This window comes from Scyliorhinus canicula, chromosome 15 (assembly GCF_902713615.1).
Source record: "Scyliorhinus canicula chromosome 15, sScyCan1.1, whole genome shotgun sequence".
Taxonomy (NCBI): domain Eukaryota; kingdom Metazoa; phylum Chordata; class Chondrichthyes; order Carcharhiniformes; family Scyliorhinidae; genus Scyliorhinus; species Scyliorhinus canicula.
Genome location: NC_052160.1, coordinates 45867718 through 46142603, shown reverse-complemented (window position 1 = coordinate 46142603; position 274886 = coordinate 45867718). Strand labels below are relative to the sequence as shown.

Genomic DNA, 274886 nt, shown 5'->3' with positions numbered 1-274886 from the left:
CGCTCCAGAGTCCCCACCCTATCTCAATCCCCAGGTCCTCTTCCCATTTCTTTCTTGTTGCGTCCAGTACGGTGTCGGCCCTTTCTACCAGTCGGTCATGCATGTCGCTACAGTTCCCTTTATCTAGGATACTTGCATCCAGTAGGTCTTCCAGTAGTGTCTGTCGTGGCGGTTGTGGGTACGTCCTTGTCTCCTTTCGTAAGAAGTTGAGCTGCAGATACCTTAGCCCGTTCCCCCTGGCTAACCAAAATTTCTCTGTCAGTTCGTCCAGTGTTGCGATCCTGCCATCCGTGTATAGGTCCCTGACTGTCAGTGTCCCTCCGTCCTGCCTCCACCTTTTGAAGGTGGCGTCAGTCAGTGCTGGTGTGAACCTATGGTTGTTGCAGATGGGAGCTTTGTCCGACATTTTGGTCAGGCCAAATTGCTGCCGCAGTTGGTTCCAGGATTGGAGGGTGGCTGTCACCACCAGGCTGCTGGAGTGTTTTTTGGGTGGGGATGGGAGTGCTGCCGTGGCGAGGGCAAGTTGATGAGTTACAAAGTGTCGCGACGACACAGAAGTAAGTCATTCAACCCAACTGTTCTGTACCTATGTTTATGCTCCACACCAACCTCCTTCATCATCGCATCATATTGGCATACGCTTATGAAACTGTGCAGGATATTATTACAATGTTTTTAAATGTTGTTGTACTTCAGAAGGGGCCCAGATAGAGAATAAAAGCAAATTACTGCGGGTGCTGGAATCTGAAACCAAAGAGAAAATGCTGGAAAATCTCAGCAGGTCTGGCAGCATCTGTGGGGAGAGAAAGGAGCTAACGTTTCACGTCCAGGTGACCCTTTGTCAAAGCTTGGATAGATAATTTTGTTTTGCCATTGGCAGAAGGGTTGAGATCCAGAGGACACTGTCGTAAGTTGAGTGGCACAATAACATGAAGTAAACAATTTTTACACAGTGAGTGTTAAAGTCGGAAATACACTGCCTGAGAGTGAGTGGAGGCCAACTTGATCATGGCTTTCAGATAGGAAATAGATAATAATAATTATTATTGTCACAAGTAGACTTGTATTAACACTGCAATGAAGTTACCGTGAAAATCCCCGAGTCGCCATATTCTGGCACCTGTTCGGGTACACAGGAGTATTCAGAATTTCCAAGTTACCTAACATCATGTCTTTCAGGACTTGTGAGGGGAAACTGGAGCACCCAGAGGAAACCCATGCAGACACGGGGAGAGTGTGCAAATTCCGCACAGACAGTGATCCAAGCCGGGAATTGAACATGGGACCCTGGCGCTGTGAAGCAACATGCTAATCAATGTGCTAAGTACCTGAAGTGGAAACATTGCAGGGTTGAACAGTCTCCTTTTGTGCTGTAACTATGCTATATGATTCTATATCCTTCTATTCCTTTCTCCCACATGTTAATCTCGCCTCCATTCAACTAATCCAATGCATAGCAAGTTCCACGTTTTCACTATGCTCTAGGAGATGAAGTGGAGTGTTGTTGAGATCCCTGTAGAAACCGATAACTTTTTAAAAGATATTTGAATTCCCAAATGACCTGCACCGTAAAGGAATCTCACACAAAGATATAAAGTTTTAAGACTTTTACTGTAACAAACTAAAATCATCATCAACTAAACATTACTTTGTAGGCAACTAATACTTTAAATTGCAGAAAATACATCCCTTATCACAACTGATAGCCCCATTCCACATTTAGTTTGCAGCATGCTCTTCACAGAATTAGTCTTTTCAGGAAACAGTCTTAAGACATTCCCAGCTTCGAGCAGGTTCACTTCTCCCCATTTTGCCAAGCTGCAAAGATCAGCGTTCATTGAGAACCCTTTCCCGCAGTACCACTTCTCTCAGTCTTCGAAGAAATCCTGTACCAACCAATAGCAGCATGACTCACTCCAGTGATTCCTTCTCCAGGCTGCACTAGGATGAATCTTTCAAAGTTCCTAAATTCCTGCTGGCTCCCCCCCTTGTTTTGAGGACCAGCTGCCATCAGCATTCTATCTGGGAGCTAACACAAAACAGCCTTTTCCTTGCTGCTAGCAACCACCATGGGGGCTGGTTTAGCTCAGTGGGCTAGATAGCTGGTTTGTGATGCAGAACAAGGCCAGCAGCGCGGGTTCAATTCTCCCTCTGTGTACCCAACCAGCCGTCAGACTGTGGCGACGAGGCGCTTTACAGTAACTTCATTGCAGTGTTAATGTAATGTAATTACAATAAAGATTATTTATTATTTATTATCGTCTCTCTCTCTATCCCAGACCTTGCCCCCCCACCTTAAAATCAACAAGACAGAAAGTCGGCAATATTAAGAACATCTGTTTCTGTCTTTGTTTTCAGGTGTTATACCTGGCACGTCCATTTCAACGGCACTCACCCTGCGTCCCACAATCTCCATGGTAACCAAGCCACACAGGCTTGTTATCCGGCAGAACGGGCAGCAGATCACATGACTTTCTTCATTACTCCATTTTACTTTAAATTAAAGAGTGGTAAACACAGCCATCTTATAAAACCTCACATCTGTTGCATCATAAACACTGGGTCTGGTGATAAGCCACCAAGCTTATGATAAGACATTAGACTGTCATCGATCATTGCAAAAAATGATTCATTAATGCTTTTCAAGGAAGGAAATCTGCTGTCCTTACTCAGTTACCCAGTCTGGTCTACATGTGACGCCATCTCCGCAGCAATGTGGTTGACTCTTAACTGCCCCTCTGAAAGGCGGCACATTGGTGCAGTGGTTAGCACAGCTGCCTCACAGCGCCAAGGATCCGAGTTCGATCCCGGACCCAGGTCACTTTCGTGGGGAGTTTGTACATTCTCCCCGTGTTGCCTGGGTCTCACCCCCTGCCTGGCAGGTGAATTGGTCGTGCTAAATTGCCCCTCAATTGGAAAATAAATTGGGTTCTTTAAATTTTTTTAAAAACTGCCTCTCAGTTCAAGGAGAAATTAGGGATGGGCAACAAATACTGCCATTGCCAGCAACACCCACGGCTCTGAAAGAATAAAAGAAAGAATCTCAGTCTGTGCCAACTGTGATGAAATGTATTCCTGGAGGTTTCATCACACAACTATGGTAAAGGGAATTGTTCAAAGCAAATGATAAAAAACACAATAGTTTTTAATGTCCCGATTATTTTTCTTCATGATTGCACGCTGTAGTGTCCTGGAGATTGCTCTTCACTTCTGGAGACTCCAGGCCAATCCTGGAGGGTTGGCAACCCTATCTGTTCAATCTATGCTGACATTTGGTTCATCAAGTCTGCACATGTGTCTCTTTGACACATTAGCCACCCAGTAGTTCTCATGTCTTTTAGATTACTTTTGTTTTCAACAACTATTTAATTCTGATTTGGAAGAATTTATGGAATTTACCTCAACGACATTGTGGCTGAGAATTTCACAGTCTAACCACACTTTGTGGAAAAATGCATTTTCTACACCCCAATCCTTTCATTATTTTCTGTTTTGTGCCTTCTTATTACTGTCTTACAGACAAGAGGAAATAATCTTTCACTGCAGTATTTGTTTCTTCAAAACCCTTGAACACACCTATGGGTCACTGTTATAGCGTGCCTGCTTATCACTGGCTGGGGACTAATGGCAATCCCACAATCCTTTGGGAGTATGAGCTTCCCCAATGAGGGGGGGCGGAGAAATCATTAGCAGATTCCCTGCATAAATAAAGCTGGCTAGTTTGGAACCAGCTAGAGAGGATTATTGTTTTTCTATTACACCGTGCCTCTGTATGGACGTTTGGATGTTTTTGATACTGCGCTGGAAAATTGAAACCAGTACGCACAATGGATGCATTACTATTTCCGGGCAAACAACATCACCAAAATCGAGCGCCAGGTGTTCATTTTGCTCACCCCATGCAGCCTGCATATGTTTGGGGTGATTAGGAGCCTTACGTACCCAGCTGTGCCGGACACCAAGGCGTTTGATGAACTTGTGAACTTAGTGGGGCAACATTTTAACCCAACCCCGTCCACGATAGTCCAGCGTTACCAATTTAATACCACTGAGAGGACCCCAGGAGAATCCCTTGCAGAGTTTCTATCCAGGCTGCGCAGGATTGCAGAGTACTGTGACTAAGGTGAGACCTTGTCAGAAATGTTACACGACCGTTTGGTTTGCGGTATTAACAATGCGGCAACCCAGAGAAAGTTGTTACCTGAGCCAACATTGACTTTTCAACAGGCCATTCAAATAGTATTGTCCCTTGAGAGCCCAGAACGGGGAGTGCAGGAGCTACAGGGAATGGAGGTGCACGCCTTGGGGCACAACCCCTTCTGTCCAAAAGCGTCTCCCCACACTCCTGCTGTACCTTGGGCGAGGCAATGTCCGGATCGACGCTAGTGGCCGTCGGACGTACCTCCTCAAAGGGAGCCTTCTCCAGGAGCCTTCTACAGAACAAATCGATGAGGAGCCATGTCCATTTCTGACTTGTGGGCGCCAACCCCGTCGCGGATGCCGGTCCTGGGGATGCCAGAGGTGCCGTTGTTCCGACAGAAACTGGGGCCAGCCCAAGGGCCGAAACTTCCATTTGGATGAACCTACAGCAACTACTCCTGAGGACGTGGAGATGGAGGACGACTGCCTGCAGCTTCATTGTGTGGCAGCTCCCCGTGTGGCCCCCATTAAGGTGACAGTACAGGTCAATTGTCGCCTGCTTGAGATGGAGTTAGACACTGGCGCAGCGGTCTCCGTAATCGCCCAGAGGATATTCGACTGCACCAAGCAGGGTATACAGACCCTTGCATTAACCGACACACAGGCCAGGTTGGCCAAATGCACAGGGGAACCATTGGACATTGTAGGACCTACGATGACCCCTGTTGTTTCTGGACGCCAGGAGGGGTGTTTCCGACTTATCGTGGTGCCATGGGCCCAGCTTGTTGGGTCGGGACTGGTTGCGCTATTTGCGGCTGCAGTGGCAGCACATCCTCCAAACAGGTTCTGGAGGATTGACGGAGGTACTAGGACGGTACCCAAATGTATTCCAGCCCGGTTTGGGGGAAATAAAAGGGGTCGTAACCTGTATCCAAGTCGAACCAGGAGACACGCTGCGCTATTTCCGGGCGTGCCCGGTGCCTTACATCTTGCTCGAGAAGGTAGAAGGGGAGCTCACTCGTTTGGAGACTTTGGGTATTATCAGGCCTGTCCGTTTCGCTGACTGGGCAGCACCAATTGTACCTGTAATGAAGCCAGATGCCACAGTTCGCTTGTGCAGCGATTATAAACTTAGTGAATATGGCTTCCCGGCTTGACCAATATCCAATGCCTCGCATATAGAATCTCTACGCGAAGCTTGCAGACGGACTCTCGTTGACAAAATTAGATAGGCTACAGTTGGAGCTGGACCCTGCCTCCCGGCCATATGCAACGATTAATACACACTGGAGCCTGTATGAATATACACAGTTGCCTTTAGGGGTATCCTCTGCCTGCACTATTTTTCAACACGTCATGGAGGGCATTTTGGAAGGTTTACCGCGTGTCGCTGTCTACTTGGACAACGTTTTGATTACAGGGACTTCGCAGCAGGAACATGTGTCCTTAGAAATTTTCGGAGGCTGGAGTCCTTTTACGTCGCACAAAGTGTGTATTTCAGGCAAAGGAAGTAGTCTACCTGGGTTATCTGGTGGACCGTGAAGGTCTGCACTCCGTCGCAGAAAAGATGCGCGCAATTCAACAGGCCCCCGCCCCGACTGACACTTGGCATTTCGTTCTTTTCTCGGCCTCGTAAACTATTATGGGAAGTTCCTCCCCAATCTGGCAACTATACTGCCCTGTTACACCTTCTCCTAAAGAAAAATGACACCTGGGTTTGGGGTCAGCCGCAAGAAACCACTTTCCGGCGGGTAAAACAACAGTTGTCATCGTCTGGGTTACTAACCTACTATGATCCTGGAAAGCCTTTGCTCATCACGTGTGATGCATCACTGTATGGAATTGTGGCCGTCCTGTCCCACAAGATGGAGAATGGAGCCAAGCAGCCGATAGCTTTCGCCTCCCACACATTAACTGCAGCGGAAAAGAAGTACGCACCGATCGAGAAGGAGGGCCTGGCAGTGGTCTTTGCGGTAAAACGCTTCAACCAGTATGTGTATGACCGCCACTTCACTATCGTGGCTGATCATAAGCCTCTGCTGGGACTTTTCCGAGAGGATAAGACAATACCAGCCATTGCTTCCGCACGGATCCCGCGCTGGGCTTTGATGCTCGCTGCCTAAGAGTATTCTCTGGAGCATAAACCAGGAACCCAGATAGCGAATGCCGACGCACTGAGCCGATTGCCTTTATCGATCGGCCCCATGTTGACCCCCACGACCGGTGAGGTGGTTGCAACCCTAAATTTTATGGACTCCTTGCCTGTCATGGCATTACAGATCCGAGTGGACCCAGACAGAGCCAGTCCTGTCAAAGGTTCGGCACATAGTCCTGTATGGTGGGCAGCATAGAAAGCTCCCAGGCGAGTTGCGGGCATTTTCCTCCAAGCTGTCAGAATTTAGTGTGGAAGACGATATCCTCTTGTGGGGGATGTATGTGATTGTCTGGAAAAAGGACAGGAGCTAATACTAAGGGACTTGCACAATGGGCATCCGGGTGTGACCAATATGAAAATGTTGGCCCGGAGTTGTGTCTGGTGGCCAGGCTTGACACCGACATTGAGAAGGTGGCCCAAAAGTACTCCATTTGCCAGGAGCATCAGAAGCTTCCGCCGGCCGCGCCCCTACATCACTGGGAATGGCCAGGACGGCCTTGGGCTCGCTTGTATTCAGATTTCGCCGGCCCTTTTTCAAAGATCCATGTCCCTTCTACTCATCGATGCCCAGTCTAAATGGTTAGAGGTGCATAAGATGGTAGGCACAAGGTCCTGTGCAACAATTGAAGATGCGTTTGTCTTTCAGTACGCATGGCCACCCCGAGGTGCTGGTCATGGACAAGGGCACTCCGTTCACAAGTGAGGAGTTTGCGAGGTTCATGAAGATGAACGGCATACGCCATATAGAACATAGAACAGTACAGCACAGAACAGGCCCTTCGGCCCTCAATGTTGTGCCGAGCAATGATCACCCCACTCAAACCCACGTATCCACCCTATACCCGTAACCCAACAACCCCCCCCCTTAACCTTACTTTTGTTTTAGGACACTACGGGCAATTTAGCATGGCCAATCCACCTAACCCGCACATCTTTGGACTGTGGGAGGAAACCGGAGCACCCGGAGGAAACCCACGCACACACGGGGAGGGCGTGCAGACAGTGACCCAGCCGGGAATCGAACTTGGGACCCTGGAGCTGTGAAGCATTTATGCTAACCACCATGCTAATGTGCTGCCCGTAATCATATCATACCATATCAGCATCGCTCCATACCACCCGGCTTCCAATGGGTTGGCGGAGTGCGCACTGCAGACATTCAAACAAGGGCTAAAGAAGCAGTCTTCCAAGTCTATGGACACGAGACTGGCTCGTTTTTTGTTTCATATAGGACAACTCCACATGCGGTGACTGGGGTTGCTTCCGTGGAACTCCTAATGGGCCAGAGACTTCGCACCCGCCTTAGCATGGTTTTCCCGGACATTGGCGCAAAAGTACATCGCACTCCAGAACTGCAGGGACATGGTTTGTCTCAGCATCGGCCAATTCGGCAGTTTGCGCTGAGTGACCCAGTGTTCGATCGAAAGTTTGCTGGTGGTGCCCAGTGGGTCCCTGGCGTTATTTTTCACCAAACGGGCCCTATCTCTTACCAGGTGCAAGCCCAAGGTCGTCTCCAGCGCAAGGATGTAGACCACATTCGGTCCAGAAGACCATCTCTTCCAAAGATTGAGACTGTGCGCCCACCACCCCCTCCCACAAATTTTAAACTCCCTGACCAATGGAAACAATCCCTCAGCGTCTACCCTGTCAAGCCTCTTCAGAATTTCATAGGATTCAATGAATCACCTTTCATTCTTCTGAACTCCACATCCAATTTACTCGGCCTCTTTTCATAGGACAACCCCCTCATCCAAATTTAGTGAACCTTCACTGTACTGTCTCTAATGAAAGTTTATAATTTCTTAAATATAGAGACTAAAACTGCACAATTTCAGCAACACTTATTTACTTTTATAAGCCGATCCCTTTGCCATAAAGGCCAAAATGCCATCTGCCTTAATAATTGATTGCAGCATTTGCATTGCTCCTTGTACAAGCACACACAAGTCTCTTTGGATATCAATGCTTACAAATTTTGCATATTTTAAAAAAATATTCTGCTTTTCTATTCGTACAACCAAAGTGAATAAATTCACACTTCCCTACATTATACTTCATCTACCAAGTTCTTTCCCATTCACTTAACCTGTCTTTATCTGTTTGCAGCCTCTCGGTGTCCTCCCCACAGCTTAACGCCGTCCCACCTAGCTTGCTATCAACAGAAAACTTTGATATATCGCTCTCTGCTCTTCATCTAAATAATTAATATAGATTGTAAATAGCTGAAGGCCCAGGACTGAGCCTTGTGGCACTTCACTATTCACTGCCTGTCAACTTGAAAAGCCCTCATTTATACTCACTTTCTGATTTTATCCATTAATCAATTCTTTATCAATGCTAAAATATTACCCCAATTCCATGAGCCCTTGCGTATTATCCTTTTGTGTGTTATGTTAGTGAATGCCTTTTGGAAATCCAGGTATCCTACATTTACTGGTCCCCCTTTATCCACATTAATGGTTACATCTTCACTCCCCACTGGTTGGAATCATACATAGTACAAAGGAAGATGGTTGTGTTTATTGGAGGTCAATGATCTTTGTCCCGGGACATCACTGCAAGAGTTCCTCATTAGGCCCAACCATCTCCAACTTTTCATCAATGACCTTTCTTTTATCGTAGGGTCAGAAGTGGGGCTGTTCACTAATAATTGTACATTGTTCAGTGCCATTTGTTACTCCAAGATATTGAAGCAGTTTAATATGGAGGATAAGGTTAAATCCATTTGGGTGGAAATCAGGAATAGTAAGGCAAAAACGTCACTGATAGGAGTAGTCTATAGGCCACCAAATAGTAACATTATGGTGGGGAAGGCAATAAACAAAGAAATAACTGATGCATGTAGAAATGGTACAGCAGTTATCATGGGGGATTTTAATCTACATGTCGATTGGTTTAACCAGGTCAGTCAAGGTAGCCTTGAGGAGGAGTTTATAGAATGTATCCACAATAGATTCCTAGAACAGTATGTAATGGAACCTACGAGGGAACAAGTGGTCCTAGATCTGGTCCTGTGTAATGAGACAGGATTGATTAATGATCTCATAGTTAGGGATCCTCTCGGAAGGAGCAATCACAATATGGTGGAATTTAAAATACAGATGGAGGGTGAGAAGGTAAAATCAAACACCAGTGTTTTGTGCTTAAACAAAGGAGATTACAATGGGATGAGAGAAGAGCTAACTAATGTGGACTGGGAGCAAAGACTTTATGGTGAAACAGTTGAGGAACAGTGGAGAACCTTCAGAGTGATTTTTCACAGTCCTCAGCAAAGGTTTATACCAACAAAAAGGAAGGACGGTAGAAAGAGGGAAAATCGACCATGGATATCTAAGGAAATAACGGAGAGTATCAAATTGAAGGAAAAAGCATACAAAGTGGCAAACATTAGTGGGAGACTAGAGGACTGGGAAATCTTTAGGGGGCAACAGAAAGTTACTAAAAAAGTTATAAATAATAGCAAGATAGATTATGAGAGTAAACTTGCTCAGAATATAAAAGCAAATAGTAAAAGTTTCTACAAAGATATAAAACAAAAAAGAGTGGCTAAGGTAAATATTGGTCCTTTAGAGGATGAGAAGGGAGATTTAATAATGGGAGATGAGGAAATAGCTGAGGAACTGAACAGGTTTCTTGGGTTGGTCTTCACAGTGGAAGACACAAATAACATGCCAGCGACTGTAGGAAATGAGGCTATGACAGGTGAGGACCTTGAGATGATTGTTATCACTAAGGAGGTAGTGATGGGCAAGCTAATGGGGTTAAAGGTAGACAAGTCTCCTGGCCCTGATGGAATGCATCCCAGAGTGATAAAAGAGATGGCTAGGGAAATTGTAAATGCACTAGTGATAATTTACCAAACTTCACTGGACACTGGGGTGGTCCCGGCGGATTGGAAATTAGCAAACGTGATACTACTTTAAAAAAAAAAAGAGGTATGCAGAAAACGGGTAATTATAGGCCAGTTAGCTTAACTTCGGTAGTAGGGAAGACGCTGGAATCTATCATCAAGGAAGAAATAGCGAGGCATTTGGATGGAAATTTTCCCATTGGGCAGACGCAGCATGGGTTCATAAAGGGCAGGTCATGCCCAACTAATTTAGTGGAATTTTGTGAGGACATTACCAGTGAGGTAGATAACGGGGAGCCAATGGATGTGGTATATCTGGATTTTCAGAAAGCTTTTGACAAGGTGCCACACAAAAGGTTGCTGCATAAGATAAAGATGCATGGCATTAAGGGTAAAGTTGTAGCATGGAAAGCAATTAATAGAAAGCAAAGAGTGGGGTTTAATGGGTGTTTCTCCGGTTGGCAATCAGTAGATAGTGGTGTCCCTCAGGGATCAGTGTTGAACCCACAATTGTTCACAATTTACATAGATGATTTGGAGTTGGGGATCAAGTGCAATGTGTCCAAGTTTGCAGACGACACTAAGATGAGTGGTAAAGCAAAAAGTGCAGAGGATACTGGAAGTCTGCAGAGGGATTTGGATAGGTTAAGTGAATAGGCTAGGGTCTGGCAGATGGAATAAAATGTTGACAAATGTGAGGTTATCCATTTTTGTAGGAATAACAGCAAAAGTGATTATTATTTAAATGATAAAATATTAAAACATGCTGCTGTGCTGAGAGACCTGGGTGTGCTAGTGCATGAATCGCAAAAAGTTGGTTTACAGGTGCAACAGGTGATTAAGAAGGCAAATGGAGTTTTGTCCTTCATTGCCAGAGGGATGGAGTTTAAGACTAGGGAGGTTATGCTGCAACTGTAGAAGGTGTTAGTGCGGCCACACCTGGAGTATTGTGTTCAGTTTTGGTCTTCTTATCTGAGAATGGACGTACTGGCGCTGGAGGGTGTGCAGAGGAGATTCATGAGGTTAAACCCAGAGCTGAAGGTGTTGGATTACAAGGAGAGGTTGAGTAGACTGGGACTGTACTCGTTGGAATTTAGAAGGATGCGGGGGATCTTATAGAAACATATAAAATTATGAGGGGAATAGATAGGATAGATGTGGGCAGGTTGTTTCCACGGGCGGATGAAAGCAGAACTAGGGGGCACAGCCTCAAAATAAGGGAAAGTAGATTTAGGACTGAGCTTAGGAGAAACCTCTTCACCCAAAGGGTTGTGAATCTATGGAATTCCTTGCCCAGTGAAGCAGTTGAGGCTCCTTCATTAAATGTTTTTAAGATAAAGATAGATAGTTTTTTGACGAATAAAGGGATTAAGGGTTATGGTGTTTGGGCCGGAAAGTGGAGCTGAGTCCACAAAAGATCAGCCATGATCTTATTGAATAGCGGAGCAGGCTCGAGGGGCCAGATGGCCTATTCCTGCTCCTAGTTCTTATGTTCTAATATGTAGCAAGACCTGCACAATGTCCAGGCTTGGGCTGATAAGTGGCAGGTAACATTTGCACCAGAAGTGCCGTGCAACAACCATCTCCAACAAAAGCCATGTCCCCTTGACATTCAATGGCATTATTATCGCTTAATCTCCCCCTGTCAACATCCTGGGGGGTTACCACTGACGAGAAACGGATCTGCATCAGCCATACAAATACTGTGGCTACAAGAGAACTTCAAAAGCTGGGAATTCTGTAGCAAGTAAATCATCTGCTGACTCCAAAGCCTGTCCACCTTGTTATGGGCCAGGGTTTAGAGAACCCCAAAGTGTATCATGGAGTTCACCTGACCCACAACTTTTAATAGCTTGTGACTTCCGGTGGCGACGATGACGTAGGAAGCCGCACATTTGGGAGCTCCCGTTTCAAACGGACTTTTCGGCTCTTTTTAGAGCCCAAAACAGAAATTTTTCGACGTCTCCCGGTGGGAGAAGGTGTGCTGATCGACTTTCCCCGCAGTTCATGACTCGAACTCGGAGTGGAAAGGGGGAAAAAAACGGCAGCAACTCCCGAGAAAAAACGGGGGAAGGAATCCAAGATGGCGGCCGGCAGAGCTCCAGAGGAGTGGAAGCAGTGGGCCCTGGAGCAACAAGCTGCTCTCCTGCGCTGTTTTGCAGATTTCAAGGCTGAGGTACTGAGCTCTCTGCAGGAAATGAACAAAAGGCTCTCGGAGATTCAGACGACCCAGGGTGCTGCCATCAAGGAGTTGCAGACGCAGGCCACTGAACGAGAGGAGGAGGCCGGGATCCTCGTGAGTAAGGTGGAGGGACACGAGGCACTCCACAAGAAGTGGCAGGAACGCTTCGAGGAGCTTGATCACCGCATGAGGCGGAAAAATCTGCGGATCTTGGGCCTTGCGGAGGGGCTGGAGGGGTCAGACATGACAACCTACGTGGTTACAATGCTGAACTCGCTAGTGGGGGCCGGGTCTTTCCATCTGCCCTTGGAGCTGGAGGGAGCCCACAGGGTACTGGCCAGGAGGCCTAAGGAGAATGAACCCCCGCATGCGGTGCTGGTGAGGTTCCACCGGTTCAGTGATCGGGGGTGTGTGCTGCGCTGGGCCAAGAAGGTGAAGAACAGCAATTGGGAGAATGGGGTAGTACGGATCTACCAGGATTGGAGTGCGGAGGTGGCTAAGCGGCGGTCCGGGTTTAATCGGACGAAAGAGGTGCTTTACAAGAAAAAGATAAAGTTCGGAATGTTGCAGCCTGCGCGCCTGTGGGTAACTTATTCGGACCGGCATTATTATTTCGATTCCCCGGAGGAGGCGTGGGCCTTCGTGTGGACGGAGAAACTGGACTTGAACTAGGGGTTGGGGATTGCGGAGTCGGTTATAATACTTTATTGCTGGTTTCTGCTGTTGCTGTGTTCTCTTTTTCTGTACTTTTGCAATTTTGATATGGTTATTTATGGGGGTGTTGTTCTGTTGTTTTTTTGCTGTGGGGCATTGTTTGAGTTTTGTATCTTGCGGGGAGGGTTGGGGGGGTTTGTTGTATTCTATGTCGGGTTGGGGGTATGGAGTGGGGCTGGTATTTGGGAGCTGCGTCAGAAGGGTGTGGTGGGGCAGTGCGAAAGCGCGGGCTTTCCTCTGGGGGGGGAGACGATGACGGGGGGGAGGCGGGGCCTTAACTGGTTCTTCCCCACGCTGGAGCGGTGCCTGGAGGAGGGATAGGATGTGGGGATGATCCCACTTTGGGAGGGGTCGGGTTACTGGCGGGAGTTTCCGGGGTCAGCAGAAGTTAGCTGACCCACGGAAGTACAATGGAGGACGGTTCGCGGCTAGGAGGGTTCCTAGCCTGGGGCGGGAGGGAGGGGGGGGAAAGGGGAATACCGGGTTGCTGCTGGCAGGGTCAGGAAGGAGCTGGTGGGGGCCGGGGGGACAGAGGTGAGGTGTTGTCGCTGTGGGGACTGGGTCGGGCAGGGGGTGCTGGCCTGGGGCGGGCAGTCGACGGGCTATGGCTCGTCGACAGGGGAGGGGGGCAGGACGCCCTCTGATCCGGTTGATCACCTGGAATGCGAGAGGATTGAATGGGCCGGTGAAGCGGTCGAAGGTACTTGCTCATCTGAGGGGGCTAAAGGCAGATGTGGCAATGCTTCAGAAGACCCACCTGAAGGTGGTGGACCAGGTCCGTCTGAGGAAGGGATGGGTGGGGCAGGTTTTCCACTCTGGGTTGGATGTGAAGAATCGGGGAGTGGTGATTCTGGTGGGGAAAAACGTGTCGTTTGAGGCATCGGAGGTGGTGGCGGATAAGGGGGGTAGGTATGTCATGGTTAGGGGCAGGCTACAAGGAGAGAAGGTGGTACTTGCTAGTGTGTATGCCCCAAATTGGGACGATGCGGGCTTTGAGGCATATGTTAGGACAGGTCCCGGATCTGGAGGCGGGAGGAATTGGTAGGCTCCTGCTTAGGCGGGCAGGGGAGAGTTTTAGGTACCTGGGGGTGCAGGTGGCCAGGGACTGGGGGACTCTTCACAAACAGAATTTCACCAGACTTGTAGATCAGATGGAGGAGGAGTTCAAGAGGTGGGACATGCTGCCATTGTCGTTGGCGGGGAGGGTGCAGTCCGTCAAAATGACAGTGCTTCCGAGGTTCTTGTTCCTCTTTCAGTGCCTGCCCATCTTTATCCCCAGGGCCTTCTTTAGGAGAGTGACTAGCAGTATCTTGAGCTTTGTGTGGGCACATGGGACTCTGAGAGTGAAGAGGGTTTTCCTGGAGCGAGGGAGGGATAGAGGCGGGCTGGCGCTGCCCAACCTTTTGGGGTACAATGGCGGCCAATGTGTCAATGGTGCGTAAATGGGTGATGGAGGGGGGAGGGGTGGCGTGGAAAAGAATAGAGATGGCGTCATGTAGAGGTACGAGTCTGGGTGCCATGGTAACGGCGTCGCTGCCGCTCTCCCCTAAGAGGTTTACCACGAGCCCGGTGGTGGCGGCGACCCTAAGAATCTGGTGACAGTGGAGATGGCATAGGGGGGAAACAGGGGGCTCGATGGAGGCTCCATTGGGTGGCAATCATCGGTTCATCCCGGGGAACAAGGATGGGGGATTTAGGGGGTGGCAAAGGGTGGGCATCAGTAAATTGAGGGACCTGTTTATTGGCGGGAGGTTTGTGGGCCTGGGGGAACTGGAAAATAAATTTGGACTTCCCCAAGGGAACATGTTCAGATACTTGCAGGTAAAGGCGTTTACTAGGCGACAGGTAGAGGGATTCCCTTTGCTGTCCTCGCGGGGTCGATGGACAGAGTGCTTTCGGGGGTGTGGGTCGGAGAGGGGAAGGTGTCTGACATCTATAAGGTAATGCAGGAGGTGGAGGAGTCGTCAGTGGAGGAGCTGAAGGCTAAATGGGAGGGGGAACTTGGGGAGCAGATAGAGGACGGGACTTGGGCGGATGTCTTGGAGAGAGAGTCAACTCTTCCTCTTCATGTGCGAGGCTTAGTCTCATCCAATTTAAGGTGCTGTACCGGGCCCACATGTCCGGGACTAAAATGAGTAGGTTTTTTGGGGGTGAGGACAGGTGCACCAGGTGTTCAGGGAGTCCAGCGAATCATGCCCATATGTTCTGGGCATGCCCGGCACTGGAAGAATTCTGGAAGGGGGTCGCGGGGACGGTGTCGAAGGTGGTTGAATCCAGGGTCAAACCAGGGTGGGGACTCGCGATTTTCGGAGTTGCGGTGGAGCCGGGAGTGCAGGAGGCGAAAGAGGCCGGTGTCCTGGCCTTTGCGTCCCTAGTAGCCCGGCGGAGGATCTTGCTGCAGTAGAAAAATGCGAGGCCCCCAAGTGTGGAGACCTGGGCCAATGACATGGCGGGATTTATAAAGTTGGAAAGGGTCAAATTTGCCCTGAGAGGATCAGTACAAGGGTTTTATAAACGGTGCCAGCCTTTTCTGGACTTCCTGGCTCAAAGATAGGTATCTTGGTCAATGGCAGCAGCAACCCGGGGGGGGGGGGGTTCCTTATTATAGTTTCTATATTTTTTTGCTACGGTTATGTAACTTAACATGGTGTTAACTTAAGTTGTTGTTAACATGTTGGGTTGTTCATTGAGGAGGGGCAAAGGTTCATGATTGTTGTCATTACTATTATCGTTGGTATTTTAGTATGGTTTGATGTATAAATTCAAAATTTTTCAATAAAAATTATTTTTAAAAAAACGGTATGGGGAGCACATGGCCCACTCTACAGGTGTGGTACAGCAGAAATCTAAAAGTATTCCTTTAAGCAAAACAATGTTTCTTCTCTGAACTCTAGTTAACCTTTTTAATACATACAGTGAACATCTTAGCAACCATCAATTCAAATACAGCCCCCAAAGAATACAACACTAAGTAATCCTTAATAAATTCCCAAACAACATCCAAAAGACCCTTTTAAACACAGAGATCAGGTTTAAATTCTCTAATGAGAGCAGTTATCCCTTTGAAATCACCCAAATGAACACGCTTCAGCTTGTAGAGAGATCCATGCACATCTGCTGGCTTCACTGCAGCTCTTCTCTCTGAAAACGAAACTAAAACCTCACTCTATAGCAGCATGCTCAAAAACAAAAGTAAAGCAGTCAGACAACCCAGCTCCACCCACTTTCTGACATCACTGCAGTAATAAACACCCATTTCTTAAAGGTATACCCACTACAGTTATTCTATAAAAAAAACACAAATTTCTTAAAGATACTCTCGCATGACACCTCCCCCCCCCCCCCAAGAAAAAATAAATAAACCATCATCTTCAAGATGGTTTCATTTTTCACCTTTTCACTATCCTTTAAGAAATGCACACAGCAAATATACCTTTCGTTTCAAAAAGCAACACACGCAAACAGGTATAATAATATAGTCCAGCAGGGTAGCATGGTGGTTAGCATAAATGCTTCACAGCTCCAGGGTCCCAGGTTCGATTCCCGGCTGGGTCACTGTCTGTGTGGAGTCTGCACGTCCTCCCCCTGTGTGCATGGGTTTCCTCCGGGTGCTCCGGTTTCCTCCCACAGTCCAAAGATGTGCGGGTTAGGTGGATTGGCCATGCTAAATTGCCCGTAGTGTCCAAATAAAAGTAAGGTTAAGGGGGGGTTGTTGGGTTACGGGTATGGGGTGGATATGTGGGTTTGAGTAGGGTGATCATGGCTCGGCACAACATTGAGGGCCGAAGGGCCTGTTCTGTGCTGTACTGTTCTATGTTCTATGTTCTATTAATAACTGGAATCCCTCTTGATTGACAGTCTCTTTGAACAAGAAGGTCTCTGCACGATCAGTCCATTTCTCTACGCCTCGGCATTTCTCTTTGAAGTCAGATACTTTAGTTCAATCTGATCACAGAGTCCTTTGTAATTCTCCAACACAGAAGCATCGGTTATCACAGCTTTCAGGCAGTCAAATGCCTGTTGAAACTCCGCTATCCACTGAAATTTTCAACAAGTCCATCAGTGGAGCAACCACGCTACAAACATTTTGCACAAATGTTCGATCAAATCCACTCATGCCAAGAAATCGCATTATTTCCCTTTGTGTCGAGGGTATTGGAAACTCCTCAATAACTGTTGTCTTCACATGCCATGTGATCATTCGACCCTGTCCTATTGTATGGCCAAGGAAAGTGACTTGGGCTTTTCCAAATTCACTTTTGGATAGCTTTACCACCAAACCTGCCTCCTGAAGTTGATCGAATAATTCCATCAGATGTTTTAAATGTTCTTTCCATGTCTGGCTGAAAATGACCAGATCGCCGATGTATACTGCACAATTGGGTGCTCCTGAAATGACTTTGTTAGTTAACCGTTGAAATGTGGCTGGGGCGATTTTCATGCCAAATGGCATAACTTTGAATTGGTATATACCATCTGGAGTCACAAAAGCTGAAATCTCCTTCGCCCTTTCGAATAAAGGTACCTGCCAGTAACCTTTAAGTAAATCCAGTTTGGAAATAAAAGCTGATTGTACCACTATCTCAATGCAATCCTCCAAATGTGGGCTAGGATAAGAGTCCGTTCTTGTAACTGCATTAACCTTTCTATAGTCCACACACAACTGTTGGGTACCATCTGGTTTAGGTACCAGCACTATGGGTGAGCTTCATTGGCAGCAACCCCTTTTTATTTATGCCATTTTTAAGCATACTCTCAATCTCTTTGTTAACCTGTGCCAATTTTAAAGGGTTAAATCTATGTGGATGTTATTTGATTGGAACAGCATTTTCCACATCTTCATGTATAGCCATTTTATTACTTCCCAATTTATCTCTACAAACTTGCCCACGTGATATCAATAACTTTTTCAGGTCAGCTTGTTTTTCCTCTGGAAGGTAACTCAACAATTTATCCCAATTTTTAAGAACATCCTCATTTTCCAATTTAATTTGAGGTATGTCAAATTCACAGTCATCTGGATTTGGTTCGTCACTTTAGACTCATTAAAACCTCCTTTTTCTCTCCTTCCCTTTCTAAGTACCTTTTATGCATATTCACATGGCACACTCGGTGAGTCTTCCTTCTATCCGGAGTTTTTAACCACATAATTCACCTCACTTAATTTTCTTTCAATCTGATAAGGTTCACAAAACCTTGATTTTAAAGGTTCACCTGCCATTGGTAACAATACTAAAACTATGAACTTTGGATTTCTTGTCCGCTACCCGTTTCATCACATTTTGTGCAACTTTTAAATGTTGTCTAGCCAATTCACCTGCTCTATTTAATCGTTCCCTAAAATTTGACACGTAATCCAATAATGTAAGTTCTGATTTCTCACTCACCAATTTTTCCTTCATCAATTTAAGTGGTCCTCTTACCTCATGACCAAAAATTAGTTCAAAGGGACTGAATTTGGTTGACTCATAATCCCTAATTGCTAACAGTACGATGGAATTCCTTTCTCTCAATCCTCTGGATAATCATGTCACTAAGCCCTCAACATTGTTTTTAATGTCTGATGCCACCTTTCTAACGCTCCCTGCGATTCTGGATGGTATGCAGTTGATTTAAATTGTTTTATTCTGAAGCTATCCATAGCTTTGTTGAATAACCTTGAAGTAAAATTTGATCCTTGATCTGATTGTATTTCTGTGGGTAGTCCATATCTAGTAAAGAATTTAACTAACTCCTCCACAATCTTTTTAGCTGTAATATTATGTACTGGAAAGGCCTGTGGAAACCTACTAGACACATCTATTATAGTCAAAGGATATTGATTCCCACTTTTTGTTTTGGGCAGCAGTCCTACGCAATCAATTAGGACCCTTGTAAAAGGTTCCTCAAATGCTGGAATGGGTATTAAGGTCGCTGGTTTTATCACTGCTTGAGGTTTCCCTATCACTTGACATGTGTGACACGATTGACAAAATGTAACTACATTTTTATGTAGACCAGGCCAATAAAAATGTTTCTGGATTTTAGCTTGAGTTTTCCTTATTCCCAAATGACCTCCCACTGGTACCTCATGTGTAACTCGCAACACCTCCCTTCTATACCCTACCGGCAATACTACTTGATGAACCTCTGCCCGCTTTTCATCCACCTGCATACGTAAAGGTCTCCATTTTCTCATCAAGACATCACTTTTATGGCAATAACACTCTGGTATACAGTCAGATTCCTCTTCCGTATATGCTTTCTGATACATCCATTTTATTTCTATATCTTTCTGTTGTAACTCTGCCAATTTTCCTGAACTAAAAATATCTGCCTCATCCTCCCCCTGTTCTTGATCTTTTTCAACCACCTGAGCAAAAATAGTTTCTGATAATTGCACTTCAACTTCATCTTCACTCTTTGATTTCTTCTCTTGTCTTAACCTGTGACTTTGCGACCTTGTTACTACACAATCCGGAAAAATCCCAGGATACTCATCCTTCAACCCTTCAGTTGTCTGATTTTCCACTGGCTTATCAACTCCCACCTGCGATCCAGCTCTCTCATCACCCAAGATAAACTGTATTCCTGGACAAGATAGTTTCTCTATTACTCCTTCTACAACTTTACCACTCTTCACTGGATTTTCCAATCTTACCTTATATAATGGAACACTACTCCTCTCACCCTGAATTCCACATAGAATTATAGAATTTACAGTGCAGAAGGAGGCCATTTGGCCCATCGAGTCTGCACCGGCTCCTGAAAAGAGCACCCTACCCAAGGTTAACACCACCACCCTATCCCCATAACCCAATAACCCCACCCAACACTAGGGGCAATTTTGGACACTAAGGGCAATTGATCATGTCCAATCCACCTAACTTGCACATCTTTGGACTGTGGGAGGAAACCGGAGCACCCGGAGGAAACCCACGCACACATGGGGAGGATGTGCAGACTCCGCACAGACAGTGACCCAAGCTGGAATCGAACTTGGGACCCTGGAACTGTGAAGCGATTGTGCTATCCATAATGCTATCGTGCTGCCCACCACATATTACGATCTTTTCTGGCAATATTCTTCCCAAACTATATAACCCCTCATCTCTTACCATTAAAGATTGACTAGCTCCCATATATCTTAAAATTGTGACTTCTTCACCTGCTCCTCCTGATACACATGAGTAAACTTTACCCACACAAGCAAATTCTTTAAAGAGATCTAGCACCTTATCAATCACCTCTTTGATCAGGCTGTACAATCTTTTGCACCTCCTTCGCTTCACTTGGGCTTTCCTTTACCACTTTAACAAACCCCACTGTCTTATCCTGTTTTACCACATCAGCCTTCCCACTGCTTTTCTTCAACCACCAACACTGTGACTTTACATGGCCTAGTTTATTACAGTGAAAATATTTTAAACTTTTCATGTCTCTTCCACCCTCCTGGATTTCTTTTTTAGTCTGAGGTACACTCTCATTATTGCCCATCAGATCTCCTTTACCTCTACCACTTGAGTATTTCTCATTTCCCCAGTTTCAATCCCTCACAGGCTGAAACTGATGTCGGAAACCAAGCTTTGATTTATGAACTAATTCATAATCATCTGTCATTTCTGCTGCTAACCTCGCAGTTTTAACCCTCTACTCTTCCACATGAGTTCTCACTACATCAGGAATTGAATTTTTAAACTCTTCCAAAAGTATAGTTTCTGAGAGCTTCATACGTTTGGTCTATTTCCAAAGCCCTTATCCACCTATCAAAACTACTGTTTGATCCTTTCAAACTCCATGTATGTGTGACCAAATTCTTTCCTTAAATTTCTGAACCTTTGTCTGTCGGCGTCAGGCACTAGTTCATGTGCATCTCAGATGGATTTCTTCACCTCCTCATACATTCCAGATACCTCTTCCGATAGTGATGCAAACACCTCACTAGCCCTACATACCAGCTTTGTTTGAATCAGTAATACCCACATGTCTTGTGGCCATATCATTTGCTTAGCTACCTTCTCAAATGAAATAAAAAAGGCTTCTATGTCCTTCTCATCAAACCTTGGCAAGCTTGGACACATTTAAATAGGTCCCCACCAAGCCTTCGACTTTGACGCTCTTTCTCCCTATCCTCATCACTATCATCCAACTGTACGTTTCCTTTTACGCCCGACAATTTTAACTGACTGTCATGTTTCATGGCCATTTTCTGAAGTTTAAATTCTCTTTATCTTTTTCCCTGATCTGTATCTCCCTTTCTCTTTCTTTTTGTTCTGATAGGGCTATTCTTTCTTTTCTCCTTTCTTCTCTCTTCTTTTCTTTGTCCTCTCTATCTCTCTCTCTTTCTTTTTCCTCTCTTGCTCTTTCTTTTTCCTCTCTCTCTCTTTCATATTCAAGCTGCTTTAATTCTTTCTCATGTTCCATTTGTTTAGGTTGTAACTGCATTTTTGCCATTTCCAATGAGTCAGACTGTATCTCAGGCAACTTGAAATGCTTAGCCACCACCATAATTACCTCATCATTTTGCATTTCGTCAGGTAATGTTAACTGCAATGTTTTTGCCAAATGTAACCGTCTGCTTTTAGTATCTGTCTGTAAGGTACTGCGTGTGACCGCCTCCACCTCCAAAAACATCAGAGCCTCTGAAAGAGCCATTGTCCACAACACACTCCCCACTTAAACTAGAATACCACACCTGACAAGCAACCACAATATGCTCACCCCTCACTGTCTTTAGGTTCATTAAGCCAATCCATTAGGTAGATTTTTATCCTCCTCGAGCCCCTAATTTGTTACGGGCCAGGGTTTAGAGAACACCAAAGTGTATCATGGAGTTCACCTGACCCACAACTTTTAATAGATTGTGGTATGGGGAGTACACAGCCCACTCTCCAGCAGAAATTGAAAAGTATTTTTTCAGTAAAACAATGTTTATTCTATGAACTCAAGTTTACCTTTTTTAAAAATACAGTGAACATCTTAGCAACCATCAATTCAAATACAACTCCCAAAGAATACACTACATAATCCTTCATAAATTCCCAAACAACCTCCAGAAGACAAACGACAATTTTAACACAGAGATCAGGTTTAAATTTTCTAATGAGAACAGTTATCCCTTTGAAATCACCCAAATGAACACTCATTAGCTTGTAGAGAGATCCATGCACATCTGCTGGCTTTCACTGCAGCTCTTCTCTCTGAAAACTAAACTAAAACCTCACTCTGTAGCAGCCTGCTAAAAACGAAAGTAAAGCAGACAGACAGCCCAGCTCCACCCACTTTCTGACATCACTGCAGTAATAAACACCCATTTCTTAAAGGTACACCCACTACAGTTATTCTATAAAATACACCCATTTCTTAAAGGAACTCTCACATGACAACCTTCTACAAGGCACAAGTCAGGAGTGTGGTGGAATACTCCCAATTTGCCTGGATGAGTGCAATACCAACAACAATCAAAAATCTCAGCACCATCCAGGACAAAGTAGCCTGCTTGATTGGCACCCTATTGTTAAATATTCTCACCGTAAACATTCCCTCCCTCTACCACCATCACACAGTGGCAGCAATTTGTATCATCTACAACTGCAGCAAAGCACCAAAACTCCTTCCACAGCACCCTCCAAGCCCAGGACTTATGCCACCTCGAAAAAGAATGGCAGCAGATGCATGGGAACACCACCATGTGCCAGGTTGCCCTCCAAGCTCCACACCATCCTGACCTGGAACTATATTACCATTGCTTCGGTGTTGCTGGGTCAAAAGCCCAGACTTCCCTTCCTTTAAAATTTTTTTTACAGTGCCCAATTAATTTTTTTCCAATTAAGGGACAATTTGGCATGGCCAATCCAGCTACCCTGCACATCTTTGGGTTGTGGGGGTGAAACCCACGCAGACACGGGGAGAATGTGCAAACTCCACACGGACAGTGACCCAGTGCCGGGATCAAACCTGGGACCTCGGAGCGATGAGGTAGCAGTGCTATCTACTGTGCCACCGTGCTGCCCCCCCAGACCTCCCTTCCTAACAGCACTGCAGGCGTATCTACACCACGTGGTTTGCAGCGGCTCAAGAAGGTGGCTCACCACCACTTTCTCAAGGGCCATTAGGGATGGGTAACAAATGCTGGCCACATTGCATGAAAGAATAAATTAAAAACAAAATAACCCATGCCGGGTATGGGCATAATTCTTTCCCCCCAAAATATACTTGATTCATAAAATTTCAAAAGTACATTATATGATGAACATTGACATTAATGAAGTGGAAAACAACTCGGTCTCTTCCAATATTGTAAATTACTTAGTACATTGAACATTGGAAACATTAATTGCAATTTTAAATGTACAGTCCAAGGGTTCAAGTCAGGAAGCATTTCTCCACTCAAAGGGAGGTGGCAATCTGGAGCGGTCTGCCCTAAAAACCTGTTGAACTTTCGGGTCAATTGACAATTTCAAAATGTGTGTTCGGTAAGTTTGGTTGAGTTGGGATATAGTTCAGCTGTGTCCTCACTGAATTGCAGAATGGGCTCAAGGTGCTAGAATGACCGGCTGAATAGTCCTATGTTCAGAATGTATTGTGATGTTTTGTTAGCTTCGTTGGAGACCCACTGGTTCCATTGTTATTATTAATTGCCAAAACTGCTGAATATTTCCAGTATTTTCTATTTTTATTTCAGATTTCTAGCAGCTACAGTATTTTGCATCTGCATCACTAAAACCAGATTATCTTGGCACTCATGGAGGACCTTGCTGTGTGCAATTTGGTTTCTGTGTTTCTCTATTTAACAACAGGTGTCTTCACTTGAAAAGTAATCCATTCATTTTGAAGTGCTACTGGATATTCTTAGGAGGTGCTATTAATATTAAGATTTGCCGGCTATGAATCTGTGATTTTATGTTGCAATTACTGGACTTCTCTGACCAGTATTAATCTCAGAGCGCCAATGGACTGACCATTAAGTGCTGTATCATTCAATCATGTATATGATGGTAAGACTTACTGCAATGTATACAGATTAAACAATTTTACTTTACAATGGCAATAGCTTATATTTATATGTACCTTTAACACAATAACATGTCCCAAGAAGCTTCATCCCAAGGAGCTTCACAGGAGTGTTTTAAAGCAATGTTTAACACAGAGCCACATGAGGAGACATTCAGGCAGATAACTGAACAGTTGGCCAGAGGTGGGTTTTAAGGAGTGTTTTAAAGGAAGGTAAGAGTCAGAGATTTGGGAAGAGAATTTCAGAGCTGAGGGGCTTAGGGACTATAACTGAAGTTATGGTCACCAGTGGCGCAGCAATTAAAATTCTGAGTGCGAAAGATGCCAGAATTAGTGGATCACACCCAACCACTATCTAAGCTATAATTGGGCATCATGGTAGGACAATGGGTAGCATTGTTGCTTCACAGCCCCAGGGTCCCAGGTTTGATTCCTGACTTGGGTCACTGTGTGGAGTTTGCACTGTCTTCCCGTATCTGCGGGGGTTTCCTCCGGGTGCTCAGGTTTCCTCCACAAGTCCCGAAAGATGTGCTGTTAGGTGAATTGGGTATTCTGAATTCGCCCACTGTGTATCCAAACAGGCGCTGGAATGTGGTGACGAGGAGCTTTTCACAGTAACTTCATTGTAGTGTTAATGTAAGCCTACTTGTGACAATAAAGATCATTATTATTGCACTGTTGTAATACTCTGGAGTATCCTTAACACATTTAGTTTAGTTTTATTTATGCTCCTTTTTATACCTCTCCATAAAGATTCTGTTTAGTTGTAACTATCTCAATAATTAAAACTTAATTTGCTGTCCAGTTAAATCAATAAAATACTCTTGAGACAACATAGAAGAACCAATCTCTGTTCCTTATGGGATCTAACGATGATGATGAACTCAAAGCATACTGAACAAGTCCGACACACAAATTGATGAACTGTGACTTTATTCATTTCGTCGCCCCCATCTGGCATTTCAAAAGAAAACATTTTGTATTAAATTAGATGTGAGAGACTTATTTTATGAATACTCTGGAAAAACCCCGTGGTCTAATAATTGTGTAGTGAGATATATACTCCATATAATATTTTACATGTTCCTGTATGGTTTTGCTCGGTCAGATTATTTGCAACAAGGGTCTGTTATTATGGTGTCAATGTGCAGCACTTGGTTGTGGCACCCAATTTATGAATACCAGTAGTCCAATTAATAAATTGTTGGACATTAAAAAATTATTCCAATTTCTTCAAACAATCGGCACATGACCGCTGTGTATCCAGATTCTCCTGACCGGAGGCCGCTAAGCATTTCTTCCGTGATTTTCTAATCTGGGCTGTCAACGAAATGCTCAACAGGGGTCCTCCCTCAGAGTGGAATAGATTTGGGAGAAGACAGTAAACGCCCCTTTTACGGCACTAGCTGCCGCATTCCATCTAGTAAGTTTAAAGATCCAGTCCTTTAATGAATGGGTGAGGTGGATAGCATGGTATGGGGTGGGCGAGTGGATGGCTTTGTATGTGGGTATCTGGCTGAATGGGTGAAATGGGGAGAGTTAGTAGCTGGGTGAGCTGGATAGATGAGGTGAATAGGTCGGGAGGTTGGTGGGTGGGTAGGTAGATAGGTCAGGAGGTTGGTGAGTGGGTAGGTAGGTGGGTCAGGAGGTTGGTGAGTGTGTAGGTAGATAGATCGTGAGGTTGGTGAGTGGTAGGTCAAGAGGCGGACTTATACTTTTGGGGGCCTGCGCTCTCCCTTTCATGGGGCCCCCCGATACCATGGCAGTCCACCCCAATGACATGGAGTCCCATTCCCACCAGCCACTACTCCCCAATACCCTGAAACACACGCTGGCGCTTGTCTGGTCTTCCTCACACCTCCCAACTGCTGCTCTGCTGACGCTGGATGGCTGGACCTTGAGCCTTGATGACTGTGTGTGCTCCTGGCTGGCCGCTGGCTATCTGGTCTGGCCTCTGCTCTCTCTCGACCTCACTGCCCATTCTGGTTGCCACCCAGCCCAGCTCTTTCACTGTCTGCTCTCCATGTCTGGCTTCTGGCTCTGATTGAGTTGCCCACTCACGCTGGCTGCCGCTTCCCGATTCCCCGAGACACGACGCCGGCACTTGCTGGACCTAATTCGTACCTCCTGACTGCTGCTTTACGCAAATTAGATATAGCTCTTGGGGCTAAAGGGATCAAGGGATTGTGGTGAATGTATTATGCCAATATTCCACCATTGCATTTGTATTTGTGCTGTTGCCCTTGTATTTGTATCTGTGCTATGCTGTTGCCCTTGTGGGCTTCTCCTATGGGCCATTGTATCGCATTATCCATAGGGAAACATGTTGGGGCATGTATGGGCTCTGCCCATGTCTCCTCCCCTTGAAGGGAGGTATAAAGAGCAGTCAACCAGTAGGCGGTTCTCAGTATTGGATCAGTCGCAGGCAGGCACTGATCTAAGTTGATTACAGCCAGTTTACTTCTACTCCCGTCACAAGTGAATTGGTGGTTGCATCAGGGATATGGGGAGAAGGCAGGATCAAGGCATTGAACAAAGAACAATACAACACAGGACTTGATGATCAGCCATAATCATAACGAATGGCAAAGCAGGCTCAAAGGGCCGAATGGCCTCCTCCTGCTTCTATTTCCTATGTTTTTATGTTACTCACCTCTCGGCTCTCGCTTGGGTGGCCGGGCCTAGATCCTCAACAACCTATCTGCTCCTGGCTACCGGGTCCGGTAATTTTTGTTTTTCATTGGTTCCTGTCCTCCCTCCTCAGGCCTGGTCTGGTCTGGCAGTCAAGAGGTGCCCCGCTGGTTCCATTGATTGCCATTAGCCAGTATCTCCTCCTCACCTCACTGAAGGCTTTGCGGGCTCCAACCTCAATGTTAGGTTGATGACCTTACTTTTAGCTCAGGCTGCCTGCCAGATTTAATGCCAGAAACCTGGCTGCTGCTTTGCACCTTTACTCAATGAAAATTCAGATACTTCACACTAATTCAGGAGATCCGTGTCTGAACTGCTCTAAGTCTCCACCACCTCCCAACTTCTGGCAGACTGTTTTCCTGCTCTAAAAGGGCTGTTCTGTATTTCCTGTTGATCATACCTGCAAATTTATAGCTACCAAGGGTCTGATTAGTCTTGCCACCACAACAGTTACCTCTTCGTATTGGGCCTATCCATTGGCTGGGGCCCCGTGCAGCAGCATTGTGAGTTTCATTTAAAGTCTTCTTTGTAGGGAGGTTAGTGATTGGGTAGGTGTATAGATAGAAAGGTTAGTGAGTGGGTAGATTTATATGTAGGGAGGTTGGTGAGTGGGTAGGCAGATAGGTATGTGAGTGGATGAGATGGATGAATGGATTGTTGCGAGGTGTAAGAGGGTAGTGGTCAGGTTGGGAGGTAATCAGGTGCCTTGGAGGGTAGTCAGTATTCTGTTTCTATTCAAGTAATCATCTAAAATGCCTTGATTCAACCTGCCTCCACCACACCTTCAGGCAGTGGTTTCTAGACCCGAAGCATTTGATGTGTGAAAATGTTTTTTCTCACATCACACTTGATCTTTTGCAAACCATTTAAACCTATTCTCTCTCATTTGCAATCCTTTTATGAGCAGGTACAGTTTCTCCCTATCTACTCTGTCCAGGCCCCTCATAATTTTGAATGTCTCTACCAAATCTCCTCTTAGCCTTCTTCTTTCCAAGGAGAATAGTCCCAACCTTGCCAATCTATCTTCATAACTAGTTTCTCATCCCTGGAACCATTCTTGTAAACCTATTCTGTATTCTCTCCAATACGTTCACATCCTTCCGATAATGTGGCACCCAGAATAGTCCAGATGAGGTTGAACTAGTGTCTTGTATAAGTTCAACATGACCTTCTTGCTCTTGTATTCTGTGCCCCTAATAATAAAGCCCAGAATACTATATTACTTTATTAACTGCTCTTTCCATTTTCAATTATCTGCGCGTATACAACCAGGTTCCTCATCTTCGGTCACTTTGTGTAGAGGGTGAGAAGAGGGCGGAGGACCTCCTCGTAAGCCTACTCCTGGGCCTGGCCAAGTTGGACATTAACAGGTCCAGGCAGTGGGCGGTCAACTGAGTTATTTCACCCTACTATCTGCCCCTCTACCGCAGCCAAGTTTGTAGTTGGGTGGCCTTGGGACAAGGAGCACGCAGTGTCCAAAAGCATGCTTCAGGCCTTCCAGGACTGTGGGCGCCATGGGGGTTTGGAGTGCACCATCACCCCAAGCATGACATTTTACTTTAATTAATCGTTTCCTTTTGATGTTCTGTTTTAGTTACAGTGTCTCGCCAGGGGTTGTCACCCATGTCATTTGTGCTTAATTTATCGATGTGTTTAAGTGGCAGGAAGACTTGGGGAAGGTGGTGTAGGCTGGGGTGTGGGAGGAGGGTTTTGTCATAATATACATCTATGTATATAATGGAGTGCAGACAGACAGTGATTGACACACAGGATGACCAGTAAGCACACAGAACAGAGCAGCCAATCACCAGACAGGATACTACCACTATAAAGCCAGAGGGCACCAGTTTTCCCGCTCTCTCTGGACCCAGCCACTGAGACAGTCAGAGTTTGTGAGCTAGCCAGTGCAAACACCATGCGGTAGCTAGTAAGTCTGGTCAGGCTAGTACTAGGTCTCCAGTCAAGTCAACCCACAGTTGAACATGTATAGTAGTTAAGATGTTAAATAAAATCGTGTTGCATCTTATCAAGTGTTGGAGGTCTGTCTCTCGCTACACTGCATCAAGTGCAGTCCACATCGACCCAGCCTGCCCAACACATCAGGTTTGAAGAGGGTGAATGTATCCCTCTCATTAGCTAGGCTTAGCCTTATTCAGTTTAAGGTGGCCAGGATGATCAAGTTTTTTGATGGGGTGGAAGATAGGTGTGGGCGGGCCCACGAATCACATGCATTTGTTTTGGTCTTGTCCGAAGCTTGGGGGGGGGGATCTGGCTGGGGTTTGCCGACGTTATGTCAGAGGTTTTGAAGGTGAAGGTGGTCCCGCGTAGCCCGGAGTCGGATATTATTAGAATGGAGGGACTCAGGGCCACTGACACCAAGGGTATGGTGGGTGACCGGGCAGAGTATCTGAGGCTGGAGCCTCAAACTCTGCCCGGTGACTCCCCACACCCCAGAGAGGGGGCAGAATGTGTTAGGATGGAGGAAGAATTCTGTAGGAGGTCCAGCTTGAGGGCTATTGTGACAGCAACATTACCAATGGCGCCAAGGAAATACATAGAGAGCCCCGTGGTGCAGTCCACAGTAAAGGTCCGGAACCAACTGAAGAGGCATTTTAGGATAAAAAGGATGTTGCTGCTGGCACCGCTGTGCGAAAACCACGGTTTTGAGCTGGGGCTTATAGATCGTACGTATAGGAAGTGGAGAGAAATGGAGCTGGATAAGTGCGGGATCTGTACCTGGAAGAGGGTTTGTCAGTATAGAAGAACTGAAGGAGAGGGTAGAGCTCCTGGGAGGAAGTGAGTTTAGGTACCTGCAGGTAAGGGACTTCACGCGGAAGGTTTGTAAAGAATTCCCCAGGTTGTCGTAGTACACCCTGTTGGAGTGCCTGTTGCTTCTGGATGGGGAAGGGAAGGGTAAGATCAGAGACATATATGGATGGGTGGGAGATCTGGGGGTGAAGATTGAGAAGGGGGAGCTGGGAGGAGATAAACTGGGGAGTATGGAGTGAGGCACTATGAAGGGTAAATGCGACCTCTATGTGAAAGGATGAGCCTGATACAGTTCAAGGTCGTACACAGGGTACATATGACTCGGGTAAGAATGACTGGGTTTTCCGGGAAGTGGCAGACAAGTGTGAGAAGTGTGGGCGGGGACCTGTGAATCAGGCACACGTTCTGGGACTGTGAAAAGTTGGAGAGATTCTGGGCGGGAATGTTCACGGTGCTAACAAGTATAGTGGGGGAGGAGGTTGGGCTGCACCTTTTGGTGGCAATATTCAGGATATCGAAGAAGCAGGAGCTGATGGAGTGGAGGAAGGCCGATGTTGTAGCCTTCGCCTTTCTGATTGCCCAGCGAAGAATTCTGTTGGAGTGGCAGTCAGCAACACCGCAGGGGGGTGGCAGTCAGCAACGCCACGGGGGGGGGGGGGGGGGGGGGGGGGGGTGGCGGCCTGGCTGGGGGACTTATGACTTTCTTTGCCTACAAAAGGGCAAGTACGAATGAAGGGGGTCAGCGGAGGGCTTCGAGGCAAGGTGGGGCATGTTTGTTGCTGTGTTTGAGGAGCTGTTTGTTGCGGGTGGGTGGGGGAGGAGGGGGTGATACTGTAAAAGGGAAAAATTTGTACAAACTGTATAGTTGTATGTTGGGGAGTTTGCTCTCCAAACGCAAATTAACACAATATTAAATTACATAATAGAAACTACAATAAGGAACACCCCCCCCCCCCACCCCCCTCGGGTTGCTGCTGCTATTGACCAAGATACCTATCTTTGAGCCAGGAAGTCCAGAAAAGGCTGCCATCGTTTATAGAACCCTTGTATTGATCCTCTCAGGGCAAATTTGACCCTTTCCAATTTTATAAATCCCGCCATGTCACTGATCCAGGTCTCCACACTTGGGGGCCTCGCATCCTTCCACTGCAGCAAGATCCTTCGTCGGGCTACTAGGGACGCAAAGGCCAGGACACCGGCCTCTTTCGCCTCCTGCACTCCCGGCTCTACCGCAACTCCAAAAATCGCGAGTCCCCACCCTCGTTTGACCCTGGATCCAACCACCCTCGACACCGTCCACCCCTTCCAGAATTCTCCCAGTGCTGGGCATGCCCAGAACATATGGGCGTGGTTTGCTGGACTCTCCGAACATCTGGTGCACCTGTCCTCACCCCCAAAGAACCTACTCATCCTAGTCCCGGACATGTGGGCCCGGTGCAGCACCTTAAATTGGATGAGACTAAGCCTTGCACATGAGGAGGAAGAGTTGACTCTCTCCAAGGCATCCGCCCAAGTCCCGTCCTCTATCTGCTCCCCGAGTTCCTCCTCCCATTTAGCCTTCAGCTCCTCCACCGACGGCTCCTCCACCTCCTGCATTACTTTATAGATGTCAGACACCTTCCCCTCTCCGACCCACACCCCGAAAGCACTCTGTCCATCGTCCCCCGCGAGGGCAGCAAAGGGAATCCCTCTACCTGTCGCCTAGCAAACGCCTTTACCTGCAAGTATCTGAACACGTTCCCTTGGGGAAGCCCAAATTTATCTCCCAGTTCCCCCAGGCCCGCAAACCTCCTGCCAATAAACAGGTCCCTCAATTTACTGATGCCCACCCTTTGCCACCCCATAAATCCCCCATCCCTGTTCCCTGGGATGAACCGATGATTGCCACCCAATGGAGCCTCCATCGAGCCCCCTGTTTCCCCCCGATGCCGTCTCCACTGTCTCCAGATTCTTAGGGTCGCCGCCACCACCGGGCTCGTGGTAAACCTCTTCGGGGAGAGCGGCAACGACGCCGTTACCATGGCACCCAGGCTCGTACCTCTACATGACGCCATCTCCATTCTTTTCCACGCCACCCCTCCCCCCTCCATCACCCATTTATGCACCATTGACACATTGGCCGCCCAATAGTACCCCAAAAGGTTGGGCAGCGCCAGCCCGCCTCCACTCCTCCCTCGCTCCAGGAACACCCTCTTCACTCTCGGAGTCCCATGTGCCCACACAAAGCTCAAAATACTGCTAGTCACTCTCCTAAAGAAGGCCCTGGGGATAAAGATGGGCAGGCACTGAAAGAGGAACAAGAACCTCGGAAGCACCGTCATTTTGACGGACTGCACCCTCCCCGCCAACGACAATGGCAGCATGTCCCACCTCTTGAACTCCTCCTCCATCTGATCTACAAGTCTGGTGAAATTATGTTTGTAAAGAGTCCCCCAGTCCCTGGCCACCTGCACCCCCAGGTACCTAAAGCTCTCCCCTGCCCGCCTAAGCGGGAGCCTACCAATTCCTTCCTCCTGGTCTCCAGGGTGCACCACAAACACCTCACTCTTGCCTAAATTTAGTTTATAACCTGAAAAGGTCCCAAACTCAGCTAGCAGCTCCATCACCCCCGGCATCCCTCCCACCGGGTCCGCCACATACAGTAACAGGTCATCGGCATACAACACCCTATGTTCCTCCCCACCTCGCACCAAACCTCTCAACCTCTCTGAATCCCTCAACGCCAGCGGCTCGATTGCCAGTGCAAACAAGGGGGACAGGGGGCAACTCTGCCTGGTCCCTCGGTAAAGCCGGAAGTACTCCGACCTCCTCCAATTTGTGGCCACGCACGCCATTGGGGCCTCATATAGCAGCCTCACCCATCTAATAAACCCTTCACCAAATCCAAACCTCCCCAACACCACCCATAAGTACCCCCACTCCACTCTATCGAAGGCCTTCTCCGCATCCAGCGCCACCACTATCTCTGCCTCCCCCTCAATCGCCAGCATCATGATAACATTCAACAATCTCCGCACATTCGTGTTCAGCTGCCTTCCCTTCACAAAACCTGTCTGGTCCTCGTGTACCACCCCTGGCACACAGTCCTCTATCCTGGTGGCCAGGATTTTTGCCAGCACCTTGGCATCTACGTTGAGGAGAGATATGGGCCTGCATGAACCACATTGCTGGGGGTCCTTGTCCCTCTTTAAAATTAACGAGATCAGCGCCCGCGACATCGTCAGGGGCAAAGTCCCCCTTTCCCACGCTTCATTAAGTGTCCGCACCAGCAAGGGGCCCACTAGGTCCACAAACTTTTTATAAAATTCCACCGGGAACCCATCCGGCCCCAGTGCCTTCCCTGACTGCATCTGCCCGATCCCCTTAACTAGCTCCTCCAGCTCAATCGCCGCACCCAACCCCTCCACCTGCTCCTCCTGCACCTTCGGGAAAGAAAGCCCGTCAAGGAACCTCTCCATTCCCCTCCTCTCCCCCGTTGGCTCCAACCGGTACAGTTCCCCGTAAAAGTCCTTGAAGACCTCATTCACCTCTACCCCCTTCCGCACCACATTCCCACTCTTGTCTCTCACTCCAGCAATTTCCTTAGCCGCATCCCGCTTGCGGAGCTGATGAGCCAGCATCCTACTCACCTTTTCACCATGTTCGTACACTGCCCCTTGTGCCTTCCTCCACTGTGCCTCCGCCTTTCTAGTGGTCAGCAAATCAAATTTAGCCTGCAGGCTGCGCCTCTCCCCAACAGTCCCTCCTCTGGTGCCTCTGCGTACCTCCTGTCTACCTCCAATGTTTTGTAACCTTTTATACAAGTTTGTAATAAAATACATTTAAAAAAAAAGGACAGGATGCAGCTCTGATGTGACATGATCTGATTACATTGAGGTTTCGCTGGTTTAGGGTTGGTTTAGCTCAGTGGGCTTGACAGCTGGTTTGTGATGCAGATCAAGGCCAGCAGCGCGGGTTCAATTCCCGTACCAGTTTACCCGAATAGGCACTGGAATTTGGCGACTAGGGGCTTTTCACAGTAACTTCATACTTGCAACAATAAAAAAAAGATAAGGCTATTAGGTTCTCAAAATATTCTGGCTCATGCAGAAGGAAATGTATCTGGGCAAGGTAATTGAGGGTTGGTGGTCGCCTTTGGAACTGTATCCCAGGATAAGTCATTGCCTTCCACAGGAAGGTAAAGGGAGAATGGCCAGGGATAGGAGAGAATGCTATTACTTAACAGAATCTTACTCCAAAACTATCATCTTGTTGGCACCCTTATGTTATTTTCCATAGAAAACTTTGCAGCAGAGACGACCATTTAGCCAACAGTACCCCTTTGCAACAAATTAAACAATGCAGTCAAAAGGCGCCTGCAATATATACATTAGATGCTTTCTTCCTCTCATGTCCTTAGTCAAAGGTACTGGGGTAAGTACTGCTGAAACTTCCTGAAATAGAAAATTTTGAATATATGTTAACTCACAGATTAAAACTTCACCCACCTAATTCAGAATACATGCACCAGCTCTATTCACAAGTATTTACAATTATGCAATGAACAGAAAACCAAGGCAAAAAGAGCAGGTGCACACACTAGTGTTTATTTGTAACATTACATGCAAGAATCAAGCACTACAGAATTTAAATAGTAGTAACAGTTCAGTACAAACCACACATTCATACAGTTTTTACACAATGTGACATAATTCACAAGTCTGTGCAGAAATACACATTTGTGAAATACCAGGTTATAGACAAGTATACATGAAGTGTATTCTCATTAGATGGAAACAAAACCCAGAAAAGCCAAAATTTCATAAGTACATTAAACTACATTCCTGTGCTGATTGACTAACATACAAGGATTTAGCTCTTACAGCCTACCAGGTTATGTGTGGTGTTATATGAATGTAATTAAAAAGGTCACACTGTTAAGCTCCATAATTTTGAGTTGGTTATAGTTTAACAAGCCTTTACAAAGTAATCACTTCTCTGCAGTCCCAACCCACCACTGAATTGCAATGACAATCATGAATGTTACTTGTAAACAAACTAGATCCTGGAACTAAAAATTGGGTTCATTCTTTAATTCATCTCCTTCCCATCTACTAAAAGTAGAAACTCAAGAACTAGATTATAATTTTCTTGAATTTTTTTTGAAGTTGACAGCTCACCACTCCTTGCACAGGTCAACCACCACCAAGGGCCAGACCTATCCAGTTGTACGCCCAGAACTAGAACAGGTTTTATTTCTCAATTTGAATGGTTAAGTCAGGATTAAAAGATAATCCTCTTAGAATGGGAAAAATTCAGACAAAATTCATGTATAATTTTGAGCTTAATCATAAAAATCAGGATTACACATTTGGAGGCAGTTAGTGTGCACTCAGTGCCCAGGGGGACGTTAAGAACACAAGACCAAGTAATAAGAGCAGAAGTAGACCATTTGGCTCCCCATTCCAGTAGCCAGAATACATTTTATAAATCATGGTGGGGAGTGGGAAAGGTATGTCAGCTTTTTAGGAGAGGTGGGATTGGGGAGATTATTATATGCTGTTGTGTATGGCTCCTTCTCATCCTCTTCTGAATTTCTCCAAACAAATGGAATAACATGTCAGAATATTAGCTTTAGGTACTGTGCCTTTATACATTTTTATTCAGTAAATGTTACAGCGTTTTATTTACATAACCCGATAAAGAACAGTTTGCAGTTGGATAACACTATGCTCAATTAAAAGTATGATCAGATGTAATGTCCAAAGCAACAGTTCATCTGGTGGCAGAAGGGCAAGTGTTTTTATCATCTCAGAATCCCATTCTTTCTCGGAATTCTGTACTATCAAGTCCTCTTCAGTGGATCCAATCAAATTTAGAACTTCCTTAACATAGCCCTGCCCAACTAACCACAAATTTAGAAGAAGGTTAACAATGTAATGAATGATTGTGTTATGGCCTTGTGATTATTTTGAAAAGGTATCCACATTAATTTTGCTTATTACTTGTAACAGTCATTTCCAATTCACCCACCTCCTGCCCCCAATAGGTCCAGAAGAGAAAGGGAAGTATGCTGCCCAGTACCCAACACAAAACAAAACTTTTTCATTCCCAGCTCATTCACAGGACAACGTCCTCTGTTGGGCAACATTTCCAAGTAAGGTTATAAAAGAACAGTGAAACTATTTTTTCAATACTGGTGTATGTTTGTATGTAAGGAAGTCACGAGACAAGTGATCAAATTAGTCGCATATTTATAATGTTTATCTGTTAATTTATTTTTATACCACTGTTTAGTAACAGAGATCCAATAGTTATTTGCAGCATCCATAATCCTTGTATTTTAAACAGTACCTGCAAATTTACAATAGCTTTAATAATGGATAACGGGTACCAACTCAAAATATGTGTCCCAACAGATCAAAATTAAAGAAAACTCCAAAACATCTAACCATTTTCCAAGCTGAAAAACTGGTAATGAAAACTCACCACTGCATAATCACAAGGATCTGTGAAAGTACAAGTTAACTGTTACAAAATGCTCACACTTTCAACCCATTCCTTTAACAAGCATGCGGGTGAAGGGATTTGCAAATCAGAAGGACTTTACTACTACTATGCAAGTGGCAATACCCAGGGGGCCTACAGTCCAGGAAGGAGACAATGTTAATTGCATTTGCTTGGGGTCATTAATAATTACTACACTATTTGAGATGATCAGATTGGTGTTAACAAACACCATTGATATTAAGGAGTTTAATGCTAATGTCATTGTTACACACCGTGCTACCCAACAATGAGAAATATTACATTTCAATTCCATTGCTAATAGTTGCATGTACATATCACTTTTATTTTGTTACATTAACATGTTTGGCAGGTTTATCAAATTATACATACCTCATACTATCAACATATTGTCTACTTAATAAAGTATCAGAATTTCTGTTACCGAAAGTATCTTTTTACAATAGATCCATTAAACTGTACATTAATATTCATATTAACAATTGCTAACCCTTTAATACCTTTGAAAAATGTTCCTCCAGGATGGTACAATACTCTTATCTGTATCTGCAGGGCTGTTTTTCCAGTTTTTGTTTGCTACAATAATTACCTCACAATGATGTAATGTCATAGAAAGGAACTAGATTTATGTTTAAGCTCCTGGGCAGCTTCAATTGATTCAGCACTTAATTCACAAACCAAGAGAGTGGATTTTGCATCCCAAGCCAGTATAATCTATCCCACTCACCTGGAAAGGGGAAAGAAACAAAGTTTCTAAATTATCCATCAGCAAATCTGAGAGATGGAGCAAACTTGTAGATGGAAGATAAGAAACTGCATTAATCAAAACATCTCCAAAGCCTCAATTTAACAGAACTGGATATTCACACATCATGGTGGGGATTCCTTCTCTTGTTTTATTAACTTTGACCCCAACTGAGAAGTTATATCAGCAGCCATGAATGGGAATATACAAACGCTAAGCAAAATACTTCTATTGGGCTGCAAAGCAACAAACAGAGCTTCTGCCAGCAAATCTGTTGTTACTTTGGCAGTTTAATTGGGAACAGCTCTGCAAAGAAACCTTAGGTGCTTAATATAAGTAACCACATATTCCACCTTAGAGTTCGTACTTCTATGGTAAAATAGATCCGAAACCTCAACACAACGCTAATTTAACAGCCATAGTGTCTAACAACAGACCAGTACCCGAAAAACTGGTATCTCATATATGGAAAACTAAATGACCAGCGAGTTAGACACAACATTTTGTCAATCTTACACCAGTTCTTTATGGGTCAGAGCACTGATCAAGAGAAGAAAAGTATTTATTTTTATTACTAAACTTGGCAATTGTGTTGTGAAAAATAAGATTCAGGAATTTATGTTTCATTATAAAAGGAGAACACTAACTACCCAACCATGTATAACATGCAGATGCTAACCCCAACCATACATAGATACATTTACTTGAATTGTACCGCAAACTGGACAATTCATCACACAACTGCACAAATGTGTGCATCCCTGAATTAGGGTACAAACTCAATAGGCGAGACTCTAAATTACTTTTGTTTTACTTTGTATCGTTTGGTGTTTGAAATACTTTTGCAGTGTAGAATATTTAGGGTTTGAGAATGCGTAAAACAATAAATGAAACATTTGAAATACTTAAAATAAAAACAGAAATGCTGGAAAGCTTCAGCAGGGCAGATTACATCTGTAGAGAGGTAATGTTTCAATGGCTTTTCATCAGAAATGCTCTTGGTGAATGTTGCCTGACCTGATGTGTGCTTTTACTTTGGATATCACCTGCCGATTATCATTTTGGATTTAAAATTGTTGAGAGTTTTGTGGAGAAGACAACTTTTCAAAATTATAACACCGATGAGTACCCAATTATTTTTTCCCAATTAAGGAGCAATTTAGCGTGGCCAATTCATCCATCGTGCACCTCTTTGGGTTGAGGGGGTAAAACCCACGCAGACACTGGGAGAATGTGCAAACTCCACATGGACAGAGACCTGGGGCCAGGATCAAACCTGGGTCCTCAGTGTCATAGGCAGCAGTGCTAACCACTGTGCCCTCATACCGCCAAAGTTGGGCTTTTAATGTTTCCACAGCCCATCATCTTGATGAATAATTTAGCCAGCCTGATTATAGATAAAAATTGGTTAAATAATAATAATCGCTTATTGTCACAAGTAGGCTTCAATGAAGTTACTGTGATAAGCCATCACATTAAATGTGGTACTATGTCATTTGAGAAAAGAATCATGGTCTGCTCTTTACCCACATGCCAGGACAAAGAGCATGACAGTGGGGTGGGTCAGGTCATTATCTTACTGTGAACAAACAGGTGAATGCAATGCAGATGGCATGAATTATTACGTATAAAGTTGCACCGGTGAATTATTGATCACATGGACACATCATTCTCCCACAACCTGAACTACAAAACACCAAACGTAAAAGCACCAATGGATGTCAAGTGATTTTCTAGACTTAAAACATAAGACAGGGAGTGTGAGTGGGGAGAAGGGCAAAGGGGTTAAGGCCTCAAATTGAAAAGGTTCATAATGCTTTAGATAAAGCGTGTAGAATAAAAATTCTGTGGATTTTTCAGAAAATACATACATTAATTAAAAAAAAACAACAGTAACGTGGATTTTCATAGCTCGTTCAATGTAGGAAAAGTTAGGAGTGTAATGAGACAAAAAATAGACAATAAACCAAAGGATGACATATCAAGTCAGGTGACTTAATAGTTTGAGAAGTTTCAAGGGGGCTCTTCTAAGAGTTTAGAGAAGCAAACAGTCTCAGGAAGAGAATTCCAGAGCTTAGAGCCTTGATGTTTGTAGGTCTCAACCACAAATGGGAGCATCCAGTATTATCAATTGACTTGTTTAAGACAATGTTACCAATAAACAATAGGGGGTGAAAATCAGCCAATGCACTTGTAAAACTCTTACTTCATCACATTATTAATGAAAGCAATTTCACCCTTTTGCTTTACAGCTCAAAAAAAAAAAATCAGTAAAAGCAACCCAAGTTTGGGAAGGATAAAATTTCTAATTGCACTGCTGGTATTTTTCCCACAGGAACTGTCACTGCGATACAAACTGAAAAGAATCAATAGCAGTGTGACGTAATGATTGCTCCAATCTTCCATCTCCAGCACCTGCAGTTCTTACTACCATGCCAGTCACCTCATGTTCAGCTGGATAAATGTACAGCTGGAACAACCAAGTACCCGAACTTCACCTGAGGAAGGAGCAGTGCTCCGAAAGCTAGTGTTTGAAACAAACATGTTGGACTTTAACCTGGTGTTGTAAGACTTCTTACTGTTCAAAAAAAAATACACAAAGGTCTGATTTAAGTACCAAAGAACCCCAAAAAAATTCCAGACTCTCCAGCTTTGCAAAAAGATGAGTAAGAAGGGAGCTTACAGAAACCAGAGAAGGCAAATCTGGAGCACAAATTTAGGACAAAGAGATATGGAAACAAAATTGTAATGGTAAAGGCAGGCGAGGGATTAATATTTGAAATAGTCTTCCAGATAGGGAAATGGAGCATGAAACTTTGGAATCATAATTTTGTTTTATTCGTTCATGGGATGTGGGTGTCTTTGGCTAGACCAGCATTTATTGCCCATCCCGGAGGGCATTTAAGAGTCAACCACATTGCTGTGGATCTGTGTCACGTGTAGTCCAGACCAGTAAGGAAGACAGATCATCGTCATCTTTAAACTTTTAATTCCAGATTTTCAAAAAAAAATGTAATTGAAATTTCATCATCTGATGTGGTGGGATTTAAACCTGAGTCCCCAGAATCTGGATGTTTGGATTACTAGTCCAGCCACAATATCAGCATGTCAACTGCCTCCCCACAAAGAGATGGTTTGTACTGCAGCAGTAGGGTCAAGGTTTCTATGGAAGAATTAGTTGGATCGAACAAATGATTTTGCTTACTTGTATACAACCCAACTTGCAGGTGAAAGTGGTACAGGACCTACAACTTTTCTTCTCCCCTACCAACAAACCCAAAAGTAAATATCAAGATTTACACGTAACTGACTTCAGGAAGCAGGATTATATCTCCATAAAGCCTCCTATATAAATGCTCATCTTGTCTCATAGACGATAGATGTGTCCCCCAGCGGTTGATGAGTTGTTTCAACAATGGTTACAGGAAAAACACTGCTCCTAGGTGGGGCAAAACATCCCACACCGAGCTAGCAGAACTTGACTAAAATAAAACAAGACAACACACCCACTTCAGAAATGTCATTTTAACCACTTTGCTTCATATAAGCATGCACAAGCAGATCCTTGTGCAGCAATCATCATCATCTTTTGGCTACACCAGGGTACATCCTGCATTTAGTGCACATTCCCATTGCAGTTCGAGCTCAAACACATTGCATTTTAGTGTTACACATTTAATATAATTAGTATATTTTAGCACTAAAATATAGTTTACAATACACTTGCGAATTTCTCTAATGTGCCTTATCATACAGAAAACTCTACGATGCTTATTGCATTGTACAAGGTTCTATGTCCCAACAGAACAGGCCAGAAAAACTAGTTTAAAAAAAAAAGCACACTCGCTGAAATTTTATTTTAAGAATTTGTAATAATGCCAAAACAGCCAGTTGGTTCAATTCTCTTTGGCAAGTCCAATTATACAATAATCTTTATTAGTGTCACAAGTAGGCTTACATTAACACTGCAATTAAGTTACTGTGAAAATCCCCTAATCGCCACACACCGGCTCCTGTTCGGGTACATGGAGGGAGAATTCAGAATGTCCAATTCACCCACCAATAATATATGTGCACAATACATTATGTGGAGAACATTAAAAGCAAATGGTTTAAAAAAGTGTCAGTTTTAAACTGAAGAGTGCACACCAGTTGATGAATTATTTGGTGGGGTGGGAATAAAAGGAAATGCTGAGGGGTGGGGTGGGAATAAAAGGAAATGCACAAAACCGCATCACCAGCCATGTATTGAGAAGCCATAGCAAACTGTACAGCAGCACCTGCCAATAACAGATGAAATGTATACACATACATACAGCCAGAAATACACACGTCAGTTATAAAGCAAATAGAGTATCCTTGGAACGATCCGGTTTCTTTATGCTTTCAGCAGGCACTGCCAGAGAAGTGGAGTTACTGCAGGGAGGGGAAGGCAGGTTTGGGACTCTCTCTGCTGCTTTTGCTCTTTCTTCCAAAAATTTATCAAATTCTGAAAAAAAAGTACATATTTGAATTAAATGTAAGATTTGATGTGTTCTTAAAATGTTTTTTTTTGTTCATCCTACAGTCATGCATCAACCCTTTGTGGGAACATGGGCAACTGACCTGCTCCTACACCACTGCCCCTCGAAGCAGCTGCAAGTGAGCATGGGAGAGTCACCCAGCGAGACTCACCTGTCAGTTTTCCTTCCCTTTGGGAATGTGTTGACTGTTTAGCCTCTTTGCCAATGGCACAACCAAGCCTGTGAACTCACCTCTGTGGAGAATCACCAGAACAGCATGTTGGTGCTCCAATCTCTCTGCCCTCACTGATTATTTCTAGGGTTTATGAACAGACAATATGATAAGAAATCCTGAACGTACACACTAACACTATGAGGTTAGTATATTAAAATCTTAACTAAAACAGACTGCAAACTACAGCTTATGAAGATACCAGATAAGCAATTTACCTTCACTTGTTACTCCTTCTTCTGCATCATCTCCTCTCTGAAATTAAAAAAAAGTATTTGTAACATCAGCAGCTGGCATTTCCACAGCTAAAGGATGTCTCATGGATAATAAAATTAGATATATCTAGAACATTTCAGTTTAACTTCTACTCATCTTCCTTCAAAAAGCTGAAACAGAACAATTACACTTTTAGAAAAAAATCCATAGCAATTTGAATTTTCTTTTTAACATTTCAAAAGATTTCCTATTACTCTCACCCTCCCTGATTTAAAAAAAAAATAAGTATTTTTCAACAAATTTTCAACATTTTCATAATACAAAACAGCCCCAAGCAACCCCAAACATACAATCAAACAAACGAGACGTTACACCCCCCCCCCCCCCACAACAATCAACGGTAACCAATTCCCGAAAATGCATAATAAACAAACCCTTCTTCATCCCCCTCGGTTTGAACTTTACTAGGGTCAAAAACTCCTGTAAATCGCCTAGTCATGCCTAGGCGCAGGGTAAAGAGGCTGACCTCCACAACAAAACCTGCATTCGAGCGATCAATGAGGCAAAGGTTAAGACATCCGCCCCGTGCCCGCCTGCAGCTTGAGCTGGTCCAAAACCCTGAGAATGGCGTATCGGAGGCGGGTTTCACATCCACATGCAGGACCCCTGAAACTATCCTGAATACCGACCTCCAAAAATGAGTTTTGGGCTCCTCCCACATCGCTCATAGGCATCCTCTACCCCCACAACAGCCGGCTCACTCTTGATTTAGTGAGGTGAGCCCTACACACCACCATCAGTTGCATCAGCCCTTTCTCTGTCAATCCATATTTCTCTCGCAATTATTCTAGACTCGCAAATCGTCCCCCAAGAAACAAATCCTTCATTACGCTGATACCCGTCTCTTGCAACCTCACATCCATCCTTCCTGGCCCAAACATGCGATTCCCCCGAATTGGCACCCCCCCTGACCCAGCCCTCAACCCCCCAATTGGCATACCCCCTGACCCAGCCCTCAACCCCCCAATTGGCACCCCCCCTGACACAGCCCTCAACCCCCCAATTGGCATACCCCCTGACCCAGCCCTCAATTGTCTCCTAAACAACTGTAGCCTAAACTGTCTCCAAATCCTCAATGTGGCCACCACCACCCAACTCTCCGAATACTTTCCTGGGGCCATCGGGCCTACAAGAGGCCGCCTCCATCCTTACCTGCATTGCCTTTCCCTCTTTACACCATCCTCTCACCTTCTCAGCATTTAGTTTGGGAAGCCTAGTTCCCCGCTTTCGCCTTCTCCTCTGTAATATCATCTCTCTAATCCTGGGGGCCTTCCCCCACCTCAAATGAATGAGATCAACTTATCCACCCCTGTGAAGAATGATTTAGGAAGACCAGCAAACACTGGAACAGAAACAGGAACGGCGGCAACACATTCATTTTGACAGCCCGTACCCGGCCTGCCAATGACAAAGAGATTATCCCACTGTGCCAAATCAGCCTTTAACCCCCCACTAAACTGGTAAAGTTAAATTTCCTGAGCCCTGCCAAGTCCCGAGCCATCTGCACCCCAGATGTCGCCAAGGGGAATGGCAACTATCCCACCCCCATATAGGTCTCCAAAGAAGTCTACAAAAACTTCATTAATTTGCTCCAGTGCCACTACCAACTTCCCCACTTTATTCCATATCCGAACTATCTCCTTCTCCGTTGCCTCCCTTCGGAGTTGGCCCGCCATCATGCGCCCTGCCTTCTCCCCATACTCATACCGGTCCTTTCAGCTTTCTTAGCTGATGATCCGCTTTCCTCGTGGACAGCTGATCAACCTCGCTTGTAGCTGCTTCCTCTTAACCAGGAGACCTGGGTCCACACCCTCAGTGAGCTTCCCATCTGTTTCCAAAATCTCCTCATCAGTTTATGACGTTCTTCCCTCTCCGCTCTATCTTCCATGGTCTTGAACGAGATCATTTCGCGCCTTACTATCACCTTCAACGTCTCCCAGACCACCGATTGAGAGACATGCCCCGTACAATTAAACATCACATACTCCTTGATCACCTTTCCAATCTTCCAACAGAAGCTCCGGTCTGCCAGTAACCCCACATCTATTCTCCACCACGGCCTCTCAGCTACCCCCTTTTCCAGGACCACAGTAATCCAGTGTGGGGCATGATCCAAAACCACCATTGCAGAGTAATCAGGGCCGAGATTCTCCCCTACCCGGCGGGGCGGGGGGTCCCGGCCTGTCCACGAGGAAAGCGGATCATCAGATAAGAAAGGTGAAAGGTGAACCACTCCGGTGTCGGGCCGCCCCAAAAGGTGCGGAGAATTCCGCACCTTTAGGGGCCAAACCCTCACATTGAGGGGCTAGGCCCGCGCCAGAGTGGTTTCCACTCCGCTGGCTGGCGTGAACGGCCTTTAGCGCCACGCCAGCCGGGGCCGAAAGGACTTCGCCGGCTGGCATAAATCCGCGCATGCGCCGGAGTGTCAGCGGCTGCTGACGTCATACCGGCGCATGCGCAGGGGAGGGGGGTCTCTTCCGCCCCCGCCATGGTGAAAGCCATGGCGGGGGCAGAAGAAAAAGAGTGCCCCCATGGCACAGGCCGATTGGTGGGCCCCGGTCGCGGGCCAGGCCACCATGGGGGCATCCCCCGGGGTCAGATCACCCCCCCCACCCAGGACCCTGGAGCCCGCCCGTGCCACCAATCCCACCGGTACCAGAGGTGGTTTAAACCTCACCGGTGGGAAAGGCCCGTCAGCGACGGGACTTCAGCCCATCATGGGCCAGAGAATCTCGCGGGGGCCCGCCGACCGGTGCGGGGGTGTGGTAGTAGATATCATATTACCGGAGAACCAAGCTGCCATTGGTACAGCAGCCTCGCTGCCCATTGGCCCAGGCAAGTCATGTGCCTCTCTGCCAATTGGTTGTGGCTGGTCATGTGACTCCCCGCCGATTTGCTGAGAGGTTGGTAGCTCCGCCTACAAGGCGGGGTATAAGAGCTCGTACTGGCTGGCTGGCAGTCGGCCTTTCTCTGTATGACCACTGCCGGGCTCACATCTACCTTATTAAAGCCTGTTGTTTAGAACTTCACTACAACTCGAGTCCAATTGATGGTGCATCAATTTAATACGCTAGACTTTGAAAATGGAACTACGGATTAAGCCAGAATGCCTCCGGATCAGCCCGCATGCTGCAAACGTGTCAGCAACTTTTAAACTTTGGCTGGCATGCTTCAACAGCTACCTCACTACTACAGACAATCAACCAACAAAGGAGCAGAAACTCCACATCCTCCACTTGTGCGTGGGCACCGCCGTTTACTCGATGATAGAGGACAAACTGGACTATGATGTCGCCATGGATCTACTAAAAGGACGGTGTTGAAGATACTTGGGGAGTTTGGGGACTTCTTGGGCTACAAGCTCAATGTGGGGAAAAGTGAGCTGTTTGTGTTGCACCTGGGGGACCAGGAGAGGGAGATAGGGGAGCTCCCGTTGAAAAGGGCGGAGCTTTAGATATCTTGGGGTCCAGATAGCTAGGAACTGGCTTAACTTTTCGAGGCTGGTGGAACAGATGGAGGAAGAGTTCAGGAGGTGGGACGCGCTGCCGCTTTCGCTAGCGGGCAGGGTCCAGTCGGTTAAAATGACGGTGCTCCCGAGGTTTTTGTTTCTTTTCCAGTGCCTCCCCATATGGATTCCGAAGGCTTTTTTCAAAAGGGTGAATAAGAATATTCTGGGGTTTGTGTGGGCGCGGAAGGCCCCGAGATAAGGAGAGTATTCCTGGAGCGAAAAAGGGAGGCAGGCGGTTTGGCGCTGCCCAACCTGTGTGGGTATTACTGGGCTGCGAATGTGGCAATGATTCGCAGGTGGGTGATGGAGGGGGAGGGTGCCGCATGGAAGAGGCTGGAGGTGGCGTCCTGTGTGGGTACGAGTTTGGGGGCATTGGTGACGGCCCCGCTTCCGCTCCCCCGGCAAGATATTCCACGAGTCCGGTGGTGGTGGCGTCCCTCAAAATTTGGGGGCAGTGGAGGCGGCACAGGGGGGAAGTGAAGGCCTCAGTGTGGGCCCCGATACAGGGCAACCACCGGTTTGCACCAGGGAGAATGGATGGTGGGTTTTTGAGTTGGCATAGGGCAGGCATCAGGCGGATGGGGGGCCTTTTCCTCGATGGGAAGTTTGCGACTTTAGAGGAGTTGGAGGGGAAGTGGGGCCTCCCCCCTGGGAATGCTTTCAGGTATATGCAGATTAGGGCGTTTGTTAAGCGGCAGGTGGCGGAGTTCCTGCTGCTGCCGCCTAGGAGGGTGCAGGATAGGGTGCTCTCGGGGACGTGGGTTGGTGAGGGGAGGATCTCGGCGATTTATCAGATGATGCAGGAAGAGGAGGAGGCTTCGGTGGAGGAGCTGAAAGCGAAGTGGGAGGAGGAGCTAGGGGAAGAGATTGACGATGGGACGTGGGCGGATGCCCTGGGGAGGGTGAACTCGTCCTCTTCTTGCGCACGGGATGGGTTAAGGGGGTTTGATTTTGCGACGGTGTGTTTGCTATTTTTCTCTTGTATTGTTATTAGTTATTAATTTATTACTTTGTATTGGGGGGATTTCTGTTTCCGTTTAGTTTTACACCTTATTTACTTTAACTGTTGGGAGAAAATTTGTCGTTGAAAAATTTGAATAAAAATTAAAAAAAAAATAAAAGGACACTTCATCAGGCCAGTAAACCAGGTCTACGCGCGGCAACAAGGCAACAATTCCCCGGTGAGTCTCTCGACGAATTCTATCGGGCCCTCATTGTCCTGGGGAGAAATTGCGCCTGCCCGCAGGTCACTGCTGCGGAGCACACCAAACTCTTGATCAGGGACGCCTTCGTGGCAGGCATGCAGTCACCCCAAATACGACTTTTAGCGACACTGAGGCATGGACCCTTGCATCCTCCATGGAGGTCGCTGACCGCAATGCGCGCGCATATGCCTCCGGCCGCCCCGTGGGCAGCGTGGCACACCCCACTCGCCCCTACCGACTCAGACCCCCAGACCTGCGCTGCAGGACGTCCAGGCAAGCCCCCGCTGCTATTTCTGCGGGCAGGCCAAGCACCCCCGCCCGCGCTGCCCGGCCCGCACCGCAGTCTGCAAGAGCTGCGGCAAAAAGGGCCATTTCGCGGCCATCTGCTTCTCCAAGTCGGTCGCTGCTCCCCCCCCCCTGCACTCCTCTAGGGCCCCGTGCGGCCCGCAGACCTCGCTGCCTCCACCCCCCACCGCTACGAGTGATCCCTGGACGCCGCCATCTTGGGCCCCCGATGCCACGTGCGGCCCACGGGCGCCGCCATTTTGGGCCTCCGACTCCACGTGTGACCCCAGGGCGCCGCCATTTTGTTCATTCCCCACCACGTGCGGCCCTCGGGTGCCGCCATTTTGGATCGGCACGGAGGACCCCGCAAGCGATTACTCCGTATTGGATGACGACTCCGTGTTCCTGCCACGACTCGCCTCGGTGACACTGGATCAGTCACGGCCCCGCACGCTTTCCACGGCGACCACACAGATCCACCTCAACGGTCGCGAGACGAGTTGCCAACTGGACTCCGGGAGCACAGAGAGCTTCATCCACCCCGACACGGTAAGACGCTGCGTGCTCCCCGTTCACCCAGTAAAGCACAAAATCGCTCTGGCATCTGGTTCGCACTCAGTCCAAATCACCGGGTGCTACGTGGCGGACCTCACGGTCCAGGGGAGGGTTTTAAAAAACTATAAATTCCTCATCCTTCCCCGCCTCTGCGCACCGGCACTTCTTGGGATGGATTTCCAGTGCAACCTGCAGAGCGTAACTTATAAATTCGGCGACCCTATTCCCCCCCTTACTGTCTGCAGCCTCTCGTCCCTCAAGGTCGACCCCCCTTCCTTGTTTGCAAACCTCACCCCAGATTGCAAACCCGTCGCCACCAGGAGCAGACGGTACAGTGCCCAGGACCGGACCTTCATCAGGTCCGAGGCCCAAAGGCTTCTGAAGGAGGGGGTAATAGAGGCTAGCAACAGTCCCTGGTGAGCACAAGTGCTGGTGGTTAAGACTGGGGAGAAAAACCATATGGTCATCGATTACAGTCAGACCATCAACAGGTTTACGCAACTGGACGCGTATCCTCTCCCCCGTATCTCCGACCTGGTTAACAGGATCGCGCAGTACAAAGTCTTTTCCACGGTGGACCTCAAGTCCGCCTACCACCAGCTCCCCATCCGCACGAGTGACCGAAAGTACACTGCGTTCAAAGCGGATGGGCGACTCTACCACTTTTTAAGGGTTCCTTTTGGTGTCGCGAATGGGGTTTCGGTCTTCCAAAGGGAGATGAACCGAATGGTTGACCAACATGATTTACGAGCCACCTTCCCGTATCTTGACAATGTCACCATCTGCGGCCATGACCAGCAGAACCACGACACCAACCTCCGCAAATTCCTCCGAACCGCAAAACTCCTTAACCTCACGTATAATAAGGATAAGTGCGTGTTTAGCACCGACTGTCTAGCCATCCTCGGCTATGTAGTGCGTAACGGAGTGATAGGCCCCGATCCCGAACGCATGTGCCCCCTAATTGAATTCCCCCTTCCCAACTCCCTCAAAGCCCTCAAACGCTGTCTGGGTTTCTTTTCTTATTATGCCCAGTGGGTCCCTAACTAAACCGACCTAGCCCGCCTCCTCATCCAATCCAACACGTTCCCCCTGTCGATGGAGGCCCGCCAGGCCTTTAGCCGCATCAAAACTGACATTGCGAAGGCCACAATGCGCGCTGTCGACGAGTCCCTCCCATTCCAGGTCGAGAGCGACGTGTCTGATGTAGCTCTGGCGGCCACCCTCAACCAAGCGGGCAGACCCGTGGCCTTTTTCTCCCGGACCCTCCACGCACAGGCCATTGTCGAAGCTGTGCGACATTGGAGGCACTATCTGACCAGCAGGAGGTTTACCCTCGTCACAGACTAACGGTCAGTAGCCTTCATGTTCGATAATGCATAGAGGGGCAAGATCAAGAACGACAAGATCTTGTGGTGGCGGATCGAGTTGTCCACGTACAACTACGATATCTTGTATCGTCCTGGGAAGCTCAACGAGCCTCCTGATGCCCTGTCCCGCAGTACCTGCGCCAACGCACAGGTGGACCGCCTCCGCTCCCTCCACGCGGACCTCTGCCATCCAGGGGTCACCCGTTTTTTTCATTTTATCAAGACCCGCAACCTGCCCTACTCCATCGAGGAGGTCAGAACTGTAACCAGGGAATGTCACATTTGCGCGGAGTGCAAGCCGCACTTCTACCGCCCCGAGCAGGCGCATCTGATAAAGGCTTCTTGCCCTTTCAAACGACTTAGCATGGACTTCAAGGGTCCCCTCCCCTCCCCTCCAAAAACTGCAACACATATTTCTTGAATGTGATTGACGAGTACTTCCGCTTCCCGTTCGCCATCCCCTGCCCCGACATGACCACTTCAACTATCATCAAAGCCCTGCACTCCATTTTCTCCCTGTTCGGTTACCCCGCGTACATTCACAGCGACCGGGGGTCCTCCTTTATGAGTGACGAACTGCGTCAATTCCTGCTCAGCAGGGGCATCGCCTCTAGCAGGACGACCAGTTATAACCCCCAGGGTAACGGTCAGGTCGAGAGGGGGAAATGGTACGGTCTGGAAGACCGTCCTACTGGCCCTGCGGTCCAGGTGTCTCCCAGTCTCCCACTGGCAAGAGGTTCTCCCAGACGCCCTCCACTCTATTCGGTCTCTCCTTTGTACTGCCACGAATCAAACACCTCATGAACGTCTTCTTGTTTTCCCCAGGAAGTCTTCCTCTGGGACCCCGCTCCCGACCTGGCTGACCACCCCCGGGCCCATCCTGCTCCGGAAGCATGTGCGGGTGCACAGGTCCGACCCGTTGGTTGAAAGAGTCCAGTTACTCCACGCAAACCCGCAGTACGCGTACGTGGAGTATCCCGACGGACGACAGGACACGGTCTTCCTTCGGGACCTGGCACCTGCCAGAGTGCGGCCACAGCCCCCAACTCCGACCGCCCCCAGCGCCCCCGCAACCCAGCGCATAGGAACCCCTTCCCCCGGCCCGGCTACCACCAACTGCGACCAGGGGTACGGACACAGGACCGCAGCTCCCGGAGTCACAGACGACCACCGCTCCAACGTCACCGGCGTCACTGCGCAGGTCCGGCAGGACACCGAAGGCACCCATCCGGCTTATCGAGTCAATTTGATGGACCTTATGGACTTTCATGTTCTGCACATGTTCCTTGCCTGTGTTTTTTATTATTATTCCTAATATGGTTATTGTTGTTTTTTTTCTCTTGTACACTGTATAGCTTGGTTTTCTTACACGTTCGTCGCGGGCCAGTGGGCAGCCATAGTTACCTACCCGAGAAGGTCTCTAGTCATACTACCGGTTTTATGGGCCACACCCCCCCCCCACACCACTCCTCCCCGCTTCTTTCTCAAAAAGGGGTGAATGTGGTAGTATGGCTAGAGATATATTACCGGAGAACAAAGCTGCCATTGGTACAGCAGCCTCGTTGCTCTTTGGCCCAGGCAAGTCATGAGCCTCTCTGCCAATTGGTTGTGGCTGGTCATGTGACTCCCCGCCGATTGGCTGAGGTTGGTAGCTCCGCCTACAAGACGGGGTATAAGAGCTCATACTGGCTGGCAGTCGGCCTTTCTCTGTATGACCACTGCCGGGCTCACATCTAGCGTATTAAAGCCTGTTGTTTGGAACTTCACTACGACTCGAGTCCAATTGATGGTGCATCAGGGGGCCCGCCAACCAATGCGCCGACCGGCGTGGCGTGATTCACGCCCCGCCGAATCTCGGGGGGTGGAGAATTCGGGACATGGCCGAGGCGGGATTGACGCCGGCCCCGGGAGATTCTCCGACCCCCCGGGAATTCAGAGAATTCCGCCCCAGATCTCTGAATCTCAGCCAATTGGATCTTTCCCACTATGAAGAAGTCAATTCTTGAGTACATCTTGTGCACCGGGAAGAAAAAAAGAATACTCCCGCACCTCTGGATGTAGGAACCTCCGTGGATCTACCGCTCCTAGCTCCCCGCTAAGCCCAGCCAATGATTCACAACTGCAGATGTGTCTCTTGCAGTATCACTACATCAGCCTCTAAGCCCTTCAAATGTGATCTTTCCACCGGTCCCCCTAACCCACTCACGTTACTATTCTGACTTGAAGGAGGGGGGAGGGGGTGGGGAAACTCTAATCCCCACCACCCTTCTTATCCACCACCATCATATCTCCGGGTCCTGCCTCTCAGGCCTAACCCGCCCCATCTTTTTTTAACCATAGAACCCCCCCCCAAAAAACCCCATCTACCCCCCAATACCCCTCCCTTTCACGCCCCCAAGCCCATCAAAACCTGCTCAACCACCCCCATTACTTTGCTCCTTCTCCCTTTCACGCCCCCCCAAGCCCATCAAAACTTGCTCAACGACCCCCCCAAACTTAGTGCACATATCCCCCCCCAATCCAAAATAATTATAACAAACTCTCAACACAACCAGACTACCCTCACACATTCAACCAATCCCAAGACCCCGACTTCCCCACTACCCAGTACAGAAATGTAAAACCCTATAAAAATCTAAGATTAAGCCCAGACTCTTTCCCCTAAATCCAGATCACATTTCCCCATTAACTCCACCAATATTCTTGCAAAGTATTCAGTCGGCCTCGAGCGGACCCATGATTCAAAGGTTTTACCTCCTTGATCTGTTCTCCAGGTCCTCCACCTTAGCTTTGAGTCCTTTATTCACGTCTGCCATACTCCACAACTCCCTGCCCATCGAAATAATCTGGTCACTGTGCTGCGATGTAGCCTCCTCCATCTCTTTCAACATATCTCAATGTTCACTTATTTCAGCCGCATTTTCTGACACAGCTGGCTTTACCGGAGCCATTGCCTCCTCCATATTCTCATCACAGCCATCATTTCTCCTCACGTAATCTCCATATGTCTGGTGTACAGCCTTTCAAATTCACCAGACATCACTTCAATCAAAGAATCCACCCCGAGATGAGCAGAGTCATGTTGTGCTCCTTCCCCCGCCATCTTTTTTTCAGCCCCCCGCCATCTTTTTTCAGCCTAACACGTCCACTCACCCGGCAACAAATTATCGGTCGCCCCCTTCTTACCACCGTTCTTCTTCTGGGATTTGGACATCGCATACCGAAGTACAGTCTTCCGAAACCGATTAATACAAAAAATGCCCCTGGGAACGGGCTATAAATATTGAAAAACCTTTGGGTAGGAGCTTCCCCACACGCAACCTCCGCTCACACAAAGTCACTGGAAATCCACCCAACCTGATTATTTTGAGAATATGTAACAAAACAATTTAATACCATGAGATTTAAAACAACTCACCCTGCACGTCAATGCAAGCAGATTTGAGAGATTAGATAAGACATAAATTTGTTGCCACTTTAAAAAAAGTGTTGAAAAGTTGAAAGCTTCTGCCTTTCAAAACCAGAGGGTAAATCTGAATGTAATCTGTTATTTTCTCCCGACCACAAGGAAAAGGCAACATTGCTGGAAGACAGTCCATGGGTGTGATAGAACAAATGGGAACTATCCCATAGTGAGCACGTTTAGCTGCGTGTTTTCCAGCATTTGCAGTGCCGAGAAACATAACTCTATCTAACGCGACTCCGGTTAGGTATGGGGCCTCAGCGGGCTGAGGCCGCACTTAGTCCCATTCTCTGCACCGAGGAGCCCTGCTCACCTAAATCCTCAGTGCAGGGAGAGATCGGGACGTTGTTTTTAAATGACTCCGATATCAGGAGCCCCCCCACTCGACCCCCGAACCCCCACCAACCCCCCCCCCCCCCCTTCCCGTGCAGGGCAACACCGTGGTCCACTCCCGCTGCACAGAAAAGCCTGTTTGGTGCTGCCAGCTGGCACTGCCACCTGGGCACCATGGCAATGCCAAGCTGGCACCAGCAGTGCCAGGGTGCCACCCTGCCAGAGGGCAAGCACCGGGGGATCTCCTAGGAGACTCCCACGAGTATTGTTCAGTCTGGTTCCTGTTTGTGGAGACTACTGAGCGGGGCTCGCCTGATGCCTCCAAGGCAAAGGGCATAGATCTCAACGCCTGGGTTACCTCAGGGAACTGCATATTAGAGCGAGACAAATATGCAGATTTGACAAAAAGTGATCCTGCCCACAATGGACAGGCTTCACATCTCAATGTCTCGCGAGATTGTGTTAGATCTCATAAGGCGTGGCGAGCCAAGTAGATCCCGGGAGTGGGGTCTCCCAGCGTTTAGAACATAGAACATACAGTATAGAAGGAGGCCATTCGGCCCATCGAGTCTGCACCGACCTACTTAAGCCCTCACTTCCACCCTATCCATGTAACCCACTAACCCATCCTAACCTTTTTGGTCATTAAGGGCAAATTATCATGGCCAATCCACCGAACCTGCACGTCTTTGGACTGTGGGAGGAAACCGGAGCACCCGGAAGAAACCCACACAGATACGGGGAGAATGTGCAGACTCCGCACAGACAGTGACCCAGCGGGGAATCGAACCTGGGACCCTGGCGCTGTGAAGCCACAGTGCTATCCACTTGTGCAACCGTGCTACCCATTTACCGGCCATGTTGCACTGCGGCGTGCTGCTTTTCGGGCGCAGCATGGCCGGTAGACCACATCCTATATTACAGTCCTGCACAATCCCCCATTGAATAAGAGCATGAAGCCAAACCTGTGAAGATTAGAGAAATCTCATTCCTGATATTTCCATGAGTGAGGCAAGATCAGAAATTCAGTTAAATGTGGTATTTTGTTCAGATTTATATTGAGAACTCAGTTTTAAACCAAACTGCACATATATCATTCTAAATAACTTCTTCCACTCTACTATTTGTGCTCTGTGACAGTGGGGTACCAAGCAGCAACGTAGGCTGTTTCTGGGCCTCACACATTGTGTCTCTCAGGAATCTTTCTTTTCCACCAGCCCTCACTGAAAAGAAAATCAATACATCCCTTTGATATTCAAAACTTTCAACAAAATTGAATACCTTGGCAATAGTTTTAGGACATCAGTCTAATTATGTCAATGTTTAATCACCATCAGCTGCGAACAACTGATATACCAAGGAAAAAGAGATTTACACTTGGATATCAGTTTGAGGTGCTCCTAATATTTTCCTCACACACAGAAAATGATGTCAAATACAATTCATATCACCGTCATTATTGAAATCTAGGGGGTACACAGCAATACTCATTGATGTTTTTTGAATCATACCATATGGGAGTGATAAGACTGGAATGATTTATTGAAAAAACAAAATAGTAGCCATAAAGTGGAGAGTGTGAATTAAATGAAAAAGGAAATCGGGATGCAAATAAATCTTGGGCACCAATGGGAACTAGCAAACCACATTGAGGTACATAAAGCGCTGCATTTAGTGGAGAAATACAAGAATGAGCAAGATATTCCAGAAACAAAACTGATTCAACACTAATAGTGTTTTATCAACTTAAATTTCAATTTCAATGTTTAGTTCAGTCCTTAATTATTTCCCACAGGTCTAAAATTGGTGGGCATATTGCCTTTCTTTGTTCCCTTAAAAAAAGTTTCCTCCCAAGCCAAATAGTTCCTGTTGGCAAGAAAGCAGACAGGAAGCCCATTCCCAGGTCAGTTTTAAGTCTTCAGCATAATCACAGCTATAATCCATCATCAGCCGAAGAGAGTCGAATCATTTGGCCCGTTGATTCTATGCCAATGCTTTCATAAAGCAATTCAGTTATTCCCACTGTGCTGCTCTTTCTCCATACCTTTGCAATTTGTTCTCCTTCAAGTATCTATCCAAATACCTTTTTAAGGCTGCTACTGAATCTGTACCAACCACCCACATCAAGCAATGCACTCCAAATCCTAACCACTGTGTAAAAATGTTTCTTTCCTCACATTGCCACTGGTTCTTTTGCTGATCAGTCATTGACCCTTCAAACATTGGAAAGTTTTTCCTTATTTCCTTTATCTAAACACTTTACGATTTTCAGCAGCTCCATGAAGTCTCCCTTTAGACTTCTCTGCTTGGAGAACCATGCCAGCTCTTCAGACCATCCGCATAAACGTAATCCCTCATCACTGGATAATTCCAATGGGGTGAAATATTTGGGGGATGCCGCTAGAGACAAATGCAAGAGCCGTCTCATCAGGAAACTGTCCCAAAATTTTCCCTTCTCTCTCCCAACATGCCAACCCCCAATAGTGGTGTGCCCAATCCCCATGAAAGATTCCGCAACAAAAGCTCGTCTGGACTCTGGATCTCAGTGGAGGATGGTGTTAGTCCAGAATGAATGATAGAAAAAAAAAGAGAAGAATCTACAACTCACCATCTTAATGGCCTCACGATCAGGGACGTAATCTCTAATTATTATGATCAACGTTCCATCTCAGCAACCTGAAAGTTCCCACACAATTCAACTCCATTAAGTTAGCATACACGCATGGCAGTGCAAAAAAAGAAAGATGCAAGAGAAGCCAGCCATTTGGTCCATCGAGTCTGCTCCGCCATTCAACTTGTACTCAGAAAAGGAGGCAAAACGACCAAACAACTTCATCATCTCATCCATAGTGCTTGCTGGGTCCATATTGTAAAAAAGCAGGTAATCTGCATACAGGGACACCCTACGCTCCACTCTTTCACGATTTATCCCCCTCCATTGAACAGAAGATCTCAGTGCTATGGCAAATGGTTCGAGAGCCAAAGCAAACAGGAGCAGAGGCAATGCGCATGCCTGCCTTGTACCCCTATTCAGCAGGATGTAAACAGAATTCAAAGCATTCGTGTGAACATTAGTAGACCGGAGCCTATACAGTAAATTAATCTAGGATATAAACTTTTGTCTAAATCCAAACCTCACAGGAATCTCAAAGAGATATTCCCACTCCACTCTGTCAAATGCTTTTCGGCATCTAGGGAAACAATCACCTCTGGTTCGGGCACCGAAGAGGGGGAAAGGACAACATTTAGAAGACGATGAATACTGGCCGACAATTGCCAACCCTTAACAAAACTTGTCTGGTCTTCAGAGATCACCTCTGGAGGGCAGGGCTCCAGCCGCAGTGCCAGTACTTTCGCAAGGAGCTTAACATCTCCATTTAAAAGTGAAATAGGTCGAAACAACCTACACTCAGTTGGGTCTTTGTCTTTCTTTAGGATCAAGGAGATAGAAGTCTGTGCAAGGGTAGAGGGCAACGAACACCAGGATAATGAATCATTAAACATGCCTAGAGTAACCTGATGTATTACTATTGGGCGGCAAATATGGAGAAGGTGCGGAGCTGGGTAAGAGGGGTTGATTCCCAGTGGGTCAGAATGAAGGAGAATTTGTGCAGGGGGTCGGGATTGAAAGTAGTAGCAACAGCGCCGCTTCCGATAGCCCCGGGGAAGTACTCAGGGAGTCCGGTAATAATAGCTTCATTGAGAATTTGGAGGCAGTTTCGCCAGCACTTCGGGATGGGGACAGGGTCAAGGGAAATGCTGATTCGGGGGAACCACAGACATGAGCCAGGGAGATGGGATGGAAATTTTCGGAAATGGGAGGAGAAGGGGATTAAGACACTATTTGTTTCTTCGGGGTGGGTTTGCAGGATTGAAGGAGCTGTAAGCGAAGTATGGGCTGGAACAGGGGGAAATGTTTAGATACATGCAGGTTCGAGATTTTTCCAAAAAGGAGATACAGAGCTTCCCGGAGGAATCAGCCTCCACATTGCTGGAGGAGGAGCTGATGACAGGGGGACTGGAGAAGGGGGTAGTAATGGCGGTTTACGAGTCTATTTTGGAGGAGGAGAAGGCGCCGCTAGAAGGGATCAAGGCAAAGTGAGAGGAAGAGTTGGGAGAGGACATGGAGGATGGGTTCTGGTGTGAGGTGCTCCGGAGAGTGAATGCCTCCACCTTGTGCGCAGGATTGGGGCTGATACAGCTGAAGGTGGTATACAGAGCACATCTCACGAGGGTGAGGATGAGCCGATTCTTTGAAGGAGTAGGAGATGTGTGTGAATGTTGTGGGTGGGGGAGGGGCCCTCTAATAACATTCATATGTTTTGGTCCTGTCCAAAGCTGGAGGATTACTGGAAGGAGGTTTTTAGGGTAATTTCTAAAGTGGTGCATGTGAAACTGGACCCGGGCCCCTGGGAGGCCATATTCGGGGTGTCGGACTAGCCAGGGTTGGACACGGGTGCGGAGGGCGATGTTGTAACCTTCGCCTCGTTGATCGCCCAAAGGCAGGTCGTCGTGGTCGGCGGCGGGAGAGAACCAGGCTGCCACTTGTCATGTACCTGTACGATCTCCCGGAAGCCTTCTGTTGCCTCAGCTAATGAGTAACAAGGCGACTGGTCTTCTCCCCATAGTCATAAAACGTACCCTCGAGCATCGCAACTGGCCCACTGTCCCATCCATTGACAATCGTTCAAATTGTGTCTGCAGCTTTTTCAAACTTGCAACAACTCCGGTGTTGGGCTAAGCGAGTACTGGTGGTTCACCGCAAGAATGGATTTCACCAGCCTCCGCTGCTCCGCCCTTGCTGTCTTTACCATGTGCACGTTGTAGGAAATTATCTCCCCCCACCGGATAACCACCTTCAAGACTTTCTATACGTAGGAAGACTCACATTCCCCAATAGTGAGGGACAAGCTTCACAAAATCTCTTGACCACTAATGATGTCATATCCAACCTCCATGGCGGTCGCTGGGAGGGACTGCTTTCTAGTACCAAATCAACAAAGTATGGGACATGCTCCGAAATCATAAATCACTGAGTAACCCAGCGCCGCAACCAAAGGGAGGAGAGACTTATTCACCACAAAAAAAGTCGATATGCGAGTATACCTGCTGCACTTGGGAGAAGACTCGGAAATTCTTTATCAACTGGGTGCAAAAAGCACCAGGATCTGCCCCCCATCTGTTCCATGAAAAGCAACAACGCTCTGGCCATCCCTGATGGAGTCAGGGATTTGGGTTTAGACTAATCCAGACTGGGATCAAAAACACAATTTAACAATTTAAGTCACCACCCAAAACAAGCGGATGTGAATCCAAATTGGGGAATGAGGGAGGTTAGAAGCATATTAATAAAATCCGGATCATCCCAATTTGGAGCATAGATATTAACTAGAACCACCAAGGTTCCTGCCAAAGAGCCACAGACAATAACTTGCCTACCATTGGGGTCAGCCAAGATCTTAGCCACAGAAAATTTAACCCTTTTATTGATTAATATTGCTACACCCAGAGCCCTGAGAGAATGAAAGCGAAAATGAAAAATGTGTCCCACCCAGTTCTTCCGCAACCTTGTCTGGTCTCTGACCAGCAAGTGAGCCTTTGCAGAAATACCAAGTCGGAGTTTAAATTTTAAGGTGAGCAAATGCCCTCTACCTTTCCACTGGGCCATCCAACCCCCTGACATCCTTCACCCCGCCAAATCCAGAATCAGCCATTTCCACAAAGAGGGATTATCCAGCAGATACATAGAAGGTACAGCAACTAGGTCCATCCAAGATGGGCACCAAACCCACTCACAAGACTAAACAAAGAAAAACCTGCAGTCACCATCAGCAAACTACCCCCACTCCCACCCCCCTCTTCCTCCTACACTGCTACATCCATCTTCTAATAAACCTAAACCAAACAAGAACACTAAGCTTATTATCCCAAACAGAACTACTATAATGCGCTGCAGTCAACCATTAGCAAGCTCTTCGGTTAGCAGAGTGGCTACTTCTAAGAGTGAATAAAAGTGAAGGGTGCGATCTACTGGCTGCGTTACGCCCGAAAGGCAGCTTGGCGCAACACGGGCAGTAGATGCCAAGAGGTCCTTCTTCCGGAATCTATCTGGCTCAACATGCCTCGCAAGATCTGACGTGATTTCGCGAGATGAATCTGCCCATTGTGGGCAGACACGCTTTGGCAAATCTGCATATTAGAGTGAGACCACTAAGCTTACTCTATTATGCACTTCCACAATCTACCCAAGGCGATAGGATGATGATTTTGCCTTGGTGATCTTGGGCAAGTGCCATTCAGTGCTGGTTTCCACAAATGGGAGCAAGAAGGAACGGCACTGGATGGTCTCCCAGGGGATTGGAGGCCCCCAGGTGCTTGGCACTGCCAGCTGGCAGGGCACTGCCAAGGTGCCATGCTGGCATTTTCCTCTCACTGTGGATCAGGCCTGGAGAGTAATAACAATCTTTATTTGTGTCACAAGTAGGCTTACGTTAACACTGCAATGAAGTTACTGTGAAAAGCCGGCATGGGTGAGGTGGGGACCCAAGGACCCCCTTTTTGAGAGTTTGGGGGTCACTCTGCAGGGTCAAGAGGAGCTCCTCAGTGCAGAGAACAGGACTAAGTGTGGCCTCGTCTGGGCATTCCCCACGGAGGCCCCGTATCTACCCGAATAACATGGTGTGTCTCAGTGCTCAATCATACCGTGCCTAACCTGTTTCTTTACAAAGGAGTCCACATCTTTTGCCGCAACAAAATGATAATCCTTTCCCTGAAAAGTCACTCTTAGCTGCACCCAGCACACCATCCCACATGGGCTCCACTTTTGCACAGGGCAGCCTTGGCTTGTTAGACAAAGCCCTTTACGTCACCAGCTCTGCTATCACGTCCTGGTAGAACCCGATGGTGTGGCTTTCCCATTTTTAGCCTTGATGCTCCCTCACCCATCTCAGGATCTGCTCCTTTTCTTTGAAGCCATGAAACTTCACAATTACCACACATGGTGGTTCCTCAGGGCGAGGCTTCTGCCGTAGTGTACGGTGGGCTTGATCCAACCCAGAAGCGTACGTGGATCCACTCTCCCTCACCATCTTCCCGAACATCTCCGCAAAATACTCCGTCGGAGTCGAGCCTTCCATTCCCTCCAGCTACCCCACAATTTATTTTATTTTTAAATTGTTCATGGGACATGGGCATCGCTGGCTGAGCCAGCATTTATTATCCATCCCCAATTTATCTTGAGGGGGCAGTTAAGAGGCAACCACATTGCTGTGGATCTGGAGTCATGTGTAGGCCAGACCAGGTAAGGACGGCAGATTTCCTTCCCTAAAGGACATTAGTGAACCAGATGAGTTTTTCCTGACAATTGACATTTTTAATTCCAAATCTTTATGGAATTAAAATTTCACCATCTGCAGTGGCAGGATTTGAACCTGGGTCCCCAGATCATTACTCTGGGTCTCTGCTTTATTAGTCCAGTGACAATGCCACTGCGCCCCCACCTCCCTGGAACAATTCTCCAAATCATTCACCAGGGCCTTCAGAAATGTATTTGTTTTGGTCCCCTGAGATATCCCTCGCTTCCAGTGAGGCATTCTGGTCTCTAAGCTTCGGAGGGGCCACCTCCAGGCCATGGGTCTTCACCTTTTTATTGATCCTCTCCAAAGCCATTCGGATGGGAGCCAAGGTCTCTTCCATCGATTTGCAAAGGAAGGTCCCCAGACACAACCGGCAGTGTTTGTCAAATTCTGTGGCAATCGTAAGCATCTCTGCCATTTGTGGAGTGGCCGGTGCCCTAGAGGCTGCCTCCACCATCTTTTCCGCTAACGAGCCCAGAGAGGCCAATTCTGCCTTTTTCCTCCAACCTTTCTGGGCATTTCACTTATATACGATCCTTATCCTATTAAATATGTGGGTTTTCAAAAGAAAATACCGACTGGAGCTAAAAAGGAAAGGGCTAAAAGTGTAGCATTCTAGTGGGAGCCACCTTGTCCCCTACCAGAAATTTGCTTCCATTCAAAGACATGACTGATCTAAAATGATAATCATAGAATCTCTACGGTGCAGAAGGAGGCCATTCAGCCATTACATCTGTACAGACTCTCCAAAATAGTGCCCTACCGTGGCCTAATCTGCAACTCCACATAGCTATTGAACACTAAGGGGCAATTTAGCATAGCCAATCCACCTCACCTGCACATCTTTGGACTGTGGCAGGAACCCAATCACTCGGAGGAAACCCACACAGGCATGGGGAGAACTTGTTACCACCAGACAGTCGCCCAGGGGCGGAATCAAACCCGGGTCCCTGTAAGGCAGCAGTGCTAACTATTTGGTTCAACTCCGCTTTCCTGCCTTATCTCAATAACCCTAGATTCCCATACTGATTAGAAATCTGTATCTCACCCTTGGACATACTCAATGACCCAGCCTCTACAGCTCTCTGCAGTTAAGACTTCCACAAATTCGCAACCCTCAGAAGAAGTTACTCTTCATCTCGGTCTTAAATGGGTGACCCCTTACTTGGAGGTTATGACTTGTCCTGGACTCTCCTAAGGGGGGGAAAAACAACTCCTCAGGATCTACCTGGTCAAGCCCCCGAGAATTCTGTATGTCGCAATAAGGTTGCCTCTCATTTAAAAAATAAATAAATTTAGAATATACAATTAATTTTTTTCCCAAATTAAGGGGCAATTTAGTATAGCCACTCCACCTAGCCTGCACATCTTTTGGGTTGTGGGAGTGAAAGCCATGTAAACACGGGAGAATGTATAAACTCCACACGGACAGTGGCCCGGGCCCGGGATCGAACCCGGGTCCTCAGCGCCATGAGGCAGCAGTGCGAACCGCTTTGCCGCCCACTTCTCATTTTTCTAATCTCCAGTGAAATGAAAATCGCTTATTGTCACGAGTAGGCTTTAATTAAGTTACTGTGAAAAGCCCCTAGTCGCCACATTCCGGCACCTGTCCGGGGAGGCTGGTACGGGATTCGAACCGTGCTGTTGGCCTGCTTGGTCTGCTTTAAAAGCCAGCGATTTAGCTCAGTGAGCTAAACCAGAGTACAGGCCCCATCTATTTTAGATCCAGGATCAACCCAGTGAATCTTCTTGGACCGTCTCCAATGCCAATTTATCTTTCCTTAGATAATGGGCTGTGGACTTAAACAAAATACATGTGTACTTCAAAAGTAATTAGAGGATACTTTCTTTCTGACATATCACGTGAGAGCCATCTATGAATCATTACTCCCTTGGATAAGGTTGCAAAAAGGCTCTTGCACTTCAACTTTCTCTCCTGCCCGTAAGTGTGTAACCAATTTAAACAGAGATATAATTTTTTGATTAGAATTAATATTTAATAAAAATCTGATGAGAATTAATATTTCAGTATGCATTGCCTTGGACAAAAAACAAAGTGTAGTATGAACTATACTGATGATTTTAGCTTATCTATCCATGAATCATGCAGCAACTGAAGATATAACATAAAAATGAAGTAGTTGGGTTTATTCTAGAAGCAATGGCTTACTGCCTCGCTCTAATGTGCAGATTTGCTAAAAGGTGATCCCGCCCAATATGTGCGGGATTCCACTTGCAACGTCTCACAGATTGTGTTGAATCTCGCAAGATGTTGCGAACAGGGTAGATCCCGGGTGCAGGGTCTCCCGGCTTTCACCTGCCATGCTGCGCCACGGCAAGCTGCTTCTCCAGCATAACGTGGCCGGAGGATTGCACCCTGCAGATTTTTGAAGTGTCAGAGCCTTCCTAGAAAGCCTTTAACACTTGAAAAGGCTGGAGGTCCCGTGCGATTCTTTGGAATGCTAAGTATCCATTCGATTTCATAGAGCAGTACCTTTTACTAGCCTGAGATTGACAACTTATCAGATACAGCCGCTGGGAGGTTGTTTATTTATCTTTCCTTTCACGCTTGAATGCATGTCAAGTACCCTCCATTGATCCTAACCACACTGTTTATAAATACCCATGATTAACAGCTCCTGACCACATCATTTCCTAATTTGTAACCACAGCACTTAGTTTGACCCTCCCCCTCGAGTCCATCATGCTTGGCTAGGGTGTCACTGCCAGAGTGTCAGTACCATGTGTCAGTGCATTGGTGGCAATGCCGGGGGCAGGGACTGAAGGGTGGTTGAAGGGCAGGGGTACTGGCGAGTGTGGTCACTCTTACGTAGTGAGGTGTGGGGGTGGTTTACCCATTATTTCTGTGGTGGTTGACACTTCTGCTGTGCGGGAGGTGGGGCCTGTCACAGGATTTGTATCTGGACGACTTTTCCGAACGGCGGCCTGAGTCAGAAAGTGATGGGAATCCAATGCACTTGCCGCCCTGCACATATTTGCATGCCAAAGGACTGTGATTCGCACTTGGGCGCTGCTCCCAATGCCAGTGAGGACCAGTCCCAAATTTCCACTTAAACTCTGCAACGGAAAATGCTGCCAATGTGTTATAAACACTCTGCCAGTAGTTTTAGAACATTGGCCTAATTTATCTAGTCTTAGTCAATGTCAGTCTGTGAATAGTTGATGCAATGAGAAGAAAAAGATTTTTACCTGGATCTCAGTTTGGAGTGAGTATGTTGTAATCTCTTCCGGTCTCTCACAGTGACAGCATTTTCAATTTATGTCAGAGTCAGTATTAAGGTCTATGAGCTATACAGCAAGACTCATGAATGGTTTTGGAATGTAGAATTCTATCAAAGCAGCTTGTGCACGTGTAAGAATATACACACGCAAACAGGCAGAATCCCCTCCCCCTATTGATAACAAGTGGCTGGATATTCCTTTGCAAGCCAATACTTAAAGAACAGAATGTAATTCAAACCACAAGTCTGTGTATTTCACATTCTGGTGTGTTTTAGATTTTATTTAGTTAGGTAGGAGCACCATGTAATCATTCCTGAGGCAATCATTTGGTGGGTGCGGGAGATGGGAGTGAAAAAAAAGAGAAAAAAGTGGTACTGAGAGAACTTCTATTCAAAGCAAAAAAAAAAAAAGCAAAAGCCCCATACCACATCAGTGCTGAGCCATTCTTCAACATCGTCCATGATAGACTTTGCGACAGGAATCTACACAGCAATGGGAAAACCAAACCAAAGTAAACATAACATTAAAAGAAAAAAAGAAAAAACAAAACTTAGAATGGGAATGAAGATCCATAAAAAAGACAATTCACCAAAATATAAAAACACAATAAAAGAATTCATAATAAAAACACACCAAGTTTCAACAATGATTCAAAAATTAAAATGAGTACATGAACCAGCTGAGGGCATCTTTTGGAAACAAAGATGACCCTCAATGAGGCATACACTGGAGAAAACATTTTACATTGTCACTTTAAAAATTCTTCAAAACAAAAGAGAATGGTACGTTTATTTTGAAAAACTACTCAGTATTTATATGTTCACCATCATATTGGAAGCAGTGCATCGAATTGGGGGGGGGGAATAGTTTTTTTTAGTCCATGGGGTTTAGCTATGTTGGGGATGTTGAGTCTCCTGCCTTCTTCGTGATGATGGGCTTTGTAGAGTTGTATCATTGTTTTGTGTTAGCTTGTATCTTTATTCCAGGGCATAGCTTTGGTATGCGTTTGTGGCTATCTGATACTCTACAGATAGAGTCTGTGTTATAAGGTTACTTAGAGATGCTTTTCTAAATAAATTGTGATTGATGCAGCATTTTAGGGCTCAAACATCATGCCAGAGATTATATAGCATGCACTCTCAGATCCCCATACACTGAGTTTCCAATGTGAGCCATGATGTTAGGCAAGGCATGATGGAGCAGTAAGGCACTTCCTCACAGAAATAGTGCACTTCTGTTTTATAAAAGTGAGCAAAGTATGAATTCTCTCATGTGAGGTGGGTTATACAGAGGTTTTTTGCAAATATTAAGCCATAAAAAATTATGGAATTGTTGAACATTACTGTAGCTTCAGGTAGCCACGGTCAATGTATAGAAAATTATATAGATTTTGTTCCAAAGATTTTTGTAATCTGCTTCTTAGAGATAAGCATCAATTCAAGAAACAGACTTTTGTGTTGAACTACAATGAATATGCCCAGATCAAATTCCAGAACTTTACTCGCATCATCTTAAAAACAGCTTAATAAAGCGGTGCAAAAAGTTGCCTTTTCCACCATTTCATTTGTTTTCCTGTATTATTGAAAAATTCCAATAAAAGGTAATTTTGTCCTATTTCCTGGATAACTGTACACTGAAGTGTGCGTAGTTTCAAGATTTTTATTAAAATGGGCGGCCAATTCAATTTGGGCAGGCCAATTTCACCCCCATTGAGTGAATTTGTAAACACTGAAAAATCAACCTGTAAAAAAAAGGGATACTTTAGTTTCCATTCAATTGGTGGCTTCAGCCAGAGGGAGAAAAAACCCCATAATTAACTATGAGCAGCAACACGTTCAAACTGGGCAAACAGTAATATGTTATTGCATGTGTGGCATTCACCTAGCGTATATAAAATCAAAAGACAGCACCAGATAAAAGATTCAAAAGATCCAAGAAAGGTCTTCACAACCCATATTCCCGCCAAGTTTTGTGTCATCAACAAACTTGAAATGATTAAATTTGGTCCCCATAACCAAATCATTGGTATAGATTGTGAATGGCTGGAGCCGAAGCACTAATCCTTGCAGCACCCCACCAATCACAGCCTGCCAACCTGAAAATTACCAATTTATTCCTACTCTCGTTTTTTGTCCATTATCCAATCCTCAATCCCTGCCAGTATACTACCTCTATTCCCATGTACTCTAATTTTGCCTACAAATCATTTATGTGGGACCTTATTCAAAGCTTCCTGAAAATCCAAACACACCATATCCACTGGTTCTCCCTTATCTATCCTGCTCGTAACATCTTTCAAAACTCCCAACATGTTTGTGAATCAGAATTTCCCTTTCATAAATCCATGCCGACTCTGCCCAATCACACCATTATTTTCAGAGTGCCCGTTATCACATCCTTTATAACAGATTCTAGCATATTCCCGACTACTGATGTCAGACTAACAAATCTGCAGTTCTCCTCCTTCCTTTCTTAAATAGAAGGTATTTGCTACCTTCTAATCAGTGGACACTGTTCCAGAATCTATAGAATTTTGAAAGATGATCAATGCATCCACTATCTATATTGCCACCTCAGTCAACACTGGGATGTAGGTAAAGAATACTGAATACTCGGCAATCACTATCTCGGACCATGCCCCGCATTGGGTGGACCTGCAGGTCGGGGGGGGGGGGGGGGGGGGGGGGGGGGGGGGGGATTACCAACGCCCGCAATGGAGGTTAGACATAGGATTGTTGTCGGAGGAGGGGATTTGTGAGAGACTGCGGAAGTGTATGCAAATTTACATGCAGGTGAATGATACGGGGGAGGTTTCATCAGCGACCCTGTGGGAGACGCTGAAGGCAGTAGCGAGGGGGGAGCTGATCTCAATTCGGGCTCACAGGGTCAGGGCGGATAGAGCAGAAATGGACAGATTGGTTAGGGAGATTTACCGGATAGAGGAGCATGTGGGGTCCCCAGGGGAGGACCTACTCAGGGAGAGACGGAGAGTGCAGGCGGAACTGGGGGTGCTATCCACGAGTAGGGCCGTGGAACAATTTAGGAAGGCAAGGGGAGTGGTGTATGAGCATGGGGAGAAGGCCAGCAGATTGCTGGCGCAGCAACTCAGGAAGAGGGAGGCGGCCAGGGAAATAAGTAGAGTGGTTGATGGGGAGGGGAGCAGAGTGGAGGACCCGGCAGGACTGAATAAGGTATTTCAGGACTTCTATAGTAAGCTGTACCCTTAAGAACCCCCGGAAGAGCCGGAGGAGATGAAAAGGTTCCTGGACGGACTAACTTTCCCAAAAGTAGGCGGGGGACTAGCGGACGGGCTGGGGGCCCCCGATTAGAGCGGAGGAGGTATTGGGGGGCCTAAAGGCCATGCAGTCAGGGAAAGCCCCGGGGCCAGATGGATACCCAGTAGAGTTTTACAAGAAGTTCTCGGAGATAGTGGGACTGGTCCTGACTAGGGTTTTTAAATGAGGCAAGGGACAGAGGGACCCTGCCGCCGCCGATGTCGCAAGCCACCATCTCGCTGATATTGAAGCGGGACAAGGACCCGGAATCCTGCGGGTCATATAGGCCAATCTCCCTGATCAATGTGGATGCCACGCTCCTGGCGATTAGAATCGAGGACTGCATACCGGAGGTGATTGGGGTCGATCAGGCAGGGTTTGTGAAAGGCAGGCAGCTGACAGCTAACTTGAGAAGATTGCTTAATGTGATCATGATGCCCCCGACGGGCAAGGAGGTGGAGGTAGTGGTGGCAATGGACGCTGAGAAGGCCTTCGACCGGGTGGAGTGGGGCTATTTGTGGGAGGTGCTTGGACAGTTTGGGTTCAGGAAGGACTGGTTAATAGGGTCAGACCAGGCCCCAAAAGCTAGCGTTAGGACGAACAAGATAATGTCAGATTATTTCAGACTACATTGCAGGACCAGACAGGGATGCCCACTCTCCTCGTTGCTGTTCGCGCTGGCCATAGAGCCGTTGGCGATTGCATTGAGAGCTGCAAAGGGGTGGAATGAAATGACAAGGGGAGGGGTGGAATGAAATGACAAGGGGGGGGTGGAACACAGGGTCTCTCTCTAGGTGGACGACCTGCTCCAGTCCGTATCGGACCCACTGGCCGGGATGGAAAATATACTGGAAACATTAAGGAAGTTCAGCCGGTTCTCAGGGTACAAATTAAATATGGCCAAGAGTGGGATGTTTGTGGTGCAGGCAAGGGGCCAGGAGAATAGACTGAAGGAGCTGCAATTAGGCTGGTTGGGGAAAGTTTCCGGTACTTGGGGATACAGGTGGCACGAGACTGGGGCAGGTTGCATAAGCTAAATTTGACTAGAGTGGTGGAACAAATGCAGAGGGAGTTTCGGAGATGGGATGCACTCCCGCTGTCACTGGCGGGGAGGGTGCAGACTGTAAAGATGACGATCCTCCCTAGATTCCGGTTCATCTTCCAGTGCCTCCCGATCATTATCCCACGGTCCTTCTTGAAAAGGACTGGCAAAATCATCATGAGCTTTGTCTGGGCGGGAAAATCCCCGCGGGTGAAGAAGGCAATGCTTGAAAGGAGCCGCAGCGAGGGAGGACTGGCATTGCTGAGTCTGATCAACTACAACTGAGCGGCTAACATAGCCATGATAAGGAAGTGGAAGGTGGTACGGGGTCTATCTGGGAGCGAGTGGAGGCGACTTCGTGCAGGGGCACCAGTTTGGCAGCCCTGGCCACGGCTCCCCTACCGCTTTCGGCGGCCAGGTACTCCACCAGCCCGGTAGTGGGGGCGGCCCTGCGGATATGGGGCCAGTAGAGGAGGCATGTAGGGGAGATGGGTGCGTCTGTCTGGGCTGCAATGTGATAACCATCGATTCACCCCCGGGAACATGGATGGAGGGTTTCGAACATGGCGGCGGGCAGGGGTGAGCGATATGTTCCTGGAGGGGAGCTTTGCGGGTCTGAGGAGTTTGGAGGAGAAATTTGGGCTGGTAAGGGGAAATGACTTTAGGGACTTACAGATGTGGGACTTTGTACACAGACAGGTCCCATCCTTCCCACGCCTCCCGCCAATAGGGATCCAGGACAGAATAGTCTATAGAGGAGAAGGAGGAGAGGGTAGAGTCTCGGATATTTACAAGGTGCTCATAGAACATAGAACATTACAGCGCAGTATGGGCCCTTCGGCCCTCGATGTTGCGCCGACCTGTGAAACCATCTGAAGCCTATCTGACCTACACTATTCCATTTTCATCCATATGTCTATCCAGTGACCACTTAAATGCCCTTAAAGTTGGCGAGTCTACTACTGTTGCAGGCAGGGCGTTCCACACCCCTACTACTCTCTGAGTAAAGAAACTGCCTCTGATATCTGTCCTATATCTACCACCCCTCAATTTAAAGCTATGTCCCCTCGTGTTGGTCATCACCATCCGAGGAAAAAGACTTTCACTGTCCACCCTATCTAACCCTCTGACTATCTTATATGTCTCTATTAAGTCACCTCTCAGCCTTCTCCTCTCTAACGAAAACAACTTCAAGTCCCTGAGCCTTTCCTCGTAGGACCGTCCCTCCATACCAGGCAACATCCTAGTAAATCTCCTCTGAACCTTTTCCAAAGCTTCCACATCCTTCCTATAATGTGGTGACCAGAACTGCACGCAGTACTCCAGGTGCGGCCGCACCAGAGTTATATACAGCTGCAGCATGACCTTGTGGCTCCAAAACTCAATCCCCCTGCTGATAAAGGCTAGCACACCATATGCCTTAACAGCCCTATTAACCTGGGTGGCAACTTTCAGGGATTTATGTACCTGGATGCCGAGATCTCTCTGTTCATCTACACTACCAAGAATCTTGCCATTAGCCCAGTACTCTGCATTCCTGTTACTCCTTCCAAAGTGAACCACCTCACACTTTTCCGCATTAAACTCCATCTGCCACCTCTCAGCCCAGCTCTGCAGCTTATCTATGACCCTCTGTATCCTATAACATCCTTCAGCACTATCCACAACTCCACCGACCTTCGTGTCATCTGCAAATTTACTAATCCATCCTTCTACACCCTCTTCCAGGTTATTTATAAAAATGACAAACAGCAGTGGCCCCAAAACAGATCCTTGCGGTACACCACTAGTAACTGAACTCCAGGATGAACATTTGCCATCAACCACCACCCTCTGTCTTCTTTCAGCTAGCCAATTACTGATCCAAACCGCTAAATCACCTTCAAGCCCATACATCCTTATTTTCTGCAATAGCCTACCGTGGGGAACCTTATCAAACGCCTTACTGAAATCCATATACACCACATCAACCGCTTTACCCTCATCCACCTGTTTGGTCACCTTCTCAAAAAACTCAATAAGGTTTGTGAGGCATGACCTACCCTTCACAAAACCGTGTTGCCTATCGCTAATCAACTTGTTCTTTTCTAGATGATTATAAACCCTATCTCTTATAACCTTTTCCAACATTTTACCCACAACCGAAGTAAGGCTCACAGGTCTATAATTACCAGGGTTGTCTCTATTCCCCTTCTTGAACAAGGGGACAACATTTGCTACCCTCCAGTCTTCTGGCACTATTCCTGTCGACAAAGACGACATAAAGATCAAGGACAAAGGCTCTGCAATCTCCTCCCTGGCTTCCCAGAGAATCCTAGGATAAATCCCATCTGGCCCAGGGGACTTATCTATTTTGACATTTTCCAAAATTGCTAACACCTCCTCCTTTTGAACCCCAATTCCATCTAGCCTGGTCGACTGAACCAGAGTATTCTCCTCGACAACATTGTCTTTCTCCAGTGTAAACACTGACAAAAAATATCCATTTAACGCTTCCCCTATCTCCTCTGATTCCACACACAACTTTCCACTACTATCCTTGATTGGCCCTAATCTTACTCTAGTCATTCTTTTGTTCTTGATATACCTATAGAAAGCCTTAGGGTTTTCCTTGATCCTACCCGCCAACGACTTTTCGTGTCCTCTCCTCGCTCTTCTTAACTCTCCCTTTAGGTCCTTCCTGGCTAACTTGTAACTCTCAAGTGCCCTAACTGAGCCTTCATGTCTCATCCTAACATAAGCCTTCTTCTTCCTCTTGACAAGTGCTTCAACTTCCTTAGTAAACCACGGTTCCTTTGCTCGACAACTTCCTCCCTGCTTGACAGGTACATACTTATCAAGGACATGCACTAGCTGTTCCTTGAAAAAGCTCCACATTTCGATTGTACCCATCCCCTGCAGTTTCCTTCCCCATCCTCTACATCCTAAATCTTGCCGAATAGCATCATAATTGCCTTTCCCCCAGCTATAATTCTTGCCTTGCGGTATATACCTATCCCTGCCCATTGCTAAAGTAAACATAACCGAGTTGTGATCACTATCACCAAAGTGCTCACCTACATGTAAATCTAACAATTGGCCGGGTTCATTACCCAGTACCAAATCCAATGTGGCCTCGCCCCTTGTTGGCCTGTCTACATACGGTGTCAGAAAACCCTCCTGCACACACTGTACAAAAACTGACCCATCTATAGTACTCAAACTATAGTATTTCCAGTCAATATTTGGAAAGTTAAAGTCCCCCATAACAACTACCCTGTTACTCTCGCTCCTGTCGAGAATCATCTTTGCAATCTTTTCCTCTACATCTCTGGAACTATTCGGAGGTCTATAGACAACTCCCAACAGGGTGACCTCTCCTCTCCTGTTCCTAACCTCGGCCCATACTACCTCAGTAGACGAATCCTCAAACGTCCTTTCTACCGCCGTAATACTTTCCTTGATTAACAATGCCACACTCCCCCCTCTTTTACCATCTTCTGAAGGGGGAAGAGTCCCAGACAGAGGAACTGAAACTCAAATGGGAGGAGGAGCTTGGCGGGGAGATGGAGGACGGGCTGTGGGCGGAAGCCCCGAGTAGGGTAAACCCAACTGCAACACGTGCCAGGCTCGGCCTGATTCAATTTAAGGTCGTTCACCGGGCCCACATGACGGTAGCTCGGATGAGCAAATTCTTTGGGGTAAAGGACAAGTGCGCTAGATGCGCGGGAGGACCAGCGAACCACGTTCACATGTTTTGGACATGCCCTAAGCTTAGGGGGTACTGGGAGGGATTTGCGGGAGTCATGCCCAAGGTGCTGAAAACAAAGGTGGTGATGAGTCCAGGGGTGGCAATTTTCGGGGTTTCGGAACACCCGGGAGTCCAGGGGGAGAAAGAGGCCGATGTTCTGGCCTTTGCTTCCCTGATAGCCCGGTGACGAATACTGCTGGCATGGAGGGACTCAAAACCCCCTAAGACCGAACTTTGGCTTTCGGACATGTCAAGTTTATAAATAGGCGGGTGGTGTTTACAGGAGAGGAGCAAGTATGTGCATTATGGTTTGATTGAAGTATTGGTTTTACGTTGATGTTTGCATATTTCTGTTATCTGTAACTGTTTTCAATGCCAAAAAATACCTCAACAAAATTGTTTGTTAAACAAAAACACTGCGATGTAAATACTCAGGTCCAGGAGATTCATCAACTTTCAGTCCCATTAATTTATCCAGCATTATTTCTTTTACTAATACTAATTTTTCAGGTCCTCAGTTTCACTAGTCCTTTGGTTCTCCAATATTTCAGGGCAGTTTCTTGTATCTTCTTCTGTGAAGACAGACACAAAAAGTATGTGTTCGTTCTCTGCCATTTTCTTATAAATTCTCCATTCTCTGACTGTAGTAGGTTCATAGCTTTCTTCACTAACCTTTCCCTTTTACATTCTTGTGATTTTACAGTCCATTTTTACGTTCCTCACAAGTTTACTCTCATATTCCATTTTCTATTTTTAAATCAATTTCTTGGTTCTCCTTTGCTGAATGATGCCATGCAAACTATGGCATCATCAACTACCATCTCAGCTGAGACCAGCCAAGACATAAACCAGAAATCAAACTTGGGACCACCTGGTCCATATAGTATAGGGTACAGAGTACTGTGTTTACCTACTACCACAACACTAAGCCTGCTACTGCCTTAAGAGGCTCATTAAATTAACTCAAAATTGTGGACTTGAATGGGCCTGACCCACTTATGCTGTCCCAGAACCTCCAGTGATTTTCTATATGCTTCTATGCAACACAAGGCTCTGTCCATACCAACAAATATACTTTATCCATGCCATTATTCCAATTTTATGAAGCGGATTCATCAGCATTTCAGCTAATATTCACATTGCTTTGCCTCTAAATTTTTCCCAGCATAAAACCAACACTAAATGCACACAGTTACTCTAATTGGACAACTTTGGAAAACAGAAGCAGTTGCATTTACACTAACAAAATTGAGAATAAGATTAGAGTACACCTCAGGTTCATTGCAATCTCTCCTGTACAAGGTCTTTGTTTGCATGTGAGAATTGGCCCAGTGTCAATCTACAGATGATTATGAAAATTGATCATTCGGCAAGGAAACAAAACAAAGTCCAATTTAAATTATACTGTTGAATTGTGAAGAACTCAGAATTCAGCGTCATTGAATAAGGAGCAGGGAAGAGCTGAGAACTAGAGAAGTTGAGGGTTATTTAACGATGAGTGTAGAGTAGGTAAAAAACTCGGTCATAATCATAGGGTGTAGAATTTAATACAGGGCAAGTAAGAAACCTCAAACAGGTTGCAATCAAATACAATAAGAAATAACATCTTTCTTCAAAAATGAAAAATGTCTTAATTATTATTTTAACAACGTAAATTATTAGTTGTTTATTTGCTTCTAGGACCTAGACAATCAGTAGGTGCAACACAGTTAATGAATACTAAGTTAAAAGGAATCTTGTTAAAATACATTCCAAACTGTATAGTAAAAGACCAATTTATTTGTTGCTTAAATCAGAAGAGGACGACTACGATTGCTACACAAAAAGAATATGGAGACACCCAGGTGCCCAACACAAAGTCTGACAAAATACATGTTTTTCTCCCCACTGCCCTGCCACCCCACCAGAAAAATGAACCACTTTTCTGCATTTTCTGTTGGTTCAGTGCACTGAATGGTTGATTTTAATTTGGTTATCCAAATATCTAAACAGTCAGATAGGAGCCTTTGTTTGTCAGTTTCTATGGTTTTACATGAAAGGAGTTTGGGTAGTTCAACCTAGTGCTTAGTGCACATGAGTGAATATCACACTGCTTTGTTTCAGGCACTACTATTGTCCCGAGACCACAAGGATTGCAAGGTTGGGGAGTGGAAAGATTTAACCAGGTGGTGCTAAGACACATTGTTGGAGTAAGGTAAAGGAAAAGTGACTTGGTAGTTGGCTGCACTACCTTTAACCTTGAAATGCTCAATGTTGACACTGGGTGACAAACTGTAAGAAGTCGAGGGCACTGAGTGTTTTCCAAGACCAGGACAAGCTGTATTTTCCACTGGAAGAATCAGTATTTGTTCGTGTAAGTATAGAAGACATACAATCATATACATACTTCTCCAATACAGTGCAAATTTCAACATAAAATAGGCTTAGAATAATGTATGCTGTACTGTATAGATACACTCATCTGTCTGGTCTTTTACTGTGCAGTGTTGAATCAGTAAGGGTGTTGTTACGGGGGTACTGCAGGTTGTTTAGCAGGGTACAGTAGATCAAAGTGGTGAAAGCTCACCATTCCTTGTGTCATGAGCCACTTGTCTATAGGCTCGATGTCTGGATTGTCAGTTCTAATGTTCAGCTGCATCTGTTACAGAACATTCCCACAGGCCCCGCAGTTTAAAATAAAAGGACAAAGCCAAGAAGGAAGAGAGAAATCCACATCAGATTACTGTAGAATATCTTCACCACACTGGTAAAATTTTTACCAAAAAAAACACAAATATTTGCACAGAAGTAATAATTTTTACTTTGAAGATAATAAAAATAATGGATGGTCATGAATGGATTGAGAAAGGTTATTCTCTACTTTGAAGTTGATACGAGGCCAAAAATAAAGGACTTATTTGTTTAGTAATATTCCTCCACCATCATTTATATAACATACCCTGGCAAAATGATCCGTTTGGCAAGATTCAGAGTATAAACTGATTAGAATAATAAACAGGTTACATGGTCAAACTATAACAAATTCAGACACAAAATGTACACACGTAAGCACCAGAAACAATTCAAATTTGTGCACTTGAACGGGAAGTCCTTTCAATCAAAGTGTATTTAGCCAAGAAGCACATTACCAAATCATGCTTGCACACTTCAGCAAAGCAGCTGTTTTGTTTATCTCAGGCCGAGGATATTAAAAGTCATACTTGAACACAGTCCTATGCTCCCATTAATCCGTGATGGTTACAGCGGCAGCATTTCTGCACCAAGTGTTCATGTTGCCACTTTACTCAGACAATTGTGACCTGAATAAGGTTAATTTGTTCAGGGAGGAGGGGTGGGCCTTTGTGCTTGGACCTTGGGAGGGATTGTTTGTTTTTTTCGTGCTTTTTGCCATTCCACTTCTCGGTGCATACATACTCAATGTTGCTATGATCCACATCCCCCAAAATTCAGTAGTCAAGTGCATCATGTAATCTACCTAGACCAGGGTCACAGACTTGGAGTGAACTTGCTCAGGGCGAAGTGCTGCAAACACTGAGCCCAAGTACTCAGAATTCTTGGGTTTGGGAGAAGTAAGCCACATTTCCCCAGTCTTATCACTATCTAGGTGACCTTTATTGGAAGGACAGCGTTGGACTTGGCTGCATTTCCCCTCTCCTCCACAAATCAAGTAATCTGCAAGGACACACTTCTCACATGTAGAGAATTGTCACTGAGAGGCAACAAAGCTGCCACGATCCCAGCTCTGATTGAAGAGGTGGGACGACTTCCGGTGGCGGCCATGGAGTGAAAGGTCACACATTTGGCAGCTCCCGCTCTAGGTGGTCTTTTTGTGGATTTTAAGCTGGATTTCCACAGGAATTTTTCCAAAAAAAGGTGCAAAAGCAAGATGAGAAGGAGGTGACCCCTAGTTTATGGAGCTGAGCCCAAGGAAAAAAAATCGAAAAAGGGAGGAATCAGAAGTGGGTTGGAAGTGAGGACCAGAGTTTGAAGGAGGAAATGGCAGGGACACAGGGTCTGACCTCACCAGCTCAATAGTCGATGGACCAGTTGGTGAACTTCTTTACTGAGAAGTTCACTCAACATCGCAAGGAGTGTGCGGAGGACCTGGCCCGGGCGGTGGACTCGATTAGGACAGTGGTCGATTGTGTGGAGGAGAGATTGACGACCCAGGGGCATGCGATCCAGAGGCTGGAGGAGCTGGCGGCGGAACGAGAGGTTAGTCCACCACACTGGCAGCAGAGATCGCTATGCTACAGGACCAACAGAAACGAATGCTGGAGAAAGTGGAGGACCTGGAGAATCATTCTCAGAGACAGACTATCTGGATTGTTGGTCTGCCTGAGGGGAAGGAAGGATTGGATGCCGGTGTGTATGTGGGGAAGATGCTGGAGAAGCCGATAGGGGAGGGTGCGTTCCCCAAGCCTTTGGGAGGTGGACCGGGCCCACAGAGCGCTTATGCATAAGCCCCAGGGGTGTGAGCCCCCGAGGGCGATGCTGGTACGACTGCATCGGTTCCGAGATAAGGAACGTATCAGGAATTGGGCCAGGCAGACGAAACAGTGCATGTGGGAAGATGCTGAGATCCGGGTATACCAGGGCTTGAGAGCAGAACTCGCAAAGAGGAGGGAGATCTTTAATAAAGTCAAGACATCCCTGTATGAGAAGCAAATAAAGTTTGGACTGCTTTACCAGGTCCGCCTATGGGTGACCTAGGAGGGTCGGAAGCTGTATTTTGGCTCGCCGGAGGACATGGCGGACTTTATGAAGGGCAATAACCCGATGGGAAAAACAAGGACCTTGACTGTGGAGAACTGAGTTAGAAGTGATGTTTTGCCTTGTAAAAACTTTTAACTTTGTAATTTAGTTTGCGATGTTCAAAAAGTTGTTTGAGTTTCTGCATGTATAGCTCCTTTTTCGTTTTTTCCCTTGGTCTGTTCCATCTGGTTCTGTTTGAAGATGTTTGACTAGATGAGATTTTGTTCAGGGAGGAGGGGTGGGCCTTTGTCCTTGGACCTTGGGAGGGACTGTTTGTTTGTTTTTTTTGTGCTTTTTGCCATTGTTTTGGAAACGTGTACTAAGAGTGAGGGGGGGGGGAGGGACCAGCAGGTGGTAGGATGCTAGGCGCCAGGGGGCGGGAGCTGCCAGGCTAGCTGGGAGGACTAGTTCATGGAAGCAAAGTGGGGGGTGAGCTGAAGATTAATGTGGGGGGGAGGAAAAAGAGAAAGAGGTAAACTACTGATGAGGAGGGGACTTTTAAGGTGCTGGAGGAAGAGAGTGGATGATTGTAGCTGCCCGGGGGTGGGCCAGGTGAGGTGTGGGGCACGGGCGCCCCCCGACCAGGCTGGTCACGTGGAATGTTCGTGGACTGAATGGGCCAGTCAAAAGAGCCCATGTGTTCGCGCACTTGAGGCAACAGGTGTTTCATTCGGGATTGCACTTTAAAACAAGGGGGGGGGAATTCTGGTTAATAAAAAGGTGGCATTCGAGATGGGAAGGATAGAGGTAGATTATGATCAGTGGGATGCTGGAGGGAATGGCTGTGGTATTGGTAAATATATACGTCCCAAACTGGGATGATGTCTCGTTTGTCAGTAGGATGATGGGGAAGATTCCAGACCTCGGCTCGCACAATGGCAAATGAGCTGCGGGGGTTCATGGAGAGCATGAAAGTGGGGGGGGGGGGGGGGGGGGGGGATCTGTGGAGATTCGGGAGGCCAAGGAGCAAGGAGTATTCATTTTACTCCCATGTGCACAAGGTGTATTCCAAGATAGACTTTTTCGTACTTGACAAAACACTGCTCGCAGAGGTGGAGGGCTCAGAATACTCAGCAATCGTGGTATCAGATCACGCCCCACACTGGATAGACCTATGGGTGTGCACAGGAAAGACCCAGCATCAGCAGTGGATGTTAGATGTAGGGCTGCTAGCAGAGGATGAGGTCTGTGAGCAGGTGAAGGAGGCCATTCGAGGCCATACATAAAGAGCAACAACACGGGTGAGACCATGACAGGGGTGGTTTGGAAAGCATTGAAGGCAGTTATCAGAAAGGAATTTATTTTGATTCGGGCCCAGAGGGAGAAGACTGAACGGGCGGAGTTGAACAGGCTGGTACGTGAAATCTTACAGGTGGACAGGAGATATGCGGAGTCTCCGGATGAGGAGCTCCTGAAGGGGCGTCAGAGACGTCAAATGGAATTTGGGCTCCTGTCCACAGGTAAGGCAAAGGGGCAGCTGAGGAGGGTAAAAGGGGCGATATCACACCTGTTCAGTATCACATTGTTCACACCTGCCGCATCCCCTACCAAGTTACCGCCTCCATCCACCACTTTACCTATTGCCCCAGCCGCCTCCCTCTTTGAGCTGCTGAGCCAGCATCCTGCTGGCTTCCTCTCCATATTCATATACCGCACCCCTCGCCTTTCTGAGCTGCTCCACTGCCTTACCCGTAGACACCACCTGCAGCCTCCTCCGTGCCCAATCCTTTCAGACAGATTTGGAAACAGCCTTTAAAGTCCAGATGACAGTAATAAACTGATATTTGCTGGTTTAGGAAGACTGTGGCAATTTCATCAAATGTGCACACATACAAAAAGTGATTTCCGCTTGTGTCTGAACATTCCACTTAACCCATTTGGTAAAATAACCCTTTTCAGCAATTTGAATATAAAATGAAAGGAATGAAGCCCAGAAGGAAAAGCCTCTACAAAAGACAAATCACAACAACTACCGACAGATAACTACAGTTGGCCCTACGACAAATAATACGGGTTGAAGTTAAGCTCAACTGAACAGCAACCTAGACAATTACTAAATTGTTGAAATTTAGTAAAACACAGACAAAATGTTGGGAGGAGCAATTAGTAACACAAAGGACCATAGAAAAGCAAATTGTATATAATCCTCATGGACATAAGTAATTATCCAGAAACAAAGTTCGAGAAGTTGTAGTTTCTTTTGTAATTTCATACAATTACTTTGGGATTCCAAACACATTTCAAGAAAATAAAGATTCCATAAAATGGAGAGACTATCACGGATGTTCGCTTGTGATGTCACAGGGCTGGTGCCCGTAGGATTTTAAATTGAAAACTGCAATGTGGACTGAATACTGTACAAGAGTCAATAGCAGCCCCCCCCTCCCAAGAGTAAATGTTTGGTACAAGTGATGACAAAAACAAAGTTTGAATTTGCAGTAATCATTCCATTTTATTATTCAAATCTAAATCTGCTCATTCAGGATAACTGAAGTTTCACACTTTACTTAGTTCGACTAAGTAAATCATGGCAAATTGCACAATTCTTATTTTCACCTACAGTGCAAGTCTATTATAGCTTTTAAACTTTTTTGGAGTACTTAATTATATTTTCCCAATTAAGGGGCAATTTAGTGTGGCCAATTCACCTACCCTAAACATCTTTGGGTAGTGGGGGGGTGAGACCCACGCAAACACAGGGAGAATGTGCAGACTCCACACAGTGACCCGGGACCTCAGTGACATGAAGCAGCAGTGCTAACCACTGTGCCACCCCTCTTACAGCTAATACAATTCAGAATAAAAGTTAGAGAAAACTAAATTTGGAGTGAAAGTTCACTTTTGTACCCGACTGTAATTTTAAACCCAGAACCCTTTATTGACTTAAGTACGCCACCCCTACTTATATATATTACAAGCTAAACTTGATAATGACTGTGGAAAGTGGGGGGAGAAGCTCTATTACACAACCTCTTCATTTACTCAAATGGCAGAGCATTGCTGCATGTCCCTGTGATCTTCTGAAGTCTCTTCATCTTCTCACAATACATTCAAAAGCCACCTCAAAGTTTATACAATGACTGCGATTCTCCGAGGCCGATGGGCCGAGCCTTCACGCCCGTTTCAACACGGCAGCAATCACACCTGGTCGCTGCCGTCGTGAAACGGGCGCCTGATGTCCGTTTGGGGCATCTAGGGGCCCAATTGGCACGGCAGTACCACGGCCGTGCCAAGGGGGGCACAGGCCCGTGATTAGTGCCCACCGATCGCAGGCCTTGCGTCCGTAACGGACGCACTCTTTTCCCTCCGCCACCCGGCAAGATCAAGCCGCCACGTCTTGCGGGGCGGCTGAGGGAAAAGACGGCAACTGCGCATGCGCGGCTGACGTCACAAGGGGGGGGGGGGGGGGGAAATCGGGTCCCGGAAGTGGGCGCGGAGGCTGCCGTGGGTGATGGCCTGCCCCACGGCAGCCTTTACGATTCTCCGCATTTGCGAAGAATCTCACCCTGTGCATTTAGTAACCTCCCCTCTCCTACTTTCTGCTTAGTGTGCAATATTGACACGTAAAGTGCCTTGGGATGCTCAATTCAGTGGAAGATATGTTGCTGCTGTCATTTTTAACTGGGAGGTGTGGATAAACTGAGGACAGAACATTTTATTCTCCCTTGCTGTATGGCCTGTATTCTGAACTTCTCTGTAGTAAGAGAGTTATAAAATCAGGGAATCACCAACTCAAATCTGCAGTATTGTAATCTACAATCATAATACATATTTCTGCAGCTGTATGTGCTTTAGCAGCAGTATGTGATCAAGCCATTGGATACACTTTGATTTTGTAGGTGTTAACATTACAGAAATTGCTTGTGTTTTAGAAATGGCGAATCATCTAGTGGTTGATATTTTGGTGACGTATTTGCCATGTCACTGAATGCTAAGCTTACAGGTCATTTTCCAAACCATGCATGAATCTCAACCATTACATTGGGTAAATGTCAAGCAAAAGCATCAGTCCAAAAGTACAATAAAGGGACATTTAACCTGTGCTGATTCATTCTAGATACTAGCAACCAATTTCAGGAGGGAATGAGAATTGTCTTAAAGCAGGTCACTAGCCTCGTAGTATCTGGTCAAGTGCAATACAAGGGGGAAGGTATTTTAAAGTGCAATGGCTATTTAACACTCAAAATATTTTAAACGCAAGCCTTATAATTGAGCAGATGAATATGACATCATCTAGTGGCACCTTTGGGGCTGTTGTTTAAAATGAAAGCAAACCACGCAGCCATCTGTGGTGTTAACACAACATGCAAAAGAGTGGGCGCGATTCTCCCAAAAAATAACAAAGTTAATTTGTGGCGGGTTCTTCAGGGAGTTTCCTTCCGGCTCTGCCGACGAGTTCCCTACTGCTATTCAAAGACACTTAGTCACTTCTTTGGGTCCTGGGGAGTTTCTCATTGGTTTAGCCCACACTTACAAGTTTTTTTTTGCACTGGTACCCCAATCTCTAAGCAAGCTTGTGGGTTCCACAACCATGGTCCCCCACACGCACCAATCCGCCCCTCCCCCCAAGTGAGGATACCACACTAAGTGATACCCCCTCTTCAGGCACACCCCCTCACCCACCCAACCTCCCAGAGGCCCCTACTTAGCTGCCCTGCACTACCCCACACTTCAAACCGCCCCCTCCACACTCATTTCATGGGCATTCTACCTCTCGCCTCCTGATCCTTGGCACTGCCACCCTGGCAGTGCTCCTGTTGGCTTGACAGTGCCATCCAGGCACATTGACAGTGCCAGGTTGGCAGTGCCAAGGTGTCATGGTGCCTGCATTCCAGGGGAGAGCCAGGGAGCCACCTTGTACTTATCTTGACCACCCAGGGGTCTCCGATGGCCCAGGAGACCCCCTCGGGTGCCGTCACCTGTTCCACGTTTTGTGGACCAGCATTGATTGGCCTGGGAGGCTGGAGAATCAAAGGAGGCCGGTGGATCCCGCGCAGGTAGGTAGGTTTACACACTACTTGTGCGAGCGTCATTGGGTCCTCCTATTTGGAGTGGGGTTCGAATCTGACATCTCACAGGATTTCAGAGAATCCCAGGAGGCGCAGAGTCTGTTAAGAGGCTTGCTGCAAACCTCTCCCGGCATTCTCCGACCGGTGTTGCACTGAAGAAGCGAGAGCACAACGCGGCAGGAGAATCGTGCACAATAAACAGTAGAACCAAAATATAACAAATCTAGTATAAAAGATAGAGGGTGTTCTTGAAAATTAAATTCCTCAGTTATATTGTTCATTATAATTTGGTGTAACAAGCAAATTTTGCATGACTGGTTTAATCACCCATCTTTCAATTGAAATACTAATATTGTGAAAGAACTTAAAACATTTACATGGAAATAATGTTTTCATTCAATAAAAAAAAAAGAGTTGGCGCTCTTACCACTGCTGCATTATTTTGTCGAACATCAATGGCAGTTGCCAATCCTCCAACTGACTGCAAGTCCTCATATGTTACACTACAAGGAAAAAATATACATTTCAAATATTTGCTGTAGCTAGATGTGCAACGGGAAGTTAACTCTTCACATGTTAGTATCATACACATTTCTATTCAGACTTGGGAACACTTACTTTTTGCGCTGATCAGCCAGAGAATTACTTCTGGTCTGTGCAAACATATCAAAGTTAGCTGAATCTCGAGCATCTGGATTGCAGTTGGTCAATGAGCTGAGGGTACCACTGACATTATCTGCGCCCAGGTCTGAAAACAATAAATACTTCAGTAATAGTTTGACCAATATTAAAGGAGTAGCTAATAAAACAAACAATTCCATACATAAGCATAAAATACTAGTTGGTGCTGGAAATCTGCAATAAAAATTGAAAATGCAGGATATCTGGCAGGATCTATGGAGAGAGAAACAGAGAGAGAATCATTTCAGGTCAATGACCTTTCAGTATGACAGGAAAACATTAGCAATGTGACAGGTTTAAAGCAAACATTGTGGCAGGGAAAGTGGGAGATGATGGTAGCACAAAAGGGATCATTGCCAAGTAGATGAAGTATAGATCTCCGGCTGTGCCAGCATTTATTACCCATCCCCAATTGCACCTTCAGGGGACAGTTAAAAGTCAACCACGTTGCTGTGGGTCTGGAGTCACATGTAGGCCAGACCAGGTAAGGATGCAGACTTCGTTCCCTAAAGGACATTAGTGAACCAGATGGGTTTTTACAACAATCAATATGGTTTCATGGTTATCATTAGACTTTTAATTCCAGGTTTTTTTTTATTGAATTCAAATTTCACCATCTGCAGTGGCTGGATCTGAACCTGGGTCCCCAATGCATTACTTTGGGTATCTGGTTTGCTAGTCAAGTGATAATACCACCACGCCACTGCATTCCCTTCTGTGAAAAACCTCACGTGGTCAACAGGGAATGACTGATTTATCTCGCCAAGGGCTTAGTAAAATACAAGTTCCCGTAGTGAATGGAGAGAAGCCCACTGAGCTGGGGCTCATTAGCGGGACATTTGAAATAGCTTACAGACCCGGACTGGCAGTTCCCAATCGTCCTGGGCAGGGACGTTTGTTTTGTGTCTGCAGTAGGGGCTTTATTTTCAGTTTAAAATAAACCAGTTTAGGGTGGCACAGTGGTTAGCACTGCTGCCTCATGGCACCGAGGACCCGGGTTCGATCCCGGCTCCGGGTCAGTGACAGTGTGGAGTTTGCACATTGTCCTCGTGACTGCATGGGTCTCATTCCCATAACCCAAAGGTGTGCAGGATAGGTAGATTGGCCACACTAAATTGCCCCTTAATTGGAAAAAGAAAATTGGGTACTCTAAATTTATTTTATAAACAATATAAAATAAACCAGTTTGGTCTTTCACTCCGCACCTCCTGGAATTATTACATTGGCGATGAGGATCAGGCGAATATCAAGCATGGAATTCTGAACAGCCTTTTTGAAACTCCCCAATGCCTTTTTGAAATGCCCTGGTTTGGGAAGCTCGAGCCTTATGATGAGAACATGCAGGACTGGCCCCAGTATGCCAAACACATGAGCTAGTTCTTCTACTCCAATGGTATAGAAGGGGGATGACAGACATGAAGTAATCCTTTTGGCAGCATGCAGGGTCCCAACGTTCAGCGTTTTTAAGAGTTTAACTAATCCTGCAGCACTAACACCACAATGTTCAATGAGCTTGTGGGTTTAGTAAAGAACCATTATGATCCAAAGCAATCTGTAATCCTCCACCGTTACTGATTTAACACAGCTGGGAGGACCCCTGGGGAACCAGTGACAGAATTCCTGACATGGGGTGCGGCACAGTGGTTAGCACTGCTGCCTCTCAATGCCAGGGACCCAGGTTTAACTCCAGCCTTGGGTCACTGTTTGTGTGGAGTTTGCATGTTCTCCCCATGTCTGCGTGGGTTTCCTTTGGGTGCTCTGGTTTCCTCCCACAGTCCAAAGATGTGCAGGTCAGGAGGATTGGCCATGCCAAATTGCCCCAGTGTCCAAAAAGAGGTGGGGTTACTGGGATAGGATGCTGTCTCAGAGGGCCGGTGAAGATTTGATGGGCCGAATGGCCTGTTGTACTTTTGGTAATCTATTCTATTAATGAAGCTGGCTGAATACTGCGAGTATTCGGGGGGAGGGGGAAAGAGAGAGAGAGAGAGAGAGAGAGAGAGAGAGAGAGAGAGAGAGAGAGAGAGAGAGAGAGAGAGAGAGAAGGACCCAGCATTCCCAATGAAGACTCCCATGTGGCTCACCCACTACCAATTTTACATTGTCAGGATATTCTGATATATCAAAGCATGGCCGGCTAACCCTGAAAGTATGGTTTAATACGACCAGTGCAGTTCGCAGAGTGGGATGTACCAGTAGTCCCTGTCCTCAAGTCCTATACGTCAGTCCGTCTTTATTGGAACTGTAAACTAACGATCATAAAGCTTCATACTTAGATCAGTAACCGATCTTCTAAACATAGAAGATTTATATCAAAAGACCCTAGAAGATCAGGGAAGCATCCCCAGAGATTTACATTAGCCACAAGGCTGCTGAGAGAGCATGACCCAGGCAAGTTTGCCAGAAATCAGCAGTATGTGTGCCGTCCAGGCTGGAAGCCAAAGCCACCTCAGGCCTGAGCCTTGCAAGTCTATCAGCCTTTAAGGGCAGCACGGCGGTGCAGTGGTGGCAGTTTATTTAAAGGACGTACTAAATCACAGGTGCTGCAGAAAAAGAGAACCTGGCAAACCTGAAGGAGGTTTGAGATGATTTTCTGACGCCAGTGCCCATCTCAAATGAGAAAAATGTGTTCCAGGCAGACAAAGTGATCGACCTGGGTTACAGAGTCGATAGAATAAGGCTTACACCCAGTGGAGGATAAAGTGGAGGTCAAAGAGGCACCAACTTCGAATTACAAAATCTTTCCTTGGCCTCGGAAACTACCTGGGACATTTACACCAAACATGGTCATTTTGATGTTACTCCTGCACACACTCTGTTAAAAATATATACCAGATGTCACCCCTGCCCTCAGTTACAAATACACCAGAGTGGTCATGGCAGGCGCTGCTGGATGAAGCCTTTGCGGAGGTGAAGCAGCAGTTACTATCATCAAACATCCTGTCTCATTATGACCTCAAGAGAGAACCGATATTAACAGGTATTGCCTCTCCATATGGAGTAGGGGCAATCCTTTCCCATCGATAGGATGATGACACAGAGAGACCAATAGCATATGCAGACAGAACCTTGGCGGATGCGAAAAGACGCTATTCGCAGATTGAAAAGTAAGGATTGGCTGTTATTTTGAGGGCAAAGAAATTCCACCTTTACGTCTACAGCCGATATTTCACAAATGTAACAGACCATAAACCCCTGCTGGGCCTTTTCAAAATGGACAGATCTTTTTCACCCATAGCCTTGGCTTGGATCCAACATTGGGCATTATTGTTAGCAGCCTAAAAAGCTCTCTTGAGCACTGCCCAGGAACGCCTTGGGGGACGCATGGTAGCAGAGTGGTTAGCACTGCTACCTCATTGTGCATGGGTTTGATTCCGACCTTGGGTGACTGTGTGGAGTTTGCACGGTCTCTCAGTGTTTGTGTGGGTTTCCTCCAGGTGCTCCTGTTTCCTCCTATAGTCCAAAGATGTGCAGGTTAGGTGGACTGGCCATGCTAAATTGTCCTTGGTGACCCGAGATGTGTAGGTTAGGTGGGATTATAGGTATTGGACCTGGGTGCTCTTTTCAAGATGTGTAGGTTAGGTGGGGTTACAGGGACTGGGCTCTCTTTCAGAGGGTTGATGCAGACTTGATGGGCCAAATGGCTTCCTTATGCACTGTAGGGATTCTATTCTATGGATTCACATATTGCCAACGTGGATGCCCTGAGTCGCCTCCCGCTGCCCATAAGCTTGGCTCCTGGCACTGGAAGAAATAATCATGACCATGAACTTCCTGCACACTTTGCCAGTGTCTGCGAAGCAGATTCAAGCGTTGACAAGAGCCCCACACTGGTAAAACTGTGTCGTATGATCTTCAGTCACGGAATCGGAGGACACCTCACAGATGACATGAAACCCTTCCTCACTAAACGACAAGAGCAGAGTGTAGAAGATGGCATTATCCTATGGGAAGCCTGAGTAGTCAGCCCCAGCCAGGTTGGCGCCAAATCCTGATAGAATTATACAATGGACACCCTGGATATCCAAGATGAAAATGCTTGCAAGGATCTACATCTCGTGACCTGGGCTCGATATAGGCATCGAGAATCTGGTGAACCAGGAGCACCCACTTTCAGATGAGGTGCTGTGGTATTCTGGCACCTCACCTGTGGAAGTCACCGACATGGGCCCCATCACCTCCTCCTGCCTCGGGGTGCCCGATGTCTCCTGGGCTACTCCATGGGGGTGCGAGGAGAGCCATGCCCTGAGACGCCCCCGTCACCTGGAGACCTGCTCTGATCTCGACCAGGGTCCGCACGCTCATGGCCATGGAGCAGAGTGTGGACCTTCGCCATCTGGGACAGCACCACATTATCCATTGACTATGTCACCACCTTCTGGGTCTGTGTCACATCAGCCAGTGACTGCACTATCTCTCTCTGGGACTGCGCTACCTCCCGCTGTGACTGCGCCTCAATTGGCCAGCACCTGGGAAATGCCGCCATGTTCCCAGCCACGGCCTGCTGTGACTGTGCCATGCTCAGAGGCGCTGCTGCAATTTCCAGGTGGCTCTGGGACATGGCCGCCTGTGAGGCAGCAAACCTGTCCTGGGCCTCAGACAGCGCCTGCACATAATGCCCTAGGCCTTGGATATGCTGATCCATAGCCAAAACTGTCGCCCCCCCAATGCCTTCACCGCAGATGTCACTAGGTGTTGGCCTGGGAGGCATACATAATCAGCACCACCTCCTGCTACTGTACTCGGTTGGACTCCTCCAACTGCACCTGCTAGATCAGAATTGGGCAAACTATGGCCCGCGGGCCGCCAAAGGTCTTTATGCGGCCCACCAAGGTCAAGTCATTAATTTTTTTATAAAAGGTTAATGGGGGGGGGCTGTTGGGTTACTTACTGGTATAGGGTGGATACGTTGACTTGAGTAGGGTGATCATTGCTCAGTACAACATCGAGGGCCGAAGGGCCTGTTCTGTGCTGTACTGTTCTATGTTCTATATGAGGCGCCCAGAATCATAACCGGGTGAAGTAATTATTTTACTTAATATACTATGCGGCCCTTTAAAATTGTGAATTTCTGAATGTGGCCCTTGCACGGAAAAGTTTGCCCACCCCTATGCTAGATGCTCGCCGAGAACCCCTCGTAGTCCCTGGCTCTGCGACTGCATCACCACTATGAATGGGACTGTCTATTCCAGAAGCTAGAGACCCACCTGGAAGGCAGCCAGTTCCTCGGGTCAGCCTGCCCTCCGACCGTCCGCCCCCTCGGGTGTTCCTACCTCTACCTGTTGTACCGGGTCAATTGCGTGGTGAGCACCAGAGTGTGTCCCAAGAGCCTCTTCACTGATATGCCCAACCGAGGTGAAACAGGCATATCAGTGAAGAGGCTCTTGGGACACTCTCTGGTGCTCACCACGCAATTGATTCAAAGATTCAAAGATGTGCAAGGTAGGTGGATTGGTCATGCTAAATTGCCCCTTAATTGGAAAAATTGAATTGGGTACACTAAATTTATTTAAAAAACAGAAATCAGATCCAACATGTCAACCACCCACCACCGTGCATCAAAAAGGTCATGCAGTCAGATTATGATAAACTCATAGTAGGTTTATTTGTTAATCCAAATAAGGAGTCACCAATCCTGACACTATCAGATATCAAATATTAATTCACAGTAATTCTTTATCTTTGGCAATTGTGATCACACTTTAATGACTTATTTACTTGGTTTCCAAGCATGAATCAGAACATTCTGGTTAATCTTGTTGAGGTTAGATAATCTGGAAAGATAATGAAATAGCTTCTTTACCTAGCCCAGCGAGCTGTGAGGACAGAGAAGGAGCAGTCATGTTTCCAACCATTGGGCTCACAACTGCAGGGGAACCTGGGCCCAAGTCTATCAGATTATCCGTGTCTGTAACTTCATTCAATACCTAAAGAAATAAGACAGAAGTGAACAAAATGTGATGTTTTAAAAACTTCCAGTCGCCAAAAACTGCCGTAGATTTTTCAGATTGAATTGAAGACATCCAAGAAAAGAATGTTTTCAAATTAATTCCCTGTGGTTGCTGAAACACAAACAGACTAAGAAGAAATTATATGATGTTTACACAACAACCATGATTCAGTAGATAACTATATAAGCGTTTAAAAAATGCATAGTCAATACTTACTCCATCTTCTGCATCCTGATTTCCACGTCCTGATCTACATCGTTCAAATCTGCCCAGGAGAGATGAGAAATCAGAAAAAGCTATATGGCTACATATTAGTTGTTAGCTTTAAAGGCTCCAACATGCCCCATGGAAATGCGACCAAATTAAAAAATCCAAATTCTTCTGCTTGTTTAGTTACTGTGGAGCTTTCAGTGTGCAGTGATATTCCTCACATTTCAGCCTTACAAAACTAGGTACAGAAACTGAACTACAATATCAATGTCACATTTTGCCCACAACATCTTCCTTTAGCTCTGCTCCCCTCACATCTCCCTTTAGCTCTGCTCCCCTCACATCTCCCTTTAGCTCTGCTCCCCTCAATTAGGTTATGTTACCAAGTTCCCCACAATGTTCCAAAAAAAGAACCTCAAAGTCTATTGCTGTCTTTGCCCGATTTGAATTATTTATAATGTGTACATGTATGGTGTTTTTTGAAGAGGTATCTGCCCGGCAATGTGGAAAATTGCCCAGGTGTGTCCTGTACACAAGAAACAGGACAAATCAAACCCAGCCAATTACTGCTCTACCAGCAAAGTGATACAAGGAGTCATCAACGGTGCTACCAAGCAGCACTTACTCAGCAATAGCCTGCTCACGGATGCTCAGTTTGGGTTTCGCCAGTGTTACTCACCTTCTGACCTCATTACAGCCTTGGTTCAAACATTGACAAAAGAGCCGAATGCCAGAGAGTGATTGACTCTGACTCTGTGCTTCCGTAGGTACAGTGTGAAGAAGGTCCTGTCCTGGGCCAAGCAGAAGCGGGTGGTGCAGAGGCTGGAGCTGGTTTACGTGTATACCAGGACTTTACGGTGGAGCTGGCGAGGAGACGGACTGCTTTCAACCGGGTGAAGAGGGCACTGAACATTAGCAAGGTGCAGTGCAACATTGTATATCCAGCGAAGCTGAGGTGACCTACAAGCTCAAAGACTTTTATTTTGGAACAGCGGAAGCAGTGAGGAGTTTACGAAGGCAGAAGGACTGTGGCAGAACTGAGAAATTGAGAAATGGCCATGTGCCGATGTAACCTCAGGACTGTATTTTCTTCTTTTTTGTTTCACTGCGTGCGGGTGTGTGGGCTAAAGGAGCCAATGTTGTATATATTTGGGCAAGGGAAGTGGGGGGACTTGCACTCGAAGGGAGGGCTCTTTGGGGTGTAGGTGGATATGCGGGGTGTGTGCGCGCTAAAAGGGGATTTCTGGGCTTTCCTGGGGCCGGGCAAGGGGAAAGGAACCCGGGCGGGTCCTCCGTACTGGCCGGTTTAAACTGATGGGGTGGGGGGAGGGGCTATGGCTATCGGAGCCTGGCAGAACAGGGTCCGAGTGGTCTAGCTAGGGTGGAAAGTTGGGGGGAAGGAACCAAGGAGTTTTACATGAGGCAGTGGATGGGAGGAGTTGGGGGGGGGGGGGGGGGGGCGGTTTTACAACACTTGGGCATCACGTACGGCACTCTTTCAGAGGTTGGACGCCGTTGAACGTGTGTGTGGCGGGGGGGGGGGGGGGGGGGGGGGTCCGGACTCCTTTTTTCCCTTTGTTTTTTGTTTCCACCGTGGGAGGGTTTGTTTTATTGGATGCATATTTTCACAGGTAGGCCGTTGTTTCGGGTGATGGAAGGATGGGATCGTTGTTATTGTTAAGGAGATTGATTTTGTATTTGTTACCGTTTACTGTTTGTGGGTGGGGTGTAAATTTGGGAGGAAAATGTGAAAATGGAGAATAAAAACATTTTTATATAAAAAAGGATAATCCAGAGGACTACAGGCCAGTGAGCCTTGCGTCAGTGGTAGAGAAATTACTGGAGAGAATTCTTCGAGTCAGGATCTACTCCCATTTGGAAGCAAATGGGCATATTAACGAGAGGAAGCACGGTGTTGTGAAGGGGAGGTCATGTCTCACTAACTTGATAGAGTTTTTTGAAGAGGTCACAAAGATGATTGATGCAGGTAGGGCAGTGGATGTTGTCTATATGGACTTCAGTAAGGCCTTTGACAAGGTCCCTCATGGTAGACTGGTACAAAAGGTGAAGTCACACAGGATCAGAGGTGAGCTGGCAAGATGGATACAGAACTGGCTAGGTCATAGAAGGTAGAGAGTAGCAATGGAAGGGTGCTTTTCTGATTGGAGGGCTGTGATTAGTGGTGTTCCGCAGGGATCAGTGCTGGGACCGTTGCTGTTCGTAGTATATATAAATGATTTGGAGGAAAATGTAACTGGTCTGATTAGTAAGTTTGCAGACAACATAAAGGTTGGTGGATTTGCGGATAGCGATGAGGACTGTCAGAGGATACAGCAGGATTTAGATTGTCTGGAGACTTGGGCGGAGAGGTGGCAGATGGAGTTTAATCCGGACAAATGTGAGGTAATGCATTTTGGAAGGTCTAATACAGGTAGGGAATATACAGTGAATGGTAGAACCCTCAAGAGTATTGAAAGTCAGAGAGATCTAGGTGTACAGGTCCATGGGTCACTGAAAGGAGCAACACATGTGGAGAAGGTAGTCAAGAAGACATACGGCATGCTTGCCTTCATTGGCTAGGGCATCGAGTATAAGAATTGGCAAGTCATGTTGCAGCTGTATAGAGCCTTAGTTAGGCTACACTTATTTATAACGTTAAATTCTGGCCGCCTACTACCAGAAGGACGTGGATCCAGAAGAGGCACTGTGGTAACCTGTCAGGGCCTTGTTTTGAGCCCGATTAAATTGGATAGTTTAAATTAAAGAATTGCAAACTTTAAATCAAACTGCAGTCAAACCTCAGGCAGGCTGTGGGGAATTCAGACTTGACTAAAGTCAAATACACAACACGCAGACCAATTGCCAGAAACATGTCTGGAACACACCCTACAATCACCCATCACGAGATCATTGTACCCTATTTTTAAAAAAATAAATTTATTTTATTTTATTTTTGAATAAAGTATATTTACCATTATGTACACAAAATACAATAGTTTATATACATAGAAGAGAAGGAAACACGCACAAAAAACAAAACACAAAAACAACAAAAAAGTTAGAATAAAATAAATGGTAGGGTATTATGTGCTCACTCAACAACAGCGGCTCTGTACAACTGGCAGTATTGTTTTTGGCACATAAGTAGGCATCTGTGTGTGTGTGTGTGTGTGGGGGGGGGGGGGGGGGGGGGGGGGGAGAGGAGGAACTGGGGAGCTACATATACATTTGGGCACCAGGGAAACAAATACAGAACAATTACAGAGGGAAATACGCAAATGGATCTGGTGTTGGTGTTGTAGCTTGCTGCTCCTAGACGGTATTCGCTGCCGTTGTCGTCTCGCAATCACCTCCGCTTCAGCCATTAATCCTGTCTTTCGCCCGGATTTTCCTTGTTCTCTGCTCCTGTAGATGCCATGTTTGTTACTGTTTCCCGTGCCCTCCTTCCGGCTGTCATTCCCTTGCCTCCCCCCCCCCCCCCCCCCCCCATCTCCCCCACCTCACTGGTTCCCCTCTACTGTTCCCTGTCACCTCCCTCTTCCACCCCCTCCCCAGCCCCCCTTCTCTTGTGGTTTGCCTTTCTTTTCTCTTAGATTTAGCTGCTATCATTTCTCTCTTCTCTCCCCCCCCCCCCCTACCCCCACCTCCGGTCTACCCCTCCCTCCCCCGCCTCAGCTACTTCCCCCTCATTCTTTGCTACCTGGCTATTCTTCTGCTTGTTTGTTGGCCACAAACAGGTCCTGGAACAATTGAGTGAATGGCTCCCACGTTCTGTGGAAGCCCTGGTCTGACCCTCGGATAGCGAATTTGATTTTCTCCATTTGGAGAGATTCTGAGAGGTCGGACAGCCAGTTGGGTGGTGCTGCTGACCCCCAGCCGAACAGGATTCTACGACGGGCAATCAGGGAGGCAAAGGCAAGGGCATCCGTCCTGCTCCCCAGGAATAGATCTGGCTGGTCTGATACCCCGAAGACCGCCACTTTCGGGCATGGCTCCACCCTCATCCCCACAACTTTGGACATTGCCTCGAAGAAGGCTGTCCAGTACCCCACAAGTCTGGGGCAAGACCAGAATATGTGGGCGTAGTTGGCTAGGCCTTCTTGGCACCCTTCACTCACATCTATCCCCCACCTCTGGGAAGAACCTACTCATACAAGTTCTTGTTAAGTGGGCTCCATGTCATTGAACCCTATTAATATGCACCGGTCTATTGTCAGTAGCCCAGATCGAGAGAGACTCTCGGTCACCCAGGGTTTCTGCTGTTAGGAGCATGCTATGTGCAGGCCACAGCACCAGAGATAGGACACCTTGGGGTGTCCTGTCAAACGGCCATCAACCGGGCCATTGGGTGCAGAGTCCCACTCCCGAGGCATCATTGGCAGAAAGCCAGATGAAGTGGCAAAAGGGCACGAAGGAAGGGAGAGGGGGGGGGGGGGGGGGAATGAAAACAGGCACCCGAGGCACATCAGCAGCGAAGACTCCAGGCAGAGGCTCACCTTTGTGAGGACGTACCAGAGGGACTCAAGAATTGGATCTACAGTTCAATCAAGCCACCTTTGCGGGTAGTATAACCGAATCTTAGGTATTTCTCCGTATTATATATTATGGATTAATTGAGTGTGTGTTTACTAAAGATTGTTGAATTTATACTTGTGTTTGTCCTTTGTTCTCGCTATTAAAAGACACCCAAGTAAAACTTTAAGTGAACTGGTCGAAAGTATCTGAATTGGATAGATACAGTACAAGGTTTTATTAATAGGAGCGTGGAATACAAGAGCAAGGAGGATATGCTGAACTTGTATCAGATACCAGTTAGATTGGAGTGTTCTGTACAGTTCTAGGTGTCACACTATAGGAAGGATGCAAATGCATTGGAGAGAGCCCAAAAGGAGATTTACAAAATTGGTTCCAGGGATGAGCAACTTCAGTTACAAGGATAGATTGGAGAGGTTGGGACTGTTCTTCTTGGAGAAGGCATAGAGGAGATTTTATATAGAGATGTTCAAAATCATGAGGGGTCTGGACAGAGCAGATAGAGAGAAATTGTCCCATTCTTAAAGAATGCAAGAATGAAAGTGATTTACAAAAGAAGCAAATGTGATGGTTCAGGTCTGGAATGGACTTCCTGGAAGTGTGGTGGAGGCAGGTTCAATCGGGGCATTCAAGATGGCATTAGATAATTATTTGAATAGAAACAATGTGTAAGCTTACAGAGTAAAAGTAAGAGAATGGCACAAAAGCTTATTTCGGAGAGACTGCTGCAGACATGAGGGGCCAAATGGTCTCCTTCCACACTGTAACGATTCTGTGATTCTATATCATGCAGAGAAACATAGGGTGCGATTTAACCAACGTCTTGCACCTGGCGTGAATCTGGGGCGCGCCGGTTAAAATAGTGGGAACAGTCAAAATCAAGATTCATGCCAGGCACGAATCAGTTTGCTCTCTAACCTGCTCCTAATGGCGGGTTCTGGATCACACCCAAATATGCAAATGAGGGTTAATGCTGTGCTTGTTATAAGTGTCCGGGGGGGCCCATATGTCCGGGACTAGGATGAGTAGGTTCTTCGGGGGTGAGGACAGGTGCACCAGATGTTCGGGGAGTCCTGCGAACCACGCCCATATGTTCTGGGCATGCCCAGCACTGGAAGAATTCTGGAAGGGGGTGGCAGGGATGGTGTCGAGGGTGGTTGGATCCAGGGTCAAACCAGGGTGGGGACTCGCGATTTTTGGGGTTGGGGTGGAGCCGGGAGTGCAGGAGGCGAAAGAGGCCGGTGTCCTGGCCTTTGCGTCCCTAGTAGCCCGTCGAAGGATTCTGTTACAATGGAAGGATGCAAGGCCCCCAAGCGTGGAGACCTGGATCAGTGACATGGCGGGATTTATAAAATTGGAAAAGGTCAAATTTGCCCTGAGAGGATCAATACAAGGGTTCTATAAACGATGGCAGCCTTTTCTGGACTTCCTGGCTCAGAGATAGGTAACTGGGTCAGTAGCAGCAGCAACCCGGGGGGGGGGGGGGGGGGGGTGCATTATTGTAGTATTTATTCTGTAACTTTATAGTGTGTTAATTTGCGTTGTGGTTAAAATGCTGGGTTGTTCATGGGGATGGGGCGAATGTATATGATTGTTAATATTATTGTTATTTTCGGTATTTTACTAAGGTGCGTTATTGTTGTATAAAATCAAAATTTCTCAATAAAAATTATTTAAAAAAAAAAAATAAGTGTCCGGGGGGCTTTTCGTTCATGAGGCTTTCAAGCCATCTTTTAATATTGTGTGTACCCAAAACAGAGCAACTTCAGTTGCTGCCTGTCTGACCTACCAAAAAATTCCAGGACAGAGACCTGCTCTGGAGTAATAAGGGGATCAGGGGTTATGGGGAGAAGACTGGAGAATGGGGATGCAAAAATATCAGCCATGATTGAATGGCAGAGCAGACTCGATGGGCTGAGTGGCCTAATTCTGCTTTCATGTCTCATGGTTCTATGCTGAAGGCCACTTCAACTCCCTTTGACTGTTAGCAGCCACTAGCTTCACAGCTGAAGGCTATTGCTGATGAGGAATTGGCCTCATTAGTTGTGAGAGCACTTCACAGTTGCAGGTTATGTTTGCTGCTTGCTCCTGCTGGTGGCTGCAGATTGCTGATGTTTTTGTTTCTGGTGTGGCGAGTGCGGCATGTAACTCGCATGTCACCGCAGGTTAAACACCCTGGAAATCAATAATGTTTAATGCACCTAGAGCACGAGTGGAATATGTGGATGCCTGGATTTGGTTCTGATGGGAGTGGGCTATGTGGGAGGGCCTGCACAGCTGTGGCTCCTGGATGGAGAATGGCACTGACATGTGGAACAAGTAACACATTGATAGACAGATCATTTCTACAACAAAGTTCTGGGCATGATCGTACTTTCTCAGACTTATCCTCTGTTTCTGTTGAGGAATCTGCAAGGGGTGATATCATGTATTTGTTTTTTGTGAAAATGAGCGGATATAGAATCACAGAATCCCTACAGTGCAGAAGGTGGCCACTCGGCCCATCGAGCCTGCACTGGCCCTTGGAAAGAGCACCCGACTTAAGCCCAGGCCTCCACCCTATCCCCATAGCCCCACCTAACCTTTTGGATACCAAGGAGTAATTTAGCGTGGCTAATCCACCCAACCTACACATGTTTGGATATAGCTTTGTATTGGTATCAATATGGAACAGTGACATGTCCTTGGTGATTAATGGTTAGTGTGAAATGTGAAAGATTTTCAAATCTTTGTTATGTTGACCATTTTTGTCAATAAAATATTACTCATGTGGCTTCTCGTATGTCTCAGATAGTGATTATTGCATTGCAATGCACTCTAATCAAACTTTGAAGCCTGAACTCTAGAAGCGTCAGCACCATAGAGGCAGCAGCCAACAATCAACCACTGAAGAGCTGGGCTTCAGCACTGGGAAGATCCTTGCGACTATAGGGTTAGTGTGTAGATCAGGGAAGGGCGCCTAAGCACAATCTCCCTAATGTTCCTGGCAGGGGTCTGGGGTCGAGGGGCTCCTGTTGTAGCCGGGGGTGTAGAGCAAGGTGTTGTAGCACAACTGGCTCGGTGGATGGCACTCTGACAGAAGGCGGGACATGCAAGGGTGGGGGAGACTTGAGGGATTTGTGGGTCCCGGGGTGGAAACCCTAATGATCATCAGTCACTCTCCTCCAATTCTTACAGATATAACAATATAACTTTCGGTCCCGCAGAGGCTGTCTCTCACGGTCCTGGTGGCAGCCCAGGCAGCCAGACGCTGCAGAAGGCGGCAGCAGCGATGTGCAGGCTGGAGGTGGCACCCGATATTCAGGTGACCACTGCAAACCCTGAAGACCCGACCAAGGAGGAACCCAGAGGGGGAAGTCAGCGACAGCCCAGGGTGTACAGACATCATCGGTCTTTCAAGGAGATGACAGACAGCATGTGCCGCAGGAGACTCCATCTCACAAAATAGACAGTGTGGCACCGTGGAGGAGGAGGACACCTGCTCCCAGTGGCCATGAAGGTCACCGTAGCCCTGAACTTCTATGCAACCGGTTCATTCCAGGGCTTGAGTGAGGAGTTCTGTGGCGTTACCCAAGCTACAGCCCACAAGTGCATCCATGAGGTCAAGGGTGCCCTGTATGCCGGGGCATCAGACCAAATCAACTTTGAGATGGTCCAGGCCCACCAAGATACCCGGGCTGCAGGACTCTCTGTCATCACCAGGATATGCCAGGTCCAAGGGGGAATTGATGGCACACATGTCACCTTGCGCACACCAGGGAGTGCCCTTCAGTAACAGGAAGGGGTTCCACTCCCTGAATGTTCAACTCGTGTGTGACCACTGCCTCTGGATTATGCACGTGTGCACATTTCCTTGTTGCCACCTGCGCTGTCATTGAGCAGCGCATTGGACTGCTCAAAATGTAGTTCTGATGCCTGGAACGCTGTGGTGGTGCACTGCAATACACCCCGCAGAGGGACTTCCGCTTTGTGGTGGTCTGCTGGACCCTCCACACCCTGGCAAAGCAGCAGGGCGACATGCTGGAAGAGGGGGGATAGGCAGTGCTTGGAGGACCAGTGAGGCCATGATCATCCTCGCCCGATTCTCGTAGGATGAGACTTTGTCCATATTCTTCTCCCAATCCCTCCTTCCCACCATTCCCTTCCTTCCTCCCCACCAGACCCCACCCATCCCTGACCACTACCCTTTTCCACTTTCAAAGCGTCTGTGTAAAATCACCCTGACTCTGTTGGCAGGTCAATATACAAGGCAGGAGTGTGATGATCACTCACTGTGTGAGGTTAGCTCTGGTGCTCCTCAGTTTGTGCCAAAGTCTGACTCCTGTCTTTCTGCTGACAGTGCACTCACACCCATCCTCTGAACAGGGTCTGCATTGGGCGGCGTTTGATCTAGGACCACCATGCCCAGGGGGTGCAGGCAGGCCCACTGTGAAGATTAACATGACAGAGGCTTCATATGTTATCAGGTAACCGGTTTTAAATGTGAACATTTAACATTTCCATTCCCCCTCTCTACATAGATAGTGCCCCCATCCCACACCCTATGATCTACTGTATGCCGCATGAATTGTTGCCCAACTAACATCTGTTGCATGAAAAATATGAAGCCAGTGAAAATACAGATTTCCCAAAAGTTTGAAGCAACAAACCACTTGCCCTGCTGATAACTAATGTTGCATTTGAAGTTCTGATGAAAAGTCACTGAAATGTTAACTATTTCTCTCTTCAATAATGCTGTCAGACCTGCTGAATATTTCCAGCATTTTTCATTTTTATTTCTGCGTTTGAACTTTTTCACACAAGAGTTCCAAATATTAATATAAATGGAGATTGATTTGAAACGACAATTCTAACGCAGCAAAAGGGTACCTAGCTTCATGCTTTGTGCACGCTCTTTGCTGGAGATTTTTAATCAAAATGTAATCCTACTGCCCTGGTGTTCCCCCATAGCCTTGCATTTACCCATTTGCAAATATTTATCCACCATCTATTAAAGGATGCAAACGCCTCTGCCTCAACAACATCCTGTGACACTGTTTCAAGCTCAATTTCTATTAAACTCTCGGTGAATATTTTACATTGAGAACCCCTCATCAGCAACTCCCCAACCAGAAGAAATAGTATTTTCTTATTCACTATACAGAAATCCTTCAATAATTTAAGAACCCCTCAAATTATCTTTTGTTCTTCTCTACCCATTGGATAAGAAAAACTGTAACTATCTTAAAACAGTACAATTTGACAGTTCTAGGCTACAAACCATCATCCAGTTTGCATGGCAGAACTAGCCAGAGACATTTAGAAACTACGAGCGTCAAATGCAACATACATTTTAGCAGCACGGTAGCACAGTGGATAGCATTGTGACTTCACAGCGCCAGGGTCCCAGGTTCGATTCCCCGCTGGGTCACTGTCTGTGCGGAGTTTGCACGTTCTCCCCGTGTTTACGTGGGTTTCCTCCGGGTGCTCCGGTTTCCTCCCACAGTCCAAAGACGTGCAGGTTAGGTGGTTTGGCCATGCTAAATTGCCCTTAGTCTCCAAAACGTTTAGGAGGGGTTATTGGGATAGGGTGGAAGTGAGGGCTTAAGTGGGTTGGTGCAGACTTGATGGGCCAAAGGGCCTCCTTCTGCACTGTATGTTCTATGTTCTATGCTAAACCTGTCGCAGATGAGGAAAATAATTAGCAGAAATCAGCGCAGCAAGGTAATCACTCACCTCTCATACCGAAGAAAGACATTATTAAGATCATCATTTACATGTAGAAGTTCCTCTGTGATCTCTTCGTTGGTTACATTGGAGAGAAGTTCAACAACTCGTTGCTGCATTGCTCGACATGTACGGTTTAGTTCCTTATTTTAAAAATACAGGACATGTTAATCAGTTCTATGTCACCAAAAGCACAATCAAACAGAATTCTTGTTTGAAGAATTTTGAAGAATGAAGATCAACAGAGAATTGAAAATAGTTGGCGAGATCTTGAAAAGATCCCACCGATGGCGCACCCCCGCCATGGGTTTCCCGGTGGCATGGGATGGATTCAATGGGAAATTTCCTTGACAGTGGCAGGAAATTCCAGTGACAGAAGATCCTGCCACCGGTTAATGGCAGGCTGGATAACAACAGGCTGCCTCCCACTGCCGAGAAACACACTACAGAGAGGCCACGGAATCTCGCCCAATGTTTCTTTTTTGTTTTTGTTCTCTTAGTATATCTAGCTCTTCCAGGTTGGGTAATGCACAGATCAAACACAGTAGAAATTTCACTAAAATGCTCAACTCCAGCCAATTGTGTGAATGTTGTTTTCATTTTTCACATTAGTCACACATGGTTTCCAAAATTAATGGCAATCAGTACTGAATTATGAGACACTATGCTCAGAGGTTAAACTAACTCAGACTCAATTTTTGTGGGATCCTAACATTCAACAGTACAAACAACATTTATCCTAATTGAATAAGCATTTGTAAAGGATGAATGTAAATAGTACTGGCAAAAGGTTAGGCAATGGAATGAGAATAGATAGTTCTGGTTTACACATGTGTATCAGGACAAGTGATAGACCTAATAGTTTCCGTCCGCATTTTATTTTCTATGACTTTCAGTGGGAGCTTGCTTGAGTTTCCCAATGCATTCGAAATAGCCGCCCTTCAATGAAACAATAACTTCAGCCACTTATTCCAATAGTATGTTTCAAAATATGAAAAGGTGGCTGAAACGCCTGAATAAGTCACAAGGCTGCCTACATGTACAACGGATAAAACAAAGTTATCTTGCTCTAGAACCTGTAGATACTGCTCCTAAACTTGTTAAAATTTTGCAATTTAAATTCAGCAATTTTACTCTCCAGATTAACTCTTTGTGGGACCCTGTTTTACCGAGGTTTGCTACCACATAGTAATTCATAGAGGTTAAAATGCAATGTAAACAGCTTCAATATTCTTACCTGTAACAGCTCAAAGTCAGATTGATTTTCCTGCCCAGGGACTGTTTCGGTTAACATCTCTGACATCACTTTTGCATTTCCACGGACAACATCCAGCTCGCTGCGCAACCTGGCAAGCTGCCATACAAAAGGCTCAACTTAAAACAAAGGGTAAACCCTTAGATTAGCCAACACAGAATATTGCAAGCACAGAAACAGACCCACTCACATTTTGAAAAACCACAGCTGAGGACCCGGGTTTGATGCCGGCCCCGGGTCATTGTGTGTGGAGTTTGCACATTCTCCCAATGTCTGTGTGGGTTTCACCCACACTACCCAAAGATGTACAGGTTAGGTGGATTGGCCACACTAAATTTTGCCTCAAATTGGAAAAGAATAATTGGGTACGCGATATAAAAAAAACATTTTGAAAAACCAGGAGGTGGTTGTCTAATCTACTGCACCATCTCAGTGTTAATCCATTTATCTAATACTGCGTTGTAACAAACATAATTGGTCCAGCATCATATCTATGTCTGCTGCAAATGCTAGCAGGAAAAAATGATTTGTAGTGTCCGACTGAAACACGAGGGCCGAAGGGCCCGTACTGCGCTGTAGTGTTCTATGTTCTAAATCCCTGCAGTGCCTACCCTCGAGGGCTTGAAACAATTAGAAGTATGTATAATCTACTGGTGCTCAAGGCAGGGTGTACAATACATTATCTGACAAAACAGTATCTTATTATTTGCACTGAATTTGAAATAGTTAATACTCTGCCATTCTTATTTTCTATGTGGTTGGGGAGCTTGCAGTCGTACAAACATTTGGAAATGGCTTGAATTTACAATTCTCATCCTTGTTTGCAAATCCTTACATTACTTTGTATCTTCACTATGTAATCTCCTCCAGCCCCTCAAACGTTTTGAAATTTGGGCACTCCCAAATCTGACCTCTTGAACACCCCATATTCAACTGCTCCACCACAGTGCCTTCTGCTACTTAGGAGTCAAGTTTGGAGCTCCCGCTGTAATTTGTCTGCCCCTTTTTCCTTCATTAAAGCACACTAAAAAAAGCTATTTTCTTGACAAAGCTTTCAGCTATCCTCCCCGACATTTTATAATGTTATATTAGCATTCATGGTGAATTGGTTAATGGACAGAAGCAGAGGGAGTTGATTGCTGGGAAGTATGTTTCCCGGGGTGTTTATTTGCTGTAACCTGTTTTGATACAGGTTTGTAATAAAATACATTAAAAAAAAGCTTTCCCATTTGCCCACAAAAAAAAAGCAGGGGGGGGGATGGGGGTGACAGGACATTTGCAATTTGGCAGGCTTTGATTAGCAGAGCTCCACAAGGATAAGTGTTGGGGGCTCAGCTATTTACAATTCTTTCTGAAGAAATCAAGAGTAATGTATCTACGTTTATTGACAATACAAAGCAAGGTGAGAATGTAAGCTGCAAGAAGGATTCAAAGGGATGTAAATAAGTTAAGTGAGTGGGCAACGAGATAGCAGATAGCTAAGCAAATTTAAAAAAAAGACAAGAAACACATAACTGTTTATTATCAAAGGTACACACACAAGGATCACAAAAAGTTAACATGAAGGTACAGCAACCCTTTATGTTGACATTTTATTGCAAGGGAACTAATGCACATCAACAAGAAAGTTACTTTATATTGTGTAGGGTTTTGGTGAAACCACAACTGGATCAGGTTTTGTCTCCATATCGAAAGGAAGGGTATATTTGGAGGTTCTGGAGGTTCACTAGTTTCATTTCTGGGAGGGTTGTCTAATGATGAGAGGTTGAGTAAATTAGATACATAGGAACATCACCAGCTAGGGTGGCAGGGTGCCTAGAGGTTAGCAGTGCTCCCTCACAGCGCCGAGGACCAGAGTTTGATCCCGGCCACTGCCTGTGTGGAGTTTGCACATTCTCCCAGTGTTTGTGCAGGCTAGGTGGATTAGCCGCGCCAAATTGCCCCTTAATGGAAAAAAATAATCAATACTCTAAATTTATAAAACAAAAGCAACACCACCAGCTGGAAGTTCCCCTTCAAGTCACTCGCCATCCTGACTTGGAACTATATTGCCATTCCTTCACTGTTGCCTGGGACTCCCTCCTTAACAGCACTGTAGGTGTACTTACACCATATGGACTGCAGCAGTTCAAGCAGGCAGCTGACCACCACATTCTCAAGGGCAATTTTGGCTGGGCTAAGCCCACATCACTTGAATGAATAAAAAAAAAATACTCTCTGGAGTTTACAAAGTTGACAGTTGGTCTCATGGAAACATAAACAATTCTGAGAGGGTTTGACATGGTGGTTTCCCCTGGCATGGGAATCTAGAATATGGGGTCAATCATTTAGGATAGAGGTGGAGATAATTTTTTTCACTCAGAGTTGTGAAGCTTTGGAATTCTCAACCCCCAGAGAGTTGAGGATGCTACATCATTTTTAAAAAATTGTTTAAAGTTTTTTTTTCCCAATTAAAGGGACAATTTAGCGTAACCAATCCACCTATCCTGCACATCTTTGGATTGTGGGGGTTAGGTCCACGTAGACACGGGGAGAAGGATGCTCCATCATTAATTATAGTCAAGGCTGAGACAGATTTTTGGTCTTGCAGGGGATCAAGGGATATGGGGAGCAGGTGGGAAAGTGGAGTTGCACAGATCAGCCATAATTATAATGAATGGCAGAGTAGGCTCAAGGAACTGTTTGTTCTACCCTGGAACCTATTTCATATGTTCTTAAAATGGGCTATATAAATGCAAGTTGCTTTTTCACCTGTTCAACATTTGCAGTGATTGGTCCAGTTGGGAGGCCTTGAGGGACTGAATAAGCAGTTAGTGCAGATGGTGCAGATGGTAAGCTGTTTGTGTTTTTCTGTAGGGACGGAGGCATTGGTTTGTTCATTGCAGGATCCACCTCAGGAATACACTGCAATTGAAAAAAATATGCATGACCTCATATATTCAGTGCATGGAAACAATGCTTGGAAATTCAATAGCTTTTATTTTCAGTGGAGTTCAGAATGAGTGCTAATAATCATTTACCAACCTCTGACAAAGCAAATGAAATTACCTTACCCCAGCAAGAAAATAAAGATTTGCTCGCTCATCCAGCTTAATCACAGTACATTTTCAAAATGACTTTTAAAAAATGGTTTCAATAACAAACTTTTAAACATTAGAGTTAAACAAGCACAGAATAGATCAGTTATAATGATGTCCACATAAATTGAAACGGGAGGAGTCCCTGGGCAAACGTGGAGGTGCACAGGAACTCCATGAAGCAGAGATAACAATGGGGCTCTACAGCGAAACAATGCACAGAAATAACATCAGTTATCATATTTCAGAAATGTTAAAGATCCAAGGCTTCTCCCCACTTGAAGATAAGAGCAACAATTGTACTGCAACAGTATTTATTGTTTGTATTTTTTTTTAAAAAGCACAACTTAAAAATTTAGTAACCAATCTGGAAGCAGATTCTCTTCACTTCAAAAAGTAATCATTGACTCGAGCTTTTCACACAAACAAACCAAAATTATCATTTGCAGTTCCAGGGAGGAATTCTGCATGCAGATAGAACAATAATATAGAATAACGTTATTTATCATTATTTTGAATGCATCAGTGTGGAGGTAAATGGGGAACAGTTACCTCCATAAAGTAAAACAGATTGAATTTTCTGAAATAAATGCAATATTTATTCAACACGCCACAAGGCATTTATTACCATACTAACATGCATATAGGCTGCAATGGAGTTAAATTTCTATCCCATGAAAAAAAAAGGCAGCTTGTGCAATTTTAATGGACCAACATTCTCATTAAAAGTGTGTAAATGGCAGCATTGTGGTGCAGTGGTTAGCACTGCTGCCTCACGCGCTGAGGCTCCAGGTTTGATCCCGGCTCTGGGTCACTGTCAGTGTAGAGTTTGCAGTTTGCGTGGGTTTTGCCCCCACAACCCAAAGATGTGCAGGGTAGGTGGAATGGTCACGCTAAATTGCCCCTTAATTGGAAAAAATTAATTGGGCACTCGAAAAAAATTTTTAAAGTGCAAAATGAGTTGATACAATATACACTAATCATTTATATCAATCTTCTCATAATTTGAAGGCTGCATGTTCAACTTTACCAACTGATTTTATGTGTGTTTATCAAAATGTGGTCTTTGTGCAAGTTAATACTGCATTTGCACTTGGGCCTATGTCAACGCTTACTCTCCCTGGTGTGTGTATCGGAGACAGTGCATCCAGATCAGCCATTGGGAACTCCATTCCTTTTCTCTTCAACTCTTCATAAATATGAACTACTCCAGTCAGATCTGGACTACTCCTGAAAGCATCAGCCCAAGCCTAGGAGTGAAAACACCAATGTATCAGAATCTTTCCAACATACAGAAAGAGGAATAATAATTGTCATGGCACATTTCCCCATTATGACCCATGTTAAATTTCTGCTCGTTCAAACAGCCCAGCATAAAGTCTAGGCCCTGTGTTCCACAGTTAATGAGCCAGAGGCGATGTATCCAGTCTTGCATCTCAATTTTCTGCGGCTGCAACCTCAAGGCACAAAAATGCATGCCTGTTGCAAAATAGTTGATGGTGCGCCTTGCAATGGGGCCAGCACTAGCTTGGGTACAGCCCAGCTTAGACAGCATAGTACTGCACACTTGGGGCATACCTTGCCTGTTCGGCAACTGGCAAATATGGGAATGATAGAGTTGTCAGAATGGGAAAAACGCGAGGCAGAAATAAAGAGAGAGAGAAATAAAGAGAGAGGGAGAGAGAGAGAAATAAAGAGAGAGAGAGAGAGAAATAAAGAGAGAGAGAGAGAAATAAAGAGAGAGAGAGAAGAGAAATAAATAGAGAGAGAGAGAGAGAGAGAGAAATAAAGAGAGAGAGAGAGAGAGAAATAAAGAGAGAGAGAGAAATAAATAAAGAGAGAGAGAAATAAAGAGAGAAATAAAGAGAGAGAGAGAGAAATAGAGAGAGAGAGAGAGAAATAAAGAGAGAGAGAGAGAGAGGAAATAGAGAGAGAGAGAGAAATAGAGAGAGAGAGAGAAAAATAGAGAGAGAGAAATATAAAGAGAATGAGAGAGATAAAGAGAGAGAGAGAGAGAGAGAGAAATAGAGAGAGAGATAAAGAGAGAGAGAGAGAGAGAGAGGAAATAGAGAGAGAGAAATAGAGAGAGAAATAAAGAGAAAGAGAGGGAGAAATAAAGAGAAAGAGAGAGAGTAATATAAAGAGAAAGAGAGAGAGTAATATAAAGAGAAAGAGAGAGAGAAATAAAGAGAAAGAGAGAGAGAAATAAAGAGAAAGAGAGAGAGAGAAATAAAGAGAAAGAGAGAGAGAAATAAAGAGAAAGAGAGGGAGAAATAAAGAGAAAGAGAGAGAGAAACAAAGAGAAAGAGAGAGAAAAATAAAGAGAAAGAGAGAGAGAAATAAAGAGAAAGAGAGAGAGAAATAAAGAGAAAGAGAGAGAGAGAAATAAAGAGAAAGAGAGAGAGAAATGAAGAGAAAGAGAGAGAGAAATAAAGAGAAAGAGAGAGAAATAAAGAGAAAGAGAGAGAAATAAGAGAAAGAGAGAGAGAAATAAAGAGAAAGAGAGAGAGAAATAAAGAGAAAGAGAGAGAAATAAAGAGAGAGCGCGAGAAATAAAGGGAGAGCGCGAGAAATAAAGGGAGAGCGCGAGAAATAAAGGGAGAGCGCGAGAAATAAAGGGAGAGCGCGAGAAATAAAGGGAGAGCGCGAGAAATAAAGGGAGAGCGCGAGAAATAAAGGGAGAGCGCGAGAAATAAAGGGAGAGCGCGAGAAATAAAGGGAGAGCGCGAGAAATAAAGGGAGAGCGCGAGAAATAAAGGGAGAGCGCGAGAAATAAAGGGAGAGCGCGAGAAATAAAGGGAGAGCGCGAGAAATAAAGAGAGCGCGAGAAATAAAGAGAGCGCGAGAAATAAAGAGTGCGCGAGAAATAAAGAGAGCGCGAGAAATAAAGAGAGCGCGAGAAATAAAGAGAGCGCGAGAAATAAAGAGAGCGCGAGAAATAAAGAGAGCGCGAGAAATAAAGAGAGCGCGAGAAATAAAGAGAGCGCGAGAAATAAAGAGAGCGCGAGAAATAAAGAGCGCGCGAGAAATAAAGAGAGCGCGAGAAATAAAGAGAGCGCGAGAAATAAAGAGAGCGCGAGAAATAAAGAGAACACGAGAAATAAAGAGAGCGCGAGAAATAAAGAGAGCGCGAGAAATAAAGAGAGCGCGAGAAATAAAGAGAGCGCGAGAAATAAAGAGAGCGCGAGAAATAAAGAGAGCGCGAGAAATAAAGAAAGCGCGAGATATAAAGAAAGCGCGAGTAATAAAGAAAGCGCGAGAAATAAAGAGAGCGCGAGAAATAAAGAGAGCGCGAGAAATAAAGAGAGCGCGAGAAATAAAGAGAGCGCGAGAAATAAAGAGAGCGCGAGAAATAAAGAGAGCGCGAGAAAAGAGAGCGCGAGAGAGAGAAATAAAGAGAGAGAGCGAGAGAAATAGAGTAAGAAATAAAGAGAGCGAGAGAAAGAGCGAGAGCGAGAGAAATAGAGAGAGCGAGAGAAATAGAGAGTGAGCGAGAGAAATAGAGAGAGAGCGAGAGAGAAATAAAGAGAGAGAAAAATAAAAAGAGTGAGAGAAATAGAGAGAGAGAAATAAAGGGAGAGCGAGAAATAAGAGAGAGCGAGTAATAAAGAGAGAGCGAGAGAAACAAAGAGAGAGCGAGAGAAACAAAGAGAGAGCGAGAGAAACAAAGAGAGCGCGAGAAACAAAGAGAGCGCGAGAAATAAAGAGAGCGCGAGAAATAAAGAGAGCGCGAGAAATAAAGAGAGCGCGAGAAATAAAGAGAGCGCGAGAAATAAAGAGCGCGAGAAATAAAGAGAGCGCGAGAAATAAAGAGAGCGCGAGAAATAAAGAGAGCGCGAGAAATAAAGAGAGCGCGAGAAATAAAGAGAGCGCGAGAAATAAAGAGAGCGCGAGAAATAGAGAGCGCGAGAAATAAAGAGAGCGCGAGAAATAGAGAGCGCGAGAAATAAAGAGAGCGCGAGATATAAAGAAAGCGCGAGAAATAAAGAGAGCGCGAGAAATAAAGAGAGCGCGAGAAAATAAAGAGAGCGCGAGAAATAAAGAGAGCGCGAGAGAGAGAGAAATAAAGAGAGCGAGAGAAATAGAGCAAGAAATAAAGAGAGCGAGAGAAATAGAGCGAGAGCGAGAGAAATAGAGAGAGCGAGAGAAATAGAGAGTGAGCGAGAGAAATAGAGAGAGAGCGAGAGAGAAATAAAGAGAGAGAAAAATAAAAAGAGTGAGAGAAATAGAGAGAGAGAAATAAAGGGAGAGCGAGAGAAATAAAGAGAGAGCGAGAAATAAAGAGAGAGAGAGAAATAAAGAGAGAGAGCGAGAGAAATAGAGCGAGAAATAAAGAGAGAGCGAGAGAAACAAAGAGAGAGTGAGAGAAATAAAGAGAGCGAGAGAAATAAAGAGAGCGAGAGAAATAGAGAGAGAGAGAGAGAGAGAAATAAATTGAGTGATAAATAAAGAGCGAGAAATAAAGGAGAGCGAGCGAGAAATAAAGAAGAGCGAGAAATAGAGAGGCAGAGCGAGAGAAATAAAGAGAGAGGGCGAGAGAAATAAAGAGAGAGGGCGAGAGAAATAAAGAGAGAGGGCGAGAGAAATAAAGAGAGAGGGCGAGAGAAATGAAGAGAGAGCGAGAGAAATGAAGAGAGAGCGAGAGAAATGAAGAGAGAGCGAGAGAAATGAAGAGAGAGCGAGAGAAATGAAGAGAGAGCGAGAGAAATGAAGAGAGAGCGAGAAATAAAGAGAGAGCGAGAGCAACAGAGAGAGCGAGAGCAACAGAGAGAGCGAGAGCAACAGAGAGAGCGAGAGCAACAGAGAGAGCGAGAGCAACAGAGAGAGCGAGAGCAACAGAGAGAGCGAGAGCAACAGAGAGAGCGAGAGCAACAGAGAGAGCGAGAGCAACAGGGAGAGCGAGAGCAACAGGGAGAGCGAGAGCAACAGGGAGAGCGAGAGCAACAGAGAGAGCGAGAAACAGAGAGAGCGAGAAACAGAGAGAGCGAGAAACAGAGAGAGCGAGAAACAGAGAGAGCGAGAAACAGAGAGAGCGAGAAACAGAGAGAGCGAGAAACAGAGAGAGCGAGAAACAGAGAGAGCGAGAAACAGAGAGAGCGAGAAACAGAGAGAGCGAGATAAATAAAGAGAGCGAGAAACAGAGAGAGCGAGAAACAGAGAGAGCGAGAAACAGAGAGAGCGAGAAACAGAGAGAGCGAGAAACAGAGAGAGCGAGAGCGAGAATAGAGAGAGAGAGAGAGAGAGAAATAGAGAGAGAGAGCGAGAAATAGAGAGAGCGAGAAATAGAGAGAGAGAGCGAGAAATAGAGAGAGAGAGCGAGAAATAGAGAGAGAGAGCGAGAAATAGAGAGAGAGAGCGAGAAATAGAGAGAGAGAGCGAGAAATAGAGAGAGAGAGCGAGAAATAGAGAGAGAGAGCGAGAAATAGAGAGAGAGCGAGAAATAGAGAGAGAGCGAGAAATAGAGAGAGAGAGAGCGAGAAATAGAGAGAGAGAGCGAGAAATAGAGAGAGAGAGCGAGAAATAGAGAGAGAGAGCGAGAAATAGAGAGAGAGCGAGAAATAGAGAGAGCGAGAAATAGAGAGAGCGAGAAATAGAGAGAGAGCGAGAAATAGAGAGAGAGCGAGAAATAGAGAGAGCGAGAAATAGAGAGCGAGAAATAGAGAGCGAGAAATAGAGAGCGAGCGCAAGAGAAATAAAGAGAGTGAGAGAAATAGAGAGAGAAATAAAGAGAAATAAAGAGAGAGAGAGAGCAATAAAGAGAGAGAGAGCAATAAAGAGAGAGCAATAAAGAGAAAGAGAAATAAAGAGGGAGAGAGAAATAAAAGAGAGAAATAGAGAGAGAGAGAAATAAAAGAAAGAGAGAGAAATAAAGAGAGAGAGAAATAAAGTGAGTGAGCGAGAAATAAAGAGAGCGAGAAATAAAGAGAGAGCAAGCGAGAAATAGAGAGAGAGAGCGAGAAATAGAGAGCGAGCGAATAATAGAGAGAGAGAAATAAAGAGAGAGAGAGAGAAATAAAGAGAGAGGGGAGAGAGAAATAAAGTGAGAGAGAGAGAAATAAAGTGAGAGAAATAAAGTGAGAGAAATAAAGTGAGAGAAATAAAGTGAGAGAAATAAAGTGAGAGAAATAAAGTGAGAGCGAGAAATAAAGAGAGAGAAATAAAGAGAGAGAGAAATAAAGAGAGTGCGAGAAATAGAGAGAGTGCGAGAAATAGAGAGAGAGCGAGAAATAAAGAGAGAGAGAGAAATAAAGAGAGAGAGCGAGAAATAAAGAGAGAGAAATAGAGAGAGAGAAAAATAAAGAAAAATAGAGAGAGAGAAATAAAGAGAAAGAGTGACAGAGAGAGAGAGCGAGCAAGAGAGCGAGAGAAAGAGAAAGAGGGAGGTATGGAGAAACTGGGGTATCTTAGTTCATGAATCACAGTTGATATGCCAGTGGAGCAAGAGATTGAGACGACAAATGGAATTATAGAATCTCTTCAGTGCCGAAGGAGGTCATTCGGCTTGCACCAACCTTCCACCTGCCTCAACCCGAGCACCCTACTTAGGCCCAATCCCCTCCCTGTCCCCTCCCCATTAGCCTGTCACCCTATCTAACCATTGGACACAAAGGGACAATTTAGCATGGTCAATCCATCTAACTTGTACATCTTTGGACTGTGGAATGGAATATAAAAATAGGCAAGTTATACTGCAGTTGTAACGGGCATTGGTGAGGCCACACCTGGAGTTCTGTGTACAGTGTTGGTCTTCTTACTTAAGAAAGGGTATAATTCCATTTGAATGAGATCAGAGAAAGTTCAAATTACTGATTCCGAAGGTGAAGAGAGTCCAGAAGAATGAGAGGTGGTCTTACTGAAACACGTAAAAAAAGTCTGAGGAGGCTTGACAGGGTGGATCCTGGTGGCAAGGTTATGGGCTGCAGACAGGGAAGTGGAGTTCAGATCAACCATGATTTTATCGAAAGTCAGACCATACGCGAGGGGCCGAATGGTCTGCTCTTGCTCCTAATGCTGGTGTTCAGGTGTTTAATTAGTGACTTCCGGTGGTGGCGACGACTTAGGAAGCCGCACATTTGGGAGCTCCCGTTTCAAACGGACTTTTCGGCTCTTTTTAGAGCCCAAAACGGAATTTTTTCGACATCTCCCGGTGGGAGAAGGTGTGCTGATCGACTTTCTCTGCATTTCATGATTCGAACTTGTGGAAAGGGTGAAAAAAACGGCAGCAGCTCCCCAGAAAAAACGGGGGAAGGAATCCAAGATGGCGGCCGGCGGAGCACCAGAGGAGTGGAAGCAGTGGGCCCAGGAGCAGCAAGCAGCTCCTGCGCTGTTTTGCAGATTTCAAGGCTGAGGTACTGAGCTCTCTGCAGGAAACGAACAAAAGGCTCTTGGAGATTCAGACGACCCAGGGTGCTGCCATCAAGGCGTTGCAGACGCAGGCCACTGAACGAGAGGAGGCGGCCGTGGTCCACGTGGGTAAGGTGGAGGGGCACGAGGCACTACACAAGAAGTGGCAGGACCGCTGCGAGGAGCTTGATCACTGCATGAGGCGGAAAAATCTGAGGATCTTGGGCCTTGCGGAGGTGCTGGAGGGGTCGTATCTGACAACCTACGTGGCTACGATGCTGAACTCGCTAGTGGAGGCCGGATCTTTCCATCTGCCCCTGGAGCTGGAGGGAGCCCACGGGGTACTGGCCGGGAGACCTGGGGAGAATGAACCCCCGCGTGCGGTGCTGGTGGGGTTCCACCGGTTCAGTGATCGGGAGTGTGTGCTGCGCTGGGGCAAGAAGGTGAAGAGCAGCAACTGGTAGAGTGGGGTGGTGCGGATCTGCCGGGATTGGAGTGCGGAGGTGGCTAAGCGGCGGTCCGGGTATGATCGGGCGGGGGAGGTGCTCTACAAGAAGAAGATAATGTTCGGAATGTTGCAGCCTGCGCACCTGTGGGTAACTTATTTCGACCGGCATTATTATTCTGATTCCCCGGAGGAGGCGTGGGCCTTCGTGCAGACGGAGAAACTGGACTCGAACTAGGGGTTGGGGGTTGCAGGGTCGGTTGTAATACTTTATTGCTTGTTTCTGCTGCGGCAGGTTTTCCACTCTGGGTTGGATGTGAAGAACCGGGGAGTGGCGATTCTGGTGGGGAATAATGTGTCGTTTGAGGCATCTGAGGTGGTGGCGGATAAGGGGGGTAGGTATGTTATGGTTAGGGGCAGGCTACAAGGAGAGAAGGTGGTACTTGCTAGTGTGTATGCCCCAAATTGGGACGATGCGGGCTTTATGAGGCGTATGCTGGGATGGGTCCCGGATCTAGAGGCTGGAGGTCTGATTATGGGGGGGGGGGGGGGGGGGGGGGACTGCAATACGGTGTTGGATCCTTCACTGGATCGGTCCAGCTCTAGGACGGGTAGGAGGCCGGAGGCGGCCAAGGTACTGAGAGGGTTTATGGACCAGATGGGAGGGGTGGATCCATGGAGGTTTGTGAGGCCGAGGGCACGGGAGAACTCTTTCTTCTCCCACGTACATAGGGTCTACTCTCAGATAGACTTCTTCGTGGTGAGTAGGGGACTGATTCCGAGAGTGGAGGAGGCCGAATATTCGGCCATTGCAATCTCCGACCACGCTCCGCATTGGATAGAGTTGGAGATGGGGGAGGTGCGGGACCAGCGCCCGTTGTGGCGGTTGGATGTGGGGTTGTTGGCGGAGGAGGAGGTGTGTAGGAGGGTCCGGGCAAGTATTGAGGGGTATCTCGAGGTGAATGATACGGGAGAGCTTCAGGTGGGGATGGTCTGGGAAGCCCTGAAGGCAGTGATTCTTGGGGAGCTGACATCCATTCGGGCACACAGGGAGAGGAGCGAGAGGAGTGAGAGGGATAGACTGGTGGGAAAGATGCTGGAGGGAGACAGGAGGTACGCAGAGGCACCAGAGGAGGGACTGTTGGGGGAGAGGCGCAGCCTACAGGCTAAATTTGACTTGCTGACTACTAGAAAGGCGGAGGCACAGTGGAGGAAGGCACAAGGGGCAGTGTACGAACATGGTGAAAAGGCGAGTAGGATGCTGGCTCATCAGCTCTGCAAGCGGGATGCGGCTAAGGAAATTGCTGGAGTGAGAGACAAGAGTGGGAATGTGGTGCGGAAGTGGGTAGAGGTGAATGAGGTCTTCAAGGACTTTTACGGGGAACTGTACCGGTCGGAGCCAACGGTGGAGAGGAGGGGAATGGAGAGGTTCCTCGACGGGCTTTCTTTCCCGAAGGTGCAGGAGGAGCAGGTGGAGAGGTTGGGGGCGCCGATTGAGCTGGAGGAGCTAGTTAAGGGGATCGGGCAGATGCAGTCAGGGAAGGCACCGGGGCCGGATGGGTTCCTGGTGGAATTTTATAAAAAGTTTGTGGACCTAGTGGGCCCTTTGCTGGTGCGGACACTTAATGGAGCGTGGGAAGGGGGGACTTTGCCCCCGACGATGTCGCGGGTGCTGGTTTTGTTAATCTTAAAGAGGGACAAGGACCCCCAGCAGTGTGGTTCATACAGGCCCATATCTCGCCTCAATGTGGACGCCAAGGTGCTGGCAAAAATCCTGGCCACCAGGATAGAGGACTGTGTGCCAGGGGTTGTACAAGAGGACCAGACAGGGTTTGTGAAGGGAAGGCAGCTGAACACAAATGTGCGGAGGTTGTTGAATGTCATCATGATGCCGGCGATTGAGGCGGAGGCTGAGATAGTGGTGGCGTGGATGCAGAGAAGGCCTTCGATAGAGTGGAGTGGGGGTACTTATGGGAGGTGTTGGGAAGGTTTAGATTTGGTGAAGGGTTTATTAGATGGGTGAGGCTGCTATATGAGGCCCTGATGGCGTGTGTGGCACGAATGGCAGGAGGTCGGAGTACTTCCGGCTTCACCGAGGGAGCAGGCAGGGTTGCCCCCTGTCCCCCTTGTTGTTTGCATTGGCAATCGAGCCGTTGGCGATGGCGTTGAGGGATTCAGGGAGGTGGAAGGTTTGGTGCGAGGTGGGGAGGAACATAGGGTGTCGTTGTATGCCGATGACCTGTTACTGTATGTGGCGGACCCGGTGGGAGGGATGCCGGGGGTGATGGAGCTGCTAGCTGAGTTTGGGACCTTTTCAGGCTATAAACTAAATTTAGGCAAGAGTGAGGTGTTTGTGGTGCACCCTGGAGACCAGGAGGAAGGAATTGGTAGGCTCCCGCTTAGTTTTAGGTACCTGGGGGTGCAGGTGGCCGGGGGCTGGGGGATTCTTCACAAGCATAATTTCACCAGGCTTGTGGATCAGATGGAGGAGGAGTTAAAGAGGTGGGACATGCTGCCATTGTCGTTGGCGGGGAGGGTGCAGTCCGTCAAAATGACGGTGCTTCCGAGGTTCTTGTTCCTCTTTCAGTGCCTGCCCATCTTCATCCCCAGGGCCTCCTTTAGGAGGGTGACTAGCAGTATTTTGAGTTTGTGTGGGACTCCGAGAGTGAAGAGGGTTTTCCTGGAGCGAGGGAGGGATAGCTTTTGTGGTACTATTGGGCAGCCAATGTGTCAATGGTGCGTAAATGGGTGATGGGGGGCGTGGAAAAGAATGGAGATGGCGTCATGTAGAGGTACGGGCCTGGGTACCTTGGCAAAGGCGCCGTTGCCGCTCTCTCCCAAGAGGTATACCACGAGCCCGGTGGTGGCGGCGACCCTAAGAATCTGGGGACAGTGGAGACGGCATAGGGGGGGAAACAGGGGGCTCGATGGAGGCTCCATTGGGTGGAAATCATCGGTTTGTCCCGGGGAACAATGATGGGGGATTTATGGGGTGGCAAAGGGTGGGCATGAGTAAATTGAGGGACCTGTTTATTGGTGGGAGGTTTGCAGGCCTGGGGATAAATTTGGGCTTCCCACAAGGGAACATGTTCAGATACTTGCAGGTAAAGGTGTTTGCTAGGCGACAGGTAGAGGAGTTCCCTTTGCTGCCCTAGCGGGGGGCGATGGACAGAGTGCTTTCGGGGGTGTGGGTCGGAGAGGGGAAGGTGTCTGACATTTATAAGGTAATGCAGGAGGTGGAGGAGTCGTCAGTGGAGGAGCTGAAGGCTAAATGGGAGTGGGAACTTGGGGAGCAGATAGAGGACGGGACTTGGGCGGATGCCTTGGAGAGAGTCAACTCTTCCTCTTCATGTGCGAGGCTTAGTCTCATCCAATTCAAGGTGCTGCACCGGGCCCACATGTCCGGGACTAGGATGAGTAGGTTCTTTGGGGGTGAGGACAGGTGCACCAGGTGTTCGGGGAGTCCAGCGAATCATGACCATATGTTCTGGGCATGCCCGGCACTGGAAATATTCTGGAAGGGGGTGGCGGGGACGGTGTTGAGGGTGGTTGGATCCAGGGTCAAACCAGGGTGGGGACTCGCGATTTTTGGAGTTGCGGTGGAGCCGGGAGTGCTGGAGGCGAAAGAGGCCGGTGTCCTGGCCTTTGTGTCCCTAGTAGCCCGGCGGAGGATCTTGATGCAGTGGAAAGATGCGAGGCCCCCAAGTGTGGAGACCTGGATCAGTGACATGGCGGGATTTATAAAATTGGAGAGGGTCAAATTTGCCCTGAGAGGATCAATACAAGGGTTCTACAAACGGTGGCAGCCTTTTCTGGACTTCCTGGCTCAAAGATAGGTATCTTGGTCAATAGTAGCAACTCATGGTGGTGGTGGGTGGGTGGGTGGGGTGGGGGTGTTCCTTATTATGGTTTCTAATTTTTTTTCTTTTCTCTAAGGTTATGTAACTTAACATTGTGTTAATTTAAGTTGTTGTTAATATGTTGTGTTGTTCATTGAGGAGGGGCGAATGTTTATGATTGCTATCATTATTGTTATTGTTGGTATTTTATTATGGTTCGATGTTGTTGTATAAATTCAAAATTTTTCAATAAAAATTATTTTAAAAAAAAATTAATTAGTGACTTACATTGAACAAATGAGCCATTGTTATAACAAACCAGCTGATACTTCATGGCATGACTCGTGAATAATATGGAGTCTGAAGTGCAATTGTAGTATATACCTTCTAACCTGGTCTAAGCTATTGGCCTGGTCTTTATAAGAGGATGGTCTAAATTGAGCCTGAACCCATTAAAAGGGCAACTGTCTATAATGGTGGCCGTTGATCCCTTTACTTGTTATCTTCATGGAATAATTTCCCAGATATGCTAGGAAACCAAGGGTCTAGTGAGAAGGAGGAATTGAAGAAATTAATGCGCGAGAAAATAATGGGAATGAAAGTTGATAAATCCCCAGGGCCTGATATCTACATCCCAGGGAACTAAAGGAGGTAGCCACGGAAATAGCAGATGCGTCGGTTGTCATCTTTTAAAATTTTGTATATTCAGGAACAGTCCCAGCAGATTAGAGGTTAGCAAATGTAACCCCACTATTTAAAATAGGAGGGAGGGAGAAAACAGGGAATTACAGGCCAGTTAGCCCAACATCAGTAGTAGGGAAAATACTAGAGTCTATTGTATAGGATGTGATAACACGGCACTTCAGAAAATATCAATGGGATTAGAGAGGTCAACATAAATTTATGAATGAAAAATAATCTTTGACAAACCTAGAGTTTTTTTGAGGACGTAACTAATAGAATAGAGAAACCAGAACCAGTAGATGGATGTGGATTTTCAGAAAGCTTAAAATTCCACAAAAGAGGTTAGTGTGAAAAATTAAAGCACATGGAAAACTGCAGGTAATATATTGGCATGGATTAAGAATCGGTTAGCAGTCACGGAGGGGAGTGTTGGAATAAATAGGTCTTTTTCAAAATAGCTTGCAGTGACTAGTGGGGTACTGCAGGGATCAGTGCTTGGGCCACAGCTGGGGTAAAGGAACCAAATGTAATGGGTGGGATTCTATGATCCCGCGGCAGAGCGTCCACGCAGTCGTAAACGGCGTCGCGTTTTACAACAGCGTGAACAGGCCGCTGCCAGGTGTAATTCTGGCCCCTACAAGGGGCCAGAATGGCACTGGAGCGATTCACGCCGCTCCAGTTGCCGATCCCGGCATGAACCGTGCGCCGTGGGATCCGCGCATGCGCAGTGGCGCTGGCGCCAATGTGCACACGCGCAGTGGCGCAAATGCGTGGCCTCCTTCAATGCGCCGGCTCCGACGCAACATGGCGCAGGAGTACAGGGGCCGCCATGTAGGAAAAGAGGCTGGGGGACGGAGACCGACCCGCCGATTGGTGGGTCCTGATTGCAGGCCAGGCCACGTCGGAGACCCCCCCCCCCCCCGCACAGGCCACCACCCGACCCTTGCATGCAGAGTTCCTGCTGGCTGAGAGCAGGTATGGACGGCTCCGGCGGGACTCAGCGTTTTAACTGCGGCTGCTCGGCCCAGCCCAGGCTGAGAACCGGCGGACTGGCCGTGTAGAGCGGCCCGCGACCGACGCCGTGCCAATTCTCCCCTCTGCGGAGAATCACGTGCCGGCGTTGCGGTGGCGTGGCCCGGTCACAGGGATTCTCCGGCCCGGCCCTGGGCTGAGAGAATCCTGACCAATATTTCTAAGTTTGCTGATGACACAAAACTAAGTAGAAATGTGAATGGTGAGGAGAATGTAAAAAGTAAAGTTATGATCTACTGAACCACGGTTCCATTTGGGGATCTGACTGCCCAGTCGTAACATCAGCTGGGATTGTAACAGCAGGGATAACGTTCCCCCTGAATGGGGGCTCTAGAACAAGGGGTCAAAGTCTCGGGATACTAGGGTAGGCCATTTCAGAATGAGATGAGAAGGAATTTCTTCCTTTAGCGGGCAGTGAAGTTGTGGAAGTCTCTACCAAAGAAGGTCATGGAGGCCAAGTCACAATATATTTAAGGAGGAAATATATAGATTTCTAGACACCAACGGTGTCAAGGGATATGGGGAAAGAGCAGGAGTATGGCATTGAAAGAGAGGATCAACCTTGATCATATTGAATGGCAGTGAAGGCACAAGAGGCCATATGGACTCCTCCTGTTCCTATTTTCTATGGTTTTTAATCTCAAGTTCATAATAACAGCAGCAAAAATCTAGATTTATTTCCATAGATTTTTAAGCGATTTATTTTAAACCAAATATAATATCTTAAATCTGAAAGTTGTTTTCAAAACTTTTATATAAATTGGTATTTACAAAATGGGAGAAATAAATGTTTCTTTAAAATGTAAAAACACTTACCTGTATCAATCCAAGGACTTTATCCTGCACAATAGCAGGTGGATTATTCTTGGGCAAGACAATTTTTACCAATACACCATCAACAAAGTCACGGTTGGCCACGAGGACATGGAAACGATGACCGCAGTTCTTAACACATGTCTCCAAAATCTAATTATGAAAGTGAAATAAACAATTTGTTGAACTTGCAACAGGTTAATCTGAGACAGCAAACATGTGATGGAACATTTTTTTTGTACTTTCCCCTATAAAAGTAATGGAGTAGAACATTTTCTTTTAATGCTCCAAGCTCATCTTAAAGATCACTGGTGGTAGAATTAGCTATTAATTTTGATGGCTGCCAGTTGCAACACCACTCTTCAGCAAAATGTCAAAAACTCTGAGAAATTGATTACATGATCAACTTCTTATTCAGTGGATTTGAGGACATTTCTATGAAGGCTGTTCAGGAGAAATGGTGGTACACTGCTAACATCAGTGGACTAGTAATCCAGAGGTCCAGGCTAATGCTCTGTAAACATGGGTTCAAATCCAATCATGGCAGCTTTCAATTTAACTAACAAATCAGGGACTTTTTTTGCAAAAACCCCATCAGATCCTTTCGGACATGCTTACTGGTTTGGCTTACTTGTGCCTCCAGGCCCACAAATGGCCGACCAAGCCACTTTAAATAGTTCAAGGTTAGATGAAAAATAAAACAGCCCTTTTTTTTCCACTCACCGTTAAAGCAAGCATCACTTCCCGATAGTTTTTGTTTCCACTCAGCCTTTTTTTGAGAGCCCTTATTGCATCCTTTGGCCTACAAAAGGGATGATTTTTATCTTTTAAGAAAATAAGATCAGTTCTTTGATGCAAGGTACAGAACAGCAATAATGGAAGCAATTGATAAAAACAAAAATTGTGGCCATCACTTCAACTCATCCTATCCTTGAAACCAAGAAATTTTATGTGCATGTGCAGCAATGACCACTTGTGGCAGATAACCAATACTACAGGAGTGAGTGACTAAGGTGATAGCAGAATCCATATCCTTTGTTAATTGAAACAAACTTTGCACATTGTGATCTTGCATCATTAAACCAATTTAACTGTACAAAGTTTGTGTCAGTTTTAATATCCTGGACATGTTTAGAATGAATGTGATGTAAAGTGGAAAACTTTGGATTCTGATAGTCACCCAGTTTTTGTTCTGAAATATCAGGGACAGATCGTTAGGAAAGAATGATAAAATGAAAAGCACGAAGTCCAGTAATTGGGAATGTGTTCTGGTGGTTGCATGTTATTTAAAAATTAGAAATTGAAACGGTAGCAGAGGCAGATAGATTGACTGGGTTGGTGGAACAAGTGTTTCATCTGTTTACAAGTCTCGCCACACTGTAAATAGATGTTTACCCAAGGCAAGTTGGTAACAATAGAGGATAGAATGTCAAAGGTGTAAGTAAAGATGTTAGAACTTCAAAGGAATTGATGTATGAATTTCACAATTATATTCTAAAAGGTGAACTCACAAAATAAAGATTAGTTCAGATAAGGAAAGGTCAAAAGGGGCAGCACGGTAGCATTGTGGATAGCACAATCGCTTCACAGCTCCAGGGTCCCAGGTTCGATTCCAGCTTGGGTCACTGTCTATGCGGAGTCTGCACATCCTCCCCGTGTGTGCGTGGGTTTCCTCCGGGTGCTCCGGTTTCCTCCCACAGTCCAAAGATGTGCAGGTTAGGGGATTGGCCATGATAAATTGCCCTTAGTGTCCAAAATTGCCCTTTGTGTTGGGTGGGGTTACTGGGTTATGGGGTTAGGGTGGAGGTGTTAACCTTGGGTAGGGTGCTCTTTCCAGGAGCCGGTGCAGACTCGATGGGCCGTATGGCCTTCTTCTGCGCTGTAAATTCTATGTAAAAAGGGAAACCAGTATAGCAGGAGCAAGTTCACCCTATGCAAGCTAGCAGTTTTGAGAACTCAGCCCACATCAGGAATCTGTGTCATCTCGCAACAAGCTGTGCTTGGAAAAAAGCCTGTCTGAGAAACCATTTGCTCTATCCTAAGTCGGAAGCAACCCCGATAGATAAAAGTGTCTGGTATGGTAACTATTGCTCGATTTTGCCTATAGTTTTAAAACCTATGGGATGTTGTTTAGAGAAGTTTATCTCTGAAGTTAGGAAAAGAGAGATTTGGAACAGGGTAATTTTAAAGATACTATGTTAGCCATTACAGCAGTCAAGTGCATTTCTAATTGTTTAATAAATATTTAGTTTAAAATCGTCACACAAACGACTAGGACATCCTTCACGAGTCTTCACATCTTTTTTCACATTATCCCAAATTGTAAAATACAGTTGAGAGCTAGCATTTCAATCTTCCCTTCTGGGATTTGCAAAAACCCAAGCACTTAACATCAGCTGTGCTCTTAACAACAGGAAGTACATTTTAGAAAAAGCTTTTAAAAATTTTTATGATACGTGCACAAGCATAGTGCTGTAGTACCTTACCCAGTTGCAATTTCTATCAGTGAGCCCGAATGGGATGGTTCTAAAAATGAGGAAATTGTAATTCTAAAGATGTGCTCAATTCAAGAAATTGAGAAGCAATCTGGGTCTCTGTTGCTGTTGGTACCTATCCCATCAACATGCAATGAAATGAAAGACAGAACGACAAACGGAGTTGCTCTATTATTGTTTGTAATTTTCGTTTTCCTGTATGCAAACAATGTAACAGTAATTCAGGGCAATTCGAAATAATCTTGAGGAGGGTGGCACGTTGGCCCAGTGGTTAGCACTGCTGCCTCACAGCACCGAGCAACTGGGTTTGATACCAGCCCCGGGTCACTGACCACATGGAGTTTGTACATTCTCCTGTGTCTGTGTCTCACCCCCACAACCCAAAGATGTGTAGGGTAGGTGGATTGGCACCTTAATTGGAAAAATTCAAGAAAGAAAAATAGTTTTGAGGGATTATACCAGTGAGAAGCATTATTTCACCTTGTTACCAGAGCCTTTCCCTTCTCCATGATTCTCCCCTCCTCCTTGACCCTTTGGCCTGCAGTCTCTCCTGTTAAACGAACGAGGAGCCGGAGAAAGTAGCTGATCTTATAATAACCACCCCCTTGCTCAACAAGAATCGATCCTCCTCTGCCTTAAAAATATCAAAGACTGCTTCCACCACCTTTCCAGCAAAAAATGCTCCATAGAGTCACGGTACTCTGAGAAAAATAATTTTCCCTCAGCTCTGTTTTAAAATGGGCTGTTTTATTTTCAGATTTTCCCACAAGTAACATCCTCTCCACAGCCACCCTGTAATCCCCTACTCTTCTAAACTCCAGTGGATTAAACAACCTAGCTATTCCAACCTTAGAAAACAACCTATCCATTCCCGGTATTAGTCTGTCAAACCTTCTCTGAACTGCTTCCAATGCATTTTCATCCTTACTTAAATAAACGGTGACCAATACTGCACAAGGTACTCCAAATCTAGTGTTCCTGACTTTCCCTCCCTCTCCGACCAGTGGCCTCTACCCCCACCTCCCTGGCCCAACGGTATGAAGTATTTGAGCTGCTGGTCTCAACAAAGAGCATGAAGACAGTAAGAAATAATGGACACGAGTGGGAGCACCTTCAACTTTCATCAGGTATTTGAAGAAATGAGAAAGATCAGGCCAGTTAATAAATAATCTTACTTGGGTAATGTATTGTACATTTCTTCTACTAAATAGTTACTCATAGCCAAGAATTTTCTTTCCTGTTCTATACACAAAAGGATCATAAAGTTTTATACCCATTTAATTCTTACCCTTCTTCAGTCTCATTAATAATATCACAGATTTCCATATTCAGAGTCCAGTCTTCAGTCTGTAGGGATCCATCTGTGGCTCGTTCTGTTAATAAAGGATAACAAAACGTAGGGCGTGTGTGTAACACATTAGTTTTTTTAAAAAAAAGTGTCAATAGAATAGGCCTGTAAATAAAACGGTGTTTGTCTTAAGGTTGTCTATGCTCAAAAGGTCAATCCGCCAGCCTGATAAGGGAAGGGAGAAGATTTTGATTTGAAAGGACAGTTTGGGTGTAATACACTTGTCACTTCAAATTAAGATACAGATGACATTGTTTGTTGTTGGAGAAATGACTACTGAATACAATAAACTTGGGAAATGAAGAAGTCAAGACTTGGTTCCTAGTTCTTATTATAGATACTATCAAAGCTCAAAAATAGTAGCAGAGGATGGTCACTGCCTGTAAGGTATAAGATTGCAAACTGATATTTTTTTCAGATTAAAGACTATATTCTGAATTCTAAACTGAAGAATAATTTGGAGTAACTTGGAAAATAAATGGCTGAATCAGCAGGCAGAGTGTTGGGGTATGATTACCAACCATTCTTTTCCGAGCAATGGAAGAACAAGGTTACCAATGTGGATATGAGTTACGTCCTTGGTCAAGAAAGAACAAGAAGTGGCCGTGGCACTTTCACTACTGTATGAAAGCAAAATACGATAAACGTTTTTGTTTAGAATTTAAGCTGCAGGATTTAAACTCAGATGAAGGTTTGGATACATTATTAACTTTCATGGATAAGATTTACAAAAGGGATGACTTATTAACTGCTTATGAAGCTTGGTCAGATTTTGACAAATTTAGAAAGTCGGAGGATACCTCGAAAGCAGAGTACATAAAAGGAACTTATCAGACTATATACATGGCTGCAAGAATTCAGTCAAGGAATACCACAATCTGTGCTGGTGTTCAAGTTATTGGACTGTGCTAAAGTTACAAATCTGGATAGGCTTCTGGTTTTGACTCAGTTAAATTCGCAGAAAGACACACCCCGCTAGAAATGATGTCAGATGCTCTTAAAAAAAAAGGTTCTTGGGCAAGTATTCCTTCCCGGTAGCCTTCATGACACAAATGAGCTGATCGGCAATCAAAGCATGGAAGACATAATGTTAACAGGATGGTCTAGAAACAGGCTGAAAGCGTCAATGTGAAAAAATATTTATAAACAAGAGCACAATCATTTTTAACAATAATGGCAGGAGGAATTAATTAGAAAATTTCAAACAAAAAATGAACCCCAGAAATGCCCATGGAGTGGTCAATTTTAGGTGCGATTCAAAATTCCATTATGCAGTACACTGCTTTTTACAAATAAACTTAAAGTACCCAATTCATTATTTCAAATTAAGGGCAATTTAGCATGGCCAATCCACCTACCTTGCACATCTTTGGGCTGTGCGGGTGAGGCACACGCAGATACAGGGAAAACGTGCATCTGTGATCGAAAATTTTAACGAGAACTTTCAATCCGGTGATGAAATTGCTGGTCGCAGAGTCCTTTAATTGTGCTGTATTAGACTGCGGATGTACATCTACAGTATGTAGGATGGACTGGTTGAAATGTTACCTGGCATCTTTCGTGACAAAGATCAGAACAAGGTTGGAAGTTTCAGGAGTTTCAGATTTGGGGATGATAATACCCTTTAATTGCAGCAAAGAGTAGTGATTCTTGTAAAATTGCCGGACGGAATCATTTTATTCGCACAGATGTCATATCCAGTCAAATACATTTATTAATGAGCTGACCATCGATTAAGAAAGTACATCTGAAACTTGACATGGAAAACAACAAGGTCATCCTATGTGAAAAAACTGTGGACTTACAATTTACAGTCTGGACACTATTGTATCCCATTAACAAATCTTGTAAAGAACATAAGGAAACACTATTAGCATCAGAGAAAATAGATTTTACAATTTACAGTGCAGAAGAAGGCCATTCGGCCCATCAACTCTGCACCAGCCCTTGAATAGAGCACCCTACTAAAGCCCACACCTCCACCCTATCCCTGCAACCCAATAACCTCACCCAACATTTTTGGACTGTGGGAGGAAACCGGAGGACCCGGAGGAAACCCATGCAGGCAATGAGAACTCCGCAGACAATGCCCCAGCCAGCAATCGAACCTGGAACTGTGAAGCAACAGTGCTAACCACTGTGCTACCATGCAGTCCAGGAGTATAGAAAACAAAAAGTTGATTGTGTTGAAGTTGCATCAACAATTTATCCATCTGTCTACCCAAAGATAAAAGATTTTGTTCTGAGTCACGAGTATAACTCAGGACCCGGGTTCGATCCCGCCCTCAGGTCACGGTCCGTGTGGACTTTGAACATTCTCCCAGTGTCTGCATGGGTCTCACCCCCAGAAGCCAAAAATGTAGGTAGATTGCCCCTTAATTGGAAAAGAATTGGGCACTTAAAAGGGTTGCGAGTATAAGAGATGAAGAATATACCAAACTTTTAGAACAGATAAGTGAAAGATGTGATACATGAAAACATTATACAAGATCACCTTCGTGACCGGAGTATACCCTTAGTGAAAAAATACACAAGATCACCATCGCGAACGGAGTATACCCTTCGTGACAGATTTTAATTAAGTTCTGGCTATGGATCTTAAGGTGTGGGATAAAGAAAGTAAGACTTTCATTTTACACACTTTGTAGACTTGGCAAGTAGGTTTAGTCAGTTGGAGCAGGTAATGGGCGGAGGAGGACAGAAAGTCCATTAGTAACAGGGGTAAAACAACTTTGCAGCATGGAAACCAGACTGTTTAGGTACACTCGCCAAGATTAGTGGGCACAAGATTTGATTTTGATTCAAAACGGGTTATTGAACATGCTGAGGGACCAGGTTCTTCTCATTCACATATGCTACAGAATTATGCCCACCAGATCACCGAATTTGACAGGATATCTGAAGCGTAATTCTGAGGAACCGGATGAGGCTATTTGTCCCAAAGAGCAACTGCTAAATATTGGTACTAAAGTGACATACTTGCCAGAAGGGAAAGTCAGTGAAAAGACACAACTATCATTGGTAGAGCAGGTATGACCACCGAAAAATAGGAAAACTGGGTGAACGTACAAGATAAAGGGGAGGATAGGCTCATGGATTGGGAATATGAAGTACAAAAACGGAGAGCACAGAAAAGGTGTCAGTTTGGGCAGTAGGTCTGGCAGCGAACATGTCCATTGAAAAAGATCCAGAACACATGTGCCAGGCTCAGCCTGATTCAGTTTAAGGTCGTTCACCGGGCCCACATGGCGGTGGCTGGGATGAGCAAATTCTTTGAGGTAGAGGACAAGTGCGCTAGATGCGCGGGAGGACCAGCGATCCACGTACACATGTTTTGGACATGCCCTAAGCTTAGGGGTATTGGGAGGGATTTACGGGGGTCATGTCCCGGGTGCTGAAAACAAGGGTGGTGATGAGTCCAGGGGTGGCAATTTTCAGGGTTTTGGAAGACTCGGGAGTCCAGGGGGAGAAAGAGGCCAATGTTCTGGCCTTTGCTTCCTTAATAGCCCGGTGACGAATACTGCTGGCATGGAGGGACTCAAAACCCCCGAAGACCGAACTATGGCTTTCGGACGTGTTGAGTTTTCTAGGTATGGAAAAAAATCAAGCTCGCCGTGAGAGGATCTGTACTGGGGTTCGCCCGAAGGATGCAACCATTCATCGACTTCTTCGTGGGAGATTGAATGTCAGCAGGGGGGTGCTGGGGACGTTAGAGTAGAGTAGGAGGGACAAATAGGCAGGCAGTGTTTATGGGAGAGGAGCGGTTGTGTGCACGATGGTTTGGTTGAAGTGTTCGTTTTCTGTTGTTGTTTGCATATTTCTGTAATCTGTAATGCCAAAAAAAACCTCAATAAAATTGTTTGTTGAAAGAACATCTCATCATTGGAAGGGGAGAATGCAGTAGCAGTCCGGAACAAGATACAAGGCAGGATAGAGGGCACAGCTTAACAAAGTCAAGAAATATGGTACAGACTAAGAATGCCACAATATGATAGAGATGTCTGAGTGGCTTCCAACAAATTAGATAGTAAATTAATAATATGTTGCAAAACAGCAAATATTGCAAAGTTAAGAATTTGGAGTGTACATGGAGGCCCAGATCGGGGACAATTAGTTCTATCTCAGATGGATATGCACAGAAAAGGTGTTCCCTGATGGAACGTACAAGGCCGATGCCAGGCTGATGGCATAAGGTTTTGAATAAAACTTGGGTGACCAAGATGTAAGGGTAGATTCACAGACGACAGGAAAGGTTATTTTGAAGAGCTTCTTGGCTCCGTTAGCCACAAATGCAAGTCGATAGATATTGAAGCTGCTCCTATAGGGACATCAGCTTGAAAGATAATTTTTTCTTTGTCCTCAAGGTGGTGCGAAACGCAAATGGTACTCTAGAATTTAAAATTTAAGTAACTTAATATGGTTTAATATGGTTGAATGATGCCTTCAGAGTTCGGTATTTCTCAATGAGGTTTGTTTTATTACATTTGGGCTGTCTTCAGATGAATGCGGACTCTGCAATGTTTTATTGGCACTATGGATGGAAACTTTCAGGCATCTTCAGGATGCATGTAGGTGATTTTTTTTTGTAGGATGGTAGTAGCGAATTTGAAAATACTGTTATTAATGGGTTGAAAACAGAGTTGAAGACTGGAAATCAGGCCACTGGAGCATACATTGGGTGAAAAATAGGGCAGAGCGGTTTGCGTGTCATTCTACATCAGCAGTTTTACTTGGAGAATTTTAATCTCATCGCAATTACCCATGGTAGGGCCTCACAAAAAGATACAGCAGCTTCTAAAATGGAAAAAGAGGAACTCCAAAGTTTAATTGGGCAGCTGAATTGGTTAGCCAGACAAGCAAGACTGGATGCCAGTTGAGGTTTTAGAACCAAGCACCAAAATGAACAGCCACAAAGTTGATTGTGATCAACAATCAAAAACATTAGCAATATTAAAGTTTTGAAATTCCTATCCTTACATGGTATTAGACAACTGAAACTGATTGTTTGTAGTCACGCATCTTATGCTAATCTCTGATGACTTTGCGTGCAGGAGGATTTATAATTTTTCTTCTGGGGAGAAAGGTAAATGTTGCCCTTTGACATGGGAAACTAAAGGGATAAAAAGAGGGTAAAAAGTACATTGCCCTAGTGGAGGCAGATATGTCAATGAAAGAGAGACTACCGATTGACATAACGAGCCTAAAACAGATGCTAGAGCACAGGGAAGTTCACAAGATCAAGTGGGTTGATAACAGTTACAATTTTCTGACTGATGAAAAGAAGGGCTAGCTCAAAAGAGATTATTAGAAAATATTATAGAGGAGCATTTTTTCCAATAAAGGAAAAGATATGTGAATGAGAAAAGGGGGAATAGGTTGCATTTCCTGAAGAAAAAAATAAAAACATCTATTTGTTATATTGTAATTTGTCAACATTTTAAAAATATATATTTTAAGAGGAGGAATCTGTTATGGAAGAGTTAATGTTCCCCCGTACTCAAGTTGGAACTGGAGTTAGAACATAGAACATAGAACGATACAGCGCAGTACAGGCCCTTCGGCCCTCGATGTTGCACCGACATGGAAAAAAAAAAACTAAAGGCCATCTAACCTACACTATGCCCTTATCATCCATATGCTTGTCCAATAAATTTTTAAATGCCCTCAATGTTGGCGAGTTCACTACTGTTGCAAAATTTTTAATTGTTTTACAGACTGCACTGATATATAAACGGGATACGGGTAGCACTGTTTTTGTTGAAGTAAGCTTGGAGATGAAGTCAAGATTTGCTCCTAGTTCTAATTATAGGAACTTAAAAAAAATAATAATTTAGAGTACCCAATTATTTTTTTCCAATTAAGGGGCAATTTAGCGTGGCCAATCTACCTACCCTGCACATCTTTTTGGGTTGTGGGGGGTGAGGCCCACACAGACACGGGGAGAATGTGCAAGCTCGTGTGGAGCTTGGACAGGTGAACAGGGGTTAGAATCAAAACCGGGTCCTCAGTGCAGTGAGGCAGCAGTGCTAACCACTGCACCACTGTGCCGGCCCCTTTACTGTTGGAACTTAAAATTCATGACAGAATAGGTCTGTTGATAAAAGGTGAAATTATGTTCCCTTACTCATCTCCCATTTTTCACTCATTTTCTAATCTTCTTACCTCTGGTGTTCTTGAACAGGGGCTTCCAATTTCTGGTAAATATATACCCAACATTTCTGTAGTCTCTCTTTCATTGACGCATTTTGTAGCATGAACATTCTTCCAAAGGATGTGGAACTCTATAGGTACTGTTCCCAAATACCTTGCTCCATTTAAAATTTCAGTGGATATAAAAATGCCATATCTACTGCCTCCACTAGGGCACTGTACTTTTTACCCTCTTCGTATACTTTTAGTTTCCCATGTCAACATTTCCCATGTCCCAACATTTCTTGAGGGGGTAAGCAGAAGGAACCGTCTTAAGGTGGATTTAAAGTCTAACCATCACCTGAACTTACTGGGTCGTTGCCAGGCTAAGTGCAATAAGCTGCCAACTGCTGGCCAACCCCAGCTGGAAATGGGTTTGTGGGGTCTGGCAAAGGAAGGGAATGTCAACTGCTCCAAGCTGCAGATAGTAACCAGTAAATAGTGACTCTGGGAGACCATTGTGCCAATTGACAGGCTCTGTTAGCCCCCTGCATCCGATTCTGTGGTGAGTCTCTACAACCTAAAAATTCTTCCACGGTCCCTGATTGGTACAAGGAGCCAGCAAGGCATGATATTTTCCAGTGCCACAATGCAGGCCGGGAGACTTCAGCAATTTAGTAAGAAATTCCGAGCTTTCATACTTTTAAAGAAAAAAAATCTACACCAGAATGAGAAAATCTACACATCATTTAACATTCCCAAAATATACCCTTTACATCTTATATAAATGTGTGCATGATGGTATCAACATTTGAAAAGGCAATTAGTGAATATTAGTGACCTGATAAATGAAATTCAAATAAAAGCTTGCATTCATGTGGCAAATTCCTCCTTAAGCCATTGTCTAAGTTGTATATGTCGTAAGAACCCTTCCTATTGATTTCCTTATTTCCCCATTTATTTCATTTTGTCGTTATCATTTCTTGATCCATGGATATTTAATGGACATAGAGCAGAGCAGAGGAAGTGAAGAACTCAAAGGTTGCAAGATAATACACTGTTGTGCTATCAAGATTTAGATTTTTAAAACAAGACCTCAGACTTTCTGGCACCCGAGAGAGAGAGAGAGAGAGAGAGAGAGAGAGAAAAAGAGAGATCGGAGGAATTTGCAACCTTGAATAAAGTGAAAGGTCCAAATGGATTTTCTTACTTAAAACTGGCAATGAAAGCATACAAATTGTGTTGGGAGTGATTAGCCCAGGATTACCTGAAATATGGCAGCGAGTAGTAAACAAAACATGTATTACTTTTCTTTCCAGCCCTCTTTGCCCTCGGTGTTTGTCTGTCATAGAACATAGAACAGTACAGCACAGAACAGGCCCTTCGGCCCTCGATGTTGTGCCGAGCAATGATCACCCTACTCAAACCCATGTATCCACCCTATACCCGTAACCCAACAACCCCCCACACCCTTAACCTTACTTTTAAGGACACTACGGGCAATTTAGCATGGCCAATCCACCTAACCCGCACATCTTTGGACTGTGGGAGGAAACCGGAGCACCCGGAGGAAACCCACGCACACACGGGGAGGACGTGCAGACTCCACACAGACAGTGACCCAGCCGGGAACCGAACCTGGGACCCTGGAGCTGTGAAGCATTTATGCTAACCACCATGCTACCGTGCTGCCCTAAATCATGTGTGCATGTATGATGAAATATATATCAGTGAAGAAGGGATTAGGAATTAAATAATAGTTAAACAGTTGTATTTGTTGCCTAATTATAGTTGTTATTAATAAAATTGTGTTAAATGTACAAACCTGGTGACTGTAATTGTTGGGCAGGCAGTTCATTTCAATTGTGTTTCAACTCCGGGTCAAGTGGGGCTGGAATTGACTGCACACTAGCCAAATGAAAGTTTGTATATTTTGGGCATTAAAATATTAAACAATTATGCTGGTAGGGGTATATGGGAGGCTTGCAGATCTGGAAGAGGGTACACAATATGTAAAGTTTGGGAATGTTGGAGGTAGAGTCACTGTTCAGAGTATTGGGAGTGAGTTGAAAAAAAGTCAGATTTTCATTATTGCAGAAATCATTTTCATATACCACTACTCTATTAAAATAAGTACCAACAGTTCCAATTATATTACATATGTATATTAGATTTATGGATTAGAACAAAGAGAACAAAGAACAAAGAAAAGTACAGCACAGGAACAGGCCCTTTGGCCCTCCAAGCCTGTGCCGACCATGCTGCCCATCTAAACCAAAATCTTCTGCACTTCCTGGGTCCGTATCTCTAAGGATTTCTGGATTTTTACTCTGCTTTCTGGATATTCATTCTAACATTGAACATGTTATTAATGTAAAAGTGGAAATAAAATACAAATAATGGATATAAAGCTAAATATCAAACATTTACACACTTGCCTTCTATCTAATTCATAATCCATTCAGACAAGACAATTCAGTTGCTCATGAATCATTGCGTTGAGAATTTGTTTTAATGCAGTCTTTGCAGTCCTACTACTGCTTTACTCAATTATACCCTCCACCTTTGATGCCATAGTCTCCGACGAAACTATTCCACTCTTTCACTCTGGTTGCTCTCCCTGGTATAGGTCCATTCCCTTAAGGCCAAGGGAACCAGTCTTGAAAGGATATGACTTGCAACTGATTTAGCCATCCACTGCCAGAATTAACCATTTAAAATCCCCTGCTCGTATGCCAAAACTGTTCACTGTTCCAAAATCATCCTAGAATGCAATGATAACCCCAATTTCTTTTTTCTACCACAAACCTTAAATCCCTCTCTCCCATTCCCCTCCAATAACAATACATGACTGGGGCTTGTTTAACACAGTGGGCTAAACAGCTGGCTTGTAATGCAGAACAAGGCCAGCAGCGCGGGTTCAATTCCTGTACCGGCCTCCCCGAACAGGCGCCGGAATGTGGCGACTAGGAGCTTTTCACAGTAACTTCATTGAAGCCTACTTGTGATAATTAGCGATTATTATTATTATGCCACTTTTCTGACAATCTGATCAGCTGTCCTTTCCCACCCTTTCACCAGTCCATCTGGCCAAACTTCCATTAACTGCTCACCTCTAACTTACGTTAAATGCTCCTCTTTCTTATCTTTCTCCAGTTTATCTCCCCTCATCTTCAAGAGATCCACCTCCTGTTCTTTCAATCCTATTCCTGCTAAATGGCTAATCACTCAATTTCCATTCCTGAATCCCAAATCAGCCAATTTTCATAAGATCATGAGAAACTGAAAAGTAGGCCATTTGACCCATTGAGTCTGCTCCAACATTCAATAGATCATGGTTGATCCAATTGTGGCCTTAACTCCCATTTCCTACCTGTATCCCCCCCTCTCACAATCTTGATACACTTATAGATCAAAAATATGTCTAACAAGACCTTGCATACATTCAATGATTCACCTCCACTGCTTAGAGTACCCAAAGACTCACACCCCTCAGAAGAAATTTCCCATCCCCATCTCAAATGGAAGATGCCTTATTTTGAAACTGCGCCCCCGGGTTCTAGATTCCTCTAGAACGAGAAAACATCCACTCAACAGTTATCCTGTCAAACCACCTCAGAATCTTATGTTTCAATAAGATCACCTCTTATACTTCTAAAATCAAATGCGTATAGGTCCAACCTGCTCAACCTTTCCTCAAGACAGCCCCTTCATTCCAGGTATTAGTCTCGAGAACCTCCTCTGACCTGCTGCCAATAGTAATGAAACCAAAACTGCACAAAGTACTCTGGTGAGCCCTGTACTGTTGTAGCAAGACTTACACAAGGGGCAGCCTGGTAGCACAGGGGCAGCACAAGTGGATAGCACTGTGGCTTCACAGCGCCAGGGTCCCAGGTTCGATTCCCCGTTGGGTCACTGTCTGTGCGGAGTCTGCATGTTCTCCCTGTGTCTGCGTGGGTTTCCTCCTGGTGCTCCAGTTTCCTCCCACAATCCAAAGACGGCAGGTTAGGTGGATTGGCCATGATAAATTGCCCTTAGTGACCAAAAAGGTTAGATGGGGTTAGTGGGTTATGGGGATAGGGTGGAAGTGAGGGCGTAAGTGGGACAGTGCAGACTCGATGGGCCGAATGGCCTCTTTATGCACTGTATGTTCTATACAGGAGATAAGCAAGGTCAGATGAGCCTATACTGTTGTAGCAGGACTTATACAAGACTCTACAGGAGATATTAGATCAGAAGATGTAGATTTGAAGTACTGTGTCTCAAAAAGGAAAGCAGGATAGAGAGGCAGAGAAGTGTAGGGAAGGCATTCAAAAGCTTGGAGCCTATGCAACTGATACAGCAGCACTTAATATTGCATATACAAGGGGTGGCATAGTGGATAGCACTGCTGCATCACGGCTCCAAGGACCAGAGTTCAATCACGGCCCCGGGTCACTGTCCGTGTGGAGTTTGCACATTCTCCCAGTGCCTGCGTGAGTCTCACCCCCACAACCCAAAGATTGGCCATACTAGATTGCCCTTTATTTCAGGGAAAGAAAAACTGGGTATTTTAAACTGCATATACACAAGAAGCGGGGATTAGAGTAGAGATATCCAAGGGTTGTGGGGCTGGAGGTGCAGATGAGAGAGATTAGGAGGTGATGTCATAGAGGGATCGGAAAATAAGTCTAAAGGTTGTAAAAAAATTAAGACATTGCTTGATTGGGAGTCAATATAGATCAGTGATTGCAGATGATGGGCCGCCAAGGGGAAAAAAAAATCAGGAGTAGCTGCGAGGAAGACTTGGGCAGCAGAGTTTTGGATGTCCTCATGCTTAGAGGGTAGAATGTGGGAGACCAGCCTGAATGTGTTGAAAAAAATCAAGTCTATAGACAACAAAGACATAGAACATAGAATATAGAACAGTACAGCACAGAACAGGCCCTTCGGCCCTCGATGTTGTGCCGAGCAATGATCACCCTACGTATCAAACCCACGTATCCACCCTATACCCGTGACCCAACAACTCACCCCCTTAACCTTACTATTAGGACACTAAGGGCAATTTAGCATGGCCAATCCACCTAACCCGCACATCTTTGGACTGTGGGAGGAAACCGGAGCACCCAGAGGAAACCCACGCACACACGGGGAGGATGTGCAGACTCCACACAGACAGTGACCCAGCCGGGAATCGAACCTGGGACCCTGGAGCTGTGAAGCATTGATGCTAACCACCATGCTACCGTGCTGCCCAAAATGGGCATGTATGGGATTTGCAGCAGCAAATGATCGAAGACAGGCATGAAGTTGGGTGATGTTATGGAGATGGAAATAGACGGTGTAAGATGGCATGAATGAAGTAAAACGCAAGGTTGAGAACAGACTGGCTTAATTTCAAACTGTTTTCTGGGAGTGGGAGCAAGGGAATGGAGTTGAACCAGAATCCAAAGTGTGACAGACTTGCTGTGGACCGGACCGTTAATGTTTAAAGAGAAATTCGAACAGTGATAAACTGAAAGAAATTAAGCCACATGATTTCATGGTTTAAAACACAAGTGAATTTTTCAATGCAAGAAATAAGTAAAGCAAACACTACTAAACATCGTTTTAGGTGCATACTTATATTGAAAAGAATAAAACACCATCATATGTACTTTGGACTAAAATTTACAAATTAACTTCCCATTTTTCCTCATGACTTTCTGAGAAAGGCTACTCATCAGGCTCCTGCACTTCAGCTGAAATGTGGGCCTTACTGCACTTTCACTTAGTGCCTCCACCTCATAAGTACCCTTGATTTTGGATGCCCATTTTGTTTCAGGTCTACAGCTGTGATACAGCTCTTAGAAAAAACTTAGAACTCTGGGCTTACACCCACCAGATGTGTATATACACACGTTAAGCGGGTAGGATTTTGATATGGTTGGGGAAGGCAGGTGGGTCTGTACAGTAGGTGTGCAGAGGTTAGAAGTGGTTTTAAGACTTCCGGTAGTGGCAATGAACAGCTGAGGCGCACGTTCGGAGGCTCCCGGAAAAAACGGACTTTGGGGCTTTTTTAAAGGCCCCCAACGGAGCTTGTGAGGTGAATCCCGACGTGGGAAGAGGCCAGGAGTCGCCCTAGAGGTCCCATGGTGGAGACCAGGAGCGGGGCAGGGAGAGAATCGAAGGAGAAAACACCCGGGAAAAATCGGGACCCGAAGGACAAAATGGCGGCCGGCGAAAGTTTTGAAGAGTTGAAGAAGTGGGTCGAGATGACTCTGCTGCGCTGCTTCCAGGAGATGAAAGTGGAGCTGCTGGAGTCCATCAAGGTAACCAACAGGGAACTGATGGAGACCCAGACAGCCCAGGGGGCTGCGATCCGGGAGCTGCAGCAGCAAGCCGCCGAGAGGGAGGACGAGGTCACGGCCGTGGTGGGGAAGGTGGAGGTGCACGAGGCGCTCCATAAAAAATGGCAGGAGCGGTTCGAGGAGCTGGACAACCGATCGAGGAGGAAGAATTTACGGATCCTGGGCCTCACGGAGGGGCTGGAGGGGTCGGACCTAGCGGCCTATGTGGTGATGATGCTGAACACGTTGATGGGGGCTGGGGCCTTCCAGGGGCCCCTGGAGTTGGAGGAAGCCCACAGAATTCTGGCTAGGAGGCCCAAGCCGAACGAGCCGCCGCGGGCGGTGATGGTGAGGTTCCACCGGTTCGTGGATCGTGAGTGTGTGCTCCGGTGGGCCAAGAGGGAGCGGAGCAGCAAATGGGAGAACACGGAGGTGCGGATCTTCCAGGACTGGAGTGCGGAGGTGGTGAGGCGGAGAGCCGGGTTTAACCGGACGAAGGCGGTGCTCCACAGTCGGAAGGTGAAATTTGGAATGGCGCGTCTGTGGGTCACCTACAAGGATCGGCACCACTATTTTGAGTCCCCGGAGGAGGCGTGAGCCTTCGTGCAGGCCGAGAAACTGGACACAAACTGAGGGTCCCCCGGAGGGGGGGATGCTGTAGAATACTGTATTTATTTATACTGTATGTGTATTTGCGGGGTTTAGGGTATGAGATGGGGTGACCGTAGGGTGGGTGGGGTGAGGCCGTATGGGTGTTTTCTTTAAGGGTTTTCTAGCAGGAGTTGGGTGGACGGGTCTGGACTGAGGGGTAAACGGGGTGTTTGGGGAGCTGGTGGGGGGGACTGACAATGGGAGTGGCCCTGGAGGAGGTGGGGCCCGGCAGGGCGAAAGCGCGGGCTATCTGCGGGGTCCCGTGCTGGGAGAGGGAGGGGGCGGGGTCTTCTTCTCCCACGCAGGAGCGGGGGAGGGTGGACTGGTTGATGGGCACTTTGGAGGAGCTAGGTGGGGTCCTAGCCTGGGGGGGGGGGGTTTACCGGGTTGCTGCTGAAACGGTCAGGAAGGAGCTGGAGGACGCAGGGGGTGCTGGAAGGGGGGGGGGGAGGTGCCGCCGTGGAAAACTGGCAGAGCGTGGGACGCTGGCCGGGGGTGGGCAAGGGAGGGGGTATGGCTAACCGGCAGGGGAAGGGGGCAGGGAGCCCTCGGATCCGGCTGATAACCTGGAATGTGAGGGGGCTGAATGGGCCGGTCAAGAGGGCCCGAGTAGTTGCGCACCTGAAGGGGCTGAAGGCGGATGTGGCCATGCTCCAGGAGACACACCTGAGAGTGGTGGACCAGGTCAGGCTGAGAAAGGGGTGGGTGGGCCAGGTATTCCACTCAGGGCTGAACGAGAAGAGGAAGGGGGGTGGCGATCCTGGTGGGGAAGAAGGTGTCGTTTGAGGCGTTGAAGGTGGTGGCTGACAGTGGCGGGAGGTACGTGATGGTGAGTGGCAAGCTGCAGGGGGAGCGGGTAGTGTTGGTGAATGTTTATGCCCCAAATTGGGACGACGCGGGGTTCATGCGGCGTATGCTGGGCCACATTCCGGACCTGGAGGTGGGGGGCCTGATCATGGGGGGAGACTTTAACACTGTGCTGGATCCCCCACTGGATCGATCCAAGTCCCGGACGGGTAGGAGGTCGGCGGCGGCTATGGGGATTCATGGACCAGATGGGGGGGGGGGGTGTATTGAGAGATACCTCGAGGCCAATGATAACGGGGAGGTTCGGGTGGGGACGGTCTGTGAGGCATTGAAGGCGGTGATGAGGGGGGAATTGATCTCCATCTGAACCCATAGGGAGAGGGGGGAGCAGAGGGAAAGGGAAAGACTGATAGGGGAGATGGTGCAGGTGGATAGGAGGTATGCGGAGGCCCCAGAGGAGGAATTGCTGGGGGAGAGGCGTAGCCTTCAGGCCAGATTTGACCTACTGACGACTAGAAAGGCAGAAGCCCAGTGGAGGAAAGCACAGGGGGCGGTGTATGAACACGGGGAGAAGGCGAGCAGGATGTTGGCGCACCAGCTCCGGAAGCGAGACGCAGCCAGGGAGATTGGGGGAGTGAGGAATAGTGCTGGGAAGGTGGTGCGGAGGGGGGTAGAGGTCAATGGGGTCTTCAGGGACTTTTATGGGGAACTGTACCGGTCGGAGCCCCCGGTGGAGGAGGGTGGAATGGGGCGCTTCCTGGACAGGTTGCGTTTCCCGAGGGTGGAAGAGGAGCGGGTGGAGGGACTAGGGGCGCCGATCGAGTTGGAGGAGGTTGTCAAAGGGATAGGGAGCATGCAGTCGGGGAAGGCACCGGGTCCGGACGGGTTTCCGGCGGAATTCTATAAAAAGTATTTGGACCTGTTGGGCCCCCTGTTGGTCCGGACCTTTAACGAGGCATGGGGGGGGGGGGGGGGGGGGGGGCTTTGCCACCAACTATGTCGCGGGCGCTGATTTCCTTGATCCTGAAGCGGGACAAGGACCCTCTGCAGTGTGGATCATATAGGCCGATTTCGCTGCTGAACGCCGATGCTAAGCTGCTGGCAAAGATCCTGGCCACTAGAATAGAGGATTGTGTGCCGGGCCCCCGGTGGAGGAGGGTGGAATGGGGCGCTTCCTGGACAGGTTGCGTTTCCCGAGGGTGGAAGAGGAGCGGGTGGAGGGACTAGGGGCGCCGATCGAGTTGGAGGAGGTTGTCAAAGGGATAGGGAGCATGCAGTCGGGGAAGGCACCGGGTCCGGACGGGTTTCCGGCGGAATTCTATAAAAAGTATTTGGACCTGTTGGGCCCCCTGTTGGTCCGGACCTTTAACGAGGCATGGGAGGGAGGGGAGGGGGGGGGGCTTTGCCACCAACTATGTCGCGGGCGCTGATTTCCTTGATCCTGAAGCGGGACAAGGACCCTCTGCAGTGTGGATCATATAGGCCGATTTCGCTGCTGAACGCCGATGCTAAGCTGCTGGCAAAGATCCTGGCCACTAGAATAGAGGATTGTGTGCCGGGGGTCATACATGAGGACCAGATGGGGTTTGTGAAGGGAAGGCAGCTGAACACAAATGTGCAAAGACTCCTCAATGTCATTATGATGCCGGCGGTGGAAGGGGAGGCGGAGATAGTGGTGGCGTTGGACGCGGAGAAGGCCTTCGATAGGGTGGAGTGGGAGTACATGTGGGAGGTGCTGGAGAGGTTCGGGTTTGGGGTGGGGTTTATTCGGTGGGTGAAGCTGCTCTACGAGGCCCCGATGGCAAGTGTAGCCACGAATAGGAGGTGGTGCGGGGGGGGGGGGGGGGGACGGGGGGGGGGGGGGGGGGCGGACGACCTGCTGCTATATGTGGCGGACCCGGTGGGGGGGGATGCTGGAGGTGATGAGGACCCTTGGGAAATTCGGGGGTTTCTCGGGGTATAAGTTGAACCTGGGCAAGAGCGAGGCGTTTGTGGTGCACCCGGGGGATCAAGAGGAGGGGATTGGTAGGCTCCCACTGAAGCAGGCAGGGAAGAGCTTCAGGTACCTAGGGGTCCAGGTGGCTGGGAGTTGGGGGGCCCTGCACAAGCTCAACCTCACAAGGTTGGTGGAGCAGGAGTTTAAGAGGTGGGATATGTTACCGCTGTCACTGGCGGGGAGGGTGCAGTCCGTCAAGATGACGGTGCTCCCGAGGTTCTTGTTCTTGTTCCAGTGCCTCCCCATCTTTATCCCAAAGGCCTTTTTCAGGAGGGTCAACAGCAGTATTACGGGATTTGTGTGGGTGCATGGGACTCCAAGGGTTCGAAGAGTGTTCCTGGAATGAGGCAGGGATGGGGGGGGGGGCTGGCGTTGCCCAACCTCTGTGGGTACTACTGGGCAGCCAACGCAGCGATGGTGCGTAAGTGGGTAATGGACGAGGAAGGGGCAGCATGGAAGAGGATAGAGGCGGCGTCATGTGTGGGCACGAGCCTGGAGGCGCTGGTAACGGCGCCGTTGCCGCTCCCTCCAACGAGGTATACCACGAGCCCGGTGGTGGCGGCTACCCTCAAAATTTGGGGGCAATTGAGACGGCACAGAGGAGAAATGGGGGGCTCGATGGAGGCCCCGATACGGGGGAACCATCGGTTCGTCCCAGGGAGCATTGATGGCGGATTCCGGGGCTGGCACAGGGCAGGGGTTAGGAGGTTGAGGGACCTGTTTGTGGAGGGGAGGTTCGCGAGCTTGGGGGAGTTAGAGGGGAAGTTTGGGCTCCCCCCGGGGAGCATGTTTAGGTACATCCAGGTGAGGGCATTTGCCAGGCAGCAGGTGGAGGGGTTCCCCTTGCTGCCCCCACGGGGGTGTGTGGGATAGGGTGCTCTTGGGGGTGTGGGTTGGAGGAGGGAGGATTTCGGACATATACCAGGTAATGCAGGAGGTAGACGAGGCCTCGGTGGAGGAACTGAAGGGTAAATGGGAAGAGGAGCTGGGTGAGGAGATTGAGGAGGGGACATAGACGGATGCCCTGGAGAGAGTGAATTCCTCCTCTTCCTGTGCGAGGCTTAGCCTCATACAGTTCAAGGTGCTGCATAGGGCCCACATGACGGGGACAAGGATGAGTAGGTTCTTCGGGGCCAAGGACAGGTGTGCTAGGTGCTCGGGGAGCCCAGCGAACCACGCCCATATGTTTTGGGCGTGCCCAGCGTTGGGGAAGTTTTTGAAGGGGGTAGCAAAGACGGTGTCGAGGGTGGTGGGGTCCAGGGTCGAGCCAGGCTGGGGACTCACAATTTTTGGGGTGGCAGTGGAGCCGGGAGTGCAGGAGGCGAGAGAGGCCGGGGTCCTGGCCTTTGTGTCCCTAGTAGCCGGGCGGAGGATCTTGCTCCAATGGAAGGATGCGAGGCCCCCAAGCCTGGATCTCGGATATGGCGGGGTTCATTAAATTGGAGAGGGTGAAATTTGCCCTGAAGGGATCAGTACAAGGGTTTTTCAGGCGGTGGCAGCTGTTTCTGGACTTCCTGGCAGAACGGTAGGGAAATAGGCCGACAGCAGCAGCAGCCGGGGGGGGGGGGGGGGGGGGGGGGGGATCACAATTTTCAGATGATTCCCAGTGCAGTCAGTTTGCATTTCCCAGCCAAGTGTTGTGCCAAGCTTACCTGGGGCGGGAGATCCCCCATCTCCACCCCATTGTCTGCCGTTTCCCAGCTAAATGAAGGCCACCTGCTGTTTTTGTTCACCCTCCTACCTCATTATTAAACACTCTGAACTGGAATTACCCCATATTTTGCATTTATCTTACATTGAATGCTTTAACCACCAATCGAAAAGTGATACCTCCAAAACACATGGACTAGATGATTGACAGAAATGGTTCAGTCTTCTCAAATAACTGGAGGAAATTTTTGCTCATCCAGCACTGGGTGCCAGATATTTGGTAATGCAGGGTGCTGTCAGCACTCATGAAAACTAATATTCTTTGAGAGACATCTTGTCGATGGGAAATAGGCGATGGTCAAAAATGGATCCTTCAGAAACACCAGGGGCGGGATTCTGTTGGCTGATGCCGAAAATCGGGAAAGCCGATTGGGCGGAGAATAGGTTCTGATGCCGAAATTTCAGCAGGTGCTGATTTGACGCCAAATCACAATTCTCCATCACCTCGACAGTGGCGTCAATGCGTTCCACAAGGCACGTACAGGAAACACCTTTTGCATGTTGTTAGTGGGCCCGACCCAGTACTCTCCGGGACCAGTACAGATGGGCCGAGTTCCCTATGGCCCGGTTCACTTGTGCTTTTACAAATTGTGAAACCAACGTCATGGCTGCTGCGGGGGGGAGGGGGGGGGGGGGGATCTTCTGCCAGGGCCGGGGACAGTGGTTGGCCAGGAGGTGGGCTGTGGGGTCAGGGTGGATGGGCATGGAACACCATTGCCGCAGCCGGCAAGGCAGCCATGCAGCTGTGCACACCGCTAACAGCCCACTTTGAAGTTAGTGCCACGGGGCAGCCCTTCTAGGTGCCCTCTGGCCGCAGCCAATCCATCAGTTGTATGGGCGCACTCCAGCACAGACAATGCCATCTTGTTGGCTGGGATAAGTGTGTGTATGTGTGGGTGGGAGTGTAATGTCAGCCTCCCAAGTGTCAATCACGGAACTGGTGAATCCTGTACCGTTTTTCATTGGAATCGATGGTGTTCCACTCGGCACTGGTGCTAGCCTCTTAATAGTAGCGGAATCGGTCCAGAGATGGTGCTTGTTTTTCTGTCATGAAAGTCCACGAATTCTGATTTAGCAGCAATACTTAGCAGGAATAGAGCCAGATGAGAAGGCGAGAACAATCTCACACAGTTGAGCGACATTGGAGATTTGTTATATATGAACTAAGACTTAGAGTAGGCTTTTCAGCCCCTCAAGTCTGCTCTGTCAGTCAATAACATGGCTGATCAATTGTGGTTAAATTCCGCCAACCTTTGTTTATGTTGTTGTTATGAGGTTGTTAATGGAACACTATTGCCGCAGCCGCCAAGGCAGCCATGCAGCTGCGCACACCACTAACAGCCCACTTTGAAGTTAGTGCCACGGGGCACCCCTGGCCAACCTTGATTAGCCAAAATCTCCCCTTATTCTCCAAGAAAGATCCAAAGACCCACAACCCTCCGGTAAGTTCTCATACCAGTCTTAAAATGTTGGAGGGGGATATTGAGGTCAACTGTGTGTAAAATACTGCTGACAGGTCAAGAAGACAAGGAAAGGTTTATCTTCATCACAGTCACATAGGACTCCATTGACACTTTGGCAAGTACTGCTCAGGTATATTTTCTTTAGTTTATGGAGCTAAATTCAGAGAGATTTTAGCATCAACATGTAATCAGTGCAGAGGCTCGATGAACTGTATCAAGGTCACTAAGGGATTAACCAAGCCACAGAATTTTCTGCCGAATGAATATCGATAATTTATTTTGCATACTTCCTTTCCCTCTCCTCGTCTGGAGGCACAGTCTCTAGTACGGTCTGGGTACGGTCACCTTTTGTATGTTTATATTGTTGCAAAAATATACTTCAGAAAATACCCGAGCAAACATTACAAACATTTCAAAATGGTCATCACACAAAGTGCGATAATAATAAAGTTTTTTTTAAAATATAAATTTAGAGTGCCCAATTCATTTTTTCCAATTAAGGGATAATTTAGCGCAGCCAATCCACCTCCTCTGCACATCTTTTGGGTTGTGAGGGTGAAACCCACACAAACAGAATGTGCAAACTCCACATGGACAGTAACCCAGAGCCGGGGTCGAACCTGGGACCTTGGCACCGCACCATGCTGCCCTATTCAAGTTTTCTACATGCATCAAAAGGTCATTACAAATGGTGCAATGGTATTTAAATTGTCTACCAAGATCAAGTTGCACTCTTGGGTGCTTCAATCAAATTGTCATACATGTAATATTCACTGTATATGTTCAATACAAGTCATACAACCCAAGGGGGTTCTATACAATTCCCAGCCTCAGTTCACTATAACTGAAAGGTTGTATACAGCCTCAGCGACCTTCCCTATTGAGTCTCCGCGGCGACTGTCCCAATATTTAGTACCTCCCTCAGCACTTCATCCCTGGCTTTGGAATGTACCAATCAGCTACACTCAGTTGGGATAACGGTTTGCACTGGAAGACCCACAGATTTCAGGCAAATCAAAGAGTGTCTTTCACAGAGTTAATGATCCTCCAGAAAACGCTGTATGTGTCCTTGGGAACGGCCTGTCGAACACAGGGTTCAGTATTATGTAGCTGCTAAGGATGAACCTCGACATAAACAACCTCATCTCTCTTGCAATGGTACATTCCGCAAGGAGGTGGACCATGGTACCTTCCCCACTGGTCACCTTGAGAGCAGTGTGCAGATGGGTGAGAACCTCTCTCTCCATCAACCAAGCTAGGCCTTGGTGCTTATTTGAAAGTTATGGTGATGAGGCATTCTGCCAAATGACTTTTACAGTCTTCTCAAGGAGTTATCTGACAGGGTCTGCCATCGCCTTTTTCCATAGGGCTTCTAGGATGTTACGTGCAAACTGCTGCCTGATGGACTTGTGATCAAAGGTGTTTATCGGCATAAACTTTTCCATGAGGGACAGGTGTTGCGGCACAGTTCAACTACTTGGAGCGTTCAGCAGCAGTGTTGCCAGACCCATCCTTCGCAACACATGACAGGTTGAACTTCAGCACAGTGACACTTGGTGTTTGTGTACAGAGAATCTATGTGCAGCTTGATGCAGCCACACACAAGATGACCATCAGGGTTAATACGATGTTGGACATGTTTTTCCCCCGTTATCTGGAGGTTTGCACATTGATGCAGTCCATTTTTCACCCCCAGCTGAAGTGGAAACAGCTTGGGTGATTGCCATTGTGCAGGAGTGAGGAATGAGCAAGGCCTGCGCCATTACAGCAACACAGAGTAACATGCAGTTGATGACCAGGTTGTTACCGGCAATGGAGAGGAAGCGATGCTCCCACATACCTAGTTTTTAGTTCTACCTATTCACTCCTTCTAGTGTCTAACACAGGGGTGAGCAAACTACGGCCCGCGGGCCGCATGCGGCCCGCCAAAGGTATTTCTGCGGCCCACCAAGTCATTAAAAAAAAAATTTTTTTTTTTAAATTTTTTTTTTAAGGTTAATGGTGGGGGGGGGGGGGGGGGTGCTGTTGGGTTACTTACTGGTATAGGGTGGATACGTTGACTTGAGTAGGGTGATCATTGCTCGGCACAACGTCGAGGGCCGAAAGGCCTGTTCTGTGCTGTACTGTTCTATGTTCTATATGAGGCGCCCAGAATCATAACCGGGTGAAGTAATTATTTTACTTAATATACTATGCGGCCCTTTGTGAATTGTGAATTTCTGAATGTGGCCCTTGCACGGAAAAGTTTGCCCACCCCTGGTCTAACACATGCCCTGGTCCCTTCAAACCAGACACCGAGCACCTTCAGGCCATCTAGCCGGATGGTGAAGGGGACAAGGTATTGTATTTGAGAAACAGTATTTTATGCCTGACCTAACAGTAGGTTACAGCAGGGCACTTGAAACTTAGTTCTAGTCAAAGAACAAAGAAAAGTACAGCACAGGAACAGGCCCTTCGGCCCTACAAACCTGCGCCGACCATGCTGCCCGTCTAAACTAAAATCTTCTGCACTTCCAGGGTCTGTATCCCTCTATTCCCATCCTATTCATGTATTTGTCAAGATGCCCCTTAAATGTCACTATCGTCCCTGCTTCCACCACCTCCTCTGGCAGCCAGTTCCAGGCACCCACTACCCTCTGTGTAAAAAAACTTTGCTCGTACATCTCCTCTAAACCTTGTCCCTCGCACCTTAAACCTATGCCCCCTAGTAATTGACCCGTCTATCCTGGGAAAATGTCTCTGACTATCCACCCTGTCTATGCCCCTCATAATTTTGTAGACCAACATCCTGGTAACTCTCTTCTGCACGGTAGCACAAGTGGCTAGCACTGTGGCTTCACAGCGCCAGGGTCCCAGGTTCGATTCCCCGCTGGGTTACTCTCTGTGCGAAGTCTGCACGTTCTCCCAGTGTCTGCGTGGGTTTCCTCCGGGTGCTCCGGTTTCCTCCCACAGTCCAAAACCGTGCAGGTTAGGTGGATTGGCCATGATAAATGCCCTTAGTGGCCAAAAAAGGTTAGGAGGGGTTATTGGGTTACTGGGATAGGGTGGAAGTGAGGGCTTAAGTGGGTCGGTGCAGACTCGATGGGCTGAATGGCCTCCTTCTGCACTGTATATTCTATGTTCTATGTTCTTGCACCCTCTCAAAAGCCTCCACATCTTCTGGTAGTGTGGCGACCAGAATTGAACACCATACACCCAAGTGTGGCCTAACTAAGGTTCTATACAGCTGCAACATGACTGCCAATTTTTAGACTCAATGCCCTGGCAAATGAAGGCAAGCATGCTGTATGCCTTCTTGACTACCTTCTCCACCGGTGTTGCCCCTTTCAGTGACCTGTGGACCTGTACACCTGGATCTCCCTGACCGTCAATACTCTTGAGGGTTCTACCATTCACTGCATATTCCCCACCTGTATGAGACCTTCCAAAATGCATTACCTCACATTTGTCCGGATTAAACTCCATCAGCCATCTCTCCGTCCAAGTCTCCAAACGATCTAAATCCTGCTGTATCCTCTGGCAGTTCTCATCGCTATCCGCAATTCCACCAACCTTTATGTCATCCACCAACTTACTAATCAGACCAGTTACATTTTCCTCCAAATCATTTATACATACACTACGAACAGCAAAGGTCCCAGCACTGATCCCTGCGGAACACCACTATTCACAGCCCTCCAATCAGAAAAGCACCCTTCCATTGCTACTCTCTACCTTCTATGACCTAGCCAGTTCTGTATCCATCTTGCCAGCTCACCTCTGATCCCGTGTGACTTCACCTTTTGTACCAGTCTACCTTGTCAAAGGCCTTACTGAAGTCCATATAGACAACATCCACTGCCCTACCTGCATCAATCATCTTTGTGACCTCCTCAAAAAACTCTATCAAGTTAGTGAGACAAGATCTCCCCTTCATGCATGTGCACCTTTCCAATCAGTCATTTGGCCATGATCAGCTATGACTAATTTTTCCTCTCCCTACCCAAAGTTGCTGATATCAGTTAACCCAAAGGACAAAGTAACTTGCACTTTATAAAACTCTCTCATCAGCACTTGACAGTTTATTAATTACTTTTGAAGGAAGTGTAGCCAGTTCTGCAGATAATTTGCAAACTGCTAGGTCCTGCACAGATATAATTAGATATATGACCAGTTACACTGTTTTGGTGTTGGTTGTCCGTTAAATATTGGCCAGCACATCCTGTTCTTCTGTCATGGGACATTTTGTGGTATGGGCAGATGGAATTTAAGCTTAATGTTCCATCCAAAGATGGCACCTCTGACAATAGTAAATTCCTTCCTTACTCCAATGAAGTGTTACGCTAAATGTGTTCATGTCCTAGTATGGAGTTTGAACCCACAATTTTATGACTGAATGACTCATGACATAGGCTGAAGTGGATCAAATCTAGAGTGCTCTATTCTGCACTATCGAAAGCTTCAGTTATGGAATTAAATATATGGAATAGCTTTGATACAGGTTTAGCTGCCATTTAGCACCTTCTCATATTGGTATAACTAGAAATATTGCACTGCTTGGCACAATAAATTGTGACTAATTATACACAGATTGCATGCCTTTAGTAATGCAACACTTGCACTCTGAATATCAAGTCTACGCCCTCAAGTGTTTGAATGTTTAGAAACGCATGGCTGCAAATAGATGGGACGAATTTCTTATAGCAGGTAGAAGTCAGAAACCTCTTACACAAATAAAAAGCATCTTAAACTGTGTGGAAGGTGTAGCTATCTGGGATGGCCACTTCCAGAATACAAAATGGATGTTTGCAAAGACTATAGGGAACTATGGATAATGCTAAGAAAGCAGGCAGGCACAAAGCCTATATGCATATTGGAACTGCAACTCCCAGACGAGACTGAAACCGTAAGGCAATTAGCATATTGATGGCCCATCTCCGGGAACAAAGGAAAGACATTCAAGTAACCGATACTATTGCAGACATCCCGGCGCCAGAAAGACACAAACAAAGCAAGGCCAATGGCCACCAAAGACACGCCCAGCCATCAGGGCACCCACCCCTTTGTTGGTCAAGATCAATACGAGTGATCCAGATACGGCCCAATTAATCAGGGCCAAGTTCAAGGCCCGCCCAAAAGCACGCGAAGCCCCTTTGGGGATATGAAGAAGCCCCCCCGAGAGAGAATCGCTCTTTTGGACTCGGCTCTCGATGCGGATTGACCCGTCCACCAGAAGCAAGTAAGTCCAAGGTCAACGCTCGCCATCAGACGGACGACCTTAGCTGTTCTCCTGTTACCTCTTCCAACCCAACAGCCTCAGATCCGAACAACGGCCATTGTTCCTCTGACTAAGTGGGCACCCGAAGTTAAGTATAGGCTTTAGCATTAGAGATAGTTTAGTTTGTGGTATTTTGTGCATGAGTAGATATTACTGTGCGTGTAAATAAATAGTATTGACTTTGAACTAACTAACTGGTGCATTGGTTCTTTGATCAGTATTCGGGTTTGAACCTTGTGGCCTTATCGAAAGATACCTGGCGACTGTAGAGCAAACGTAATTAGGATTAAGGAAGGCGACTATATTGACCGCTGTATTTAGAACCAGATAAACAGAGCAACAAAGGATAACGTCTGTGTACACAAGTAGAAGAATAAGTCACGATCAAAGAAACTGATAAAGTTCTCCTTCACTGACATAACAGAGATCAAGGAAAAGCATTGTTCTGCAGTTTGTTAATTTACAATAAGAACACTGCATACCTGCACTCAAATTAAAATTGATTTCAATGTTTCCAAGTGTTCTGCAGCAATATTTGAATGGAGTTAGTATTGAATGTGCCATCAAATACACCAGCTTCTCCCCTCATCTCTCACATAAAAGCTTTTAGACCATTACATTGAAAATTAATTCAATAATCATTGTTGAAATAGCCTTGTTCTAAAAGTTATTTTCTGTTGTCTTGTCATTTCATGCACAATCCCTCGATAAAAAGGTAGGCTAGCAATCTGCTTCCTCGTGTTTAGCAATTGCACTCACAAAGAGACCACTTTGGTAGGTTCTCCTGAGCCCTCTAGCAAAACAGGACAAGGGAGTAAATGAACACAATGATGGTACAGAAAATATAATTTTTCCCAATACCACTATGGGATACTGTGAAGCAGACTTGTGGAGGCTGGGTGTGTGTGACTAATTTAATTGAAGAAAGTCGGACTGCAAGGGTTAGGTGTTTAAATAGGCATTTGAAGAGGAGATGAGCAAAGCGAAGTTGGGATACAAGTAAACAATCTGGGTGGAATTTGCACAAGGAGATAAAGAAAGTTTGGTTGTGTTCACGCGATGAATTTCAAAGAGAAATAAAAGGAAGGTTTTCAACTGGCAAAGAGCATGAATGAATAAAGCAAAGTTATTAAGTTTAGCTTACTGGAAAGTAGCAGCCATAAAGGCAACATTAAAGATTTTCGTATTTTGGGAAAGGTAACTTACAAAAAATGTTAAGAAAAATGGGTTTAAAGATGAAAGAGAAAAACATATTTCAGGAAAGACTGAAAGCGATGAGAGGGGTGACCATGTGATATTTTGAAGAGTGTGCTGTTACAGACCTGTGAAATAAGCAATCTCTAGCCCCTTGTGAGGTGTCTGTTTGCACTAAAAAGCCCGGATTTCCATTGGAGTGAGAGGGAGAGAGAAACCCTGTGAAATACTTCCCCTGAACTTGCATGCAAGATTTTTGTGATTTATGCATGAAGACCTCAAATCACTCTGTGCTGCAGCGGTCTCCATTTAAATAATATTCAGCTCCTTTATTCTTCCTGCCAAAGTGCATAACTTCACATTTTTCTACATTATATTCCATCTGCAAAGTTTTGGCCAACTCACCTAACCTGTCTATATCCTTCTGTAGATTTTGTGTCATCCTCTCTAGAAAGTATCCAGGTCCGGGAAGGAGACCCTACAGGGAGTGGTAGTATTTGATTGTGAACTAGTAATAAACCTCTTTGTGCTGTAAACTACTGCTTATGCGTAGCTGCTTTAGCTTGCTTCCTGGGCTAAAGAGTATTTGGCGGTGGTCATCTCCAACCATGCACCACATATGGTGGACCTGAAGTTGGAGGCGGGATGGGCACAGTGTACAGGTTGGAGGCTGGATGTGAATCGGATCTTGAGTTTTGCACCAAGTTTTCCAGGCCATAAAAGGACTATATGGTGGATTGTGGGCAGGTTTCGGGAAGGTCGCAACACTCGATCGTGACGTTTCCGATTGCGGGAGTGATGGACGATTGCCGCAACTGGCCTTTAAAATTGCTGGCATTGACAGACTTTTGAAATTGTCGACCATCCCGCGCATATGTGCCGGATCAAACAGTGTGCAGGCCTGGAGCCCAGTGGGATGGACAGCCTCCTCCTGACATCAGCGCACTTTCCAGGCCAGCTTTTTTCAGAAAATGACAGAGTCCTCCCACCGAGAGCAGCAGCAGAGAGGTCATGTGCCCAGTGCCCTGACATCATGTGTACTGGGCGCAAGAGAGATTCCTCCACTTTTGCCAGCAGTGCTGGTGAGAACTCATGGGCCTCTGGTGAACAACCCATAAAGAAGCAGCTGAAAACAGGAACAAAGCAGCATAAAGAGGTATGGGTTATTAACTGTTCCACTGCAAATCAGGATTCAAAGTTGATAGGTGTGTTATATGCAGGGAAGCACTGGCAAATGAACATTTAAAACCCTCAAAACTTCAAAAGGTATTTATGATGAAGGAAGTGGAGGAGGCCGTGTCACGACACAGCGACTAGGTCACCTCGATGGGGGACGAGCTGCGGAGGGTGGTGGAGGTCAACAGAGAACTCCGAGCAAAGCTCGAAGACTTGGAGAACCGCTCAAGGCAGCACAATTTGAGAATTGTGGGTTTGCCTGAAGGGACAGAGGGCCCAGGACCAACACAATACTTCGCTAAAAAGTTGGTGGAGCTGATGGGAGAGGGTGAGAACCCCTCCCGGTATGAACTAGACCGAGCTCATCAGTCATTAAGGCCAAAGCCCAAAGTGAACGAGCCGCCAAGAGCAGTAATTATCTGCTTCCATAAGTTCTGCATGAAGGAGAAGGTATTAGGCTGGGCGAAGCAGAAGCGTGAGGTGCTGTGGGATGGTACTGCGGGATGGTACTGCGGTTTGGATCTACCAGGACTTGACGGTGGAATTGGCAAAAAAGACGAGCGGCTTTTGGGCGGGTGAAGGCAGCATTGTACAAGGGGGTGCGATTTGGTATGGTGTACCGGCGAAGTTGAGGGTGACGTATAACGCCAAAGACTTTTATTTTGAGACAGTGGAGGCAGCTGAGGTGTTTGTGAGAGCAGAAGGCTTGGGACAGACGTGAGGAGCGTAACTGGAAGAGAGACTGTGGGTTGTGTTCGAGCATCTGAAAAATGTATAAATGCTACAACTTTCTTTTTACTGATGTATATTGTAATTTACTTCTCTTTGCATTGTTACAGCGTTCAAGTTAATGGTGGGGTGATTGGCGTTCTGTGTTGCGACGGTTAAATGTTATGTTAGTGAATTGTATGGGTTGGATTGTTGGTTTTGTGTTTCTTTTTCGTAGCCGTCGCCTCATTGATCGCCCGAAGGTGGATCCTGCTGGGATGGAGAGCAGCCTCACCACCCTGTGCCCTGGCGTGGCAGGGGGGACCTGTTGGAATGCTTGACCATTGAGACGGTTAAGTTTGAACTGAGGGGAAGGACGAAGGGGTTCTACAAGTCATGGGCATTATTCATTATGCACTTTCAAGAACTTGATAACATCGAACATTAGTTGGGGGGGGGATTGGGTGGGAGGAGGGGGGCTGTGTATATTAAGGATGTCTATGGGTAATCCCCGATTCCTTTTTGTCATTTGTTTATGTAAACATGCGGGCTGATGTTTGGGGGTTGGTGGAAGGATGGGATTGTTGTTATTGTTATGGGGATTGACAGATCTGTTGCCGATTATTGTTTATTGTTAAAAAAACTTCAAAAAGGTATTTGAAGACCAAACATGGCAAGTTTGAGGACAAACTTTTTTTTCAATGAATGCAGTGAGGTCTTCAATCATCAGCAGAAGTCATTATCATAAATGTAGCATTGAATAACAAAGCGAGTGACATCATGAGTAACAAGCAGGCTCATTGGTCACATTAAAGAGGGAAAATGGTGGGTGGAAAAGGTTGGCCAGCATGGGTCGCAAAGGTCGGCCACTTGGCAAAAATGGGTCCCGGGCAAAAATGAAAAACTCCGATCTAGAAAGACAAGAGCAGCAGATATGGGAACACCATACCACCTGGAGGTTCCCCTCCAAATCACTCACCATCCTGACTTGGAAATATATGGTTCCTTCATTGTCCCTGGGGCAAAATCCTGGAACTCCTCCCTTTCAGCACTGTGGGTTTACCTACACCTTAGGGATTGCAATGGATTAAAGAGGTAGCTTACTATCTTCTGAAGGGCAACTAGGAATGGGAAATAAATGCTGGCCTAACCATCGATGCCCACATCCCATAAATGAATTTTTAAAAATTAATTTCAAGGCAGCGTGGTGGCACAGTGGTTAGCATTGCTGCCTATGGCGCTGAGGAACCGGGTTCGAACCCCGGCCCAGGGTCACTGTCCATATGGAGTTTGCACGTTCTCCCCATGTTTGTGTGGGTTTCACCCCCACAACCCAAAGATATGCAAGGTAGGTGGGATGGCAATGCTAAATTGCCCCTTAATTCGAAAAAATAATTGGGTACTCTAAATTTATTTTTAAAAATTAATTTCAAAAAATTTTAAGGATCTGGTCACCGTTAACTGTTATAGAATGATATCCGTGGCTTTGTAAGGAAGTTAAAGGATTGCATTAGTTTTAAAAAAGGGGTTCACAAGGTTGCAAAGAATAATAGTAAGCCCTGCGGATTGGGAGTGTTGTATTTGTCTTCACATTAGAAGAAACAAAGATGGTAACCAAGGTGCTAAAATGAGTCAGGAACTTAAGGTAATTAATCAGCAGACAAAAAAGTATTGGTGACACTCAAGGGACTAAAAGCTGACAAATCCCAAAGTCTTGATGGCCTACATCCTAAGAAAAAGAGGTCGCTGCAGAAATAGTGGATACCCTGGTTATGATCTTCCAAAATTTTTTAGATTCTAGAATGGTCCGAGAGCAGGGTTTCCCAAACATTTCCAGCCACAGAACCCCTTTGACCTTCAAAGAGTATTGACATAACCCCAGAGAAACATTCTAATTACGTTGGAGTTAAACCACAAAAAATTGTTATGCAACAGATCAAGCACATTTCTTATATAAACACTTTTATTAAAATATAAAAGTTCTGTCAGTTTTGATGGGAGAAGTGATGCTGATCTTTTGCTCACAAATTTGTTTAACATTTGGCGTTACTGGAGAGCTTAATTCTCATATCCGACGCCCACACACACACTCCCCCTCTCTCATTCTCAGTCACACATACATCCTCCTAACTCTCTGACAGTCATTCACACACTGAAGCCCCTCCAACCCCAGCCTTTCCTTCTCCAGCCCCAGCCACTCTACCCTCTCCTCTCTTTCTTCTCCCCCCCGGTCCTGTGGCTGCAACCAACCTCACTTTGCTGCTCGCTCCCCTTCGCTCTCGGCCTTGAAAAAGAGTTAAATTCTAACTTTGCCAGTATTTACAGTTTGTCCAATCAGAGGCCAACTTCTCATTGCTTTGGCTGCTGATAAGCGCACCAGGCAGCCTAACAGTAGTCAATGCAGTGTGAAAACTGCCTTCAACTGGACAAGCAGAAAGGACAGCTTTTGCAAATTTGAAATGGCCGGACCTACCGTGGAATTCCTGGATGAGTCCCACAGAACTCCGGTTTGGGAAATGCTGTCCTAGAGGATTGGAAGTAAGCAAAAGTAACTTCACTATTAAAGAAATAACAGAAGAGAGAAACAATGAGCTACAGGCCAGTTCGCCTGACATTAAGATCATTGCATTTTCCAGACGACGATAATTGAGGAAGTCTTAACAATGAACTTCGACAGGCGGCACAATGATTAGTACTGTTGCCTCATGGCGCCAAGGACACAAATTTGATCCCGGCCCCGGGCCACCATGTGGAATTTGTACATTCTCCCTGTGTCTGCATGGATCTCACCCACACAACCCAAAGTGTGCAATGTGGGTGGATTGGTCATGCTAAATTACTCCTCAATTGTGTCATGAGAAAGTCACTTTAAGAAATGCCTGTCTGCTCATGTTACTGCAGTGATGTCAGAGTGTAGGGAGAGCTGAGCTCTGGCTCTGCTTTTTATTTTCACTTTGAGAAAAGCTTGGGTGTGTCTGCGTTTTTTTGGTTTCATTTTTTTTTTCCAGTGTTGGAGCTGAAGCCAGACAAAGCAGGTGTACTGTTGATCTCTGCCATGAAAAGACTATCTCTTGATCATTTGGTGAATTCGGAATTCTAAATGTTTTCAGTTGTGAATGTAAACCTGATGTGCTTCTGTTCAAAGGTGTTTCTCTTGTCTCCTGGATGTTGTTTGGGAAGTTGTTAAGGATTACTTAGTGTTGTATTCTTAGGGGGTTGTATTTGAATTGATGGTTGCTCAGATGTTCACTGTTTTCAAAAGGTTAATTTGAGTTCATAGAAGAAACATTGTGTTGCTTTAAAAAACACTTTTCCATTTCTGCTGTACCACACCTGTAGAGTGGCCGTGTGCTCTCCATACCACAATCTATTAAAAGTTGTGGGTCAGGTAAACTCCATGATACACTTTGGGGTTCTCTAAACCCTGGCCCATAACAATTGGAAAAATAAAAAGAACCAATGCACTTCATGCAAAGTCAACTTGGTTTGCAAAAGTGAAATTATGTTTGTAAATTATTACAATTTTCTTAGGGATGCAACTACTTTGGTAGATAACCTAAAGATGTAATATACTTGGATTTACAAACAGCATTTGATAAGGTGCCACACAAGATTAAGACAAGGGATCATGGTGTTTGGGATAATATATTCGCATGGGTAGACAAGACACCGATTTATAAACAGGGCATTTTCAAGTTAGCTAACTGGAGGAATGCTGGAGCCTCAACTATTTGCAATCTGTATTAATGAGACAAAGCTACCAAAAGCAACATATCTCAGTTTGCTAATGATATGTAATCATTACAGAATCATTACAAAAGGGAATGTAAGTTGTGGAGAGGACAAAACAGAGTCTGCAGAGATACAGACAGCTTAAGTTAGTGGGCAAAGGAATATTATGTGAGGTTATTCACTTTGGTTGCAAGAATAAAACGATTTATGATGTGGAAAATGTAAATGGTGTTCAGAGGGACTTGAATGTACAGATACAAAGAATAAAAGTTTGCATGCATGTACAGCAAGCAATTAGGAACACAAATAGCATAGTGGCCTTTATTGCATGGAGAGTGTAAGAATAAGGAAGTCTTCCTGCAATTGAATGGGACTTTGGTGAGAACACACCTGAAGTACCACGGACAGTTTTAGTCTCCATAATCGAAGAAAGGATATACTTGCAGGAGACATTAAAGGGGTGGGTTTAGCACACTGGGCTAAATAGCTAGCTTTTAAAGCAGACCCAGGCAGGCCAGCAGTACGGTTCAATTCCCGTACCAGCCTCCCCGAACAGGTGCCGGAATGTGGCGACTAGGGGCTTTTCACAGTAACTTCATTGAAGTCTACTTGTGACAATAAACGATTTTCTTCATTTCATTAAAGCAAAAGTTTACTTGGGGTGAGAGGCTTGTTCTATGATGCGAGACTGAGTAAATGGGGCCTATAAAATCTGGAGTTTAGAAGAATGAGAGCTGATCACATTGAAATGACCAAGCCTCTGAAGGGGTTTGGCTCGGTAGACACAGAAAAATCAGTTCCGCTGGCTCAGGAATCTAGAACACGGGGGCGCAGCCTCAGGATAAGGGGTTCATCATTTACGACTGAGGAGAAATTTCTTCACTCAGAGGATTGTGGATCTTTGAAATTCCCGACCCAAGAGGCTTGGGGATGCTCCAACATTGAATACATTGAAGGCTTGTATAGACAGATCTTTGGTCTTAGGGAAGCATGTGATAACGGAATGGGTCGTATTATTTTGCACCTTATTTAAATCCATTGCTGATGTCATCAGTAACAGCAATGACATAATTAGTTATTATTACCTGTATATGTTCATGACGGCCATTAATTCTAATTCTATTATTTCAATGTTTAACTAGCTGCTTCCATTGGAGTCCATACTGTGCTTTCAACGTTATTTTTATACAATATGTTTTGTCTACCTTTATGTGGTCAATTTAACACAATATTGAATGGCAGTCACAATATTGAAAGGCAGTGCAGGTTCAAGGAGCCAAATGGTTTAGTCCTGCTCTTATTTCTTATATTTTTATGTCAGTGGTCAATTTACCAGTAAACATCACAACCAAACACACATTTTGCCCTCGCCTGAAATTTATAAATCTAATTTGAGTGATTGGATACCAAACGAGAGTGAAGAAATGTTTCTTACCCTTCTCTCAATCCCAGGAGGTGAATGCAATCTCCAGCAATCAAATGTATTGATCAACTAATTCAACGTAGACTTTCTGGTCTGTACAGCTTAGTATCAAAGGATATGGGGGGCAGGAACAGGCTATTGAGTTAGATAATCAGCCATGAGGGACTTCCGGTGGCGGCAATGAGTGAGTGAGCCGCACATTCGGGGGCTCTCACTCCGGCGGGATTTGAGGACCTGGTTCCCCGGTTTTGCGGGACTGTGGAGCGCTGAAAGGACGGCCACGGAGGTGCTGAGGAGCGAGCAGAGCTGTATGGAACCGCGGGAGAGCAGAAAGCAGCGAAAACGGGAGAGGAAGGGACAAAGGCAAGGTGCAGGGGAAGCCGACCCGGGAGCAAAGATGGAGGACCTATGGACCTCAGACCGGGGATCCAGCAAGCACTAGAAAACATGCTGCAGGTGATTAAAAGCAGTTTTGAGTCGTTGAAGAAGGATAACTTGGACCCACTTCAGAAGGCAGTGGATCAGTTGAACCAGAGACTGGATGCCGAGGATGAAAAAGTTAAGGAGCTGGGAGAGGCGGTGGAGGAGCAGGCGGACGCGTAGACGATTGCTGCGCTAGAAGTCGATGGGTTGAAGGAGAGACAGAGAAGACTGCTGGACAGAGTAGAGGAGCTGGAAAATAGAGCCCGTAGACAAAATCTGAGGATCATCGGCCTCCCGGAGGGAGCTGATGTCACAGTGTTTGTGGCGGACCAGTTGATGCAGCTGATGGGGGCTGAAGCCTTTCCGCGACCGCCGGAGCTGGAGGGGGCACACAGAGTACAGGCAAGACAGATGCATCCGGGGCGCTCCCCCCCCCGGTCCGATGGTGATTAGGTTCCACAGGTTTGTGGAGAAGGAGTGGGTGCTGCAGTGGCCAAAGAGCACTAAGAGCAGCACGTGGAATAACAGTGTTCTGCGCATTTACCAGGACCTAAGTCAGGAGGTGGCCAGGCGGCGAGCAACCTTTAAACAAGTTGAGGAGGTGTTATTCAAAAAGCAAGTGAAGTTTGGTCTGCTCTTCCCGACCCAGTCTTTGGGTTACGCATCAGGGCCAACACCACTACTTCTCCGAGCCCGAAGAAGTGATGGGCTTCGCAAGGGATCAGGGGCTGGTTTTGAAAAAAGGACCCACGGACGCAAGCTAGGGTCCGAGAATTACCGTTTGAGGGGATGCCTACTATGCCTGGACTGCTGGTCGACTGTTTACTGCTTTAAAAGGTGCCCTGTGGTGTATTTTTTGTGGGCAGCTTTTGCCTGTGGGGGGTGTGGGGAGGGGATCTCCTCTCCCCCCCCCCCTCCCTCCCTTCCTTTTTTGTTGCTTTTTTCCCCTGCTGTGGTGGGTACCTTTTGTTGGGCTCTCTGGGTGCGCTGGAGCATGTATTGTAACATGGTTTTTATATTTGTTTCGGATGGGTGATATACGGGTACCGAGTTATTGCAGTGTTATTTTATTAATGCTCAGAAAGGGACGTGTGTTAACACTTTTCTGTGTACACAGCTGGAACTGTACTGTACCTGGAGCAGCCTTGCGGTGCGGTTTGATGTTTACATCTTGTTTGATCTTTCCCATTTTAGTGAGACTGCTCCAGTGGGTTGGAGTGGGGGACGGTGTGCTGAGGAGTGGGGGGGGATGAGGTCGGGGAAACAATGGGAGTAAGACAAGTGGGCGTCGGAGCGATGAGTCACCGGGCTAGCAGATTGGCTAGTCAAGGGAGTCAGGTGGAGGGGGGGCAGAATACAGCCAGTAGATGGCAAGGGTGGGGTTATCGGGGGATGTTGCTGGGGGGCGGGGGGAGGAGTTATTCTGCTGACGTGGGGGGGCGGGATCTGGAGTAGGTAATGGAAGGGAGGTCGGGGTTGGAGGCGGCCAAGAGGCGAGCCAACAATGGGGGGGGGGGGAGGAGAGAGAGAGACGACGGGACATTGTGTCCCCCCAACCAGGCTGATCACTTGGAATGTCAGGGGACTAAATGGGCCAGTTAAAAGGGCACGTGTGTTCGCGCAGTTGCAGGCTCCAAAGGCAGATGTGATTATGTTGCAGGAGACACATCTCAGAGGAACAAAAGGACTAACACTCAGGTAGCTGATACTGTCGCAGACATCCCGGCGCCAGTACCCCAACCGAAAGACACTTTCGGTTTAGGTGGCCGTAAGACACGCCCAGCCATTAGGGCACCCACCCCTTTATTGGTTTAGATCGATGACAATGATCGAGAAGCTGCCCAATTAATTGGGGCCAAGTTTAAGGCCCGCCTAAAAGTGCGCAAAGCCCCTCCAAGTATTAGAAGGAACCCCCCACGAGAGATTTGCTCTCTTGGATTTGGCTCTCAAACGGAGAGAACCATCCACCAGCATCACCAGAAGAAAGTAAATTCAAGGTCAACGCTCGCTACCAGACGGACGACCTTAGCTGTTCTCCTGTATCTCTTCGAACCCAACAGCCTCAGATCCGAACAACGGCCATTGTTCCTCTGACTAAGTGGGCACCCGAAGTTAAGTATAGGGGTTAGCGTTCGAGATAGTTTAGTTTGTGGTATTTTGTGCATGAGTAGATCTTACTGTGTGTGTAAATAAATAGTATTGACTTTGAACTAACTGGTGTATTGGCTCTTTGATCGGTATTCAGTTTGAACCTTGTGGCCGTATCAAGAGATACCTGGCGACTCTGAAAGTAAACATAATTAGGATTAAGGAAGGCGACCATATTGACTGCCATATTTATAGCAAATAAACAGAGCAACACTCCACCTCCACAAACATTCAAACCTTCCACCGACCAGTGGCAGCTATGTGTACCATCTACAAGATGCACTGCAGTAACTCACCAAGGTTCCTTAGACAACACCTTCCCAACCCACGACCACTACCATCTAGATGGACAAGCGTAGCAGATACCTGGGAACCCCACCACCTGGAGGTTCCCCTCGAAGTCACTCACCACCCCAACTTGGAAATATATCACCACTCCTTCACTACCGGTGGGGCAACATCCTGGAACTCCCTCCCTAAAAAGCACAGTGGGCGTTCCTATACCTCAAGGACTGCAACAGTTCAAGAAGGCAACTCACCAACCACCTTCCGAAGGGCAACTATGGATGGGCAATAAATGCTGGCCTAACCAGCAATGCCCAAATCCCATAAATGAATAAAAAAAAATCTTAGTTACCATTAGTCATGTTTTGCAAGTTTTGTTCAGCTCTTCAAATCAAACTACTGTATGTCAAAAATTAGTTCAACAGGAAGTAAGGATGCACATGATTGACAGCTGTACAAGTGGTAACATTATATGTTTTCAAGGCAGAGTTAGGTATAGCTCTTGGGGCAAAAGGAATCAAACGATATGGGGCGCAGGAACAGACTATTAAGTTGAATAATCAGTCATGATCATAATGAATGGCAGAGCAGGCTGGAAGGGCCGAATAGCCTTCTCCTCCTCCTTTTTCTATGTATACTGTAGTACCATGAGGCAGGGTGAATAAAAATTACATTAAAAGGATGTTGGAATACTTTGGTAGCCATTTTTTGTGCCGGTGTAAATCGTGCTTTGTAGCATCAGTGGAATTTCTGATTTTAATCAAATGAAACCCAGCAAAACAACAATTTTTACTCTAGCTCAAGAGACTAACCTCTACCTCAGCTCCAATTTTAACCTATAAAATTGCAAGGGTAGCATGCATTCATCAGAACAAGCCTATAGTCTGGATCTATGTTGTCATAAAGCATTTTCCTTTATGATTTTTAGGCATGAAATGACTCAGAACAAACTACTTAACAGTGCAAGGCCACCTTCCAAAGTGAAAATGGAAAGCAAACAAATCACCCTCAGGGACTGTGAAGAGAGACATTTCTTCATAAACCAAATCAAAATTGGCCATTAAGGAACAGACATTAAAATGCAAAGAGTGGATATTGAAATAATGACTGCCACAGAGAGGCTTACTCAAAACCCAATGAAATACATAATTGATGAAGTATTTCAGGGCAGGACCATCAACCACTGCAAAGCTATTGCAAGAACTTTTTCAGCAGAGAAAACAAAGTGAAAAGCTGCTGCCCTCTACCTCTCTTGGTAGCCAACTTTATTAGAAATCTACCATAGAACCCATCCACGCCACCAGTTAATCTAAATCAACCGCAGCATTTAAAGTCTATGCATCAAGCACAGAGGACACTTTAAAAAAAATTTGAAATAACTTTCCTCTTTTTTAAAAAATGTAAAGTGCCAAATTCCCTTCCCCCCCCCCCCCCCCAATTAAGGGTCAATTTGTGAGACCCATGCAGACACAGCGAGAATGTGCAAACTCCACATGGACAGTGACCCAGGGCTGGTATCAAACCTGGGTCCTCGGCGCAGTGAAAGTTCCCTTATTTCTGATATCGGTATGTGTGTGCGATGTCACATTTTTATTATTTCTTCCCCTCGGGTTTGGCAGTTAATAAATTTGCTCTTTGACTCAATTGGGGGAGGGGGGCATGGTAGCACAGCATTGCTGCTTCACAATGCCAGGGACCTGGGTTCAATTCCCGGCTAGGCTCTCTGTCTGTGTGGAGTCTGCACGCTCTCCCAGTGTCTGTGTGGGTTTCCTCTGGGTACTCCGGTTTCCGCCCACAAGTCCCGAAAGGTGTGCTTGTTAGGCAAATTGGACATTCTGAATTCTTTCTCAGTGTTCCCGAACAGGCTCCATAGTGTGGCAACTCGGGGATTTTCACAATAACTTTATTGCAGTGTTAATGTAAGCCTACGTGTGACACTAATAAAAAAGGTTATTATTATTAAATCTTGTCCATTGTGAACAATAAAGAGCCAGCTCAAATAGTTAAATATGTTTGAAAAAGGAACTTAAACCTGTGTTGTGACCAACCACGGGGATTGAAAAGAGGGAAGCCAGCTCATCCTTTTCCCGCCTGGTCATAACATATACGAGGCATTAACAAATTCACTGTACGCTAGTGTAATTTTAGATTTTACCTTAGCAGGATTTAGTGTGCTTGCTTAACCTGACCATTTTATCTAAAAGGCCACATTTTATTAGCATATGGGCTATGAAGAAGCCATGTTGATGTTGCTAACCTTTTACTACAAGCTAACTAATGTAGTACTGTGAATAAATCACTGGTAACAGATAATTGTATTACAAGTATGTTAATTACACTAATTGAAGGTTATATAATTAATCAAATAAATAAGATTCAGATTATATTTCCGTATTTTCTACTAATATTCCTACGTTAAGATTCAAAGTTTGAAACCTAAAGTTCTGTAACAGAAACTGTGAGAAAGAAATCTACAGTCTTGGCCTATTGATAGATTATTGATTTATTCATGGTGTTAGGTGCTAATTGAATTCATAGCTAAAGAGTGAAATTATTAAACATAGCTTTACTGAAAATACAGTCATTGTTTTAGACAATGAATCAACTATTGAATTCTAGTGTCTTGTCTGTGGAAATGTATACATTGTTTCAGTGAATGTTTCAGATAATGAATAGACTATAACATTTCAGTGCATTTAGCAATAAGAATGTATCAACTAATTAGTTACAGCAAGGTCTACGGCTAGCGGTTGCATCAGAAACCTATTTTCATGAGGCTGTGCAAGTAGACACTGAACTAACTTTGATGGACACCAGTCAATCTTAAGTAATGGACAATGTTTGATGAATAAATCATCCTCCACGTAATAGACATCCATTTGAACAAAGTCAGGAGATCTCAGCTAAGAATTAAAAACCAATGAGAGTAAATTAAGGATTGGACCATCAACAAGGATCTCTGAAAGCAAGACCTCATGGCCAAGGTCTTTATTCCTGCCGTCCTGAATCATCTATCCGTTTGATTTTTTAATGCTTTTTTGTTTAATGATTTTCTTTGTCATGTATTGTTTGATATTTTGTTTCTAAATTTTGATTCAGTTCTTTTGCATGTGTATTAAAGCAAATAATTACCAATAAAGTTGTATTTTCAACACCTCTAATCAACCGGACACTCGAGTCTTATTAGAAGAAGGTAAACAAGAGTCCTGAAACCTGTTAAGAACACAGTGATCCAGTTCTGGTCTGATTAGTGGCATGTTTGTGGAGTAGATCCTGAAACAACCAATTGGTAGGGCAATGTGTGCAGTTAGCCAGAACCAATTCAATTAACCCATGCAACACTTGACCAATTTGCCATTTCTAACAACATGGACCAAGGGCAACAGATCTTGTTAGGTATAAAATGGGAACCATCTTTTGTACACATGTGAAGAAAGGGGAGAAAGGAGAGAGAAGGAGAGAAGGAGAGAAGGAGAGAAGGAGAGAAGGAGAGAAGGAGAGAAGGAGAGAAGGAGAGAAGGAGAGAAGGAGAGAAGGAGAGAAGGAGAGAAGGAGAGAAGATTCATTGCAGAGATTGTGGTAGTATTACTGGAACAACAGCAAATTCCTATCATCTTGGATCCTAGTGCAACACGGTAGCACAGTGGTTAGCACTGCGGCTTCACAGCACCAGGGTCCCAGGTTCGATTCCTGGCTGGGTCACTGTCTATGTGGAGTCTGCAGATTCTCCCCGTGTCAGCGTGGGTTTCCTCCGGATGCTCCGGTTTTCTCCCACTAGTCTCAAAAGATGTGCTGTCAGGTAATTTGGACATTCTGAATTCTCATTCTGTGTACTCAAACAGGTGCCGGAATGAAAACGAAATGAAGCGAAAATCGCTTATTGTCACGAGTAGGCTTCAATGAAGTTACTGTGAAAAGTCCCTAGTCGCCACATTCCGGCGGCTGTCCGGGGAGGCTGGTACGGGAATCGAACCGTGCTGCTGGCCTGCTTGAAATGCCAGAGATTTAGCCCAGTGAGCTAAACCAGCCCCTTGTGGTGACTAGGGGCTTTTCACAGTAACTTCATTGCAGTTTTAATGTAAGCCTACTTTTGAAAGTGCAGTGTTCTTTGAAGGCAGATGTGAACACTTGTTGGTGTGAAGGGTTGAGGTTGATTTTAATTTCTTCTGAATTGATGATTAATAATAATCTTTATTGTCACAATTAGGTTTACATTAACACTGCAAAGGTTTCTGTGAAAAGCCCCTAGTCGCCATATTCTGGTGGCTGTTCGGGTACGCAGAGCGAGAATCCAGAATGTCCAATTCACCTAACAAGCATGTCTTTCGGGACTTGTGGGAGGAAAATGGAGCACCCGGAAGAAACCACGCAGACACAGGGAGAACGTGCAGACTCCACACAGACGGGAACCCAAGCTGTGAATAGAGCCTGGGACCCTGGAAAAGTGAAGCAACAGTGCTAACCGCTATTCTACCATGCCCCCATATGAAGGTGTGAAATCTGTGGGGTTTTGTTGATAACTATACTTTAACTTTGTTTTCTCTTACTTGTTAGTTGCTAAGTATTAGTTCATTGAATAAGATTGATTAGTCTTTGGTCGTTTCATTTTGCTTGTGTTGAATAAACTTTAGTATTATTTGCTAATTCAATGTCTTTGCCTGATGTTTATATCTCTGTCAAACTAAATCAGTTTAAAAGAGGTCGTTTGGGATCCAGTAATTAGGCTGCATGCAGTTAAATTAAAGCCAGTCTAAATTTCTAAAAATTTAGACTGGGGGCTGATGGGACCAGCCAAGGTTGTTGCCATGGAGTCGGAGGAGTCCGGCGAAACTGGAAAATATCCAACAAGTAGCTGAGGCTCTCCTCTGCTTCCTGGGAGTCTTGTTATTTTTATTCCTGGATTTGACAAGAGACAATGTAAGCACACGGCGCCCAAGACAGATAGCACCCAATGAAAATAGGTCATTCATTGAACGTATACATAATGTCCTCCCCACAAGGATTTATTATTCATATAAAAATTCCAGTATCTCTCATGTGTAACCCCTGGACAGTGAATTTTCATAGGTAGGAGGTCATCACAGCTGTGCATGTCTGATCCTGTCCTCACTCTATGCTGACATAAATTCAATGCACCAGGAGCTACTGCATAGTGATTATGAACAGGAAAACTAGATATTTTTTTCTTCCCTCCCTTACCTAGGGCAAGAAAACTTTAGTGTCCTAAATATTGCCTTGACTCAGGATAGACTGGGAAAGCAAACATGGTATGGATCATGAAGGTCAGCCTGTTGGCAAATGTTGGTGCTGGAAAAAAAAAGTTTGAAAATCATTGCTCTAATCTGGCAACAACTCCCCAGTCTCCTCAACAAGGTTGTTCAGTTTAAAAAGTGTATGATAATTATGATGCTGTTACTGCAAGTTAAAACATGTTAACTACAAAATCAACAGTTAAACAAGCAGCAAATCACTGCACCAGAAGTCATCTTCCAAAAAAATGTAAAAGCATTTGATTTAAATTCTTTCACTTATGAAATCCAAGTGTCTCTAACTACAAACTGACTGGATAAAATGTGTTACATAATACTATGGCAGCAGTCATAACTTGACTTTTTAAAATACAGTCACCCTTGGAAATAACAATCATACTATCCTGGGAAACTATATGCAGTCACCGTGGTTACCATACGTCACAGGACCAAAGGAGTTTTAAAAAAAAACAGCAATTTTTTTGTGAAAATCTGACTATCAACAGATTTAATTCAGCTTGCCCATATACAATTGGTGGTGTGTACAATTGACACTAGGGTGGTGCCACCATAAAGAAGCCAGAAAACCCCACCTCTTGTGTTCTGTCCAGGCACAGCAGCTTCACATTGTTTAGTTTAAAGTACTAATAAAGTTAAACTTGTGATCATTTGCAGGCAACTATACTTCATTAAGAAATGAATTGAAGCCCTTGGATGCAGCACAAAACTAGCTTTTACTTCTGAGCCGGAAGGTCATGGATTCAAGTCCCACTTGAACACAAAATCCAAGTTATTCACATGTATAAACTTCAGACCTGAGGAAGTACCAGTTTCTGGATGAAACCGTAATCAGATACCCTGTCCGTCCTTTCAAGTGGGCTTGAAAGAGCCCAAGGTACTCGTTTGAAGCAAAGCAGTCACACACTTCACATTATCCCATTCAACATTTATACCACAACCAGGGCAACTAAAACATTATCATCTGGTAATTATCTCAATTGCTGTTTTGTGTGACCTTGCTGTGTGTGGATGGATTTCTGAATTTCTTCCATTGCAATGGGAGTTTATTTACCAAGATCGCAAGAGGAACTATGTAAATGAAAGTTAATTCATTTGTGGTGTAGAAACAGATGATCAAATACATAACGTTCCTATTGGAAGTGATATAAAATATTAAAAGTATAACTGTTCACTTGCAGGTAAAGGCGTTTGCTAGGCGACAGGTAGAGGGATTCCCTCTGCTGCCCTTGCGGGGGACGATAGACAGAGTGCTTTCGGGGGTGTGGGTCGGAGAGGGGAAGGTGTCTGACATCTATAAGGTAATGCAGGAGGTGGAGGAGTCGTCAGTGGAAGAGCTGAAGGCTAAATGGGAGGAGGAACTCGGGGAGCAGATAGAGGACGGGACTTGGGCGGATGCCTTGGAGAGAGTCAACTCTTCCTCCTCATGTGCGAGGCTTAGTCTCCTCCAATTTAAGGTGCTGCACCGGGCCCACATGTCCGGGACTAGGATGAGTAGATTCTTTGGGGGTGAGGACAGGTGCACCAGATGTTCGGGGAGTCCAGCGAACCACGACCATATGTTCTGGGCATGCCCAGCACTGGAAGAATTCTGGAAGGGGGTGGCGGGGACGGTGTCGAGGGTGGTTGGATCCAGGGTCAAACCAGGGTGGGGACTCGCGATTTTTGGAGTTGCGGTAGAGCCGGGAGTGCAGGAGGCGAAAGAGGCCGGTGTCCTGGCCTTTGCGTCCCTAGTAGCCCGACGAAGGATTCTGCTACAGTGGAAGGATGCGAGGCCCCCAAGTGTGGAAACCTGGATCAGTGACATGGCGGGATTTATAAAATTGGAAAGGGTCAAATTTGCCCCGAGAGGATCAATACAAAGGTTCTATAAACGATGGCAGCCTTTTCTGGACTTCCTGGCTCAAAGATAGGTATCTTGGGCAATAGCAGCAGCAACCCGGGGAAATTATTTTAAAAAAAAAGTATAACTGTTCAACGTGGAAAAGCAGACACTGGAAGCTGAATCGCTTCCATGAGCTATTTTGGGTCTTTTTCAGTACACTTTTGTACTCCGGTAAACATCAAATAAAAATGTCACTTCTAGGTCCTTTTTGGTATCTGGTGCTAATATCAAGTTTAGATAAGTTAACTGCACAACCTCAAGGGAATCAAGAATACGTACAGGACTCTATTAAGCACAGCCATGAGAAAAACAACTTTGACAAACAACTTTTCCACAAGCTCCACCAATGGGAATCTCCCATTTCTCAAATCAGCAATTTTGCTGTCTTTGAAGATGATTGCCAGCTCAATGATAATTCATGCTTAATATCGAGTAATGTTGGGCAGCACAGCAGCACAGTGGTTATCACTGCTGCCTCAAAGCACTGAGGACCTGGGTTTGATCCCAGCCTACTGTCTGTTTCGAGTTTGCACATTCTCTCAGTGTTTGTTTGGGTCTCACACCCACAACCCAAAGATACACAGGGTAGGTGAATGGGCCATGCTAAATTGCAAAAAAAAATTGAGTACTTTAAAAAATTTTGAGTGATGTTATGCTTTTGAGCAGAAAATATTCCTTTTCATTTTGAGCAATAATTTATTAGCAAGTTTTGTACATTAAGAATAAATTGTTTGCTTTACACTTACATAGCTATATATTTAATTAGGGCAGAAACAATAAATGACTGGTTGAAATTGTAGCCTTTTAAATTGTTTTTTTGTTGGATCTCTGCTAAGCAATGTTTCAGTAAATTAGCATGCTTAAAATTTCAATTAGGTATTGTGCACAACAGAGGAAGACTAACAAGAAAAAAGATGATCTGTTTAAAGATAAAGATTATTTTTAAAAGTCTTACTCGGTGTAAAATAACAGCTGCATTAAGGTCCACAAATCCTTAATTTAGACACATTAAAAAAAACAAGATCTACAATAATCATACCCTTTAAACTACATTAAGATCCATTATCTACTGATCATAAAAAAGCAGCAAATCATCATTTTGTATTATTTAAAGATTTTAATGTTTCACTTTGGGGGAAGAAAAAATAATTATACTTAGTCTGTAGTCTGACTTGCGGTACTCATCAAAATTCACTTGGCAAGTTGGTGGTACTCTTGAGCAACCAGCCAAAACAGGTCACCGTGATAGGTACAGTCATCTTTGCTTCAGGTTCTTTGGATCTGCTCTTTAGTTTATATCCAGTCAAATCATGCAAACGCGTGTCATCCAAAACATTTTGCATCAGGATTGGGAGCGAACGAATCACAAATTGCGATTCAAACCTCAGATAAGCGTTTAAGTTGTTTCTAAAGTGACACATTCTCTCTTTGTTTTCGTTTGCCATAAAGCTGACATTACTGGAAGGATAAAATCAAAACAACGAAATGAATGCATTGACACAGACGGTTCAAGCTGGTGTCAGGGACAAGCAGGACCAAGGCGATTGGGGCAATCTGATTGCGCCTAAATTCCAAGGCGTGTGTAGGTGAATACATACATTTGTAAAAAAAAAAATTTTAAACACCTTGGCCGCACAACTTTCCAATGACAATGCAGTAATATAAACAATCATATTTTGGGGCGGAACCTTCACCCTACACCATGCGTCACCTGAAAAAAATATTTCACACAAATCACTCTTCTAATAACTTAAATGATTGCTTTCCTCGTTATTTAAAAAATAAAAAAAAACTAAATCAAGAAACACCCTGAAGCAAATTAAATGCCGGGACATTGGCATAGCTCTCTAATGAGAACGTTTTGTAAACAACAAAAATGCTGAATGGACTTCAGGAATAAAGTGAACGGTCACAAAGGGCCCTAGACTATATATGTTGAGGTGGACTATGAGGTGTAACACACTCACCTACACATTGCCCTACAGGAGTACTGTACGGATTCCCAATGAAGAACTCCATCTTGACGCTTCCTCCTCAAATATCCAATGGATGCGGGTGACGTCGACTGCGCCTCAGCCGAGCTTGATAGCCTGAGCGTGTGCCCGCCCCTCCTTCACCCTGATTGGTCCGGATCTCTGTTATGCCTAATTCCATGTAGTGATTGGTCAACCGATATGTCAATCAAACCTTGAATCAAGTTTGTTCTTTGAGACCGTTGTGTAATTATTTGTCCGCCACCTCATCATCGGGACGATCTTTTAAGACGCGTGTTTAAAAAAAAAACAAAATTCCTGTAACACATGATACTAAGAGGAGTTATTAATTAAACCGGTGCGAAATCCATCCGATGATAGTGCTGTTCGTGGGAAGGGAAAGAGAGCAGGCCACAGGCACGTGATGTTTATCCTAGCAACCGAATGAAGCTGGGCCAAGCCAAGTTCGCTTCGGAATACACTGGTTAATTCCGAACAGATAAAAACTACCACAACTGCGAAGGTAAGTCGATTCTGCCCACTATAGATTTGAAATCTCAGTTATTTCTCCATTGATTAAGTTTTCAACTTACAGGTCCTGTGGTAGATGTTAATTATAGGAACATAGGTGTGGAGTAATATATGTTACTCATTTGATTATGCCGAGATGGACTTAACTTTGGTGATGATGAATACGCAAAGTCGTCCAGTGATAACAAATAATTTATTGAGTAACTAATCAATTAACTGGTGAGTTTGATTTTTCAATACTTTTACTAGTAGTTAAATTAAACAAGATAGAATTAGGTTAACTATGAATATAATACTTTGCACTCTGATCTAACTATACACTTCTATTCTCTTGCCACAACACATCCGAAGAGAGCGGGAAAACAGATTGAGCTTTTGTTTATACTCCCTGTTTGTGTTACCCTCTAGTGATCTTCTGACTGTACTGACTATACATTAACCCTTCATATGTGTATATGTATATATATATAGATCACTACATCCCCCTTTTTTGTGTCACATGTTTTCTATATGGTGTAAAGAAAATTGTACATACAGAAACGATGTAGTTTGTAATGCATTTTGCAGAGCCAATGAATCAATCAGTTCAAAGTTCACAAATTTAAACAATTGGGTTTCCGTCTTCTTCTGCTTGATCTTCTCGGTTGACTTGGAGTAGTTGAGGTTTTAATGTCCTGATCAATGTCAGCAGGTTTTTTGATATTCAAGTCCTGCTGGGTAAGTGAGTCATGCAAATTCAACGTAGGAAATACAGTTTGAGGAATTTGTATTTTTAATAGGTCTCGTCAATTCCGTCGAAACAGTACATCCTCTGCAGAATTAAAAATATATGAACGTGGCGCTGTTTGTCTGATTACTGTGGCAGTCTTAAACCATCCTCCTTCTGGATGTCAAAGAATATCATCTTTTGTGAGTGGTTTCAATGGAATCACATTTAGATAATAATACTGTTGTTGTTTGTTGCGTTGTTGTTTGATCTTACTCCATCCACAGGATTGATCTGGATTGCTGATTTGTAACGTGGGTAACATTGTTTTCATATCACGATTGAAAAGCATTTGAGCTGGAGACAGCCCTGAGCTTAATGGTGAGGCTCTATAGGAAAGCAAAGCCAAGTAAAGTCGGATTGCGAATCATTCGTCTTGCTTATCAGTTGCTTTATAATGTGCACACCCTTCTCAACTTTGCCATTTGACTGAGGAAAGTGTGGACTCGAGGCGATATGGTTAAAATTGTATTGTTTGGCGAACTCTGTCCACTCCCAGCTCACAAAGCAAGGACCATTACCAAACATAACCGTTTGTGGAATCCCATGTCTCGAAAATGCCTAAATTACTGATGAGGAAGTGAGATCTGGAAGTTTCATCACTTCAGGAAAATTGGAGTAGTAGTCTATGATGAGAACATAGTCTCTACCTACAGCATGGAACAAATGGATTCCTACTTTTTTCTACGGTAACGCAGTTATCTCATGCTACTGGAGTGTCTCCTTACATTGTGCCGGTTGATGTTTTTGACACGTGGCACACATCATTACCATATCGGTTAACTCTTTATTTATCCCAGGCCAATATACAGCCTGCCGTGCTCTTCTCTTGCATTTCTTGATCCCAAGATGACCCTCGTGAATCTTGCTGAGCATCTCTGACCTGAGAGTTCGCGGAATGACGATCTGGTCATTTCTGAGTAACAGTCCATCCACTACAGTCAGTTCTGTCTGTATGTTTTGGAACGGTTGACAGTGTCCCTTTGGTCAACCATGCTGGAGATGATGTATTACTCGGAGCAAGGTTGCATCTTTTTGTGTCTCTAGACAAATTTGCTGCAACTTTGCGTCAGATGCCGGAAGAGTTTCCTTGTTGAGCTTCAGTATCGTCAGTGGCTTCAGGAGGTGAGCTTTCAGTATTGATAGATCTAGGCAGTGTGTCAGCTATGATGAGGTCCTTTCCTGGAGTGTATACTATGTGAAGTCATACCTCCTCAACTTCATCATCATTCGTAGCAGGCGAGGAGTTATATCATTGAGGTTTTTTTCAATTATATTTACTCGTGGTCTGTGATCCATTTCTACAATGAACGTAGGAAGCCCGTACACATAGTCGTGAAATTTTGTGATGCCTGTGATCAGCCCAAGACACTCTTTTTCAATTTGTGCATACCTGCACTCTGTGGCGGTCATCGCTCTGGACGCTTAAGCTACTGGAACCCAGTCTGCTTGGTTGTCTTGTTGAAGAAGCACTGCACCGATTCCATCAGTGTTCGGGTACGCAGAGGGGAATTCAGATTGTCCAATTCCATCCCTAAACCCACCTCCTTTAAGAAACTCATCTCTTTGACCAAGAATTTTGTTATCCTTTTGAATAACTCCTTTGAATTTGGCATCCTTTTTTGTCTGCATCTCCCGCTCCGAAGTGCCTAGGTTTTTTTTTAAAAGGTGCTACCTTGTAGTCTTGTGCTGTGTATCCAGTGCCATTAGAAACATTGCTTGTTAAACAAAAAGTTTTCAAAGGTGAAGGATTAATTTCCAGTTGACTGTATCCTGTGATTTGTGTTAATTACTCCAATCAGTTTGGCTGAGAAATAAATTTATGGACACGGTATACAATATAATAAAATTTATGATGTAATCTTAACTCTTCAATGTATTATTACAGTCTTATATTCTGATTTTCATTTGATATTAGTCATACTGTCAATAATCCTGTTTCAAAAGTTGACATTCCACTGTTTGTTGGTTTTAATTCTTCAATTCTCCCTGGTTTGTACAGATCAGTACTATGTTTAAAAAAGAAAGGAAATGTTGGAAATACTCAGCAGGCCAAGCAGAGTTTGTAGCGACAAAAAAACCCAGATTAGTTGTTATCTGACTTACCAGATTTTCATTTCCAGAATTTCTGTTTTTATTTCAGATAGCCAGCAACTGAAATATTTTGCATTTGTTTCAGTGCTACGGTACATGGTGCAGTTATCATCCAAACCAGTGAATACTTGGATCTGGGTTGATCCCAGCCCCAGGTCAGTGTCTGTATGGAGTTTGCACATTCTCCCTGTGTCTGCGTAGGTCTCACCCCCACAACCCAAAGGTGTGCAGGATGGGGTGGATTGGCCATGCGTAATTAACATAAGAACATAAGAACTAGGAGCAGGAGTAGGCCATCTGGCCCCTCGAGCCTGCTCCGCCATTCAATTAGATCATGGCTGATCTTTTGTGGACTCAGCTCCACTTTCCGGCCCGAACACCATAACCCTTAATCCCTTTATTCTTCAAAAAACTATCTATCTTTACCTTAAAAACATGTAATGAAGGAGCCTCAACTGCTTCACTGGGCAAGGAATTCCATAGATTCACAACCCTTTGGGTGAAGAAGTTCCTCCTAAACTCAGTTCTAAATCTACTTCCCCTTATTTTGAGGCTATGCCCCCTAGTTCTGCTGTCACCCGCCAGTGGAAACAACCTGCCCGCATCTATCCTATCTATTCCCTTCATAATTTTAAATGTTTCTATAAGATCCCCCCTCATCCTTCTAAATTCCAACGAGTACAGTCCCAGTCTACTCAACCTCTCCTCATAATCCAACCCCTTCAGCTCTGGGATTAACCTAGTGAATCTCCTCTGCACACCCTCCAGCGCCAGTACGTCCTTTCTCAAGTAAGGAGACCAAAACTGAACACAATACTCCAGGTGTGGCCGCACTAACACCTTATACAATTGCAACATAACCTCCCTAGTCTTAAACTCCATCCCTCTAGCAATGAAGGACAAAATTCCATTTGCCTTCTTAATCACCTGTTGCACTTGTAAACCAACCTTCTGTGACTCATGCACTAGCACACCCAAGTCTCTCTGAACAGCGGCATGCTTTAATATTTTATCGTTTAAATAATAATCCCGTTTGCTGTTATTCCTACCAAAATGGATAACCTCACATTTGTCAACATTGTATTCCATCTGCCAGACCCGAGCCCATTCACTTAACCTATCCAAATCCCTCTGCAGACTTCCAGTATCCTCTGCACTTTTCGCTTTACCACTCATCTTAGTGTCATCTGCAAACTTGGACACATTGCCCTTGGTCCCCAACTCCAAATCATCAATGTAAATTGTGAACAATTGTGGGCCCAACACGGATCCCTGAGGGACACCACTAGCTACTGATTGCCAACCAGAGAAACACCCATTTATCCCAACTCTTTGCTTTCTATTAATTAACCAATCCTCTATCCATGCTACTACTTTACCCTTAATGCCATGCATCTTTATCTTATGCAGCAACCTTTTGTGTGGCACCTTGTCAAAGGCTTTCTGGAAATCCAGATATACCACATCCATCGGCTCCCTGTTATCTACTGCACTGGTAATGTCCTCAAAAAATTCCACTAAATTAGTTAGGCATGACCTGCCTTTTACGAACCCATGCTGCGTCTGCCCAATGGGACAATTTCTATCCAGATGCCTCGCAATTTCTTCCTTGATGATAGATTCCAGCATCTTCCCTATTACCGAAGTTAAACTCACTGGCCTATAATTTCCTGCTTTCTGCGTACCTCCTTTTTTAAACAGGTACTGTTTACCTGTTTGCCCCTTAATTGGAAAGAAAAGAATTGGGCACTCTAAATTTAAAAAAAACAGTGATTGCTTGTAAGTATTCAACAGAAAGGCAGTCACAAAAAACGTATCTTTCGACCCTCTAACCAAGATAACTCAGGGAATTAAAAGCTGACAAATTTAATTGATGTTTTTAGTGAAAACTTAAAGCAGCTTTTAAACTCCTTGTAATTTTCGTCTGTTTCTTGCCTCATTTTCAAAAAAATCACGAATCACAATTCAATCCACAAGCAAATGGAGAAACACGTCTGCAAAGGGGACTGTGCAATTATCCACTGATGGGTGTATGAGAGTAGCCGAGGACAAGTCACCTTTTCCTTTTGTTTCTTTACAGAGAAAGATGAGTCTGTTCTGTGCAACAACTGCTGATGGTTGCAGCAGCACCAGGCATTTGCAGTCTGTTCATTACTATGTGAAACTAAAATTGAATGTTTCTTCTGCCAATATTTTTAAAAATATTTTCTTCTTTTTAAGTGAATACAACCATTCAAAATGAACCGACTGTATAAAACAATTGCGCCCAGTGTCATTGATGATGAAATGCTTGAAGAGGCAGTAAAGAAACAGGGGCCATCAGGGAGGGCTGGACAGATAGCCCAGTTGGAGGGAATTGATTTCAAAGATGTACATAATCTTCAGCTTGACTACCGAAGTATGTTTTGGATCTGCACCAGTGATCTTGATAAACACAATATTGATTATTTGTGGTATAATTACTGAAGGTGCATTGATAAACAATTTGCAGTTGATTGCCGGAGAATGCACCCTCGCATATATAATGGTTGCGATCTAATAGCCATCCTGCACCGGAAAAGCAGCATGCGCATCCTCAAACATTTCCACCAACAGCAGCGCCAGCCTGTCCAAAATCTTCTTATTAAATTTCACTGGGAATCCATATGGCCCTGAAGCTTTACCCATTTGCATTTGCCCTACCGCCATCTGAACCTCCACAATCCCCACTGGCTCCTCCAACCCTGCCCTATCCTCCTCTTCTACTGTGGGACACTCAAGCCCCTCCAAAAGCATTTCTTATCTGATCCTTCCCCCGCATGGCTCCGACCTATACAACTTCTTATAAAACTCCTCAAATGCCCTTTTTACCTTCTCCGGCACAGACATCAGTTCTCTCATCCCATCCCGAAGCTGCATAATCTCCCAGGAGACTGCCTGCAGGAAGAGCTGTCCCGCCAGCAAGCAACTGGCCTTCTCCTCGCACTTGTACACCACACCCTTTGCCTGCCTCAACTGGCTTACCGCTTTCCTTGTGGACAAAATGGCAAACTGCGACTGCAGTTCCTTTCTACTGGCCAAATGTTCGGAGTGGGATCTTCCGCATGCTTCCCATCAACTTCCAAAATTTTGTCCACCCGCCACTGCCACTCTTCTCTTGCCTCCCTATCCACCTGCATCTTATATGAGAAGATCTTGCCCCTTTGCACTGCCTTCAGCGCCTCCCATATCACCAACGGTGAGTCCTCCCCATTTTTATTGAACCCCACATAATCATCAATCATCTTTGCTATGCTCCCACCAAAACCCTGACCTGCAAGCAGCCCACAACCATCCTCCATGCTGGTCTCTGAGCAGGCCCTTTTTCCAAGACCACATACACCAAGTGAGGAGCATGATCTGAAATAACGATCACCGAGTATTCCGCTTTCCTCATCCCTGACAACAACAACCTCCCCATAACCAAGAAATCAATCCTTAGATGTACATTATGCAGTGGCGAAAAAAAAGAATACTCTCCACCCCTGGGTGTTAGAACTGCCACGGTTCCGCTTCCCCCATCTCCTTTGTGAATGCTGCCAAAATCTACCCCCTGATGGGGCCAACGAGCACGGCTTAGATCATTCCATCTTCGGATGCAATACTGTTAAATCTCCACTTAAAATTTACTGATGTGTATCCAGGCTCGGGATGGCCGCCAATATCTTCTTCCTAAACCCTACATCATCCCAATCTGGGAAATATACTCTAACCAACACCACAAACCTCTCTTCCAAAGTGCCCATTGTTATAACGAATCTGCCCCCTGATCTGCCACCACCTTCTCCATCCAAAACCTACCTCTCTTACCCACCAGTACCGCTACCCAGCAGCCCTGCTAACATAGCTCTGAGTGCAACACATAGCTCACCCAGCCCTTCCAAAGCCTAACCTGGTCCTTCACTCTCAGGTAGGTCTCCTGCAGCAGCAGCACATCGACTCGCAAGCTCTTTAAATACAAAAAGAATCTTGTCCGCTTCATTCGTACACCCGATGCCCGCACGTTCCACGTTACCATTCAGACTGAGGGTCTCTCACCCCCCCCCCCCCCGCACCCCCTTCCCAACAGCCAAGACCACCCCTCGGGGCATACCTAAACCCCCCCCCCCCCCCCCCACGCCCCCGCCAGCTTCTTAGGCCCCTTCCTACCCAAAATGGCCCCCGGCCCCACCCCACAAATGGGACCAAGCCCTGCCCTTATTCATCGTCAAACAACTACCCTTCCCCCAACACCACCGGAATCCCCCCAACCACTTCCTTTCGAAACCGAAAACGCTCCTCTCTCTGCATGCTCCACATCCCCCCACTGTTCACACCTCCTAGGCCAGGAGAAACCTATCCATACAGGCTCAGCATATCGCAGCCCTGCCTCACCTCGCTCCCCTTCACCATTCAACTTAAGTTTGCTAGCGAGGTGGCCCCCGCCAGAGCTTCTACCAACACATACCTAACACAAAAGCCAACATAGAAACACCCCCACACCCAACCCTTCTAAACAACCAAACATGTTAAACGCCAAACCACTGTCCCCAAACCATCTCCTCTGAACCACAACGTAAGAAGTCAAAGTCCAAACCCCCATCAGTCCCAGTCCTTCAGCCCTCACGAATGGCTCCACTTCCTCCGCCATCTCATAGAAATGGTCCTTGGAGTATAAGCAACTGTCAGCTTCGCCATGTAGATCACCCGAACTGTACGTCACCCTTGTAAAGTGCTGCCTTCATCCTGTTAAAAGCCGCCTGCCTTCTTCTCAGCTCTACCATGACATCCTGGTATTTATGAATACCAGAGCCTAGCCACCTCACTTCCTGATTCTGTTTGGCCATCTCAAGACCTTCTCCTTCATCTGATAGCAGTGAAAACAGACTATCACAGGTCTTGGTGGATCATTCGCCTTTGGCTTTGGCCAAAGTGACCCATGAGCTTTATCCAACTCAAAGAGGGAGGTGTTCTCCTCCTCCCCTGACAATTTAGCAAACATCCCCGAAAAGTAATCCGTCGGCCTCGTGCCCTTCAGCCCCGAAGCCAGCCCCATAATCTGAAGATTCTGCCGCCGTGACATGTTCTCCAGGTCCTCCACTTTGGCTCTCAGCCCTTTATCCCCCCCCCCCCCCGATCACTGGTGTTCTCTCCCCAGATGGGGCTATTATCACGTTCAGCAGGCCCCTGATGTTCGCTGTTCGTCGCCTGTCCTTGACAAAGCCTGTCTTATCCTCCGGCACTACCTCTGAAACGCAGCTCTCCAGCCATCTCGCCAGGACCTTCACCAGGATCTTTGCATCAGTGTTTATGAGTGAGATGAGTCTGTAGCACCCGCATTCCGTCGGGTCTTTGTCTTTTTTGGGTATCAGCGATATTGAGGCTTGGGCTAGCGTGGGTGGCACAGTACTCCTTACTAGCAAATCTGCAAGCATCTCCTGCAGGTGCGGGGCCAGTGATGGCGCAAATGTTTTGTACAAGTTCGCTGGGAATCCATCTGGTCCCACCACCTTCTCTGCCTGTATGGAGTTAATACTCTCCATGACTTCCCTCCGTTTTAATGGTGCTTCATTTCCAATGGTGCTTCCTGGACTTGTCTTCCATCTTCCCCCACCACTGGCATGTCCAGTCTGTCAATGATCTCCCTGCTCTTCTCCAACTTCACATCCACGGAGTGTGAAGGATTGTCGGAGATTACGATTGCGGAGTGTTGTGCTCCTACTAGCCCTGGAAGCACCGGGGGGGTGTGTTCACCTATACGACCCGGGGAACCAGGTTTAAAACAGGCTGTCAGTGGCATGCGCAGCTGCATGGCTGCCTTGCAGGCTGTGGTAATGGTGTTCCATACCTGTCCACCCCGACCCCACAGTCCACCTCCTGGCCACCCCCTACTACTCTCCCCAGCCCTGGCAGAAGCCCCCTGGCCAATGGAACGACTGTCAGTGAAGTATGGTGGTGTTGGACACTGTCCGTATGCCCTCCCTCTCTCAGCAGCCACCATGCCAGGTTCACAATTTCTGAGAACACAGGTGGACCGCGCAGTCGGGAACTCGCCCATTGGTGGTGGTGAATCAAGGGTGGGCCCACTAATGATATGCAAACGGTGTTTAACATACGCACGATGTGCATCGTATTGACGCTGTTTTCGAGGTGATGGAGCATCACGATTTGGCGTCAAACTGGCGCCTGCCGTATTTTGCTATCGGAAGCTATTCTCCGCCCAATTGCATGCCCCGATTTCGGCATTGGCTGACGGAGAATCCCGCCCATAGGTTTTTTCAGGAATTCCACGTCATCCAAGTTGGGAGTGTACACGTTTACAAGGACACCATTATCCATGACGTACTGTTCCGATGGCTTCGTAACCGTCTTTGTCGCTGTGAAGGTTGTCCTTTTGTTTAGCAGTATGACTGACCCATTTGCCCTTGTCCTGTCACACGATTGTGTTACGGGAGAGCTGTTTTCAGAACCCCAAAATGTGTCATGGAGTTCAACCAACCCCCACCTTTAATGGATTGTTGCTTTTGAAGCACACGGCTTGTTCCCCAGGTATAATATTACAATTATGGAAATGTGGTTTTTAAAACAGAACAATGTTTATTCCATGAATTCAAATTAACCTTTTAAATAAACATTGGATCTCTTAACACCCCTTACTTCAAAGATAACCCCAAAAATAATACAACACTACCTAATCCTGTAAACTGTTCCTTTACACATCCAAAGACTTAACAAATCCTTCAAACAGAAGCACATTAGATTTATATTCAATACTGAGACCTTTTTACAATTCCGATTTCACCAAAGCATTAAGAGATAGTCCTTCATGGCAGAGATCACCAACAATGCAGCTCACAGCCACACCCAAACTTTCTTCAAACTGAAACTAAGACTCCCAAAAAGCGGAAGTGAGCTCAGCTCCCCCCGTGACATCACTTCAGTAATATGATCAGCCTCATTTCTTAAAGGTACATTTCTGAAACATCCAATTCTTAAAGGCACTCTCACATGACAATTGGTACATCTGACCCAACCAGGTTTTTCTTACCTGTAGTCGGTCCTTTTCCCCGGGTTTGTCTCTCAGAGGAAGATAACATCAGCCCTCATACTTTTCAGATGGGCAAAGACTCTGGATATTTTCACTGCCGTTAAGTTCGCTGATGTTCCAGGTGACTATCCTGATGGGGGGGGGGGGGGGGGCTCTGTTAACCCCCCGCTCCTGCTGGGTCAACCATACTTACATGTTAATGTGCCCCAGCACTCCAGGGTTTCCCTTTTTCCAGGTAGCATCCAAGATGGCCTACATTGCCATTTACTCCATGTGGATATGCCCTTGCACTCTGAGGTTTCACTTTGTTTGGTGATCCGCCAAAATGGTCATTCCTGGCATAGTTGTTTGTGCTGTTGCCATGTGCGAGCTATCATAGCCAGTATTCTATACCTCCACCCCCGATTCCCTCTCTTAGGTCTGTCCACCTCTTCTGAACCCCCCCTCCATGCCCCTATGGGCCTCCCTTCCCCACTCCTGACCTCCCCCACCCCCCCCCATTGTCTAGCTTACCCCCTCCCTTCTGCCAGGTATTCCCTCCTTGCTCCCTGTTGGCAGCTGTGCCGTGCCCCCCCCCCCCTTTCCCCACCGCCCGTACTTCCAAGGCTGGCTTGCTTGCTAGTGCGGTGGCACTCCCTCCCCTGGGCGTAATCCCTATTCTCACCCTTGCCTTTTTTCCCTCACCTGTCGCTGCACCTTATTGTTCTCACCCCTTCCTTCCTGGGACTCGAAGTTAGGTTGAAAGCGAGGCATTTGCTCGTCTCACGCATTTGTCGTTTTCTCTCCTTTGCACGGAGTTTGTTTCTACTGTTGCCACTGCCTTCCCAGCCCGGGTCTGTGCATGAACCCGTCTGCCTCGGCCGCTGCAGCGAAGTCGTACTTCTCCCCATGGAAGATTACCCACAGTTTGGCTGGGTACAGCATTCCAAACGGCACCCCATTCTTGTGAAGGGCCGCCTTGGCTGCGCTAAGTTCAGCGTGGTGCTTGGCCAGGTCTGCCCCAATGCCCTGGTACTCTTGGATCAACTGGCCTTCTCATTGGCAGGACTCTGTGCGCCTTGCCCAGTTTAGAAGCTTCTCCCGATCCTGATACCAGCGAAGTTACACTATGATGGCCTTTGGTTGTTCTGCTTTAGGCTTTGCCCTGAGTGATCTGTGGGTTCTGTCTTTTTCCAGTGGTTTTGGAAAGCTCTCCCACCCAACCAGCTTACCCAGCATCCAGATATGCCGTGGGGTTCCTATCTCCGGTTACCCTCCACCCCCAGTAGACCTTCGATGCGGAGGTTTTAGCAGCGTGACTGGTTTTCCTGGTCCTCAATATTCCCCTCAGTTTCCCTTGTATCGCTACCAACCTTGTCATTTCTGTCTCCAAGGTGGCGATTTGGTCATTCGGGTCGATTGCTGCTTTCCCCTTGTCTCTGATTGTCGCCTCTTGTGCCTTCAATCATTGCTCTGTCATTTCTAGTACCACCTTGAAGGGGGCTGGGTGTCGGCAACCGCTACCACACTGTTGCCATCATTTCGAGCTTGATGACGTCTCTGTGTTTTAATAGCTCCAGAGTCAGGAGGTCCATCCACTGGCTTATTAGTGGGTAGTGTGAGCCGCAGTGACCCAGCCTGCTCTGGTATGGCTGGGGTGGCTCCCAACGTTGGGAGAGTAAGAAGTTACAATATTTCTGCCTTAACGCAAATAACTAACTAAACCCAATAGGCAATATAAACAAAGTCAAACATAATAACCCGGCATGAGCGTAAACAGCTCCCCTACTTCCCTAATTACAGCACCTCTAGTCTGTTCCACAGGTGAATCCACTTATTCTCCTTTGTTCTCAGAGGTCCCCCAGTCCATGGTCTCTTAGGAACTTACAGCCTGCTCTGGCGTATCAAAATAGTGTTCCTGTCCTTCATATGTGACCCACAAAGGAGCAGGGCACAGCACCCAAAACCTCACTTTATTCCTGATATGGCCCCCTTGACCCTATTGAACCTGGCCCCGCTGCTTGACCAGCTCTGCTCCCAGGTCCTAATAGATGCAAACCACATGCCCTTCACAGGTGCACTCTCTCATCTCCTTTCCCCAACATAGGATCTACTCCTTATCCAGGTATCAATGTAGACACACAATGATCGTCCTCAGCAGCTCTCCCGCTTTCGGTTTTCTCCTCAGCGATCTGTGTGCCTGACCCACTTCAGGAGGTTGGTGAAAGACTCTCTCCCCAGCAGTTTCTAAAACATCCTAGCCACATACTTTGGGGCTTCCCTCAATCCCTTCAAGCAGCCCATGATCCTGGGATTTTGCCTCCTTGAGCGATTTTCCAGGTCGTCCACTTTCTCCCTCAACTTCTTCTGGCACTCTGCCCATCAACAAAATTTCTGCCTCCAACCAGGCCAAACTACCTTTGTGATCAGCAATCGATTCCTCCACCTTCTGGAGTGATGCATTATGTGCCTCCAGCCTCTGCTCCACTCGATTTAGGGCAGCCCGGATCGGTTCTGCCACCTTAGCCAAGTCTTCTGAGGCTATCATCCTCTTGTGGGAATTCAGCCATCAAAAACTCCACTAGTTGCTCCGTTGACCGTTGTGTGGGCAATGACACCACAGAGCTCTGCGCCATCTTTTCCCCTGTCGCACCTCGAGAGTCCTCCTGGTCAGACTGTTAGCCTTTGTTTGTTGCACTCCCCGTTTGATAGGCCTTAGATAATCACTAGTTTTCAATGTTCCTACGTTTTTCACCTGCATAACACCCTGCAAATCAGGCGAAAAGGACCAAAGAATCCAACCTTTGTCAGGAGCAACTAATGTGCAACCACTCACTCCATGGCCACCGGAAGTCTCAACTCAGTAACATGTTCCCACTTTGCCCCTAAGAGCTATACCTTACTCCTTCTTGAAAACATACAATGTTTTGGCTTCAACTGCTTTCTGTGGTAGTAAATTCCACAGGCTCACCAATATTTAGGTGAAGATATTTCTCCTTGTCTCAGTCCTAAATGGTTTATCCCATATCCTTACACTGTGACCCCTGGTTCTGGACACCCCCGCCATCTGGAACATCCTTCCTGCATCTACCCTGTCTAGTTCTGTTGGAATTTTCTGTGTTTCAATGAGATTTCCTTCACTCCCAGTCCTGCCCAGGTGTGACCCATCCAGTTTGCACTCATTCTACCTTCCTCAGAACCGGTCTCAAAATCCCAGGAATCTGAAACTCTTCCCCTCGCACCATCTCTTCAGCCACATATTCATGTGACATATCCTGCTAATTCTACTCTGACCAACAGTGGTAGTAATCCTGAGATCACTACCTTTGAGATCTTCGTTTTCAACTTACTTCGTAACTCCATATATTTGTTTTCAGGACCTCACCTTTTTTTTAACCTATGTCATTTGTCTCAATGTGTACCACAACCACTGGCCGTTCACCTTCCCCCTTCTGAGACACCCTTAACCCAAGCACTAGGGAGGCAACATAGCAACCTGGAGTCTCAGAAACACCTATCTCATTTACAATTGGATCCCCTATGACTACTGCATTCCCACACTTTTCACTTCTCCCCTATGCAACAGAGCCAACCATGATGCAACAAATTTGGCTGTTGCTGCTTTACCTGAGAGACCATTACCCCATCAGGATCTAAAGTGGTATATTTTTGTTTTCTAGGGGAATGACCACAGGAGATTCCTGCACTGCCTGGTGGCGACCCATTCCCTTCCTGCCTGTGTAGTCTTAGTTTGGGATATGACCACCTCTCTATACGTGACGTGCTATCCACGATACTCTCCACCATGCGGATGTCCCTAGCCACCACTCCAGTTCTGAAACCTGGGCTTCACTTAGACACTTCCTGAATGTTTGCTGGTCCCAGGCACTGTAAATGTTTGCGGCTTCACACGTAGAACAGGAGGAGCACACCATGGCTTTGAGCTCTCCAGCCATGAGAGCTGGATTATCCCTTTTAAATTAAATCTTTTGGAAGATACTTAAAATCAGATGATATCAATTACTCTCAGGCCCTTTTCCCAGGTCCTCGTTACTACAGAATATAGCCCTTACAAACTAGAGACCACAAATTATAGACCTGACACACTATAAGCGATAAAAATAGTAAAAACGTCGCTGACAAGTTCCACTTGCTCCCCGGTACTTTTGAATCCTGATGTCACATTACGAGCTCCAAACTAGCATTCTGCTCTCAGTCTTGCTCTTTCTCAAATTCTTTTATCCTTCTGCTCTGCTCTCCGTCTTGCTCTTTCTCACGCTCCTTTATCCTCCTGGCTCCACCCACCATCTCACTCTTTCTCACGCTCGTTTATCCACCGGTTCCACTCGTTTCCTTGTTATTCAAGCTAGTTAGTGCTCCTGTGACTCTGTTCCTCCATGTTTTACAAGAAAAACTTCAAAGTTGCAATCTTTTGAGCCAGGGTTCCATTCTGGGATTTTCTCGTCCAGTTATAACATCAAATGGGATTGTGACACTCAAAGAAAATATTTGTGGAGAAATTCATTTTGTCATTGTGACTTTTATTGTTCAAAAATCTCTGATCTCTCTGGTTTAGATATACTGAAGATTGACAATCTGTGGAGGTTCAAATCACTGACCAAACTCCAATTAGACAATAACGTAATTGAAAAAATTGAGGGACTGAAAACGTTGATCAACCTGGTGTGGCTGGGTAAGTGCTGAAGAAATAATCTTAGCTTTTACTTTAGCTATGTTTTAGCTTTAAAAGAAATAATATTCAGCCAGGGACATGACAGATCAGTTGTGATCTAATTTGTTTTTCAGAAAATATTTTATTGAGGCATTTAGAATTTCAATAATTTTATATGTCAGGTTTCAACAAGAACAAAACAATATAAGCCCCCCCCCCAAAGCCCAGTAACAAACCCCAGCCAACATGGCTATCACAAACAGTATCACCTTCCCCAGTCCCCCTTCCACTGGTCCTCCTGCCCTTCCCATACCTCCTTGCTGACAGCCTAATGTGATCTAATTACAGGGCAAAACAGACTTGTGTCAAGGAATAGAATCATAGAATTTACAATGCAGAAAGAGGCTATTCGGCCCATTGAGTCTGCACCAACCCTTGGAAAGAGCGCCACACTTAAGCCCACACCTCCATCCTATCACCATTACCTCATCTAAACCTTTTGGATACTAAGGGCAATTTATCATGGCCAATCCACCTAACTTGTACATCTTTGATCTGTGGGAGGAAACAGGAGGAAACCCACACAGACACGGGAATGTGCAGACTCTGCACAGACAGTGACCCAAGCCAGGAATCGAACCTGGGACCCTGGAGTTGTGAAGCAACTGTGCTAACCACTGTGCTTTCTACCTGTTTCAATGAATCAAGACAACGGCTCCACTTCCTGCTAGAAAGTGTCCTCCAAAGTGAGAAGCCCAAACAATGCTCAGGTTCATGCAAAAAGATCACTTGGGTAAGAAGGGCATCCTTTAAAGCAAACCACAGAATTATGCTTTCTGAGAGGAAAAGGAAAATTTAGAAGAGAAATGCAATTTTAAATTTATTTTTACTTTGATTATTGGCGCTTTTTGCTTTCTCAATGGTTTAGGTGCAAGCAGGTTGCAAAATCAAATGTGAAAAGCAATCCTGCTGGTTAACAATGTGCGGATCTGTAACTATCTAAATTCACACACAATAAATAGCTGGACAAAGTACTAGAAAGCTGACACTGTACACAAAGGAGAGAAAAAAGCATAATTGGAAAATATCAAATGCCAGTTTTTTTTTGTTCTTTTAGATTTGTCCTTTAATAACATTGAGATGATTGAAGGCATGGATGAACTGGTTAAGCTGGAAGATCTCAGTCTGTACAGTAACAGAATTACCAATCTTGAAAATATGAATTCATTAGTAAACCTGCAAATCTTCTCTATTGGAAAAAATCACATCAGTAAGCTGGAAACTGTAAGCAATTTGAATTAAGCAGAGATCATCATTTCCTTCCACCACTTGCAGAGTTCTTTATTATCAATGTTTTCTGTGCAGTTAGCTATATTACGATAACTTGTTTTTAAAAAAAATATTTTTATTCAAGTTTTTAACATTTTAACATTTGAAACACACAACATTACAAAGCAAAACCTGCACAACCCCCCCCCCCCCACCGATACCCTCAACCAAACACTCCAATATGCCCACTTCCTCCCCCTTAGCAGTTAACCAGCTCCTTGAAATGTATTACAAACAAACCCCTCTTGCGAAACCCCTCACTCACCCCCTCACTCACCCCCTCAAAGCAAATTTCACCATTTCCAAATCGAAAAACTCCATTAGATCCCCCAGTCACACCAAGGCACATGTTGGAGAAACTGACCCCCACCAAAACAGAACCCATTGTGAGCAAGCAACAGGGCGAAGGCTAAAACATCTGCCCCCGCTCCCATTGACAACCCGAAAAGTCAGACTCCGCTCTAAATCCACATGCAAGACGGCTGCTGAGGATCGACATCAAAAATTTCTCCAACAAGAGGCAGGACCAGAACATATGTACGTAATTGGCTCGGGCCCCTCCCACACGGTTCACAAGTATCCTCCACTCCCACAAACAATTGCTCATCCTCAAATTCGTCCGGTGTGCTCTATGTGCCACCTTTAGTTGTATTAGCCCCAGCCTCGTGCATGAGGTTGAGGCATTCACCCTCCGCGCACCTCACACCACAGCCCCTCCTCCATTGTGAACCCCGGCTCCTCCTCCCATTTGGCCTTATCCCCCCCCCCCCGAAACGCCATATCCCTATCCAAAATCCTCCCATAGATCACCAAGGTGACCCCCTCCTCCACTTCATTACCGACAGCACATCCTCCAGCAACAAATAGGGCGGTGCCACGGGAAAAGTCGGGGGAACATTTTTCATGAAATCCTGTACCTGCATATTCCTAAAAAATCCCCCCCCTTGGCACGCAAACTTCTCCCCAAACTCCTCCAAACTCGCAAACCACCTTTCTAAAATTATGTAATTTCCATCACCCGTCGCTCCTCCCAACCCCAAAACCTAGCATCCATCCTCCCTGGCTCAAATCCATGGTTCCCTCAGATCGGCATCAACTTCGACCTTGTCCTAACCTAAAGTGCTGTCAAAATTGCCTCCATATTTTCAGCGTGGCCACCATCACCGGACTCCCCGAATACTTCCCTGGGACAAATGGGAGTGGCGCCATTGCCAGCGCACAACCCTGACCCCTTACAAGAGCCTACCTCATTGTCATCCACAAAGCCTCCGACTCCCTCCTCCAGCCCCGCACCTTCTCAGTGTTCGCCACCCAATAATATTACAACCGGTTTGGAAGGGCCAGGCCCCTGACTGTAATAATTTTGTTCGTACAGATTATCTACCTAAGAAGATTTAAGAGGTTGCGCACAGTGAACCTGGCTGGCAATCCTATCTGTGAAGATGAGCGTTATAGCATGTACATTCCTGCCTTCCTGCCTAACCTGATGTACTTGGATTTCAGATTGATAGATAAGACAACAGTAAGTGTTTAATAGCAGTGGATCAGGGGTTGGAATTGATGTAATAATATGCTTCTTGACTACAGTTAAGGACATAATGCATATTTTGCACCCAACTTTGTAGGATCAGAGAATTATTAAAACAAAATTAACTGTAACTAAATATCCCGAATGGGGCAGCACGGTGCGGTGGCATAGTGGTTAGCACTTCTCCCACACAGCACCAGGGACCGAGGTTCAACTCTGGCCTTGGGTGACTGTTTGTGTGGAGTTTGTACATTCTGCCCATGTCTACATGGATTTCCTCCGGGTGCTCCAGTTTCCTCCCACAGTCCAAAGATGTGCGGGTTAAGTGTATTGTCCTTTAGTGTCCAGGAATAAATAGATTAGGTGGGGTTACGGGAATAGGGTTGGCGCAGACTCGATGGGCCAAATGGCCTCTTTCTGCACTGTAGATATTTTATGTTTTATTTAATGTACTGTATGGAAAGTTTCAGGTATATACATCCATCCATGAATCCAAATCTTTTTTTCTCACGTAAAGAAAATAAACATTTTGACCCCCTCTGGTTTTGAAAATTTCCATTGCTAACCATTTAATGAATATTTAAAAAAATAAAATAGTCTCACTTCACAAGTATTACTAATTTTCATTATTCAGGTTTCTTTGTGTTGTGAGCATGTTGTAAATTGTCATAGGGTGTTGGCTACAGTTTGGTAGGCTTGAAGAAGTCTCGGGCGGCACAATGGCGCAGTGATTAGCACTGCTGCCTCACGGCACTGAGGACTCAGGTTCAATCCCGGCCCCGGGTCACTGTCAATGTAGAGTTTGCACATTCTCTCTGTGTCTGCATGGGTCTCACCCCCACAACCCACAGATGTGCAGGGTAGGTGGATTGGCCACGCTAAATTGCCCCTTAATCGGAAAAAAAAGAATTGGGTATTCTAAATTTATTATTAAAAAAGATTTGAAGAAGTTTTAGTGGTCATACGTGGGTTAACCATCTCTTAGAATTATATACACATATACAGTAAAGGGTACAAGCTAGGAGCTGTCTCCATGCTGTTGGTACACACAGTTCTGTGCAACGCCACACTGACCCCTAGGTGTGAGTCATGTGTTCTCTTACATCACTGTGTGGGTGGTACGACGTCCCCCCTTCAAGCCCTTGCATTCAAAGGTTCAGGTGGCCTGATGGTTTCATAACCCTTCCAACATAGAACATAGAACAGTACAGCACAGAACAGGCCCTCAATTTTGTGCCGAGCCATGATCACCCTACTCAAACCCACGTATCCACCCTATACCCGTAACCCAACAACCCCCCCCCTTAACCTTACTTTTATTAGGACACTACGGGCAATTTAGCATGGCCAATCCACCTAACCCGCACATCTTTGGACTGTGGGAGGAAACCGGAGCACCCGGAGGAAACCCACGCACACAGGGGGAGGACGTGCAGACTCCACACAGACAGTGACCCAGCCGGGAATCGAACCTGGGACCCTGGAGCTGTGAAGCATTTATGCTAACCACCATGCTACCCTGCTGCCCCAGGCATTTGTACACTTGTCGGAGGGACTGTTCTGTAACTGTTGATTTTTTTCTGTCGGCTTAGAGGCTGTTCTCAATTTGGTGTCTTTTCATTGTTTTCTTGCATTCTTTTGTATTGAACCATACTTGGTCAGTTCAGGTATTGAGCTGGTCATTTCTTGCAGGGTGGGTGAAAGTTAAATTCGTCTCTTTGTCATTTTGTTTGCTTCTTCTGTTTGGTGGATTGTGGCGATGTCCTCTGTGGCAGAGGATAAGCATTCCTCTGTCTATAACGAGGTTTAGTGTTACGCTCACTTCTGCATTTTGCTACAAGGTTCCAGTTTTGGCATGCTGGCATGCAGCATATGTTCGGTGTTTGTAGTGTTGACCTGTTGTACCCTCTTCGGGGCAGGGAGTTGATGGTCATCAGGTTGCTGATCGCTCTCTTTTCCATCCTCCGCTGGAAGAATGGTGGTTATCTACTGAGTGGCTGGCTGGTCTGACCATTGAAGGTTTTCCAGCACCTTTAACGAGAATGGACAACCCTGCTCCATAAGGAGAGACCATTCTGTCTGGACACATTTTTGCTTGAATAGTCAGAAACTTACAATTTTGCTTAGTTAACGACAGTGGTTGTCTTGACATCACAACTGTTATAGGAAATCTGAGGCTATGCACCGCGGGGAGAGAGCCTAGTTATAGATGATCTACATCAGCTGGAAGATCTGTTTTGCACCAGATCTTAGTGGTTCCAGGATCATCCCAACAGTAAAGGGTACAAGCTAGGAGCTGTCTCCATGCTGCTGGTACACAAAGTTCTATCCAACACCACACTGACCCCTAGGTGCAAGTCATGTGTTCTCTTACATCACTGTGTGGGTGGTACTATATTCAATCGCACATTATCCCAAATATACTCGACCCTTAGCTTACAAGAAATATTTAAAGCTCTGAGTTTTTGCCATTTTTTCCCCCTGACCACCTCTTCTCCTAAGACCCCAAAGAGATGCTAGTTGAGTGAATTTGACATTCTGAATTCTCCCTCAGTGTACCCGAACAGGCGCCGTTGTGCAGCTACTAGGAGATTTTCATAGTAACTTCATTGCAGTGTTAATATGAGCCTACTTGTGACACTAATAAAGATTATTATTAATTGCATTGAATCCTTGCTGAGATGTGATTTTAACAATGGCAGCCATTCTCCAGTATCTTAAACTAATGGCTATTTTACATATTGTCACAATCACTGTAGAGACTGAAAACTTGTAAAAAGTCAAATGAATTTCCTAGTGACCTCCAAAGAGGGTTGAATTCTCCTGCCTCACCTGCCACTAGATCGTCACGGGCGAGCCGCGTACAATGGAGAACTCCATTGACCTTGGACGGAATTCACGGACAGACGTGGCCGGAGAATCCCACCCAAAGTGCCATAGAATTTACAGTGCAGAAGGAGGCCATTCAGCCCATCCAGTCTGCACCGGCTCTTGGAAAGAGCACCCTACCCAAGCCCACAACTCTACCCCAGCCCCATAACCCAGTAACCCCACCCAACACTAAGGGCAATTTTGGACACTAAGGGTAATTTAGTATGGCCAATCCACCTAACCTGCACATCTTTGGACTGTGGGAGGAAACTGGAGCACCCGGAGGAAATCCATGCACACAGAACGTGCAGACTCTGCACAGACAGTGACCCAAGCCGGGAATCGAACCTGGGACTCTGGAGCTGTGAAGCAATTGTGCTAACCACTATGCTACCGTGCTGCCCTAACGTACAAGAGTTCACATTTTTTTAAACTTTTACTGGAACAAGCAAACAAAAATCAACATTGACTAACATCAATTAGTTGGCAATCAATACATTAAACTCCAGAAAAACCTGCTCCACGATTTCTTCATTATCTAATTCCTCGAATAGGGACTCTATCCTCACTAGCACTCCAATTGGTGATTAACCACAAAACCAGTCCTTTTTTTTCTGGCTGGCATAGCAGCATCTGCTTTCAGTCTTTCTCCAAATCTGACTGCCGCTGAGAGTCTCTGAGCCTGGACGCAGCAAGGCCAGCTGCTTCCTTCTTTGTGTCCCAGTGTTGAAGCTTGCATCATACTTTGAATATGTGTCAATTTGAGTTTCTGGCTTCATGATGAGCAGGTCCCATGGGTTTGCCTCCTGACAAATTCAGTATGAGGTTTCGTGGGCATTTCACCAAACGATTTTATTTTATCTTGAATTAAAGGAGACAGTTTAAAACATAATCTAATGGGCAGTATTCATAACTATATGTGAGCTTAAACAGTAAATGTTTACAGCCCATTCAGTTGGAGGAGCTACCTCAGACAAGCCCAACCTACAGGCTACGTGTAATAAATACAAACACTTGCTTCATCCAATTGGAAAGAATCAAATTCGCCCTGAGAGGGTCGGTGCAGGGGTTTTTCAGGCGATGGCAACCCTTTCTGGACCTCTTAGATCAGAGATAGAAACTGAGGTTGTGACAGCAGCAACCCGGGAGGGGAGGGGAGGGCGGGAGGGAGGGGGGGGGGGGGGGGAGGGTGGGGGGGAGGGGAGGGGGGGGGAGGGGGGATAACAACGAAGGAAACACGGTATCGGTGGTGTCACGGGCAAGGCCTGCCCGAGGACACTGCCAGAAACGACAAGATGGTCTGGCGGCCGGTTCGTCGGCGGGGGGGGAGGGGGGGGGGGGGGAGGCGGGGGGGGGGGGGGGGGGGGGGGGCGCGCGGGTAGGGGGGGGGGGGGATTCTTGTTAAGTAGGGGGGTTTGACTTTGTTTTGATATAATTCAAATGTAGGGGGGGTTAAAATGTTTGTACTCTGAAAAATTTCTTCAATAAAAAGTATTTAAAAAAAAAAAATAAATAAATACAAACACTTTCTTTACATTCAAATGCTTTGTCAACACTCAGATTTCAGGGCCGCCAAGCACAATTTGATCCAGGTCCAGTTGATAAGTTGATGTGGAGATGCCGGCGCAGGACTGGGGTGGGCACTGTAAAGTCTCACAGCACCAGGTTAAAGTCCAACAGGTTTATTTGAAATCACAAGCTTTCGGAATGTTGCTCCTTCACCTGATGAAAGCTTGTGATTTCAAATAAACCCGTTGGACTTTAATCTGGTGTTGTGAGACTTCTTACAATTGATTATAATAATAATAAATAATAATAGTTATTTTTAAGAAGAGAAAAAGTCTCCCCAATGTCCTAGTTGGTCAACCCTCTGAATAAATTAACCACCTAGAAACAAATGGCTCCCTCAGGTTCCATCTTTGGACTGCACAGTATTAGGTGATCTCAGCAATAGCATTGGTAGAACACTGCAGTTGGCCTCAATGCCTTTGATTAAGAATGATGTGGAGATGCCGGCGTTGGACTGGGGTGAGCACAGTAAGAAGTCTTACAACACCAAGTTAAAGTCCAACAGATTCACCTGAGGAAGGAGCAGTGCTCCGAAAGCTCATGTTTGAAAGAAACCTGTTGGACTTTAACCTGGTGTTGTAAGACTTTTTACTTTGATTAAGAAGGAATGAAATATCCCAGAGTACCAGCTGCTGATTGCACTCCAACAATCTCATGAATGAAGATGGTCAAGAAAATACAAAAATGGGCTAAGTGGTGAGGCCTCATGTGACCAAATATCCCATTGATATTCAATCTCTAGGCTCAAGTTGATGGCCACCATACACCCATAACCCCACAAGGAGCCCACTTCTAACAGCAATGAAAAGGAGAGGAGAAATTAACAGGAATAGGAATACTGCTGCTGTAAAAAAGCCATACTGTACTCTCGACTCTAAATCACAGAATACTACAGTATACTCGGCCCACTGAGTCTGCACTGACGCATGAAAGGCCCTGCCCTGCCCACCTACTCCCACTTGCCAGGACTTAGCCCATGGTCTTGAATGTTATAGCATGCCAAGTATTCATCCAGGTACTTTTTAAAGGACGTGAGGCATCTACCATAATAAATAAGTAAATTATGTTTTCAATACACCATCACTATTACAGCAAGACATAGAAAGAATGTAAAACATTAAAGATATGGCATACTGTGCTCGTGGATCGTGCAATGTGGATAAACCGATTAAAATCTGTCATCCAGAATTGCAGACCTCAGCCATGTCTCTGTGGAGCGGTGCCACTCACAAGGGAGCAGAGAATGTCATCCTGTACATTCTAGGTGTCAGCTATTGCACAGTTGGTCGCTTTATTGCCCCTGGGTCAGAAGGTTGTGAGTTCAAGCTCCACTTCAGAGACTTGGGCACAAAGTCTCGGCTGACACTCCAATGAAGTGCTGAAGAAGTGTTGAACTCTCAGAGGTGTTATCTTTTGAATATGCTCACTTAGGTCCCTATTTGCTTTCTCAGAGGGATATAAAAGACTCAAATCATTATTTCAAAGAAGAGCGGAAGAGTTCTCCCCAGTGTCTTGGCAAATATTTATCCCTTAACCAACATCACAAAAACAAATTACCTGGTAATTATCATATTGTTGTTTTGAGGACCTTGCTGTGCACAAATTAGCTTCCACATTTCTAGCAGTACAACAGTAATTTTTGTCTATGAAGCGTTTTAAGACATCCTGAGATGGTAAAAAGTTCGACTTAAATGCAGATTTTAAATTTTGAGACATCTAGTTTCACAATGCATTGGCAGAGAACTGGAAGCAATTACCTAGCACATATGCTGGACATTAATGGTAATGACTCAAAGAGGACAAAGAAATTGGAAGGTTTGCAAAAATCATGAATTGAGAAATTTCTATTTGTTAAAGAAAGAAATGGCTTTAGAAATGCATCGTAGTGCTGTTGCGAATTTGGTGTACCAAGAAGATGTGACATTTAAGAAGCATGAGAGAATTAGGTTGCAAGAAGAGGAACTGGCTTTACATAAGGTAAGCAAACCTCATGTATTATAAATTAAGCAGTGCAATCAGCAAATGATTCTTCACACAAATATTTTTTTGAGCACAGGTTCAGTTATTTGTAATGGTTATTTTAGATAAATTTTTGGATCAACTCATATTGTTCAAGAAGGCATTATAATTAGCCTCAAAGGCCAGAGGTCGGGGAGGGTGTCGGCAGTGAAGGGATTCATGGAGCGCATGGGGGGGGTGGACCCGTGGAGGTTTGGGAGGCCGAGGGCCAAGGCGTTTTCGTACTTCTCACATGTGCACAGGGTGTACTCTCGGATTGATTTTTTTGTGGTAGGTAAGACATTAGAGGCGGGGTGGTGGGCTCGGGCTACTCGCCATTCGTGGTGTCAGACCACGCGTCACATTGGGTGGACGTGCAAGTGGACTGTGGGGCGTGCCCAGCACCCACAGTGGACGTAGGGTTGCTGGCAGATGAGGAGGTATGTGAGCGGGTGTGAGCTGCCATTCGGGGGTATGTGGAATTCAATGATACACGGAAGGTCTTGGCCATCACGCTGTGGGAGGTACTCAAAGTAGTGATTGGGGGGAGTTCATATCTATCTGGGCGCATAAGGAAAAGGAGGAGCGAGCAGAAATGGCAAGACCATGAGATTTTCAGATGGACAGGAGGTATTCGGTGCCTCCAGCGGCAGGATTATTGAAGCAGAGACAGAAGCTCCAGATGGAATTTGGGCTGGTGTCCACGGGGACAGTTGTGGAGGGCCAGAGAGGCGATGTACGAGCATGGGGAGAAGACTAGTAGGATGCTGGCCTTCCAACTCAGGAAGCAGGAGGCGGTGAGGGAGATTGGAAAGATGAAAGACGATAGGGGAGAAGTGACACTTGACCCAGTGGGGGTAAATAGGGTATTTGAGGAGTTTTATAGGAGGCTTTATATATTGGAGCCCCCGACCAGGGGGGAGGGGAATGCAGTGATTCCTGAATGTGTTGGAGTTCCCCAAGGTGGAGGAGGACTTGGTAGAAGGGTTGGAAGCACCCATTAGACTGGTGGAGATGATGTAGGGCATGGGGGCAATGCAGGCGGGAAGGCCCCGGGCCCCGACGGTTTTCCGGTGGAATTTTATAAAAAATATTTGGGTGACCTGGGGACCCTGCTGTTAAGGGCATCCAATGAGGCGAGGGAGAAGGGGCAGCTCCCCGCCACGTTATCGCAGGCCTCAATATCTTTAATTTTGAAGAGGGATAAGGATCCGGAGCAGCGTGGGTCCTATCGCCTGATATCATAGATATCATAGAATTTACAGTGCAGAAGGAGGCCATTCGGCCCATCGAGTCTGCACCGGCTCTTGGAAAGAGCACCCTACCCAAGGTCAACACCTCCACCTTATCCACTTAACCCAGTAACCCCACCCAACACTAAGGGCAATTTTGAACACTAAGGGCAATTTATCACGGCTAATCCACCTAACCTGCACATCTTTGGACTGTGGGAGGAAGCCGGAGCACCCGGAGGAAACCCACGCACACACGGGGAGGATGTGCAGACTCCGCACAGACAGTGACCCAAGCCGGAATCGAACCTGGGACCCTGGAGCTTGAAGCAATTGTGCTATCCACAAGGCTACCGTGCTGCCAAATGTGGATATCACTGCTGAATGTGGTTGCCAAGTTGTTGGCTAAGATCTTGGTCTCATGGATTGAGGACTGTGTTCCGGGTGATAGGGGAAGACCAGGCGGGGTTTATTAAGAGGAAGCATCTGTCATCTAACATTAGGCGTCTGTTGAATGTTATAATGTTGCCGTTGGAGGGACGGAATGTGGAGGTGGTGGTCGCTATGGATGCGGAGAAGGCCTTTGATCAAGTAGAATGGGAATATTTGTGGGAGGTACTGGGGCATTTTGGGTTCGGGCAGGGGTTTGTGGACTGGGCCCAGCTGTTGTATCAGGTGCCGACGGGTGTATAAGGACGAATCGGGTGAGCTTGTGGTAATTTATGCTGTATCGTGGGACGAGGCAGGATGCCCACTCTCCCCATTGCTCTTTTCCTTGACAATAGAGCCACTGGCAATGGTGCTTAGAGCATCAAGGGGTTGGCAGGGGATAGTGCGGGGGGTGGGTGGAGTACAGAGATCTCTATATACAGACGATCTGTTGCTCTACATATCGAACCCATTGGAAAGAATTGGAAGTATCATGGACAATTTGGTGGATTTGGGGTATAAATCCCAAATATTTGGGGGCACTGTTGACGGCACCTCTGACGTTCATGCTGGTCAGGTACTCCAGAAGCCCGGTAGTGATGGCATCCCTGAGCGTGTGGGGACAGTGGCGGCATCACCTGAGGCTGAAGGGGACCTTGGTTTAGGCTCCGATTTGTGGGAACCACAGGTTTGTACCGGAAGGGCTGGGAGCGGGGTTCCAGGGGTTGCGGAAGGTGGGGATAGAGTGGTTTGGGGACCGGGACAATGCTCGGCACAACATCGAGGGCTGAAGGGCCTGTTCTGTGCTGTACTGTTCTATGTTCTATATTTGTGGGGGGCTTTTCGAGCTTGCAGGGATTGGTTGAGGAATATGAGATGCCGAGTCGGAATGGGTTCTAGGACTTAGAGGTTCGGGACTACGTGAGGAAGCAGGTGCCGTCCTTTCCTGACCTGCTGCTCCCGGGGTTGCAGGTTAAAGTGTGTCGAAAGCAGGGGTTTGGGAGATTTATAAAGAGTTAATGGACTGGGAGGGCGCCCTGATAGGAGAAGTTAAGCGGAAGTGGAGCGGAAGTGGGAGGAAGAGCTGGGGAGGGTGAGGAATGTCATAAGAGGATCGTTTGAGGACTCTGGGTCTGTACTCATTGGAGTTTAGAAGGATGAGAGGGGATCTTATTGAAATGTACAAGATACTGCGAGGCCTGGATAGAGTGGACATGGAGAGGATGTTTCCACTTGTAGGTAAAACTAGAACCAGAGGACACCATCTCAGATTAAAGGGACAATCCTTTAAAACAGAGATGAGGAGGAATTTCTTCAGCCAGAGGGTGGTGAATCTGTGGAACTCTTTGCAGCAGAAGGTGTGAAGGCCAATTCACTGAGTGTCTTTAAGACAGAGATAGATAGGTTCTAGATTAATAAGGGGATCAGGGTTTATGGAGAGAAGGCAGGAGAATGGGGATGAGAAAATATCAGCCATGATTGAATGGCGGAGCAGACTCGATGGGCCAAGTGGCCTCATTCTGCTCCTGTGTCTTATGGTCTTATGGGTGCTGGAGGCTGGACTATAGGAGGAGGCTCTGAGAAGGGTGAATGCATCTTCTTTGTGCTCTAGGCTTAGCCTCACCCAATTGAAAGTAGTTCACAGGGGATTTTGATTACTTATTTGTGATAAGATTTCCTGTTTGTTCTCTTTTCGGTTTTGTTCTGTTTGATGTATAAATGTATATAAATGCTTTAATAAAAATATTTTTAAAATAATAATAATTGGCTTCAAAGGGAAAAATCAAATCACATGCATATTTCACGCCTAAGCCCTGTCCAGTTTCATCTGCTAGAAAGTACATATATATGCAAAGATGTCTGGCACCATTGTGATGCCTCTCCACAGTTGAATAGCAAAGTTTTGCTAGATGTAATCGACAGTGATGTCGAGAGGCACTTATACTCCACATTGGTGAAGGGTTATTAAGTTCCACCAGGACTACTTGGTTTCAGATCTTAAATATGGACAAAAAGCGTGAACATGGACAAAAGAGCTGAATTCCAGAGGTGAGGTCAGAATGACTGCCCTTGACAACAAGGCATAATTTGACTGCGTCTGACATTAATGAGCCCGAGCACAATTTAAGTAACTGGAAATTGGGGGTAAAACTCTTTGCTGGTAGCAGTCATGCCAGCACAAAGAAAAATGGCTGTGGTTGTTGGAGGTGAATAACCCTAACCCTCATGATGAGAACATCAATTCACGCGACACGTGGTTAGAAGTGAACAGTGAGGGCAGCATGGTAGCACAGTGGTTACGGCGCTGAGAACCCAGGTTCGAATCCCGGCCCTGGGTCACTGTCCGTGAGGAGTTTACACATTCTCCCCGTGTCTGCGTGGGTTTCACCCCCACAACCCAAAAAGATGTGCAGGATAGGTGGATTAGACATGCTAAATTGCCCCGGAATTGGAAAAAATAATTGGATACTCTAAATTTATTTTTAAAAAGGGAACAGTGGTTTTAATCGTCTTACAACGGAGCCTGCCTGTGACGAGATGAACTCCAGATGAACTTGCAGGCAGGCTCTCAGCATCAACCTTTATACATCCGGTTAAGTGGAGGAGCCATGGGTGGAGCCATGGGCGGAGCCAAGGGTGGAGCCCAGTACAAGCTCCTCATCACCCCCTATGGGTAGAGCCGCGCAACTACACGTGATCCAATACAATATACAGGCTCAACACATGTTGTACAATACAGTGTGGATTATTAGTATTTATAATTCACCACACCTCAGAAGTGGTCTGCTGATGGTTGCACATTGTGAAGTACCTTTCACACCTCCTCAGTTATGGAAGTAGTCGGGACTTCCGGTTGCAGTGATGCGGAGCTAAGCCGCACGTTTGGTAGCTCCCGCTATTTTCGGTCTTTTGGGCTCTTTTAAGGGGCCGAAGCGGTACTGGTTGGACTTTTCCCCGTGTTGGAACACTTCCTCTAAGATCCTGGCCTGGACCAGGAGCGGAGTGGTCAAAAAATCGGCTTTGGAGCAGAGAAAGGTGCGAGGCAGGAAAGGCAAGATGGCGGCAGGCGGAGAATCAGCAGCGTGGCAGCAGTGGGCGTGGGAGCGGCAGGAGCTGCTTCAGCGCTCCTTCAGGGAGCTGAAGGCAGAGATCCTGGAACCGCTTAAGGCCTCCCTGGACAAGCTCATGGCGACCCAGATGGCTCAGGGTGCGGAGATCCGAGAGCTTCGGCAAAAGGCCTCGGAGAGCGAGGACGAACTCCTGGGCCTGGCAGTGAAGGTGGAGTCGCACGAGGCGCTCCAGAAGAAGTGGTCAGCGAGGATGGAGGAGATGGAGAACCATGCCCGTCGGAAGAACCTGCGGAGTCTAGACCTCTCAGAGGGGCTGGAAGGTTCAGATTTCGGGGCCTATGTGACTATGATGCTGAACTTGCTAATGGGCGCGGGGTCGTTCCAGGGACCCTTGGAGCTGGAGGGTGCCCATCGGGTGCTGCTGAGGAAACCCAAGCCAAACGAGCCGCCTCGGGCGGTGCTGGTCCGTTTTCACCGCTTTGTCGACGGTGAGTGTGGGCTGAGATGGGCGAAGAAGGAGAGGAGTAGTAAGTGGGAGAATGCGGAGGTCAGGATCTACCAGGACTGGAGTGCGCAGGTGGCAAAGAGAAGGGCTGGTTTTAATCGGACGAAGGCAGTGCTCCACAAGAAGGGTGTCAAGTTTGGCCTGTTACAGCCGGCACGCCTCTGGGTCACTTATAAAGACCGCCAGTTCTACTTTGACCCTCCGGAGGAGGCCTGGGCTTTCGTCCAGGCAGAGAAGCTGGACTTGAACTGAGGGCTGGGGAACGGTGTACACAGCCCGGAGGCTTTGTCCTCCTTGGTATCCTTTCGCTTTTATCGGTTCTATTTGATGATGTCTTTTTGCTGTTCTGCTTTTTTGGGGACTGTTATCTGTTTACTTGGGCGTTTTGTCACGTCTGTTTTTTTTTCACTGGGAGTGGTGGTTCGCGGTCCTGTTGGGTCATGTGCCCGTCTTTTCCCGCGTGTTGGGTAGGGGGCGGGGCTTGGGATGAAAGCGCGGGCTTCTCTCCCGCGCTGGAGGAGCAGTGGGCGGGGCCGGCACCGGAGGGGGGGGGGGTGCGCGCGGTGATTGTGTTACACTGGGGAGGGTCATTGGGGTGGCTGGAGCGGCCGGCGTCAGCAGGAGTCGGCTGACTTACGGAAGTACAATGGAAGGGTTACACAGCTGGGGGGGGGGGGCCTTAGCTTGGGGGGGGGGGGAGGCTTGTGGAGGGGGGGTACCGGGTTGCTGCTGGGATGGCCGGGAAAGAGCTGGAGCATGTAGAGGGGGTCGGGATGTGTGTCTGTCGCCGTGGGGAACGGGCTGAGCGGGGGGCGCGGGCACGTGGCGGACTGAGGAAGGGTAATGGCTAGTTGACGGGGGAGGGGGGCAGGTAGCCCCCTGATCCGGCTGATAACCTGGAATGTGAGGGGACTGAATGGGCCGATCAAATGGGCCCGCGTGTTTGTGCACCTGAAGGGGCTGAAGGCGGATGTGGCCATGCTTCAGGAGACGCACCTGAAGGTGGTGGATCAGGTTCGATTGAGGAAGGGATGGGTAGGCCAAGTGTTTCATTCGGGGCTGAATGCAAAAAATCGGGGGGTGGCGATCCTGGTGGGGAGGAGGGTGTCGTTTGAGGCGTTGAACGTGGTGGCAGACAGCAGCGGGAGGTATGTGATGATAAGCGGCAGGCTGCAGGGGGAGCGGGTGGTGCTGGTCAATGTATACGCCCCGAATTGGGACGATGCGGGTTTCATGCGCCGCATGTTGGGCCGGATTCCAGATTTGGAAGGGGGGGGGATTTCAACCCAGTGCTGGATCCGCCACTGGATCAATCCAGATCTACAACGGGTAGGAGGCCAGCGGCGGCTAAGGTGTTGAGGGGGTTTATGGACCAGATGGGAGGGGTGGATCCATGGAGGTTTGCGAGGCCGAGGGCCAGGGAATTTTCATACTTCTCCCATGTGCATAAGGCCTATTCCTGGATTGATTTTTTCATTATGAGTAGGGCGCTGATTGCAAGGGTAGAAGATGCTGAGTATTGGGCGATAGCCATTTCTGACCATGACCCGCACTGGGTGGACCTCGAGCTGGGGGACGAGAGAGACCAGCGCCCGCTTTGGCACTTGGAGGTGGGGCTGCTGGCGGACGAGGAGGTGGGCGGGCGGTTTCGAGGATGTATCGAGAGATACCTGGAGGTCAATGACAATGGCGAGGTCCGAGTGGGGATGGTCTGGGAGGCACTGAAGGCAGTGGTTATGGGGGAGTTGATCTCCATTCGTGCCCACAGGGAGAGGAGAGAGCAGAGAGAGAGGGAGAGACTGGTGGGGGAGATGGTGAGGGTGGACAGGAGATACACGGAGGCCCCAGAGGAGGGATTGCTGAGAGAGCGTCGTAGTCTCCAGGCTGAGTTCGACTTGTTGACCACCAGAAAGGCTGAAGCTCAGTGGAGGAAGGCACAGGGAGCGGTGTGTGAATATGGGGAGAAGGCGAGCAGGATGCTGGCGCACCAGCTCCGCAAGCGGGATGCAGCCAGGGAGATTGGTGGAGTTAAGGATAGGGGAGGAAATGTGGTGCGAAGGGGTTTAGACAGGGACTTTTATGAGGAACTGTATCGGTCCGACCCCCAGCGGAGGAGGGGGGGATGGGGCGCTTTTTGGACCGGCTGAGATTCCCGAGGGTTTAGGAGGGACAGGCGGAGGGACTGGGGGCGCCGGTTGAGCTGGAGGAGCTGGTCAAAGGGATAGAGAGCATGCAGTCGGGGAAGGCGCCGGGGCCGGATGGGTTCCCGGTCGAATTTTATAAGATGTATGCAGACCTGTTGGGCCCCCTGTTGGTTAGGACCTTCAACGAGGCAAGGGAAGGGGAGGCTCTGCATCTGACGATGTCTCGGCCGCTGATTTCCTTGATCCTTAAGCGGGACAAGGATCCCCTGCAGTGTGAGTCATACAGGCTGACCTCATTCCTAAATGTAGACGCCAAGCTGTTGGCGAAGATTTTAGCCACGAGGATAGAGGACTGTGTGCCACAGGTTATCCACCAGGATCAAACGGGGTTCGTGAAGGGAGGCAGCTGAACACTAACATACGGAGGCTCTTGAATGTTATAATGATGCCGGCGGTAGAAGGCCGGCAGTTGAACGCAGAGAAGGCCTTCGATAGGGTTGAGTGGGGGTACTTGTGGGAGGTGCTGGAAAGGTTCAGGTTTGGGGAGGGGCTTGTCAGGTGGGTGAGGCTGTTATATGAGGCCCAATGGCGAGCGTGGCCACGAATAGGAGGAGGTCGGAGTATTTTTGGTTATACCAAGGGACGAGGCAGGGGTGTCCCTTGTCCCCCCTGCTTTTTGCGCTGGCAATTGAACCCCTGGCCCTGGCGCTGAGGGAGTCGAGGAACTGGAGGGGGCTGGTGCGGGGTGGGTAGGAACACCGAGTGTCGCTCTATGTGGATGTGGATTATTGTTATACATGGCGGACCCGGTGGGGGGAATGCCGAAGGTGATGAGGATTCTCGGGGAATTTGGGGATTTCTCGGGGTACAAGCTCAACTTGGGGAAGAGCGAGCTGTTCGTTGTACACCCGGGGCACCAGGAGGGGGAGATTGGTAGGCTCCCACTAAAAAGGGCGGAGAGGAGCTTCAGGTACTTGGGGGTCCAGGTGGCCAGGAGCTGGGGGGCCTTGCATAAGCTTAACCTCACAAGGCTGGTGGAGCAAATGGAGGAGGAGTTCAAGAGATGGGACATGTTGCCGCTGTCTCTGGCGGGTAGGGTGCAATCAGTCAAGGTGACTATGCTCCCGAGATTTCTGTTCCTGTTCTAGTGCCTCCCCATCCTTATCCCCAAGGCGTTTTTCAGGCGGGTTAACAGGAGCTTTACGGGATTTGTGTGGGCGCACGGGACCACGAGGGTGAGAAGGGTGCTCTTGGAGCAGGGCAGGGATGGGGGGGGGGGGGGGGGGGGGGGGTGGCGGGCGCTGTGGGTATTATTGGGCTGCCAACGCAGCGATGGTGCGTAAGTGGGTAATGGACGGGGAAGGGGCAGCATGGAAGAGGATGGAGATGGCGTCCTGTGTAGGCACGAGCCTGGAGGCGCTGGTAACAGCGCAGCTGGCGCTCCCTCCAACGAGGTATACCACGAGCCCGGTGGTGGCGGCTACCCTCAAAATTTGGGGGCAATGGAGACGGCACAGGGGGGAGGTGGGGGCCTCGATGGGGTCCCCGATACGAGGGAACCACCGGTTTGTCCCGGGGAGAATTGATGGCGGGTTCCTGAGTTTGCACAGGGCAGGTGTCAGGAGGCTGGGGGACCTGTTCATAGACGGGAAGTTTGCGAGTCTGGGTGAGCTGGAGGGGACGTTCGGGCTCCCCTTCCGGGCACCACCTTTAGGTACATGCAGGTAAGGGCGTTTGTCAGGCGGCAGGTGGCGGAGTTCCCTCTGCAGCCGCCACGTGGAGTTCAGGACAGTGTGCTCTCAGGGGTGTGGGTTGGAGAGGAGAGGATCTCGGCAACGTACCAAGTGATGCAGGAGGTAGACGAGGCCTCGGTGGAGGAGCTGAAGGGTAAATGGGAGGAGGAGCTGGGTGAGGAGATTGAGGAGGGGACGTGGGCGGACGCCCTAGGAGGGGGGGGGGGGGGGGGGGGGTGGGGGCGTCTCTTTGTTTTGGCTGAAGGGACGTGTATATTTGTACTTTGCTAATGATGGGCGTTAATTTGTTTCTTCTTTTTTGTATACATGGAGGGCGGGGGGGGGGGGTGAGGGTGGGGGGGGAGGTTTGTTCTTTCTGTTCTCAGTATTTTCTGTTATTGATATTTTGTGAAAATTTGAATAAAAAAATTTTTTTTAAAAGGGAGGAGTGTGGGCATGGGATCAACACCCGAGGGAGCCAGGTCCCTGAGCGAGACTGTATCCTGGCGGCCGTCGGGGAACTCCACGTAGGCATACTGGGGGTTCGCGTGGAGCAGGCGTACCTTGTCCACCACATGGTCTGCCTTGTGGTGCTTGACATGCCTACGAAGAAGGACTGGCTCTGGAGCAGCGAGCCAAGTCGGGAGCGACTTCCTAGGGAAGGCAAAAACTTGTTCATGGGGTATATTGTTAGTTGCGGTACACAGCAGTGACCGAATGGAATGGAGCGTGTCAGGGAGGACCTGCTGCCAGCGAGCAGCTGGGAGGTTCCTGGACCGTAGGGCCAGCTGGACGGCCCTCCATACCGTCCCGTTCTCCCTCTCTATCTGCCCGTTTCCCCGGGGGTTGTAGCTGGTCGTCCTGCTGGAGGCGATACCCCTGCTGAGCAGTAACTGACGCAGCTCATCACTCATGAACGAGGATCCCCTGTCACTGTGGATATAGTCGGGGAAACCGAACAGAGCAAATATGGAATCAAGGGCCTTCATGACGGTGGCAGACATCATATCCGGGCATGGGATGGCGAAGGGGAACCTAGAGAATTCACCGACCACACTAAGGATGTAGGTGTTGCGGTCGGTGCAGGGGAGGGGCCCTTTGAAATCCATGCTGAGGCGTTCAAAGGGGCAGGACGCTTTTACCAGGCGCGCGGTCTGGCCGGTAGAAGTGCGGCTTGCACTCAGCACAGACCTGGCACTCTCTGGTGACTGTCCGTACTTCTTCGACGGAGTAGGGCAGATTGCGGGCTTTGACCAGATGGTACAACCGAGTGACCCCCGGATGGCAAAGGCTCTCGTGCAAGGCACGGAGCTGGTTCACTTGTGCACTGGCACATGTACCTCGGGAGAGGGCGTCTGGGGGTTCGTTGAGCTTGCCGGGGCGATACAAGATCTTGTAATCATAGGTGGAGAGCTCGATTCTCCACCGCAAGATTTTGTCATTTTTGATCTTGCCCCGCTGCGTGTTGTTAAACATGAAAGCTACCGACCGTTGGTCAGTGAGGAGAGTGAATCTCCCGCGGGCCAGGTAATGCCTCCAGTGCCACACCGCTTCAACGATTTCCTGGGCCTCCTTCTCAACAGAGGAGTGTCGGATTTCGGAGGCATGGAGGGTGCGGGAAAAGAATGCCATGGGCCTGCCTGCCTGGTTTAGAGTGGCGGCAAGGGCAACATCTGAAGCGTCGCTCTCTACTTGGAAGGACAGTGTCTCGTCTACTGTGTTCATCCCGGCCTTGGCTATGTCTGAGCGAATACGAGCGAAGGCCTGTTGTGCCTCGGCCGTGAGGGGAAATTGTGTGGACTGGATCAGTGGGCGGGCCTTGTCCGCGTATTGTGGGACCCACTGGGCGAAGTAAGAAAAGAACCCTAGGCAGCGTTTGAGAGCCTTGGGGCAGTGGGGGAGGGGAAGCTCCATGAGGGGGCGCATGCGGTCGGGATCAGGCCCCAGTAGTCCGTTTTGGACTACGTAGCCGAGGATGGCTAAGCGGTCTGTGTGGAACACGCACTTCTCCGTGTTATAAGTGAGGTTGAGGAGAGATGCGGTGTGGAGAAATTTAGCAAGGTTGGCGTCATTGTCCTGCTGGTCGCGGCCGCAGATGGTGACATTGTCTAAGTATGGAAACGTGGCCCGCAGTCCGTGCCGGTCAACCATTCGGTCCATTTCTTGCTGAAATACCGAGACCCGTTAGTGACGCCGAAGGGAACCCTAAGAAAATGATACAGTCGACTTCCGGTTGCGGCTATGACCAGCTAAGTCGCACGTTTGGCTGCTCCTGCTACAAAGGTGTTTTCGGGCCGATTGGAGGGCCCCAACGGCGCTGTAAGGACAAATCCCGGTGGGGGAAGGCTCCCTGAAGAGAACCAGACCAACTTTATGGTCGGTACCCGGAGTGGGGTGGTAAAGAAAGCAACAGCAGCTCCCAAAAAAAAGCGGGGGAAGAAGACCAAAATGGCGGCCGGTGGCGCACCTGAGGAATGGAGGAAATGGGCGGAGGAGCAGCAGGCCGCTCTCCTGCGCTTCTTTACGGAGCTGAAAATGGAGCTCTTGGAGTCAATGAATGCGACGACCACCAGGCTGATGGGAGCCCAGGCGACCCAAGAGGCGTCGATTCGGGAGCTGCAACAGGAGATGACTGTGAGGGAGGAGGAGGCCACGGTCCTCGTGGGAAAGGTAGAGGTGCACGAGGCACTCCACCTGAAATGGCAGAGCCGTTTTGAGGAGCTGGATACCCGAATGAGGCGGAAGAACCTGAGGATCTTGGGCCTGGCAGAAGGCCTGGAGGGGTCAGACCTCCCGGGATATGTAGCAGAAATGCTGAGCTCCCTGATGGGGGCAGGGGCCGTCCCTTCGCCCCTGGAGCTGGAAGAGGCCTACAGGGTCATGGCTAGGAGGCCAAGAGCAAATGAGCCCCCGAGGGCGGTGCTGGTGCGGTTCCAGCGACTCAGCGACCGTGAGAGAGTGCTGGAGTGGGCCAAGAGGGAAAGGAGCAGCAAGTGGGAGAATTCGACGGTGAGGGTCTACCAGGACTGGAGTGCGGAGGTGGCAAAGCGGCGGGCCCGGTACAACCGGACGAAGGCGGTGCTACATGCAAAACGGATCAGGTTCGGAATGCTGCAGCCAGCGCGCTTGTGGGTCACCTACAGGAACCAACACCACTATTTTGAGTCCCCAGAGGAGGCGTGGGCCTTTGTACAGGAAGAGAAACTGGACTCGAATTAGACCCAGGGGATACTTGGCGGCCGTAGCCGCTCGGGTACTTTCAGCTGAATTCTTTGTTTGGATTTTGAACTCTTGCTGTGGTTTTTTCTTCTGATGTTTTTTCCCCCTTTGCCAACTTCCCTTAGTTATTGTTATTGTGGTTATTCATGGTTATTTATGGTTATTTATGCTGTTTGGTAGAGGGCGACTGTTAAGTACATTGTTATTTGTTATTTATCTGTTATTTATAATGTTAAGTTGGGGAGGTGGGACGGGGGGGAGAGCAGATCGGGGATATGGGCCCCTAGGGGGGGTTCTTTTACAGGCATGGACGGGGACGGGGGTGGAACTGAAGATGGCGGGGTGGGGTGTGGCAGGGCAAAAGCGCGGGCTTTCCTCTGTTTTCCCGCGCGCGGGGCAGAGGAGGGGGGAGGGGAGGAGTGCGGGGCGTGGCTAGCATTGGCGACCTTTCCCGCGCTGGAGCGGGGCCAGGGAGGAGTGGCAAGGGGGGGGGAGGCCCCCCCCCCCCCCACGCCGGGGGGAGTCGGAGTGTGGCAGGAGCAGCCGGGTCAGCGTGAACCAGCTGACTTACGGGAGTACGATGGAGGGTACATCGCGGCTAGGAGGGGTCCTAGCCTGGGGGGGGGGGGGTGAGGGGGGTTAGGGAGGGACACCGGGTTGCTGCTGAAAAGACCAGAAACGGGAAGTGGAGGACTGGAGAGGTGGGGGGAGGGGGACATCGCCATGGGGAGCGGGTCAGAAGGGGAGGGTCGACCCGGGGCGAGCAGGGAACAGGACATGGCTAATCGGCAGGGGAAGGGGGCGGGTCGTCCCGCGACCCGGCTGATCACTTGGAACGTGAGGGGGTTGAATGGGCCGGTCAAGAGATCAAGGGTATTCTCACACCTGAAGGGACTGAAGGCTGATGTAGCAATGTTACAGGAGACCCATTTGAAGGTAGTGGACCAGGTTCGCCTGAGAAGGGGGTGGGTGGGACAGGTGTTCCACTCTGGATTGGACGCAAAGAACCGGGGGGTGGCGATTCTGGTGGGAAAGAGGGTGTCGTTCGTGGCGGAGGAGGTGGTGGCGGATAAGGAGGGTAGGTATGTGATGGTGAAGGGTAAGCTGCAGGGGGAGAAAGTGGTGATGGTCAACGTATATGCCCCGAACTGGGATGACGCGGGTTTTATGAGGCGCCTATTGGGCCTCATTCCGGGACTGGAGGCAGGGGGCTTGATCATGGGGGGGGACTTTAACACAGTGCTGGACCCCGGGCTAGACAGATCGAGCTCAAGGACCAATAGGAGGCCGGCAGCGGCAGAAGTGCTGAGGGGGTACATGGAGCAGATGGGAGGAGTAGACCCATGGAGGTTTGGTAGGCCGAGGGCGAGGGAGTATTCCTTTTTCTCCCACGTCCATAGAGTGTACTCCAGAATCGATTTCTTCGTGTTGAGCAGGGGGCTGATCCCGAGGGTACGGGAAGCTGAGTACTCGGCCATTGCGATCTCTGATCATGCACCGCATTGGGTGGATGTGGAAATGGGGGAGGCGCGGGACCAGCGCCCGCTGTGGCGGCTGGATGTGGGGCTGTTAGCGGACGACGAGGTGTGTAAAAGGGTCCGGAAGAGCATTGAGAGCTATCTGGACTTGAATGACACGGGTGAGGTGCATGTGGGGATGGTCTGGGAGGCCCTGAAGGCAGTGATCAGGGGAGAGCTGATCTCCATAAGGGCGCACAGAGAAAGAAAGGAGAGGCAGGAGAGGGAGAGGCTGGTGGGGGAGCTATTGGAAGTGGATAGGAGATATGCGGAGGCACCAGAGGAGGGGCTGCTGGGAGAACGGCGCAGCCTGCAGGTCAAGTTCGACCTGCTGACCACCAGGAAGGCAGAGACGCAGTGGAGAAGGGCACAGGGCGCGGTCTATGAGTATGGGGAAAAGGCGAGCAGGATGCTGGCACACCAGCTTCGCAAACGAGATGCGGCTAGGGAGATTGGGGGAGTGAAGGAGAGGGGCGGGAAGGTAGTGCAGAAGGGGCAAGAAGTGAACGGGGTCTTCAGGGATTTTTACAAGGAGTTGTATCGGTCTGAGCCGCCGACGAGGAGAGGGGGAATGGAGGACTTCCTAAACAAATTGAGGTTCCCAAGGGTCCAGGAGGGGCTGGTAGAAGGGCTGGGGGCGCCAATAGGGCTAGAGGAGCTAGTCAAGGGAATAGGTCAGATGCAAGCGGGGAAGGCGCCGGGGCCAGATGGGTTCCCGGTGGAATTCTATAAGAAAAATGTGGACTTGGTGGGACCGGTACTGGTACGAGCCTTTAATGAGGCGCGAGAGGGGGGGGTTCTGCCCCCGACAATGTCGCAGGCTCTGATCTCCCTGATATTGAAGCGGGATAAAGACCCCGTGCAGTGCGGGTCCTACAGGCCTATCTCGCTTCTGAACGTGGATGCCAAGTTGCTGGCAAAGATCCTGGCAGCTAGAATAGAGGATTGTGTGCCAGGGGTAATCCATGAGGACCAGACGGGGTTCGTGAAGGGGCGGCAGCTCAACACGAACGTGCGGAGATTGCTGAATGTAATTATGATGCCGGCAGTGGAGGGGGGGCTGAGATAGTGGTAGCGCTGGACGCGGAGAAGGCATTCGATAGGGTGGAGTGGGAGTACCTGTGGGAGACGTTGGAACGGTTTGGGTTTGGGGAAGGGTTTATTAAGTGGGTGAAGTTGCTCTACTCGGCCCCGACGGCGAGTGTAGTGACAAACGGGAGGAGGTCGGAGTATTTCGGGCTCCACCGAGGGACCAGGCAGGGATGTCCCCTATCCCCCCTACTTTTCGCACTGGCGATTGAACCGTTGGCGATGGCACTGAGGGGTTCAGGGGGGTGGAGAGGACTGACTAGGGGAGGGGAGGAACATCGAGTATCGCTGTATGCGGATGATCTACTGCTGTACGTGGCAGACCCAGAAGGGGGAATGCCGGAGATAATGGAACTATTAGCAGAGTTTGGGGACTTTTTCGGGGTACAAACTAAATTTGGGCAAAAGCGAGGTTTTTGTGATACACCCGGGGGACCAGGGAGAGGGTATTGGGAGACTCCCCTTCAAGCGAGCAGGAAAGAGCTTTAGGTACTTAGGGGTGCAGGTGGCAAGGAACTGGGGGACCCTCCACAAGTTGAACTTTTCCAGGCTGGTGGAACAGATGGAGGAGGAATTTAAGAGGTGGGACATGGTACCGTTGTCGCTGGCGGGGAGGGTGCAGTCAATCAAAATGACGGTCCTCCCAAGGTTCTTGTTTTTATTTCAGTGCTTGCCCATCTTCCTCCCTAGGGCCTTCTTCAAAAAGGTGACGAGTAGCATCATGAGCTACGTGTGGGCGCATGGCACCCCAAGGGTGAGGAGGGTCTTTTTGGAGCGGAGTAGGGACAGTGGAGGGCTGGCACTGCCCAATCTCTCGGGGTACTACTGGGCGGCAAATGTGTCAATGGTGCGCAAGTGGATGATGGAAGGGGAGGGGGCAGCTTGGAAACGAATGGAGAGGGCGTCCTGTGGCAACACAAGCCTGGGGGCCCTAGTAACGGCACCATGGCCGCTCTCCCCCACGAGGTACACCACGAGCCCGGTGGTGGCGGCCACCCTCAAGATATGGGGGCAGTGGAGGCGACATAGGGGGGAAATGGGAGGTCTGTTGGCGGCGCCAATAAGAGGGAACCATAGATTCATCCCGGGGAACATCGACGGGGGATTTCAGAGCTGGTACAGGGTGGGCATACGGCAGCTGAAGGACCTGTTTATAGAGGGGAGGTTTGCGAGCCTGGGAGGGCTGGAGGAGAAGTTTGAGCTCTCCCCGGGAAACATGTTCAGATATTTACAAGTGAAGGCATTTGCTAGGCGGCAGGTGGAGGGGTTTCCCCTGCTCCCCAGTAAGGGGGCGAGTGATAGGGTGCTCTCGGGGGTCTGGGTCGGAGGGGGGAAGATATCAGACATCTACAAGATAATGCAGGAGGCGGAAGCAGCATCAGGGGAGGAGCTGAAAGCCAAGTGGGAAGGGGAGCTGGGAGAGCAGATAGAAGACGGGACGTGGGCGGATGCACTGGAGAAGGTCAACTCTTCCTCCTCGTGTGCGAGACTGAGCCTCATTCAATTTAAGGTGCTGCATAGAGCTCACATGACGGGGACAAGGATGAGCCGGTTCTTTGGGGGTGAGGACAGATGTGTCAGATGTCTGGGAAGCCCAGCGAACCATGTGCATATGTTCTGGGCATGTCCAGTGCTGGAAGGGTTCTGGAAGGGGGTGGCAAGGACGGTGTCGAAGGTGGTGGGGTCCAGGGTCAAACCAGGATGGGGGCTTGCGATCTTTGGGGTCGGGGTAGAACCGGGGGTACAGGAGGCTAGGGAGGCCGGAATACTGGCCTTTGCGTCCCTAGTGGCTCGACGAAGGATATTAATTCAATGGAAGGACGCGAGGCCTCCAAGCGTTGAAACTTGGATTAACGATATGGCTAGCTATATTCAGCTAGAAAGGATCAAATTTGCCCTGAGAGGGTCGGTACAGGGATTCGCCAGGCGGTGGCAACCTTTCCTTGACTTTTTAGATCAGAGATAGACGTTCGGGGTCGTGGCAGCAGCAACCCGGGGGGGGGGGGGAGGGGGGAGGGAGGGGGGGTGAGGGGGGGGGGGGGAGGAGGGGGGGGAGGGGGGGTGAGGGGGGGGGGGGAGGGGGGGGAGGGGGGGGAGGGAGGGGGGGAGGGGGGGGAGGGAGGGGGGGGGGGAGGGGGGCAGCAAGGGTCGTGGGGGGACATGCACGACTGTAACGCGGGCAAGTCTGCTCGCTGCTCATGTCTGAAACTGTAGGCTGCCTTGTTTGTTAAGGTTGCCTGGGGGGGGGGGGGGGAGGACTGGTGCGCGCGAGTGGGCGGGCGAGGGAGGGACATTTGCCTAGAGGGATTGTGTTGTAAATAATTTAAAAATTAGTAGGGGTAAATGTCTGTATGGAAAAACTCTTTCAATAAAAATTATTTAAAAAAAAAAAAAAAAAAAAATTATACAGTCGACCGTCTTCCTCGAAGGCAGTGTAGGGACGGTCCGATTTACGGATGGGGAGCTGGTGGTAGGCGGATTTCAGGTCAATTGTCGAGAAGACCTGGTACTGTGCAATCTGATTGACCATATCAGATATGCGAGGGAGGGGGTACACTTCGAGCTGCGTGTACCGGTTGATGGTCTGGCTGTAGTCCACGACCATCCTGTGTTTCTCCCCAGTTTTAACCACCACCACTTGGGCTCTCCAGAGACTGTTGCTGGCCTCGATAATACCCTCCCGAAGCAGCCGCTGGACCTCGGACCTGATGAAGGTCTTGTCCTGGGTGCTGTACCTTCTGCTCCTGGTGGCAACGGGCTTGCAATCTGCATTCAGATTGGCAAAGAGGGAGGGAGGGTCAACCTTGAGGTTCGTGAGGCCGCAAACGGTGAGGGGAGGTAGTGGTACGCCGAATTTGACGGTGAGGCTCTGGAGGTTACATTGGAAGTTCAGGCCCAGTAAAAGTGTCACACAGAGGTTGGGGAGAACATACAGGCGGAAACGGTTGAATCCAACGCCCTGTACGGTGAGTTTAACCAGACAGAAGCCCCGGATTGGGACAGAGTGGGTTCGGGAGACCAGGGAGATCCACTGGTTGGCGGGATGGACCGCGAGGGAGCAGCGCCTTACCGTGTCCGGATGGATGAAACTCTCCGTGCTCCCGGAGTCGATGAGGCAGGAGGTCGCATGGCCGTTGACAAGCACCGTCGTAGAAGCGGTGGCCAGGTTGCGAGGACGGGATTGGTCGAGCGTCATGGAGGCGAGTAGCGGGCGATCGACTGAAGAGTCCGATAAGTAGCGGCTGCGACCCGGGTTTCGTGGTCCCGTTCTGAGGGGAGGACAAAATAGCGGCGTCTGGAGTACCTGCGGGGAAGAAGATGGCGGCGCCCATGCAGCGCACGTTGCGGGGGCGGGGCAAGATGGCGGCGACCATGGAGCGCACATTGCGGGGGCGGGGCAAGATGGCAGCGACCATGGAACGCACATGGAGTCGGAGGATGAAGATGGCGGCGCCCATGGTGCGCACATGGCGGAGGCGGCAAAAGATGGCGGCGCCCACTGATCGCACGTGGAGTCGGGGAAGGAAGGTGGCGGCGCCCACTGATTGCACGTGGCCCCGGGGCTGCGGACGGCAGGGCCCATTGCGCGATTGGCTGCGGCGAGGGGGGGAGTTCGGGCGCGATAGCGGCAACTGCGCGGGATTGACACACTGCTCCAAAGTGGCGTTTCTTGCCACAAGATTTTCAGGTCGCGGTGCGGGCCGGGCAGCGCTGGCAGGGGTGCTTCTGCTCACCGCAGAAGTAGCAGTGGGGACACCCAGGGTGCGTGATGCGGCGAGCAGCGCAGGCATACTGCACGGGAGCGGCCCCAGTCGGGGGGGTCGGTTGCGGGGTCCACGAGGGGTAGGATGGGTGGGCCGTGCGGATGGCAGGGTAGGATTGTACATTACGGGAAGCGGCCGTTATTGAGAGTGCTAAGGTCTTTGTTGCCGCAAGATCGAGAGCGGCCCCTTCCAGCAGTCGTTGCCGGATGGGGTCCGATGCAATACCCGTTACAAATGCATCAAGCATGAGTAGATTTGAATGTTCTGTGGCTGAGACGGCCTGGCAGTCGCAGTCCTGTACTAGAGGGATAAGGGCCCACCAGAAGTCCTCAATCGACTCACCCGGTTGTTGAACGCGAGTGGAGAGTACATGTCTCGCAAACAGAGTGTTAGTTGACTGAGCGTAATTCTCTTTGAGCAGTTCCATGTCCTGGGCGTAGGTAGGCGCGTCCTGGATCAGTGGGAACACGCTGGAGCTCAGCCTTGAGTACAGGAGTTGTACCTTCTGAACCTCCGATGGTGCAGGGTCCGCTGAGGAGATGTAGGCCTCGAAAACAGCCAGCCAGTGGTTAAATTCTTTCCTGGTGTGTGGCGACTGCGGATCCAGCTGCAGGCGATCAGGCTTGATTCTGATGCCCATGATGTTGGAAAATCTCACTGTAATGAAGCCTCTCTTATACCGTATCGAGTCTTTTGTGTGCAATTGTTAGCGCAACAACGACCACTATAAAGCCAGAGGGAACCAGCTTTCCCGCTCTTTCGGGATCCAGCCTCTGGACAGTCAGAGCTCGTGAACATAGCCAGTGCAAACACCATGTGGTAGTCAGCAAGTCTGGTCAGGCTAGCACAGGTCTCCAGTCAAGTCAGCATAGCGTCAACCCACAGTCGGATATGTAAATAGTTAGCTGTTAAATAAAATCGTGTTGCATCTCATCGAGTGTTGGAAGTCTGTCTCTGGCTACACTGCATCAAACACAGTCCACCTAGACCCAGCCTACCCAACACATCACCCTGGGTTCCCTTCTCCCTTTCCCCTCCTCCTCCTCTTACTCTTGTGCGTGTCTCCCCTTGTCTCTCTTCCCCCCCCCCCCTCCCCCTTTCCCTAGTTGCTGTTGGCCTCGAACAAGTCTTGGAACAGACCGATGAATGGCCCCCACGCTTTGTGGAAGCCCTCGTCTGACCCGCGGATGAGGAACTTGATTGTCTCCAGGTGGAGGAATTCTGAGAGGTCTGCCAGCCAGTCCGCAGCCGTGGGTGGTGCTGCTGATCACCAGCTGAGCAGGATTCTCCGGCGTGCGATTAGCGAAGTAAAAACTAGGGCTCCGCCTTCCTCCCCATATGTAGTTCTGGCAACTCTGATATCCTGAAGACTGCCAATCTTGGGCACAGCTCCACCCTCACCCCCACAACTGGGGACATTGCTTCAAAGAAGACTGACTAGAACCCGACAAGTCTGGGGCAGGTCCAGAACATATGGGTGTGGTTCGCCGGGTCTCCCTGACACAGTTCACATTTGTCCTCCTCCTCCGGTGAGAACCGGCTCATTCAGGTTCTGGTTAGGTGAGCTCTATGCAGCATTTTAAACTGCATGAGGATTAGCCTGGTGCAGGAGGAGGTGGAGTTGGCCCTCCTCAGTCTCCAACCCACTTCCGTCCCCAGTTCGTCCGCCCATGTTCGTCTGGCTTTGTCTAGTGGTAGTCTTGCCCTCTTTGGCAACCACCCGTATATGTTCCTGCAGTTTCCTCCTCCTTGCTGTCCGTGTTTATTAGTTCCTCCGGTAGTGTACCTCTTGGGGCCTTTGGGTACCTTGCGGAGAAAATGTTTAATTTGGAGGTGTCTAAGTTCCTGTCGTGTCTGCAGGCCAAAGTCTTCCGTCAGTTCGCCCAAGACCGCTAGTCTGTCCCCTATGTATAAGGCCCTGACTGCTAGCCCCCCCCCCCCCCAGGGTCCGGTCTCCATTTTTTAAATTTGGCGTCACGCATGGCTGGTGGGAATCTGTGGTTTCCACAAATGGGGCTATGGGCAACATCCCAGTTAATCCGAAATGCTGCCTCATTTGGTTCCATGTTTTCAGAGTGGCCACCACCACTGGGCAGGACGTATACTTTGGGGGAATGGGAGTGCTCCCGTGGTGAGGGCTCGCAGGGCATTACCCAATCCGAGTTTGACTCTCGTATCAATCACCTCACCCTCTCGGCTGTGGCTGCCCAGTGGTAATTGATGGAACCATCAATTCACTAGACACGTGCTTTAAGATATGAACAGTGGTTTTAATCTACTTACAACAGAGCCAGCCTGTTCCGCGTTGAACTCTCGATAAACTGAATGACTGGCTCTGAGCATTGGTATTTATACAGCAGCCCAGGGGGAGGAGTCGTGGGCGGAGCCAAGGGTGGAGCCCTGAACAAACTGCTAAGCATTCCCAGCGCTACTCCCCCTAGTGGTCGGGCAACGCAACTGCGCTTACAAATGCATGGTCTCATGTATATATAATACAGTGTGAATTACGGACTTACAGTCACTACATTCACCCTCATAAATTGAGTCTGTCCGGTGGTCGGACTGTCCGCTGCGATCTGCGGAGCACCGGGGTTGCAGCCTCTTGCGGTGGCTGGACGGGTGTTGCGGGTTGGGGTACGATGGCGGACTCTTGGGAAGATCTTGTCCGAGCTCCATGTCCGTCTGGTTCGACTGGGGACTGAGGGCGCTGGGGGTTAGCCAGTGCGGGCGCGCGGAACAGGTGGAGCGAGCTAGTGGGCTCGGGAGCGCGAGGGGGCAGCTGGGTTGCGCGGAACCGATGCAGCGAGCTAGTGGGCTCGGGAGCCCGAGGGGGCGGCAAGATGGGGTGTAGGGTGAGGGGTGCATCTGTAGTGATAGAGGGGATGCTGGACCCGGCGGGTGCAAGGTCCCGGAGGGATACGGTGTCTTGACGGCCGTCAGGGAACTCGACGAAGGCGTACTGGGGGTTGGAGTGAAGCAGGCGCACCTTCTCAACAATGGGGTCGGTTTTGTGCGCCCTGACGTGCTTCCTCAGGAGTACAGGGCCCGGTGTCTTCAGCCATGCCGGGAGTGAGACCCCCATGGTAGTGCCCCTGGAAAAGATAAAGAGCCTCTCGTGAGGGGTCTGGTTGGTCGCGATGCATAAGAGTGACCTAATAGCGTGGAGCGCATCTGGGAGGACTTCCTGCCAATGGGAGACTTGGAGATTCCTGGACCAGAGGGTCAGTAGGACAGTCTTCCAGACCGTCGCATTCTCCCTCTCCACCTGCCCGTTCCCCTTGGGGTTGTAGCTGGTAGTCCAGCTCGAGGCGATGCCCTTGTCGAGCAGGTACTGACGCAGCTCGTCGCTCATGAAGGACGGACCCCGGTCGCTGTGCACATAGCTGGGGAAACCAAACAGGGTGAAGATACTATGCAGGGCCCTAATGACTGTGTGGGAGGTCATATCGGGGCGGGGGATAGCAAATGGGAAGCGGGAGAACTCATCTATGACGTTTAAGAAGTAAACATTCCTGTTAGTTGAGGGGTGTGGCCCTTTGAAATCGATCGCGAGGCATTCAAAGGGCCTAGAAGCCTTGATCAGGTGGGCTCTGTCTGGTCTATAGAAGTGTGGTTTGCACTCCGCACAGATCGGGCAGTCTCTGGTGACGGCTTTTACCTCCTCAGTGGAGAAAGGCAGATTTCGGGCTTTGATGTAGTGGGCGAGCCGGGTGATCCCTGGGTGGCAGAGGTCATTGTGGATGACTTTCAGGTGGTCGATCTGCACGCTGGCGCATGTCCCACGGGATAGGGCATCTGGGGGCTCGTTGAGCTTCCCCGGTCGATACTTAATATTGTAGCTATAGGTGGAGAGTTCGATCCTCCACCGCAGGATTTTATCGTTTTTAATTTTGCCCCTTTGAGAGTTGTCAAACATAAAGGCAACCGATCGTTGGTCGGTGATGAGGGTGAACCTCCTACCTGCCAGGTAGTGCCTCCAGTGACGAATAGCCTCCACAATGGCTTGTGCTTCTTTTTCGACTGCCGAGTGTCGGAGTTCCGAAGCGGAGAGGGTACGGGAGAAAAATGCAACTGGCCTTCCTGCCTGATTTAAGGTGGCTGCTAGAGCTACCTCTGAGGCGTCGCTCTCACCCTAAAATGGAGTGGATTCATCCACCGCCCGCATGGCCGCCTTGGCGATGTCCTCCTTGATGCAGTTGAAGGCCTGGCGCGCCTCAGCTGACAGGGGAAATAGTGTGGCCTTAAAGAGTGGGCAGGCTTTGTCCGCATATTGAGGGACCCACTGGGCATAGTAGGAAAAGAAACCCAAGCACCGTTTGAGGGCCTTGGGACAATGAGGGAAGGGGAGTTCTAAGAGGGGGCGCATACGGTCTGGGCCCAGGACTCCGTTTTCCACGACATAGCTGAGGATGGCTAGCCTGGTTGTGCGGAAAACGCATCTCTCCTTGTTATAAGTGAGGTTTAATTTCTGAGCCGTCTGGAGAAAACGGTAGAGGTTGGCGTTCTGGTCCTGCTGGTCATAGCTGCAGATGGTGACATTGTCCAAGTACGGAAACGTGGCCCGTAGCCCGTACTGGTCCACCATTCAGTCCATTGCTCGTTGGAACACCGAAACCCCGTTAGTGACGCTGAAGGGGACCCGGAGGAAATGGAAGAGGCGGCCATCGGCCTCGAATGCCGTGTAGTGGCGGTCCTCCGGGCGGATTGGGAGCTAGTGGTATGCAGACTTCAGATCCACCGTGGAAAAGAGCCGATACTGGGCGATCTGGTTTACCATGTCTGCAATCCTGGGGAGGGGATACGCATCAAGGAGCGTAAATCTATTTATGGTCTGACTATAGTCGACAACCATACGGAGTTTTCCCCGGTCTTCACGACCACCACCTGAGCTCTCCAGGGACCGTTGCTGGCCTCTATGATCCCCTCACTGAGAAGCCTTCGGACCTCCGATCTGATGAACACCCTATCCTGCAGGCTGTACCGCCTGATGCGAGTGGCTGTGTGAGATTGGCAAGGAGGGGAGGGGGGGAGATTCGCAGCGTGGCGAGGCTGCAGATAGAGTGGGGGCAGGGGCCCGCCGAAGCTGAGGGTGAGGCTCTTAAGGTTACATTGAAAATCTAGGCCTAATGTGGTGATATGATTTGCATAGCTGTCTGCCATTGGGGCAGAACACCGGCTTACCATTGGCCCTGGTTGGTCATGTGCCCCTCGACTGATTGGTTGAGACCAGTCATGTGACAGCTCTCCGATTGGTCGAGAGGCTGAGTTAACCACGCCTCCTTACCGAGGTATAAATAGTCGAAAACGCCCAGCGGTCGTCCATTTTATTGTAGACAACCGCAGGGCTAAGTTCTAGCTTATTAAAGCCTAACTTTTGTAAAGCAACTCGTCTCTTGTGCAATTGATGGCTCATCACCTAATAAGAGTGGCGCGCAGAGTTCGGGCAAGATGTAGAGTAGAAATTTTGCATAGCTAGCGCCTCGGATTGTGAGTGTCGCGGCAGTGCGCCCCTGGATCTGGACAGTGTGGGAGCCTGAAGCGAGAGAGATAGTTTGCCACACGGGGAAAACGGGGAGCGAACAGCGTCTTACCAGATCTGGGTGTATGAAGCTCTCAGTACCCCCGGAGTCGAAAAGGCATGGCGTGCTGTACCCGTTGATTTGGACCTCTGTCATTGAGTTTCGCAGATGCTTCGGGCGCGATTGGTCCAGAGTGACTGAGCTGAGTTGCGGGTAGTCGGCGGCTCGATCAGCTGTGCTGAAGTGGCCCCGTGATGACTGCCCTTTGAGTTCGTAGTCATCGATGTGAGTTTCAGAGTTTGAAGGGGATGGATCCCAAGATGGCCGCCCCCATGAGTCGCACATGGCCGGCCGCATGGAGGAGGATTGCCAAGATGGCTGCCCCCATGAGTCGCACATGTCGGGTGGGGGGCGGAGTCGTCATACAGGCTGCAGCATTTCGGGGCCTGCGAGCCTGTGAATTCAGGGAACGAGTGCTTTGAGCCGTGGGAGGGTTAGAGGCTGGGGCTTTCTTCGCCAGACACACTCTGGCATAGTGTCCTTTTCACCCACAGCTGCTGCAGGTCGCGTTGCGGGCCAGGCAGTGCTGCCGCGAGTGCTGATTCTGGCCGCAAAAGTGGCAGGCTGGGGCAGCATTGTGGCTGGGCGGCTGCACGGCGCAGGCCTGGGGGAGTTGCTGGTCGGGGGCCCATGACGGGGTCGCAGGGTGCGCAGGGAACGAGGTGAGGCTGCGGAAAGAGACCTGCGTAGTGGTAGCAAGTTCAACAGTCGCTTCAAGATTTAGGGCCCCCTTTTCCAGCAGTCGCTGGCGCACGTAATTTGACCTAAGGCCCGCAACAAAGGCATCGCGTACAGCAAGTTCTCTATGTTCTGCCTGATGGAACCATCAATTCACCAGACACCGCCTGCTACGAGTGGCTACGGGTTTACAGTCCTTAGTGAGATTGGCAAAGAGAGGAGGGGGGGGGATTCGCAGCGTAGCGAGGCTGCAGATTGTGAGTGGGGGCAGGGGCCCTCCAAAGCTGAGGGTGAGGCCCCTGAGGTTGCATTGGAAGTCTAGGCCTAATAAGAGTGGGGCGCAGAGTTCGGGCAAAACGTAGAGTTTGAACTTCGAGTAAGTAGCGCCTCGGATTGTGAGTGTCGCGGCGGTGTGCCCCTGGATCTGGACCGAGTGGGAGCCTGAAGCGAGCGCGATAGTTTGCTGCGCGGGGAAAACGGGGAGCGAACAGCGTCTTACCAGGTCTGGATGTATGAAGCTCTCTTGTGCTCCCGGAGTCGAAGAGGCATGGCGTTTTGTACCCGTTGCTATGGACCTCTGCCATCGAGTTTCGTAGATTCTTTGGTCGTGATTGGTCCAGGGTGACCGCGCTGAGTTGCGGGTAGTCGGCAGCTCGATCAGCTGTGCTGGAGTGGCCCCGTGATGACTGCCCTCTGAGTTCATAGTTTAGTTCGAATTCCGCCGCTGAGTTGTCCGAGCGCGGAGATGCCAATCGGGCCCCTGGATCGCACGTGGCGGGCAGCGAGGAAGATGGCGTCCAAGATGGCGGCCCCCATGAGTCGCACGTGGCCTTCGGCGAGGTAGATGGCGTTCAAGATGGCGGCCCCCATGAGTCGCACGTGGCCTCCCGCGTGGTGGCGGTTTTCCAAGATGGCGGCCCCCATGAATCGCACGTGGCTGGAGGGGGCGGAGTTGGGGCATAGGCTGCAGCATTTCAGGCCCCGCGGGGCTGCGAGTGAGGGGAGCGGTTACTGCGAGTTGCTGGGGAGTTGGAAGCTGGGGCCCTTTTAGCGAGGCACACTCTTGCGTAATGCCCTTTTCGCCCGCAGCTGCTGCAGGTTGCGTTGCGGGCCGGGCAGTGCTGCCGCGGGTGCTGATTCTGGCCGCAGAAATGGCAGGCTGGAGCAGCATAGTGGCTGGCTGGGGCAGCATAGTGGCTGGCTGGGGCAGCATGGTGGCTGGGCGGCCGCGTAGCACAGGCCTGGGGGAGTCGCTGGTCCGGGGCCCATGATTGGGTCGTGGGGTCCGCGGGGAATGAGTTAAGGCTGCGGAAGGAGACCTCCATCGTGGTCGCAGCTTCCACAGTCATTTCTAAGTCCTGGACCCCCTTTTCCAGCAGTCGTTGGCGCACATAGTTAGACCTGAGGCCCACTACAAAAACATCGCGTACCGCCAATTCCCTGTGTTCAGCCGCGATAACTACTTGGTAATTACAGTCATTGGACAAATTGTTAAGTTCTCTTAGGAATTCGGCGAGTGATTCCGTAGGCCGCTGACGGCGAGTCGTCAACACATGGCGAGCGTAAACTTCAAAAATGGGCCTTACATACATTTTTTCGAGAACTACTAGCGCCGCAGTATATGAACTGGCCGAGTTTAGTTGCGTCGAGATTCTGTGGCTCACCCTCGCGTGCAGTAGACTTAGCTTCTGATCCTCTGTAGTTTTGGCTGTGCTCGCTTCGGCCAGGTAGGCCTTGAAGCACCGGATCCAGTGGGAGAAGATTTCTTTAGCCTCTGCATCCTGCGGGTTGAGTTCCAGGCGTCCAGGCTTGAGGGCCGATTCCATAATCGATCTTTACTGTTCTTAAGTCGATTAAATTGATGGAACCATCAATTCACCAGACACGTGTTTCCGATGTGAATCTAGGCTTTAATCGACTTACTTCAGAGCCAGCCTGTTACCTGTCGATGAACTCGTAGTGACCCAGGTTGACTCTGGACACGGGTACTTATACAGCTGCACTAGGGGGAGGAGTCGTGGGCGGAACCAAGGGTGGAGCCCAGTACAAGTTCCTAGGTGCTCCCAGCGCTACTCCCCCTAGTGGTAGGACAGCGCTACTGCGCTTACAACAACAGTGTGTATTAACATATATATTAACATATATTACATATAGCTATGAAGAGAGGTTGAATAAACCCGGTTTGTTCTCACTGGAACGACGGAGATAGAGGTCTACAAAATGATGAGGGGCATAGACAGTCAGAGGCTTTTTCTCAGGGTAGAGGGGCAAGATTTAGAGGCGATGTACGAGACAAGTTTTGTTACACAGAGGGTAGTGGGTGCCTGGAACCCGCTGTCTGAGGAGGTGGTGGAAGCAGGGACGATAGTGACATTTAAGGGGCGTCTTGACAAATACATGAGTTGGATGGGAATAGAGGGATATGGACCCCGGAAGTGTAGAAGATTTTAGTTAAGACGGGCAGCATGGTGGCACAGGCTTGGAGGGCCGCAGGGCCTGTTCCTGTGCTGTACTTTTCTTTGTTCTTTGTTCATTACAGCATCCCCACCAAAGTTCTGTGGTGGTATGATTAACATAGCTGCCTGCCATTGGTGCAGAACACCGGCTTACCATTGGCCCTGGTCGGTCATGTGCCTCTCGACCGATTGGTTGAGACCAGTCATGTGACGGCTCCCCGATTGGTCGAGAGGCTGAGTTAACCTCCAGGGTAGGGTATAAATACCCAGTACTCCCGGCGGTCGTCCATTTACTGTAGTCGACCGCAGGGCGAACATCTAGCTGATTAAAGCCATACTTTTGTACAGCAACTCGTCTCACGTTCAATTGATGGTACATCAATTTAATCAGCTAGAATTTTGAAGGTGGAGCTCCGGATCAAGCCCGAATGCCTCCGCATCAGCCCACAAACTCAGAACGTATCGGAAATCTTCAAACATTGGCTGGCGTGTTTCGATGGTTACCTGGCATCCGCAAGCAGCCCCCCACCATGGCACAGAAGCTTCATATCCTCCACTCCAGCGTGGCATGGCGGCCTACACGATGATAGGGGAGGAAAAAGATTACGACGCGGCCATGGATAAGATGAAAGGACAGTTTCTTAAACCGGTAAACAGAGTTTTCGCCCGACGTCTGCTGGCTACCAGACAACAGCTCCCCGGTGAGTCGTTAGACGATTTTTACCAGGCCCTCGCTGTCCTGTGGAGGAATTGCACCTGCCTCCAAGTTTCAGCCACGGAGCACATGGAACTTTTGATTACAGATGCTTACGTGGCTGGGATGCAGTCTGCCGCTATACGCCAGCGGATGATGGAAAAGGACGACATCAGCCTAACTGAGGCACGGACTCTCTCCACCTCCCTGGAGGTCGGCGATTTAAACGCCCGCGCCTATGTCCCCAGCCGCGTTGCAGCACCCTGGGCCTCCTGGCACGCTTCCCCACCGCCATCCGCCGCTCCCGACCCCCCCTCAGGCCTGTGCCGCGGGACGCCCCAACACGTCCGCGGGGCCCCGCTGCTATTTCTGTGGGTTCGCAAAACACCCTCGCCCGCGCTGCCCGGCCCGCTCCGCCCTCGGTAAGAGCTGCGGGAAGAAGGGCCATTTTTCGACAGTCTGCCAGGCCAAATCGGTCGCTGCTGTACCGCGCAGTGACTGGTGATCCCCCCCTCTGGGCCTTTCCGGGCCCTTCCAGCGCACCGCGCCAATCTCTCCTCCCCGCCTCCGGGCCCCTGCGCCCGGCCTGCGCGCCTCTCCGCCCCCGCTCTCAGTTCCTCCGCTCGGCCCGCCGGCACCGCTAACCCCGCCCCCAGCAACCACGAGGGTCCCGCGGGTGCCGCCATCTTGGGCCCCGGACGCCACGTGCGGGTCCTGGGCGCCACCATCTTGGGGCGCCGAGTCCACGTGCGGGTCCTGGGCGCCGCCATTTTGGGGACCCCGACTCCACGTGCGGGTCCTGGGCGCCGCTATCTTGGGGCCCCGACTCCACATGCGGATCCTGGGCACCGCCATCCTGGACTGGCACACAAGGTTGTGCCAGCACCTACCCGGCCGCCGCTGACTGCGACGATCGATCTTCTCCACGGCTCGCGGCCATTCAACTCGACCAGTCACGTCCACGCACGCTCGCCAAAACAACGATGCTGATCCACCTCAACGGCCACGAGACAGGCTTCCTGCTGGACCCCGGGAGCACGGTAAGCTTCGTACACCCTGCCACGGTAAGACGCTGCGCGCTCCCTGTCCATCCTGTAAAACACAAAATCGGGTTAGCCTCAGGTTCGCACTCCGTCCGCATCACCGGGTGCTGCATCACGGACTTCACGGTCCAAGGGAAGGTTTTTAAAAATTATAAACTCCTTGTCCTCCCTGACCTTTGCGCACCGGCACTCCTAGGACTGGACTTCCAGTGCAACCTGCAGAGCTTGACCTTCCAATTCGGCGGCCCTATAACCCCCCTCACTGTCTGCAGCCTCGCGTCCCTCAAAGTGGACCCCCCTCCTTGTTTGCTAATCTCACCCCCGATTGCAAACCCGTCGTGACCCGGAGCAGACGGTACAGCGCCAGGACCCGGACATTCATCAGGTCCGAGGTACAGAGATTGCTGAAGGAAGGGGTCATCGAGGCCAGCAACAGTCCCTGGCGAGCCCAAGTGCTGGTGATCCGGACTGGGGAGAAACACCGGATGGTCATCGACTATAGCCAGACCATCAACCGGTTTACACAACTGGACGCGTATCCTCTCCCCCGTATTTCTGCCATGGTAATTGAGATCGCGAAATACAAAGTCTTCTCCACTGTGGACCTCAAGTCCGCCTATCACCAGCTCCCCGTCCGCGGCGAGTGACCGCAAGTACACCTGCGTTCAAGGCTGATTGGGCGCCTCTACCACTTCCTCAGGGTTCCATTCGGTGTCACAAATGGGGTCTCGGTCTTCCAACGGGAGATGGACTCCGAATGGTCGACAAGTACGGATTACAGGCTACCTTCCCGTACCTCGATAATGTCACCATCTGCGGCCACGACCAGCAGGACCATGACACCAACCATCTGAAAATTTCTCCAAAACCGCAAAACTCCTTAACCTCACTTACAATAAGGATAAGTGCGTGTTTAGCACTGGACCGTCTAGCCATCCTCGGCTACGTAGTGCGTAACGGAGTGATAGGCCCCGACCCTGAACGCATTCGCCCCCTTATGGAACTCCCTCTCCCCAATACCCTCAAATCCCTCAAACGCTGCCTGGGTTTTCTTCGCTTACTACGCCCAATGGGTTCCCAATTACACCGACAAGGCCTGTCCCCCTCATTCAGTCCACGACCTTCCCGCCGTCATCGGAGGCCTGCCAGGCCTTTAGCCGCATCAAAGCGGACATCGCAAAGGCCACGATGCGCGCCATCGACGAGTCCCTCCCCTTCCAGGTCGAGAGCGACGCATCAGAAGTAGCTCTGGCCGCCACCCTGAACCAAGCGGGCAGACCCGTGGCCTTCTTCTCCAGAACCCTCCAGGCTTCCGAACTCCGCCACTCCTCAGTGGAAAAGGAAGCCCAGGCCATAGTCGAAGCTGTGCGACTTTGGAGGCACTATTTGGCTGGCAGGAAGTTTACCCTCCTCACAGACCAACGGTCAGTGGCCTTCATGTTCGATAATGCACAGAGGGGCAAGATTAAGAATGACAAGATCTTACGATGGCGGATCGAGTTGTCCACGTACAACTATGATATCTTGTATCGTCCTGGGAAGCTCAATGAGCCTCCTGATGCCCTGTCCCGCGGTACCTGCGCCAGCGCGCAGATAGACCGCCTCCGCTCCCTCCACGCGAACCTCTGCCATCCAGGGGTGACCCGTTTCTACCATTTCATAAAGGCCCGCAACCTGCCCTTCTCCATCGAGGAAGTCAGGACAGTAACCTGTAACTGCCACATCTGTGCAGAGTGCAAACCGCACTTCCACCGCCCTGAGCGCACGCATCTGATCAAAGCATCCCGCCCCTTCGAACGTCTCAGCATTGACTTCAAGGGGCCCCTTCCCTCTAGCAACCGCAACATTTTCTTCCTGACGGTAATCGACGAATACTCCCGCTTCCCTTTCGCCATTCCCTGCCCCGACATGACCACATCGACCGTCATTAAGGCCCTCCTCTCCATCTTCTCCCTGTTCGGCTACCCCGCATACATGCATAGCGATTGGGGGTCCTCCTTTTTGAGCGATGAGCTGCGTCAATTCCTGCTCAACAGGGGCATTGCCTCTAGGAGGACGACCAGCTATAACCCTCGGGGTAACGGACAGGTCGAGCGGGAGAATGGCACTATCTGGAAGAACATACTACTGGCCCTCCAGTCCAGAGATCTCCATATTTCCCGATGGCTTGAGGTTATCCCCGATGCCCTGCATTCTATCCGCTCACTCCTCTGTACCACAACAAATCAGACACCTCATGAACGTCTTCTTGTTTTCCCAGGAAGTCGTCCTCCGGATCCCCTCTCCTGACGTGACTGGCCGCCCCCGGACCCATCTTGCTCCGGAAGCATGTCCGGGTGCACAAGTCCGACCCGTTGGTGGAACAAGTCCAGTTACCACGCTAACCCGCAGTATTCGTACGAGGAGTACCCCGACGGTTGGCAGGACACGGTCTCCCTCCGGGACCTGGCACCCCCCGGCGTGCGGCCCTCCCCCCCTTCACACACAGACCCCCCCCCCCCCGTCTTTTTCCCCCAGCGCCCCACCCAGGCCACCCTCCTCCATCCATGGGTCTCCACCATCAGCCCGGCTACGGAGACAGTTCAAGGACCATCGCTCCCGTACTCCAGGACATCAGCGGAACCACCACCATCGGCCTGAACCAGCGTCACCAACTCCACTGCGGCGGTCTGCCAGGACGTCGCAGGCAACAAAAAGGCTGATCGAAGTCTATTTTAACTTTCAACACAACCATGGACCTTGTATGGACAGTAATGTACTGTTGTTAAATGTCTGGGCCAGTGGGAAGCCAAGGATCATTTTTTTTCCTTCTCTCGCTACTACTCATACCACCCCCAGCTCTCGTTGACCCCCCTCCCTGGCTTCTTTCTCCGCAAGGGGTGAATGTGGTGGTATGATTAACATAAGCTGCCTGCCATTGGTGCAGAACACCGGCTTATCCATTGGCCCTAGTTGGTCATGTGCCTCTCGACTGGATTGGTTGAGACCAGTCATGTGATGGCTCCCGATTGGTCGAGAGGCTGAGTTAACCCCCGCCTCCAGGGCGGGTATAAATACCCAGTACTCCGCCGGTTGCGTCCATTGACTGTAGTCGACAGCAGGGCTAACATCTAGCTGATTAAAGCCATACTTTTGTACAGCAACTCGTCTCGCGTTTCAATTGATGGTACATCAAGTTCAAAGTCCCACATCCTCTGCCAGTCCATTGTCTCTGACAAATTCTACTGCCATCCTCCGCCGATCCAAAGTACAATTCCGTCCTTCGTAGGTCACCATTGATGTGCGGGTACAGCAGCACAAACTTCACCCCCTTCTTGTAGAGGCTGCCTTGACCCTGTTAAAGCTCGCTCTCTTCTTTGGCCAACTCTGCTCACAGGTCCTGGTGCACTCTGATTTCATTGCCCTCCCCAGGGCAGCATCTCATCTGCCTGATCCCCCTCATAATTCTCTCCTTGTCCAGGAACCAGTGCAACCGCATTACCATCGCCCTCGGCGGCTCATTCCCCTGGGGCTTCTTCATCACGCTTGATCCACCTCCAACGGCCATGCAAAACACACCCTCTCCGAGCAGCTTCTCCAGAATCCTCCCCAAATTTCCGCCAGCATCGGCTCCTTCACTCCATTCTCTCAGGCCCACGGTCTGAATATTCTGCCTATGTGACCGGTTCTCTAGGTCCTCTACCTTCTCCTGAAACCGCTTCTGTTGATAGCGCGTCAGCCCCATTTCTGCTGCCATCGAGGCAAACTGCTCCTCATGTTCCCCTGCCACCTCCTCCATCTTCTGGATCGCCTGACCCTGGGCCTACTTTGTTTCCACGCGGTCGACCACCACCCTGATCGAATCCACCAGTCCTCCAGACTCTCTTTCCGTTTCTGGGTGAACTTCTCGTTTAAGAAGCTCATCAGTTGGTCTGTCAACCACTGAGCTGACAGGGCCACTCCCTGCCCTCCGCAATCTCCACGGGCGTTGCAGGCGCCACTCCAACTCCAACCAACTGATTCCCTCTTTTTCGACCGGTTCTGGCCCTCAGCTCCATACACCAGAGGGTCAATCTCATTCCCTCACTCTCCTGCCCCCATTATTCGACCTCACATCCACATGTTAACTGGGGAAAAGGTCCGAAAATACTGGCACAAGTGGGAGCCACAAAATGTGCGACCACCTCCATGGTCGCCACAGAAGTCCTGAATAAAATAACTTTTTTTTTAAATGTGCACAGCTCTGTGATTTTTTAAATCACTCCATTGGAACTTGAATTGGACCAATGCATCTGTGTTTCTTGATCTAATACTTATTTCTTTATTTAAGGCTGCCTATGTTGAATACCTGAATGGACCTGGTCTGTTCAATGCTATGATTTCAGAGATCCTGAAGCACAAAGCTTTTAATGTTACCTGAGTGCCAGAGTTTGTGGAAATATATCCTTTTACAACGTGTCATGTATGGATTAAGCACATTAATGCAGTTAACTCCAACCTTATTACATTTGCTCCTCCATTTTATCCTCCTTTTATTTTACAAAGTTACACACGAGAACAATTTTGTGCAGGTGCTTAGTAAATTCCAATGCCACCAAAACAATTCCAATCCATTATCGATTTCCAAAGGGCCTCACTGCACGTGACTAACTAAATTAAAATTTAATTCTCAGGGGTGATGATGCGCCCCATCCCCCATGTGCCCACCAGTCGCAAAAGGCCTGAACCCTTCCGGTGGACACTGCATGCTCCCTCTCGAAGGACACCTGGTCGCGAATGTAGCTGCTGTAGAGGAGCTGACGGTCAGGTTGGAACAACTACCCCTTTCTTTACACTCTTTTTTTAAAAAACCCAATAATATTGAAACAAAAAGGATATCAAAGAAAACATACAGAATTGGACCAAAGTGTCACTACCAGGGTGATAATCACCTCAGCCTCCTTTTTTTTAGATGTGTTCAAGATACTTAATCAATCAACGTGTACTCTTAACCTTGATAATAAAATTAACACACCATTAACAACTCAGCCCTACAAAAACTCAAGATGTGTAAAAATAGAGTAAGGACAAAAAAATAAAATACTCAATTAATTTAATTATTGGCAAAAGTTGCATTTTGAGAAAATAAATTCAATCTGCAATGTTACATCATTTATAATCCATACATGACAGTGTCCTTGACGATCTACCACATACAAGTCTGAGTTCACCAACATTTGCCAGAAGCTCTTTGACTACGGTCTCAAAGGGTTTAACATGCGTGAGGCGGAAATGGAACATTTTTTGGAATGTCTAGGAGAAGCAATTGAAGATAACCAGCAAAAAGGAGTAAAAGCCATCAAGGAATTTGAGGAGAAGAACAAAGAGGTAAGAATGAATCATAATGTAAAAACAGAAAATGCTGGAATGATTCAGGTCAGTTAGCATTTGTAAATAAAGCAAGATTATTGGTGTTTTATGTGTGGAGCTGATGTATTCAAGTGTACTTTAAATCAAGTATATGACCTTCGAACGGAAGAACCTAAAAATAAATGACAAGGAGAGGTGAGATACCAGGGTTGTCATGTAAATGAGACTAGTATTGCCCCCTTATTCCCTATAGGGTCCACCTCACAAACTTTCACAAACATTACTTAATGTTAACTAGTTAGAAGTTTTAAATTTATTGTTATTTTTCTGAAATGTTTTGGGTTGGCATGCTTGCGTACTTACTTGGTAAAGGCACCAGGTAGTGTGATACAGAGCCTTACAAACCAAGAAAATTCAAAATGTCATCCTGGCCTCTGCTGAGTTTGCAGAACTCAACCAAGGCAGCACTTGGGATACTTAAATTGGGCTCTGTACCCATTCCAGCAGGAATCACCTCAATAGCGATTGGGACTGAGTCCTGGTTGATTTTCTCCTGCCACACTGTTGAGCTACTGAGGCCAGTGTAGCAAATATTCTTCTGTCTAAGTGTTAAGAGTGGTTAACTCAATAGAAACTAAAAATAAAACCTGGCAACCTCCTAGTTTCAACATCCTGGTTACTGTAATTTACCCAAAGGCCACCAGGGGCAATATATTGAACGGGTCTTTCGCTGAACAGATGGAGGGGAAGACATGTTGCCCTTTAAAATATTGAACAGCATTGATATGTAGAAGTGAACAGCTTTTTGATTTGGTAATGAACACAGAATTCAAGTTTCAGCTGTGTCTCGGTGTACTACTTGCCTCTGGCCAGATGTTCATGAGTTCTGTTGGAACCAACAATTCTACGGACACATGCTTGTAGGATTAGAATAGCGGTTTTAATATACTCACAATATAGCTAGCCAGTTAGCCATTGACCTTTCGGTGAACTGGCCGGCTGACCATGTGGCACTGAGCTTTTATACAGGGGCTTCCAGGGGAGAAGTCCTGGGCAGAGCCAAGGGAGAAGCCCCATACAACTCGAGCATTCCCAGAGCTACTCCCCCCTGGAGGACAGGTAGTGCAACTGCTTTTACAATACAGCCACATGTATAGATTACAATCCGGTGTGAATCACATTCACCACAAATTCAATCTCAAGAAGCTGGAATTCAAAAATTAGGCTGGCTGGCACTCCAATGCAGTATTATGGAATGATGCAGAGTTAAACTAAAGCAGTGTTTGCCACCTCAGGTGTAAGTAAAAGCTCCCAGACACTATTTTGAATAAGAGCAAGGGGTTCTCTCTTGGGTCTTGGCCAATATTTATGCCTCCACCAACACCTAAAACATTATCACATGGTTGTTTGTGGCACCTTGCAGTGGACAAATTGGCTGGCACGTTTTCTACATTGTAAAATATTTCATTAATTGTAAAACATTTTGGGACAGTCTCAGATAATGAACAGTACTACTATGAAAATACAAATCTTTCTTTTGGAGAGTACAAGCACAAAATTAACAAGTCCTGAGCAATTTTATTTTCTCATAAACCTCGGGGCAGGGTCATTGATCTATGAAACTGACAGGATAGAAAGCTTTTAAACAGTAACACTGCTGCCTTGCATACAAGAAAGGCAAATGCTCACAGGACTTCTCTGAGAACATGCTTTCACTGCTTTCCAACTTTTGAAAGTCATTTCATCAAGCTTGGAGTTAGTTCACTTTGATCTGTACTTACCTGCTATCACCCTTCACTGCAGCATGGGAGGGGCTTATGTAGATATACCATGTTCTTTTAACGAGGCAGAAAATAAGCATTTGCATCAGCAGGAGCAACAGTACCAACAGTGGCTGCCTTCTCTGCAGGTATATGTTGTACATCCACAGGTCAGAGGTGATGGACCTAGAGCTGCGGCTCAAAGGAGGTAATACTCCCTATACAGGGTGTATACACAGTAAGAAGTCTTACACACCAGGTTAAGTCCAACAGGTTTGTTTCAAACACGAGCTTTCGGAGCACGGCTCCTTCTTCACCTGAAGAAGGAGCCGTGCTCCGAAAGCTCGTGTTTGAAACAACCTGTTGGACTTAACCTGGTGTTGTAAGACTTCTTACTGTGCTCACCCCAGTCCAACGCCGGCATCTCCACATCAGGGTGTATACAAGCAGAGGATCAACTTCCTTGAGATGATGGAGCAACAGTGCCTCAGGAGTCTGAGGCTTTCACAGCAGATAGTTGATGCCATCTGCTGCCTCCTTCCAAGAGGGCAAGGTTAGCATGCAGTGCCATTAGCTGTTAAAGTCATCACAGTCCTGAATTTCTTCATCTTCAGCTCCTATCAAGGATCTGCTGGTGATATCTGCAGGATTCCACAATCTGCTGCCCACAAATGTATCCCTGAGGTGGCAGAACTCATGTTGCCAAAGCAGCCATTTACATATATTTTGACACTGATAAGCCGATCAGACCCAGACTCTCTTTTTTGTTGCAGTAGCTGGATTGCCACAGGTATAGGGAGTTATGTACTGCACATAAATGGCAATCCAGGCACCCTTTGATCAAGGCACCCTTTGATAATTCAGAAGTATTCAGTCAATCAAAGGGATTCCAATCCATTAATGTTCAGTTGGCATGTGGACCAGTGGAATGTTGTCATGCATGTCTCAAAGCTGCCTTGATACCTTTATTCTGCACCAATCATTTTTTTTAAATTTAGAGTACCCAATTATTTTTCCAATTTAGCATGATTAATCCACCTACACTGCACATTTTTGGGTTGTGGGGGGTGAGACCCAAACAGACACGAGAAGGAGGTGCAAATTTTACACCTATCACATCGATCACAAGTCTTTGCACTTCCAAGCAGTCTAGTTTGTGGCTATTTGGAGACAATCTGTGAGAACCCCTACTAGTGATGCAGAGGAAACATGCAAACAGCGCAACATGAACCCAAGCCATTTAGAAAGAAACAATTCAGGTGTCTGGACAGATCTGGGGAGACCTTTCATTTTGTACTGTGAAAATGTTTCGACAATGGTAATAGTCTGCTGTGTCTTGCACAGCGTGGTGCGGCAGACTGAACTGGAGCTACAGAAGGACTGCTCTGAATCTTTGGAGGAGGAAGAAGACCAGGCTGAGGAGCCTAATGTGAGCAAGTGCCTGTAGCTGCTCAGCCAAATGCCAGAGAAGGTTTGAATAATCTGTGTGCGAAGCCTTATTGTGGTGGTATGACTAGGAGGTTTACGGTACCTATCTGCCATTGGTGCAGAGCACTTGCTGCCTATTGGCTCAGGTCGGTCATGTGCCTCTCTGCTGATTGGTTGCGGCTAGTCATGTGACTGCTCACCCATTGGCCGAGAGGCAAGTAGTCCCGCCTATGAGGCGGCGTACAAGAACCCGTAGGACCCGGCAGTCGGCCTTTCTCTGTAAGTCGACTGCCGGGCACACAACTAGTTGATTAAAGCCTGATATATGGAACTTCTTCACGACTCGAATCCAATTGATGGTACATCAATTTAATCAACTAGAATTTTGAAATGGAGCTTCGGATCAAAACAGACTGCCTGCGCATCGGCCCACATGCTACAAACGCGTCAGCAACTTTTGAACATTGGCTGGCGTGCTTTAACAGCTACCTCTCCACCACAGGCAGCCAACCCACCAAGGAGTAGAAACTCCACATCCTCCACTCGTGCGTGGGCACCGCCGTCTACTCGATGATTGAGGATGAACAAGACTATGACGCAGCCATGGACCTTCTGAAAGGCCATTTTCTCAGGCCTGGTCACCAAGTTTACGCACGGCATCTCCTGGCTACAAGGCAGCAGTTCCCTGGTGAGTCCCTTGATGAATTTTATCGGGCCCTCGTTGTCTTGGGGAGAAATTGCGCCTGCCCGCAAGTTACTGCGGCAGAACATACGGAACTGTTCATTCGATATGCCTTCGTTGCAGGCATGCAACCTTTTGCAATACGCCAGCAACTATTAGAAAAAGACACTTTAAACCTCGCTGAGGCATGGACCCTCGCATCCTCTCTGGAGGTTGCCGACCGAAACGCCCGCACATATGCCCCTGGCTGCGCGGCAGCCCCTTGGGCAACGTGGCACGTAACCCCCTGTCCCCTGCCGACTCCGAACCCCCCAGGCCTGCGCTGCAGGGCGCCCCGATAAGCTCACGGGGCCCCGCTGTTACTTCTGTGGCCTGGCCAAGCACCCCCGTCTGGGCTGTCCAGCCCGCTCCGCAGTATGTAAGAGCTGCGGTAAGAAAGCTCACTATTCAGTGGCCTGCTAATCAAAATCGGTCGCCCCCCCCGCGCTCCTCCAGGGCCCCGCGTGGCACACATGCCTCTCTGCCCCCGCTCCCAGCCACCACGAGCGACCCACGGACCTCTTTGCCCCTGCCTCTAGCCACCACGAGTGACCCACGGGCGCCGCCATTTTGGGTCCCGGACGCCACGTGTGGGTCCCAGGTGCCGCCATCCTGGGGCCCCAACCCCACGTGCGGGCCACGGGCGCCGCCATCTTGGGGCCCCGTCTCCACCTGTGGGTCCTGGGCGCCGCCATCTTGGGGCCCCGACTCCACGTGCGGCCAACGGGCGCTGCCATTTTGGACCAATACAGAGGACCCACCAGCGACTACTCCGCAAATGAAGACAACCCAGACCTCCTGCCACGACTCGCTGCAGTGACTCTCGACCAGTCGCGACCACGCACGCTCTCCACGGCGACGACACAGATCCTTCTCAATGGACACGAACAGAGTTGCCTACTAGACTCCGGGAGCACAGAGAGTTTTGTCCACCCCGATACGGTAAGACGCTGCGCGCTCCCCGTTCACCCGGCCAAGTATAAGATAGCTCTAGCCTCAGGTTCGCACTCCGTCCACATCACCGGGTGCTGCGTAGTGGACCTCACGGTCCAGGAGAGGGTTTTAAAAAATGACAAACTCCTTGTCCTCCCCCGCCTCTGCGCACCAGCACTCTTAGGACTGGATTTCCAGTGCAAACTGCAGAGCTTGACCTTTAAATTCGGCGGCCCTATTCCCCCCCCCATATTGTCTGCAGACTCGCGTCCCTCAAAGTGGACCCCCCTTCCTTGTTTGCGAACTTCACCCCGGATTGAAAACCCGTCGCCACTAGGAGCAGACGATACAGTGCCCAGGACCAGATCTTCATCAGGTCCGAGGTCCAGAGGCTACGAAAGGAAGGAGTCATCGAGGCCAGCAACAGTCCCTGGCGAGCCCAAGTGCTGGTAGTTTGGACTGGGGAGAAAAACCGAATGGTCATTGACTACAGTCAGACCATCAACAGGTTTACGCAGCTGGACGCGTACCTTCTCCCTCGTATTTCCGACCTGGTTAACAGGATCGCGAAGTACAAAGTCTTCTCCACGGTGGACCTTAAGTCCGCCTATCACCAGCTTCCCATCCGCGCGGGTGACCACAAGTACACCGCGTTCGAGGCAGATGGGCGCCTCTATCACTTTCTAAGGGTTCCATTCAGTGTCACAAATGGGGTCTCGGTCTTCCAACGGGAGATGGACTGAATGGTTGACCAATACAGTTTACGGGCGACCTTCCCGTATCTTGATAACGTCATCACCTGCGGCCACGACCAGCAGGACCATGACATCAACCTCCAAGAATTCCTCCGTACCGCAAAACTCCTTAACCTCACATATAATAAGGATAAGTGCGTGTTTCGCACCGACCGTCTAGCCATCCTCGGCTACATAGTGCGTAATGGAATGATAGGCCCCGATCCCGAACGCATGCGCCACCTAATGGAACTCCCTCTCCTCAACTCCCTCAAATCCCTTAAACGCTGTCTGGGTTTCTTCTCTTATTATGCCCAGTGGGTCCCGAACTACGCCGACAAAGCCCGCACCCTCATCCAATCCAACACTTTCCCACTGTCGATGGAGGCCCACCAGGCCTTTAGCCGCATCAAAGCGGATATCGCAAAGGCCACGATGCGTGCTATCGACGAGTCCCTCCCATTCCAGGTCGAGACGACGCGTCTGACGTAGCTCTGGCGGCCATCCTCAATGAAGCGGGCAGACCTGTGGCCTTTTTCTCCCGGACCCTCCACGCTTCCGAACTCCGCCATTCCTTGGTGGAAATGGAGGCACAGGCCATAGTTGAAGCTGTGCGATATTGGAGGCACTATCTGGCCGGCAGGAGGTTCACCCTCCTCACAGACCAGGGGTCAGTGGCCTTCATGTTTAACAATGCACAGAGGGGCAAGATCAAGAACGACAAGATCTTGCGATGGCGGATCGAGTTGTCCACGTACAACTACGATATCTTGTATCATCCTGGGAAGCTCAACGAGCCTCCTGATGCCCTGTCCCGCGGTACCTGCGCCAGTGCGCAGATTGACCACCTCCATGCGGACCTCTGCCATCCAGGGGTAGCCCACTTCTTTCACTTTATCAAGACCTGCAACCTGCCCTACTCATTGAGGAGGTCAGGACCGTGACCAGGGATTGCCACATTTGCGCAGAGTGCAAACCGCACTTCTACCGCCCCGAGCAAGCGCATCTGGTAAAGGCGTCCCGCCCTTTTGAACGTCTTAGTATGGACTTCAAGGGTCCCCTCCCCTCCAACAACCGCAACACCTACTTCTTAAGTATGATTGACGAGTACTCCCACTTCCCTTTCGCCATCCCCTGCCTCGACATGACCACGACAACCGTCATCAAGGCTCTCCTCTCCATTTTCTCCCTGTTCGGTTACCCCGCGTACATCCACAGCGACCAGGGGTCCTCCTTTATGAGCGACGAACTGCGTCAATTCCTGCTCAGCAGGGGCATCACCTCTAGCAGGACGACCAGTTATAACCCTTGGGGTAACGGGCAGGTCGAGCCGGAGAATGGCACAGTCTGGAAGACTTTCCTACTGGCCCTACGGTCCAGAGATCTCCCTATCTCCCACTGGCAAGAGGTCATCCCGGACGCCCTCCATTCAATTCGGTCTCTCCTCTGCACTGCCACAAACCAAACGCCTCATGAACGTCTTCTTGTTTTCCCTAGGAAGTCGTCCTCAGGATCCCCACTCCCGACTTGGCTGGCCACACCCGGCCCCAACTTGCTCCGGTAGCACGTGCGGGTGCACAAGTCCGACCCGTTGGTGGAACGAGTCCAGTTACTCCACGTTAACCCGCAGTATGCGTACGTGGAGTATCCCGACGGTCGGCAGGACACGGTCTCCCTTCGAGACCTGCGGCCCCAACCCCCCGCATCAGCACCCTCCGCCCAGTCCCACCCCTCCCTGGTGCCCCCACAACGTGGCATTCAGAGTTCCAATGTACAAGTTGCACATTTTTCCCGTTTTTTTTCTATTTGTGTACTGTTCATTGCCGTTCATTGTATCTGCACAGTCGTCGCGAGCCAGTGGGCAGCCACCATTTACCTCGGTACACCTCGTTCTCTCTAGTCATACCACCAGTCCCAACAGCACCCCCACCCCCTTCTTTCTCCACAAGGGGTGAATGTGGTGGTATGACTAGGAGGTTTACGGTACCTATCTGCCATCGGTGCAGAGCACTCGTTGCCCATTGGCTCAGGTCAGTCATGTGCCTCTCTGCTGATTGGTTGAGGCTAGTCATGTGACTGATCACCCATTGGCCGAGAGGCCAGTAGTCCCACCTACAAGGTGGGGTATAAGAACCCGTAGGACCCGGCAGTCGGTCTTTCTCTGTAAGTCGACTGCCGGGCACACAACTAGTTGATTAAAGCCTGATATATGGAACTTCTTCACAACTCGAGTCCAATTGATGGTACATCACTTATGGCATACAATACTGAACCCATTCTCTCCCCACTCCATATTCAACATAATTTTCACAGTACAATATTTCTCCAGTTTATTCATACACTTTGCTCGTCTTCCACTCTGATCATATAATTCTCCCCAAAGCCTATTGTCCATTTTATTTTGTACTTAATGATCTGATGAGCTGCTCGCAGAAAAATACTTTTCACTGAACCTCAGTACACGTGACAATATACAAATCCAATCCAATTGGAAGGCAGGAGTCATCAATGGAAAAAAACTAGACACTGGAAAATTGAAATAAAAGTGCATAATTCATTCACATTTTACAATCAGTTAGCACACTGATATTTTGATGATCCTGTAGTGCAACTTTCCTTTTTCCAATTACCTTAACAAGGTGCTGCTCCAAGTGGCTTCAACAAAGCTGGAGTCAAGCTGCTCTGACAGCCGAGCTCCCTGTGGCATCCATCCTTTGGGTTTCAAGGCTCCTGAGGGTCACTAAAACGACTCTCCACCTGTGTCTGCGCAAGAGCAATATTGGTCATCAAAACAAGAGACAGCATGTGCGGCTCTGACTGAGAAGCGAGGTGGAGCGAACAGTGAGGAATAGAAGCACTTTGAACAGAGTCCACACTTCCAAATTCAAGTTCTCCATTTTCTTTGACATGACTTTCCTGCACTCACTTGCCAGCCAAGAGCTGAAGAGCATTTGTTGCACGTTAACCTATGGCCTCCCATCATTCAGCGGCCTCCCAGCATGTGGTCACGCTGGCACCAATTAGTACAACTTTTTAAAAATGTGAACCTGGCAGAAGGACTTCTGTGGGGAGCCAAGGTGGTGCCTAGCCATGTTTGCTCACAGGCAAAGAGTTCGGGGGTGCTGGGCTTGCCACCCCTGCGCATGAGAGGGAGTGGGAGACCTACGGCAGGGGTGGTCCACCATAGGAGGGTTGGGGGAGGAGCTAGTTGGGCAACCAGCGGGCAACTGCTCATGGCATCACCATGCCACCACTGGATTGTGTTTACCTGTTCTGGTGGCAACCCTTGTCCCTACCTGTCTGCCCCACTGACTACCCATAACCCCCACTGACTGCTGAGGGCATCTGAAGGCTATGAGCGGCATAGTAACACAGTGGTTAGCACTGCTGCTTCACAGTGTACGGGACCCGGGCTTGATTCCTGGCTTGGGTCACTGTCTGTGTGGCGTCTGCACTTTCTCCCTGTGTCTGTGTGTGTTTCCTCCGGGTGCTCTGGTTTCCTCCCACAAGTCTCGAAAGACATGCTGTTAGGTGAACTGGACATTCTGAATTCTCCCCAAGTGTACCTGAACATGTGCCGGAATGTGGTGACTAGATGCTTATAATAGTAATTTCATTGCAGTGTTAATGTAAGCCTATTTGTGGCACTAATAATGATTATTATTATAATTGCTAACAGGAAATTGGCAATTGTGGTTAAATGAGCACTTCACACAACCCAAGTGGATCCCCGTGGGTGGGCGGGCCATGTTAACATGTGGGAGCCATTGCCTAGCATCCCAATCAGATGTGATGCCTGGGCACTGTGCCTGGAGGCAACAACATACACGGAGCAGCCAACATCCAAACACGATTTGAGGATCTTCGTTGCTGAGGTTGAGGTCTTTGTAGACGGTGATCGCTTCAGAATGTGAGATATGGAAAGCCATCAGTTGGTTTGGAGCAGCGAAGAGAGCAGGGAGGAAAAGCAAGATGGCGGCGGGTGGAGATCAAGCAGCGTGGGCGCAGTGGTCGCGAGAGCAGCAGGAGTTCCTCAAAAACTGCTTTACGGAGCTGAGAGCAGAAATGATGGCACCAATGAAGGCGTCAATAGAAAAGCTGGTGGAGACCCAGAAGGCCCAAGGGGCGGCGATTCGAGAGGTGCGGCAGAAGGCCTCAGAGAACGAGGATGAGATTTTGGGCCTGGCGGTGAAAGTGGAGGCACACGAAGCGCTACCCAAGAAGTGGCAGGAGAAGTTTGTGGACCTGGAGAACAGGTTGAGGAAAAATCTTCGGATTCTGGGTCTCCCTGAAGGAGTGGAGGGGTCTGACGCTGGGGCATATGTATTACAATGCTCAACACGCTGATGGGTGCGGGAGCTTTCCCGAGGCCCCTGGAGCTGCATGGGGCTCATCGAGTCCTGGTAAGGAGGCCTAAAGCCAACGAGCTGCCAAGGGCTGTACTGGTGAGGTTCCACCGCTTTATGGATAGAGAGTGCGCCCTGAGATGGGCGAAGAAAGAACGGAGCAGCAGGTGGGAGAATACGGAGATCCATATCTACCAGGACAGGAGTGCAGAGGTGGCCAAGAAGAGGGCTGGTTTTAATCGGGCCAAGGCGGTTCTCCATCGGAAGGGGATGAAGTTGGAATGCTGCAGCCAGCGCGATTGTGGGTTACGTTTCAGGACCATCACCACTATTTTGAGACGCCAGATGAGGCCTGGACCTTTATTTAGACCAGGGGTGGGCAAACAAAGGTCTTTATGCGGCCCACCAAGTCATTTTAAAATTTTTTTATTTAAGGTTAATGGGGGGGGGGGCTGTTGGGTTACTTACTGGTATAGGGTGGATACGTTGACTTGAATAGGGTGATCATTGCTCGACACAATATTGAGGGCCGAAGGGCCTGTTCTGTGCTGTACTGTTCTATGTTCTATATGAGACGCCCAGAATCATAACCGGGTGAAGTAATTATTTTACTTAATATACTATGCTGCCCTTTAAAATTATGAATTTCTGAATGTGGCCCTTGCACGGAAAAGTTTGCCCACCCCTGATTTAGACTGAAAAGTTGGACTCGAACTGAGGGTTTGTTGTCGGGGGGTGTTTACTGTATTTTGGGGGTGTTCTTCTGGTTTCGGGTTGAGAAGAGGGGACATGGGAAGGGGTGAGTGGATATGATGTGGGGGCTGTGTGAGTGTGGACGGCAGTTCTGTAGGGGCAGGTCCCCGCTGATGAAGGGGGGGTTGGAGGCCCGGGGTCGGGGAGCTGGGGCGAGGTCGCAGAAAAAGGAGCTGCGCCATGGAGGGCGGGGCCGGCTTGAATGGAAAGCACGGGCTTTTTCCCGTGCTAAGGAAGGGAGGGGTGGGGCCTGGGGGGAAGGGCGGTGCTGGAGGAGAGCGCATATTGATCGGCAGGGGGAGGCCGGGGGGGATTACCACACTGGGGGGTCGTTGGAATGGCGGGAGTGGCCGGGGTCAGCAGGAGTCAGCTGACTTACGGGAGCATAATGGGGGGAGCAAAATGGCTGGATGGTGGTCTGGCTGCGGGGGGGGGGGGGGGGGGGGGGGGGGGGGGGGGGGGGGGGGGGACTGGGTTGCTGCTGTATTGGCCAAAGGGAAGCTGGAGGTAGAAGAGGGAGTCGGGGCGGGGGTCTGCTGCTTGGGGGACTGGAGAGGCGTGAGGCGCAGGCACGTGGCTGTGGAGAGGCGAGAGGCACAGGCACGTGGCTGTGGAGAGGCGAGAGGCGCAGGCACGTGGCTGGCCTAAAAAAGGGGTTGGCTAGTCGGCTGGCGGGGGGGGGGGCTAGCCCCCTGATCCGGCTGATAACATGGAATGTGAGGGGCCTGAATGGGCCGGTCAAGAGGGCCCGGGTGTTCGCACACTTAAAGGGACTGAAGGCAGATGTGGTCATGCTTCAGGAGACACCCTTGAAGGTGGCAGATCAGGTGAGGCTGAGAAAGGGATGGGTAGGGCAGGTCTTTCACTCGGGGCCGGATGCGAAGAATAGAGGGGTTGCGATACTGGTGGGGAAGCAGGTGTCGTTTGAGGCGATACATATTGTGGCGGATAATGGACGTCGATACGTGATGGTGAGTGGTAGGTTGCAGGGGACGTGGGTGGTACTGGTGAATGTTTATTTCCCGAATTGGGATGATGCCGGATTTATGAAATGTATGTTGAGTCAGATCCCGGATCTGGAGGCAGGGAGCTTGATAATGAGGGGCGACTTCAACACGGTGCTGGACCCAGCACTGGACCGTTCCAGGTCCAGGACGGATAAGAGGCCGGCTGCGGCCAAGGTGCTCAGGGGGTTTATGGACCAGATGGGGGGAGTGGATCCATGGAGGTTTGCCAGGCCGGTGGCCAGAGAATTTTCTTTTTTCTCCCACGTCCAGAAAGCCTATTTCCGGATAGATTTCTTTATAATGAGTAGGGCACTAATCCCGAAAGTGGAGGGAACAGAATATTCGGTTCTAGCCATCTCGGACCACGCCCCGCATTGGGTGGAGCTGGAGTTGGGGGGAGGAGAGGGACCTGCGCCCGTTATGGCACCTCGATGTGGGACTGTTGGCAGATGAGGAGGTGTGCAGGCGGATCCGGGTGTGTATTCAAAGATACATGGAGGCCAACGATAATGGGGAGGTGCAGGTGGGGGTAGTCTGGGAGGCTTTGAAAGCAGTGGTTAGGGGAGAGCTAATTTCCATTAGGGCCCATAGGGAGAAGAGAGAGAGGCAGAGATTGATAGGGGAGATATTAAGGGTGGACAGGAGCTATGCAGAGGCCCTCGAGGCGGGGCTGCTTAGGGAGCGACAAAACCTCCAAATGGAATTTGATCTCTTGACCACGGGAAAAGCAGAGGCGCAGTGGAGGAAAATGCAGGGGGCGGTATATGAGTATGGGGAGAAGGCGAGCCGGATGCTCGCACATCAGCTTCGTAAGAGGGAGGCAGCGAGGGAGATTGGTGGAATTAGAGATAGAGGGGGGAATACAGTGTGGAGTGCGGTGAGAATAAACAAGGTATTTAGGGACTTCTATGGGGATCTGTATAGGTCTGAGCCCCCGGAGGGGGGGCAGGGGATGCGGCGATTCTTGGATCAACTGAGGTTCCTTAGGGCGAAGGAGGAGCAGGTGGCTGGTTTGAGGGCACCGATTGGGCTGGAGGAGCTGGTTAAGGGATTGGGGAGCATGCAGGCAGGGAAGGCCCCGGGACCGGACAGGTTACCGGTTGAATTTTACAGAAAGTATGTGGATCTGCTGGGCCCATTGCTGGTGAGAACTTTTAATGAGGCAAGGGAGGAGGGGACCCTGCCCCCGACAATGTCCCGGGCACTGATCTCGCTGATTTTGAAGCGGGACAAGGATCCATTGCAATGTGGATCGTATAGGCCGATTTTGCTCCTCAATGTAGACGCAAAGTTGTTGGCGAAGGTTCTGGCTATGAGGATTGAGGACTGTGTCCAGGGGGTGATCCATGAGGACCAGACGGGGTTTCTGAAGGGCAGGCAGTTAAACACGAATGTGCGGAGGCTCTAAAATGTGATCATGATGCCCTCGGTGGAGGGGGAAGTGGAGGTAGTGGCGGCCATGGACGCTGAGAAGGCCTTTGATCGGGTGGACTGGGAGTATCTCTGGGAAGTGCTCAGGAGGTTTGGGTTCGGGGAAGGGTTCATAAGGTGGGTCAGGCTGTTATATAGGGCCCCAGTGGCGAGTGTCGCTTCGAACCGGCGGAGGTCCGAGTACTTTAGGTTGTACCGCGGGACGCGGCAGGGGTGTCACTTATCCCCTTGTTGTTTGCACTGGCAATTGAGCCGCTGGCCATGGCACTGAGGGAGTCTAGGAACTGGAGGGGATTGGACCGGAGGGGGGGAGGAACACCGGGTGTCGTTATATGCTGATGACCCGCTGTTATATGTTGCAGACCCAGTGGAGGGGATTGTGGAGGTTATGCGGATCCTTGGGGAGTTTGGGGACTTTTCGGGTTATAAGCTCAATGTGGGGAAGAGTGAGCTCTTTGTGGTGCATGCAGGGGACCAGGGAAGGGGGATAGACGAGCTACCGCTGAAGAGGGCGGAGAGGAGCTTTCGATAACTGGGGATCCAGGTAGCTAGGAACTGGGGGGCCCTGCATAAGCTCAATTTGGCATGGTTGGTGGAACAGATAGAACATAGAAAATACAGCACAGAACAGGCCCTTCGCCCCACGATGCGGTGCCGTGGAGGAGGATTTCAAGAGATGGAATATGCTGCCACTCTCCCTGGCGGGTAGGGTGCAGTCGATCAAGATGACAGTCCTCCAAAGGTTCCTGTTTGTGTTCCAGTGCCCGCCCATCCTAATCCCAAAGGTTTTTTTTAAACGGGTAAGCAGGAGCATTATGGGATTTGTATGGGCGAATAAGACCCCGAGGGTGAAGAGGGTGTTTTTGGAGCGTAGCAGGGACAGAGGGGGGCTGGCGCTGCCGAATCTATGTGGCTATTTTTGGGCAGCTAATGTGGCAATGATCCCTAAGTGGGTAATGGAGGGAGAGGGGGCGGCGTGGAAGAGGCTAGACTGGCGTCTTGTGTGGGTGCGAGTCTGGGGGCGCTGGTGACGGCACCGTTGCCACTCCCGCCGACAAGGTACACCACGGGTCCGGTGGTGGCGGCGTCTCTGAAGATCTGGGGACAGTGGAGGCGACATAGGGGCAAGGTGGGGTCCTTGGTCTGGTCCCCGATACGAGAGAACCACAGGTTCGTTCCGTGTAGGACGGATGGGGGGTTTCTGAGCTGGCATCGGGCAGGGATTAAAAGAATGGGGGACCTATTCGTCGATGGGACTTTTGCGAGCCTAGGGGCGCTATAGGAGATATTTGGGTTACCTCCCGGGAATGCTTTTAGGTACATGCAGGTGAGGGAGTTTGTGAGACGGCAGGTGAGGGAATTTCCGCTGCTCCCAGCACGAAGGATTCAGGACAGGGTGATTTTGGGCGTATGGGTTGGAGAAAGCAAGGTCTCGGCGATCTATCAGGAAGTGCAGGAAGCGGAGGAGGCCTCGGTGGAGAAGTTAAAGGGCAAGTGGGAGGAGGAGCTCGGGGAGGAGATGGATGAGGATCTGTGGGCTGATGCCCTGAGTAAGGTTAATCCCTCCTCCTCTTGTGCCAGGCTCAGCCAAATACAGTTCAAAGTTGTTCATAGGGCGCATATGACGGGGGCGAGGATGAGTAGGTTTTTTGGGGTGGAGGACAGGTGTGTGAGGTGCTCGGGGAGCCCAGCAAATCATGCCCATATGTTCTGGACGTGCCCGGCGCTGTAGGGGTTCTGGAGGGGCTTTGCGAGGACTATGTCCAAAGTGGTGAACACCTGGGTCAAGCCAGGCTGGGGGATAGCATTATTTGGGGTATCGGAGGAGGCAGGAGTGCAGGAGCCGAAATAGGCCGGTGTTCTGGCCTTTGTGTCCCTGGTAGCCCGGTGGAGGATCCTACTAATGTGGAGGAATACGAAGCCCCCAAGCTTGGAAGCTTGGATTAACAATATTTTAGGGTTCATCAAGCTGGAAAGGATAAGGTTTTCCTTGCGAGGGTCTGTGCAGGGGTTCTCCAGGCGGTGGCACCCGTTCCTAGACTTTCTCGTGGAACGTTAGGTGGAGGTCAACAGCAGCAGCAACCCGGGGGTGGGGGGGGGGGGGGGGGGGGGGGGTGTTGGTTTTTCTTTTTTGTTTAGGTTAGAGGTAGGCGTTTTCCTTACTGGCGGGTTTATTTGTTAAATGGGGGGTTATTGTATTTTGTTGAAAATCCCATGTATAATTTTTGCTTGTTTTGTGCTGTATTCCATTTTCTGTTTGGAGTGTTTTGTTGAAAATCATTGAAAATTTGAATAAATATATTTAATTTAAAAAAAAGAGAGACAGCCAGCAGGGCATTCCAGAATAAAAAGCACCAATCTGCATCAAGTATCTGCTTAGCCCCTGTGTTGTAAAGGAGTTGATTGGTTGCTAGTGAAGTCCATCAAAATGACATCATGGGTTGTGCCACAGAGCATGAAGGGAGAAGCAAGGGGTGTTTTCAGTTTGATCAAAGTCTGCAGTTTAAACCAAAATCTTCAATGCTGCAGGGATAGTGATTAAAAAGGAGGATTTTGCAAGGGTGGTGGGTTCCGGAGCCGTCTAAGGCGACGGCGTGGGTGGGGGATGAGTTTCTGCATCTGGAGAAAATTAAATACAACATTAGGGGGTCGGAGGAGGTGTTCAGTTCGAGGTGGAGACCTTTTATCTCCTTTTTCAAGATTTGATGGTCTTCAGCAAATAGAGGGGCGTTAGAAAGGGGGAGGCGGAGGGGTCGCAAAATATTAAAAAGGGGCATACGGGGTGAGATAGTTGTTTATTATGATAATTGTATAAAGTTGAATGAACATTTTGTATATTGTAAAATGAAAAATGTCCGGAATAAAAATATTTTTTTCAAAATTGACCACACACTAAAGGGGTTTGGAAACACACATATCTGCCATTTCAAAATTAAATCAGACTGATTATGGACAGACGGGAAGAGTTTCCGTTTATTTCTCCCCCCTTGTCTGTAACAAGTTGTTGGAATGAGTGAAAATGAACAATGTGTATTTTTAATATATAGAAATGCTCTTCTTTCTTGAATCTGTGATCAAATCCAATTTATTTTACAGATTGAGGTTTGATATTTTGCTCTTAGATAAAAGTATAGCCAATATATTCTTCTCTAAAGATAAGCTGACTACTGTTTTCTCCATGCAGCTATTTGGTGAACTACAACACATTACTGATTCTGAACACTTAGAGACTATGATTAAGAACTTCAGGGCAGAGATTGATCAGCTATGGAGCAAACTAATGAACCTGGAGATGCAACTGGTTGACCAGTTGGAGGTAAGAAACTGAATTTAGAAACCAAGAAATTTACAGCATGGAAGGCGGCCTTTGGTACCTCACTCATAAGGAGTTTCTTCATTTGTGAACATAGATACATTGAGCACTGACAAGTACTCAGCCATTAGAAAATTGCAGACAACTCTGATCCTGTCCCTCCCTGTTAGGTGCAGGGATGGCAGGATGACAATCAAGAATTGGATTCCTGGATGTTTTTCCTCTCTTCAGCCCATGTGCACTGAGATCAGTTGATGTGGCCCCATCAATGTGCTAGCCGAAATCAGATAACTCAGCACAGATCAATGATCAAATTTGATTTTACTGCAATTATCCAGAAGATGCTTAAATGTGAAAAATATATTGCATCTGATCACCAATGAGCTATACCATCCCAAATCCCTTAATTCATCACATGCTGAATTCCAAATTTTTGCTGGGCCCTCTTGCAATTTAGAAGTTAGAGATTCAGCCCACACCTCCTTGTCTAGTTTTCATTGAGAGAAATGATTTGCTGCCATTTGAGTCTGTTGAGAAAATGCAATTTTCTCTTCTCGGACTTGTCATGCAAATAAGTGATATTTGCAAATGCAAAATGCAAAAAAAAAAATCACAGGATGTTCACTCACTTGTCCCACTAATAGAGCACTAGTTTCTTTGCTTTCAACCATTCTTTTTGTTAATTTTTTAAAATTAAGAGGCAATTTAGCATGGCCAATCCACCTACCCTGCATATCTTTGGGTTGTGGGGGTGAGACAAGGGAAATATGTGCAAATTCCACACGAACAGTAACCCTGGGCCGGGATCAAACCCGGCTCCTCGGTGCCATGATGCAGTAGTGCTAACCACTGCGCCTCCGTGCTGCCCGCTTTCAACCATTCTATAGCATTTTGTTTTTTGTTGAATATTTTCTTGTTTAATTGCCTCTTAGCTCAAAGATTAGTTACCTTTCTCATGTTGAGACAACAGCTGTCGCCCCTTGCCCTTAGAACCTGGTCAAGACTGTAAGTTCAAGAGGTGGAGGGAACAAATGCAAATCTGGATCAAACATCTCTTGTGCCCAGAAGTCCCTTTATCAAACATTTAATTTATTAGTTTATGGTTGTTGACTGGGACCTTTCTTCCCGACAATTATAGACATAACAACTTTATCTTTTTTTTCATATTTTTATTCACCATTTTCACATTTTCATCAAATTTACATCAACAAATAATAGCAATAACAAATACAATCGCAATCCTCTGGCCAACAATCCCATTATCCCACCCACCCTCAAACAACTCCCAACATTTTGAATATAGAACACCAATGAAAAGGAATCGGGAATCCACCATCAACCCATACATAAGCATCAGTAACTTATACATTCCAAACCCCCCCCCCCCCCCCCCCCCCCCCCCCCCCCCACCCAGTTCAAATGCAGTCTCGCTTACACTTTAAAACTCGGTAGAAATTTGAGTTACACTTCTCAGATGCAAGTAAAAATCTTTTATTGCCTCTACTGAGTACAATTGAGAGAAACTTAAATCTATTCTCACTAAAGCTTTGCCAGTAAAACACTTAAAGAGAAGTAGTTTATAAAACAATTTTAACTTTCAAAAATAATACAGGAATGGTTTCATGATTAAAGCAAAACAGCTTGCACGAACTTCAAGAGTTAAAATGGAAAAGTGAAAATACAAAAATAAAGATAGCACGTAGTTAGATCAAAGTATAGAGTGATCCTGGATAGAAAATGGCTGTCTGAACTCTCATGTTTAAGGAAAATGTTATCAGTCTGAGGCCATCTGTCCATACCTCTATGTCATCCTAATTGGTTTGGGTGAAATACATTTGATTTGATGGTTAACTGTCAATTCTCAATGTACAATATAAGTTTTAAATGTTTCATGTTTGAATATTTGTGTGTGCTATGGAATGTGATTTTGTGCTGTAATCAAGTCTGGTTTTTACTGATTTTCTGCTGACTTTCACTTTATCCATATTCTGAACAATGGTGGCTTCATATTGCTATGGTGCTTATTTCGACCTTGATCTTGATTACTGGTGCAGCTCATTTCTCAATATGAAACTTACTTTGAAATCTGTTCGTTAGAACAATAGTTCATTCATATTGTCAGTAGAAATGTTGCTTTTATTTTCAACTAGTTTGGAAATGTGTCAAGCTTTTTACCTCTGTTTAAGTTATGTGTTTTGTCATGACCTAAGGTTATGAATACTGAAATCCTTATTTTAAAATGGGTATTAAAGACTGGGCTTTAATATTTACATTAAAATAGCCTTTTACTTATCAGAAATAGCTGATTTCCTTCAGTCCGCCCTTTGATAAATTGAAAGATTAGGTGAGATATATCATAATAAGACAAAATGAAGGAGTAAATGCGATAGGATAGGTAAAAGTGTGAAGAGGAACTCATTCACATTGTCATTGATAGTTTCTTTGTTTAAAAACAATCTTCAACAATAGAGTGGGCAAGCTTTGCATTTCAAGCATAACAGCAAAAAATATTAAAATTAATCTTGAAAGAATTATTATTTTTAAACAACAGTTAATCAATGAATTCAATTTGATTCTATTGATTCAGTATTAATCTTTTAGCAATATGTTAGTAATACAGTCAAATAATTGATTGGTTAGTAACAGTTCAACAATAATATTGTAATTCTATTTCATCTAATGGTGGGGTTAGTGTGGATCATTCTGACTGTTGGGCCCTTGCGCTTAGTGAATAGTTGTCTAATGCATTTGATCATCAGGAATGACATTGTAATGAACTCCAATTGGCTTTATTGGTTGGCCAATTGGAGTATGAGCTCCCTCAATGATAGCACATTGAGGGGGCCCATATAAGCACCCGTGTAGGCTTTGTGAACCAGTCTTAAGTTGACTGGACTGCTAACAGCACTGTTTGTAGCTGCTCCTGTAATATCGTTATTGTAAATAAATATTGGTGTGGTGACGGAACTCCTGCCTCCCGTGGATTACTACAGTGGCGACGAGGTAAACTAAGAATTTTGCGGAGACCAGCTGGCACACTTGGAGGGTAAACCTTGCCATTTTAAAAATGCCGTTTTTTGGGAGGTTAGAGGCATTCGACCCGGCTATTGAGGACTGGTCCCAGTATGTGGAGAGAATGTGTTACTTCTTCCGGGCAAATGATATACTGACGGACGAAAGGAGACGGCTTATCCTGCTGTCGGCGTGTGGACCCTCAGCTTTCGCCATTATACGTAGTCTGACTTATCCCGATGCGCCGGACACGAAAAACTTACAAGAATTAACGGAATTTGTGAAAGAGCACTACGACCCAAAACCACCCCTCATTTTGCGTAGATACAGATTCTACACAGCGAAGTGGGAAGACAGGGAGTCAGTCACGAATGTCTTGACCCGCCTGAGAAGGCTGGCGGAAAAATGTGAGTTCGGCCCGATGCTAAATGAAATGCTTCGGGACCGGTTAGTGTGTGGTATAAACAACCTCACAATACAGAAACGCCTGTTGGCAGAAACGGAGCTAGACTGCAGGCAGGCGTTACAGCTCTCACTATCCCTAGAAAAGGCAGCAAGTGGGGCGCAGGAACTACAGGGTACGCTAATGGAGGTAGATACCTGTGAGAGGGACTACCACAACGGGTCTTGCTACCAGATAGCCGCTCTCAGGAAAAGCCTGAGGAATAGAGGGAAAAAGGAAAACCCCAGAACTGCCCCCAAGTCTGCCAGGACTAACTGGAGACAGAGGGAAGTACCGGCTGAGGCTCCCCCAACAGAGAAGGACCGTTTCTGGTGCCAGACAGAGTGGGGTAACAGCGACAGAAACCCTAGAAGGAGGTGGCAAAAGAGGAATAGCAGGCGGGGACACAGGGAAGTACACAACCTATATGCCCCATCCTTCTCTGAAGGGGAACAATTATATAATATTGCAACGAAGAAAGCAGAACCCATTAAGATTACCCCACGGGTGAACAGGCGGCTGACAATAATGGAAATAGACACGGGTGCGGCCGTATCAGTAATGGGAGTGGCAGCATTTAGAAAAATCAAAGATGGACCCCAGCCACTAACCCTAACAAAAACATTGCCGAAACTTAAAACCTACAAGGGGGAACCCCTGTAAGTTCTAGGCACGACTCATGTACCCGTGGAATATGAGAAACAATTGCTCAGATTACCGTTGATGATAGTAGAGGGCTCCAGACCGAGCTTAATTGGACGAAACTGACTGAAAGACCTAAAATTAGATTGGATGAACATTTTCCAGAGTGGAAGCGGGCAGTTGACTGGAGCACTCCAGAAATACCCGGAGGTCTTCCAGGAAGGTTTGGGGGAAATCATAGGCGCCAAAGCAACTTTGCATGTGAACCCAGAAGCCCTTCCGAAATTTTGTAAGGCCAGGCCGGTACCTTTTGTATTAAGGAAGAAAGTAGATGACGAAATAGAAAGGTTACGGCGCGACGGCATTATCAGACCAGTACAGTTCTCGGAATGGGCAGCGCCAGTGGTACCAATTTTGAAGCCAGACGGCTCAATACGTCTCTGTGGAGATTTCAAACAGACGGTAAACAAATACGCACTCCTGGACAAATACCCAATCCCGAAAATAGACGACCTATATGCCAAATTGGCAGGTGGGCTTTTGTTCACGAAACTGGACATGAGCCACGCCTACCTGCAGTTAAAACTTGACAAGGACTCCCAGATGTTTGCTACGATCAACACCCTGAAGGGCCTTTTTCGTTATACTAGGCTACCTTTCGGAGTGTCATCAGCCTGCGCTATACTCCAGCGTACGATAGAAAATATTCTGCAGGGACTACCGCAGGTGGCGATTTATTTGGACGATGTCTTAATCACAGGTAGGACAAACAGGGAACACTTAAGGAACCTGGAGGAAGTGCTCAGGCGTTTCGCAAAGACAGGCGTACGGCTAAAAAGGGAAAAATGTGTTTTTCTGGCCCCAAAAGTGACGTACCTGGGATATAAAGTAGACGAGTCAGGCTTACACCCATTAGAAGACAGAGTAAGGGCAATAAAAGAAGCCCCAGCTCCCACCACGGTCCAGGACTTACGATCATTTCTAGGGTTGGTAACCTGTTATGGAAAATATATTAAAAATAGGGCGTCCATCCTAGAACCCCTCCACCAGCTACTAAAAAAGGGGCAAGAATGGAAATGGTCCGCCCGCCAACACCGAGCATTTAGGGACATTAAGGAACAGCTGTCATCCGAAAATGTCCTAGAGCATTATGACCCAAGGAAGGAGTTGGTGGTCATTTGTGATACATCCCCCTATGGGGTAGGAGCGGTCTTCGCCTATAGAGGAAGGAATGTGGAAGAACGGCCAATAGACTATGCTTCGAGAACTTTGGCAATGGCTGAGAGGAAGTACGCCCAAATTGAGAAGGAAGGACTGGCGGTGATATTCGCAGTAAAAAAATTTCACCAGTATCTGTACGGGCGGAAATTCACCATAGTGATGGACCACAAGCCGTTATTAGGGTTATTAAAAGAAGACAAGTCAATACCCCCGATTGCATCAGCTAGAATCCAACGCTGGGCGTTGCTACTGGCGGCGTATAGATACGTTCTGGAGCACAGACAGGGAACGCGAGTAGCAAATGCAGATGCTTTGAGCAGACTTCCCCTCCTGGACACTCCGCCGCAAATACCAAAAGTAGAGGAGACAATAATGACTCTAAATTTTTTGGACACCCTACCAAAAGACACACAACATATTCGGTTGTGGCCGCAAAAAGACCCAGTTTTAGCCAAGATGAAGCATTTACTACTAACAGCGGAACTGGAAAGACTAGTGGAGCCCCAGATGCACCCATACTGGAGCAGAAGGGACCAAATAACCGTAGAAGACGGTATCCTATTATGGGAAGCCGGGTTAATAGTCCCAGCTCAGGGCCGTCAGGCAATCTTAACCGAGTTACATCACGGACACCCAGGGGTGTCTAAAATGAAGATGCTAGCTCGAAGCTACGTTTGGTGGCCAGGTTTGGACACAGGCATAGCAGCTTTGGTACGTCGGTGCCAGTAGTGCCAACGGGGCAAAGAGTACCACCAGCGGTGCCATTGCACCCGTGGGAATGGCCAGGCAGACCGTGGACCCACCTGCATATTGACCACGCCGGCCCTTACATGGGCTCAATATTTTTGGTGATAGTGGACGCCCACTCCAAATGGTTGGACGTCCACCGGGTAAATGCGGCAAGCACAGCATCGACGATTGAAAAGCTCAAGGCCTCGTTTGCAACACATGGACTTCCGGAGGTATTGGTGTCGGACAACGGAACGGCATTCACAAGTGGGGAATTTGGAAAATTCCTGAAGGAAAACGGAGTCCGTCACATCAAAACGGCCCCTTACCATCCAGCGACCAACTGCCTGGCAGAGAGCGCGGTCCAGACACTTAATGCGGGACTCAAGAAGCAGCCGGCAGCGTCAATGGACACAAAGCTCTCCCGCTGGCTGTTTGGTTACAGGACCACACCGCATTCCACAACGGGCATACCGCCAGCTGAACTCTTAATGGGAAGGCGGCTGCGAACGAGGCTGAGTCTTCTTTTCCCAAATTTAACGGGGAAAGTGGAGAAACAACAGGAGGCCCAACGCAGGGGGCATGATAATAGTTGGCAGCAGAGACATTTCCAGGTGGGCGCACCGGTTTGGGTCAAGAATTATGGGAATGGACCAACGTGGGTCAAAGGCACGGGAGAGTCCCAAACAGGGCCCATATCCTATGAGGTTTTGATAGGAGGTAAGGTGCTGAAGAAACACCTAGACTAATTAAGGGCAGCAGAACCACACCTGGAGGCAGGCGAAGCAGGACCGCCTCAAGCTGGGATAGCCCAGACGGAAAGGATACCCGCACCCCAGCCCCGAGCAATTTCTCCAGACCCCGTCATCCAGTCGTCAGAGTCGGAGATGGACACGTTCGATGAGGCCGCCGCGACACCTCTCCCCAAGGAGGAGGAAGAACAACTTCCAAGGAGGTCGTCAAGGAAAAGACGGGCATCTATAAGGTACACCCCGCCCACTTCGGAGAACGACCTGGCGGACGACACAGAGGTGACAGACCCAGACATGAGGAGCAGGAAGAAGCTCAGAGTAATGCCAGCTGGCAGGAATTCCTCGGACCTTGGGGGGAGGGGTGTAATGAACTCCAATTGGCTTTATTGGTTGGCCAATTGGAGTATGAGCTCCCTCAATGATAGCTCATTGTGGGAGCCCATATAAGCACCTGTGTAGGCTTTGTGAGCCAGTCTTAAGTTGACTGGACTGCTAGCAGCACTGTTTGTAGCTGCTCCTGTAATATCGTTATTGTAAATAAATATTGGTGTGGTGACGGAACTCCTGCCTCCCGTGGATTACTACAGTGGCGATGAGGTAAACTAAGAATTTTGCGGAGACCAACTGCCGCACTCGGAGGGTAAGCCTTGCCATTTTAAAAATGCTGTTTTTTGGGAGGTTAGAGGCATTCGACCCAGCTATTGCGGACTGGTCCCAGTATGTGGAGAGAATGTGTTACTTCTTCCGGGCCAATGATATACTGACAGACGAAAGGAGACGGGTTATCTTGCTGTCGGCATGCGGACCCTCAGCTCTGGAGCTCATACTCCAATTGGCCAACCAATAAAGCTAATTGGAGTTCATTACACTTCATATGGGCATGTGACTGCCCACCCAGCTTTTCTGATACCCTTGTCAAAAAAGAGGAACCATCTGTGAATCGGACTAAATCTGGGTTCTGTAGTGGCTTTTCTTCTACTAAGCGTACTTCTTCCATTTTCTCTATTATTTTCACACAGTCATGCCCTTCTTCCTCTCCTCCCTTTTGTTCCTCGCGAAACGGGAGCAAAGATGATGGGTTTACCGGACTGGCTCTGTGAAAATATAGGTTGGGTGCTTCCAAAACTGCTGTCCATCTAGCTGATGTAACTTGTAATACTCTGTTCATGGATAGTAGAGAATGGACTGAGTGTGGACATTTAACGGTTAACTTTTGGTCTAGGACAAGGCGAGATGTTGCCATTACTGCTTGACATGTGGCTTCCATGGTTCGTAAACAGCTGCCAAATGCTAACGCCATATTGTCAAGTTTAATGGAGTAGTATCCAACTGGTCTTAACTGATCATCATGTTCTTGGGCTAATACTGCAATCATGTAACCATCATTCTCATGAACAAACATGGTAAAAGGTTTTCCGTTGTTTGGAATACCTAAAGCTGGTGCTGAACATAGGGCCTTTCTCAAATTTAAGAATGATTCTTTTTGCTCTGAATTTAGTTGAACTGTGTCTTTTGATTTTCGGTTACCTTTTAAAAGATCATTCAGTGGCTGAGCTAACTGAGTGTAAGAATCAATCCAATTTCTGTTAAAACTGTACAGTCCCAAAAAAGATCTCACTTCCTGAACAGTTGAGGGTTCTTTAGCGGTTTTGATGAGTAAGTTTCCTTTTGCCTTTGAATATTTTCTGACTTAAGTAGACAACATCTTCCTGGGAAATTTGTGCTTTGGCAAAGCTAGCTTTGTGTCCATTATCACTGAGGTAGTTCAAGACCACACGTAAGTCTTTTTTGTGATCATCTTTATTGATGGAGGCTATCAGAATGTCATCTACATACTGGACAATGATGGAAGGCAGAGCAGGCAGTTGCCTGAGATGGTTCTGTAGAGCCATGTGCTGATGTGTTATTTGAGTTGGTTTAACACTGACTGCAACTGGATGCAGTAAGATGAGAAACTGGCTTCCGACACAGGAGATGGTTCAACACTGTTTTATTGAACCTGCTGATTGCTGTACATAATCTGCTGTGGGTTGACACTCTATTAATCTAAACTGACAACCTCAGTCTGGCTTGGCCAGACTGGCTCTGTCACTTCATTTCATTTCATTTCATTTCACATGGAGATGGTGCTCACTGCACTGTGCACCCTGACTATCTCTGTAGCTGTATCCAGTGAGAAGAGGCAGAGTCTTGGTGCCTCGTGTGTTTTATAGTGGTGGTGTCCCCTGCAGTGTCCTGTCTTGTGATTGGTTGTTCTCTGTCCTATGTGTTTATTGGTTATTCTGTGTGTCAGCCACTCCCTGTCTGTATCTCATTATATACATGAGTGGATAGTATGACATCTCCCCTTTTTGAAATAAATTTTTTTTTGAATGTGGCTGTATATACATGTATGACTATGTACAAATGGTGAGTGAATGAACATATGTACATGGGAAGGTGTCTAGCGTGCAGATACAGAGCAAACTGAACAAAATTTGCAGGATTCAAGTCTATAGATTCAGTCTTTATGGTTGGCGACGGATTCTTGTCGACCTCCTCAGAGGTGAGGGGGGGGACGCCGGCACCTGGACAGGCGGGCTTGCTGTGAGATCGGTGGCCTCGTGGTGCGACATGTCCGGAGGAGGCATGATGACATGCGGAAAGGTGTGGTCAGGTAGTGGGCAGGCAACTTTGCGCAGTGCCCCCCTGTTGCACCCTAGAATGGAGCCATCAGTCATTTGAACAATGGAAGATCTGGGGGCAGCATGTCTGATGACAACAGTTGGGGCTGACCAGCCTCCCTCAGGCAACTGGATGTGAACAACATCTTCTGGAGCCAGCGCAGGCAAATCAGTGGCATGAGCATCATACGTGATCTTCTGCTGGTTCCTGGATCACTGCACTTTCTGCAGCACCATGAGGTGGTCAAGGTCTTGAACATGGATGGCTGGAACAGTCGTCCGCAGGTTGCGGTTCATGAGTAGCTGAGCCGGAGACAAACCAGTCGACAGAGGGGTTGTCCTGTATGCCAACAGCGCAAGGTGAAAATCAGATGCTGAGTCTGCAGCCTTGCAAAGCAGTCCCTTGACAATGTGGACCCCTTTCGCGGCCTTCCCGTTTGATTGCGGGTAATGGGGACTGAATGTGACATGCCTGAAGTGGTAGGATTGTGCAAAGTTAGACCACTCTTGGCTGTAGAAACATGGACCATTGTCACTCATTACTGTGAGTGGTATACCGTGCCTGGCAAACGTCTCCTTGCAGGCCTTGATGACTTTGACGTGAGGTCCAACAGTTTTACCACTTCCGGGTATCTGGAGAAGTAGTCGATTAAAAGCACGTAATCACGCCCATTTGCGTGAAAGAGGTCTATCCCCACCTTAGACCACGGAGAGGTCACAATCTCATGCTGTTGCAGTGTTTCCTTGGGCTGGGATGGTTGGAATTTCTGGCATGTGGTGCAGTTGAGGACCATGTTGGCAATGCCCTGGCTGATGCCAGGCCAGTAAACTACCTGCCGAGCTCTGCATTGACATTTCTCGACCCCAAGGTGACCCTTATGGATCTGTTGAGCACCATGGTTTGCATGCTTTGGGGAATGACGATTCTATCCAGTTTAAGAAGGATCCCCTCAACAACCGTTAACTCGTCCTTAACGTTGAAGAACTGAGGGCATTGCCCCTTTTGCCAGCCATGTGCGAGGTGCTGCATCACGCACTGCAGTAGAGGATCTTTGGCTGTTTCTTCGCGTATTTGGACAACACGTTCATCAGTGGCTGGAAGGTTCCTGGAACACAACTGTACAACTGTACCTGTGCCTCAATGTGGTGAATGAAGTCGACCTGTTCACATGTCGTGGCGATGGATCGGGATAGGGCATCCACAATTACCAGCTCCTTATCCGGTGTGTAGATGGGTTCGAAGTCATAGCGGCGGAGACTAAGAAGAATTTTCTGAAGCCGAGGTGTCATATCATTTAAATCCTTCTGGATTATGTGGACTAAGGGCCTGTGGTCTGTTTCCACCGTTAATTTTGACAGACTGTATACGTAGTCATGAAACTTAACTATTCCTGTCAGGAGACCCAAGCACTCTTTTTCGATCTGGGCATACTGTTGTTCGGTCGGAGTCATGGCCCTGGATGCATATGCCACTGGAGCCCAGGACGAGGAGTTGTCTTTCTGGAGGAGCACCGCACCAATGCCGTCCTGGCTTGCGTCTGTGGATATTTTGGTATCTTTGGTCAGGTCAAAGAACGCCAGTACTGCGGCTGTGGTGAGCTTCGCCTTCATCTCAAGCCACTCCGCGTGATGCGCGGGAAGACACTGGAACATCGTGGACGTTTTTACGAGATGCCGGACGGCTGTGGTGTGGGACGCCATGTTAGGAATAAATGTTCCTAGAAAATTTACCATCCCAAGGAAACGTAGGACTGCCTTTTTGTCCTCTGGGGTCTTCATGGCATTGATCGCCAGTACCTTGTCAGCATCAGGTTGCACACCCTGCTGGGAAATGTGGTCACCCAGAAACTTGATCGCGGACCGACCAAATGAGATTTGGCCCTGTTGAGCTGGAGGCCGTTCTTGTGGACCCTTTGAAAAACCTTTCTGAGGCGAGCTATGTGATTCTCAGGAGTCGCGGATTAGATGATCACGTCATCCACATAAACTCACACCTTTCGATGCCCTCCATCATATGCTCCATTATTCGATGAAAGACTTCGGAAGCTGAAATGAAACAGAAAGGCATGCGGTTGTAACAATACCTGCCGAACGGAGTGTTAAATGTGCATAGCTTCCTACTGGACTCGTCCAGTTGTATCTGCCAGAAGCCACGTGAGGCGCCCAGCTTGGTGAAGAATTTGGCATGAGCCATCTCACAGGTTAATTCTTCCCGCTTCGAGATCGGGTAGTGCTCTCGTATTATGTTGTGATTCAGGTCTTTGGGATCAATGCAAATTTGTAGTTCACCAGAGGGTTTCTTGACGAGAATCATGGAGCTGACCCAGTCTGTTGGTTTCATGACCTTTGAAATGATGCCCTGGTCTTGGAGCTCTCGCAGCTGCGTTTTTAGACGATCCTTCAGAGGAGCCGGCACCCGGCGTGGTTCATGGATGACTGGGGTGGCATTCAGTTTGAGTAGTATCTTGTAGCGATATGGGAGCGTGCCCATCCCATCAAACACATTGTGATATTGCATGAGGATGTCATCTATTTCAGCCTGTAGATTCGCATTGGGCGAGGCAGTCACAGGTGCAGAGGACATGGCATGGACTTGCTGGACCAGATTTAGGAGTTTGCATGCGCGAGCACCGAGGAGGGATGCCTTGTCAGGCTGGACTATCTCAAATCTTAACGTCGCCTTGATTGCCTTGTGAGAGACACTGAGCTGACACGAGCTACTAGCAGCTATGGCATTGGCATTGTAGTCAAGGAGCTGGCAGGCTGGTGGAAGAATTCTAGGTTGGTCTCGAATGCTGTCGATGTCTGACTGGGATATGGGATTCGCAGATGTGCCACTGTCCAATTTGAATCGGATGCAACACTAGTTGACCATGATGACAGCACACCATTTGTTGTCAGGATCCACACTTCGGATTGAAAGGCGTTTTGCAGGAGTGGAGGAGACCAGCTCGCGTGTGGTCATGATGTCCACCTGATGTGGAGGCTCGAGGCAGTCAGCATCGGGGTCCGTTGGGCTTTCGGGATCGGAATCCTGCATGCCTTGTTGTATGCAGCGGACACCTCTGCGCTGCAGCTGGGATCACTGGCTGTTGATCAGTGGAGCGGACCTGCATAAGGCCGCATAATGCCCAGGCTTTCCACATTGTAGACATTGTCTTCCTTTGGCTGGACATTGCCGCTTTAAATAGGCGGAGCCACAATTTTGACACATCATGACGCTGATGTCACTGCGTTCCGTGCGCCTTCGCGTATACACAGTGCGGTTGGCCGACGTTCGCACATGCGCAGTAGGGTTTTCGGCCTCATCGTCCTCCCGGTCGTGTTGCGCATGCGTAGGAACTTGGGAAAAGCGCACAAAATGGCCACTCTCCGCGATGCTCAGGCCTTGCATTCTGTCAACGGCCTGCACCCTTTCTGCCTCGTGGGAGGCCAGTTTTGCATTTTCTGCTGCCTTGATGTGGGAGTATCAATTGCTGGCAAGTTCATGGACAACGCATGTCACGTTTCGATGGCAACTGAGAGGGTCATCCTTTTGATGGATCAAATGAAGGTGACTGGTTCCATTTTTAAGAGGCCACAATCATTTTTGTCTTTGGCCCAAATTGGGTGATTTTGTATCTCGTTCTTTTTGATGTGTCTAATGGATAAGGTTATTTTTCCATTATTGAAATTAAGTGAAGAATTTAATTGAGATAAGATATCCATACCTAGAAGTGCCTGTGTAACTGGACCTACCGAAATTGATGCCATCAGTTGATGTGGTCCAAATTTCAACAGCATTGGATCAGTCTGTTGGAGGGTAAAAGAATCTCTTCCTCCTGCAAAAGCGTTAATTTTTCCTACATTTAGGGGAAATAAAGCAGCATAATTTTGAGTAACACAGGTAAGTTCAGCTCCAGTGTCAAAAAGAAAATCGATATGAAAACCTTCCATTCTTAGCTAAATATATAGTCCATCCTTTTTCTGTTCCAGAAGTGCATGTAAAGAAATATGAAAAGAATCACCAAGGGTGGGGTCCATTATTTTTTTGAAGAATAAAACAGAGAACGTCTTTGAGCTGTTTAACGTTTCATTAATTTCATTGTCGTCATTGCGTGCGTCCCTACATGGGGACAGCTGCGAGGGACTAGAATCCCTGTACGCAAGTCTGGGTGTGTCTTGTTGGAACGTTATTCTGGGCGTGTCTTGTTTGTACGTATTATGTGGCTGGCCACAGGGTGCAAACGTATTGTATGAGTTATCGGGCACCTCACTATTATTTCTTGATTCGACTCGTTGTTTGTAATGACATGAAATCATCCAATGTCCTAATTTACCACTAAAGACAGCGTGGAATTTTCTTATGTTCTCTCAATAGAACAAAGGTGCATGTGGAACCCGATGCTTCTGGGGAGGTTGTTTTTACTGCTGATATCCCTGCAGAGGCTGCATGAGCTGCTGCTGGAGCGGCAGGTGACACAGGCTGATTTTGACCAGCCAAAGTGTTACTGTTTGTCTTGTTATGCATGCCGCAATCTTTCTGAATACATCGGTCAACTGTTTCTCGGTATGTAGCAGCTGTGGCCCAATTTGGTGCAATTAAACTTAAAGCACTAGATATTTCAGGTTTTATACGGCCACAAAAACAGTCTAAATCGGCCCTAAAGTACTTGGATCCCAAGTATCTGTTTCATTTTGGAATTTAATTCCTGAATGTTCTATCCAGATATGTAAAAACCTGTCTTCGAAATCTTGTATATTTTCAGTATGTTTTTGAATGCAAGACGTCATTTTAGACCAATCGGTTCTGGGAGGACGAAATTTTTATGGCCAATTCTTGACTGCTTGCCAACCATCTTGGAAATTTTTCAAATCATCTCTAAGGGCAACTTCTACTTCGTCTGCAAGATGTTGACTGTCACAGGTGCCAACCATAATAGAACAAAGAACAAAGAAAATTACAGCACAGGAACAGGCCCTTCGGCCCTCCCAGCCTGCACCGATCCAGATCCTTTATCTAAGCCTGTTGCCTATTTTCCAAGGTCTACTTCTCTCTGTTCCCCACCCGTTCATATATCTGTCCAGATGCATCTTAAATGATGCTATCGTACACGCCTCTACCACCTCCACTGGCAAAGCATCCCAGGCACCCACCACCCTCTGCGTAAAAAACTTTCCACGCACATCTCCCTTAAACTTTTCCACTCTCACCTTGAAATCGTGACCCCTTATAATTGACACCCCACTCTTGGAAAAAGCTTGTTGCTATCCACCCTGTCCATACCTGAGGCTGTTTAGCACACTGGGCTAAATCGCTGGCTTTGAAAGTAGACCAAGCAGGCCAGCAGCACGGTTTGATTCCAGTAACAGCCTCCCCGAATAGGCGCCGGAATGTGGCGACTAGGGGCTTTTCACAGTAACTTCATTGAAGTCTACTCGTGACAAGCCCTGCCGCACTGGCTGCCTCACACTCTGGACTCAGCTTCGCCGCTCTGGCTGCTTCGTGCTCTGGACCCAGCCCGGCCGCTCTGGCTGCCTCGCACTCTGGACAAGCCCTGCCGCTCTGGCTGCCTCGCACTCTGGACTCAGCCTCGCCGCTCTGGCTGCCTCGTGCTCTGGACCCAGCCCGGCCGCTCTGGCTGCCTCGCACTCTGGGCCCAGCCCTGCCACTCTGGCTGCCTCACGCTTTGGACCCAGCCCTCATGCTCTGGCTGCCTCGTGCTCTGGACCCAGCCCTGCCGCTCTGGCTGCCTCGCACTCTGGACTCAGCCTCGCCGCTCTGGCTGCCTCGTGCTCTGGACCCAGCCCGGCCGCTCTGGCTGCCTCGCACTCTGGACAAGCCCTGACGCACTGGCTGCCTCACACTCTGGACCAGCCCTGCCGCTCTGGCTGCCTCGCACTCTGGACCAGCCCTGCCGCTCTGGCTGCCTCGCACTCTGGGCCCAGCCCTGCCACTCTGGCTGCCTCACGCTTTGGACCCAGCCCTCATGCTCTGGCTGCCTCGTGCTCTGGACCCAGCCCTGCCGCTCTGGCTGCCTCACACTTTGGACCCAGCCCTGATGCTCTGGCTGCCTCGTGCTCTGGACTCAGCCTCGTCGCTCTGGCTGCCTCGTGCACTGGGCTCAGCACCACCGCTCTAGTTGCTTTGCGCTCTGACCTCAGCCCGCCGCTCTGGCTGCCTCACACTCTGGACTCAGCCTCGCCGCCCCGACTGCCTCGCACTCTGGACCAGCCTCGCCGCTCCGGCTGCCTCACACTCTGGACCCAGTCCTGCTGCTCTGGCTGCCTCGTGCTCTGGACCCAGCCCTGCCACTCTGGCTGCCTCACACTCTGGGCCCAACCCTGCCGCTCCGGCTGCCTCGCACTCTGGACCCAGCCCTGCCGCTCCGGCTGCCTCGCACTCTGGACCCAGCCCTGCCGCTCTGGCTGCCTCGCACTCTGGACTCCGCCCTGCCGCTCCGGCTGCCTCACACTCTGGACCCAGCCCTGCTGCTCTGGCTGCCTCGCACTCTGGACCCAGCCCTGCCACTCCGGCTGCCTCGTGCTCTGGACCAGCCCTGCCGCTCTGGCTGCCTCGCACTCTGGACTCCGCCCTGCCGCTCCGGCTGCCTCACACTCTGGACCCAGCCCTGCTGCTCTGGCTGCCTCGCACTCTGGACCCAGCCCTGCCGCTCCGGCTGCCTCGTGCTCTGGACCAGCCCTGCCGCTCTGGCTGCCTCACACTCTGGACCCAGCCCTGCCGCTCTGGCTGCCTCACACTCTGGACCCAGCCCTGCCGCCCCGGCTGCCTCGTGCTCTGGCCCGCTGCCTCGCACTCTGGACCAGCCTCGCCGCTCTGGCTGCCTCGCACTCTGGACTCAGCCTTGCCGCTCTGGCTGCCTCGTGCTCTGGACCCAGCCCTGCCGCTCTGGCTGCCTCACACTCTGGACCCAGCCCTGCCGCTCTGGCTGCCTCGTGCTCTGGACACAGCCCTGCCGCTCTGGCTGCCTCGCACTCTGGACCCAGCCCTGCCGCTCTGGCTGCCTCGTGCTCTGGACCCAGCCCTGCCGCTCTGGCTGCCTCACACTCTGGACCCAGCCCTGCCGCTCTGGCTGCCTCGTGCTCTGGACACAGCCCTGCCGCTCTGGCTGCCTCGCACTCTGGACCCAGCCCTGCCGCTCTGGCTGCCTCGCACTCTGGGCCCAGCCCTGCCGCTCTGGCTGCCTCACACTCTGGACCCAGCCCTGCCTCCCCGGCTGCCTCGCACTCTGGACCCAGCCCTGCCTCTCCGGCTGCCTCGCACTGGACCCAGCCCTGCCGCTCTGGCTGCCTCGCACTCTGGGCCCAGCCCTGCCGCTCTGGCTGCCTCGCACTCTGGGCCCAGCCCTGCCGCTCTGGCTGCCTCGCACTCTGGACCCAGCCCTGCCGCTCTGGCTGCCTCGCACTCGGGACCCAGCCCTGCCGCTCTAGCTGCCTCGCACTCTAGGCTAAGCCCCGCTGTTCCGTTCCGACTGCCTCATGCTCTGGACTCAGCTCCGCCACTCCAGCTGTCCCGTACTCTTTGCTCAGCCCCGCCGTTCCGTTCCAACTGCTTTTCTCTCTTGTAGGGCTTTTTACCGGTTTTTTAATCAGTTTGGTGTCTGTTCCTTGGGTCTAAAGGGACTAAAAAGAGGTCTACAGGCAGGAGCCATCTCTTTGTGTGACCACTCCGCCCACGAGCGCCACCAGAAATCCAACAACTTTATCTTTAATGAACTTGTGTTGGCATTGAACACAATATAAGATCCCAATGCTTAACACTACTACAATAGAGATTCTATCATACACAGATGATTCTACCTTCCTTTGCTACCTCTACAAGTTCACAAGCATTGGGTAAACTGTTAATATTTATCTAACTTCTAGTTGTGGATTTGTGGAGGCTTGGCCAGGAATAAGTGAGAATCACACTCCATCTTTAAGCTGGAGGCTTGAGGCTTCTTTCTTCTGCTATGTTGTCTCTCGAGGTTCTGGTGATGAAATCTTTGTCTTTCCTCATACAGAACTTGCTGGCACTGATCTTATGCTTCTAGTCATGTGCTCGCAGGACAACACTAATTAATTAATGTATTTTCTGGCCACGAATGTTTAAAGAGTGGTGATTCACTCACATGGTGTAACACTACACATAGGGATGTGTGTTCAATCACTGTCTGTGCAAGGCATAGCAACAGCCATTGTCCAGTCAGCTCCTGTGTTCTCCCCCTGACTGTACATCCTGTTCTTCACTGCAGACCTCTGCAGCTTATGCTGACACAGTGTTAGCCTTTTTAACCATCAAGCTTTGCTGGTGTCTTCGCTTTGTTGGTACCTTTACAAATACTCACCAGGCTCTAGTGTATCTTTTAACTTGGCCATATTTCCCAGTAGGCTTAGGGCCAAGACTACAGGGTGAAAAGCCAAATTCTACATAGCTCACAGGTTATAAAAGAGTTAGTAAAGAAAATTACCAACTTATTCAGAAAATTACCAAACTTATTGCCAAATCAAATAATAAATAATTCCGGCTATAAAATCAGCATCTTGAAACTACAAATACATTCTGAATTATCACTGTTTCATGGAAACTCAATATGAAGTTCTCTTGTATATCCCCAAATGACTTATAGAATCATAGAATTTACAGTTCAGAAGGAAGCCATTTGGCCCATCGAGTCTGCACTGGCCCTTGGAAAGAGCACCTTACTCAAGCCTACGCTTCCACCCTATTCCTGTAACCTAGTAACCCAACCCAACCTTTTGGACACTAAGGGGCAATTTAGCATTGCCAATCCACCTAACCTGCACATCTTTGGACTGTGGGAGGAAACCGGAGGAAACCCACGCAGACACGGGGAGAAAGTGCAAACTCCACACAGACAGTAACCCGAGGCCGGAATTGAACCTGGGACCCTGGAGCTGTGAGGCAGCAATCCCAACCAATGTGCCACCTTGCCGCCCACAAAATTATGATATTAAAGCCATCTATTGGTTTGATACAGAGTAGCTCCGTTCTGATCGAGTTGATCATGATAGGACAGAGGTAATGTGATCTGTGTTCATAAACTAGGGATGGTAACAATAAGCCATGGTTCCTGTTCCTGAATGACCTCCAACTGAAAAATCCAAGTGTGCAGATTTTAGATGTGGACAAAATTGGAAAACATGACAGGGGTGGGAGTGTAGCTGTTGATTGTTACCATTTTTGCCTGGGCTTCCCCTAAACCAGGTTTGTGTGAAGCATCCCAACACAAGTTATCACCTTCATGATGGGAGCAGAAACTGGCAGGAGATAAAACCAAGGTACTTGACATTGACTTGAAGGTATTCTGTGGGTTTTTTTAATGAAGAATCTTCTTGTGAACTGTTACCCAATAAAATGAACAGCAACTAGCTACTATTTTTGCCTGAACGGGTGTTACCATCATGGTAGTGTAAACAATTTCCAGTTGTTCTATGCTTGGTTCACACTGCAATGTTTTGCCAATGGGTACTTTTATTTTGCCTTATGGTTCCTGAAATTTCCCTCAAATGAGTGGAAAAATATGTGTTTTGTTGAGAAATACAAATGGCCAAAACCCAATACAAGACCAGATCAAAGTTCAAAGTAAGAACGAATGCATGCAAATTAGAAAAGAATGATTAGGTGAGACCAAGTTTGGGATTACACTTTGGTGATGATAGGAGAAAGAGGGATAGGACTGAAGGAAGTGAAGGAGTTCCATTGTTTTAAAGTGCTAGGACAGAATGTGATGAGAATAGAAAATGGAGTCTTGATTTCAATACAGTGAGGATGAATGTCGGTAAGTTCTTTAGGGGCATTCTTGAGAAGGGGCAAAACGTTGGTCAGTTTGCTATATTTGTGTTTCAGCCTTTAGTTTTAATGCTTTGTTTTGTTTGGTTTTCCAGGAAACTATGAGGGATTTTGAACGAAATATTTCAGAAATAGTTTCAACTTATGTTGAAAATGTACAAGCTCTATATCCTTTGATGTAAACACTGCCAGAAAAATTAACTTCAGTACATAAGAAAGCATCAAATGAGAAAAATCATTGGGAAATCATTTTGTTTGAACGTTTATTGATATATATAAAATTATTGAAAATATAGGAAAAAAGGGGCTCTTTGACTGGGGTCAAGCTTTATCCAGTCAAGACAGACATTTCCACAGACCAGGTGCATGTCACCATATCTATCCATTCCATTTAGAAATCTGGGGGTATGTTCTATATAAATACTTCTTGATGTTCAAAAGTTATCCCAGCAAAACTGAGGAATATTCATCCAATTCCCACATTTCACCACAGGAACCAAATCATTCCGAGATGTTTGATTATCTCAGTATATCTTCATAATTTTTAATCCTGATCATAATCAGTTATTTAACATTTTGAATGTTAAGTGACATTGCATCAACTGCTATTGCCAGAAGTCCACTGGTATGACACAAGGTAACTTCTAATCTCCAGTCTTCCTTGAGGCTGACTGATTTTGAAATTAAATTCTCTAATTCTGCACTCACTGTCCAGGTTAAATTGTCTGCTTGTGTCAATATCTATATGCCTCAGAATTGTAGGCTTGCATCATGTCTTCCTTCCCATTTTCATCTCCCCAATTTAAAAACTGACACACTATAAAACGGCATCAAACTGATAAAAGTTCATCATCCTGCAATATTAACTTTGCGTGTTCTCTATTCTGCTTTATCTGGATGGCTTGGATGCGTAGTGTTGAATAAAGAACACAAAGCTTCATTATAAACAACCTATAAATTTATTTACACTACTAAGATTCGTTCACATTCCTAAAGTAGAAGGTTATTGTATAAAGTTATGCTATCTGTAACTTACAGAACTCTCAAGTATACAACTGCTCTCTATCACACCTCACTATCTAATCCTCTCACTATCTAATCTTCTTAATCTTCTAATTCCAGAATCCCCAAGTCACATAATATATATATGACCCCTCTGTGGTTCCCTCTAGTGATATGAATCATTATCATTAACTTGTTAACCCTTGTCCATGTGGAGTTTGCACATTCTCCCCGTGTCTGCGTGGGTTTCACCCCCAGAACCCAAAGATGTGCATGGTAGGTGGATTGGCCTCGCTAAATTGCCCTTAATTGGAAAAAATAATTGGGCACTCTAAATTTATAAATAAATAAAAGTTTGTGTGAAAAATGCAATAACATGGTATTGGCGGACCCCTTATTCAGAAAACCACTTCAGTACCACCTCATAGTTCTGAAAATATTCCTGTTCCATGGTACCTGTGACTGATGTCGTCTAAGTAAATTGCAACATTCACCAAACCATGACCTGCTGGAATACTGTGCATGCCGAGGATACTCCAAATGGGAGTCAGCTGTACTCATAGAGTCCTGTTGCATATTAATAGTGACATTATTCTGTGAGGATATATCGAGCTGTGGCTGTAGATAAACGTTGCTCATTTCGAATTTCGTCAACATACAGCCACCAGCCAATGTTGCATACAAATCCTCGCTGTGTGGTAAAGGGTAACGGTCCAATCTTGAAACCAAGTTCATTGTGAATTTATTGTCATCACAGAGGCAGACTGCCTTATCTGACTACATTATGGGGACCACTGACGGTGCACCATCAGCGAAGCGCACAGGCCCAATAATGCCCATTCTATTAACGCCAAAGGTCTCCACCTCCACATAGCAGGCGAGCATGAAAATATTAGGGCAGGGCTTCCGGGCCACTTGGATTTTGGCCACAGCCACTTTTATGGTACCAAATCCTGGCCGGACAATCTCCAGGAATTTGCTCAGCACAGCCACAGACTGCCAGACCCCACTTGGAGGATATGCTGCCAATCCAACTGCAGCCAGTGTAGCCAATCACGGCTCAACAGGCTTGGGCCATTTTTTTGCTCAACAATGAGGGGAAGGTGCACCAATTGTCATCCATAAACCACTGGAGTGAGGGTAGACCCCACTTTATTTAGTCATTCCCCTGCAAGTGGCCAAATGAACCACCATGTCAGCCAAAGACAAAGTATGCACCCCTTGTTGGATAAGACAAAATTGCTCTGCACCACCCCAGAAACAACTGCATCCATATCCAGCTCAATTTGGAGTATATGACCATTCACTTGTATTGGAACATGAATAGGGGCCACACAGGATACTTCCAAACAGTTCAGTTGCATTTCAGCCTCATCCTCTGCCTCTTCTGGGTCATCCGGATGCAAGGCCCGACACCTACTTCACCTGGGGCGCCTGGAGCACTGTCCTGCTGCCTGCAGGTATGCCTAGACCGGCAGCCATACTTCACACATGGGCTGGAATCACCTTTGGCTGAGCCTGGAGACATTGCATGTCTCGCCGGCCGGCTCTTTGCCCAGAGGTCAGAGTTGCAGTGGCATTTGGTCCAGGCCGCAGTGGCAACATGTGAGGGTGATGCCCCAAGATGTTCATCTCCATCCCTTGCACCTCTTGGGCGCCATGTTCTGTGCTTTCTTGAGACAGGGAGAGCCGCAGCACATGTTGAAAGTTAGGGCGGCTTCGCCTAAAAGCTTTTTCTGATATCCATATTATTGATTCCGGAGACCAAGCAATCGTGGAACATGGCGGACAAAACAGTTCCATACTCACAAAACTTGGCTACCTTCTATAATAGAGATACAAACTTGGGAACTGACCTACTGGTGGATCTCTCTGCCAGATTAAACCAATATCTTTGAATGGTTATCTATGGAGTTGGATTAAAGTGTTGTGCCACAACTGTAACAAACTCGTTTTGTATTTGTATAAACTTGGGGAGAGCAGTAGTAGTTTTTGTGATTCGGTACACCGTAATAAACAAGTCATTCATTTATACCCTACCGTGTGTTCCTGTTGTCTCTCTTGTTCACGTTCGACACTTTGGTGCTGTCTTCACAAAGGAAGACACAAATAAGATACCAGAAATGTTGGAGTATACAGGTGTAATATTCCGCACGGGATCTACAGGGTCGGAATGCTGGTCTTCCTTGTGCTCCTTGCGGAGTGCGAGCTCCCTTGCTAGGGGTGGGGTTCCGATATTACCTGATGTATATAAGGTCAGCCAGAGAGGAAACTGGTAGGGATCTACCGGATAGTGTATATATCATTCTTTAAATAAAACTTTGTTCATATTTTACTTGATGTGGGCTACCCGTGTCCTTACTAAACTGGCAACAAGGAGTAAACTGGTTTGCTGTCAACACTGTGACCTACTAAGCTGAGGTACATCCCTGATGTTCTGGATCCAGGTTTGGATTTGTTTTTTGATTTGCCATGCCTCTGTTTGGGCGGTTAGATGCATTTGACGCCAACGTTGAAAACTGGAACCAATATGCTGAACGAATGCATTATTTCTTCCAAGCCAACAATATCATGAAGAACGAGTGCCAGATGGTCATACTGCTGACTGCCTGCAGACCGCATACATTCAGGGTGATCCAGAGTCTCACATACCCAGCGATGCTGGATATACAAACATTCCACGAGTTTGTGACAGTAGGTCGATTCCCAAGTTTGTATCTCTATTATGAAAGATAGCCAAGTTTTGTGAGTATGGAACTGTTTTGTCCGCCATGCTCCGCGGTTTCTTGGTCCCGGAATCAATAATATGGGGCCACCCTTCCTGACCTGCACCAGCTCAGGGTTTTTATACAGAGTAATTTTCCCTTGTTTTGGGGAAGCCCAGCCCCCAATTACCGGGGGAGTTCATACTCAGCTGTGTAAGAGGGAAATCAAATGGAGCACAGTTCTTAGCTCCCAAGAGGGTCATAATACAAAGTACCGATTTACTTGGTTAGCTATGTTTTTGTTCCCCATCATAAATGCCCCCATTTTTGACTGTAATGGATCTACATTTGTCTTTACCAATCTTCTTCTCCTCCCATACCTATAAAAACCTTTACATTCAGTTTTTATGTTCCCTGCAAGCTCACTCTTGTACGCCCCTTCTTAATCAATATCTTGGTCCTCCATTGCTGAATTCTAAACAGCTCCCAATCCGCAAGTCTGTTGTTTTTCTTGACCAATTTGTATGCTTCTTCCTTGCACCTAATAGTATCTCTAATTTCCCTTGCAAACCATGGTTTGGCCAACCTTCCCGTTTACTTTTGCTCCAAACAGGAATAACGAATTGTTGCAGTTCACCCATACGCTCCTTGAATGATTTGCCATTGTCTATCCACCATCATCCCTTTAAGTAATGTTTCCCAATCTATCATAGCTAACTTGCACTTGATATCATTGTAGTTTCCTTTATTAAGATCCAGGATCTGAGTCTCAGAATCAAGTACTTCACTCCACCTTGATGAAAAATTCTATCATATTATGGTCGCACATCCTCAAGGGATCTTGCATAACTAAATTGTCAATGATTCCTTTCTCATTACACAATGCCCAGACTAGATAACATAGTAGTTCTGAGGAGTCCCTAAAAAGTTAGTCCAAGATGTTTTATTTCTGGAACAAAGTAAAGCCGCACAGTGGCGGAGAGCACAACTAGTCCCAGATGGGATCATCCGAAGCTGCTGGTTCCCTTCTGGGCCAGCTTTTATCAGGTGAAATTGATGAGCTCTGCTGTTGGGCCTCCGCTCCTCAGCAGGGGAGCTCATAGTCCCCGAGTCCCACAGGGAGATCAGTCAGGTTAATCTTGTTAATCTCATGGAGGTTGACAACAGGTGGCCTGTTCTCTAGTTGGTTTCTCAACGTATTGGTCCAGAAACCCATCTCATATACACTCTAGGAATTCCTCCTCGACAGTATTGTGACTAATTTGATTTGCCCAATGCAGATGCAGATTCAAATCAGACATAATTATAGATGTTCCATCGTTGCATGCGTCTCTAATTTCCTGTTTAACGCCATTCCCAACATCACCACTACAGCTTTGGGGTCTATACACAACTCCTACTAATGTTTTTTGCCCCTTGGTGTTTCTTAGCTCTACCCATATAGATTCTACATTGTTGGAGGTAAATCATTCCTCATTTATTATGTTAATTTCCTTGTTAACCGACAATGTAACACCACTGGCTTTTCCTTTATGCCTGCCCTTCCTCAATACTGAATACTCCTGAATGTTCGGTTCCCATCCATGGTCACCCTGCAGCCATGTCTCTGTAATCCCAACTATATCATACCCATTTACATCTATTTGCGCGGTTAATTCATCCACTTTATTGCAAATGCTCCATGTGTTAAGGTACAAAGCCTTTAGGCTTGTCTTTTTAACATTACTTATCCCGAACCCACTATTTTTCACTGTGGTCCTGTTTGAGTCTGACCCTTGGTTTCTCTGCCAATCACTTTTATTATTCCCCTTTTTGACTTTTGTTTTTGTCCTTTATTCCTCCTCTGATTCCTCAAATAGATTCCCATCCCTTTGCCATTTTAGTTTAAATCCTCCCCAGCCACTCCAGCAAATACTCTCCCGAGGATATTCGCCCAAGCCAGTCCTGCCCACGTGTAACCCATCCAGTTTGTACTGGTCCCACCTCTCCCAGAACTGGTCCCAGTGCCCCAGGAATCTGAAACCCACCCCCTCACACCATCTCATAAACCACGTATTTGTACAATATATCCTGCTATCTCTACTCTGACTAGCACGTGGCACTGGTAGTAATCCTGAGATCACTACCTTTTGAGGTCCGACTCCTCAACATTCTTTCTAACTCCCTATGTTCTGCTTTTAGGACCTCATCTCTTTCTTTACCCATGTTGTTGCAGGAATGTGTATTACGACCACTGGTTGTTCACGCTCCCCCTCCAGCATGTCCTGTAACCCCTCCGAAATATCCTTGGCCCTAGCACCAGGGAGGCAACATACGATCCTGGAGTCTCGCTTGCAGCCATAGAAATGCCTATCTATTCCTCTTACAGTTGATTCCCCTATAAATTAACAAAAATTTAGAGTACCCAATTCTTTCTTTTCCAATTAAGTGGCAATTTAGCATGGCCAATCTACCTACCCTCCACATAATTTTGGGTTGTGGGGTGAGACCCACGCAGACATGGGAAGAATGTGCAAAATCCACTCAAGACAGTGACCCGGGCCCAGGATTGAATCCAGATCCTTGGTGCCGTGAGGCAGCAGTGCTAACTACTGCGCCACCGTGCTGCCCTGATCCCCCTATAACTATTGCATTCCAACGCTTTACTCTTCCCCTCTGCAGCAGAACCAAACGTGGTGCAACAAATTTGGCTGTTGCTGCTTTCCTCCGAGAGGACATACCCCATAACAGTATCCAAAGTGGTATATCTGTTTTGAGGGGCGGATGGGTTTTACTCAAGGTGGCAGCCATTCATTGCCTTTTTTAGGGACCTGATTACCGTCAGCTGTTGCCGGGGGGGGATAGTATTGGTCAGTCTATTCTGTTATTCTTTGTCGGGAGGGACCTGGGGGTTAGGGAGGGGGAGGGGTGGTAGTCTCAGAAACCTGGGTTGGGATGGGTTGTGTTGAAATTATTTTTGTAATATTGAAAATTTCTGTTTGAATAAAGATATTTTTAAAAAGGGAAAGGAGTTCCAGGATTTTGCCCAGCGACAATGAAGAAAGGAAGATATCATTCCAAGTCAGGATGGTGTGTAACTTGGAGGACAACTTGCCCGAACCCTTCCCTTGGGCTTGGAAGGTGCTGTCAGAATTACTATCCCATCACTTGCTTTCAATCATCGGCAAAATCACAATGCTATCAAGCAACACTTAGTCGAGAATAATTTGCTCACTGATGCTCATTTCGGATTCTGCCAGCACCTCCCAAAACCGTGATCTCTACTGCCTGGCAGAACAAGGGCAGCAGGCACATGGGAACATCACCACCAGCAAATTTCTTTCTAAGTCGCACAGCACTCTGACATGGAAATATATTGTTGTTCCTTCGTCATTTCTAAGTCAAGATACTGGAATTCCCTCCCTAATAGCACTGTGGGTGTACCTAAACCACAGAAACTGCAGCAGTTCAGGAAGGCAACTCATCACCATTTTCTTAAGCGCAATTTCGGATCTGTAACACATATTCCCATATAATGTGGGGGAGAAAAGAAGAATCTATATTACCCTCCATAATTAGCAGCACTCTGATGCAGTCATTTATTCCTGAGGTCTAGTGCCCTGAAACTATATCCTTCAAAAGTAAGCAGCTACATGAAAAGTGTCTTTATATATTTATTTCTGAAATAAATTAGAATGCACTTCTGACTTTGGAACCTTAACATAATCTACAATAGCTCACTGTCGTGACCTGGAAAACCATCATAATGAGAATATGTTGGAAATCGCTATGAGTAGTTATGACAAGATGGGAAAAAATGAAGGGGAAGAGGAAATGCCAGAAGAACTCAGAGCAGTAAGAGAAGGAACTTTCCTACACGATGCTCCATGTTTATATCTGGAAAATCAAAATTCTTAATTTCTACAGTTTTGAGGAATATATATTCTTCAGAAAGTATAACATTCAATATTTTAAAAATATTTTTCTCTCCAACAAGAATATCAATGTGTGGCACATGCACATCTTTTCCCAATGCTCCTCTAAAGCTGGTTCTTTGGAGGTGTGTGAGCACAGCTCAGACTGATGCTTCTTTTTATTCCCCTTTCCCTCTCTGGCACCACTGTGTGATGGAGGAGTCCAAAGCTAGAGACAATAAATATAAGTAAGCCATTAATCAATCTAATAAAGAGCTGAGAAACTTCTTTACCCAAGGAGTGGAAATAATTTGGGATGCACTTAGACAAGGAATAGTTGCAGTGAATAGTTGAGGGGAAGTTAGATAACACATGAGGAAAAAAGAATGGAAGGATATGCTGAGGGTTAGATGAAGATGTGTGGTAAGAGGCTTGTATGGAGCCTGTATGGCAGCACAGACCTCTTTTACCAAATGCTCTTTCTGTGGCATAAACACAATGTAATCATTCTTAGACACACTGGGCGGGATTCTCAGTTTCAGAAACTCAGAGCTGGATTCTCCATTATTAGGACTATGTCCACACGCCGGCGTCAAAACGGTGGACTTTTACTCCTGAAAATCCTGGATTAAAGGGGCATGAATTCCCAGCCCTGCAGGGGGGCTAGCAGGGACCGAGAGTAAATCTCGCAGCTTTTGCTGCAGATACGGGCCACGCACTTCTGGGTCAGAGACCCTGCGTGCGCACGGCGGCGGCCTCCAGCAGCCATGCCGTGCTCCATGGCGGACTCAGACCACGGAGGTAGCCCCACAAAGGAGACCCCCCCGATCTGCTACACGCCTGACCCTGTTAATTATTTTACAGCCAATCCCCTGCCCCACTTTCTCTGAGTCGACAGCCCCTGTTATCGCAAACTAAGTGCCAGGCCACTATTCCAAGAGAAAAACCAGTAATTTTTTGCAGCTATCATTAGTTCCTCCTGCACTTAAAGTAATTAATTACTCCTGAAGCATTTTGGGATATGCCAAAGACATTAAAAATGTAAGTTTTTATAATATTTCCAAAGATTTGCTTTCTAAGCACATAAAATATTTAGTTTCTTTATACAGCTCTTTGTAGATAAAGATACTGTCATCAATACAGTTAATGCATCTCATGACCTGCACCTGCTTAAGATTGACAACCAAGAAGACAAGATGGTGACGAGGGCGAATGGCTGGGCCGCGGATACGATCGACAAGGTAAGGACAGCAGGGTTTGCTTTAATTTACAGTTCAAATGAATAGTCACACAATTTGAAGCTAAAGGGTCGTCCAGCTTGATTTATACTATGAAACTCAGCAGTACCTGAAAATACACGAGGCGGGAATCTCCCGAATCGGCGCGATGGCCCGACGCCGGCGTAAAAAACGGCGCGAACAACTCCGGCGTTGGGCCGACTGGAAGTTTTGGAATTCTCCGCACTTCCAGGGGCTAGGCCAGCGCCGGAGAGGTTGCCGCCATGTCAGCCGGTGCCGAAGGGATTGCACGTGTTAGCGCATGCGCAGAACAGCCGGCGTAGTTCAGTGCGTGCGCCGATCGGCCGGCGTATTCTGGTGCATGAGCAGGGGGGTGTGTTCTCCGCATCGGCCATGGTGAAGCCCTACAGGGGCTGGCGCGGAACGAAGAAGTGCTCCCACAGCACAGACCCGCCTGCAGATCGATGGGCCTCGGTTGCGGGCCAGGCCAGTGTGGGGGACCCCCCGGGGTCGGATCCCCCCAGCCCCCCCCCCCCCCCCCCCCCCCCGGAGGACCGCACCAGCCAACTTACCTGCCAGGTCCCGGCATGTGGGACCATGTCCAATCCACGCGGGTGGGACTGGCCAGAAACCGACAGCCACTCGGCCCAACGGGGCCCTGAGAGTTGCTGGGGGTGCCACTGCCAACGGCCCCCGACCAGCGTGGCATGATCCCAACCTCTGCCCAAAAACCAGCATCGGGGAATACGGCAGCCGGCGTTGGAGCAGTGAGGCGGGATTCACGCCGCCCCCTGGGGATTCTCCAACCTGGCGGGGGGGTCAGAGAATCCCGCCCATGGTGATTGAACTTTACTTCACTTACATTACTGAAGTAACTTTAAAAGGAAGCAGAGGACAACTAAAATAGCAATAAGAGGGGAGAAGATGAAATATGAGTGTAAGCTAGCTCGTATGTAAAAGAAGATAGGAAGAGTTTTTTTCAATATATAAAAAGTAAGAGAGAGGCAAAAATAGACATTGGACCATTGGAAAATGTGGCTGGAGAAGTAATAATAGGAAACAAAGAGATGGAACTGAGTATTTACTTTGCATCAGTCTTCACGGTGAAAGACACCAGTGGGATGCCAGAGCTCCAGGAGAATCAGGAGGCAGACGTGAGTGCAGTGGACATCACTAAGGAGAAGGTTCTGGGCAAATGAAAGGGCTGAAGGTGGATAAATCACCTGGACCAGATGGACTACATCCCAGGGTTCTAAAAGAGATGGCTGAGGAAATTGTGGAGACATTGGTGGTGATCTTTCAGGAATCATTGGAGGCAGGGAAGGTACAAGAGGACTGGAAAGTAGCTAATGTAATCTGCTGTTTAAGAAGGGAGGGAGGCAGAAGATGGGAAATTATAGGCAGGTTAGCCTACTTTGGTTATTGGCAAGATTTAAGAATCCATTATTAAAGATGAGATCGCGGAGTACTTGGAAATGCATGATAAAATAGGATTGAGTCAACTCAGCTTCGTTAAGGGGAGGTCACGTCTGACAAATCTGTTAGAGTTCTTTGAGGAGGTAAGAAGGAAGTTAGACAAAGGAGAACCAGTGGACGTGATTTATTTAGATTTCCAGAAGGCCTTTGACATAAGAGATTGTGAGAGCCTATGGTATTAAGGTAAGATCCTGACATGGATAGAGGATTAGCTGACTGGCAGAAGTCAGAGAGTGGGGATAAAGGAGTCTTTTTCAGAATGGCAGCCGGTAATAGTGGTGTGCCTCAGGAGTCGGTGCTGGGACCACAACTTTTCACAATATACATTAACGATTTGGAAGAAGGAACTGAAGGCACTGCTGCTACGTTTGCAGATGATACAAAGATATGTAGAGGGACAGGTAGCACTGAGGAAGCAGGGGGCTGCAGAAGGACAGGCTAGGAGAATGGGCAAAGAAGTGGCAGATGGAATACAATGTGGAAAAGTGTGAGGTTATGCACTTTGGAAGGAGAAATGGAAGCATAGACTATTTTCTAAATGGGGAAATCAGAAGCACAAAGGGACTTGTTCAAGATGTTAGCATTCATGTCGAGAAGGCTAGAATACAAGAGCAGGGATGTACTCCATTTGGAGTATTGTGAGTCCCATATCTAAGGAACGATGTGCTGGCCATGGAAAGGGTTCAGAGGAGGTTCACAAAAATGATCCCTGGAATGAAGAGCTTGTCATGTGAAGAACTCTGAGGACTCTGGGTCTGTACTCATTGGAGTTTAGAAGGATGAGGGGGGATCTTATTGAAACTTACAGGATACCGCGAGGCCTAGATAGAGTGGATGTGGAGAGAATGTTTCCACGAGTAGGAAAAACTAGAACCCGAGGGCACAGCCTCAGACTGAAGGAATGATCCTTTAAAACAGTGATGAGGAGAAATTTCTTCAGCCAAAGGGTGGTGAATCTGTGGAACTCTGCTGCAGAAGGCTCCACTTCAAAATAATGCCATGCGATCTTTTGCGTCCAGCTGAAAGTGCTGATAGGACCTCAGTTTAAGGCCTCATCAATATTTTTATTGTCTAGCTTCAAGTACACGCAGCTGTTTTTCTTCCCATAAGCCAGTTCATTTTCAATCTTGAACTGTTTGGACAGGCTGCTACTGGGAGCTATGTGCTTAGGAGGAAAAGGGAAAAGAGGGAAAGGGATAAATAAGTAAAAATGTCAACTTATCACTGTGTATAGGCATCCCTTACTGACTCCTGGGCAACGTCAGTAGGAGATGGAACCCTCAAGATTGCCAGGCAAGAAAAGGCAAACTGCTCCATCAAATCTCTTAATGATTAGAGCATGATTGCAAAACAAATCTTCCAGGGGCCATGTAATCTCCTGGGAAAGGCAAAAGACAAAGGACCAATACGGGAGAAAAAACTTTGGAAACTTTCTCTCCCGCCCCTTCAGGCAATCAAAACAATTCCAAGATTCCACATGGGTCAAACAGGTATCTAAGCACCTTCTCCATCTTCTCAGTTAGAAGTAAGTACAGTGTATTTTAGAAGGGAGGGCAGCACAAGAAAGAATATAGCTCGAGAAACAAGACTGGGAATAAACAAATAAATGATTTAAGTTTCAACAGAGTGACAATTTTTTTTTACAGCTGCACACAGACGAAATAAATCGCAACCGTAAACGTGTTTTGGAAATAAACATCTATCTCAGCCACTGGAGGGATGAGCTGGATTTCCTTGAACTCCAGGAAACAACCTAATCCTTATATGTAATATAAATGGTGAGAGGTGGCACCATGTGGCTTCCAGATTTTTATGTTGCTCTTCTGTCTAGGCTCTGGTATACTCAGATTTAACTTGGAGTATTGTCATATATTTTTAAAATTTGTTCGCCTCTGCCGAAACTACATGAAGGTGCCTGTTCAGCTTCTCTACTCCCATCACTCCTTCCCTCTGACCAATGATTGGAACAGTTATGACACAACTTATATTTATATAAAAAGTTTAATATATTGGAGAATTAATAGTTCCCCATCAATGACCCCATTGCATCCCATGGTGCAAAACAGCCTCATCCCATCAAAAGTATAGAGGATGCCCCTGGAACTTTATTGTACCGGCCTAGTTAGCCAGTGCTGTGCACCGTATCCTATGACTGGGAACTGACTTGTAAAACTGCAACTCCTTCAGCAAATTAACATTTGTTGTTGTACGGCAAACATTCATTACTCCACATGCACATCTCCTATTCTCACTCTTCCAAGTACTCCTCACTCTTCACTTTCTGATACAATCTACATGCTTTTAAAATGCTTCTTTCACTACTTAATTTATCCTATCTTCTCAGCATTGGTGGAGTTCGAAATTGCCTTATTCCTTCATTTGGTTTTCTCAATTAATAAACCTACAATGCTTACATTTTATTCAGTGGCAGGATAGTGCATATTTTAAAATATGTGATATTTTCAGTTTTATTCATACATCAAAATATGAATTTAATAAAGCCTATACATCCTTTAAAAATCCAGCTTTAAAAAAGAACCATTGTTCTTTTATTGATCTTGCCGTCTCTCATTTTGCAAAACTTAGTGTTAGTTTGAATATCTGTATATACTGACATACATTATATTGTTTGCGTTGTGTTAACATTTGGAAAGGCAAAGCGCTATCCATCAGTCGGCGGATTTTATGAAGGGCAAATCATGTTTAACCACTTTGCTCGAGTTCTTTGAAGATGCAACAAGCAAAGTTGATAATGGGGATCCTGTAGATGTAGTATATCTGGACTTATGGAAGGCATTTCATCAGGTGCAGCACAGAAGGTGAATTCACAAGATGAGATCACATAGGATTAGGGGTAATTTATTAGCTTGTACAGAGGGCTGGCTGATGGACAGGACAGAGTTGGGATAAATGGGTCTTTTTCTGGATGGCAAAATATAACTAGTCGGGTGCCATAGGGTTCGTTCCTTGAGCCCCAGATATTTACAATCTGTATTAACGACTTGGATATAGGGATAGAAGGTTCTTTAGCCAAATTCATAGACGACACAAAAATAGGTGGGACAGTTGCAATGAGGAAATAAGAACCTTACAAGTAGATATAGCTAGGTAAGGAGAGTGGGCCAAAATGTGGCAGATGGAGTTTAACGTGGATAAGTGTGAGGTCATGCATTTTGGTTGAAAAAAATGGAAAGGCAACTTATTATCTAAATGGGGAGAGACTTTGGGGTGCTCCGGAGCAGAGATATCTGGGTTTCCTCGTGCATGAGTCACAGAAAACAAGCGTGCAGGTGCAGCAAATAAGGAAAGCAAATGGACTGTTGGCATTCATAGCAAAACAATTTGAGTATAAAGGTAAGGAAGTGTTGTTGCAACTATACAAGGCATTGGTAAGACCGCACCGGAAGTATTGTGCAGTTTTGGTCCCCTTATTTGAGAGAATGATGTAGTGGCTTTGAAGGCCATTGAAAGGAGGTTCACTAGATTGATTCCAGAGATGAGGAGTTTGTCATATGAGGAGAGATTGAACAGTTTAGGCCTATATTCTCTAGAGTTTAGAAGAATAAGGGGAGATCAAATTGCGGTATACAAGATGCTAAAAGATATGGATAAAGCAGAATTGGAGCAAATGCTTCCTCTTATGGGGCATTCTAAAACGAGAGGTTATAATCTCAGAATAAGAGGGAGCAAATTTAAAACAGATTGGAGGGGAAACTACTTCTCCCAGAGGTTGTGAATCAGTGGAATTCACTACCCCAGAGTGCGGTGGATGCAGGGACAGTGAGTAAATTTAAGGAGTTAGATTTTTAATTGGTAATGCGGTGAAGGGTAATGGAGAACGTGCAGGACAGTGGAGTTGAGGCCATGATGAGACCATATTGAATGTGATTACGCTCACGAGACTAAATTGCCTACTCTTGCTCCGAGGTCATGTGTTCTAGGGAGGAGCTCTAGCAATCCAGCTCTTGGTCTGTAGCATTGCAGATAACAGATGAGGAACATATCAGTCATGGTAGAATGGCAGAGCAGACTCGATAGACCAAATGGCCTAATTCTACTCCTGTATCTTATGAACTTATGAAAAGGATGCAAAATTTAGGGAAGGTGGTGGTTCAATGGTAATGTCACTGGACTAGTAATCCAGAGGGTCAGGACAATGCCATGGGTGGTTCAAATCCCACAACAGCTGGTCAAATTTGAATTCAAATAATTAATAAACTACGAATTAAAAGCTAGTCACTCACGGCGCCGAGGTCTCAGGTTCGACCCCGGCTCTGGGTCACTGTCCGTATGGAGTTTGCATATTGTCCCCGTGTTTGTGTGGGTTTCCCCCCACAACCCAAAGATGTTCAGGGTAGGTGGACTGGCTCCACTAAATTGCCCCTTAATTGGAAAAAATTAATTGGGTATTCTAAATTTTAAAAATAAGCTAGTCACCACCATCTGTCCCATTGACAGGATAGACCAGAGGTGGTGCCACAGTGGTATTCAGTCATGAGGGGGTTGTCCTGGGCGTCATCAACATTGATTCCGGACCCTATGAAGTCTCATGCAATCAGATCAAACATGGACAAGGATACCCGATTACCTCAGTTGAACATCATTTGGACAAAGCACTGAGGTAGGCGAGGATTAGTATGTGCTCTGTGCGGGACTTCAATGTCCATCACCAAAAGTGGCTTGGTCAGACCACTACTGAACGAGCTGGCCGAGTCTTAAAGGACATGGCTGCTAGTCTGGGTCTGCTGCAGTGGTGAGGGAACCAACAAGAGAGAAAAACCTACTTCAACTATTCCTCACCAATCTATAAATTCAGATGCATCTGTCCACGAACTTTTAGGTTGTAGTGACCACCACACAGTCCTTCTGCTGACTAAGTCCTATCTTCATGCTGTATGGCACTACCTCTTTGGTAGATGGGATAGATTTCAAACAGATCTAGCAACTCAAAAATGGCCATCAGCAGCAGCAGAATTGTACTCAACCACAATCGGTTACCTCATGTCTCAGCATATTCCTCCTCTACCATTACCACCAAGCCGGGAGTATCAACCCTGACTCAATGAAGAGTGCAGAAGAGCATGCCAGGAGCAGCACTAGGCAGACCTATAAATGAGGTGTCAACCTGGTAAAGCTACAACACAGGACTACTTGCATGCCAAGCAGTGGAATCAGTATGCGATAGACAGTACTAAGCG

The 274886-nt window shown here is 47.6% G+C and overlaps 2 protein-coding genes across 11 annotated transcripts; one reads left to right on the top strand and one right to left on the bottom strand.

Moving 5' to 3' along the window:
* Nucleotides 1-34058: 34058 nt before the first annotated feature.
* On the bottom strand, nucleotides 34059-165047 carry LOC119978749 (TOM1-like protein 2). 9 transcript variants are annotated; one of them, XM_038820592.1, is made up of 18 exons: nucleotides 164826-165047; nucleotides 150169-150219; nucleotides 120234-120318; nucleotides 117174-117252; nucleotides 116454-116603; nucleotides 103409-103543; nucleotides 101968-102120; nucleotides 99199-99315; nucleotides 97971-98104; nucleotides 87729-87777; nucleotides 87365-87488; nucleotides 81502-81631; nucleotides 81311-81386; nucleotides 73686-73757; nucleotides 63498-63554; nucleotides 41698-41734; nucleotides 41500-41563; nucleotides 34059-41234 (listed from the first exon to the last, which is right to left on the bottom strand). In XM_038820592.1, the coding sequence occupies exons 1-18, from the start codon at nucleotides 164875-164877 to the stop codon at nucleotides 41228-41230; spliced, it is 1572 nt and encodes a 523-aa protein (XP_038676520.1). In that variant the 5' UTR covers nucleotides 164878-165047; the 3' UTR covers nucleotides 34059-41227. The 9 variants fall into 9 exon arrangements, with proteins under 9 accessions (XP_038676520.1, XP_038676517.1, XP_038676524.1 ...); XM_038820589.1 differs by lacking the exon at nucleotides 41500-41563; XM_038820596.1 differs by lacking the exon at nucleotides 73686-73757.
* Nucleotides 165048-165062: 15 nt separating this feature from the next.
* Nucleotides 165063-272202, top strand: drc3 (dynein regulatory complex subunit 3). 2 transcript variants are annotated; one of them, XM_038820598.1, is made up of 12 exons: nucleotides 165064-165354; nucleotides 168272-168377; nucleotides 170443-170620; nucleotides 179823-179939; nucleotides 181036-181202; nucleotides 182623-182769; nucleotides 189073-189192; nucleotides 239992-240123; nucleotides 259470-259540; nucleotides 266792-266915; nucleotides 268084-268215; nucleotides 271335-272201. In XM_038820598.1, exons 3-12 carry the CDS (start codon nucleotides 170461-170463, stop codon nucleotides 271443-271445), a joined length of 1281 nt encoding a protein of 426 aa, XP_038676526.1. In that variant the 5' UTR covers nucleotides 165064-165354; nucleotides 168272-168377; nucleotides 170443-170460; the 3' UTR covers nucleotides 271446-272201. The 2 variants fall into 2 exon arrangements, with proteins under 2 accessions (XP_038676527.1, XP_038676526.1); XM_038820599.1 differs by lacking the exons at nucleotides 259470-259540; nucleotides 266792-266915 and having other exon boundaries at nucleotides 165063-165354; nucleotides 271335-272202.
* Nucleotides 272203-274886: the final 2684 nt, after the last annotated feature.

What these genes read in the sequence shown, in the direction of transcription:
- drc3 (XM_038820598.1), top strand. Translation starts at nt 170,461, where the DNA reads ATGAACCGACTGTATAAAACAATTGCGCCCAGTGTCATTGATGATGAA. An exon ending in GATCAACCTGGTGTGGCTGG is followed by an intron (nt 179,940 to 181,035) that starts GTAAGTGCTGAA and finishes TTGTTCTTTTAG; the next exon opens with ATTTGTCCTTTAATAACATT. An exon ending in AACTGGTTGACCAGTTGGAG is followed by an intron (nt 240,124 to 259,469) that starts GTAAGAAACTGA and finishes TTGGTTTTCCAG; the next exon opens with GAAACTATGAGGGATTTTGA.
- LOC119978749 (XM_038820589.1), bottom strand. Translation starts at nt 164,877, where the DNA reads ATGGAGTTCTTCATTGGGAATCCGTACAGTACTCCTGTAGGGCAATGT. An exon ending in TCCTGTAGGGCAATGTGTAG is followed by an intron (nt 150,220 to 164,825) that starts GTGAGTGTGTTA and finishes CCAATCCTCTAG; the next exon opens with GACAGCATTTCCCAAACCGG. An exon ending in AGAAGGAGTAACAAGTGAAG is followed by an intron (nt 41,235 to 41,697) that starts GTAAATTGCTTA and finishes CTTTTTTTTCAG; the next exon opens with AATTTGATAAATTTTTGGAA.